Consider the following 288,358-nt stretch of genomic DNA (forward strand, 5'->3'; position numbering starts at 1 on the left):
TCTTCTCCAAAGACAGTCCAACCTGCCCAAGGATAGAGACTAGAGCAGGAGTGCCCCATCGGGCATCTGCAGGAGGAGGGATGGTTGCCAGGAGAATTCCTGCCAAGAGAATTCCCGCATGCCTTCCCAACTCGCATGCATTATCAGCTACAGCCCCACTATATCCCTTATCTCACAGTGATGAAATCTGGAAATGCTGCAGCCCAGAGGGCATTTAAACTGTAACAGAGCCACTCACACCTGGAGATTCTAAGGAAGCAAAAGAGCCTCCTTTTGCTCCCTGTCCCTTCTCTCCTTCCCTCATTCTAGGCTCAGTATCACACCATGTAGTAAGCAGAGGAAAGCACAGGCTGTTCCCTCCCTCAGGAGTCACACCACGGTGTGCTGTGAGCTGAAGGAGGTGAAGCTGCCCTTGGGGCTGCGGTGACACTGGGAGAAGCTGGCAGCTCTGGTCCTTCTGCTTTTGGTCCCGCTCCTGCGTTTCTGCTTGTCATGTGCAATAAAGCTTTCGATCAGCTTCAGCTTTTCATGCTCTTCCTTCAGGAAGAAGTCAACAAGCACAGTCTTCTCCTTTTTGATCTGTTCACTGATGTCCTTGGGGATGTCAGGGATCATCCAGTCAACCAGAACACTGAGGAACATCACCAGGTTCTGCAAGAATAGCAGCAGATGTGAAGCAAGCATGAAAAATCAAAAATATTCACACTGGAGCAAAACCAAACCTTTGTTATAGCTATGAGACAGATGTCAAACACATTTTGCTGGTGGTGTGTGGTATTAAGCAGTTGATCAAGGAGCAGCTCAGGTTTGTGCACAGCTACCCCTCAGTGTAGAGGCTGAACTAAACACGTGCTTCAGTTAGGTTTGAAATAGGAAAGGACATGGAATCATCAAATAATCTATGGCCTTAGTAGCTAAAGCAACATTATTCTTTACAGGCATCCAAAGGTGCTCAGTTCTCATCATGCAATTCCTTGGTACTGAGTTCAGAATCCATTAATATAAGGACATCCTCCAATACCATCAAAAACCCTGAAACACAAGGCAAAGATACGCAAGTGTGTTTCCACTATGGCCTGAGCACACAGCAGACAACTTCCACGGCCATTCTGTCCTCGAATCCTTCTGTCTGCTGACAAGCAGGATTGTTTTTTACACTGCAACACTGGGCAAGCCAAAATCCCAAACCTCAGGTGTCAAGGTGATTACAGGTGCTGCTTATAACATCAAGCAGGAAGCAGACTGAGCAAAAAGTTTTGCTTGCTTGTGAAATCTTTAGGTAAGAAATGCTTTGAGGGTTTGTATTGTCATAGTGCTTTGAGAGGTGAGTTGTGTAATGCCTGGAAATGTGTGGGAGCAGTTGGCTGACAGGGCTGCTAGCACGAACTCTCCATCCCCATCCAAGACAATGGAGCCAATTAAGCAGGGAATGTTCTCTGGCAGAGCAGGCAGAGGGTTTGAAGCCCAGCAGAACCAGTTGCTTTCAAGTGCTTTGCAGCCAGTGGTGGAAAATTACTGAAGGTACGGTAAAAAAGCAGAAGAGGGCAATACAAACCAGGCAAGATTCATAGAAACTTGGGAACGCTTGGCAGGTGGGGAAAAAAAAAAGACAGATTTGAAAAAGAGGGATGGGCCCAATTTGGTTTTGGAAGGATCCCAGATCATTGAAGAGGGCAGAAGGAAGCCATTGGAAAGGCAAGCCATGATGGCAAATCCCTTGCTAATGAAATCCTCACACTGGGGACAATTTACTCTGCTCCATTCAAGAGAGTAGAAAAACCTTTCGATGATTTATTACTTCTGTTTATTTTTTGTTTTGGGTAAAGAACAACCGTTAACAAGCTTACACAGCATTTACGTGCTTTCTACAAGTGGTGCCTCTGAGAGTATGAAAGTTGACAAAGTCCACTTAAACATTCAAAAGCCTGGGGTAGTTTGGGGATCACTGCTAACACCAAGGGCTAAGGAGGCTGTGGATCTCGCTTTCCACGTCTATTAGACATGGGCTGGTTTGGAACATGCATTTGGATCCATCTATGATGATATTTCTGTGTCTGAAAGTGAAGCAACTCAGCAGACTTACCTGAAATAGAATCACAAAAGCCAAACGAGCAGACAAGACTGCCCAGTACTGCTTAGAAAACTCGTACTGGTGTGGGGACCAAGGTGGTTCTCTGTAGTCTTTGAACCTGGAGATGAAAACAGCTCAGTTATCACAGTTGCAGCAATTTCCTCCAGCACCAATTTCTGTGATTAGTGCATTTTCCGATCACAAAACTCAAAGAATCAAATCCTCCAGATGTTCTTACTTCAACCCCTATTATGAAATACAACTTTAGAATTAGAGCTGGACTACCTCCACTAAATTTAACACACTCAGTCTGGTTTTCACAGTTGTAACAAAGTCAGAACATTCTTTTAACTTTTGAAATGTCCAGATTTTAGGGAATTTACAGAAGTCCCCTTTATTTTATAATGTAAATTGACATCAATGTAGACATAATAAAATGCTGAAATGAAAGCAGAGAGATAGTCCAAGGCATTTTCAGACTGAAGGAGAGAAACCTGCATTCATTTCACCTGCAACTTGATTAATTTAGGGAATAATTCAGCCCACATAAAATGTGACTCATGCTTTGGTGATTCCTGTCTTTGCATTAACGAAAGGGGGAGCCATGGGGAAGGCACTTCCTAAATTAATTGTCTGGCCTTGGACAGGATAAAACAGAGCCTTAGTGGTTTGGTGTAAAGACTGTTGCTTTTAGTATTATCATCAATCATTTGGAAGTAAACAACAGGCTAATAAAAATCACAGATGCTCCTAAATTGGAAAGTTTTGCAAATAGCAGGAAACACAGAAAGCAGTGGAGACAGGGAACACAATGAAAATAATATGGGGAAACGGAAAATAATTTAAAATAAAACACTTGAAGGATTTTGAAGGGATAGTGTTTGAAAGTGGAGATAGCCTGAAGCTTGCAGAGGCTAGCAAGTTAGCACAAGTTTGAAATATGGCAGCAGGACAGTGCATGACTTGTAGGTGTATCAACAAATGTCACAATAGTGCTGGGGCAGGGAATTAGCCTTCCTCTGAACAGCCCAGGTAAATCCACACCTGGATTACTGCATTCAGCCATTCAGCTGTTCCGATTCCGGGGGATGGGGGGGAAGGAAAAAAAAAAGAAAAAAAAAGGAAAGCAAAGAAAAAGACAGCGACAAGTTAAACGTAGTTCAGGAGAACAGTACAAGGGCTGAGGAGATTGACTCATCGGGAAGATTAAAGAGCAGCACATGTATTGCTCCACTTTGGTAAGTAACAGCCACACTTGGACATGATAACCTTGCGCAAATTGTGCCCTTAGGACTGAAAGGGATTATTTAGTGCTGTTTCCAGTGTTTGACTAGGAGTAATGGGATGAAATTAAGGGAAAATCTGTTTTGAATACCACAAAACCCATCCTGACAGTAAGATTCATTAGACTGTGCAAAAGCCTCCATTGGGGAATAATGGAGAGGGTTCATATATAAAATCTGTCAGCTTCAGTTTGCAGGTGCGCTTGCCAAAATTACCTTCAGGTTCTACCCATATGGTTTTGCATGTTAAACTACACATTTGCAGTCCATGCATTCCCTACATCCTGCTGTTCCCCACCCCCAAGAAACTGAGTCTGGAATGCTGGATGTCATTCTGTGCTGCAGTTTCTGGAGACAAAGGACATGAGGTACAGCCCATGGGAAGGAGAATACCACTTTAAATTGGGGGCTGTGTTAATTTAGGGAAGAACTCCCTGGTCTGTGTTAGCCCCTGGATGGTTTTGCTCAGCAGTGCATGCACAAGTCCTGTCTTAGGATTCCTGTGCTGTTCCTGCATTGCCAGATCCACCCCCCGGTACTTTTCTGTACATTGTGGACTCCCACATGTTGCTAGATCTGTATGAGTGCTGCATCAAGGGCCAAAGTCAGTTCCCTTGAACTTAATCTGCTTGAACATCAAAGCTAAGGAAAGCCACTGAGTTTCTTGTGGACTTTGCTGACCACTATAAATCAATCCCAGTCTTGAAATGGAGCCCAGGTTCACCTGGAAGGGTCACCAACTGTGATAGGTTTTCCATTTAATGCATTCTGAGCTTCACAAACTATGTAAGTATTGCAGGACATCAGACCCCTTGGAAATTTCACCTGGCTCAGCTGGGAATCACACTGCTTGTGATGCCTGAACCTACACTCAACAGAACACTAGCAAATGATTTATCGTGAAGGAAAATGTTGCCAGAGCTATAGATGAGGTAGCTGGGCCTCCTCCCCACCTCCTTTTTTAATTATTCTCTGGCACATGGGACTCCAAAGGGCCTTTTCTAACCCCTAGATTGTACAGGTAGTTTATTTTTTACAAAGACCATCTTTTTAGCTTAAGAAGCATTTGGACAATATCCTCCGATTTTTGTGTGATTTTTGGGGTCCTCTGTACAGGGTCAGGATTTGATGATCTTTGTGGGTCCCTTCCAACTCAGGATATTCTATGATTCTCTGATTCCCTCACCTCTTCAATACTTCACTCTTAAAATATTTGATTCAGCAGATACGGTAGGAAGAGCAACCAAGCAGTGCTGCAAAGACAACTGTGTTTCCAAAATAGCAAGCAACTGTAATTCCACAGAAAAAGGACAAGAATATGAAGTGGTCAATGTGGTTGAAGAATAGAGCACAGAAAAGTTATCAGGAAGAATAGAAAAATGTGCACTGAAAGTGGAGAATTGTGGGAGAGGGGAAGCTGGGTGGAAGGAATTGAAGATAGAGCTAAGACAATGTTAATGTATTTCAGAAGTTTATTGTGTGGGGGAAAAATGACTGGGAAAAAAAAATCTAACTATGTATATAGGTGGAATTTCAAATCAGTCCAAATAAGCTAATCTGTTTAATTTCCTTCTTCAGCTGGCCTTTAGAAGAAATTGGTGAAAACATCCATAATCACAGAATCTGCAGTGCAGGAGTAAAAAAATATTAGTCTGGGAAAAAAGGTAGCATCCACCACTGATCATTAGGAACAGATGAGATGAATCCCATGACATTAAGAAAATAAATTTAAAGACACTTTAAAAAGTTGCTGAATGTTGGAGCAGACCCATGTTAAAGGAAAAGTCCCTTAAATGACTGCTGCTTCCTTTTTTCAGTGTGACCAGTATGTTTGTATGTACTCCATCATCATACAAGGCTACAAGGATTAAAAGGGAAAAACCAACAAAAATAACCCATATCTTAGCAAGATTTGCTACTATTTTGCCTTCAGCTATACATATTTTTCCCTGAAAGAGAAAAAGTAAAATTACAACTAATACTGTGCATGAGAACAGCTTTACAGCAACCTTTTTTTGGAAACGGTGCCAAAGACTTCACAGCACTAAAAAAAATGCTGCTCTAAATATTTGAAGAATGTATTCTGTATGTTCAGTGGCAGAGTTGTTTCTGGCTTGTTATGGTTATTTTTAAGATACCTAATCTCTGGCAATGCCCATAAGGAGAAAAATGCAGCCTCATTACAACCACATTTATTTCCAGAGGTCACAGAAATCTAAGAATAAGAGAGGTCAGCTTGTTCCCAATGCATTTGCCAGAAACAGAAATACAGATTTTATTTCCAGCTTGAGGGGCAGTGTTTGGTTGCCTGTCTCTTGGGACGCAAGTTAGAGATACCATACTTTATCACAGTGATAGCTCTGTCCAAAGCTGAGATTTTGGTAAGATTCAAATGAGGCAGATGATAATGAGAAACAGTGTTTGTGGAGGCTGACATATTTTCCGGAATGTCTCCTGATAAGAGAAATGTTCCCATAGTTCTGTCTTACTCATACTAACACTAATATTTTTCCTCTTCTCAGTCTCTCAGATGGTGTCATCAGGCAGGGACCACTTTTGAACACAGTGTAGATGATTCCCTTCTCCCTGTATTTGGGCTCTGTTGAGTATTTGGCTGTGTATGACCATACTAATGTGCAGAGCGCTTTTCACCCTGTTGTTAATGTACATATTTCCAAACACACCAGCACTTACACATCTATAAACAGAGGCCAGTGGCTGGAACAAGGTAAAAGCAGCATACTGAAAGTAGCAAAATCACAGTGAAGTGGATCAAGATGCTTGTTGAAAGAAAACACATGCGAATTTAGGGATGAAAAATTAAAAAGTGCTAGAATGGAAAAGCATTTCACAGACTTACAGATCTGAAAGCCTGGAGATGCTGTATACTCTAACAGGGAACACTTTGCTAACAAGTTCCAGCTGCAAAAATGAGGAATTGCAGAGCTCACTAGCCTGTAAGTTGCTTAAAAATTAGGAGTGCATTCATCTGTCCTCTGCTGCAGTCAAGGTGAGAAGGTAGGTTCCCCACAAAGGCAATGCCAACAGCACTGCCAGAGTGACAGGGACAGATTTCTTTCCCTGTTTACCCTGCCTCCAGTGAAGAAACTGTGATGTGTCATTTTGTGGGTTATAGTTGGGCAAGATATATATCCCACTTAAAATCAGTGTGAAATATATTGCACATCAAAGCAAGGGATGAAAAACCACTCTACATTAAGGCTATCCTTAAATAAATGGAAGAGGAACTTTTATAATTATTTTGTGCCATTGCAGAGACCAAGCACAGGGTGATTTCAAGGGACTCAAGAAGGAAGGGGAGACAGGCTGTTGGGCTGTAATGCCTTAAGCCAGCTCTTTGAATTTCTGTATATTATTACAAAAATACCAAGTTACTTTGAAAGCTGGAGCCACATTAGTGATTTCTCATACAAACTGGAACTACTCTATAGGTATCTAGTATTTGGGACATATTTTAAATGAAGTTGAGCCTGTTTTCCCCAATCAGAAAAGATGTATCTGAAATAGAAGACAGGTACATGGTGACTGGTGCAGGTTCTAAAGGTAAGTATAATATATTGAAAACTCCTATCTCAGCAAGTAAGGACTGAATTTAATAAAGACAGAGAAAGCCTGTCATAAAATAAATAAAATCATAAAATAAAATCTGGTTCTAATTACTGGGTGTCCATTTAAAAAAATCATTCTTTTTAATGTATAAAGCTGTATCTGTCAGTAAAGAAAGTGTTAGTTTGCTTTTTTCTGTGGATCAAGTCTGTCTAAATTGTATATTTTGCCTTTTAATGCCCTGAGAAAAAACCTTTTAAAGACCTTGTAACACAGTGAAAATTCTCTAAAAGCAGCATTTCCAGAACCGCATTTTCAAAGGGACATGAATATTGCTGAATATGTGGCCATATAAGTGAATTTTATCAATTCCCACTTTGAAAAATGACATAAGAGCCAAGGAAATTCCCTCAACTATGCAAACTGCCCTTACAAGTACTTTACCTGCAGAATAAAACCTCCTGTGCAAACAAGGAGTTTTCTGGCTGTGTCCCAGCCTTGAGCTGGCTGACATTGAAGTATGAGAGGGTGTGATTGATGAAGCCATGCATGGTTCCATTCTGGCTGTATGCATATTGATACATAAGGCGTGGGATGAAATCAGAGGTGACAGCAATGACAAAAGCCTGAGAGATGGAAAAACAAACAAAGAAATAAAAACAAACAAGCAAACAACAGCATCATGAATCTGTGTCTTCAGGCTAAGTAATTCATGGGAAAATTTTCATGTTCAGGTAAATTTAGAGTGATGGTGAAGGGAGTTACATGGTCAGAACTGGTACAGAATGAAGGGAGAGTTATATTGTGAGAATTGGTACTGAATATTTGCACAGTAATCTGCTCTATCTGTCCAAGGGAAGGCTCAGCTAAGGAAGAGGCAAAAGCAATTAATGGACTGTACATTGCTCCAATTCTTTTCATCTCTGGAGCCATTAGGAGGTTTATCACTAGTTTAAAAAAAACCTACAACAAGACCTAATAGCCAATTTGGGCTATATTTTGGTGTAGTTACACCAAACCTGTTGAGTGTAAATGTCCATTTACCCCTCAGCATGAGGATTCACACATCTCACACAGGTGGATCTCATGCGCGTATTAAACCTTGTGAGACTGGTATCCCATAAATCTGGTGCAACTGTGAGGGCAATCAGTCACAGAAATCTCTACATCATATCAATAAGAATCCCTTTGATTTCTGCTCTGGTCTCTCTCCTGTTGGAGCAGGTCCAGAGGAGGCCATTAATATGGCCAGAGGGCTGAAGCCCCTGTGCTATGGAGACAGGCCAAAAGAATTTGGATTGTTCAGCCTGGAAAAGAAGAGAATTTAGGAGGAGACTTAGGAGCATCTTCCAATGCCTGAAGAGACTCCAAGAAACACTTTGACAGTGGTCTGGAGTGACAGAACAAGGGGTAATGGCTTCACACTGACAGAGAGCAGGTTTAGACTGGATATCATGAAGAAATTCTTCCCAGTGAGGGTGCTGAGGCCCTGACACAGATTACCCAGAGCAGCTGTGGCTGCCCGATCCCTGGAAGTGTCCAAGGCCAGGTTGGATGGGGCTCTGAGCAACCTGGGATAGAGGAAGGTATCCCTGCACATGGCACGGGACTTGGAATGAGTTGATCTTTAATGTCCCATCCAACCCCAACCATTCTACAATCCTATGATGATTTAAAACTATATTTTGCTACATAATAATTTCCTGTTTCAATGTTATCCAGATGTAGAAACAGAATTGGGAATTCAGTATTTCTCTTTCAAACAGGTATGCACATATTTACATTTCTTTCAAGAAAAGGTATCTAATCATACTTTACTGGAATCCCCAGGAAATAAACATTTCCAGAGTTTGATCAACACAGGAAATAATCAAGGATCATAAATGTGCAAAGTGTATTCAGAGAAAAACAAGAGGTGGCAGAGTTTTTCTCCTCCAGCACAGCTCAGTGCTGGGCAGCTGAAGTCCGTGCCTGACAGTGAGATTATGGGGATGTGCAGGGTTCCACCTTAATTCCTGGAAACTGGAGAGCAATGAGTGAACAATGTGAACTCCATCCAAATGAAACAACACTACCCTCTGGATGCATTAGAGTGCTGTGCTGTTGTGCTGGGAGCTATTTTATTAAAGAAATTGCATAACACCTCTCGACAAATTCTCCCTTCAGTAGTGAAAATCACCTCCCTTTCTAAAGAGCTTTGATATCTTTAATATCTCTTGTATTATTCCATGCCCCTAAAGGTATTTTCCAACTTAAATGATTCTATAGGATTATGATCCCTAGGCTAAAAACCCACTAGAAACTATTAGGATTAAAGTCCTAGGGCATGAGATTTTTTATCTTAAAGCATATAGAGGAAAATTTTATTTAGGGAATACATATAGCACAATAAACATAATATATCTGTATTCTTTTGTATTGGAGCAATTGAGAAAATTTGATGCCACTTTTAAATTATGTTGAAGGGGCAATAAAATATGAACAATTATAAAGAATAAATTATAAAGAATTTTAAATTACATTGAAGGAACAGTAGAAGCTCCCAAGATCATGGTTAGAAACTGGTGTAACCAAACACTTACATTAATAATGACTGAAAGCTTTCCAATACCACTCAAGATGTTATACCAAATACCTGTAAGTGAAAGAAAAAACTTATTAATGGGTTCATTATAAATTTTCTTCTTTGTTTAATTGTATTTTTGGTGTTATCTTCACTCCAATGCTCTTTCATTACTCACCTATATCTTTTTCTCTCACTGTGTCTGGCCTCCTCAGCTCAGTAACGAATTTTTTTGCATCAAGACGAACCTCGATGATGTTGTTCAGAAGGGCAAAGACAGGGGCCAGAGGGAAGGAGGCAACAAAGAGTGTGACAAAACCAAACTGAATAACTGGAGGAAAAAGAAAGACAATGTTTTTTGATAGCTTCTGAAGAGAGCAGCAAATTGTTCATGAGCTTTGTGCATAACCAACTCCATAAAATTCACTTCCCAGTTTGGTCCCAGTAATAAATATCCCAGAGTAGGGGTATGAAGACACAGAAGTTTGTCACTGTGCTTTTTGAATGTTTCCAATAAAGCTTCAAGCTGCTAGCACAAGCACAAACCAAAGGAAACAACAGATTTAATAAAGGACAAAGAGTTCAGAGTCTATTTCTCTGCATTTATACATAATGAACTGATTAGTCCATGCTGTTTCTTTCCTGTCCTTTCGCCTGTAAGGAAAATGATACACAATCAACCAAAAGGAGAAAAGCTACAAGGTGCCACTATTTCTCCTCAGCTTCTTTTGAAAAAGTTGGTAGAAGCCTGTGAAAAGCAAGAACAGAAAAGTCTCTGTGGATGCAGAAGCCAGTGGTGTTATGCAGCACTTTCATCCCTCCTTCTGCAACTGATATCCTCCAAGTTCAGAAATACTCCTCTTTAAAGCAAAACAAAGGTGAATTTTATATAAATATATATTAAAATATATATATTAAAATAATAAATCTGGCTGTGATCTACATCTCCCAGTTAAAAAAAAATATTAGCATAGAAGAAGTATTGGTGTGTTTCAATGCTCTATTTACTGTGGCTTCTTTTTTGGCAAATCCTTGTATAAGTTCTCTCTCCACTAAGGGAGGAATTGCATTTTTCTAAGAAAATAGCACAATATTCTGTGCACATAGCACAATATTATACTTAAAAATATTTTCCTTCAGCATTGTTGTCACAACCTACAACTAACTCTTGAAACAGTTTCCCCCAGGGCCTTCTCTCACATACACCTTTTTTTTTGTGTACAAGTCCTCAGATATTTCCCCTTTCTAATTTCAGGAACAATATATTTGCACATGAAAGTAAAGTCTCTGTATATCAATTATATGGCCATTAGAGTTTCATTCTTACTGTTTTGTTCTGAATTTAAGTGTATACATTAAGATGGAGCTATTTCAAAGCATAGAAACATCCTACCCTTGAAATCACACTTTCCTGACAATTTTATGTTCAGAGTCAGGAAAAGAAATTAACAAGGAAATAAAACCAGATGTTAAAGTAATGTCCCCAAAAACTGTGAAATGCTTAGAAAAATGCATAGCCCCAAAATATGCCTTATTTGGTTCTAAGTGAATTTAGCAGGAATACAGCTGGGAGGATTCTGTAAAAAAAAAAAAAAAAAAGAAGAAAAAAAAAAAGAAGAAGTGTGTGTAATGCTTTAAGAATAAACCACACATGCATTTGCTTTGATGTTGTTTGTAGCCCCTTCATTCATTGTCTGGCAAAATGCAGTTTAATTTTTTTTCAAGTTCATGAAAAAATGTTCAAGGTATGCAAAGGACTTTTGGATAATTGTCTAAATGTGTCTTCATAGAAAACTCTGCGCCAGAAGTGTTCATGTAGCCATCTTGAAATCTCTTCAACCTTCTCAATTCCTTCTTATGCAAGTGCAAATTATGCAAAAAGCAGGCAGGAAAAGCAATTCCAAAGCCAAACCCACAATTTGGATGGGGGTGTGCAACAAACTAGCAAACAATTATTAAATGGAGGAGTCTTTGAACAGCCTAAGCAATTCACAGGTATTTGTAGAGTGTGATCAATGTTTCTGGAAACCTGAATAAATTAAAAAGAGAAGAATCTCTGTCCATTCCAGAGAATTTCTCTGTCCTAGAAATATTTACAATACTTTTAGGACACTCACACTCTTCCATCAAGGACAGCTGACACGAAGGTGTTCTCTTTTATCCCTGAAAAACTCGATAGTAACCCTTAAATACCCTTTTTATGTTCACATTTCTGACACAAGGTCTCCATACAAAGGTTTTTACGTGTCCACTTACAGGGAAAATGGCTAAAGAGACTTGTGCCAGGAGCTGGACTTCTGGCCATCCATCCTGTTTCATTATTTTCCTACCCCCTGGTAGGGCAGCCTGGAGACATGAGAGATGAACATTGCCCAGGCTCATGGCACAAGCTGGAAAATAAAACAGTTGAAGGCTGGGTATAGTGGAAAGTCAGAGACATGGGAAACATCTTCTCCCAGGGCATCCAAGCAGGACCCTGGATGTGCTGTCACTTGTAAGATCCGTGTTTCTCGGGCTGTTGTTTGAGTCCACTCTGGCTAGCTATGTACCCTGGCCCACACAGTCTTACATGGACAAAAGCAAAAGAACAGAAACGCTCTTCTCACGTCAGAACAAGTGTCCTGTTTATTAGCTGGGGAAGGGACGCCTCAGACTCTGGCAACCCCCCAGGCAGAAAAGAGGGGGTTCCCTTCTTGCAGGGGACTTTTATACCCAAGGGAATGGGGGCGGGGGAAGAGGACTGTAGCCAGTGCGATACCATTGAGGAGGGGCGAGGGGAGGGGTAACCACCAGGGGATATAGGGCAGAGGGGTGAATGAGTGAGAGACCATGTGATGGGAGAAGGGAAATAACAATCCACGTGACATAACATACTCAGTGCAAATTTCAAATCACCCAGTGCAAAACAACTACTAAATAAACTCTTTAGTGCCATACAACAGTCACTGAGACAGAGCCTTCATCCTTCTGATGAGGGAAAAAGCCCAAAGCACATGCTGGTGGTGCCTTTACTGAGTTGAGCAGGAAAGAGACCAAGGGCTCAGAGCCAGCCCTTGCGTTTCACAACACCTGATGCCACATGTGCAGCACTTCATCCAGCCCTGGGCCCAAGACAAAAATTCTGAAGGACAAACAGCATCCAAAGAATTGTCTCACGTCACTTCTCAGAAGTCCACTCTTCACAGAAGCTGTGCAGGGTCTGAGCAGAACCCCAGCCCAACAGCAACACACCCTGTTCCTCTAAGTCTGGGCTCTAAGTTATGACTAAGAGCACAAATCAAAGCTTTTAAATTATGGATCTGGAAGGTGGTGGCCACTGATCTTGTGTAAGGGACACAGAATCATTCCCCAGCACAAAACCTTTTATGGTGTGGATCACTACTTCTACAAGATTTGCATGCTCAGTAGTGTGAGTAACCCAAGTATCTTTTACCTCAAAGCCTCACCTAAGACAGGGTATTTATTTACAATTTTGTTGCTTCTTTTTCCTCTCTTCTTCATCAAAAATATCTGTCATAGGATCACATGTTACTGGAAATAAACAGTGGAAAAATCACTTCTGTGCTAGGCAGCTTTCCAAATCCTAGAAAGAAAATTTTCAATATATAGCCAGGCCTGGTTAAAAAACTAAGGAAAAGGGGTAGTTTATAACTCTTCTGTAATAAATATATGCAACAAGCCTACACAGAACCACCAATGGTATTTTCAAAACCATCATTATAGAGATTATACAAAAATGCAGGTTTCTCTTCAGCAATTATTTTTCTTTTTCTGCCTCACACATTGCCTTTTTGATGGCTTTTCCTGCTTTAGGGGAAATTCTTCCAAACCTCTCAGATTAATCCTTACAGTAGTCAGTAGCTACAGACATTGAATCCAATAATTTTCTCCTTGTGCCATTGTTTTTAAACAGAAGTTGGATGATGAAACCTTTTATTATTACTTCTTCTTGAGGAAAAATGTTTTTAATCAATTGCTACATGAATCTTTGACTACTAGAGGGATTATGCTAGAGAAGGGAAGACCAAATGAAACAGGAATATGAAAATCACTGCTGATTTCAGTTTCTTCTCAAGGAAACACAAGTGGTATAAATTTCAGACATTCATGTAATTATTTTGCTCTTGGAGCCAATTTAATAAAATTTCTTTCATTAGCAATATTTATTGCTACTCTAAATATCGATTTCTTGCCAACTTCTATTATTGCAGGCCAGTAGCACGCATTGCAAACTTGCTGCCATGTGGAAGAGGAAATTGCTGTACATTCTACTGACTTTGGGAATGCACATGATATGGTATGTTGTCTTGGGTCAAAAGTCTTTGCACAGTTTTGAAAGCAGGAAATGCTAAGGACAAATCTGACACATATTGAAAGCGATAATTTATGTTTCAGGATTACTTGAGCAAAATTTTCTGATCACTCAAGCATTTTAAGTGTCTCCACTAAGAAATGCAGGAATACATCAGTTAATAATATCAAAACAGTCATAGCAATGTCATTGGTGCAAGTCAAACATTTGTGTAGATGTGCTATTGCAGTCAACCTGCACAACAAAAAAGCTCAGCAGAGTCTGCTGGTGAAATCAGATTCAAAGACTTTTACCCTAAAAAATTAATCTTATCCATAGAATCACTTGGGCTGGAAGGGACATTTAAATGTCATCTAGTCCAAACCCGTGCAATGAGCAGGGACTTTCAACTAGATCCTGCTGCTCAGAGCTTCATCCAACCTGACCTGGAATATTTCCAGGGATGGGCCATGTGCCACCTCTCTAGGCAACCTATGCCAGTGTTTTACCATCCTCATTGTAAAATAAATTCCTTCTTACAGCTAATCTAATTTGTTGGCATGGATTTGAGTGACTGATATTTTGGAGAAACCAGTTTCAGAAAACAAAGACAGAGTAACTTTTCCCAAATGGGAAAACAGAGGAGGTTAAAAAATAACCAGTAAATCTTGCTATTTCTATGAACCTAACATGATTTAAATGAGGGCAGGGGTAGGAGAATGAGAAGGTGGAAGTCTCTCTAGGGCTTCAGGATTGTTAGAATAAGAAATAAGAACAAAAAAGAAAGCACATTGGAAATGGACATCCCAAAATTTAAGTGGGGTAGTTATCATCAAAAACTCCTTTACCAGTGGCACATCATGTTGCAAAACACATCCTGAGACTGCTCCAAGCAGTGTCCCTCTGATAAGTGCTGCCTTAATGGGATTAATTTGTTTCATAATGAAGTGCAAAGAGAATGTGTGATTTGCCATGTGGGCAGTGGGCCAGACTCCAGGTTTTGACAGAAATCAGTAAAAGAGATTGGATATATGGATAAAAACGGCAAGGACTGCCTGTGATTAGGGTACAGCCTAGTGAATGATAGACTTGAAGGCAAGAGTCTTAGCTAAGGATGTCACCCATCCTTAAAAGTGGGAGCAGGACAAACCTGAATGTAGTTACTACTCACACTTGGATACGTAATCTGCCTGCTTCTGTATGAAACCCCATCACCATCTGCATGGGGAAACCCCAAAAGCAGAAAGCCCCATCTGCAATTCCTCCTTCAGCTGCTTCATTCTAGATTGCCACTGATGCCTGAGGGAGGTTGCCTGAATAAATCAGTGTGAAAACTAAGAAAGAAGTTCTGAAACAGCAGCCAGATTTCTCTCTTTTCCTTAATATCATACCTCTTCTTGCATTGGAGTAATACTGCCTTTTTAAGCAATTCAGGAGAAAAAAAAAAAAAATTCCTCTGGCCTTCTGCATTGCTTCCCTTCCCACTGTCCCCAGCTCAGAGTTAGAGAAATAGATAAATAATCTGCTGAGTGGCCTCTTGCAGCATGATGCCCTTGACATTAATCCCAGTTGACAGGTTCAGTGCTGAGCTGCACCAAGTGCTTCCTGCCAGCATGGGTGGTCTGAGCAGTGGATCTGACAGCTGAGAGCAGGGACATGGACCCAGGGCAGCAACTGGGGCTGGGGAGGTGCAGCTTGGCTTTCATCTGCTGCACATTTGTCTGCAAATCCCACAGCCAGGGCACAGTTTGGCATACTTTGAGGCTTCTCCGCTTGGGAAGCTCATCCTCCTGTTGTAAACAAATATTCAGACCAATAATTAATCTCTTCATTTTCCCTAAATCACCCCTGAGTGGCTGCAGGCTGAGGAGCTCACTGCAGTTTATGAACCTGGAACAAGGGACTGATCTAAATGACAGGCTTAGTGTCTAGTGATTTATATCAGTAGTTTATACCTTGATAGTACAAGTCAGAGCCATGGAATGGAATCATAGAATATCCCAAGTTGGAAGGGAGCCATCAAAGTCTAACATCTGGCCCTGCACAGGACAGCCCCATATATTCCTGAGAGGGATTCCACCATATTCCTGAGAGCATTGTCCAAGCTCTGGCAGGCTGGGGCGGGGATCACAGCATTGGAGCATCACTCTTCACATAGCAGAATCAAGGCCGCTGACAGCAAACCCAAAAGCAATGCTGACAAACATCACACCAGTATATATTTGTTACTGGTAACTAAAGTCCTTAGACTTTAGTCCTCCTTGTCCTTAGACCTAGCTAACCAAGAAGTTTGGGTTGTTAAAAACAGGTATTTCTGGGTTATTCCTGAGCCCAAAAATACATAAAAGAAAATTTACAGGAAAAAATGTCTATTTTGTTTTTTACCATTGTTCAACTTCAAAAATTGTTAAGAGGCTTGCTTAAAGTTTACAGGAAGAAAAATCATCTCGGGCTGAAGTAACTAATTGAAAAAAAATTGTCCTAAAGGATAATTTTTCAACAAAGTATCATTAAGTGCAGAAGAGGATAAGATAACAGAAGTGACAACACAGACAAGATCCTAAGGTGAGTTGGAACAATTGAGAGGGAGATAATGGGAGGTGAGGGATTCTTGATGGCACTAGAGAGGACAAGGCTGGGATCCTAAATATATTAATAAGACATCCTCAAATCTGTCATCATGCAAAATACCTTGTATACACTTAGGCATTATAGAATTACATAAATTCACCATTCCGTAAATTTTAATGTATTCATTTTTAATTCAATTATAAATTATATCTACAAACAAATATTATTTCTGTATAGAGAGATAAACCATATATGGTATTTAATTTTTTTGCCATCAAATTTGTTCCTCTTTAGATATTTTGAGAATAGTGACTTGTGTTAAAACAGGAGTTGCCACATTCAATATTTAACCAGATGTCTGGTTTTAGACACCATGTCCATTGTGGTTCTCCCTGAATTCTTGTGTGGCCTAAAGCTTGAGTTTGCTTGATTATTTCTTTCCTTTCTACTCACCTACCCACAGCATTCCTGCTTTCTCCTTCCCTGCCTCTGCAGGGTCTACTCATGGGGCAGGTACAGGCCTGTGCTCCCCAGTAGAAGAAAAACATGGACACACGGCAGTGAATCCACTGGAGAGCCATTAAGATAAACCTTAAGATGAACAAGGAGAAGCTGAGAACACTGGAATTGCTGTACCACAGGAAAAAAAGGCTCAGGGGATATTACCCATGTGGCCAGTTGGAGAGCATAGAGCTAAAACCTTCTCAAGGGCACCCAGTGAAAGGACAAGAGGCACAGGGCACCAATGGAAATGTAAGGAGGGCAACTTAAACATTAAAAAATCCTCAGTAAGGGTGATCAAATACAGGAAAAGTTGTTAAGTCTCCATCCCTGGAAATACTCAAAACCCAAGTGGACAAGTCTCTGAGCAACATCCTCTAGCTGACCCTGCTTTGAGCAGGAGGTTGGACCAGCTGATCTCCAGAGATCCCTCCTAACCATAGCTGCTGATTCTGTGACTAAATGGTTTCTGTGCACTTTGCTCAGCTGGGAACACTGGAATCTGGCAGCAGAAGTACTAACAGATGTTGTAGTGTGTTGCTGAGTTTCTTGTATAATTTATGTATTGTTCCCCCCTATTCTGTGTAAAATGGTTATGCCCACCTCAGTTTTCCCGCCATAGCCCAGCTGGCAGTTATGTTACTATGGTTACCCCTGCCCTTAGTCTGTGTCTGTTACCCAAGTTATATAATTTCTCCTCCCCCTTATCCCCTTTTAAGTAAACTTTTCCTCCTCCCTGGGCCCAGTCAATCATCCCCCCCACTCCTCCCAGTTTTCCAGACCCTTCGTCTCACTGGGGGTTGTGGTTGGCTGTGGTCCCGGGGCCCCTCCTTTACTTTGTATTTATTGGTTTCCCTATAATGTCAGTTTTGTTAAGTTCATCCCCTCACCCTTCCCGATTGGTTCCCTGTAAATCCCACCCATATACACCTCCTTCCTTTATAATCTTGTTTCACCCTTCATTCGGGGCCACTTTCCCGGTTGGTTCCTCTGTGTTGGTTCCCTTGTGACATCAATAAACCGATGTTAACCCCCGGAGAAGTGTCCAGCTCCTTGCCTCGTCATACCAGCGGTGAGAGCCAGTCCGCAGCCAGCACAGCCAGAGGCCCTCAGACGCCGAGGGGTGCTGGCTAGGAATTGCAGCGAGGCGTTTGGCCCTTGCCTCCAGCTAGCCGGACACTGACCTTCTGGCCACTTACGCCTCCCCACAAATCATTATTTCTCTGTTGGCACTGTTGTAGTCTCATAGTCCTGCTGGCTCGCATGGAATTTCTGCAAACTACAAGTGCTTGGGTACTTTTCTCCCTCTCCCATGACCACTTCTGGCATTCAGTCCTATGTAAAGCCATGGTTATTGTAGAAAAGGAAAAAAAATCTGAAAACTTACTCATTTCCATGTATTCTGGAGTCAGCCCAGTGAAAGGCTCCAAGATGTAGTCGAGATCCCATTGCTGAGGGTCTTTGGATTGGTTGGTGTCCATTTCCTTTACCTCAGTTCTTTCATCCTTCAGCTTCCTAAAGAGCTTCTTGAGCTTCCTGAGGAACAAGAGTTCAGATTGAACTAAGTCTGGTTTTTTTTTTCCCCTAAAAGATTTGGCCCAAGTCTTGGCACAGCAACACATAATTAATCCTGTGTTACTTGGGTGCATCACAGGGGGAGTTTACACCACCCTGGGAAAGTTCAGATGTTGTTTATTGACAGATACAAGCTAGTGGAGTTGAATCCAGTACTCCATAATTATTTTTCTCTCTAGAACCATATTCCAAGGGGGTCTTCCTGAAGATCCTGGAACCTAGATAACATTAGTAATTAGTACTCTCAAGAACAATGTAGTGAGTACTTCTCTTCTAACAAAATGCAAAATGTAGTGATTTCATTCCACATTTTTACTACAGGCACATTTTCATCTCAATATAAGAATTAGGAACTTCTAGTACAATAGAATTTTATTGTCAAAAAATTTGCAGATGCTGATGGGTTGCACAGAAAAGCTGCAGCTGCCCCATCCCTGGAAGGGTTCAATGCCAGGTTGGATGGAGCTCTGAGCAAGCTGAGATAGGGGAAGGTGTCCCTGCCCATGGCAGGGAGCTGGAAATGGATGAGCTTCAAGGTCCTTTCCAACCAAGGCCATTCTGTGATTATGGGATGTTTCCAAAAAAGAGGGTGCAAGAATGTACTGACAGTAGAAAAAGCAATATCAAACATTGTCCTACTGAAATGGGACAAATTTAATGACATTGACAAATACATTAGAGTAAAATGAATGATTTCTAAATGAAGAGTAAAGTTTTCCCAGTGTTCCCCCATCCTTTGTGATATTTTAAATACACATGCATCAGCAACTTCAAGCTATTTTATACACTGAGAAATTTCCATGGAAAACCACAATAGTAGAGTGAGGTATTTCTTCACAATCAAGGCAGCAAAATACAGTCAAATTAGCATGAAATAGCCAGATTTATACTTATTGCATATCTTTCTTTTGCAGATGATATTTATCTTCCACAGAAATATACGGCACTATTTTACAGTTCTTCACGTATGTGCCATGAGTGAAAATCCAGACTAATTCCAATGAGGTTTTGCTAGTAGTGTAAGTACGGCTCTCCCACAAAATCTTCTCCCACAGCTTGTGATAAACTCTTTGAACTGTAGGTGTGTGGCCTGGGTACAAGAATATTTGGGAGAAGGGGTTTTCCTTTGGACCTCCAGAGAAGCAGAACCACTTTCCTGGACCCTGGCTTCAGTAGCAGGACAAGGTTGAGGAACAAAAGTTGGCAAACACAATAAAGACTTTGCTGTGTGGGTTTATTGCTTCATTCCTAAATTTGCACTGAGCCATGGGATCACTGTGTTCCCACAGTGACTGAGGAATTTCTGCACCTACCAGTGTTTACAAGACCCATTTCATTCCATCACCAGTATGGAGGAATTTGGGATTGGAAGACACTCTTTAAACAGGTCTAGATTGCATCAAGTCCTTTCAGATCCTGGATCATAAAGTTTCAGAAATCAACAGGACAAGTCCTGATTTTGTTTGTGGTAGAAGGAAGATGTAGCTCCCAAGTCTGATGGTAACATCATCACTGCTTTGGCATTACTGGTAACCAGGACACTTAGATTGCACAGTTTTAATGAAAGGGTGGGGGTACATTTAAAATGCTTCACGAGACAGAATTAGATCCTTTCAAAGACTTTTACCTCCTACATCATGCAAACTCAGCCATTTCAAGACACAAGATTCCCTTTCTTCCCCTCTGCCTTTATGGCAGCCAAGGGAACTTGTCGGTGACAGAGGTGATGTAGCATTCAAAGGGTAGGAGGCTGGGGCAGGATTTAAAATAATCAAAGAATTCTTAAGATGTTTTTCCAACATATCTCAATTAATTTCCTAATGTGAGGGACTCTCAGAGGATGGTGAACAATAGATCCCAGACAATGCTAATTTCTGTTCCATTGAAATGATACAAGCTGTAAATGTCTCTCACACTTCTGTGGGCAGATGAGAGTGAAGATGATCTTATTGTCACAGCACAGCAGCAGCTGAGATAAAATTTGAGTGTGTTTAGATGTGAAATCTGTGCACGTGTGATCTAATCCTTTATCTACAGCACCACAGAATTGAGTTCTGGAGATTAATACATACAGACACCTCCCAGGAGAATCTAGTAAATAAAACAATTGTTGTTGGTTTTAATGTTTATTTGGGAATACACCAAATCCAGGGCTCAGTTGCTCAGAATAATTTTTAATTTTTCATCTGGTTATCTCTAAGCCAGGCATGATGAACAGCAACTTTAACCATTTGAAGTTCAGCTTTGAAGAGTGTCTGCATGCTTCTTTTTATGGTTTTTTGTGTTGTCTTTTTTTTTTTTTAAAGATCAACTGACTGAAAGCAAGCCAAACCAATTACTTCAAATTTTCCACAAAAAACAAAAAGTACCTTTGTATCATATCCAAGCATGTGAAGTTTGAAACCAAGCAAAAATGTGTCAGAAAGTTAAAGGAACAGAGAAGAGGGATTTGCAGGATGTTATTCTCCAGCTACACAGCAATGGGCAGCAATAGGGCAATGAAAATGAGTTTTGCAGAACCCTTTATCTGTATTTATGATTGTGATGCTAAAACTGCGCATGCTTTTTAAATGCCTTTGTTTGAAGCCGTTTCTTAATTACCCAGATCAACGTTTTTAAAGAAAATTGACAGAAAAAGAGTTCTTTTAGCTTCTGATTTTTTTTCCTACAGGGCAGCTCCCCAGAGTCAGGAAGTGGTAAGTTGGCCCATTCAGGATGAGTGTCCCAGAAGCTTTGTGCTGAAGAGGCTCATGCAGCAATGTTTCATGATTCCACACAGATCTGAGCAAAGAGGGAAAACTGTAGAGCTGTAGAATAGCCATTATTTCTGGTTGTTTTGTCAGGGAATGTCAAAAAGCAAGGTGCACCCTTAAGGAAACTGAACAGCATGTGAGAAGAATCAATGCAGGGTGAGAAAGAAAAAAAATTACCAGGTTTTTATCAGGCTGTGTCTAGAGCAGTTAAAAATGACACTGCAGCTTCTCAGAGGGGATTGGCACCAAATTATTGTATTAGGTAAGAGGTGGGAACATGGTTGAATTATGCTGATTGTAATTCCCAGTATAACAATAAGCACTGCATTATGCATGTTAACAAGCATCTGAAGTGAGCATAAAATCACTACCTGTCAATAACACTCAGGATTTTGAGAAAAAAATATGATGAAAAGAGAGAAATCAAGCTCCAAGTGATCCTGGCTGGGCTGTAAGCACATGATGATTAGATGAAGGCTCTTTTTCAAAAATCAGAGAGATGATTCAACAGTTTCTCTATTGATACAGTAAGAAGGAGCAGCTGGATTTGGGGTATCTAGGAGAAAGAATGATGATGACTGGGAAAAAACAAAAAATTTGTGGAGTGAGTGAGAGTGGAATAGATAGAGGCTGAAGAGGTGAGGCATCTGGAGGGCAGGCCGAAGAGAACAGATGCAGGAAAATTACTTTGTTGGCACAAGTGTTTGTGTCTTCAGTGGCTGTACAATTGGGATTGTTCAGCCTGGAATAAAGAAGGCTCCAAAGAGACTTAACTGAGTCTTCCAATGCCTGAAGGAAACCTGTGGGAAAGATGGAAATAGACTATTGAAAGTGATGGAGTTCAGGAAAAGGGGGAATGGCTTCACACTGACAGAGAGAAGGTTTACATGGGATATTGGGAAGAAATTCCTTTCTGTGAGGGTGGAGAGGCCCTGGGACAGTTTGTCCAGAGAAGCTGTGGCTGTCTCATTCCTGGAACTGTCAAAGGCCAGGTTGGATGGGGCTCTGAGCAACTCGGGATCGTGGGAGGTGTCCCTGCCCATGGCAGGGGATTGGAACTGGGAGGTGTTTAAGGTTCCATTCCAGACCAAACCTTTCTATAATTCCATGATTCTATGAATACTTGCTAGAACAGAGATGAATGTGGAGGTTTTGCATGAAAAGACAGAAAGCCCCTAGAATCCAGCTTCCAGGAACAAAGGATTATTTATAACAGGTGGGGTTTTAAGGCTCCCCTTCCAGCTGATGCTTTTTGATCTGTATATAAAAAGGTGCAGAGAGAAAGCTAAACAGAAAAGATTTCTAGGTTGAGTAGCTGGAGCACTTGTATCTGGACAAAAGGAAGAGCAGTGACCCAGACTCTTGTGTCCTTGCCTGTAATTTTCTTTCCTGCTTTTGGGAAGGAACACTGAAGATCCAGGCTTTCCTTCAGTCATATTCCTACAGTCAGTTCACATAAACACCTTCTCACATTCACAAGCACAAGAAGGAAGCAGGGGAAGAGCAAAAGTATCTAAATTTCTTGTTCTCACACAAATTTTTGGTACAGCCATGCTTCCTTCACACACTCAGATATCCTGGATTCTACAAGTTTCAGTTATGTTTAGGGTTTATTGGTTTCTCAGTCAGAGGAAAACTACAATAAAAAACAGGAAAAGAAAAAAAAAGGAAAAAAAATCCCCACCCAAACCTTTAATTAAGAATAATTTAGTAAAGGTGAAAAACTACATAAGAAATAGTAACTATGAAGGGTTGTGTTTAAATGGATTTTATTAACTCTTGGTATTGTCATCCAGCATATTTAAGTATATTTTGCAGGAAGTGATGGAAATTGATGCTGAATAGAAGGGCCACAACCATGGCCTCACTAAATTCAATAGTTTTGCTGTTCACTTCAATAGGGCCAGGATTTCACCCTAAGGGTTTAACACCAAGGTCAAAACCAGAGAGTAATAAAATAACCACATGGATGGGTTTTTTTCAGTAAGTTCAGAAAAAAACTGAATAAAAAGGGTCTTAAAAGAACTCTCAGTTAAGGCTTTCAAGCCCTGCAGCCTTTTAGGGTCAATTCCTATGGCAACAGTAAAAGAATGATGGTATGTGACACATCTGAGTGAACTTTGGTATATTTACATCTGTTAAACTTGTGAATTCCAGCCCCACAGAACACACATTTCAGTTCAAGAGGGCTTAGTTTTCTATAATTCAAATCTTGTTGCATTTACCTAGCTGGTTTGCTATAGCTGGATGCAGAAATTAAAAAAAGAAATCATGCAAAGTTCAGGAGATCAGCAATTATCTATCATAGCTGCGGCAGCAGTTTCTACAGAAACACTGAAGGAAAAGCAAGGATGTGTACTCAAAAAATGCAGGGCTGCCATGTGAATTTTCCCTCCTCACCCAGTACTGACCATGGATTAAGCAGAATGAAGATATGGAAAGATGCTTCCCAGTTCTTTCTGTTTTGGGGTTCTAGCAACATAAAGGATGACTGCTGCTTGCATCATCTACTTAGCAGTAGTTTTTGAGGAGAAAGAGGCAAAAATGGAATTTGTGATTTCTGCAAATCACCTAAAACGCCTTGGGTTTTTTTGTGAATCCAATTAAAAGATTTCCTGAAAAAAAAACTTCTTTGAAATCCTAAGACTTCAGTGAGGAAGAAAATGTTTTTTGATGAGAGTCATCACATAACTCAGCAGAGAGGTGCTTCCATGTTACAGATGTGCAGGGGACAGCGCCAGATTCTGAGGACCAAATCACTATTTATTGTATTCCCTTCTGTCTCTCCACATGGAGAAGGTTGGTGGCAGCACCTGGACTGCCCACAGTGAAAATACAGGGAGCCAATGGAAGAATCTGTGTTACTCACCCCGACTCTCACTCCCTCCAAAGAGGCACAAGGCAAGGGGGAATGAAAAACACAGCTGCTGGTACCCTTGAGGAACCAGCCCAAACTAGTACAGTGGTCCATTCAGGAACAGGAGGCTAACTCTGATTTAATTATGTGCTCAGTTATTCTTCTGGTGCAAATAGGTCTGGGGAGAAGGGCCAAACCCTACAGACACATACACAATTTTCTTGGGAATGCAGACAAGCAAAGAAAAGCAGATATGTTTATTCCAATATGACAAGATAGCCCTGTGACTGAAATGAGGTATTTATCTAGGAAGGAGAGGATGAAAGGATGATTGTTTTTAAACAGTTTTAAAAATTGAGGCCACCACCGTTTGTTAAATGAAGGTTGGGGGAGTGGTTCTGAGGGAGAAAAATTAGATGAAATTATCACATTCTTGCACCAAAGGGGGGGAAATTAAAAATAATTTGACATGACTTTCTGTTTAGACTAGATCAACCCATGCTTTCATGAGTCAAAAATAATAAATACAGTATTTGTAACATCATAAAATTCCCATTTAAAAAGTCCAGTAGCAGTAAGTTTTTGGAAGACAAGAAACAAATTACAGCAGGTTTACACTGAGAAAGCTTTAAGCCTTCAACATGTCAGATATTTTGGGAATGATTTACCACCCTTTTCTCAAAATAAAATGTAAACTCAATGAGATACAGACACAAAACAGGCCTTCCTATTAAACTTTGACACAAGAATAATGAAACCATCCATAATCTACATCTGATTTGTTTGGGAATTTTTTTCTCTCTCTTTATTTAAATTCCTTGCAAGGAAAAAAAAGGTTCTTGCTGAGAAAAGGGAGGAAAAGGGCTCATTTCAAATATATTTCATATATTTTAAGAATCACTCCTCTTAATTTCTAGTTACCATCATCATGGCCTTATGCATGTGACCTGAAAGCTGCTGACACCAGAGTTCGAAGATTCTGCCTCATTTCAGTGGAGCTGAGATGTCTAAACCAGACTCTTCATCTCCAGCATTTCACAGGCCACTGCCACCACGAAGCAAACCTCCCAAGAGGCAGGAGGAGGACTTTCTCAGTGGATTCTTAGTGCTTGAAGATCCCCTTGGCACTGGTGATTTTTCCTGCTGTATTTGAGCACTGAAGCAGTACATGGCAGAAAGGCACTGAGCCTTCAGTGTCTCTGCTTGCTTCTGCATCATCCCAGAATGACATAAAGGCACCTTGGAAACATGTGGATTTCATCCCCAAACCCATAAAATAGTCATAGATCAAGTAATAGATTTTAACATTTTTTATGGGCTATTGCTTTCCCCGAGGATATCTCCCCTCCACTTTGTGCTAATTTGTATTCAATGCTGCTGTCCTGAAAGCTTCTCTGAAAACTCCCAGGAGATCTATCTTACCTTACCTGTTTTCTCTGGTTTCTAAAATTAATTTAAATCAATTACTTCATATATTCCATCATTTTCTTTAAGCCATTTAGTGAAGATATAGAAATTATTCAACATAAAATACAACCAGATCATTTCACCACAACCGAAAATGTGATTTATCATCACATTCAATTAGAACCCACTGAAGTCAGTGGCAAAAGTCCCATTTATCTGAATAAGGATCAAGGCTTTGATTTACTGTGCCATAGGAGTAACACATAATGGAAAAGGCCAGGATACATACGGGATTCCAATTTCAAAAAGATTGTTTTGAATCAGTTGCTTTCCAAGCATGATGATGCTCAGCTGAATGCAGAGTTCCATCAGACAGCCTCCTGGAGCACACTGCAATTAAACAAAACCAGAGAGTGTGAAGGGATTTAGAGGATTAATTTTTAAATATCCACTTGGGAGAGCTGCCAGTGTCTCCATGTGCCCACTGTCCCTACCACCACTTTTTGTGAGATCATGGAGCTCATTGATTACTTCAAATCTGTGTTTGACAAGGTATTTAATCTCCTCTCATTAAACTTCATTATGGAAAATACACAGAGCTCTGAAACAACCCATGGTGCCCTGGGTCTCCTACATTTCCTTTAAAAATATTTACTATGTAATCAATGTAATAACCATAATGCAGGATCATCAATACTCTTCCAACCTGATCTCTCCTGGGGGGGAAAGAAAACCTTCAATCTTGTAAAGACTTTTATGTCAGCTTTATTGTCAAACCTTGAGTACATCTCTCAGCTTTCAAGGGAATACCCACAGCAGCAATCCCATTCATGAGGGGATTTAAAAAAAATGTTTATAAGTTTAGCACAAAATGGCTCCAGGTTTTTAAGCTATTGAATTTGCCAAGCTTTTAGCGATCTGCAGAATGGGAAGCCAGATTCACACTTCCCAAAGGTCTCAACCAAACCATGGGATGTTTGTGCCTTAGTGCCCAGTAATAAAGCACAGAAATGGTGAAGCTTCACCTAAGAAAGACCGTGAAACAGTCAAAACTGCAGAAAGAAAGAATATAAAGTTTCCTTAGATGGACACCCTGGGTTTTGCTTATTCAAGTTAAAGATTTATCCGCTTGTTTTAACATGTGTTTTCTATTTTCCCCTGTTGTCTCTAGTCCACTGAACAAGGTACACATATTTCTTTGTGTAAAGGATTTTATTTGTAATTTGAATTTCATATGTACTTACCTCTTCCATCCTGTAACCTTCAAACACATACACATAACGACCAGGACGGCCAACAAACCTGAAAGCAAAAATAATATATAAACTAGAATAAAAACAGAAAAAGAAGGTAATATTGACACCATGATTTAATATAAAAACACAAAAATAAGTTAACTTTGAAATCAAGATCATTCATTCGCATTAGTCAAAATATTTCATCAAAATATTTCAGAAGCTGCTTCTTAAACATGAATTTTCAAAGGCTCAGCATCTATTCAGCTTTGATTATTTCAAAGAAATAGGCCTCTATAAATGGTTTTCGACTACATCTGGATAAAATAATTTTAATAAATATTTTTCAGTGATAAAACAATGTAATTAAAAACACCTCACTTGATTAGAGATGGAAAATAAACCTGGGGACACATATCCTAATTCACATTCTCTTACATGTGAATAACGCCCTGAATGGAATTATTTGTACATCTGTACTATTTGTACATCTGTACTCTTCTGGCTACACCAGGAGAAACAATGATATTGACTTTATTGGAACCATAGAACACAAAAATACGGTTAAAAAAGAGAGAATTTGGTGACTTTTTTTCATTGGTGCTTACAATATTTGCAACGGCTGGCAAAATGCATCATTCATCCTCAAATGAAAGGTGCTGGATAAGATTATTGAAGAGTAGAGATTAAAAAATTTTACAGCCCCCAAAAGGAAGAGCAAAATGTAGTAAACAGAATCCAGAGGATGTTTTAAACATTTTTTGCCAAAGTTTTAGCAAATAATCTTTTTAAGCTTCCCATTCAAAAGCATGTGTATGACTGGGTCCCAAAATAAAAGGATTCTGAGCCCATAGGAATTCACAGTTACTTAGCAGGACAGCTGAATTAGCTTTTTGGTCAATCACTTCATTTGCCAGTTGACTGTAGTTATTTCTTAATTTGATACATGAGAATAATGTAAAATAATGTGAAAGTAATAGAAAAAAGAGCTCCAAAATTTTAAATGAAATAGGAAGACCTTTTTTTGCCAAATGATGCTTCAAGGAAAATTTGTTAAACTGTGGAAAGTTAAAGCCTGTAAGCACCACCATTCATTATAAAAACTACACTTTTTTTAAGAAACCAAAATGAATTATTAACTTTAGATAAGCCTGTCAAAGATATTTTTTCAGAGCTGGCAAAGATGACCACTCTCAGGCCTTTGTGCCCATTTTTATACACAGATTCACTAATATAGATACATTATATAAAAATGCATATACAGAAATATATATATGTAAAGGATATTTATCCTACCTTCCTTTAAAAAAGGCAACATAAAAAATTGATGCATAAGAATTCACAAACTTCAGTAGGAATGCCTTCAAAATCAGTCTTTCCTCAAATGTTTTCTCTGTTTTTGGTATTTCTGGGGGAAAAAAAAGCAAACCAGAGAACTGAATCAGTAATAAATATAAAAATCCCTGAATCCCCAAACTTCAAACTTGGGGCTTATATTAATTTTTCTTTTGTACCTCTAATTGGTGCCAAAGCCACTAGGTCTGTCACTGAGACCTGATTTCCAGAGGTATTCAATTCCACAAAGCAAAAGCAGTATAAATTACTCTGCTGTATAATGGATATTAACATACACGAATATATCTGCTACACAGTTACACAACTAAAATAACAAAACATTCATATTCTCAGTTGAGGAATGCTGAAAGCAAAGTACAAAGACTTTCAACCAGAAAAAAACCACCTTAAAAGCATCCTTAACTTGTAGTCCACAAGCCTTCTTTTCTCTGGTGAGATTGTTGAAATGTTTAATGCTAAATACAAGAATAAATACATTTTTGAATATGGTATTAAGTGAATTAAGTGCAAAAATAATGGCATATTTTTGTTACCAATTCACTACATATGTTCTGTATTTCAATATTTCTTGGTTTAATATTTTCAGTATTCATTACTCTGTTCCCAGATTTATTTTCAATTTCTGTGGAAATTTTCTGGCAGCAGAAAGCACAGGTATAAGACAGAGGTTTTTCAAATTGATGGTAGAATCCTTTTTTAAAGATCTTATATGGGTGAAACCCTTGTGTTTCTCTGCTCATCCTGAGCTGTATCTAATGTGAAAGAAGATAATTTTATGATTAAATTTATCATTCTTGGCTGAATTTCTGTGGCACAAAGAAAGTGTGGGATAATAAGGAGATCCAGAGCTCTGGCTTAAGGACTTCATTAAAAATACTGCTGTACTTGTATGGTTTTGTTTCAGGCACAGTTTGAGTGTTCTCTTTGCTTTGCTGTTGTTTTGGGGTGTTTTTCCTTAAAAAAGCTGCATAATTATTTTAGCACTAAAGGGAAAGAAAAGCCTAATGAGCCCTCACTGCCTGACTTTCTTTGTGATACTTTCAACGACATTTTCATAAAAGATCAGTGCACAACCTGATGAGCCCTACGGCATAACCCACCTATAAGTATAAAAAAGCTTAATTAAACCTTCAAACAATTTGTAGGCAATCTCATACACTGAATAGATCCACAAGAGAAAAGCTCAGGGCAGCAGGAATATCGAATAACAGCAGTGCAACTTTTCATTTGAGGGAGAAAAATACTAAACCCTGCCTTACAGAGAACCTCCCCCCCACCCTGCATGGATGAGCTCAGCCTCTGGATGAACATTTACACACCATATATGGTCCCAGAGGCTCCCTCAGACATCCTATACCATAGCTGCAGAGGCATGTGTAGAATTTGTCCTCCAGCTCATCGGATGTGCTGCATGAGAAATGCATTCAGCCAGAATAGGTGCATTTGTAACAGAGAAAACTCCCTCATCCCCCAAAAAATTAAACACAGTGGTGGGTTGTTATGCCAGAATTAGACAGCTGGAAATTTGTAGGTGGAGGATGAGTTGAGCTAAGGGTGGAACTCTCCAAAGGAGCTGTTGCCTTTGCAAGGGACAAACACAAGTAGCTTTGATTTTGTCCTCATTTTACTGGTTCTTCCTTGGCCTCAAGGAAGCGTTGAGGGTGGTGAGGCCCTGGCACAGGTTGCCCAGATCAGCTGTGGCTGCCCCATCCCTGGAACTGTCCAAGACCAGGCTGGATGGGGCTGGGAGCAACCTGGGCTAGAGGAAGGTGTCCCTGCCCATGGCAGGGGCTTGGAACGGGGTGAGCTTCAAGGTCCCTTCCAACCCAACCCATTCTGTGGTCCTGAGTTACAAGTGAACTGCAAATCTTGTCTGGCACCACCTGATTACTGAAGATAATCTGTTCTTCCTGGGAATAGCAGGATACCATCTGCACTTTGGCTGGTCTGATCTGTGATAAAGGGGCATCAGTGCCCCACTCTGCTGGGCCCACAGGAGTCCTGCTCCACCCTGTACAAGCTCTCTGTATTGATAACGACAAAACTCCTACTCTTTTCCTCCTGACTGAGGAGGTATTGAGGCATATGCATGACTGTGATCCTATGATTAAGCCAGTTGCTATCAGTGCTATTCTTGTGCTTACTGATGTAATTTTTTACCTGAACAGAGATTCAAGTGTACTTGGGCCAGGAATAGAAACTTACGCTGTCAAGAGCTACTCCTTCAGCCCTACAAGTATGTTCTTCAACTTGTGGATCAAGTGCAGTGTGAAATGAGAATTGAGAATGTTTTTCTCTTCTCAGTAATGAGAGTTCACAAGTTAAGCAACATTTATCAGCATGCATGAATTGTAATATTTTTAAACATTTTGATTACATTTGGCATCTGAGCCTAGCGCTGGAGAAAGCTGCCTGAGTGAACTTTCTAACTCATGTAATTTGTAGCACTAGAGATTATTCTGACTGGATCCTCCTTAAACAAAACATCTGATGATTGGTTAGGAATGCTGCCCTAATAATGACAGGATTAGAATAAAATGCAAAGTGACAGGGGGGAAATAATCAGCAAGTACGAAATTGTTGTTTCTTTCACAGTTCAGCATGGTGCACATTTAAAAGAGAGAGATTTTTCTCCTGCACTTCCCAAAGAGAGGCCATGGCAATGCCTAGCACTTCCCAGCTCCTGCCTAGAAGCTGCTGGAGAAATCTCATCTTTATCTTTTCCTACTCTTTCCATAGAGCTGTGTCATTCCTTAACATTTGTGCCCTTTCTTACCTGGGCAGGTGCAGTGAACAGAATTGATCAGGTCACACACAGTTAGCAGTCTGTCATGTGAAAGCTGAAAATCTGGGTACAATTTTGGCCTGAACAGTGAGCCTGAGCTCATTTATGCTACTAGAACAAGAGTCCATTTGTGTAACCCTGTTACAACCTGCCCAAAGCCTGGTGCAAAACAGAAATAAACAAATGAACCCACCAAAGTGACAATTTGTGAAAATTAATTGCTTTGTCTTAATATCTTTCAAATACTTTAGGAATTTATTCTAAACAGGATCATACTTCCACAATTCAGGCTTGGACCTCTAACAACTGCAAAACTGTAGTTTGCAATGTTCTTCCAAAAATAGGACTGAAAGAGATGTTTTCATTTGTGAATTTAAAAGTGTTTTAAGAAAATGAGAACAGAAGTCTGAAGAGTAACCTCATGTAAAGGTGCTATCAGTCAACATTCTTGGTCTAATTTATATAATAAAATAAAGCCCAGCCTAAACTCCTATTAGTAAATGTCTTTAACCTAATGTATATAACAAATCAATACTTTAGGCCTAAAGCTCTATAGGAGTCAAAGGAATGACTTCTCTTCAAAAGAAATAAATAGCCAGGCTTGGAACAATATTTTGATGTTTAAAATAAACTTTTAAAGTCCAACCACTAACTGCAGTAAAAATCATTAATAAAAAGTCCAGCCCAGACATGTCCCCAAAATGGAACCAAAAAATCCTTTAAGCAGTAAGAAAATAGTTAAAACTTTCACCAGGGAAACAACATCAATGTAACTTTGTCAGAGCCATCAACATTTTTTAAACAACCCACTGACTTTCTGCAGCTCTTAGCTTAAAGGGGTACCTTCACAGGCCTGAGTGTTTTCACAGGCCCCATCCAGGAGGAAATACTCCTCTTGGACCCTCCTTGCACCCCCTGGTGTCAATACATGGATTAATGAGGAATGTGGCAAGGCAGTTTTACCAATTTCTGTCAGCCATTTGGCCACAGCTCCATAAATTTCATCGAGGATGAGGACTACCACAAGGTTAATGATGACAGCAGTGGCAGTCACAGTCACTCGAACATTGGACCTGGTTGTCTCGTTTGTGCTGAAGGACAAGGCTGCTGCTGTCGTGATTCGGTAGACGATGACACCAAACACTGCTGAAAACGCCAGCATGATCTGCAAACAAATTAACAAGTTTGTTCCATGAATTGGCATCACAGGGCTGTTTCTTAGTGCGAGGTGACAACATGCAGGTGATCAAAATAAAAGGCTCTCCAGCAAACAGGAGCATAAATAAGAAATAAGGAATTTGATGCAACACTCCAAACTGGCACAACAATTCAACTGACACAAGATGATCAGGGGGCTGGATGCTTCACAGCACCTCTCATGTGAAGACAGTTTGAGAGAGTTGGATGAGAGTTGAGATAGTTGTCTAGCCTGGAAAAGAGAAGGCTTCAGGGAGATCTTATACCATCTTTCAGCATCTAAAGGAGGCTTATAAAAAGGAGGGAAAGTGACTTTTTACATAGGCAGGTAGTGGTAAGAAAAGGGAGGATGGTTTTAAACCAAAAGAGGACATTTTTTGTTCGATATTAGGAAGAAATTCTTCCCGTGAGGGTGCTGAGGGCCTGGCACAGGTTACCCAGAGAAGCTGTGGCTGCCCCATCCCTGGAAGAGACCAAGGCCAGGGTGGATGGGGCCCCGAGTGTCCTGATCCAGTGAGTGGCATCCCTGCCCCTGGCAGGGAGTTAGAATTAAAATACCTTTAAGGTCCTTTCAACCCAAACCAATCTGTGATTCTTTTATACTGGTTCCATGGATTCCTGCAGATGGGCACATCTATTCTGATTAAAGCTACACACATCATTCATGCAGTGAAATTTGGGTTCAAAAGCAGGAATTAAGATCTTTTATCTGACAATAGATTCAGATGGCTTGGACTGAAAGGCCTGTATTTATGTGCAGTCAGGTAAATGGGCTTTGCTGGCTCAAACAGCTTCACCTGTGCACAGCAGAAGTGCCAACTTACAAATTAAAGTTATTATTCCCCTGTTACTATTCCTTTAAGGCTGACCTAAGCAGGGTTATTAGGGCTTCACTTTGTATTTGTGTCCAAGAAATCACTTGGTATCCCTGGCATTCTTCGTGGGCCAGCTTTGACCCATGAGATGAGGAAAGTTGGCCCTGCTACTAAAGATCAAGTTCCTACAAGAAGAACTTGAATTTCACAGGGTTGTGGTATTCTGTTAAAATAAAAAAAATCTAAGCCAATCCACAATGAAAAAGAAATCATTAAAACAATAATAAAAAATAGCAAATTTTCACCATCACAGCACAAAAGGGGGAGAAGGTACATTTTTCCCTTTCCTTTTTGCCTTTAGCAAGAATTCCAGTGTACATTCATTATTTTAGGTAAAACATCTTGAGATCATCAGATGAAAGAGACTACCTCAATGTGAAAGATTAGACTACTGCAATTATTAAAATGGGCCTAGGGGCCCAGATTCAAAACACAGGTTTAAGGAAATTTAACAGTTCATTTTAACGATCCACCAATAGTTTATTGAATTCCTGTATGCAGGGGAAGGTTGTTGAATGAAAAGGAACTATTGCAAAAGAACCACAACAAGAATCAGAGTCAAATTATTAAAGGTTGAAGGTGAAAACTGGGCACACTTTTATGAAGAACTAGTAAGCATACTAAGAATTACTTATTTGGAGAAAGTCCTGGAGTTTTCAGATGAAATTTTCAAATATGTTTTGTCAGCAAATAGTACTAGTTAGACCTAGAAAAAATCTAATTTTACTTTTCAAAGAACTATTTCATTAATTTTAAATGAAATGTAAGTTGAATGACAAAAGCCTGAACCTGAAACAGTTTAAATGAAAACTTTTCAAATGACATAAAATATCATTTCCCTTGGTTTTGTAGTTTTCATTGTGTCAAGGAAACATTTCTAGTTTTTATATCTATTTTTCTTTTGACTTACCTACCAAATGAACAGACAAAAAAAAAATTACATTCATGCTGAACTACCTTGCAGTGACAGAATGGGTGCAGGAACACAAGAACCATAACTTTTTCCTTGCTTCCCCACTACAATCACTAGAGTAGAAAGTAAATCCCCAACAAAGGAAGAAAACAAACCAGCACCTGGTATTAATTTACTTCACCTTCCACCTTTACAGACACCTTAAGCTCCTTTCTTTTTCTCAGTTGAGCAACAGATTCCTCCTTCTTAATCATCTTCCTAATACTGTCTTCCTGGTTTTTTCTCCTGGATTTCTTTGCAATTTTTTTCACTATGGTGGTGGACAAGGAAAATCAGAAATTGGATGCCTCATTCTGGAGCTGATGAGATCCCTGAGCCTCCATACACACCTCTCTCCACCATGAATTCCCACTTAGGAATTATATCTTAACAGTAAGGAAGAAGAATCAAGGACAATCCACACTAAACAGATAAAGAGGAAATTTCAGATCATGAAAGTTCAATGAACTTGAACCTGACCTAAGGATTCCTGACCTGGAGGATGAGAGAGTAGCAACCTTTTCAAATCCATGCAATGCCATAGTAAGGTGTACAAAATTACTAAAAAAAAAAAAAAAAGTCATATTTGTTTAAAGAACAAAAATATTTGCTTTGCAAATGCACCAGGGCTTCAGAAACTCTCAGTTGCTCAGCTGTTTAATTTAAACATCTGCTTAGACACAGATGGAAAAATACTCCTTTAGGAGTCTTCATTATCTGTGCATCCAGCAAGAGGAGAAAATTGAGGAGGGCCTGTAGGACTGCACAGTTACTGTGAGCACAGTTCTCACTCCCCAGACAGTCACCAAGAGGGAATGGTTCCTGTATCTTCACAGCATTTCTCTCATTCCTGAAAATACCTCTTCTGCCCAGATTCCTGATCAGGCAGGCCACCATTTGTTCAGGCACCCACTTTGGGGTTTGTTGTCATTGCCAACATTCCCTCTGGCCATCCTTCCTCCCCCCCCCATTATGGCAGTTTCTTCCCTGAATAGCTAAACTAGTCCATCCAGGACTAAACTGCTTAGAAACAGATGTGAAAATTGGCTGCAGAAAAGGTCACCTACTGAGCCTGGTAAGAATGAAGACAAACAGGAAAGCAAGCAAGCTAGATATGAGAAGGAAGCTATAAAACCCTGTGGGCTAGGCTGCTACCTCCATCCAAGTAGGATAACAATTTAATGTCCAGATAGTTCTCTGGCCCCCCAGTAGAGCTATTCTAGAGTCAAATATTACACCATGTGAGTGAGAATAGGGTGGAAGAGGCTGAACTCTTCTGCCTGACACAAACTGATTTTCTTCCTTCCTCTGACTCAGCCAAACAAAGAAAAGCCCCAGTGATTCATTGTTCCATGCCACCCTAGCATCTAGCACTACCAGCATCGTTACACCAACTCAGAAATCTCTGCCACAACATGTGCCTACTAAATGTAGGGTTTATAAGTTGTGTTGTGTTATTGTTAATCACGCTCAAGAAAAGCTTTTAGATGCCCAGCTGAGCCCAAATCTCCTGCTACCATTGATCTCACTCTGCAAAAATACGACTTGTGAATTTCTGTCCTACAATCTCTGCAAAAATGCATAGCTTAAATCAGACTTGGATTTTCTGCCCCCTCTGCAGTCCAGCGAGGCCTTGTGTACAACAAAAGGACTTGATCAGATTTTAAAGCATCCACACGTGTGAATTAATCCTTGGAATTGTTTGGTAATGTAAGACTGGATGAGAGAAGCAAACAGAATGGTTTTTTTCGACCTGCATTTTGAACAAAAAAACCAGCACGCCTAGCTTAATACAGACAGAGGAAAAGCCAGAAAAAAAAAAAAGACCATGACACAATTCTTGAAAGAGGATTCACAAAAGTGAAGTACACAACAGAAGTATGGAAATTAAGAGGGGGAAAAAAAGGGGAAAGATTTTACACAAAGAAAACCATTACCAGCTTCAGGAATCACCAGGGAAAGTAAATCTCAGGGAAAGAGGGACTGAATAAAACAGAATCACTCTATAGCAATGTAGAAATTTTCATGGAAAACACCTATAGATTTGGAACACCCTTTCCCTTTTGGCCTAGGAAAGCTAGCATTAAAAATTCAACAATCGCTTTTACAGCACTAGAAATTGCTCGTGTGCAGGTCTGTGTCTGACTCTTGTACCCCTGCATCCACACATAAATTCAAGATTTTATTATTTATTTTGTACATAGGCCTTATAGTTAAACTAATTAATCTGGGTGAATAATAATATTAATAGAGCTTAACAAGCCCAATAAGGTTTCTCAGTACAATTCTATTTCACAGACTGACAACAACACTTCAGTCTGATCGTTCCAATTCCTCTTTAACTAATCTAGCAGGAAAAAGGGAAACATCCCATACAGTAAAGAGCAACTTGCAATATCCATGTAGAATAGCAGAGCATGCTCTCCCTCATCAAGAGTGGGTTTGAATTTCATGCATGGTTTGCAAGTTGTCTCCTGTAGGTACTTATATATACATAATGCTCAAAATATTGCAAAAATAAGATCATTGTGTCTGCTTTGCAGATGGTGAAAGTCAGCCTAGTTTCACTAGTCACAAACAGAAGTTGAAGAATTGGAGTTCTGCATTTTACGTCTCACAAACTGTAGGTAATAACCCTTTATAAATCTCTCTGAGATGTTTCAGTAAGCAGGGAGGGTAATACCTAGGTTATGAGTCAGGAAAGCACTTTAGGCTCATGCTTAGAGGAGAATTAAACATGTGGTGAAAGTCAAGAGCACATGTAAGCACCTTGTCTGCAAAAGAATGACTTGTAAAAGCTCAGTCATGGCTGTGTGCTTAGTCAGACTTAGTGTGGCCTTCTCTAAGTGAAGTCGTGACTCATGACACTTAGAGATTCTGCCTAAAAAGTAAATATTGGGTATGGCCACAGCATGGTAAACTCACTCAAAATGCTGTGAGTACTTCCATAGAGGACATATCTAAAATGTAGAGAAAATATTCTGAATATGCAATGCATACTTCTTCATAAATATATAAACATATCTAAAAGGGTGTAGACATTCATTTCAATGTGAGCATTTGATTGTCAGAAAAAGAAATAAAATCTTCTCAGGACATCTGGTGCAGTATATGCAAATTTGAGTAAATTAGAAATACACTTAGCTATCTTAAAATAGATTAGGCCGCAGGTGGGTTTCCCTAGTTACATGCTGCAATGGTGTAAACAGGCCTTTCATTGCCATTTTATAGTGACTGTAGGTATGAACGGAAGGTTTCAGTCAGTAATTACTGTAACCAGATGGATAATGGGATCCTTTACCATGTAATTTAAGGTTTGTTTCTGAGGCCTTCCTGTTGCTGTTTACAAAGTCCAGTAGCTTCATGATGGGTTTGTTTTGCTGGAAATTTGACTTTTGACTAGGACAATGGTGTTCCCACTTTAGGGGCTGTCCTGCACACCTGATTCTTGCTCCCAAGGGAGGATTGTGTACCATGATCTTACTGTATACCATGATCTACTGTACAGTCCATCCCTGAATGTGTCTTGGATAAATATTTATCAGCAACTGATTTATTTCACCTGGATGTTGCCTGTTCAGAGGCTCAACCTTTCCGACCATCACTGTGACCAACATATGCAATACTGTGCTCACAACTAAACATCAATGTTATCCCTTCACTGGATAACAGAGATGGAGCAGAAACCCTGGAGGAGAGGCAGAATTTGTGTAATGAACAGCTGGCATAACAGCAAATCAGACTTTCCACAAGCAGCCTTTGGAAAAAGAGATTAAAGCTGGAGGTGGGCATTGAGCTCCATGAGCCTTCCTAGCATTTCTCCCAAACTGACCTTACCTTCAGATTTTTAACATATTTGAGAACAGCAATTCAAGGGTTTCCTTCTAGATGCTCATGGCAAAGTTTCTCACACCTGATAAACAAGCAGAAATTAAATGTATGTTACCATGAATAAAATCAGTCCAAAGTTTGCTGCATATCCAGGCATGCGGTCACTCCATGTCAGTTTCTCCTTTTCATTCTGTAGGCAAAACACATAAAATAAGAGATGTGACAGAACTGTACAACAGGAAATATTATGATTAATAGGATTTGTTGTTGAGAGCCATTCTCAATTCCCCTGCTGTGATTTTGAAGTTTATTATGCGATTTAGAACACGGATGTTTTTAAAGTAGATTTTAACTGAAGATAAAGGAGGGGAAGAGTAAATAAGACATGTAGAAAATGTCTGCAAAATTAAGAAAATATCCTATGCAACTATGATTTAAGTATTTGAAAACATGTATTCAAGTCCTACTAAAGTTCGTATCAGGAGAAATTTCTGAGATTGACTTTAATTCACATTTAGGCAAAGCAAGATTCAAGCATTTATTTTGAATTGCTTCTTGTAAAACTACAGAATAACAGTGCTTGAGACAGAAACCATGATAAGAATGCTGACTACCATTGAACCCAGATTTTTTTCCTAATGGTCACAAGCACCAAATATAACCCCTCAGATAATTATTGGCAAGGCACCCCAATCCTTCCTCTGGTACTTGCTTTATAGCAGAGGGAAACTACAAACTAAGGCCCCTCTGATCCCCATTGCCAACCTTGTTTTTTTTCATGCATAAACGGCATCTCCTTCTTCCCTGAATAATTTAAAGCAACTGTGATCATTGAAATCCAGTACACTTTTTCCCTCCCCACACAAACTCAACTCCAGCCCCAGCTGCATGTACATCTAAAGAGGACATTTGAAGATGGATTTATGTGAGAAATACAATTCCCTCCTCTCAAAATAGATTTCTTAAAATAATAATAAGATCGCTGCTTTGTTTAAGTTAAACTAAAACGATATAATCAAATTAACTAAGGGCACAAAGCCAGCTGCTGTTGGTATTTCTGTGAAGCACCGCTGCTGCCCCATGGACCAGTACTATCCTTACACTGGAGTTAGCCCAGAGTGATTCTGAATTTAAATGAGTTTAAATCAGATTAGAATTCAGGTCCAAGGTTGCCTATAAACCATTTCCAAGGCACAATTGCCCATGGATAAACATAAAAATCTGGGAGTGTTTTGCCTTTGTAAGAAGCTTTCCCAAAGTAGAATTAGGAATGCAGCATATAAGTGCAGAAATGCAGCTGTGGATTTTCTAACCGGGATGTGGAATTAGACCTAGGACATAACCCTGCCTTATACATCCATTGCCATGGTGGTGGTGCCTCAGACACTGGGAGAGATCATTACTCAGCAGCCCCTCTTGTGACTGCGTCTCCTTCGGGACAGTCATGGCAGCACTGGGGCACAGCAGACCCAACCAGAAGCACCAATAATTTGGCCCAGTGTACACAGCACAAAAATACTCTTTACAGTTCATACACAGAGTCCAGCACATAGCCAGAACGCTACTTGAAAAAGCATTCCTGTGAATGCACACATGCATTTCATTGCATTTTGGCCGTTACACACTCAGCAATTCTACAGGACATAAAGAATTTCTAAGTGATTATATTCCCAGAAGGCTTGAAGGACACCACATTTTACAGTATCACAAAGGGCTGTATGGGGCTGTGCTTTGTACTTGTGCTGAACACAGGGCTGATAACAGAGGTGGGTTTGTTATTGTGGAGCAGAGCTTACACTGAGCCAAGCCTTTCCTGCTTTTCTGCTGCCACACTGCTGAAAGAATTTAGGAGGAGACACAGCCAGGACAGGTGACCCCAACTGACCAAAGGGACATTCCAAACCTTATGACATCACGATCAGTGTATAAACTGGGGAGAAGAAGGAGGAAGGGAGGGATGTTTGGAGTAATGGTGTCTGTCTTCCTGAGAAACTGTTGCATGTGATGGAGCCGTGCTCTCCTGGGGATAGCTGAACAGCTACCAACCATGGCAAGCAGGGAATTAATTCCTTGTTTTGCTTTGCTTTGCTATAAAGCTACCTTTATCCCAGCCAGGGATTTTCTGCCTTTTAACCTTCCCATTCTCTCCCCAGTCCTGCTGTTGGGGAGTGAGTGGTTGCTGGCTGGGGTTACACCAGGATGGTCAGCAGGCCGTCTTCTCAGCTCACTCTTTCATGTATTGCTTCCTTGAACCTTATTTTTCCATGAGTTTGCCATGGACTGCAGCACTCAGCCAAAGGGAGATCTGAACAACGTAAGGAGTTGCTAAGCCAACAAGAGAATAAAGGCAATGTTGGATGAAGAAACTGAGCTACTTAGCGTACACTGCCAAAAACAAATTTGGAAATTTAACTCAATATCCCAGATCTCCCAGTTCATCATAGCCTATCCCAGTCCATCTCAGAAGTTTCAGTTCCTTGTATTCCCTCCCAAAGCTCCTAGTCCATCTCAGTTTTTCCCAGTTCATCCTCATCCATCCAGGCAGTAGACGGCTACCTTCTGTTCTTGTGACCAGAGACAGGGTCTCTGGACCCCAGAAGTGGGATGAAGCTGAGTTAGGGAAGGTTTAGGGTGGATAGCAGGAAACCACCCCCAGAGGGTGGTTGGACACTGAACATGGAATTCCCATTTCCCCAGGGAACTGTCATAGCCCCAAGGCTGCCAGAGCTCCAGGAGCGTTTGGACAACACTGCCAGGCACAGGGTGGCATTGTTGGGGGATCCTGTGCAGGGCCAGGAACTGGGCTGGAAGATCCTCTATTTGGAGCAGCCCAAAAATGTAAGTATTGATCAACACAACAAGACAAAATGGATCATGTGTAAAACAATCTCATGACAGATATGTTAGGCTGAGGAACATTCTCCATGATGAACTGTGTTGCAGGGGAATATTTATATGCAGACAGAAAACCTCACAATATAAATTGTTTGGTTTTGTGCCAGAGGCAAACTAAAAGATTTACTTTAAAAAATCGTACTTTTGTTTTCCTTCAATACAATGACAGATTTAAAATTCTAGTGGAGGAAAAGGCAGGTTTTGGTCTGTGTGCAGTGATGTGTTCCTGTTTTAATGTTTAATCATGTGTGGAATGTATTCCTTGAAGAGCTACAGCTCTTTCCCTATTAAAAATAAAAAATGAAATTAAAAATATTCAAAAAAGAAAGAAAGATAAAATCAAATTTCTTCTTCATTTTTCTGGACAGTTTATTTCCATATGAGTTATCTAACATGGCAAAGATCCAGCTCTGCATCTTCAGGATGGGCTTCTAGGCTGTGGAAACCTGGAAGTACTCTGCACTTGGATAGCACCAGGGAGCTTTTGGAAACAGTTCTATGCTTCTCTTTGAATTAAACCACAGCCACTTTGCTCAGATCACAAGTATTCCAGTTATTAATTGATATTTTTCCCTCAAGATGACACCTCCTCCAAACAGGTGTTTCTAACCATCAGCAATGCCAACTCAACTTGCACTTGGGGAGTACAACCAGAAATTTACTTTCTTCTCCATCCTGCTTTGTAGCTCCAGTGCTGAAATTCAGTGTCTTCATTGTGGTTGCACCTGGGTAATCCCAATGATTTCACTGGACTTGCACAGAGCTGTAATAACTGAATGAAATTCAGTAAAAGATGCTCAGGAAAGAACAAAATCTAGGACTCCTCTCTAAGGTCTTACACTGCTAGCACCAAAAATAAGCTACAAAATTATACTTCCAATAACAAAATCCAGAAATTAATTTCTAAGTATGCCCAGAAAGATTCAAATAAGTAATTGCCATTTTTATAAGCACACATTTCTTAGTAGATTTCTAATTTAATTTCTACTTCAATACAAAAAAAAAGCTTTAATTTGTGTAAAAACTGCACTGTCCAAATGAGCACCTAGAAATATGGATTGTGGTATAAATGCAGTTCTTTTGTATTTATGTGACACCTGAAGCACTGTCTGTGCCCTGCAGGCTCAAGACAAGGCATAAAACAAGCTGCTTCTGAAATAAGGGGTCCCTATAGTGTTACTTTGGCCTTGAAATAAGTTTAAGACAAGGAGAAATGGATTCTTCAGAGACATTTGCAAACTATGAGCCAGAAAAGGCCTGCAGATTGTGCAGTTGTGAAAAATAACCAGTTCCAGGGTGATGTCACAAAAAGAGGCATAATCAAGGACAGCATTCCTGGGGTCATGCAGTAGCCACAATGGTCATTACAATTAAGAAAATTCGGCCGAATTCATGGGATTCTTTCAGTCTGTATTTGGGACTAACACTTTTTGAGGGATTGTATTAGCCCTCAGGCTTCTGTGAGGAAAGAAAAAACTGCTGTCATGCTGAGCACCTGCAATGCCTGTGTCTGTCCCTGTCTGAATCTAGAAGTTCTATTTTCACACTCCCACTGAAGCAAAAGAAAGTGCTTTTGATTTCAAACCCATTAAAAGAGAACTTAACTTCTATTCTTCTCACTCAAGCAGCAATTGTAACAGTAAACATGGTTGTGTTTTGTGCGCAATGTTCTGCCTCAGGACTGCACATGGAAAACAAACTGCCAAGGTTCATTTGAAGGCACATGAAGAACTGCAAAATCTTTAATTAAAATTTTTTGCTGTCCTTGAAACATGCAGAGTAGCACAGACACACCACATCTGTCAGTGGAGCTTTCAATGGACACACTCTAAGTCTAAACTGTGGAAGCAATGCAGAACAGAGAGCTTTAAGAAGTGTGTGCAAGGCTCAGTACTTGGATCATGGAAATTAATGGATTTTGAGGCTAAGCAATGTTATTTTTAACCACCCAGTCTTAGTTTCCTTTGTAACCACACAATTTCCTTGAGAAAATTTTTGCTATAAGGACAATAAATGTGATTTAACTATTTAAAAAAAACAACACCTCTAACCACAGCTTGAGCATTTCTGTGATGAACAGTCAGTTACAAGCCTTATTAGGTCATTCAAATTGCTAATTACCTTAGCTGTTGAAAATGTATGGTGTATTTCCAAGCTGAATTTGCCCATCTGCATCATTCAGCCTTATCATTTAGCTGCAAAATTATCAGTTAAGAGCATCTACTGAGAGACTTCTGAGGTGTGGCTGTGCGTTCTTCTGAACTATGATCAGGCCACCTCATGGCTTTTAAGGTGGCTGAGGCCACTCCCTCAGAATGGGAACCATGAACCAAGCCCAGAGCTGTATTTCTTCTCCTGTAATGGGGTTGGAAGTAAATCTCCCACAGGCTACAGCCTTGACATGGGCAACTGACTTGACCCTCCACATAACAGGGCTCATGGAAGTATGTGTGAGTAGCCAAGTCTCTGTGCCTCAGGAGACTCAGCCCTCCCACAGGACCAGAAATATGTCATGTGGTGGGTGAGGGCTGTGCTTCCAGCCATGGAGCCTGGCAGGAAAAAGGATACCAGCCTCATCTCTGTCAATGGAGATGCTAGCAGCATGGAGGAAAGAACCCATGAATCCAAGAGCTTTGTACTCCTTATGAGTCTTAACACTACATTCTGAAATTCCTAATGAAAAATAAAAAGTCCCAGAGTAGCTGTGGCTGCCCCATCCCTGGAAGTGTCCAAGACCAAGTTGGATGGGGCTTGGAGAACCTAGGATAGTGGAAGGTGTCCCTGCCCATGGCAGGGGCTTGGAACTGTGTGGTCTTTAAGGTGCCTTCCAATCCAGGCTATCCCATGATTCTATGACATTTGCACAGCATTTGACACACACATACACACACACATATATATATACACATATTAAATGTATGTAAATGTATGTCTCATGCATGCAATGAGTACCTTGATAAAAACTAATGACTTGGGGTATATTTGTGTTAATATTTCAAGCTATTTCCTTCACACAGCAATAATAACAAAGACTGGACGTCTGCTCTCACTGTAATTTAAATCTGTAAAGCCAGACTTGGTTAAATTAATATGCTGCAATTTACTCAGGAATAAAAATGGTTCCTTTGCTGCAGTTAAACTTCTTTTGACACTGGCACTCAATGCACTGTGGCATATTACAATCTTTACTGTGTGAGTGACATTAAGGTGCTTAGACTTTATATCGCTGTTTAATATCAAGTGCTTGATATTTACATATGGTTCAAGTGAAAACTGGCAGCACTTAGTCTTTTACAATGACAGTTTAACATATGGCTTTACAAGTATGAATTATTTATGTCAACTTGAAGCCATTCAGAATATTACCAGGAAAACACTGTAATTTGCACAAACAATAGGGTTACATCTGTAGTCATAAATATTCATTGTTTGTCAGTGCTCTTTGTAGATGGTTAATAAATCATAATGAGGCTGATCCTGAGAAGGCAAAGGGCCAGCTGTACGAATACATGTGGTGGGATTTCCAAAGCCCCTGACTGTGGTACCTGGGCCTGCCATAGTAGCGAAGGTGGTACTGGAATGTCACAAATTCACCTCAGGGCATGAAGGGATACCCTGTCACCTGCTCAGCTTTTATTTTTTCAATGTATCTCCTGAAAAGTCTCAAAGAATGTGATGAAATATCACATGTGGCTTTAAAATACTATGGTACATCTTTTGGCCACGCAGTTGGAGCTTGGTCGCGCCCTTGGGTTCTCTCTCAGGCATAGGGGGAGCTTCTCTGTGTCTGCAGAGTGAGAATTCCGTCATTGTCACGGGACCAGGAGACAAGACAGCGATCATTCGTCCTTTTGTCGTCCAAAAGCCAATCACAGTCTGGGGTCGAGACCTTTTGACACAATGGGGCGCGAAGATCAAAGTGGATTTTTAATAGGGGTCACTGCGGCACTCGCCACATTGAAGAACAGACAATCCAGTTTGGGTGGATCAGTGGCCCCTTGAGCAGAAAAAGTTGAGTGCTTTGAAAAACCTGGTCCAAGAACAATTGCAGAAGGGACACATCAAGCCGACAGACAGCCCTTGGAACTCTCCAGTGTTTGTCATCAAGAAAAAGCTATCAGGCAAATGGAGGCTGTTACATGATCTCAGGAAGCTCAACGAAGTCATAGAAGACATGGGATCACTTCAGCTGGGACTTCCACCTGTCTCAATGATTCCCAGAGATTGGCCGCTTGTGGTCATTGACCTCAAGGATTGTTTCTCTAGTATTCCGCTCCATCCAGATGATGCTCCAAGATTTGCCTTTTCAGTTCCGAATATCAACAAGGAAACGCCTCTGCAGCGGTACCATTGGGTGGTCCTTCCACAAGGACTGAAAAATTCTCCGACGATCTGTCAATGGTACGTGGCACAAGCTTTGGCACCAGCACGGAAGAAATTTCTGAAGGTGAAAATCATTCATTACATGGACAATTTGCTCATTGCAGCATCAACACAACAGGAGCTGCAAGAAGCTCGTGACTGTGTGATTGCAGAAGTGCAAAATGCAGGTTTGGAAATCAGCATTTCAAAGATTCAAGAGGTTGCACCTTGGAAATATGTAGGGTGGAAGATTTCAGAGAGAACGATAAAACCTCAGAAAATGGAGGTCAGCACAAAGATCAGCAATTTGCATGATTTACAACAGCTTTTGGGAGAGATCAACTGGATGAGGCTGGCTTTGGGAATCACAAAGAGCGACATTAAAGCGTTGCTCGATCTTTTGAGAGGAGACACAGACATTCGATCTCCCAGGACACTCAAGCAAGAAGCAAAGAAAGAGTTGGAGAAAGTCACAGACGCGATACAGAAAAGGCAGGCACATCGATTTGTTCCAATGTTGCCTTTTCAGTTGGCAGTGCTGGGGAAGAAAATTCAGTTCCATGGTTTGATCTTCCAATGGGATGAATCACAAAAAGACTCTTTGATAATCATAGAGTGGGTTTTTCTACCATACAGGCCTTCAAAGACAATTCTCACGGATTTAGAGATGGCAGCACAAATCATCATAAGGGCGAGAACAAGGTTGCTGACAATGGCAGGATGGGAATTCTCAGTCATCAGATTACCTCTGAAGCAAGACTATTTCGATTGGGCGATGCAACAATCGAAAGACTTATTAATCGCGTTGCTAGCTTTTCCGGGAATTTGCACAATCCATTTTCCACAGCATAAAATACTGCAATCACAAATATGTCACAGAGCGAAACCAAGAATAAGTGAAGAACCTTTGGACGGGATCATAGTGTTCACTGATGGCTCAGGGAAGACACACAAGTCAGTGATCACGTGGAGAAACTCAACGAGAGGGGATTGGCAATCAGATGTAAAGATGGTCCAGGGCTCTCCACAAATTGTGGAGTTGGCAGCCATTGTCCGAGCGTTTCAGTTGTTCAAACAACCTCTCAATCTGGTCACAGATTCCACATATGTTGCGGGTGTGGTCAAACGATTGGAAGGTTCACTCTTGAAATAAGTCAGTAATGAGGTTTAACACTCATATCTGGCAAGCTTGAAAACATTTGCTAGAGAGCAGGGAAAGAGAATATTTTATCACGCACATTAGAGCGCACACAACACTTCCAGGGTTTTTAGCGGAACGGAATGCTCGGGCAGACAGGTTGACAATGCCCATTTCTCAAACACTGCCGGACATTTTTGAGCAGGCAAGATTGAGTCATGCGTTCTTTCATCAGAATGCACAGGCGCTGATGGAGTCCTTTTGTCTCAAAAAGAGTCAGGCGACAGAAATCATCAGTGCTTGTCCAGATATTGGAATAAGAATCCCAATATAACTAGTTAGATTGTGCCTGGGTCAGTGTGACCCTCGCTGCTGAGCCAAAGGCGGCTTCTGTGGTGCTTTACCCCAGAGATACCTTGGCTGCTGGAGATTGCAGCAGGGCACTGGTGCAAGTCCAGGCTTGTCAGGAACTCCGTTTACCTCAGGAGAGAGAGCTTCTGGCGATGGTGAAGAGAAGAAGGAGAGGATTCTGCTGGAGGGTTATATCCAGATGTTTATTCCATGGTTACAGAGGTCTGAACCGGGGCAATTCCTCCAACAGAATCGAGGCCGCATGGTCTCATTAACCTTTTAAGCTCGGGGACAGGGTAAGGGGAGGGGACAGGTGAGCTACCAACCAGGTGAAAGGGGCAGGGTCTCAAGGGACTAGGGACACCTATACGGGCCAATGTCCCCCAGGCCTGAGGAGCATCCTTTGAAATCGACCAACCACTCGACGCCTTGCTGGAATCTTAAGCCTGATTGACAGGACTCACTCAGCAAGGGGGCGAGGGGGAAGGGAGAAGGTATAGGCACACCTGGGAAGGGACCCGGAAGTTTAAAACAGGACCTTGCAACACACCGCAACATCCAGACTGTCAGCTTGTGCAGCCACCTTCTTCTACAGGAGCAGTCAATCCACGGGGACTGCAAAGTCTTCAGTTGTGGCAAGCTGATGTCACAAAGTATCCATCTTTTGGGAGGCTCAAAAACGTTCATGTTTCAGTAGATACATTCTCAGGTGTAGTCTTTGCTTCAGCACATGCAGGGGAAACAGCAGACCATGCTTGTTGACATTTTCTGCAACCATTCGCATCATTAGGTGTGCCTCAGGAGATAAAAACAGACAATGGTCCAACGCATACAGGCAGGGTGCTTGACAGATTCCTGAAAAGATGGGGTGTCAAACATACATTTGGTATTCCACATTCGCCCACAGGTCAGGCAATCATTGAAAGAACACATCACACCCTGAAATCCCTTCTGGACAGACAAAGAAGGGGTGAGCCAGAGGCAACACCTCACTTGAAATAAAATAAGGCGTTGTATGTGTGGAACTTCCTAAATAGTTCATCCTCAGAACCTAATCCACCAATCGTGAGGCATTTTTTAAACAGCACACAGACAAAGCTAAGGGAAAATCCTTTAGTTTTGATCAGAAACCCAGAGACAGGACAAATAGAGGGTCCTTTCAAACTAATCACTTGGGGCAAGGGTTTCGCTTGTGTTTCCACAGATCGAGGTCTGAAGTGAGTGTCAGCACGACACGTAAAGCCATTTCGAACGCGAGAACAGGAGAACGCTGATCCGAGAAACAAAGAGACGAGTACTTAGACAGAAGTCGAGACTCAGACTGCGAAAGACGACTCAGAAGAGAAATAAAAAGTACTAAAGACTTTGGGGATTTTTCCTTTGGGGTCTTGAGTGAAAACATAACAATGATTTCGCACGAAAGTGAGGTCATGAGCTTCACGATGCTCATGTGCACCATTCTTTCATTCATTGCAATAGGCAATGGGGCAAATTTACCTATTAATCAACCAAAACAAAATGTATGGGAGGCTTTACCTCAAGCAGCGAATTTGGATAGTATTTGCCTGACACATTCGAGGCCAGGGAGACCATTTTCAGCATGCATGGTTGGATTGCCAGTGGACGAATGGCCAATTCCACGGCACTCCACAGTTAACATCTCGCAGGTCATTAAAGATCCTGTGAAGGAGTGGCATGCTTGGACACATCTTCTTCCTGTGGCTTCTACAGAACCTCAGGAATTGGAGATTTTTTGGGTCCATGACAATGGAACTCTGCATGCAGTTCGAAACTCCAGATGTCTCAAAGGCAAAAACTATCGATGTGACTCCCAGTCATGAATTCTATAAAAATGCATCAGCATGGTGCAAATACACAGAGAAAACTGCCAGAGGATCGATCCAAGGCCCAGTGCAATTGCCACGGGGTTTGTTTCTAATTTGTGGGGACAGAATTTGGCACGGCATTCCTGCTAATGCCACGGGAGGTCCATGCTGCATTGGGGAAATTTCAATGTTGTCGCCAGATTTGAAATCACTAAGAGAGAAAAAGCACAAAGAAAAAAGATCAATACAACATTATGCGGCAGATTGCAATGACGAAATATTTACCTGGGACAAGGCAGCGAGAGTTGCTACAGCAATCTTCTCACCTCAAGCAGCATCAGGGGTGGCCTTGACTCAAATCGACCGCATGGGTTGTTGGTTGAGCAAACATGCTCAGTCTGTGTCTGTCGCATTGAGTGACATGTTAAAAGACATCAGTGGTGTAAGACCGGCGACTCTTCAAAACAGAGCGGCGATCGATTACCTATTGCTCGCTCATGGACATGGGTGTGAAGAATTTGAAGGGATGTGCTGCATAAATCTCTCAGACCATTCAAGGTCAATTCATAAAAGTATTCAGAAAATAAAAGACAGCATAAATAAACTTGGCGAGATCACAGGATCGTGGATCGATGATCTGGTAGGATTTTTTGATATCTCACCCATATGGAGAGGAATTTTAAAGATAGCATTCTATGTCTTAATAATTCTCTTAGTCCTCATACTTGTTATTCTGTGCATCTTTGTATGTCTAAGGCGTGTCATGAGTCGGGTAGCAAAAGTGTTTTTAGTGCAAACAGAAGGGGGAGATGTGGGAACTCAGCACAGCAGTCCTGATGTGCAGAGTCACCGAGACAACCCTTGGGGGGCTCGGAGGTCCTGGAACGTTGCCAGAAGTGTTTGGTGGTTAGACTTTGATCCTGCACGGGAAGTAACAGCTGTATGAGGATGGGAGGATCATACGGGGATAAATGGTGAAGAGATAGATTGATTATAGTGTGAAACACAGGTTTTGGAATTCCGGTACATGGGGGTTTTTAGGAGACAAGATGGAGGAATTAGGGCATGTCCTGTCCGTCTTCTTTTTGTCCTCCATCTTCGATGGTGATGGTGGCACTTTGAGATTGGTTCTTACTGAATGTGCACTTGTCAATAAGGGTGAAAGGTATTGGGGAGAAAAGGTAAATATCTTACACGTAGTTTTTGGCATAAAGTGACCGCCCCGAGGGCAGTCAGTGCGCTCATGGTTGGCTTGCTGTGCGGACCTCTGTAGGGCCGGGAGAAAATATTGTAGATAAGAATTAATAAACAACACTGAAGACCGAAAAACCTGAAGATTCCTTTCGTCCTTTGGAGCGCGGGCTGCACCAAGGCCATCCTGAGCCTTTCCAGGCCATTAAAACAGCCGAGACGGGACATTAAATAAATAAAGTCAAGCATAAGGAAGACAGATTTTGAGCCAGACATGTGCCTACTTTACTTTGCATGATTAAATCAATTTACTATGCTTTGATATTGACTGGATATGGAACTATCAGGGGAAACAAAGTGAGTTTCAAAAACTGAATTTAGAAAAAAAATTGGATTTCACTGTCTTGGAGTTCACTGGATCTCCAATCTCCACTTTGTACCCTGAAATCCAGAGCACCACTATTGTAATAGTCAATCTGGTTTCACACTTTGTCATGTAAACTGTGAAAATCTAATGGAGAAGTTAACAAAATAATAAGCACAACCCATTTTAAAACAATTTATCAAGCATAACTTAAAAAAAATTACCTTTTAGTAATTCCCATAATTCAGCACCATTTAAATTACTGGAAGGGATTTAATTTAAGAGTTTCCCCCTTAAATTTTTAAGCATAGGACTAACAGCTCTATATAAGTCCATTGGTTACACAACCAGTTCCCAACTACTTGTAGTATCTCGCCTTAAAATATAAAAATGTGCAAAATTATGTTATCTTTTGTAACATCAAGTCTATTTGTCACAGGTAGATAATTTATCTGAACTTTATCTTTAAAATCACTTGTTTAATCTCATTATACATTTCATATTAGCACTTTGGGTCCTGTGGAAGTAATGCAGTTGGCAATTTTGCAATTTGCAAAGCACAAATTACAGTTCTCGGAATTAAATTCAACTGAGCTTATGATTTCAGTTCTAGAAGAGATGCATTTAGTGCTAGACTCTGAGGAAAGATGTCCTTTCCATGTTCCCTTGAAGTTTTTCTGGCCTAATGCTGTGTTGGTGTCCTAGCTGGAAGACTCTGGACTGAACATCTTTTTGCTGTGAAATCATCACAGAACTCCTAGTGAAGCAAGATCTCACTGTAAGGCTCTGGCATTGCACACTTAGAACATGATTCTCCATTGTCTTACACCATGTGAAGCCACTTAGCCCCACACAAAGCGTGAGACAAAGACATGCAACACATTATCGGATTTCTTGGGTCACAATTTCAAATTTAGCTTACACAAACTGTGAATGATCACACCAGCACAAGAGGAGAGCACAGTGCTGTAAATTTTAGCAACGTTTTTAAGCTGGTAATGAAAAGCTTGAGGAGCAGAGGATGAATTAAAAGGGGGATGTGGCTATGCAAAATTCTTTCTCTGGCTCCAGACCATTTATTACCAGCTGTAAAGTATTAATTAAGTTTGCATTCTAACATTTCAATATGCTATAAAATTTGAAAAACAGTTGCAGAATACAATCTACAGAGGCAAACTTTTGCCAATAACAGAGAGATGACGTGCAGAAAAGAGTTCTGGATAAATAGCAAATGGAAGACTAGAAGGATGGGAAAAGATACAAGAGCAAGGGGCCTCCAGTTCTCTCTCCAGTTTTGCTCCAAAAAAGACACATTTTAGAGTTAGAAGAGTCCTGACCCTGCTTTCTCTGTCATTGTCATTGGCACTGCCCTTTGCTCTGATCCCATATCCAGGGAAAATATTTTGTTTGGCTAATCATGGTGAAAGTCTATAGCAAGCAGAAGTCCATAATGAGCATCCCTGTACCTTCACACACACCCAGCCTCGCTCCAAAACCCAACAAGACTGGGGGAGTATAGTGATTAAGAGGTGTCAATAAAACAAGGAAAGGCAAAGACAAGGAGGCAAACTCTATTAATGGAGTTGGAAGAGTAATGAAATACATACATGTTGGTATTATGAGCATTATCTTTAGACATATATATATATATATATATATATACACATTCCTGATTGAAAAAGAATCCTGAGATCAGCGGGTCCAAGCTTGGACCAAACACCATCTCGTCAACTAAACCAGAGCAATGAGTGCCACATCCAGTCTTTCCTTAAACACCTCCAGGGATGGGGATTCCACTGTCTCTTTGGGCACCCCCTTTCAATGTCTAACTACCCACTATGTGAAGAAATTCTTCCAACCTGATGTCCAACCTGAACTTCCCCTGGTCCATAGCAATCTAATTGCAAGTACTTTCCAATTTCCAAACAGAAATGATAACTACTCATACACTGGGCTGAGTTGGGTAATATTTATTCCAATTGCATACGTGTGCTAAAACTATGTAGGAAACACACAAAAATCCCCAGGGGACTAATTCCTACCAGCATCCCAGATAATTTCCCCCTTTTTCCATATTTCTGAAGAAAAAGTTGTGTTGGCAGTTGGCAGTAAAATGCAGATCTATTGAAAGATGCTTTGAAAAGCCTCATTTGAATTTATTATAAAGCAAGTTAGCAAAATTGGAAATAGTAGGCTTCACATTTAATTTTCTTAAAAATATTTCTCTGTGTCTTTCCTACAATTAACAAAAAAAAAAAGATGGAGTAGATCTATCAACAAAGCGATGTCTGTAATTCCTAACCAAATAAGTGGTGAAAGTAGTGGAAACATGTACATGAAACTGTGAGGTGGTGTCTAGTCAGGGATCACAGTTTATCCTACATTTAACATGGCAACAACTCTCTAGGCCATGTCAATCGGGTTTGCAGAGAATACTAAATTAGGAAAGGTTGTGAATAGTGGAGAGAGCAGAGATTAAATACCAGGCTGTTGAGAAAGCAGAAATACAAGTGTGAAACAGAATGAGATCCAAGGAGGGCAAATTAAGACTGATCCAACAAGGAGCATAATTTGAAACAGCAATAATGCTCAGCAAAGTAAAAAGTGATATCAAATATTCTTGGAGAGCAAGGAGTTACTGTGTGAAAATCAGGTCTGGAGAGTATAGAAAAGGTTGCAATTTATACTTGGATCATCCTCAGAGGTAGTGAGGAGATAAATGTCTTAAAATATTCACAGCCTGCATGGGGGTAAATTCTATGCATATGATATGCAGTGAATTGGAGAGTGGTATGCACAAAATCTGCCTTCTAACACATTCAAAATTCCAAAACCTCTGCATTCACCTCTAGCCAAGGGATGAGCTTATGTTTCTCCCAGTTGTTTATACATGGGAGAGAGCAAGTAGACTACGGGCACATGTATTCCACTGGATGAGCACAGACCTGAGCTGAGCCTACCTGGGCTATTTCTAGAATTAGAGAAAAGATCACTGAGATGCTTGGGTATGAGGAGGATGCACTGAGAGGATCTCTGGACAGAGCCATGAGTCAATTAGGGTGATTTGTGATGTTCTACCTCCCCCCAGAGACTTGCCCCAAGTTCTCATACCAAGCTAAAGAATTTCTGAATTTCTGATGTTGTCACAGAAAACAGTGATATGGAATTTTGCATTTAAATGTCCCATTGCAACTGAATTTCAGCTAATGTTAACAAAGAAAGCGTTTTTTCTCAAAAACAGGTTATAGTGTAAAGTCCTCAATGCAGTATTTCCTCAAAATTCCCAAAGATATGCAGATGGATCCTCTCATTTGCTACAGTTCTTTGCACTCAACTGCTAGAATATTTTAAGGTTTCCCTCTATCCAAGGGAAAACTGTAGGGGTTTGTTGGGTGTCCTCTCTTGGCACAAACCTAATCTAAAAGTTTCTGTTACATAGAATGGTCTGGATTGGAAGAGACCTTTAAGCTCATCCACACCCTGCCATGGGTAGGGACACCTTCCACTAGCCCAGGTTGCTCCAAGCCCTGTCCAACCTGGCCTGGAACATTTCCAGGAGTGGGGCAGACCCACCTTCTCTGGGAAACCTGTGCCAGGGCCTCACCACCCTCACAGGAAAGAATTTCTTCCTAATATCCAATCTAAACCTGCTCTCTGTCAGTGTGAAGCCATTCCCCCTTGACTTGTCACTCCAAAGCCCTCACAGTTTACTTGTGTAATAAAGTCACTCCCTGAACTTCCCATCAACCATGACTAAGTCGGAGGAAAGGCAATGCCAGGACAGAAAGAGCTTTTGTAGGGACCTCCCACTCATGTTTATTCTATGTGAATGACCTCTTTCAAAAAGGAAGAGACGTGTTTGCTTTTCACCCTTAATAGAACAAGGTCACTGGTACAGCTGTACAGACAAGGGATGGAAAAAGCAAGATCTTTGGAATCTAGAAATGTTGAGGAATTCTCCATTACTTGCACTTTGAAATCAAGGCCATCCGCTTTTCTATAATTTTTTTAGTTTAGTTTGATAGTTCTTATGGATTTCCTGAAGGTTTCATTTAGTGACATTCTACAACTTGGGTAATAGAGGAAAGCAAATTATATCAAAATCAAAGACAAAACATATTTTGAAGGAAATGTATGTAAAGAAAATAGATAAACAGTCTTCTTATATGTTGCTGATATAGAAAAAAAGTAAGTAGGGGATTAAAATTAAACAGGAAATTTAGATGGGCATGAAGAAAACCCTTGGAACAGTAAATCCTCCGATCCTTCAAACAGATGTAGGTACTGCCTGGAAACAGTTCCATAACAAGGCCATGGTATCTTCACTGCTGAAGATTTCTAAAAACAGCTTAAAGAAATGCCTGGCAAATTACACTGGGTATAGCTGGTCCTGCTTTGGAGCACAGTGCAGGAACCAGCTCTACCCTGTACCCTTGGTTTTGTTGTTGTTGTTTTCTGCAATACCTATCTATTGTTTTCTGTAATACTTACCTGTTTTCTGTAATAACTTTGTGGACTGAAAACCATTGAAATTACTGTGAGCTCTTTCTATTTCTTTGTCCTGTTCAGGAAACCACAGAATGATGATAAATCTCATGTATTTTCCTCAAATCATTAGTAAAAGAAATTTAAAAGTTAAATAGTTCAAGTCAACAATTACTGGTAGGATGTGAGTAGAGGTATGGTCACTTATAAATTATTCTCTCATCACATATCCACTCATTTAACTCTTGTGAGCAAATACAACCATCTTACACCACTTCAGAGGCCATTGAAAGCATGCACCTTATTACATGAAAGAGAATATTTAATATATGAAATATATTAAATGTATCACAGAAATCCATTCCCCACAATATAACCAGGAAACTTGGATGTGACAGACAGATGGCTTCACAGCAGGCTACACCTTGGCACAAAGTCAAGGAGTTAAAGAGCCAACAGCTCACAAAGGTATTTTTCCCTTGTCCAGAGCACGCCAATCCAAAAGAGCTGCCTTGTGTTGCCTTCGGAATATTCTGTCCTCTGATGACAAAAGCAACACGCTCAACAGAGACCTATATCTTTGACCTGCAGCTGGGAAGTGTGACATCCTGAGTCAACAGACCTGCTGTCCTTGACACAAAAAGAAAAAACACAAAGAGATGACTCTCAGATCGTACAGACAAGCAAATTGGCCTTCCAATAAGCCCAAATCTTAAATCAGTGAACAAAAGCATCGTGTCACTTGGTATTGGGGCCAAAATCGGTGCTAACCCTACAAAGTCTTGCAGCCTAGACACTACTCCAGTGAAAGGATTGCTCAGATCTCTCAGAGTTCCATGGTCTAAACACAGTCCTGAATACCCAGAGGTTCAGGCTTACTGATGTTGGCCCAACAGCTCATCCAAATCAGCAGTTTACAAAGCGTTGTTACCTGGCAATGGGTGAGGGAATAAAGGAAATATCTGATGTCTCAGACATCAGCTCCTGCATCACCCATTGCCTAAAATGCATAAATTCTCATGTCTGTAGAAGTGCCCAACAAGCTATTGGCTTTTAACAGAGCTATGATTATCTACTCATGGGAATAATAGGATGGAATCATTCCATCAGAAACAAAGCAATTTCATTTATATCCAAATAAGATTGAACATATTAGCAACAGATTAAGCATCTGGAATCTTTAAAATAATTCAACTAAATGTGCAATGTTATTAAGAAAATATGTGTGTTTCTTCTATTGTCTAATACTTATTTCCCCACAGATGATCTTTCTCAGGCAGCAGGAGGAACAGCCAAAAAAACCCAGTTTGCTTATTTGATCAAGAAATTATCTATTTACTCAGTATTTTAAAGAAGGCAAAAACTAACACTGTGACTGTCCTGCCAGGCATGGTGTATGGTTGGTCAACGGAACCCTGATCTGGCTTACAAAGATCTGGCTTACAAAGGTCTGGAAGTGATACAACACTGTCAGGTTCAAATGAGACTTGCCATCTCAGTGCACTCAAACAGTTCAAACTCCCAAGTCCAAATCTCCAACACTGCACTTTGGGGCCTTCAAAGGCCGAGCAAGGATTTGCAGCTCCCATTTTCTTTACTACTATCCATAATATAGATATAAATATCACCACATCCACCTGTTTCTCTTTTCCTGAACTACCCCATTGCCACTACCCCCAGGGATGCCAGGTGGCATTTCTTCATGAAAACAAGCTGTTTGGAGATGCTATTTCATATGGATTGCCAGCCTTTGAAACCAGAATGTCCTCTGGGAACACGGTGTGGATGGGATGTTTCCCCAGCTACCACAAAAGAAGCTCTGTCACAATTTCTAGCCCCATAGATTTATTCTGCCCTATGAATAACCCAGACATCATAAGGCCCCTTTGTCACAGAACTTCTGGAGTGCACATTTTTCCATTCCTGCCTTATTCTTTTGCAAGACACATATTTTCTTTGTGCTGCCTCCCACCAGAAATCTTCTCTGGAGTGAGGAACAGGCATCTTTCCATTGGTGCCTCACAGAAAATCTATGGATTATTTTGTCAACATCATTCCTTTCTTAGCATTTCTCTTCTGGAGTCCCATACGGACCTGGTCAAGGGTGTCCAGAGCAGGGACACCAAGAGAATCAGAGGGATGGAGCAGCTCTGCTGGGAGGAAAGGCTGAGGGATTTGGGATTGTTCAGCCTGGAGAAGAGAAGGCTTTGGGGTGACCTCATTGTGGCCTTGCAGTGCCTGAAGGGAGCCCACAGGAAAGATGGAGAGAGACTCTTGACAAGGGCCTGGAGTGACAGGACAAGGGGGAATGAATGGCTTCACACTGACAGAGAGCAGGTTTAGATTGGATATTGGGAAGAAATTCTTCCCTGTGAGGGTGGTAAGGCAATGGAATAGGTTTCCCACAGCAGCTCTGGCTGCCCCATCCCTGCAAGGGTTCCAGGCCAGGTTGGATGAGGCACTGAGCAACCTGGGCTAGTGGAAGGTGTCTCTGCTAAGTCCCTTCCCAAACAGGCCATTCTGTGATTCTATGATTTCTTCATACATATTATGTAGTTTCACCTTAAAGAATCTCCAGCACAGAACTAATTCATATCAAATCCCATTTGCTTTGAAGACATTGGCCACAGTTTCTCTTAGCAAAGGTCTCTGTCTTTGCTCCTTCTTTTGCCCAGTCTTCTAATTCTACCCACAGAACCAACACTGGTTCCACTACAATGAACAGGCATTCTGCTCCTATTTTCCTCTAACTGCTTCTCCTCATGTGTTTATGTTGTTCACCTGCTCCCTGTTCAAATTTTAATCTCAGACTGGAGTCTCTCAGTGATAGAGATCATAAGGATCAGTAAAATGAAGAAAATGGACCAAAGAGTCCACCCCATGCTAAAAAAAGAGTCAATAGGTCTGTTATGAAAGGTGGCAATGAAAAGTTAGGGTTCATAGACATTTAAGCAAGATAAGAGGGCAATACATTTTTTTTTCTCTTCAATTAAAGTTTCACTGCATTCCACAAAAAGAAAAGAAAATGAGGGAGATATGTCCCAAATGAGGATGGAAAGCTAAAGTGCTTGTTTTCAAAAATGTTTTTAATTACTGTGAACCAAATGTTTTACGTCAACAACTTATATTTTTTTTCATTTCTTCTATTTTTAAAACCTTTCCAACATAAATTCCATTTTGAAATAAGGAATAATTTAAAAACAACAGTTGGAAACTCCTTACTCTATAAAAGTTGAACTTAGATATTTTATTAAAATCAAAACATGTTTTACTAAAAAAAATTGCTGCAGCAAACAGTATGTTAGTGGGGGCAAGTTTGAATGTATGGGCGCAAAATACTGAGAAGAATTTAGCATTTGTAAATAGAGACATATTTCATCAAATTTTTTTTAAAGTTTTATCAGAATAGAAAATTAATCTCTGCAGCACCACAATGCATTGTCCATATTTGTATAGGGAAGCTTAGGAGAAAAACAGTAAAAGTCTAATTCCTGCAGTAGTAATAAAATACTAAGAATTATGGTTCTGTCATAACTATATTAAGAAGAAACATTTTGTCATATGTTTGCAATTACAGTGAGAGGAAACATCCTGATCAAAAGTGACAAAGATGATCTTTAAGTTCCATGGACTCAAAATTCTATATTTTATTAAAAATACTGCTTCAAAGGCCCACTATGACTGAAATTCATTATCCTTTTGAATAGAGGAGCCGTGGAATCATAGAATGGTTCCTTGGGTGGGAAGGGACCTTAAAGATCAACCAGTTTCAATCCCCTGCTACAGGCAGGGACACTTTCCACTATCCTAGGTTGCTCAGAGCCCCAACCAGCCTGGCCTTGGACAGTTCCAGGGATGTGGCCTGTCATTACAGTTAAATCCAAGCTACAGCCCTGTTTAGGGAGAACTCCTGTGTTTAACTCCAATTGTTTTAGATTTGTCACTGCTTCATGCACAATTTAATAATTACACACTCAAGCTGTTAATGCAAGCTCTAATTGAGCTAAGAGAGTCCTGAACATTCAATAGCACACCTAAGATAAAGTTATTTTCAGTTTCAGCTCAAAATAGGTCCATTGGGACCAATGTATTATCCTTCAGGGATACACCATGCTATTCCATAAGCGGATTGGCAGAAAACTCCATTGTGTCACTGTCATATTCCTCTCCACATGTTACAATCCAGAAAAACACAAAGACATAGCAACTCCTCTGCCTGGTACTTTCAGTTTTTCTTGCATCCTTGGTACCAGAGCCTGTTCTGCTACTGCCTGTGAGATTTGAACTCCCATTGGGTTCCTCCCCACTGGAGGTCACTGCTATATGGACAGATAGCCATGGAATAATACTACCCATCCAAAAGCAGGGCCTTAATATTTATTTTCTATGTTTTCATAGTTTGCAAAATCTGCAGCCTGAAGTAACAATTAGCCCTCTGAAGAACCTCTGCTGCAGAGCTCATAAGCATCACAATAATGATCCATTTCCTGACCTTTGGAAAAGAGTGCTGTGAACTATGAAGTCATACCTCAGCTGAAGCAAAGCTTTGGGCCATGCTTCATAGTTTGATAACACTTGTATTAATAAAGAAATGTACCCCATGTCTAGTGCTTGATATAGGAAAGGTGTAGAGTCAGCAAAATGCTAATTTTATTAGTAATAATAATTTTTACAGTATGAGCTAGTTGTGCATCAATCTGCCTAATTGTTCCACTTCTCAACTGTACTACATTTCTCCACTTCTCCACTTCTCAACTGTACTACATTTGTTTCTGCTTCTTCCACGCAGAACTGTGTAAAAGCTGAGCCCTAGGGTAGGAGCCAGAGCCTTGGGCTGGGTAACATCAACACAGAAGTGTTTGCTTTAGGCAAAGAAACACACAGAGTGTTCAGGCACAGTCCCCACAGCAATTGCACATCCTGAGGAAAAGCTGAGAAGAAATAGACAAGGATAAGAGGTGTGTGGCCTCATAAAAACATGAGCATGACAAAGAAATATAAGTAGAATGAAGCAAGTGCCAGGCAGCCATCTTTGAGATCACAGACTCACAACATCCTTAGGGTTGGAGGGGACTGCTGGATATCATCCAGTCCAAGCCCCCTGCCCAGAGAAGATGCAGCTGCCCCATCCCTGGAAGTGTCCAAGGCCAGGCTGGATGGGACTCTGAGCTACCTGGTCTGGTGCAAAGTGTCCCTGCCCTTGTCAGGAGGGTTGGAACTGGCTGATCTTTAAGGTACCTTCCAGCGCAGGTCATTCTATGATTCTGTGTTATCTAAAAGCAGCAATTTAACAAAATAACACGATGCTTCTTATCTATTCACACAACTTCAAGAAACAGGTTTTTTTTAAAGTATTAGATATTCTGAGATATGTAATAAAACTTCAAGGGTCATAAAACTGGGAATTTACCGGTGGATTTTGAAGACATTGAATGTTCATAGAAAGTTTAGAATTTGCTTTGGGTCTAGTATTGGAGTGTTGGTGCTGACCCAGCAGCCCATTTCAGCACATCACCTTTAAGAGTGTGTGGGTCACAGGAATGGTACAGGTGACTTAGTGCTGACATGTCTAATACACACCTCTCTTCCTTCAAGACCTGGACCTGGGCTATGACTCTTAGAGTATTGGGAATGGAGCCAGGGCACAGGACCTCCTCCTTTCAACACAAAGTCTGAAACAAAAAGCTCACTTTGTGAGTGTGTTTCATTGCTGTAATGGTGTTACTGGGCTCTACATTTCAACTTGATTTATGTGAGTGTGTTTCAGATGATACTTCTAAAAGGCTTCTTGGGAAAAGACTGAGCCTGACCTAAGGAGGTGGCCCCCAATGAGATCAGCTGCTGGGACACATGGAGGTCCCTCGAGATTTAGGAATACAAGTGAAGGAAATACAGCTGTCACCTCAAACCAGTGTTTCAGAGCAGGAAAACTCTCATTGCAGTTTACTTCTATCAGCCTGCAAACACAAACTTGGGCAAAGCAGAAGCTGGCTCACAGACCAATGGAACTTCAGCTCCTTAGACTTGAAGTTCAATACTCCCATAACCACATACTCCCCTGAATTATGCACAGTGGGAAAAGACCTCTGACGCTTTTCCCAATGTAGGCCAAAAGTCAATACCATGCCTCTGAATACATCTGAATTTTTTCTATATATGTTCACCTTTCTACTTTCATAAAAGGAAGTAGAACACAAGAAATTCAAATTATTTTCTAACGTTTTTTTCAGACTGAAAAAAACCTGGGCCATCCATTCTGTTTTCCATATTTTTCTTCCATTTTGCCAAAAGTTGCTTTCAAAATCCTCCTTTGTTACTGTAGGAGCCAATAAAGAAAGCACCTCTTGGTTTACATTTTCTTTGTAGATATATAGCAAAAGGCAATAGAAAATTATTTGGGGCCTTTTTGTGGCATTATCATGCCAAAATATGTGATTTAAGAATTTCAAGTGCATCAGGGCTTGGGAAGATATTTCAGTTATTCCGACTTATCATAAATTTGGTTTGGCTAAGAGCTGAAACTACAGCTGAATGCTACTGAATATGTAGTTAGAGCAGGTCTGTGTTTCTCCTTTGAGTGCTTGAAAGCAGTAGTGAAAGTTAAAATATATAATTGTAATTAGAATGGAAGAAGGTTCTTGGCTTTTGTTTAAAAATGGTTTATCCTGCTTGCAAAAAATAAATCTCTAAAACTCAAGTATGTATATTTTTATGCTGACAGATATGGCTTTTCTCGATTTCCTTGTAAAGGCAAAACCTCACTCTGACCCTTGTATCTCCATTCCATTGATTATAAATCAGGAGAAAGAAACAATGATTCTCTCCCAAGAATGTTGCCATGTGGAAAAAGGCAGGGCAAGACCCTCTAGGATAACAGGCATGGACCATCAAAACAGTTACCTAAAATAGAAACATCTCAGTGCAGCAGTCACTGCAAGGAGCTGCTTAATAGTAATCTGCTCCCAGAGTTCAGATCCAGGTCCAGGTGCCCTATGGAGATCTAAGTTTCCCCTCTGATGCTGCACTCACATAACGTAATTAGCAGGAGAAAAACAGCAGAAATGTGAAACTTTCCTATGCACATAAGATCAGCAGAAGTTCCTCATAAAACAGTGGATTATTCCTTCCAATGAAGTGAAGGACACAATTTCATAATAGATATAGTCACTGATGATGAATAGAAGAAAAACCTGTCCATCATTGATTATATTTTGTGACACTGATTCAATATATTCTGGAAATTTTGGCATATGCTAATATCTGTTGAAGTATGTATTGCTTGCAGTTAATGTGACTGAAGAGATCAAAGGCCACATTTACTAAGAAACAGGTCCTGGTACAAAAAAACCACAAGGAGTTACCACATAATCATGTACTGAGACCACAGTTCTCAGTCTAAGTACCAGTAACCAAACATATTTGCTCACTTTATAAGAACACCAGAAAAGAAGAACCCACATACAAAGTAAGTACAGAAATTAGCTAGAAAAATGCACTAAAGGATACATTAGTACAGGTTCAAATCAAATATTTCAATTTTGTAGACCTCTCATTCTACCTTAATTTAATGCATTTAGGAACAATTATTAAAGTGATGTCATTTTCTAGCTTTCCAGGATTATTTGTAACAGTCTTGTTCCTGAATAGAGAATTACTGATGTCTCTCTATCTGGAAAATGCCTGCTAGTTGGACACAAATATAAAATGCGTCACTAAAATACACCATATGGACCAGGAACATCTTTTGTGGAGCTTTGGACTGATGACTGGAAGACTTGCTTGACTGGATTTTCATCAGTGAAAGGATTAATATGGGCAGTAGAAGTTTAATTCAGAAACAAGCAAAAATGTTTAATACAAGCTATTATAATATTTACTAGAAAGGGATCAAAATTTAAAGTCTTCTCTCTAACATGCACAAAAAAACCCTGGAAATTCAGAATCATTGGGTTTTAAATTTTAAATCCAGAATCACTGGACTGGGTTTTAAATTTTGTTTAGAGTTTTTATAGAGAAAACTGCTGCAGGGTGTTGTTGTGACCCAAGGGCAGGACCCAACACTCGGCTTTGTTGAGCCTCAGTTAGACCTTGTGAATTACTCCAGATTTACACTGTGGAGATCAAGGTCTTGTTCAGAAGTGGTGGCTCACATAAACCAGGAACAGGTTGGGACCATTAGAAATACTGGGAAAATTGCAAATTGTGGGCACTTATGTTGTCTATGGTGATAGGAGTAAGTTCAGTAAAGCCAGTATATTCCTCACATAATTCCAACCTTCATTCCTAATGCAGTTTATGTTCAGCATAGAGCTCTATGGTGAAGTGATTGTGGTTTTGACAATCAGAGTGAGGCTAAAGACAAAATGCTTAAGCAGAAATGTACTATGTACATGTTGGAGTATGTGTAAAATACAAACTCCGTTTGCCAGAAACAGTGATTTGGAGGTAGCATCAACATTCAGACCAGCACATGTAGGTCTGATACAACAGCAGGAATGGTCTCAACCTCAGGGAAACAAATTAGTAGCTAAAACCAGGATTTCTCTGTATTCCTTCTAAAATTAATAAGTTTACTACCAGGCATGAGGTTTTGCAAAACAGTCTTGAATACTTTTCACCTGAGGCTCAGTTCACACTGAAATCATCCAGACATAAAGGAGATTAAAGGAAGTGTTTCCCCCAATTAAATGAAAACTTCTTACTTACAGAAAGCAAGAGACAGATTAAGTAATGAGTGAAATTCCTCCTATTTACATAGTATTTTTTCTGCTGTCAAATTCACAACAACACCAGGAAATTAGAGTTGTATGAAAGGACATTGTTGTTTCTGAAAACAACATCTTGAAGTTGCACTTGACTACAGATTTGTCATGTTTTGGCTCATTTATACCTTGTCGTTCAATCTTCTTTTCATCACTCCTACCTCTAAGCCAAATTCTTCTTGTCCTTGCTTCTGCTACAGTTATTACATACATCACTTCTCATACTAAGTTTAATGATTCTCTTGGCTATAACCTCCTCAAGTCTTTATTTAAATTATAAACATATCCAAAAATGTATTATCAGATATCTCTCCAAGCAGACAGGAACATATGAACGGGTACAAATCTACCAAGCAAAGGCTCTCCAGTGGTGTTGCTGAATGGAATTCCTGTGCTCACTCCTCATGCAGAGCATGGGAGCACTTCTGCAGTTCCCCATAATCAAGCAGCATTGTGCTACATCCTACAGATACCTGACTTTTCAGTCCCAACACCCCAAATTTGTCCACAAGTTTGCGCTTCTCTTCCAGCCCACAACATGATAACAGTTCTGTACAAAACTTTATAAGGGTCTTATCACCTTCCCAAAAGTAGCGACTGATCACTTGTGCTACAGTGCTGCACAAGATTTCCCTACAGTTACATACAGGAAAAAGATATTTATCTCTATTTACCAATCATTGTTGGCTGCAGAGTAATACAGAAAAGTAATTACCTCTTCCTAAAGAAAATATGACTAAGGAGGAGTGTGCTGGCCAAATCTTAGCAGCACAGTCATGGAGCAATTCTTGCAGGTCACCATCACAATTTACAAGCTCATGCAGAGCTTCAGACTCAACAAGATGAACAAGTTTCTTCAGCCATAAAAAGAATTACATGTAGGTAGAAAGACATCAGTCCTTCTCCTCTGCCTCCAATAACAAGGGGAAGATCAGCACTGCTTAAATCCCCCTAGGTATCATTCATATTGATAATGGAAGCCAGCAGGGTACATGATAAAAGTAAAGGTGTCTTTTAAAAGATAGGCACATCTGAGAAGACTTCAAATGCAGCAGCCCCAGCTGCAACCTACACATGCCACAATTTCTCTGGGCAACCTATTTCAGTACCTCACCACCCTCACAGTGAAGAATTTCTTCCCAATATCCAATCTAAACTTGCTCTCTGTCAGAGTGAAACCATTACTTCTTTTCATGTCACTCCAGGCCCTTGTGAATATTCTCTCTCTCATTCTTGTGGGTACCCTTCAGGTACTGGAAGAGCAGTTAAGAAGAAAATTTTCACTTGTGTGGTTATTATGAGACAAAATAGACTTGTGCAGCATACAAATGTGCAAGTCAGATTCCTAGGAACGCACAAAGACATGGCAATTATTCTGCACTGAGGTATAAAGATACATTGAATGTTTCAGAAAATAATGAACACCCATTAGTAATATTTTTCTATCCTGCAAAGCTGTATATTCAGCTTTACTGAATACTAAATGCAGGTTTTAACAGTCAGACTTAGAATGCAGTATAAATCAAGACTGCTTTAAATTTCTGAGGCTCTGATATTGTTTTTAAGCCTGGAATGTGCAGCAATTTAGTAAGAAAACATCAGTGCTACAAACCCTTGTATTAACGCTGCCTAACCTTTACAAGTGTACGATCACCTAAAGGAGATTTCAGAACAAAAACAAGGAAAACAAGGCTTATGATTTCAGGCATTCCTTGTCTTCTTTTAGTGCTCACTACTGTGATCTAAATGGAAGATGATCCTCACCAACTCACTCATTAATGTTCATGCACAGAAAAAACTCCTTAGGCACTTCAAGATAATTCACTGCCAATTTACACATAAAATCTTTTAAAATATAAACATACAATATTAATAAGGAGAACTATTTCTACCCTTCTTCTGAGAAGCTCCACATTCTCATAATCACTACAATAAAGAAAGGCTGTTGAGTAAAAAACTTACTTAACTAACTTTTAAAGAAAAATCTGGAATCAGTACACTTGAAATCAAATGCATATTGATTGTGCCAGTTTCCTCTTCAAAAATAAACTGTCTCAGTAAATTACACAAAGCTCTCGAGGCTTGACACAATCCTTATGACTCACAGATCTTATTCCTTCTATATCCCGTTAATTTTATTGCTGTGACTGGCCCCAGTTAGCAAGATTAGTACTGGTGGCAAAATCATGTACATGCAAAAGCTTATGAAAAACTTCATATTTTAACATTCTTTGTTCATAATATTTTCTTTTTATCAAAACCTCCAAAGGTTCTACCAGCTGCACAATCACCATCTCTAACAACCTGTCTCTAAATCAGGTGAAAAAACTAACAACCCTCCACTTTGGTGGACTTTGGCTACAAAGTAATTTCCATCAAATAATTAAGTCAAAGCAAGTAACTTCTAATATATGGATAATGATGGGTTTGAGATGTTGAAAACTCTTTTTAATTATCTACTTTTAATGCTGTGATAAATAAAGATGCTATGAGCCTGCTTTCCAGGATAAAACTTTCCATAATGTTCTCTCATGCCAGGACTTAGTCTTGCAAACTTGCCATTTGTAGCTCTCCCTTTGATTTCAGTAAGGGCTCTGGAAAAAGGAATTGCATAATCAGGTACTTAGTCCAATTTATTAAAACTCTGATGATATACAACCCAGTTAAGGAATACCTCTCTGTTCCATAAGAGCTTTTTACATTCCCTATAAAACACTTTCCTCCTCAGCACATAAAACTTAGTGCATGCATTGCCGTCTGTCAGTATGAAGTACAAGCCCTAGAAATGAAAATGGGGCAATTAAACCTACAAGCTGCGGGTAATTTAATGACAAAATAATGCTAATTGGCTTAAGAACTCTGGAGCCACTTTCAATCATTTTATTAGTCAGGTTGTGAAAACCATGGCAATATTGTGATACTACAGTTTCTAAAAGTATAATCTTTCTTATCACATTTGCTGGTACAGTACTTCCCTCAAGTGGTAAATTTATTTCTGCCTGTTTTGAATTTTCCTCTATGATACTAAACAGTAAAAACCCATACTATGCTTCTTTGTCATCATGCATTTATATTGTTGTATGCTTCTTTGTCATCATGCATTTATATTGTTGTATAGTGTTGTTATAGATTCAATTATTTCTTTTTCTTGCTGGCCTTTGTTTCAACTGCTCCTTTCAATGTAAGACCCTTCAATTGTGTCAACCACAGAATTATACATTAAACATTACCAGCATATCTCTATCAGATGTATATGACACATTTCAGAGCACAACATCCCTGCTCGGGATGACAGCTTGTTGTCTTCCAAAGGCTGATACTCAGACAAATGCAGTTGAAAACATTAATAAACATAAGCCTGGATTTGGGGACTGTATTGAGCTCTTCTGAGACTGCATCTAAAGACCTTTAAAAGTAGAAGAAAGACATTAATATCCAGAAACAAGTTAAGCATAAAGTCATCAGGATGGTTAGTTATGGGGATATAGCTCTACCTAGAAGGAAAGGCTTAAAGAAATGAACTTCTTCAGCCTGGAAAAAAAGAGGCTGAAGATGCAATTGCTGAAGAAAACTGTCTAGGAGGAGGGTGTAGGGAAGACAGACCCAGAACCCTCTTGGAAGTGCAGAGTGATGAGTTGAGAAGCAACAGACACAAGTTGCAACAGGGAAAATTCCAGTCAGGTTTCGGAAATCACAGAAACTCCTCTCAATGAGGTCAGGCCAGCATTGCAGCATATTCCTCAGAAAGGCTGAGAATCTCCATCATTGAGAACTATAAAAATGTGAGTGAACAAGGCCTTAAGCAAACTGTTCCAAAGTTGGACTTGATTTGGTCAGGGGAGTGGACTGGAAGGTTTCAAGAGATCCTGCCTAATCTGTAGCATCCTACAGCTTTGATAAATTTTAATATCATAACTAGATTACTTTTAAAAGCAGGACTACTGAACAGTGCCCACTCTTCCCCATTCCTTTTTTCTTCTCTGTGTCTGTGCATCTATAGTTTCTTTGGGATTCTTTGGTTGGGTTTTTATTCTTTTTTTTTTTCACATTTTAAAAAAGTTCCTTTGCAAAATTTAATTCAAACTGAACTTTTAACATTTATCATTTACCCTTGCTCTCATTCTTTCTCCCAAGGTATAGTTTTCTTTGCTGAACAATCTTTTTTGATCTACTGCATTTTAGTATTCTGATTGCTTGTAAAATCCTCCTTAAGGGAAATTATTACCACATGAGCTCAGTGATCTAATTCATTAATTTATATTATATCCTTCAATATGAGCATTTTCAGTGCTTTTTTTTGTAAGCGGAACTTAGAGAAGACTGAAGTCTTGCTGACATTTAGATCTCGATCACATCAGATTTGTTAGTTTTGAAGATAACTTTCCTTAACTTATCATTATTGTCACAAAAATTAAAAAACCTCAGCTACAGCCTGAAGGAACTTTAGCCTATTATTCAATATAATTTTAGTTGAAACAACTCATATGACTTTATTAACTTGTTGCTTTAAAAGATTTAAAAAAGATTTCCTACAGCTGACATAGCCAATTAGAATTCTCTTATTGTCAATTGTAGACAGACACGTCAATGTACAAAGTTGTTGTTTGAGGCTCAGAGAAAGAGGGACACAAAAGAACCAGCGGTACCTGCCTTAGCAAGTAAGTAAAAGAAAATTAACCTGGTGAACGATAGCAACAATCCAAAAAATAAAGCTAAATTAAATAAAAATGTAAAATGCTGCAACTTGAATAATTTTAGATAAAAATGAGTATTACTAGCTACTGATTTATTACAGACAGTTAGTGGTTGATACAATTATTTTCCCACTTAATCAACTTTATATAATATTGTCATGTTGCGACAAAGAAACCAGTGTGCAAGAGATGCCTGGTATGACATTTTTTCTGTATCATTTCTGTTTTTAAAAGCATTAGACTATGTCTTTCCTGATCCTGTCTATACTTATGAAGGAATACCTAAGCCTCAGCTCTTTGGTCACCTTTTGAAAGTATGCTTAAGTTCTTTAAAAAGCATAGCAATATATAAAATTAAAATGAATTTAATTCAATTTATCCCCAGGTCTGCATTCCCTATACCTGTATTTGGTGTTGTACCTCAAGCCTGTGAATCAGTGAGCAGCATTTGTCCCTAAAAGCAGGCCAAACAGGGACCTTCTGAGACTGCAGGAGAAACGTGCCACCTCTTAAGCAACCTGTGCTGAATACCTGTTCTCCACCAGCATCAGCACAGTGTCATCTGGTTGTGACTCCAGGTTTCTCTTCCTAATAAAATTGTTGCCAACACACTTAAACCATGCAGGGATTTAAAACAGTGTCCCAGCCTTAATATGGTAATTTTCCCTTCCAAACCCTTCTGAATGCAGCTGATTCATTTCCCATTCAAACTGATCTTGCCATTAGGTATCATATGAAGGATGGTAATTCTCTCTGCCAACAGTCAGGAGCTTCTCCCAGTCCTGACTGCTCCACTGAACATCTAGGAAGCATGAATGTGAAGATCAGTGCTCATGCCTCATATATTTTTGGGCGTACCTGGAAGACAATATAATTTAGAACAGCTGTGTACCACTAACAATTTGACCACCTAAGGTCTTTCTGTCTCAGATTTCTTCCAGGATGTCATAAAGGCTGCTTCCATAAGCCAAAACATTTACCCAAATGGAAGTGACTCATCTCATCAGTCCAACTAGCACCGCAGGTAACAATTGAACATGCAAATCAAATGCATTCAAACACCACATCCCATCACCTTTGTTTTCCTGCAATGAATGCCCCAAAACTCAGACATAACAGACTCAGGAGATAGCAGGATCCTATAATTATGGAATGTTTAGAGTTGGGAGGGACCTTGAAGACCATCTGGTTCCAACCTCCTGCCATGGGCAGAGACACCTTCCACCAGACCAGGTTGCTCTGAGCCCCATTGAGCCTGGTCTTCAACACTTCCAGGGATGGAGCAGCCACAGTAAATTTTCTTCACTCTTCACCATTAACACAGCTATGGGTTTTCAACAGTTCAGTCTGTATTGCTTGTGGCCTTACATTTCCTAAAGTTCTGTAAATAGCTCACAATTAATCCTTTTCTCAAAAGCCTGCGATAGTTTTTATTCTCTCATTACGTTTCCTGCCCTTAGTTTTCAACCCTGCTTCTAACTCAGCATTTATCAGGGTGACAACGTTCCAGCTTCCATGTCAACCCATTTAGACCATCTCTTATCATGCAGTACAAAACTAGGAAAACACACTTCAAAAAAAAAAATCCAAACATAACTTTTAAGTTATGCTTTAGATGTATACTTTGCTATCCAGTCTTAGCCATTCTGGAAGAAATTGTCTGCTTTCTTTCTTCTTCAGACTGTTAAAAAACTAGTTACATTTTTGATTGACTTTATTTTTTCTGATTCAGTTTTTGTCTCTCTGAACCTGCTCTAGATTTTCCTTTCCACGAGGAGAAACTAACTAGCAAAAATTGTCCTTAAGGTCTGGGTTATTCTCTGGTTTAGCACTCAGAGGGAAAAGTGACTAATTATATATTGGAATAAATGAAAGTAGGTGGAAATTTTGCTTTTTGATATGGCAGCCTTCTAAATCCTGAAGAACAAAATGTCAGAATCCAGCCATGATGCATTTGTTTCCATAACTGAACAACCCTTGGGGAGTAATAACCAAGAAACAAATATATTTTATTATATTTTGATATATTTAGTAATATAAGTGAGAAACAAAAATTTTTCAAGAACAGAACTTATCTACATTCTAAAGCTTTAGACCTGCACAAAATGAAGAGATACCTGCAAAGTTTCCCACACTCTATATATTATATTTCTTCAAGGAAGATATTCCCAACATTGTAAAACCTTTTTAAAAAATTGGAAAAAAAGTGGATGACAGAAAATCATGACATCAAGGACAGCAGAGAAGGATGGGCACTGAACAGCAGTGGGTAGAAGGCACTGTAGTGGCATTACCAAATCAGCTACTTGAAAATCAGATTTTTCTCTTTTCCTTTGAAATGAAAATTCTTACACACACTTTTCTAGTCAGTCACAGTGAAATATATTGATTAATAACTTATTAAATAAATTCTATTCCCCCTGTGGAATACATAGTTGGTTTACTGAAGTACACTACATTTCCCTGCCACAGGGAATCCATTATATCATTAATCAAACACACAGTGGTTGACATTGTTATGGCATGGTTATTAATCTGCCTTTAGTAAATCCAAGTTACATTTTGTCCTATTGCTAAGATACTTCTAGTAAGACTCAAGTTATATTTTCTTTCAAAATACGCTTATTGTGGTCAAACCAATTTGTCTGCACTTATATGAATAATTTCTTTCCTGCATTTCACAGAATTGCATAGTTAGAATTGAAAGGGACCTCTGGAGACCATCTTAGTTCTCTATCCTGCTTAGAGCAGGGTCACCAAGAGCAGGTTTCTCAGGCCTCTGTGCAGACAGGCTTTACTCATCTCTAGCAATGGAGACTTCACAAAGTATCTGGGCAAATTACAATCATAGAATTACAGGATAGTTTGAGTTGGAAGGGACCGTAAATCTCAACCTAATTCCGACCCTCTGCCATGGGCAGGGACATCTTCCACTATCCCAGGTTGCTCAGAGCCCCATCCAGCACGGCCTGGATCACTGCCAGGGATGGGGCAGCCACAGCTTCTTTGCACAACCTTCTTTGCACAACCTGTGCCAGGGCCTCACCACCCACACATATTCCTTCCGGATATCCAACCTAACCTTCTTCTCTGTCAGTGTGAAGCCATTCCCCCTTGTTCTATCATGCCAGGCCCTTGTCAAGAGTCTTTCTCCATCTTTCCTGTGGGCTCCCTTCAGGCACTGGAAGGCCACAGTGAGGTCACCCCAAAACCTTCTCTTCTCCAGTCTGAACTATTTCTACTCTCCCAGCCTTTCCTCCCTGCAGAGCTGCTCCATCCCTCTGATCACCTTGGTGTCAAGGCTTATTTACTACATGAAATACCACAGTGTGAAGGGGCTTCTAAAAACAATGCCATCGTATCCTTAAATCAAGTGAAACACAAAAATCTGCAGATCAGCAGGCAAGTGTTTTTCAATCAAAAACTGAGCAGCTCAAACTTAGTTAGTTTAGAGTTACTTAGCTCTTTAAGCTTGGAGTTTATAGAATGACAGTGTTCGTGGGATGGATGTCCGAAAGAACTGAATGTAAATGCAGTTTATTTCTTTAAAATTACAGACAGGATTAAGTACACATCAAATAAAAAAATTCTTGGCAACTAACTTTACTGACTGTTGTTTCTACAGCCAATTTCTGTCAATTTTGTCCCAAATCTGGGCTTCTGTAGGAGATAAATAGCATGAAATTTACCCTCTAAGTGTGCTCAAAGGAAGGTAAAAAATATACTCCAAGTTACAGGGGTTTGTCACCAGCTCCCAGGACAGGGAGAATACTTTAGTTTTTTTCTTACTGTTTTTTCTAGTGCATTAAATCAAAACTCAGCAGACTTCTGGAGATTTATTTTTCAGCCTGAAAATTTGCTGTGGCACTCCAACCTGTTAGTATAGTCTTTGACAGGGTACCATGCAAGTCAGTTGGTGCAGACTTAAGGACTTTATTACTTACTCAGGCAGAAGTCCCCTTAATTTCAAGTACTGATGAATGCAACCTATAGAAATTAGTCTTTCCACCCTGTTTAATAGGAAAGAGATCTGCATCATCTTGAATGCTGTCAATAAGAAGCTTAGGCCACAATTCAGAGAAAGCATTTAATTGTATCCGTATCCAGGACACTGAAGCCTGTGCTTAATTTTAATCACAGGCTTGGGTCAGAGTTCTATGATTGAATAATGCAATCTGTAGCATCACCCAAGAGAGAATGCTTCCTTCAGCCAAAATCTTAATAAGCTACATAAATAAGACCAATAAACAGCAGCCTTGCCTCCTCTTGTTTCTCGGTTCAAAACACTCTTCTGACAAAGACCACTATTTTTGTTTATAATTTTTTAAGCAGAATCTCACAAGTAAAAAGCATTTTCTTAAAATGCTTGCTCTCATCTGCACTGTTCAGCCTCCAACAGTTGAATAAAAAAGTATCCAGTATTCTGGATTTTAGCTGTCTAGGAAAAACAAAAGTTACTCCTTTGGGAAAGACAAGCAATGATTTAATTTACTTATAACTGTGAAGAAAAAGAATGGAAGATAGATGAACAAGCTGATGTTATTGCAAGTTAATCTCTGTCATCTCCCTAAGGACACCAAGATGAGGGAAGGGCCTTGAAAACAGGAGAAAGAACAATCTTGTATCCATTCTCACAGAAAGGACAAAAGAATAATTAAGGAATTAAGAAATATTGATAATTAAGGAATCATAATAAGTCTCACTTTGTTCTCTTGAAAAGTGAAGAAACCCACCCTAAACACATCATGAGAAGTCAGTATTTGTGAAGAGTCGTTCTGGATTTACCAAGGGTGAATCATTTCCTGCACCAGCCTGGCTGCTTTTGGTAAGGAAAATGACTGGACCTGTGGGCAAGAGGAGACTTGTCCTTGTCATTTGCCTTGACTTCAGCAAAAGTGAGTTCCATGGTTTGCTCAGAGGGTGTTAGTAAGTGTGCCTGGAAACCTGTAACAGCTGGAGTACTGCTGCGGTCATCCTAGAACCACCCTGCTTTACAGGAGAAGGTGATGGAATGCTTGGTCCTGGATGATGATTTTAGGCTGGGGTGGGTCAAGAGATGGTCAGTTTTCTTAAGCATGCAGCTGCCATCCAGAGAGAACTGGACTGACTGAAGGAATAGGTCTCTACTAACCTCCTGAACTTCATCAAGAGCAAATGCCTTTAAAGCAGAAAACTCCTTGGAGGAGAACTGACTCTAGTGAAAAGACCCTTTGTTGTCTGCAGAAAACAAGATGAACAAGAGCCAGGAGCATGCCCTGATAGCAAAGTCCAATAGCACGTGGGCTGTGTCAATGCATGGGTCCAGGGAAGTGATTACCTCAGCTTTTCAGCACACTAAAATATTGGTTTGGGCCTTCCAGTAGAAGACATTATTGCCACTACTTATGTAAGTCAAGGGCAGAGAACGTGTCCAAGGAAGAGAAACTGAGGAACAAGGCTTGCTCAGCACAGTTAAGGAGCTCATCAAAAGACAGGGCCAGGCTATTCACCGTGGTTAATGCTGGAAGTACAAGAGACAATGGGCTTAAACTGGAAGCAGAGACGTTCAGGCTGGATATAATGAGAAGTTTTCACACAATAAGGACAGTCAGGGCATGTCCAGAAAGATGTTACCATCTCCATCCTTGGACATTTCCATAACCTGACCAGGTAATATCCTGAGTAACACAGTTTGAGATCACACTTTTTGACAGGAGTAGTTATGTGGACTACATAAGATCCTGAAAGCCTTCCCAACTTGGAATATTCTACAATAATACACGTTTAAGGATTTTGTTACTTCATATTGAGAGTGTAGGAAGAGCTATTTCCTACTGAAGTCTGGCTGGAATATAATTGTAGACACAGGAGCACAGCACTGTGGCCATACATTGGGTTCATCTCTCTGATACAAAAGAGGAAATCCCATTGTAGATTTTCTGAGGAACAGAGAGCAAGTGGGGACATTTTTAGCTGTATTTCTTCCACTACTCCATACAACGATAACCAAATTCCAAGACAGCAATACTGAGAAGGTTTGAACACATGCCATGTACTCTAAAGTTAAAGAACCCTCACATCTAAATAACACATTGAAAGACCATGTCAACACTCCTTTGAAGACATAAATTCTGCTTATGAATACTCTGGTATGAAACATCCATAGCCTAGAAGTCAAATAAACATTAAAAAAAACAGAATTATGACAAGTACAAGTATAAAAAAGAGGAAGAGATCTCTGTGGAAGATTAGTATCATGTGTGTCCTCATTCATCTTCAGCCATTCTTTTATTTTCATTCAGTCATTTTTTATTTTCAAAAGTTAATGATACAAGAAATAAGCTGGAAAAGAAAAAAAAAAGTAATTTATTACATACTCATCTTACTATCCCATATGTTTAGAAAGATGTTTCTCAAAGTAAAGACATGAAAGAGGCCAGAAAGACACTGGCCAGTTGAAGAAATATTGTATCAAATGGATGGGTTTCTTGTACTAATAATATGGTTCAATAAATGCTAAAATACTAGGGATTAAAGAAGTCTGGGTATCTTTAAAGTTCTTTTATAATTTTGATTATTCAAACTGGTATTTATGACCAATTATCTTGTTTTTTTCTACAGAGTTTCAGCTAATATTTACAATAATAAGAGATTTTTTTTTCTTTAGCTAATCTTATCAAGGACTTGCTTATGGAAGAAATGGGCTCCAGTATCTGAAAGGATTTTTAGTCCTTATGGGAGATTTGCTTACGGAAGATTGGTAATCAACTGCTAGCAAGAATTTTTATTTCATGTTTTACAATGTTGAAATTTAAAAAATAGATATATAAAGTATTAGCAATGCACAATTCTACTTCCTATTTATCTGTATCATCCTTTACACCAGAGACCCTCCTCTCCAAATCAGCTTGCTTTAACTCAGTTGTTAACTGAAATGATGGTTCAGAAAGAAATATTTCTTTTTTGTTTCAATTACCAGCTGAATTAACTATTTGAATAATTGATTCTGCCAGTATCATATTTAAAATGAATTAAAGGAAAGACAGAATGCCAGAATCTACTACTCCTAGGGTTTGCTCCAAGTCAGGACACAAGCCAAAAGACAAGCCCTTATTTTTCTATAAAGAAAATTTTTCTTGAGAAATATGTAGAATGAGTTATTCACTTTCCTGCCAAATAGGAAAGATAAGAACACACACACACACACATACACACACACATGTGTATATATATATATATACACACACACATGTTACGTTCAATCATGTTTGCCAGATCAGCTGGACATTTAATGAAAAAGGAGTCAGGGTCATCTCTCACAAAAATGACTGGAAGGCTTTCCATGAGCTCCAGTGAGAGTTGGATCTAGCCCCATCTGCATGTTTTCAGGCACAAGACCAATTTTCATTTCCTGACCTCTGTGTAATTCCATTGAGGATTCCACTACTGCAGAGAGAGAACATCTCAGAAGACTGCAAATATCCACCACATTTTCAGTTAACCTTCTGCAGTAACTTAACCCTATTCATTAAAGACTTCTATCCACATCTTCTGTGTTAGAGTTCATTTAAGAAAAACAAAATATACCATTAATTGCTTCATTACAAAGCTTGCATCTGCTGTGTTTGCATGAATGTATTATCAGATACATGCATTCATACACGTGTGTGTAATCCTTCATCTCTGCTGCAAGAACAAAAATGCCTTTTGATGTACATGAATAAAGGAGCTATACATTGCAAGCCTTTATATCAGAGAATCATAGAATGGGTTGAATTGGAAGGGACCTTGAAGATCAGTCAGTTCCAACCCCCTGCCATGGGCAGGGACACCTTCCACTAGCCCAGGCTGTTCCAAGCCCCATCCAACCTGGTCTAGAACACTTCCAGGGATGGGACAGCCGCAACTTCTCTGGGCAACCTGGGCCAGGGCATCACCACCCTCACAGGGAAGAATTTCATCCTAATATTTAACCTAAATTTGTTCTCTGTCAGTTTGAATTCATTCCACATTATGCTGTCACTACATGTCCTTGTTAATAGCACGTGACCATAAAGAATTAAACAGTAATACTGACTACAAGACAGGTCATTCCAGATTTCCCAGATCGGTCCCTTAGAATTTTCTAAAATCAATGTCATAATTCATAAAGACTGTCTATTTATCTATTTGCTACTTAACCTGAGACATTTCACACAAATGTTTCAACTCCTTTAGCTGTAAATGAATTCTCTCCTGAAATAATAGAAGTTAGTGTTACTGTTCATCAATCTTTTGTGAAGCTCTCTGAGCCCTCGCAGTTTCTTTCTCACTCCTCCAAATAACCAATCAAATATTTATTCAAACAGCCTGAACAGAGTGGAGGAGGGTGAAATTTTGTTCTTTTCTTATTCCAGTAGCAGAAACACACCCAAGTGGTGTTTTGTATGAGAGCTATATTCTAGAACACAACCCCCACTGGGCAAGTAATATATGTGTCATACTTTGTCTTTCCAGGCTCATCAGGCTGATTTGGAATTTGCTGCCTGGGTAGAGTGACTCATATGTTTACTGGGCCTGACAGGTGCTGGGCATCTTCCACACTCATTAAAGTTAATGACTTGAACAGCAGAGAGGAAAAACTGTGTGCTGGTTTCCTCTGAACATGTACTCCCAAGTTATCATTTAAGAGAGGATGTAAGTGGTGTGACCTTTCTCCTGCAATCACAAAAGCAGCCCCTAACCAAACCCCTGTCCCCTTCATTGCAAAAATGACCCGATTAGCTTCACAGGAACTCCTTGTTGGAGTAAGGCAAGGAAAAAAATTGCACTGTACAAAAAGCTTTGCACATAAAAGCTGCTTCTTGCCATAAAATCAGTCACTTCCTCACTGGAACAGAGGAATTAACATACTGGAAACAAGCCAATAATTTTATAGAAATATATGCCTTTAAGTAAACTCTACACCAGTATGCTCACAATAGCCACTCTTTGGCATCATTTCTATCCCAACAAGCCACAGCTGCTGAGCTGGAGACTTCTGACTTGAAGTTAGATAAGTAATGAGAAATTTTAGGCAGCAGTGCCAGAGCCAATCCTTTGATATTAACTCCATACGACAGTGTTTGACCAGCCACACTAAAAAAGATATGCCTTTAATTTACAACAGTTTGCTAAAAATATTCAGGAGAAAACTTCACAGAGACTTATGCCATGAAATTAGACTGTCAACCAAAACATGAGGAGATAGAAACCTCACAGACATCTGTGTATTCACACAAAACCAAGAAATTAGGAGGACTGAATCCTTAACTACAGAGACATCTCTACTTTGATGCCTGTCCAGACGCTAGATCTCCCCTAGTAAGATGACAAAGTTCTGTACCCTGGCATCCACTCAATAAGACAGAAATACTGAGCCAGAGACCTCACAGAAACCTGTGTCTTAATATTAACCTGCCACACAAAATCTTCTGAGCTAATGGTCTTGCAAAAAGAAAAGGCTGAAATCTCTAAAAATAAGGCTAAATAATTATTGCAATCTTAAATACTCACCACTTTTAATGTTTAGTTTTTCAAGGTCTTCCATAGCAAAATGTAATGGTGCCTTTCCACATTAGGACTGTTTAATGGAACTGTTATGTTTAGGTTTTTTCCTCTTCTGCAGTTCTCACATCAACATCTATTGTTCTCACAATTTTATAAGACACTCGTGTACAAAGGCATGAGCAACACATCTTCCAAACCCAGACTAATGTGCTGTTTTCTGGACAGAATTAGTAAGCTAGAATGTTCACTGATGGAAAACTGCTCAGTTGCTTGGAATATATTTCAGTAATTTGGGGAACACTAATTCATAAATTTGGGGTTTTTTTCCATCCACATTAGCACAGAAAGCAATTTGACAAAAAATATACCATGTTAGACTTCATTCTTGATGTCTGAAAGGAGTTTTTCCTAGTTTTGTAGTGCTGGATCTTACATTGTTCCTTGTTTTCCACCTATTTACTTAACATTTCTTCTTGGGTTGTTTTTTGGCTTTTGGTGTGGGGTTTTCTCATTTGGTTGGTGTTTTGGGGGATTTTTGTTTGGGGCTTTTTTATGTTTCTTTTTGTTTTACCTTAAATTAATATCTAATTTATAATTATTTCTGTATCTCAGATAAGCAAGATAATCATAATATTCTGCAGCATCAATGGCTGACTTGTTTCCGGTTCCCATTTACCTTAAGCCAAAACAACAAAAGCTGAAGAGCAACTATTTTATTGGACTTTTACAGTCCTTGATTCCTCACTTGAAAGCCCAAGGGAGCTGTACAATGTGTAATACCCCACAGTGCTCTGTGAGTCTCTGCTTCTTGGGCAAGATCAAAACCACCACTACAATTATTGAGAATCTTTCCATGTTTTGCTGTGGCGTTTGTTTGGGCACAACAGGTAACAGGCAGGCTCACTGAAATGAAAGATTCCCTGGAAACACTTTACAATGGTGGTCAGCAGAAGAAAGGGATAATGTAGTTCTGCCACAAGCTAAATTTGTTGGACCAAACCTGAAAACTTGAAAATTCTCCACTTCGGATACTGATTCTCAACCTATAATCAAATTAAACTGATTTTTTCTCCCTGGAAGCTGAACATGGTATTGGAATGCTTTGACTTTCCTGGCACATGTGGAATGCAGGGAAAGAGCAATGGTTAACCAAGCCTAATGGACCAAGACTACAGAACTTGTGAATATTTAGAAAATAGACCTCAGTCAACAATTTACAAGATGAGATTGATAAAAAAGGTCTTGTTCAAAAAAGTTTGAAATAGACATAAAAATCCTGAACCCTGTTCAGTCTGAAAATTATCTACCAACTATTTTTCAATTTATCCTGGAAATGTCATTAAAACTTCACAACTGTGAAGTTTAACTGCAGCAGCACTAAAGTCACTGAGGTTACCTTTGCAATTGAAATCACCATAATAAAAGTTGCTTTCTCCATTGTGCAGAAAGTACTGACATTCTGAGGGAGGAGGGATTGCTATAAGAATTCTGTAGTGATTCTCTTGGGAATCAGGCAATACTCCACAGATTAGGTCGTGAACCACCTGTCAACCCCATTTCTATGCAAATTGCTTTACTTTGAAAGACATGACCTCAAAGCCCTGGAATGGCACTGCAGGCCTACATTTCAGCACATGGCCACCTACCAACTCAAAAGGCTAATTAACAGCACCAAAAAGTGCCTTTTGTAACCTCTGAGAGACAGACAAAAATATAATCACAACATAACTAAACACAAATCCCACGTAAATTAAAAGATAAGGTGCATCTCACCTCGTTTGAACTTTCTGTTGTAATGTTTTTATTTTTCAGCTTTTTCTGCAGCAATTTGGTTTCATACTCTGGCCTGGGATGTTCCTGAAAAGACAGAAACAAACAAACAAATGCTATTATGATTAAGAGAAAATTCCCAAAATTTTTGGTCATATTTACAAACAAAACCATCAAGATGATTCAACTCCACACGCCTTTTGGACTAGGCTGTCAGATCTGGCCCAGCTTCCCTAATCAATAACCTTTCAATGTGCCCTTGCAAAATATATTTTCCTCTCCCAAATTAGAGCATAAATTAAATGAGATGAAAAAAATTTACCAGGCTTTTCAAGTGAGCAGCTCACAAAAGAGAAAAGTATCATGCATGTCCTCATTCCCACCAAGTTCTGAATCCATGCAGAGCTGGAATTTGGATTGATATCTCCCACAAAAAAAAGACTATTCCTACAGCAGTGGTCCTATAGCACCCCTCTTTACTATAATAAGAACCCTTGCACATCAGCCCCATCCAAAATAATGGATTATTAACATTTTTTAATTAATCTGATAGTCATGGAGAGAACAAAATCCATTCTAAATTAATAAATCTTCATGAGCAATAAAAGGGGGCCTACATGGAACTGACACAACATTTTCACCACAGCAGACACAACCCTCACTATTCTCTGTTGCATGTGAGAATATAAACACAGTAACACCTCCAAAATATTTTTTTATCCTGATAGTGAGGTTTTCCTAATGCATTCAAAAAGTATGTGATAAAGTATCATTTAAATAATTGAATCTTGGAATAGTTTGAGTTGGAAGGGTCCTTACATCTCATTCCAACCCATTTGCCATGGGCAGGGACACCTTCCACTGTGATGAGTAAATGCTTTTGGTCACAAGGAATAGCAAAAGTCACAGGGTCTTGCAAACAATCAGAAAAATGTAATTATTAATTACACACTTTGCATGGAAATGGGTGTGTAATCCCTAACCTACTATTAAAGAACATGGCACTGGGCTTTGGATAAAAGAATGAGATGAAAGGGAAGAGAGAAAAGGAGATTAATAAGAGAGAGAGAAAGAGATGAGCAGCCCTAATTCCAGTGTTGATTCCTGATGGGGTAATGAGGTGTCTAGGATCCTGAGGGGTGCCACCTAGGAGTGCTGCGTGTTTCCCTTTTAGGGATGGGTTTCTCCCCTGAAGGTAAGTTTCTTGCTTTCCCGTCAAATAAGTTATCTTGAACCCTCCATCCTTTCAGACCTTTCTGGAACTGGACAAGGAGCTTTCAGGGGTCTTGGGTGGTCTTGATCCCCTCTACAGTCCATGTCCACTTCTTGGCCTCATTCCTGCACTTTTTAGTTGTGTCTCTGTGGACTTGACCAAGATATTTGCTCCAGAAAAGTGCTGCACTACCTCCACATGTCCCCCTTCACCAGTCCCATTTGGTTCTTCCTCCTGGCATGCTGGTACCAACAGCCCTTGCCTGTGTCTACCAACAAACCTCAGTTGGCTCCGTGGCTACCCCAGTATCAGTGTTTGAGACACTCAGCAGACACTTCTTTTCTGGGTATCTACACAAGGCTGCTCCAAGCCCCATCCACCCCAGCCTGGAGCACTGCCAGGAATAGGGCAGCCACAGCTGCTGTGGGAAACCTGTGCCAGGGCCTCTCCACCCTCACAGGGAACAATTTCTTCCCAATATCCCATGTAAACCTGCCCTCTGTCAGTGTGATGCCATTGCCCCTTGTCCTGTCACTCCAGGTCCTTGTCAAGAGTCTCTCTCCATCTTTCCTGTGGGCTCCCTTCAGGCACTGCAAGGCCACAATGAGGTCACCCCAAAGCCTTCTCTTCTCCAGGCTGAACAATCCCAATGCTTTCCAGCCTTTTCTTGTAAGAGAGGTTCTCCGTCCCTCTGATCCCTCTTCTGGATGACACGCAGAACTCCAAGAAACAGTAAGGCACAGGTAAACTCTAACATTACTAAAAAAGCTGATCAGCAGCAAAAATGGTGGTAAGCAGGATGAGAAAAAGACAAAGATACAACAAAAGGCATTTGAAGTTGCTGCAGTCAACACCTGTATCTTGATGCTTCTTAAATTTTTACTGGATTGTGTTGATTTGCATTATTTGCTACGATTCTTCCTTATATAAAAATTCAGAGGTTGGATGTGACAAACATCTTGAGACTTAAATGAAGAAAGGATGAAGATATCTGGCATGGGTAGCTACATGAGAGGAGACAGCTTCGTCAAAGCAGGGAAAGGAGATAAATGAGGCTGTAAGAAACTGAGAAGATCTAGATAAACTATGCTACTTCAGACCTGAATTTGTTTTCTTCCTTTTTCCTCTTACTTTCTGCTAAACAAAGTATTCTGAGACATGAGGAGCAGTCTCCAGAGGTCAGAACAACTTTTGAAAACTGATTTGAATGAAAACTAGGTGAAATAAAGAAAATAAATGCCAAGCAAAACATTGTACACTAAATTAATTTTGGCTATTGACAATTTTGCTCTGAGAGCATATTCTGTTCCAATTTGGCCAAATTATGTTTAACTTTCCTAGTAAGACATTTCAGTATCCTTTTAACTGCCTTCCATACACCTACACCTGGACTGGAATAGTAGTTGATCTGTCTTCGTTGAATTTGCCAAGTCATCTTACCCTTGACTGAACAGACCAAAGAGCTCTCTGGAATGCATTTTGTATATATTCCTTTTATGACTACTTTGCACCAAATATTTCTTTGCAGTCCAGACTTAGGGATGTTTGACCCATGTATCCATGGATGTGAAGGGACAATTCCACTCAGCTGTAAAAAGAGTGTGGTTCAGAATAAATTCTTTGTCTGAAAATGGGAAGAGTCCTACACTTAGGACAGCAAGCTAGAAATAGTTGTGATGTCTTCACAAAGGCCAAATGTCCATGTAGAGATAGATCTGAAAACCAGGATGCTGGAAGTTGCCAGTACACTTATTGAAAACCATGTGAGCCAAGGTACTGCGAGGCCAAATGAGTGCTCCAAGTAGAAAACAATAATTCCCATTCTGAAAACAAAGAGCCAAAATATGAAATATTTACTCAGGCAAAACTCATGTTGACAGTGGAATTTTCTTTGAGAGTGGTCTCCAGGATTTGCCTCAAACATACACATGTGTATCTACTATCCATCAAATTAAGCTTCTGTAGAAAATGATCCACTTTGATAAGAATAAATAATGTAAACCCATCTCTCCCTAATTTCCCTTTGATTTAGAACAAATGTGATAATAAAATTTTACAAACATGCATGACAAACACATGGAATGTATTTTAAAAAAAAAAATTAGAACCATAGCAACTATCCCAGATTTGACAGACCAAAGGAGTTTTCAAAAAAAATAAGCCATACACTTTAGGTGAAGGCAAAGACCCACTGAAAATTCCTTGAACATCCTTATGCTAACACCCTGAACACAAGCAGAGCAGCTAAGCAGTTCACACTGATGGGAAGGAAGGTTTTCACAAATAAAAATTGGAATAACCCAGCTGCTGCCCCAAAGCCAGATGCAAATGTGGAATGAGCAGAACAGAGAACCCAGCTGTTCCCTGCTGCAAAAGGGTTAATTATTAGAAATCAAGGACTAAAACCCTCTATTTCTTATGACGGTGACATAGGATGCATGAGGTGAGAAATCTAGGGAAGAGTTTGTCATTCACACCAAGGATCTGTTTAGACTGCCCTATTAATAGGATGCTTGTCAAGAAAAAATAGTTTTATATGACAGGATGGAGTCACTGGTAGATTATCACAATCTTTTTAGTCCAGATCACTTTCAAAATAACTCTAATAAATTAAAAATTAGAGCAAAAGCTTGAAAAAGTCATGTAGCATGAACACAAGTTTAGGAGTGTTAAAAGGTACTGAGTAAGTATACAGGAACTCAGTCATTAAAGATATTCTACAGCAACATAAAACAATTCACCAAGAGAAACTAGAAGGTTCTATTATGGGATTGTATTTGCCAGACAGACAGAGAGATGTTATGCCTTTGTTTGCTTTCATTGAGCAAGAACAGTGGTAATGCTTTGGGAAAATACCTGTAAAACTAAATTTTGAAATTTGGCCTCATATTTTGAAGCTCCCTTAAGCTAGGACCAAACAACCAAATGCTGCCATTTCAACAGCAGATAACATATTTTGTGGGTAACTGTAGCAGAATATAGCATCATTTATGGTTGTTCCTCACACAATTCAAACCCAACCCATTTAAATACTCCCATACTGATGAGTGGAACTGTGTAAATTGTAGAATCACACAATGGTCTGGGCTGGAAGCAACCTTTAAGATTATCCCATTTGCAACCCCTTGCAATGCGCAGTGACACTTTCCTCTAGACTAGACTGCCCCATCCAACCTGACCTTCCAGGGATGAGGCAGCCACAGCTTCTCTGGAATACCTGTGCCAGGGCCTCTCCACCCTCACAGGGAACAATTTCTTCCCATTATCCAATCTAAACCTGCTCTCTTGTCAGTGTGAAGCCATTTCCCCTTGTCCTGTCACTTCAGGCCCCTGTTAACAACACCTGATTCCCTATCTTGTGTGTTCTCCAAGGGGCACATCCCTGGCAAACCCTGCTTACCTACCTGGATCTCCTGAGTCAGTGGAAAGAAGGAGAGGAACAAAGAAAGACCTCAAGGTAGTCCCTGTTCCTAGTGGGGCAGTGCTGGATAAAGACAGATTTAACCTCTCTGAACCCAGGGGAGGGAAGAACTTGTGCCACCCTAAGTAACCCAGCCTTTGAGTGGCCCCATCCCAACACCCCAAGGAATCAAGACCAATAAAAAAAAATCGAACTGTTTTGAGCCTTGAAGAAAATTCAGTTCTAGAAAGGACAGAGTAGGTCATTACAACATTAAAGGAATCAATGAAAGTAAATGAGAGCATGTTGATATGTCTGTAGAAGAGAAAGAAAGGAGGAAAATATACTGAAGGCCCAGGATATTCTGGGAGTGAAATACATCAACAGTCTGGGAGTGAAAAAATGTAATCACACACCTTTACCAACTTCTTGGAAAGCAAAGAAATTTTCATCTGACTTTGTTCTTACAGTTTACAGCTTTAAACATGTTTAAAGTGTGCCTCCATGTGTAATCTTTTAGTGGAGCAAAAACTGGTACTAAACAGTTTCCCCAAAGAGCTGCAGGACAACATTCATTCTTCAGCATTCCTTCCCCAGCTATCCTAATGAAACTCTCATCCTCCTAAACACAGGACTTAAATATAACATTGAAAGGATTTGTTTAGAAGAACAGGGCTAATCAAGGATCACTGACTAATTAGTGTTAGAAAAAATTTAATGAAGGTCAGGGAAGATTCACTGAAAAGAGTAATGAAACCCAAAAAAGGTTACTAAAAAAGCATACAAAGAATTTTAAAAATATTTGGAAACATGGACCCAACAGGAAAATAAGAATAGTTACAGGAAAAATGTGAGAAAATGCATCTGGAGAAAACAATCCAAACTAAAGATCTCATTGGCACAAGAAACTTGAGGATGCAGAAAGGAGATATTTGAAACAAGAAAAAATATTGTAGCTACAAATTCCCCTTTTACCAATACTGGACAAGAGGGCTACACAGTTATTTTATTAGAGCCTCCTCTTGGAGGATTTTAGCAAACAAAAATATCTCATGCTTTGTGGCTTAGTAGACACTATAAAAACTTCAGGAAAAGGAGTCTGCTCCTATCATTTGCAAAGTGGATGACAAAGTGAAGCCATCAAACTGATCAGGTCAAAATGAATTTTGAAACCATGGTAGAGAAAATAAAGTTACATCAAGATCAAGTTAGGTGAGAATGGAATGTATCTGTAAACATATTTAATGTAACCAAGTCAGCTTGCTTTTTAAGTTTTTTTAATTCTCTTTTACTCAATCTACCTTCCTTATTAGTCTTAACTCAGCAGTAACCCACAGTGACATCAAAGACTTCCCTTAAGTGTTCAATAATTATGGGTTTTTTTTAAACTCATCAAATAGCAAAAGGAAAAACCAGACTTTGGGAATTAGTTTTCAAGTAAACTAAAATGGTTGGCAAACATTTTACAGAACACAGGATTTTAAATTGAAATGAAATATTCCTAAGGAAGACAGACATCCAGGTTTCTCCCTGTTATGACAAAACACTATAACAGCTTGACTCTTTGAACAATACCAAGACCAGTGAGTGAAGATTCCTTGGCATTTCAATTAATGTAGACTATCCATTTGACTTCCAAGTTCTTGCCCAAATTCTAAAATTTCATCTTTTGTAATTGCATTTCTATTTCAGTTTGCACAGGATCACTGGCAAAATGTGGGAAAATCTCTTCCACCCAAAAAAATCAAAGCAGAAATATCGTGGAAATACTGTTTCTGAAGATTCATGGGAAGGCAAGAGCTTCTACCCCCCAATCATTAATTGGAGTCCATCTGTACTTCTTCACCAAGCAGAAGAGGGTATGGATTCTCCCACCTCTATTCCTGGTTTACTGTTGGCCATATCACTTATTACACACTCTGAACTAGAATGATATGCACAACCTCCTTTGCTGTGTTACACAGTCACACATCTGTGGCAAGGTACATTGAGTAGAGGAATTTCAGGAAGAATTTCTTCACTGCAATGGTTGTTAAAACACTGGAATGGGCTGCTCAGGGAGGTGTGGAGTTACCATCTCGGAAGGTGTCCAAGGAATGACTGGACATGGCCTCAGTGCTCTGGTCTAGGTGACAAGGTGAGGATTGGTCAAAGGTTGGACTCAATGACCTTGGAGGTCCTTTCCAGCCTCAGTGAATCTGTGGTTCTGTGTGTGTTTATGCACGGTGTTCGCAAGGCTTTGTCTGCTGCCATGGTATTGATCTGAGTTTGCTTCTTTTCTTTCTTTCTCTCTCCCATTTGTTTATTGGATGCTCCATTGCTTTTCAACACAATTAGCTGTTTTCCACTTGGTATCCAGTGCTTGCCATTCTTTTCATGGATTTCAGGTGTCCAAACACAAATTCTCTAAGTCTGTAAAGCTGCCAGCTGCAAAGATGCACAGAAGCCTTAAGAAGTCTGCCTTCCCAGACTGCCATTGCCAAGACATTTACAAATAAATAGAAGTACATTAATATCTTGTGTGACTCCTTTAAAGCAAGAGATTGGGCCCAGTGTGTTTAAAGAAAGCAATTTACTGAAAGGTTTATAGCCAATGTCCACAAAAATTACACCAAAGGCATTTTTTTCAATATAACTTTCACAAAGTACTTCTCAGCTCTTCAAATTTATGGTTGTTTTTCTCCCTGCTTTGGTTCTGGACCTTCCCTTCCTAACAAAATTGACAATAAATAGCTTAACTCCATCTAGTCTTAAAACTCTTAATTCTCCTGAGCCTCTTCCTTGCCCCTTTCTTGCTCTTTTAACTGATCCCACTTCTGGTTCTTTCTAGCCTAACCTGATCAGACACAAATCTCCCTTTTCCAACATAACTTTCAACACTTGTAAAGACTTCACCATCACTGAAACCTGATGCCCGTAACTTTCTACAGACAAATTTATCCTAATCTTTATGAATCTTATGGCTAAAAGGTGAACAAAACCTGATCTAACTTTAGGGGTTTTGTTGAAGTACCAAGAAGTGACAGGAGATGACATGGTGCATGATTTTCACAGAATTCACAGAATTACTAGGTTGAAAAAGACCTTAAAGGTCATTGAGTGCAAGCGATGCCCTAACACCACAGCTAAACCATGGCACCAAGTTCCACATCCAGTCTTTTTTTAAACACATCCACCACCTCTCTGGGCAGGCCATTCCAGAACTTTATGACTCTTTCCATGAAAAACTTTTTCCTAATATCCAACCTATATTTCCCTTAATGCAGCCTGAGACTTTGTCCTCTGGCTCTGTCATTTTCTGCATGTCATGTCAAGAGACATGTCTATTATTCTTTTAAAAAGACCTGCATATACCAGAAAATGGCCAGAAAGGAACAATAATAAAGAGACACATAGAAAATCATTCCAGTAACTGAAAAAAGCCTACAAGAAAGATGGAGAAAGAGACTCTTAGCAAGGGCCTGGAGAGACAGAACAAGAGGGAATGCCTTCACACTAACAGAGAGCAGGGTTAGATTGGATATGAGGAAGAAATTCTTCCTTGTGAGGGTGCAGAGGCCCTGGCACAGGTTTTCAAGAGAAGCTGTGTGGGGCTGCCCTATTCCTGGAAGTGTTCCAGGCCAGGTTGGATGGGGCTCTGAGCAACCTGGGATAGTGGAAGGTGTCCCTGCCCATGGCAGGGGGTTGGAGCAAGATGATATTTAAGTCCTTTCCAACCCAAAGCATTCTGTGGTTCTATGAATCTCTGAAAATATTTAGGAACTAAGACTGAAAGAGCAGATGCTTGTTCATCTTAAACAAACAAGGGTGACAGAAACAGGATATTATGATGGATTATGCTGAAAATAGGACAGAAGTAATTCCTGTCTTGATCCTTGGAAAATAAAATAAGAAAAAAAAAGTGACAGAAAAAAAATTACCATGTAGCACGGAGATTTGAAAAGTGCTAGGAAAAGCTTGTTAGCAGCACAGATAGAGAAGTATTATAGTAGATTACCTAGGGAGGAATTGAAATCTCCACTGCTGGATTTATTTAAGAACAAATTAAGACAAATATCTCTTCATAATGATTTAAGGAGAGTTGATTCTACAAGGCACAAGGGATGGCCTCTCAAGATCCATTCCAGTCTTAGCCTATGATTCTAAGTTCCTAATTCTTCAGCTTGTGCTGAGATTTGTCTGGCACTCCTTTCTTTGTCATAAACAAAGGACTCTTGCTGATCCTATAGTTCCTGTCCACAGACTTTTTCCCACTGCAGGCCTCTTCATCACAGGACCTCACAAACCTATAGATTCTTTCACAGCATTTTGCAAATATTAAGCTGAAGATAAGGATTTTGAATTGTGAGTGATGAACTTGAATCACAAAATCACAGAATCACTAGGTTGGAAGAGACCTTAAAGATCAAGTCCAACCCATGTCCTGACAGATAGACTGCGGCACCAAGTGCCACATCCAGTCTTTTTTTAAACACATCCAGGGACGGTGACTCCACCACCTCCCTGGGCAGGCCATTCTAGAACTTTATCACCCTTTCTATAAAAACCTTTTTCCTAATATCCAACCCATATTTCCCCTGGCATAGCTTAAGACTGTGTCCTTTGTTCTGTCAGTTGCTGCCTGGAGAAAGAGACCAACCCCACCTGACTACACCCACCTTTCAGGTAGCTGTAGAGAGTGATTCCCCCCTGAGGCTCCTTCTCTCCAGGCTAAACACCCCCAGCTCCCTCAGTCGTTCCTCACAGGGCTTGTGTTCCAAGCCCCTCACCAGCCTCACTGCCTTCTCTGGGTGTGCTCAAGCCTCTCAATGTCCTCCCTAAACTGAGGGGCCAGAACTGGACACAGCACTCAAGGTGTAGCCTCACCAGTACAGGGGAAGAATGACCTCCCTGCTCCTGCTGGCCACGCTATTCCTGATACAGGCCAGGATGCCATTGGCCTTCTTGCCCAGAGCACACTGCTGGCTCATATTCAGCTGGCTGTCAACCAGTGCCCCCAAGTCCCTTTCTGCCTGGGCACTGTCCAGACACACTGTCCCCAGCCCATAGTGCTGCAGGGGGTTACTGTGGCCAAAATGCAGGACTTGGCACTTGGATTTATTAAACTTCATCTTATTCGACTCTGCCCATTCATCGAATCATTCCAGGTCTCTCTGCAGAGCCCTCCTACCCTCCAACAGATCAACACACATCCCCAGCTTAGGGTCATCTACGAATTTACTAATGAAAGACTGAATCCCCTCAGCCATGTCATCAATAAATATATTGAATAGAACTGGCCCCAGCACAAATCCCTGAGGGACACCCCTGGTGACAGGCCACCAGCTGGATGCAGCACCATTCACCACCTCTGTCTGGGCCCAGCCATCCAGCCAGTTCCTAACCCAGCAAAAAGTGCTCCTGTCCAAGCCGTGTACTGCCAGCTTTTCCAGGAGTGTGCTGTGGGAGACAGTGTCAAAGGCCATGCTGAAGTCCAGGTACACAACATCCACAGCCTTTCCTGCATCCACCAGGCGGGTCACCTGGTCATAAAAGGAGACCAGGTTGATCAAAAGCCATGCTGGCTGGTCTGATACCCTGGCCATCCTGCAAGCACTGTGTGGTGACACTCAGTATAAACTGTTCCAGAACCTTACTAGGTACTGAGGTCAGGTCCTCCTTCCCACCCTTTTCGTGAATGGGCATCACTTTGGTCAGCTTCCAGTCATCTGGAACTTCACCAGTGAGCCAGAACGGCCGGTAAATGATGGAGAGTGGCTTTGCAGGTTCATCTGCCAGCTCCCTCATCACCCTGGGGTGGATCCCATCTAGTCCCATGGATTTATAAACATTCAAGCAGCTCAGCAGTTCTCGGACTGCCTCCTCCTGTATAGCAGGGAGACCATTCTGCTTCCTGACACCATCTTCCAACCCAGGAGGACAGCTGTCCTGAGGACAAGCCATCTTCCCACTAAAGACTGAGGCACAGAAGGTATGAAACACCTCCACCTTCTCCTCATCTGTAATTACTGAGTTCCCTCTCTCATCCAATAGAGAACAAAGGTTGGTCTTACCCTTCCTATTGCTGTTAAGATATTTGTAAAAACTTTTTTATTATCCTTTACAAAAGTTGCCAAATTAAGTTCTAAATGAGCTTTAGTCTCTCTAATTTTTTCTACATGCCCTAGCAACCCCCTTAAATACTTCCTAAGAGATCTGACCCTCCTTCCAAAGATAATACATCCTCTTTTTATTCCTAAGTTCCTTTGAAACCTTGTTTCCTATCCAGGCTGGACATTTACCTCGTTAATTCATCTTTTAGCACGCAGGGATAGTCTGATGCTGTGCCCTCAAGATCTCTGTTTTGAAGCATGCCCACCTTTCCTGGGCTCCTTTGTTGTTAAGGCTGTTTCCCAAAGAGTTCTCTGAATATGTCTCCTAAATAGGCCAAAGTCTGCCCTCCAGAAATCAAATGAAAAAGTCTTACTGATGTTCCTCCTGATTTCACCAAATATCAAGAACTCTATAATTTCATGATCACTGTGCCCCAAACAGCCTCCAACCACCAAATCTCCTACCACCCCATCTCTATTTGCAAACAACAGGTCTAACCTCTCCTGGTGGGCTCGTTCACCAGCTGTGACAAGAAAGTTGTCCTCCACACACTCTAGGAACTTCCTGGATTGCCTCTTTTCTGCTGTATTAAGCTCCCAGCAGATGTCTGGTAGGTTAAAGTCACCTTCAAGAACAACGGTTGGTGATCCTGGAACATTCTCCAGCTGCTTGGAGAATAAGTTGTCTACTTCTTCGTTTTGGTTGAGTGGATGATAACAGACTCCCAGTAGGATGTCAGACTTGTTGGCTTTCCCCTTAATTCTTACCCATAGGCATTCAACTTCATTGTCATTATTTTCAATACTCATGGCACCAAGAGCCTCCCTAATATAAAGGGCCACCCCTCCACCTCTTCTCCCTTTCCTGTCTCTTCTGAAGAGCTTCTAGCCATCCAGTGCAGCACTCCAGCTATGAGAGTCATCCCACCATATTTCTGTGATGGCAATTACATCATAGCTCTGCTGCTTCACCATGGCCTCCAGCTCTTCTTGTTTGTTACCCATGGTGAATGCATTGGTATGCATGCACTTCAGCTGGGCTACAGATTTCACTCCTAAGTCAGGCTTACCACACTTGGCCTGCTTCCAGAGAGCCTAGCTGCATCCCTTTCCCCCTTCAAACTAGTTTAAAGCCCTCTCAGTGAGTTCTGCCAGTTCACAAGCCAAAATCCTACCTTTAACCAGAGAGATGAAGTTCATCTGGTTCCAGCAAGTCAGGTGCCTTAAAAGTTGCCCCATGATCAGAGAACCCAAATTCTGCTGATGACACAAACCCTTGAGCCACTTGTTGGTAATGTGGGCTCTCCTATTCCCTCTTGTAATTTGTCTCTGCTACCGAAGGGACTGACCAGAACAGCTCCTGTGCTCCTTCCTTATCGGCCACTTGACCTAGTGCCCTAAAGTCCCTTTTAATTGTCCTGACACTCCTCTTTTTAATCTCATCATTGCCAGCCTGGAGCATCAGCAGTGGGTAATAATCAGAGGGCCAAATCAGCTCAGGAAGTCTCTTGATAATATCCCATACCCAGGCCCCAGGGAGGCAGAAAATCTCTCTAGGGGATGGGTCCAGTCAACATATGGGGCCCTCTGTTCCCCTCAGAAGGGAGTCACCCACTACAACTATACCTCTTTTCTTTATGATGTTACAGGTGGTGATCCTTCTGACAGATGAAGCGTAATTGGGAAGATAATTTTCTTCTACATCATCTGGCTGACCCTCCTCATTCAGAGCCTCATATCGTTTCTGAAGTGACACCTGGGTAGGTGATGGGGGTCACAAGGAATTTTAATTACCTCCCCAATTAGGGACCCATTCCCACTCCCCTTCATCCAGCAGGTGTTCTCCTATTTTCTGATGGTGGAGGCCTTCAGAAAATCAGAAAAATATGGTGGTTCATCAAATATGCCACAGAGCCCGCCCAGAGTTTGCTCTCCAGCCTCTCAGTTTGCCCTGCAGTTGGTACAATCTCTGGCAGGGAGCAGTTTGACATCCCATGTGGTACAAGCTGTAATTTGTGATGTGCTAGTACACTGGGTTTGCCTGACAACTCACAGACTGGGAGTACTGGGTTGTACTGTGAGCATCATAACAGGGGAGACAGTCATGGAAAAGCTGAGAAACAGAGACAAAAGAGAGGAGGTTGTTGCCAAGTCAGCAGTGAAGGAATATTTCTGCATTACAGGATAGTGATGGAAGAAGAGGAATATTAGAGTGTGCTGTCTGTTCTCAGGGTCTTTTTTGGTTGTTTTTTTTTCTAAATTTGTTTTTGTTTTGTTTTAGCCACATATTTTGATCTGGGAAATAGGAAATACAGGAATAACATCGCTACCATGCTATATCATGAAGTCCATCATGTCAGCTTGCTTTTCCCCCATGGTATTTGCTCCTGCTATTTATCTCCTGTTTGAGCTGGGCTCACCTAGCAGGGCTGAAGACTTGTAGGTGGCTTGTTGCTTAAGGAACTTTTCTGGAACATGAAGAGAAAAAATGGATTCAAATCCTCCCCACAAACCAAGATGCTGGGAATATGACCCTATTCTAGAGACATCTCAGCATCTAAGGCCAGGGGAAAGTCCAAAGTCTGCCTGTTCTTAGTGATAATTAATGATAAATTATTTATGATAATTATTATGATTTATTATTATGATTATTATGATAATTATTATGATATTATTATTATTTATAATTTTAGTCAGTGCACTTTCTTTAGTCAGGGTTAGAAATGAATCCTTGGATGAGAGAGCATCATTAGAGCAAATCAAAGGATGAAACTATGAACAAAATCAGGGACATTTTAAATACCAATAAACAAGTACATCTCATTTTCAGTCAGTTCAGGTTATGTCTGGAGACCCCATGGCTCATTGGAAAGCTCTTTCTGAATAAAGTCACACTATTTATTGTTTTGAAACATCTCTGTTGGTGAGCACCTCGAGCTCGGGATGATGTACCTAAGGCATCATAGATGTCCGCCCAGACCTCGATGCAAAAATTGCTGATGGTACTGTGACCTGTGGCTGTCATCATCACAAAGAATTCATGTTACACATTATGAAGTGACATGACAAAGTATTTATTCAGTTGTCATTGTGTTATTGCACACTGTACAATGGAAGATGGGCATTCTCAGCAAAACATAATCTGTTCTTACCTTATAAGCCTTTTCAACATTCATTATTAACTTCAGAGTGCTGAACAATAAGGTATAGGTGAGGATTTGCTAAATAAACATTGATACTCAAAACTGTATCAGTTACAGTCCTTTATCTAAACACAGCCACAAATTGCATTGGGCTGGAGAACACTCATGAGAAATCTATACATCAATGCTTTTATAATATGCATCTACAGAATAATTAACACAGTAAATTAGCCCAGGGAGAGGAGATTTACCTCTTCTTCTTCCAGTCCAGTTAGATCCCAGAAGTAACTCAATCTCATCTGCAAACGCTTCCATTGTTCAAGGAACATGGTAGCTTTAAAAGAAATTAAACAATTTAAAAAATGATAAATCCAAAGCCTTGTGGTAAACATTTGTGTTACTTATAAGCTTCAACTGATATTTGAATCCCGTTATGCTAGACCCTTTAAAATTAAGAACTAAGAAATAGCCTCAGGCCCAATTTTAACAAAGAATTCAAGCAAAGCAGTGGGACAATAATTACTATCTTTTAAAAATAAAATACAGAAGGATGGAACATGGGTTGTCCAGAGCCACTGTTAAGGTCTTGTCAGGAAATGGAACTGAGCCCAAAACTCTGAGTATCCATGGACGACATCATCTCTCCTAATTCACCATGAAGCGTTCTGAGGTAGGTTTAGCCTGCTACTGAAATAACTAGGATCCCCAGCAAGATGTAGAAAGAGAGATTTTGAAATATATTACATGTAATATATTTCAATGTAAAAATGCTTTTTACTGTCAAAGACGTGGTGATTTTGCCCTAAAGGGCTGGCCTCTGGTTCAGCCTCCTGCCTCTCCTTTTTTTACTAATAAGAAGGAACAGATATTTTCCTCTTGTCCCATATTTACATATTTTTCTCCTGGCTGTCCTCTCATAATCGCTGTTAACTCAGTATAACCCTTTCCTAGTTGCTCCTAATTTATGGACTTACAGATTTATTAGAAAAAACACTTCTATATCTTGGGTTGTGGACAGGTATTTTCAGATAACAATATCAGTATCAATACTAAACTGGTACATGTCAACTAAAAACACCAAAACTCTACAAGTAAAGCTGTACCTATAAAACCTGGGGCACTGTTTTTCATTTTCTTATGCTTCACCTCACTTTTTCAGTGGGTGAAAAGTGTATTGTAAAAACACTGTTAGATCACAGCAGTGTTTATATCATTTTGGACATCTTGTAGATAACCCCACAAGACAGACAACAGTGGAGAATCCAATCAGCTTCTCTTGACTGCATCTACACTGTCAGATAACACTGAGAAAAGTGGGAAATCTGTGAAAATAACCTGGCTCTTACAAGTCATTATCTATCCCAACAGTTAGCTGCAAATATTTTCTTCACAGGTATTATCCCATTATATAAGAAATAAATATCATTTAAAGAGGGGACTGGCAGCACACTGAAAGTAAATCCAGCCATTAAGCAATGAAGTTGCTGTTTGTGTTCTTCCCTTTTAGAAGAGAAAACATATAAAAGCTTTGTTTAGCATGGTTTGAAAACTCAAGGGTTTTTAGATATCCTAAATACAAAAACATTTGGTTATTTTCTAGGGTGCTATTACTCATTCCACTCTCTTCTGTTATACAAAAGCTCAGTTCAACATTTAGCTCTATAAAAACGTACTTGGCTCGATGCAGTGGCTGCTCTGAAATCAGCACGTCTGAGCTGATTTACACCAGGAGAAAAACTAAACTGAGAGAGAAGGTTTGGATTGGATATTGGAAAGAAATTCTTCTCTGTGAGGATTGTGAGGCCCTGGCACAGGTTTCCCAGAGAAGCTGTGGCTGCCCCATCGCTGGAAGTGTCCAAGGCCAGGCTGGATGGGGCTCTGAGAAACCTGGGGTAGTGGAAGGTGTCCCTGTCTTTGGCAGGGCAGGTGGAACTGAATGAGGTTTAAGGTCCCTTCCAACCCATTTGGGTGATTTGTGATTCTAAACTACACACATTCACACTAGAAATGTGATAACATTTCTAGTTAAGGCATCTGACACTGAAATTTACACCAGAACCCAGTCAGCCAGGCATTACTGTGAATATGGACATTTGCAGCAGGACTGCTAGAATCACAAAGATACTTCATGAGGAATCAGGATCAACTACTAGAAGCATGATTCCTTTGGAGATATTAACCATAGGAAGCCTTCTGCCTTCTAAAGAATGGGAGAAGACAAACAAGACAAATTAATTCCTGTGCCCAATACCCTCACGAAATTAAGCCGTCCCAGATCACCACAGTTTGCTCTTTTAACTATACAGCTGGAATAGGTGTGTGAGTGAGCTCTGCCATTAAACAGATTGATCTCTAGATATAACCAGCACAGCCTCTAATAGTAGGGCAGCAAAATTTGATGTAATACTTAATATGAAAGCTGGGCAGAGTTAGTAAAGACTCCATTATTTTGCTTTGCTGCTTTTTGTGTGTGCCAGCTGTATTTTCTTGAACTGACAAGCTCAGTTATCATGGTCCCAAGAACAGACTTTTCTAATCTGTGGGAAACTTTTTGGAGGTCTGAAAGAATTGTGTTATTTTTATATGCCTTTTTTTAAAAGCAATGCATATGGAACTTTTCATCCTGTTCTGTTCCATAACAGGTTCTACTAATTTGTCTTAGTGCAAGGATATATCAACGTTTTCTTTTGCACCTTGCATTGCTGATACTAAAATACAATTTTTAGGGATGAGGTTCAGTGGCAATTGTCATTTGCATGGATGCCAGTTTACAGTAGAGTTTTTTGTCAGGAAAATTATATTTTATTTATCTTAAGCTTCACAGCAGCAGGTGACACTTAACCTGCCAGTCTACTCTGTAATCTGAAGTAATATAATGAATTCTTCTGAGAGTCTATTAATAATCCACTTTTTTCTATTTCTCAGTCATAATTCTCTCTAATGTTTGCTCTAGGGCTTCCAGGAACTAGTAAATAAATGATTCTTGCTTCCATGATCTGTTCTGTCTGCAAGTTCCTTAAAAAACTTCTGCTGTCCTCACCCAATGCCAAGCCACCAATCAGTCCTTTCTCAAACAAGCCGTAAAATCTTAATAGGCTTGCAAAGAATAACACGCTGGTTGCAGAGGGGTGGCTATAATAGAATAACATATTTTCTCAGTTTTATATTAAGAATGATAATCTCATTTTGGGAACAATGAATAGGGAAATAAAAAAATCATTTTACAGTAGCAATAACACATTTAACTTTACAATAAACAAGCTGTAGAGTAAAGGAGAGCATAACACCAGCAAAAATTCATGCAAGCACAGTATACATGCTTGCCAGGGCAGAGGTGAGGTCAGAAAAACAGGAGTAATACTACAATGCATTCATTCATGTTTATGAAGTGTTTTGATACCCTCATGGAGACAGGGATATTTGCCATTAAAGAAAAGCAAGCTTGTTGAAATGGAATATTCTAAAATATATTATAATTTAAATGATAGTGGTCCCATTGCTCTTGGAATCCCATAAAATTTTGATAAAATTATGTGACTGAATTGTCCCACAAGAAAGTGGGACCATGACTAAATTAGACCGTTTCAGCTGTTTGCACCGTACTAATCCTCAAATACATTCTGGTCCCAAATGCAGATGGTATTAAATGAGTGTGATATGTTGATGGAAAATGAAGAAAAATTAGCAAATACATGGCAAAGTTTAGAAGTGTCATTAACAGCACGATGTCCACTGTGGAGAAAATGGCCTCCGGATGTGCCAGGGGAGGTTCAGGTTGGACTTCAAGAAGAATTTCTTCCCATTGTCATTGGAAGGGGCTGCCCAAGGTGGTGATGGAGTCACCATCCCTGGAGATGTTTAATAAACAACTGAACATGGCACTCAGTGCTCTGGTTTAGTTGACAAGGTGAAGATCAGTCAAAGGCTGGACTTGACGATCTTTTATCTCCTTTCCAGACTTGGTAACTCTGTGATTCTAAACACAGCAGTAGAGGAAGAAAAAAAATATTTTTTCTTTTCTGAACTACACAACTCTATTTGTTCCAGGGCTTGCTGTTGATGGTGATATTTCTATCCCCAGTCTCAATACAGACAGCTCTCCCTGGACTTCTGAGGATTGCCAGCTTCCAAAAGCCATAGGGATCCCATTCAATCAAACAGCACTTTGTCATGCCATGAAAAGTCCAAATAGCTTGCAAAGCACTACTTACCCCAGAGAGCCATAAAGATGGAGAAGAAAACTGTGGCAGGGTTGTCAAATAAGTGACTCGCTCGAGCAGTGGCACAGGCAGAGCTGAGGTTCCAGTAATCACAGAACTTGTCACAGAGGGGGCACATGGTGAAGGCATTGCGTTGGTCACACATCTCTTTGCTGTGACAGACAAGGGCACAGGTTCCTCTGAGTATCCCAGCTCAGAAACTGTGGATGTGCAGTACTGATATCAAGCAGCACATCACAGCTATTACAAGCTGTCTGCAATATCTGTGGCCTGCCCTTGCAGAGAGCAGGAGCTGTGTGTTTCTTCAAGGTTCATTGACATGGATAGTAATTTTTTAAACCCTTATAGGCACCTTGCCAACAGGCAAATGATACAACACTCAACCAGACTGATCACTGCACTGTATTAGTGAGTTAAGGAAGACAACATCACTGAAGACAAGGTTAACCACACTAAAAAACCAAAATTCAAACACAAAAGTGGAGTTTGCCTTGCTGCAGTCAAGTTATGTGATTTGATACAGATCAGATTTAAATAACTGAAAAGAAAGACTGAAGTGGTCTCAAAAGAAATTCAGTGCTGTTGTCAAAATATGCATTTTTTTATATGCTGGCACAAAAATATGAGAGAAAATATTTTTTACAGATTTTAAGATCTTTACTTTTAAGATCTTTACTATCATTTAAACTCCGTCTTGTTTGCTATGTATGTATTCAGTTTCTAAAACTCTTTGAAAAAAACATTATCAGTATCACTTTAACAGGACAAACACTTCAGGGCTGAGAATGCTTTCACTATTTTCCATGAAGTTTGGATGTGAAAGCCTTTCACACCTGCTCAGTCTCACTTAGGTGAACTGAGTAGTGCAAAGTTCAAATGTCCTCGCCAGGATCATGAGCTGAGTTGGCACATTATTTCAATGATAGCTGGCATACGGTGATTATGATTGTTCCTATGTGGACCATCCCAAAATAGGTTTTTCCTTATGACTTCTAATGAAAAAAAGGACTATTCAAGTTCTATTATGAATATGTTTATATTATATAGTTTGAAAAGCATGCAGCTGTTTCCAGCTCTCATGTTGTTACAGTAATTCTCTATTTCAAAAGGCAGCAGAGGGTGCTGCAGATACATCTCAGCCATAAATTTCATTGCAGTTTAAATGTTAGTACAAGCTTTCACCCCGACAAGCACTAAGATTTATTCAGATCAAGCTAAGAAAACAGACCCTGCTTCTGATGTGGTGCTGTTCATCATTTACCTATCAGTAACCTTGTCCTACTGCAGTTTTTTTAAAAGCTTACAGTTCAGGGACTGTCATGAGTGTGATTAGCATACAAGTAACTGCAGTATCTTGTCTCCAGCAGAAGTCAAACACAGATAAGACACTGAATTTTTTCTTCCACTGGGAAGCAGACATTAACATGATGGTATCACTTTGGCAGTCTTTGTGTAGTATATTCCCCTCAGGACACACAAAACTCAACATTATTTTGTGTCTAGAAGGGGAATACTGTGAAGACCAAATATAGAATCACACAATGGGTTGAGTTGGAAAGGACCTTAAAGATCGTCCAGTTCCAACTGCCCTACCATGTGCAAGGGTACCTCCCACTATCCCAGGTTGCTCAGAGCCCCATCCAACCTGGTCTGGAACACTGCCACGGATGGGGCAGCCACAGCTTCTCTGGGCAATCTGTGCCAGGGCCTCACCACCCTCACAGGAGCAATTTCTTCCCAATATCCAATCTAAACCTGCTCTCTGTCAGTGTGAAGCCATTGCCCCTTGTACTGTCACTCCAGGCAGGCACTACAAGGCCACAATGAGATCACCCCAAAGCCTTCTCTTCTCCAGGCTGCACAATCCCAATTCCCTCAGCCTTTCCTCCCAGCAGAGCTGCTCCATCCCTCTGATCCCCTTGGTGTCCCTGCTCTGGCCTGGCTCCAGCAGCTCCCTGTCCTTGCTGTGCTGGGCCCAGGGCTGGATGCGGCCCTGCAGAGAGGGGCAGAGAGACAGAATCACATCCCTTGATCTGCTGGCATTTGCTAAGTCTTGTACTATTCTTCATCTTTCTTGTACAAATGATCTGATTTTAATGGGAATCAAATGTTTCAAGAGTCATGGACACTGTTGGCATTAATTTCGGTGAGTTTCATATAACAACTTTCTGATTGAGCAGTGAACTATGTGCACTCACAAAAAGCAAATTAGTATCTTAGAAAACAAACTCAATACACTGGACTCACTACACATTTCTGTTTCAGGAAGTGAGACATTGACCAATCAAATAAATATACACCCTTCAAATAGCTTTTCAATGCCTCTGTGTTTGTAATGCTCCCAGGGTTGGTAATTATACATCACTGTTCTTCAGACAACTAAAACCAGTTATTCTCACTACAGATTAATAAGAAAAAGCACAGTCTTATAATTTTCAAATAGCAAACCATGGATCACAGATAAGCTTACCTAGGAATGTCACTTTCAATGGTTAGACATCCATATAGAAATACAATAATCCCAACTACTGAAGATGGAATGAGGAATTCTGTGTATAAACCCAGCCATGCAAAATAAAGTCCTATCTTTTCTCCAAAATACTTCCTGAAAAAGAGGGAAAAAAGAAGAAGAAAAAGCACATGCCAAGGATATAATTTTAAAATGTGTTTTACAGCTACTAAACAGACTCAGAAAGTTAAAACACGAATTGTGAAAGACATGAATGAAAACCCTGCGAATCTTGAAGACAATAGGACCAATGAAGGGGATGATTTAGTCATTTGGCAACTTGGGCTTCTCTGTTTTGAGAAGTTAAAGATGGTCCTGGTTCATTCTCCTGAGCTGAAATTAAGCAAGTATCAGTGCAATACATAATATCTGTTCAGAGAAAATTGTGGTCTTTGCATCTCTTAAAAGAAGTCAGTGAAACAGCAGAAAACATTGGAAAATACTTGATGCCTCAGAGGAGCACAATAATTTTTGCCTCTCTAGTACTCCTGGATTCTGTTAGTGAGAGTCATAGAAATAACATCTATGGAACCATACTGACAACATCCTCTAGTATCTTAAAAGATGACTAATCTGGAACTGCTGCTAAAGGAGGAAAGTTTACTTGCACACTTAGCACTGGCTTTTCAGAAAGAATAATTTTGTCAGGTTAGCCCCTGGACAGGTGGTTAGAAAAAACAGTGTCAGTTCTGAGGAACAGCCCACTGCAGATGTTGATAAATAACTGGTAGAACTCAGCCCAGCATCTTCATGAATCACACTGCAAGAAGTAAACTAAGCATAGATGACCCTCACTGATCATTCTAATGTACAGTTAGGAGTGATTACAAATATTGTAAAACCCAAAGACCTTCATAGAACTCAAGAATTCCCCAAAATTTAGATAAAACCCAACAAGGTTAAAAACATTTCACAAGCCAGAGAAGAAGATGGACAGTGTTGTACAAAAAGCAGCTACAAAGAGAGCGCTCAGGGTACGGCATGGAGTGTGAGTCAGTGAGACATTTACACTTTGATAGAAGGAAAAAATTACAATAAAATCATGATATTGTGTCTAATAAAAGAAAGACAACCTCCTCATAAAGGCTGAGCACGATCCCAGTCTGAGATTTATTCTGATGCCATTTACCTTAGGAAAGTTTTATCCAAGTTCAGCACCCCAGGTTTGCATCATTCCTACTGAAAATGCTTAAATGAGATTTTTGGAGGCCCAAACTGAAATTTTCTACTCCAGAAGTTGGGTCTAAGGCCCAGACATGCCACAGGAGAGACAGAGCAGGAGTGCAACTATGGCAGAGAACCAAGGGACAGCAAGACAAGACTCCACAGTCACTTCCATCTCAGAAGAGGTGGATAAGGGAAGCAACAATGAGGGATTTTTATTGCTACTGATCCTGCTGTTGTTCTCACACCATCATAGCTGCAACTAACTCCACACTTCCAGGCTCTCCCACGGAAAACTGGCAGTGCAATCCTGCCTATTTGAGTTTTGCCTTCTTTGAGTGACTCTATTTCTCGTGTCTAACCAAACTTGCTTATGCTTTAGAAAGGATGCATGTAATCCTTAAGGAGAAAGCACAACAAAAGCATTTTGAGGAGATACACAGACAACATTATCTTTAGTATGAGGGGATGCCATCCAGAACCTGGGAAATTTTACGAATCTTCAAGGAAAAGAGTACAGCCCCTATACCTGATGCTGCAAGGTACCCTAAGCCACAAACCGTATGAATTATCAAACAGAACAAGTGAAATCATCACAGCATGGCTTGATTAGCACCAAGTTAAGATTTGAAGCACCTTGGGACAATGGATGAACAGAGAATACAAGGAAATATTATATGCTATAGCATATTTTATGAAGTGATGAATATTTGTGTTGCAAATACAAGCCATATACTGTGAGACTGTCCTCTAGCCTGGCACATGTCAGGTAATTTTGGTGGTAATTGTAAGAAGCTTTCCTTTTTTTTCACATTTGAAAATAAATATTTATTTTTTATGTTATATTTTTATGTTATGTTTTTATTTTAAAAACATAAAAACATGTTTTATGGTTTTATGTAAATATTTTATTTATGTTAGTATACTATGTTGTTATTATAGTTTGTTTAACACACACATTTTAATACACATTTTTTAATATGAAATGAGAGAAGGCATAATTGATTGAAATATGGAACTAACCAGAAGGCCTAAAGGTTTTCTTCAAGCCTCTTGTGTGAGCCAACGAACAGCAGCAATGGTGTTGGAACAGCACAGGATAGAGGGAAAATCCATTTGCTCTCAAGTTTCCTCCTGACTGAGAAATGACAACCTCAAATTTGACACTAAAGCAGGAAAAGGAGGACCAGACGGAGATTATCCTGATTATATCTTCTTACTGCTTCCTTGTTTGTTTGTAGAAATGGGCAATGGGCACAGCTAGTAAAGTGTTTCAAATAGGTCAGAGCAGGCACAAAAAAATTGTCCAAAGTTGTTCAAAACTCTCTGTTCTTCTGACAAAGGGCCATAGATTAGCACAGAAAGAGTTCAAATGCCAGCAGCACTAAAGAGTACCTGATCAGGGTCAGGAAAGTTGAAGTTTATGGCTCAAGAGGCTTCCCTTTAAATTTTTAAGCCTTCCAGGGAGAAATGTGACCTGTAACCTATGAAGCGAAGTGTTGCTATTTGTATCCACGCCAAAAGAAAGTGAGAAGAGCTCAACAATGTCCTGGCAGTATGGAAAAAATGCAGTTGCTAAAAAGAAAACTGCACTGTGTTTTGTGACTTAACTGTTTTGAAAAATGAAAATAATTAAGGTGTTGTGCCCAAGCTCAGCCCACCAATGTGCTAGAAAGTGAAATAATCTAAGGAGAAGTAATGACAGAGCTTGGAAACATAATGAACAACTTAGATGTGAGCTTATCAAGTCAGAAGAACACAGGATATAGACATGTCTTTTCTGTGACACATTCCAAGAACTCAACTCTGGTTCCTCTGAATAGCAGTCATGGTGTGCAAACACCTGTGACCCCCTGTATCAACATCTACTGCAGCTGCTGCTGGATTCAGTAGTAAATGAACAGAGGGGGGAAAAAATGTGCTTCAAGGGTAGAGGATTATGTAAGGCAAGAAAAAGTATTTTTACAAGTTTTTACATGTTTACACCAAGAACTTGGCCTGTTCTCTCATTTACATTGGGATAAAACCAGTCTGATTTTATTATCCTACAGGAATTATCCACGACTGATGCTGGCATGGCAAAAGAGGAGAATTGAGACCAGAGTCTTGCCCTGCCTCAGTAGCTAATTCACACATGACTCACATATATCCAGGCAAAGCTAAGAACTAATCCTTTCCAAAGTGCGCTCATGGATACTACAGAATGTCACAAAAAAAGTGTGCGCTGGCACAAAGGAAAATGCCCCTTTATATACACATATTCCATGGAGGCGGGGGTTATTCCCAAACTAAAGGGCAAATGGCTTTGATAAAGAATATGTAGTTCTCCTATCAAGAGCAGCACCCAAGGCTTTTCTTATGTATGTTGATATATCATAAGATGAAATTTTGTGCTTCTCATTTTAGAAGACTTTATAAAGGCTGGTTAAATGACCACCTACCAAGTACTGAGTTCTCATGAACAAGAATCATGTCTTTCAATAAAGATTTGGTCAAATTACCCATAACTCCTGAACAAACTGAACAAAAGCTGCTCTTCCAACAGATGATCAGAAACAGCACTAAAAAACTCGCAACAGCAACAACAACCACCTGTAGAAAGTGTATTCCCTCCCAGAATTAGAAGTGCTGAAAAGGTCACAGCAGAAACATTGGCTTGGTTCCCTCTGCTTTACCCATATAACACTTAAACCAGACATCTGCAATGCACTTTGGTCTGTCTGGTTGCAAAACCAACATCAAACAGAATAACTGATTATTAAACCCTCTGCTCGCACGTTGGTCATAGTGCTCCCATGCCAAGTTGTGCAATTTATAAATAGACTAAGGTTTGGGGAAGGGGGGGGAGAAAGAGAGAAGGAAAAAAACCCTTCCGTTTTGACTCTGTGAAAACAAGTGTGGGTACCTGGAATGTGAACAAAGCATGTGGTGCGTGACACACACTGGAAAGAACTCTGGAGATGTTCAGGAACAAAGCTAAAAAAGCAAGGAAAAGGCATTGTGGACACTGAGTCACCTAACCAGGAAATCGGTGCAGAACTCTTCAGTTTTTAAATTTCCACAGCCCACTCTAGGCCAACTGTTACTCCATGTCTCCATTTCATTCCATCAGCCTTTTGGTGGAGGAGCCATTTAGATGCAATAGTTTCTATGCAAAACAAAACTGATTTACAGCTGCCTCTTAGGTAGGTTTCCCCTGTGCAAATGGTCACACATATATCTAATGCCTTCAAAATAAACTTATTTGACAGTTTGGTGGTGAAATTCTGGTGTTTCTGCAGTAGGAGAGGAGGAAAAGCAGTTTAGTTTCATGTCAGAACATCTTTACTGCCAAGGCTATTTTAAAACTTTTTTTCCCTGTCCAGGTGCATGTTCCATCTCTGACCTGAAGCAACAGCCCCCAGGAACACAATTTATTCTTTCAGCAATTTTGCAACCAGAAGAAAATGAACCATTATGCCGCAGGTAGAACTATGACTACCCTTAGAAAGTGAGGAGCAATTTCTAACACATGGTAAGTTCAAAACAGAGGTGTTTCATTTGATTCTGAGATAATAGTTCCCACCATTCGAAGTTTCCATCTCAAAACTGAAGACTTCTTTCAGAAAGACTGCTGGAGTATATAGAAAGCCCCAGTTACTACAAGACAATCAGGAACATTGCTGAACACCCCAAGATTTCACTCCAGGTAGAGCTGCCTATGTCCAAACTTTTCTGGATTTGCCATTCTTTCTTCGCTTGGAAATTTTCTCAGGGCAAGATTCAAGCATTTATTACAACCATCTGGGACACCTGGGTGGAATCACTGCTCAGCAGCAGCACTGAGGCTGATGTGCATTCAGAGATCATGGAGATTTCCACCAGGGTTGTGCCTGACAGCACATATTCCATCCAAGGAATCTCAAGAAGGAACATATCAGTGCTAAATCCAGATACTCAGAGAGTGCACCAAATGGAGCAATATGGAAGCCAAGAGAAGATCCTGGCAGAAGACAATACTTTTTTAATTAAAATTTTAAGAGTGGGAAAAATAACAACTACAGAAGCTCAGACAAACTGCAATGCATCTGAGTTTGAGGTAGGAAAGAAAATGTCCTTTAGAAAGGCCAACTGGTTCTGCATACAGAAAACAAAGAAAGGAGACTTCGTCCAAGGTAAAAGCACGTTTTTCCCCCTTATAATGGGCATAAAAATCAAGAATGTCCAGTAGAGATTGATTAAAAGTGTGGTTTTGAATGGATTTTAGAACCTGAACCTTTTCCCCTGAAAACAGAATGAAAAAATGTGCCACCACAACCATTTAATCAAGCCATTTTCATTGAAGTTCTTGTTTGAAAACATTACCCAACAAATATTTGCCATTAGGGCATATATTTCCTCCAATGGTACAAAAGTTTGGAGTCAAACTTACCTAAATTACAGATATATTTATCTGTAATTTACCTTTCTGATATATTTACATATATATCATACATAAATATATTACAGATACATTTATCTGTAAAATACCTTTCAAGGCACTATGGAATTTTAATTGTGATTCCTTATAGGAGAAGAAAAAATTCCTCTGACAAAATACTGCAATGGACTCCAATACTGCAAAAAACTCCAACTCTTCGATGGAGAGCAGAAACTGCAAATTTTACTTAAGAGGTAAAACTATGTTTTTTCTTTGTTTTTTTGGCTTTTAAGAAAAATAACTCTTCAGCAGAGTAGCAGGGAGAAGCTGATGTTGTGGAGGAAGGGAATATTCAAATTCTCAAATTCTAGTGGATTAAACAACCCAGGGGAAATATTATTATTATTTTTAATAATAATAATTGATGATGATGATAATAATAATAATAATTGATAATAAGTCAGGATTTGTGTATTAAATGCAATTTAAAATAGCAAAAGGACAAACCTTGAAAATAAGTAAAACTAGGACAAGCCATTCTAAGCCTCACAGATTCACAAACCTTATGCTTCCATTCCAAGAAATTGTCAGAATACAGCTGAAAGTGCATAGCTTGTGGTGATGGATTATAAACTGAAAAAAGCCTTTGTTTACTGACTGTAGGAGAAAGAACAATAGAAGCATAATAAGTAGACATGTAATGTATTTGAGACAGAAATTAACGCTGACAACTGCCAAATGGATAAGCAAACAACACGATGCTGGGTAGTCAGAGGAACTCTAATTGTATTCTCCTCTCTGTCTGGGACAATACAAAACCTCAGAACAGCTAAGTGTCTGATTACATTATTGTGTTGATGTTTCCTGTCATGTGCTTAGTATAAAAAAAGTTCTAAATGTCCCAGAGCCTGCAGAAACCGCAGTGCACCGTGCTCAGGGAAGGCATTTTCAACAGGAGCAACACAGTGTCACATCCAAGAATTCATGCGTAAGACAACCCATGGACACTCTGCCTCTCCTCACCTTTCTTTTATTCATTCTCTTTATTTAGCATTTTTTAGAAAGTCAGCAACCTTCCTAACCTGGAAAATTAAAAATCCATGGCTACTTGAGGCTAATTCAAAGAGAATGAAAGTCAATCAGCGCTCACCTGTGTGGAAGGAAGTTTCATTTTATAAACAACTCAGGGCACCAAGTGACTCTCTATATAAGAAGCAATTCATTCAGTTATACAGATAATATTTTCTCTATAAGAAACAAATACAAATAAGGAGTAACTTATTTCATGTGAATCAACCTTTCTTTCAGGAAAGGAGGTTACTTAGTCTTTTACTTCCTATTTTTTTAGTACCTATTACAACTTGCTTTTCTGCCTTTTTGTACTTGAACAAATGTGAGGTCATTGCATCTCATCACTTCTCTAATCTCCATCACTTCTCTAATCTCTATATTCTCTAGAATCTCCACTTCTCTATTATCTCAAGATAATTTTCGTGATTTTATTAATCTCATTTAACAAGAGTGAGAACCTCAAATACTGGCATCTTTTCCTAAATATCTTTCACTTGTAATAACTAATATTTCATGAGAGTTTTCTTGCTTTTCAAGTTAATATAGCTAACCCTTACTGCAGAGCCTGAATTCATCTCATGTATTTATTTTAGTAAGTAGGTCCTTGTTAGCACTTGCACAGTGTAACTGCTGTCAGATAGACACTGTCTGGTGGCTAATAAGCAGAGGTATCATTTCCAATTAAAAACGAGTATAAAAAGTTATCTTTCAGTGACCTTGGTGTAAGGGGATTGAGTCAGGGAATACTGAAGCAAACTGGAAATCCATATGTCTGTAGGTCCTGATGGAATGCACCCACGAGGGCTGAGGGAGCTAGCAGATGTCATTGCAAGGCAGCTTTTGATAAACTTTGATTTATGGTGGCAACTGGGAGAAATGCCCAAAAGCTGAAGGAAAACAAATGTGACCCCCATTTTCAGGAAGGACAAGAAGAAGAACCTATGGAACTACAGGCTACTCTACCTCACTCTCATTTGTGCCCATCAACTCTTGTCACAGGAGACAGCTGAAAAGAGCCTGGTTCCATCCTTTTCATACGCCCTGCTCAATATGGCATAAAAAAATCTTAATTTTTCTGCTCTCTGTACTGACTGTGGAAGATTTGCAATATTGAAAGCTTTCCTTAAACTTGTGTTTTCTGGGCATAATTTTTATGTGGTGCCCAGTTCTTGATCTCTTCCCTTGTGATCCTGGTTTTGTCCAATGTTACTGGATCAGACAAAGCCATGGTCTGTCCTAATATAACTTACAGATAGAGAGGATCCTCATACAAAAGATCTTAGCATAAGTGAATACCCTTAAACCAGAAACAGGTTGGTCTTGACCCCTGGTCAGCACTCAGGAGTCAGAAAAGAACTTTCTCTCTGCCCAGTAAGCCATAACCAGAACCTTCTACAGAGATAAGACATTAAGAGCAGCTCTACAAGAAAAGTAAGCAGACCTGTAGCCACCCAAATACAGCAACTTTTTTCTACTCCCTGCAATTCCCAGCCACATACACCTCTAGATTCCTACAAATATTCACATAGGTAAATAGTTAAATGTGCACAACTTCTGTTTCCAAATGTATCACCTCTGTCTTTTCCTTCTCTAGTTTGAACGAAGAAACTTCAATTTCCTATCAAAATACACTGATGTCACATCCAAAGACACATTTTGGGTGAGACCTTTCAGTCATGTCCATTCAAAAATGTAAGTTTCTGGCTGTGAAATTTAGGCATCATTCAGGCAATACTGAACTTAACCTGAGACAGTTCTTAACACGATGAAAACTGAATTCTAGCTGCCTACAAAACTCCTCAGTCAAAGGGGGAGATCCCAAGAAGTTGTGCAGCAACCTCAGTCATCTGAGACTTGACTTTGCAGTCCTGATGCAGATATACACACCTCCTGCTCAATCTAGCTTTTGGAAATCCCACTGCAGGAGGAAGGAATCTGGGTGGTAATGAGGATCCTGGTGCTCAGACAGTGATCTGAAGCCTGGGAATGATGTTTACCAGAAAGCAAGGATCTGTTTTTCCTCACCACTACAATCCAAACCTACTGGTTTAAAATTCCATCTCTCATACAAGCAACAATAAATAAGAACAAGCCCTTGCCAAAAGAGACAGAGAGAAGCACTTCCTACAGGACTGGCAAAGTCTGTGAAATGCAGAGCTGTAAGTAAATCATCTCACTCCAGTCACAGGCCTGTATCCAGCAGAATAATTCAACACAAATTCCTTGGTGATTTATGCACCACAAGTAAAACCCCTCTGCTTTGCAATAAACAATGGCTGGAGCACTTGGGTAAGGCCTTTGATGAGAGGTTCCAGTGAGGGGAGGGAAAACTTCCTACAACTCAGCTGAAAAGAGCTGCCCTACCATCAAACTCCTAAAATGCAAACCATTTTCATGGATCCATGAAAATAAAGGCCATTCATAAATAAACTGGAGTTGTGGGGAGTAATGAGATCATGGAAAGGGAAAAGAGATATAATTATGGGGAAAATGTTGATTTTTCACAAGCTCAGACTCTGGTCCAGAGTCCCACATGCTTCTGGCCCCCTCCAGGAAGCTCTCTGCTGTAAAATCTGGCAGGAGGGACATCAAGGATGAGTGTATGCTGGCACAGCACTTCCCCCTGCACCTAGAGCTTTAATGATGACAAACTGCAAGCTGGACTGATTTCACGCTGGGAAGGAATCTTCACTATAGAGATTCTTGGAACTATAAAAAGATGTTGTCCTCAAAATGCAGTAGGGTAACAGCAGAAGATATGCACTGTATTACTTGAACAATCTGCTTATATATTTCCTTAAAGTTTTAAAGTGAAATTGTTCTGCTTTAGAATAGAAATAAGTAATATGCAGTGTGTTCTTATTTGGTGAAACCTTACTTACTCAGAGCCGCATTTCCTTTCCAAAAATATTTGTTTCTTCTTACAGCCCAAAGCAGTCCACAAAGCCAGAGAAGAATATTTTTACAGATTAAGGGACAGGAGTAAATGGAATTGTTGGTGAATATTATAATGGTCCTTTATTTCCTTTTGTTATGAAGAACTTCAAAATTTTCCAAGACTGACTGTGCAGTTAAATTCCCTGAGGATTACAGACTTTAGAAGAGAATCCCCAGTCTGTACCAAGAGTGAGTATAACAAATATGTGGTTCCTGTCTTTGGTGTAAATCATCTGGGAAATGGCAACAACTGTGTGGTCAGAGAGAAGGTCCTGAAGCACCAGGAATAACCTATAATAATTCTACAGTGCCACATCTAATCTTCCAGCATAGACACTTGAGTTAAAGAATGACTTTCAGTTGGCATTCCTACTGAATAAGAGCGAAACAGTAATAGTTAAATATATGTTGCATGCTGTATTTAAAAATTAGCAGGGCACTTATTGAAAACAGCGGGCAGGAAAGCCTGTAAGTAAAAAGGAAGTTGCTTCATCTGTCCATCAAAGCCTGAATTTAAACTTAAGTTACACCAGAAAAAAAAAAAAAAAAAAAAAAAAAAGTTGAGTATAATCTAAGTAGTCTACGAAAGGAAGGTCACAGTAAATAACCAAATAGCACAAATGTGACTGATGTCTGCTAAGGGAAAAAGTATCCCCATCAAGGCTGAGCTCAGATACCCCCATGGCACAAAAGTGAAGAAATCCACTTCACCAGCAGAAAGAGAGGGGTGGCCATTCTCCAGGTACATCTACACTAAAGCTCTAACATTACCCAGGGAAAAAAAACACATTTATTTTAGTGGTAATAGTCAAACTTGCAGTCAAGCGAAATATGGAAGATAAAAGCAAGAAAAGTCATCTCTGAGAACAGACAATCAATTGCACATGTTTGGTCTTCTTTATGTTTCTCACAGAAGTTTAAACCATAGGATTTCTATGAAATCATATCAGCACAGTGAAACATTATAATGGAGACAGCAAAATACAAATTAAGATGGAGTGTAAGCAGATGCACCTCTATTTTTAACTCAGCTGAGCTGTCAGGTCTGCTAAAACTCAAGAATTCCTCTAGCCAGTGACAGTTTAGTTTAACACTGGTAATATTTACCAACAACACAGCAGGGTGCTGTAATCTCATTCTGAGTTCACCTGTTCCACTCAGGAGCTTGTCCACAGTAACTGCCATAAAAAAGGTACATAAATTTTGCACAAAACTTTTGAAGCAAAAAAGGAGGAAATTTCAAAGCCTTGCAGAACCATAGTAGGATTTGATGGCCTCACTTCCACCTGCCATTTTGCAACATCTTGCAACATCTTGCTCCCAATAAGGAGTAATTCCTCTCACATTAAAAGTTAGTGCTTTACTCTTTGAAAAACTACGTGCAGTACTTCAGCTTTAGCTCAAAATAGAAAAAAATATTTTACAAAGCTTATTGGCTATCCATATTACCAACAGCAGCTTTTGCAGGCAATCACATAGGGGTAGATCATATAATGAAAATGGTTAGAGTTTGATTACTCAAAAGACAAATGGTAACAACTGTCATCTTTCTTATACTACAAACTATTTTAAAACAGATATTTGTTGAGGGTTTTTCTTCCTATTTCTTAATATCTTCATTCATTTCTTCCTAAGTAGACATCTTATAAAAGAATATTTCTAGTCAGCTGTTTACTCAAATTTTTTTTTCATTACTTGGTGCTTATAGTACAAACAAAATATGATACAACAAAAATTGTTTTGCCTTTCTTTTAATTACTGTGGTAAATCCATAAAAATCATGACTGGTTTGTTTTGTCTTATTTTAGAGCCAACTTCTTCCATGTTTGTAAAGATAAAATTTATAAATATACAAAAGAATACCCCACTGGGAACACATGTGGATGTGTTCAGATGAATAAAACTTGTAAAATCAGGGGTAAAAAAATCAAATCAATCTCAAAACTGTCAAATACTTTCACACTGATTCATGATACGAATACCATCTTCTGATTATTTGCCAGATTTTGTAACCATACCCTCCAAAAAAAATTCACCAATGTAAATGGCAATTCCTCTCCTTTGAACAAGTCAATACCTAAAAGACCCCAAAAAGAAGTATGACATTCTTCCAGGAATAAGCACTATCCAAACGCATAGGTAACAATGGGGGTTAAATGGATTTTTGTTATAGTAAATTATTATCAGAGCCACAAAAAAAAGCAGTGGGGATATTATTTTCAGTGTTCTGATCAATCCAAGGTTTCATTTGCTGAAGTAAGTGGAAATGAATTAATCTGCATCACCTCAGTACCAGGTCCCTTGGTGTTTTATGCATGTCCACATTACCTTATGAGATCAATAGGCTGAAACTTGTAAAACACTCCATATCTTGCCCATTCTTGATACAGCAGCTAAAGACAGAAAAGAAAGAAAGAAAAGAAAGAAAAGAAAGAAAGAAAGAAAAGAAAGAAAGAAAGAAAGAAAGAAAGAAAGAAAGAAAGAAAGAAAGAAAGAAAGAAAGAAAGAAAGAAAGAAAGAAAGAAAGAAAGAAAGAAAGAAAAAAGAAAAAACAGTCTGAGAATTAAATTGAAAAAAGTTATCACTTATGTTTTCACAAAAATCATCTAAGAGCTAAAAATATTTGCTGCACTCCTGGGGCTGATAAACCCAGTAGAACCCATACAAAACCCACTTGTGTTCCCATGCTGGGGACATAAGGCCACATATGCTGCTGGACATGCAGATTCCCCCCCCAGCTTACAGAGAGCTCAAAGGAAGGACCAGATTCTACAGAAACTTTTTGCAGTGGGAGGAATCCAGCTGGATTAGGAGCGGGGATAAAAGGAAACCTTGCAAGACTTGGGGTAGATTGACCACAACACACTCAACTGCAACAAAGTCAACGGCAAAGAACTTGGGATAGACTTGCTTATTCCCTCTATGATTCCCATGATTTATGGGACACAACTTCACTGAAGAGGATTGTCCAGGCTGCCATAAGGGTATTTTCATATGAATGTTTGTTCTTGCTTGTTCAAAAACACCCCTTGCCATTACCCCCAAGCATTACCTATAAAATGTTATTTATTTTCATAAATAATCATACTAATAAATACATTCATTCACATATATAAAAGAAGAAAGTTAAAACTATTACGATCCTAAAACTCCCCAAAGACTTCCTTGAACACAGCTACAGAATGGAATTTGAAGAGCAAAAAGAAAACTCTGTCTAAAATAGCATTCCATTTAGGAACAGGTACTTTCTGTAAGTTTATAGGAATTTTCTGATCTGCTTCTAATAATAGGGATGCTGCTCTAGTATATGATGACAGTGGAATTCCCAGGTGGGTTACAAAGCCCTAATGGACTTTTTTAATGTCAAACATAGAGACAGCAATGAAGGGTTAAAAGTTGCCAGTGGGCCAGAAACTTAAAGACTAAACCAGTGTTAATACTTATGGTGAGTTATTACCATTCTGCTGCTCAATACCATTCTTAAAAAGACTTTTTTTTTTTAGAGCAGAAATCACACTGAAACTGGGAAATTCCTTTAGTCTTAGAAAAAACTGAAACCCTCTCAGTGTAAGGTTTCCATAGCAGATTTCTAATTCTTGTAGGATGGGACAAAAGTGTTGTGTCAATGTTCATTTTCTCCAAGGAAATCCTGAATAAGGTTGATAAGGATTAACCTTTTATGCTATAAACTGGTACATAAACCTTAATTACTTGTGCTGCCTTATTGGCTTAAGTACTCCATAAGTACTGAGTTCATATTTGGGGTTTTTACAAGAGAAAGTTGAATTCAAAGATACAGATAAGTTAAAGAGGGCAAAATAAAAGAGGGTAGAAGAAAAAAAAAGTTTAAAAATGCCCTCCTTTCTTTTAAACCTGATCAGGGTTCTTCAGGAAATTAAACACTGAGACTATTAGATTCAGATAGAAAACAGATGATGTTATGCATAGGAATACTACAGAAGATTCAAGACCTAGGCGGAAGGGACATATGTGAATAATCAATGAAGTATTTCTGGAAAGAAGCTTTTATGTTTTTAATACTTAACACTTCATAACTGAGCCTAATAAGCAGAATAAAAAGAGGGCAGCACAAAATACAACTAGTAGAGGGAATATTTTTCCAGATACAGGTCCTTCTGGGCCCTCTTCCCCCCCATTCCACAGTACCCAATTTTCCTCCATTGACTGATGTTCATTTAGTGTTTTCCTCTAAAATATTTGTTTTCCAAAATATCTGTTTTCAGTAATCTGTGGAGCTGCCTCACAGAAAAAATTCTCCAAGTCCAGAGGAGACAATGCTTTCATGAACCAAAAGTTCAAAGTAACAGACACAAATAAACAAGCTTCTTTTATAGTTTGTTTTCTAACTTTGTTTTGCTTACCAAGGTTCATACACTAAATTAAATTGTATATGGCCCATGAAGACATCTAGCGGCTGAATGGCAACATTATTTACCAAAAACTACAAAGATTATGTTTTCAAATTTTACTAATTCAGCATTGGAGAAATCAGATTTATTAGTTCATTTTTATGAACTCATTCTTCATGGTATAGTAAATATTGGAGGTTTCCAAACATTCCCTTTTTCTTCATTCTGCCTTCTTCCCTTTCTCTCCCTTTATCTTCCCTTTGCATTTCCTATCCCACTGTTTGCTTATCAAGGAAAAGAAAATGAGCAAACATAAAATAATATGGAAAGGATCTTAATAGATTACTTATTAGTAATCTATCAAACTAAATTAATTCTTTATTAGTAATTAAATTGTTTTTTCTCATTTCTAAAAGTAAGCATATATATTAAACAGAGTTTGAATTCACACTGTTTATTTTGAGGATTGCTCTATTTTTGAATGTCTTTTGATAGCTAGAAACTTTAATTACAAAATAATTAGAACCAGATTTTTAGAAATTGCCTGCATTTATTTGAGTGCACAATCAAATGAAAAGTACAACTATATTTTATTTTAGTAACCACAGCTCTCTAGGAGCATTTAGTTAGGAAAATAAAATTATTACATGGGTTAGTTAATAATTTTAGCTTCCTGACAGGCTGAAAATCATGTATATGTATGCAGAGGGAATCTGGAAGCATTTCAAGATGCAAGTTTCAAATTAAATTAACTGACATGCTTTATAAGAAGACATTATAAAAATCTTGGGAAAACATATTAAAATATAGAAATAGAGGAAAATATGTAATTCAAAAAGTGCATACATTTGTTAAAATATCTACTTGTTTTTACAATGGCTAATACTTTACAACGCTTTAGAACATCATTTATTACATTAAATATGATATGAAATCAATTTTGCTATGTATTTTACCTTTCTTTCATTCATGTCATCATTTTGGCCTTCATATTCACCCTGGAGAAAGAAAATAATCTAAAAACTGATGTAAAAGCAGAAAAAACAAAGCAAAGTTTGGTTACTTGTTCCTACATTGTTAATTTTATTTTCAGGTCACAATTTGAAATCTACTTATATAGGAGTTTTCATATTAGAATCACACTTAAAAGAGATTTTCAGTGTCACAGACAGCAAATAAGAATGTGAATGGATGTCTCCTAAGTGACACCAGCAGAGGACTGGATTTTTTCATAGTGCATACATACATCATGAAGTGGGTAGGCTGCATCATAAACATTGTTTGCTATTAACGTGCCAATGCCTAAAAGAAAAAGAAAAATGCAGGTGGTAAACAGGCACGATTTAACAGAAAGCATTATTACAGATTTCATTTCATAACATTCCAGAGGGGACAGAGCTGCGTAACTGACAATATTGAGTGAGAAGAGAGCCACATAGGGTTTCTGGCTGTGGAAAACATTTTTCAGAGAAACTCACTTCCATAAAGTGCTTTTTCTTCAGTGAACAGCACAGTGCAAAGACTCTTATGATCACTTTCTCATCCTGACAGCAAAGAGCCACATGACTGAGAAGCAAAGCATTGAGAAGTCCTTCTTGAATCTTTACAAATGGCCAGAACTACAGATTCCACTAGCCAACAATTAAAAACAACCCCCACAAAACCTTCCACAGAAGTTTGTGATTATGAAATCGTAAAATGGTTCGGTTGGCAGGACCTTAAAGATCCATCAGTCCCTTCCCCCTAGGCACACCTTCCACTATCCCAGGTTGCTTAAAGCCCCATCCAGCCTGGCAATGGGCACTTCAGGGAATTTAGTTTTGCAAGAGAATTCCCAGCAGTGACTGCAGCACCTGTAGAGAGACACAAGATCCCTACTGGCTCTCAAGACCTGCAACTCTTACAGCAATTCCATCTTCAGCCCTGGAACAATTGTTCCATAAAAAGGCAACTAAAGATTAGTAGTTTCTGATTATTAGTTATACAGAAAAACATAGATCTGTAAATTTATTCCAGGCTTCTCTGCTTTCAATGCCCAGAAAAACAAGTAACTAGCTATCATGTCTTCATTAAAACAAGTAACTAGCTATCATGTCTTCATTCCATAGTCAAATTACACATTGTCCTGAAATATTTGGGAGCAACCTTCTGGCCAGAGATGCTAGACAGGCAGTACCAATAAATGTCTCCCTTGACAGAAGGACAAGTACAACTACATGCATTCATAGAATCAGGAAATTATGCTTCAATAGTGACAAGCCTGCTCCTGAAAACATTCAGTGTTTGGAAGTTTACAGTTACTCAGAGTTATGCTAGAAGAAAATAAGCCTTCCTTGTTTAATATCATAAGAGCAGAATCAGGTTCAGCCTTACACAGATGTAAAAAATCCATAATCAAATGTGTTTGGAAGTATTGTTAATTTCATAAAACAGGTCTATAAAACCAGACTGCTATAAGCACTTCCAACATCACTTTCCTGCCTCTTGTGCAAAATAAGCAATGAACTCTAATAACAAAATAAAAAAAATTAAAAAATCTTTTAAACCTCTACTGATGAGTGGTTTTAAGCTTAAGACTAGTGAGATGGGAAAGCCTTAGTGACATATGAAACAGAGGTCTTTTGGGGGAGGATCTCAGAAGATCAAAGGAGTAAGTGAGTTTAGGTCAAACATGATGCACAATCCTGTTTTGGCTACAGACCATAAAGATGGAAAGGATGGGAATGCTAAAATAGTTCTTTCATGTCAAATGAGTTCTTGAGCTGACCTAAGCTTGAAGTGCATCAGGCTGTATTTTCATGCTATAGTTAAAAAATTCCTGAGAAATTATTACTAGTCCTTTGATCTCTAATTATGTGTTTTATTCCACTATAAACCAGAACAAGCTAGTAAAGTAAAGAAAACCTTAAGAGGCAAATATCTCCATTGTCAAAGTGCTCTGTCCCTTCCTACTCTGTCCTTGAGCTTCTCTCCAGTTTTCTCTGCAGAAAATTCCGAAGTCTCCAGCAGGGTTCCCAGCACTCCAGAAAAATAAGGCAGCATTCCCCTCTATTGCCCCACTAGAGGCTTTTGAGCAGATCAAAACATAGAACACCACCAAATAAACAGTTTAAAAAGCAACAACTGCCAAAAATGTTTTAGAAATTGAGAATGCCTGACATTTTAAAAATCATATTTTAATATTTTTTTAAAGGAAACAGTGTGGCAGTCATAAATTTAAAAGTTTATACTGGAAAAAGGGAAGTGGTTTTGGTTGAAAAAGAAAAAGCATTTTTTGTGCCTTTCATTTTGTTATGCTTTTTATGTAATTAAAACAAAATCTATTTCCTCCTGTTCAAGGAAACCTAAATTAATCCATTTTCCTCTACCAGAAATGTGTGTTATTGGAGCTGCCCTGCCCAAAATCACACCAGGACTGTGCAGAATCTTGCTGCAGCATTTTATTTGCCAGGAATTACCCTTGGACACTGTGATCTGTCCATAGGTAGCCAAGTTTACAGAAAGATTTCTAGAAAATATGTCAGGGAGGACAATCACTTCTTTTCCACATGTGCCATGATCTCACAAAGGGTGAGAGAGAAGAGTACAGAAAAGAGAATATGTACACCTGTATAAATTCTGAACTTCAAGAGAATTAAATACATTCTGAACGTCAAGCTCCAAGTATTTCAGCATTATCCCAAAAGTATCTTCAAAACAGTCATATTTAGTCATATATTTCACTAGGCAGCTCAGGGAGGTAAATTTTGAAGCTGAAGCAATAAAAATAACCTGGAAAGGTGAATTATTCCATTGAAATGGCAAGAAAAATATGGTCCTGCAAGAAATAATACAACATATTGCAGTTGACATCTGAATTTTTCCAAAGCAGATCATAGAGTAATCAAATCCAATTTTATAACGATTCATTAAATGTGAGTAATGTGCCACATGCTGCACCTGTAGAAATGAAAAGTCAGCTCCCGTTACCATCCAAACCATGGACTATAAATTCTGATTATATGCCTTAGAAAAAAAAAAAAATTCAATCTCTAATTTTTTTTCATTTGGGAAGATGTGCCAGCATATTTTGTTTCCTGCTAGAAAAAACAATATTCTGTGAAATACCTACAAAATTCCTTTCAAAAGAACACTTCTAATTCTCTTTCCTTCGCCTTACCCATGCTGTTTCTGGCCTTCGTAAATGTGCGCTTCAAAATTTCCCTCACCTGCAAAAAAGAACAGTGGGATAACAAACAGATCCTTTTTAGCATGAATTTCATAATGGAATTAGCAATAAAACAAAGTTCTAAAATAGGTGGTTTCTGCAGTGTTCATTGTTCAAATATTTAAATCATTTAGCAGATTTTATGACTGGATTATCTGCCCAGTATTTGTGGGCTAAAGCCTGCTGTGTTATGTCCTTATAGAAGTATTTGAAGTAGTAGAACTATATGGCAGGAAATCTAGTTAAAGATTAGGAGTAGGGCCAAAAAGAGCTTTGAACGCTGAAGAGAAGTCAATAGCTTCCCTGCAGAGCACTTCCCACTCCTGCAGCTCCAGAAAGGAAGTCCTTATACACATATATGTCAGGAATTATAGTTCAGCAAGAATACACAAATGCATAAATTAATGAAAACAGCAAAGCTGAAACTAAAACATTCCCTGTAAATCCCATTCTAAACTCCACTAGCAAATCCCACTCAGGACAAGAAGACAAGGATATGTTATTTTTACTAACTTACTATTCGGCTGCGGGTTGCATTGTCAAAAAAGGTATCTTTGTCTTTGATGTTATACCTAAAACATTGAGGAAAAAGAAAATCAGCTCTGTTTTAAGACATGGAAGCAATACGTAAGACAACAGATAAGATTCTAATTTAGAAGTCACTCAGAAACCACAGCTAATCAAAAAAGCAGATGTTTAAAGGGAATATAGATTACACAGCACAGCATAACAGAATGTGCTATGTAAGACCCAATCATTCAGAGCTCTACCAGGCTTGCACTGATGGTGGGCATTTATATGCAAAATTATTAGCTAATGTAGAATGCCTTTTGAGGAAGAAGAACCTGTATTGTTTACAGAAGATGACCTTTTAATATTTTTCTTATAACATCTCCTCAACACAATAACATACTGAGGCTGTGTTAGTAGGTTTCAAGCAGCTCTTTTCCTGGCCACTAAACAGTCAATATTTCACTTGATTTCAAGTAACTATTCCACCACAATTTTGCCTTCCCTTAAACCTCAAAATCATCATATGTGAAATTAGCTTCCCAGTATATTCTTCTCAATCAACCATCAATTCTCCTCCATCTGACTTATATTCAGAATTAATTAAAATTGTCAGAGGGCAATAAATGAAATGGTGGGTCACTGTATTTATTACTGAATTTTATTTATCTGACATAAATACAAGGAGACACCCAGGAGGAAAAACATAGTGTTTCATGTCAAACTGGGCCCAGAAATATTATTTTGAGTGAAAGAGCTGACGTCAAGTACTCCTTATCTGCATATTATTAGCTTAGTTTTAATTGCTACAATGAATCTATCAAGATGGAAAATACTGCTGTATTTCTACTAGTTCCTGCTTTTTTCAAAAGAGGCAGTAATATCCTTAACCAAATAATCAGGAATTTGTCGGGAGAATTTCTACATTTCAAGCTAAACATGCAGAAATTTATTTGATGCACTGCTTCCAGTGCCTTATCCTACAGAAGTAAGAGGAACACTGGCAGAAAGTCTCTGCAGCTTGTATTTTTGTTAATCCACTGAAAAACTGACAATTTTGGATGTTCTCTTAGGATTTCCAGATACGCTTGATGAACTTCTGAATTTTGACTGAAATGTGGGAAAAAGAAATAACAACTCTAAGATTATACATTCCAGCTTTCTTTCACTGTCCATTGTCACTGTTGAGTAAGAGATGACACAGACTCACCAGAAGGCTGGTTTGCACAGCAGCAGCTTTAACACGAAAATTCTCTCTTTTTATAGACTGATCCAATATATTTCACCTGATTGGCTAATTAATAAAAACACCTTTCTTTGAGAAAAACAGGAAAACAGAGAGTAGGAAAACACCACCTGCAGGATGTTTATAATAACAAGCTATCATTGTTTCTCTACAACTCCCTAAAATTTTCATGTGTCCACTGTGAGAAAACTTATCCGGTTTTCCCACTCTCTGACCAGGCTGTCACATCCACAGTCCATCACATTTTAAAGTACTCACAAATATATTTTCTCTCTGGAAAATGGGTAGGACAAGGTTTTCATCTTGGTATTTTCTTGCTGTGGCACCTGGGGTTGCAGAGGTTCAGTCAATTTGCACCATATTTCATTTAATGTTTTGAGTATTCCCTTTTCTTCTGTGATTTCATACATCTGAAGAAAAAAATTGTACATTAGTATGCCCCTTCCAAAATTATACTAAAATAAAGAAAGAAAAAAAAAATTGCTGTATACGAATGTTTAAACCTGTAATTAAAAGAAGTGCCTTCTCTGAAGACATATTCCCATATGACTATATGCACCTGAATCCATATGGGTTGCAGTTCCAAAAAGTTCTTGTACCTCACCAGCTAATTCCAGAAAAAAAAATCCTTAGAGCAGAATTATTAATACAAGAAAAAAGAAAACCAGTTCTTCACCCAGAGCTCCAGGTATGTGCTCCTCTCACAGTTAAACCACCTGTCCAGAAGGATAATACTAAAATATAATAATATTAAAAAATTTACTAAAATCCAGGGGAAAAAAACTAGCTACATCTACTACCTTCCTCTCAACCACTAGGCAGGAAACCTTATAGTAGAAGGATATAGAATTAGTTAGCCAGGACTTTTCCTTTGCGAAACCTTGTTGTCTGTGCCTGAGGAATGCTTTGTCCTTCAAATACCTTTCTGCTGCACATGGTATGACTCTCTCCATAATTATTCCAAGTCCTGAGGTTGGAATATTAGGGATCTCATTTCCTGGCTCTTCCCTTGTTTAAATTGTAGTAATACCAAGTAGTTCACATTCAGCAAGTCCCAAGTCCTTTGGGAGTGGATTGAATGGGTCCTGCTAATTCCTTCAGTACTGTGGGATCAATTCACAAGGCCCCATGGACTTCTAGACATCTACTGGATACTGATGCTCCCTTAAAAATTCAGCAGCCACAAATGGAAAGCCACAAACTGTTCCCACAGCTGCAGTTCTCTGCCTCCGGATCAGGCAGTCCAAGACAATTAATATTAAAGGCTGAGGCAAAAAAAGCATTGAAGGCCCTCTTTTTTCATCATTTCTATTTGTCAGGTGACCATTTTCAACAAGGATTGCTCCAATATTTTCCTCACACCTTCTCTTATTATTAACATACTTTAAAAAATGATCTAATTGTGTGGCACAATACTGGCCAGTTTGAGCTCTAGATGAGTTTTGGCCTTTTGTGTTTTCTCCCTGAATATGCGAACCACAGCTTTGTAAACTTCCTGTGAGGCCTGGCCTTGCTGCTAGAGATGCAAAATTGCTTTTTCTTCTCAAGCTGCACGAGGAATTCCCTGTTCAATCAAGCACTCATGGAGCACTCAAAAGCAGATTCCCAGGGAGCAGTGCTGAGTAGCTCCCTGGGTGGTTTTGAGTTTACTTTCTTGAAACCTAGAGCAACACTTCTGCTGACCTTTTTTGTTCTCATTAGACTGAATATTTTAAATTCAGCCATTTTATGGTTGCCATAGCTAAGGCAGCCTCCTATTATCACATATGCCATATGTCCTTCTCTGTTTACAAGTATCCAGTCTGGGAGACCATTTTTCCTAATTGGCTCACTGAATCCTTGTATTATCTTCAAAGTATCTGCAAAGTATTATCTTCAACACCCTTCAGGAATTTCTCAGACTTGCTTGTCACAGCACTCCCAATTAATGTTTGGGAAGTGACCATTTCCCACAAGCACAAGAAGTGTCTCCTGCTTGCCTATGGAATGATTCATCAGTCCTACAGAACACTCAATGACATCTGCCTTGTTTTCCATCCCCCTAACCCTCACACAGAAGATGTCAGCTTTATAATCCCTTAACTGCAGCTATTCCCTTCCATACAGGACAACTCCTCCACCTCTCCATCTCTGCCTATCACTCCTGAACAGCCTTTACTTCCCTATCCCAGAACTCCAGTCACAGGATTCAATCCCCCAAGACTCACTAAAGCCAGAGACATCACAGCTCTGGCCACAGAGCAGCCCTCCCAGTTGTTCCTATTTTTACCCATACTCATATTTGAGTCTGGCACAGTCTCACACACCAAAATAGCTCTGTTATCATATCCAGAAGTTTATATATAGTTAAAAGGGCTCAGAGGGTATCTTTGCCCAGCATGCCTTCTATTCTGAAAGATTATTTAAAACAGAATGTTTTGGGAACAAATATTTGTAACCAATTCGTGTTTAGAGGTGGATTAATACTTTCCCCTGAAAATACCTTTTTTGAATAGTTTAGTATGATCCTTAAATAAATAAATAAAAATAGCATCACAGAAAATTCCTAAGGTGCCTTGACAGCAATATTTTGTATCTTTGAACAAAACCAGAACTTTCCTTTTGGTGGTTACTGAATGAATTTTTTTACTTTATATGGCCAAATCCCCAAAATACAAGATTTCATTTTTTTCAAAGTGGACTTCTTTTCTTTCAAAGGAAATTCCTCTTTCAACTGTTTTTAATTTCAAAAAAACACCCAAACCCTAGGATATGAATAGAGCTTTTCTGTCAAGCTTGTTTCTGGGAATGCTGCCATTTCTGCATCTAGAGATAACAGAGGATTTTTTTATTTTTGGAGATAATAGAAGATTTTTTTTCTCCCAATCAGAGGAGAGAGGAGGGATGCAGAACTGCTGTGAATGAGGAGGGTGCCATCAGAGATTATCACCTCCTGGATAGCCCTTAACCAGGTCAAAATGATGACAATATTCATCAATTAAAATAGTGTAAAATTTACTTTGGTGCATCTGCAAGAAACTTGGATGAGAAAATTCCCATAAGAGAAGAAGGAGGGAGAAATAAGTAGGCACTAAAAATGCATAAAATGAATTCATTTTGGAAGAGATCGAAGAGAGGAGGTGAATATGTAGAAAGTCTCTAGGAGTACTGTAGCTGTCTAAAACCTACTCATTTTCAAAGACTGATTGGCAATACCTTTTTTTTTTTTTTCCCTGGGATGCAAGCACATTGAGAGTATGCAAGATTGATTTGGGCATTCTTCTGATAATGACATGTTGTACCAGCATGAAACATGAACCAGAATGAAGCTTTTGGTGGGTGAAAACAAGATGAAAAACTCAAAGATCAACACAGTTGGAGAGAAAAAAAACCAGTTTTTCCTTTATTTCTAATGGCAATGCAAAGAAATAAATGTTCTTTAGTGCAGTTGATGAGTATCACTAACTAAAAGCACAAGACAGTTCCCCTGACTCTGATGGAATTGTTAACCAATGGACTAAATAATTTCAGGAACACAGATTGTGGACTTTGCTACTTGGAATTTACAAGGTTTGCCAGCAACTCTTCTGAAAACAGACAGAAAAGAAGAGTTTGCTGAAGTTTTAGAGACAACAGGCAGATCTGAATTCACGAAGTCATTGATACCACCAAAACAGATTCTCTGGGAAGAGCCTCTCTCTCTTTGGAAAAGTCTTAAGATGGTGACCAGTTTCATACTATCTTCTACACTACCCCTCACCTTTCAGAGAATTTCCTTGACAAAAATCCAGACATCTCCTGCTTTCTCAGCTTTCAAAGCCCTCCTTAACACTCATCTCTGTCATCACCCTCCTGAATGCAGTCGCTCAGCCAGCTGCCTCTGTGGCCTTTAAAAACCCTTTGGAAATCCCCTCTTAAAAATAGCTCTGAACAGTAAATCATGTGAAAAGATTTGGAAATGTGAAAAAATAAGTCTGACAGTTCGTTTTCTCTGATTTTTGAAAAAAAGGAACTCCATGGGCTTCTATATATTCAATGATGATTCTGATCCCTCAATCATAAAACATATTGATAGAAAATGGGAGATATTTACCTTTTTAGTGGGCATTTTTATTTTAAGGAGTTCTGCTTCTCGACTGAGGACTTGCCAAGGTGCGTGTATACGGACAAAACTAACTCCTTGGCTCTTGTTCTGAAACATAAAAAAAAGGGGAAAAAATGTCTTTAAATATTCTTGAATACAATGTAGTGCTAATATCTCAAGTTGTCAGCTCCAACAAAATCATTCAGCAGTAGGCAACAATCACAGAGAATAACCAACTTCTGCTACAGCAAAGTGACATATTCCTTAAAAGATGAATCTTTTATGCTCTAAAATCCATTAATCTACTGCCTGCAGTGTAGCTGTGTGTGCACCAGGATGACAGAAAGCTATAGGTCCAGATTTTGGAATTATGCAAATGAGAAACACCCAAGATACCGCTTTTTTTTGCACATTGATATTTGAGAAAGGATCTGATTTCTTTAGTGGGCTTTTGTGTCCATCTGAACCAACAAGATAAAATAAAATTCTCCTGCTCTGGGTGGACCTTGCTCTAGTTCTCATTTTCCATTCTGGCCAACTATTTTCCAGACACTTCACCAGATCAGTGGTTCCTTACAGGGAATCAGGCCCAACATTTGTTGCCCTAAATATCTGCAGTTAGAATAGCGAACCTAAAGGAAAACATAAAAATTTAACTTCTGTAAGAGATATGAGCCTCATGTTTATGTAAATTATTGGTTATGCTGGTCAGAAGCATAAAATGCCCAGAAGTGCTTTGGCACTGCCATTTTTTTGCAATCCATGCAAAAGATGTCCTGGTAACACATCGGAGCTACAGAAAAATAACCCTGAGAGCAGAAAGCAGCACCTCTGAGAAAAACATGAAAATTAAATGAAGGAAGGTTCAGACAGCATTTTCCTCAAGGCACACAAAGAAATTGTACCAGCAAATCACAGGGATAAATGCTTGCTGTGGAAATGTAGGGAAGAAAAGCTGGGAGGGAGATTAGAAAGTGAATATCAGAGAAATCAAGACAATGACCATCTCCCATACTGCACCTCCTCTTTGAGGGAATTTCCTTCACAAAAATCCAAACAGCTCCTGCCTTCTCAGATTTCAAAGCCCTCCTGAAAACTCTCCTCTGCCATCATCCTCCTGAACACAGACTGTCAGATGATATTCCTTAGAGAAAGGCATGGAAGTAGACACAAGATGACTTTCAGGAGGAATTTCTTCACTGAGAGGGTGGCTAGGCATTGGAAGGGGCTGCCCAGGGAGGTGGTGAATCCCTGGAGGTGTCCAAGGAATGACTGGATGTGGCAGTGCTCTTGGCTGGATGACAAAATGGTGACAGGTTGAAGGTTGGACTCAAAGATCTTGGGAGGTCTTTTCCAACCTCAGTGATCCTCTGATTCAAGGCTTCATTAAAGCCAAGATTAATGATCTTTGTGTGGCTGCTTCCATCTTTATGTAAACTCCAAACGTGTTTGCTGAATGTGTCCTTATGCTTCCTGACTAAAATTCAAAAATAAAAATTTAGATGGAAATCCTACGATTAGTGCAGTAACTTTGCTCTTATTTCCCCTATAGGTGCAACATGAATGATAAAAATCACTCCCTCACCTTCAGCTAACATTTCTTCAGTGGACTGATGCCATTTTAAAGAGCAGAAAGAGCTGCAGAATCTCTCTTCCATCAGTCCACTGGGGAAGTCAGCCTTAAGAGAAGGAAGGAAAAACTTACTAGGCATAAGCAGATGTTCTGGTAATCATTTGCTGAAAATATATTAATAACAGATGAGAGGTTACATTTCAGTGGGTGAAGATCAGGAGTTTCTTCTGAGCTTTTGGCTAAAATCAAGCACATGTCCCTGTCTGGGAGATTATATTCCATGTTGGCAAGACGAATGACAGTGTGATCTAATTGGTTGTTTCCACCTTGGGCTCATATGACTACACAGATTGCGAATAAAATTAGGCAAATAATTTGATTGAAGAGACCAGATGAAGAATATGACCCTTGTATATTTAAACAAAAAAAAATTGGAAAGTTGTGCTGTTCATGAAGTGATAGGAGATGATAAGGAATCCATAAGACCATTACAAATCTTTTAAAAGATTTAAAATCACCCCATGATGGGAAATTGAGGTAATTTTAATATACACTAATACAAAGTGAATAAAGTAGGGAAAACTGGACTAGGGGGCTCCTGCTGCATGGTAGTCAAAAGATGCAGAACATTGGGCTGCTGGATATTCACCTTGGGATTACTAGAACCATACTCCCATATTTTCCTAACATACAAATTAATCAAAGAATTTTAAAATAAATGTGAAACCATCAATTTAATATCATAGCTCAAGAGACAAGCCATCTAGTTCATTTTCTATGGGCTCACCAAAATAAAAACCTATAGGACTACTCCTCTGGTTAGATTCCTTTCCCCACTTTTCCAGGTTTCACCTGCAGCAGTTCCAGGTGTCTTTAAATGCCCTTTTTTCCTTATGACATCTGGCAAGGATCTGCTCAATTAACTTATTCCCAGAGGGTTTCTCGTATTGCAAATATCTCCAAAAGTTAGAACTTGCTTTTCTCCTTGCCAGAGTGGATTTATAACTGTTTACTGGAGACACCTCTTAACTGCTGTCCTCTGATTAATCACCTGAAATGACAATTGTGCACATGCTCATCACTTTGATCTAATGAAATGCTGTCAGTCTTCTATTTTGAATGCTGAGAATCACTCCTGCTGATTCACTGTAGTCTGGATGTGTCAGTAAAGCCAACATGTGGTGCTGGCAAACATTGGTTTTGTTAGACCATTCACTTGTAATTTAATACGGCCATCCTTAATCAAGTCCTTTTTCACTTGCAGCTGATGTCCCACAGGACTTTATCCTTGGGCCTGCATTGTTCCATGTCTCTATCACTGCACTCCCTGATTATATTATTTAAATTACAAAGTATTCCTAGGCAGATGACAGATTTGTTGCTTTCATGATGCCTTTTTTCCCCCTGTCAAATCTATATTCCATATTACACACTTCTTCCAATAAGTTTCAAGAGGGAAAACTTTTTATTAAATTCACTCAGAATTATTCAAGATATATTTGTATCTTGGCTGCTTCCCTGTTTTCTGAAGCTGAATTTGGTTTTCCTGTTTCAATAGGAAAGCTCAGCATTAAAGTCAAATGGAAGAAAATCTGGAAGGTCTGCTTTGCTTTTCAATCAGCACATGAAGAAAAATGTATTGGGTATTTCTTTCAGTTTATCATGATTCTTAGTAGTCTAAAGCAGGGCTTTAACAGCAGCCTATATTGCATTTTTTCTGTCTTGGACTGAAAATGTATAGGCTGATGAAAATTCAAATTTCTCCAATGGAGATTTTTCTATCTTTCCTGCCTTAACAGTAAAACAAACGAGGACCTGAATCAGCTGCAAGTCTAAGATTTATTGCAAATTTATCACCATCAAGGCCACAGCAGAAAAAAATGTATGACAAGTACAGAAGTTTTCATATAGATATATATAAAATTATTATTCTTTTTATTGAAAGCTGAACATTCTCAAACATGGCTAGACAAGCATAACTAAGCAAAACTAAATTTATTTAGGCACCTCCAATATGAGCTAAATCATACGGTACTAAAGACATCAAGTTTGTCAGTCACTATCAAGCCAAGAAAGGGCAAAACCAATGAATTGATTTTGGAAGAGCCCCGGGCTTTTTTCTTATTTTTTTTATGGTGAACACACTGTTTCTAGGAACTTTGCAAATACAGAATTCATTGCTGAATGCTACAGCTTAGTAAGTATTTCTTATCATTTCCTCATCATGAAATCACTAATCACTCCCTATTTAAGGAATACCGTTTATAAATCACTTACATATTAAATAAACAGTTATTTTTAAATACTACTCCAAAGGAAAAAAACATCTGCTATGTATCTTAACAGGAAGAAAAAGTAACACCAAAGGGTAGAAAGAAGCTGAAAATAAGTCATTAACTAATGTCTAAGGGAGTCCAGGGAACTGCCAATCTTTCTAATGATTTTTTTTAAATGTGCACAGGAAATGGAAAAGGCATAAATCATGTAAACTTATTGGGAAAAAACCCCAAATAACTGAATTTTAAATATTTTATTCTTCAGTGATTATTCAATGGACAGAAAAATACTTGGGAGCAATATTTTAATGGCTCCAGTTAATATAATGAAACAACACAGGAAAAGTGACAATGAAACAATTTGCAATGAGGAAAAGAAAAGACAGGTTCTATTAGCTCAGTAAAAGTAATCGTCTTCTCATTAATTCCATCACCAAATGGATCCATCATGTCTACAAAGGCAATTGTTCAAAATTAACATCTGCTCTCCTGATACCAACCCTGGAAATTGAGGTAAATACCAAAGTGGTGTGATACTGCAAATAAAAAGCAATTTCTTGTTATTATCCCAGAACTGTGGTCACCTTCAATTCACAAGAGCAGAGCCAAGTGCTGAGCTACTGGCCCCCAGCACGGGTAACACTCAATTGCATGACACAGCACTGCCAGATTCAGGCAGAGAGTGTAAAAGTGTCTGTGTTTTCTGCCAAATAGATTGAATCTGTTAAACAGTGTGTTTCTGTTTCCAGAGCTTTGTGTCCAAGATACAAAATCAGTCAGTGAGAGTGTGGGCCTGTTCCACTAGGAAAAGGAAGTGCAGGGCACTGGTCCAGGTGAGACAACAACACCCAGAATATCCTGACATGGACATCTCAGTCCAGAGCAACTCCCTGTTCTTGTTAGCTTATAGGAGAATCTGTATCTTATAATTGTAGCCTGTTAATTTAATTCTGCCTCTTAGTCTATGAAGACAATGGAACTTCCCTTTATCAAAATCCTTTTGTGAAGATAAATATGTTCCAGATTGAGAAATGCTCAAATAAGGCAATAAACTAATAAGACAGTATGGCTATATATAATGCATCCTATCATTTTCATATTTGCCTTCACAAAACCCTTTTACCCTTACCAAACTTTCCTCTTTCTTTTTCCATTACTTCTCCACAGTGTAGATTTACTTCAGTGCGTGGGTACACAGACGTGCTCAACACCTTAAGCAAAGCTGCAAAATGCACACATTCTGACAGTTTACTTTTCTCTTTCTTAATTTCTACCAACAGTGACGGTGTCAATATCTTGTTTGTTTTGCTCTATTACTCCCACAGTGAACACAAACAGTTGAAGAATATAATAATGTGTATAAGCATAGAACAGAACACCCAGTCATGAAAAATCTGGCCAAAACACCTAAAAATACCCAAAATAATCTCAATTTCTTAGGTAAAGCACTGTGGAATGAAACAATTGGCTTTGCTCATCCTTTGCAATGTTTCCTCATGGCATTGCAACCTCTCAAACCAAAATCTTCCCACTCATGTACAGACAGGAAATGTCTCTGAATGGAAGATGATACAGGAAGTGTAAAAACACAGGTGTGCTTCCCCAAAGAAGATGGAAATTTTTAATGGCAATGAAAAATTGAATGAAAATGAGCTGCCAGAAACTCAAGCACAAATGTAGAATAGATTGATAAATCTGCCAAATAAAACAAAATAAAAAACCCAGGGCACAGACCTGTGCATTATTGCACTGTTCAAAGCAGGATCTATATGCAGGTGACTAACAAATAGGCCAGGATTATCATTAGTTTTAAATACACATTTTGGATTAAAAATTACTGCGCTTTAATCAATATTTTCCCAATGTTTATCTCTGTCCACTAATCACTATAGCATGAAAAGTATGACTTTTAAACATAAAGCAAAAATCATCTCTAATTATTTACAATAACTTTATCAGCAAATTTTTCCTGTGTCAACAACACAAATTTCTTGCTAGGAAGGCCTGGCACAATTTCAACGCATCTTCTGAGATTGAATACCATAAAAAATAATAGTAAAATGTAAAATTAAGAGCCTCCTCACCCAAATCAAACTGCCTCACAGAGGAAGGGAGAACTGTGTCTTCTCTACCACCTCCTGTATTTCGGCAGTGTCAACTGAAAATCACGTAAGCAGCTGGCCTAGCTACATTCAGTGCCAAATTAGCTAAAAAATAAGCCAATATTCTGTGGAATACCTCATATCAAACTTTATTATCCATAATAAAATCAACAAACTTCTTGAGGCCAAAGAGTTAACATTTAAAAAGACAAAATGTAATTCTGCTTGAGGGAATGAATCTCAGTAATCTGCACAGAGATTTATGGCCTAAACAATTTTCCAGATGAAGCAGCTAGATCATGGAAGTCAATTTTTAGACCAGATAACAGGCATGTACCCAGTGGGGGGATTAATGAAACAGAGACTGACCCCTCACTCTAGCAAATTAAATTTCAAGGAAAAAAAAAGGATTTGGAGAAAAAAGAAAAAAATTCAAAATACTTAGGACGCCAATTTGAAAAATCGGAGGAAAGGTACTTGAAGATATTGCTTCATTCCTCCATAGCTGATCAACAATCATATGAAGGGTTGATTCAATTTTGTCTTGAAAGATTTTAAAGTTCAATTCATTCTTAGTAAATATACTTTAGGGGGTGTTCTGTAATTCGAAAGTGTTAACAGATGGTACAAAGGTATTCAGTTTAATAAGAAGATTCTCCTAATCAGAGTGTGGCCCTTCAAATCTCTCTCTCCAAAGATCAGTAGGAGTAAAAGGAAGATTGGCTGTATTTGCAGGGGACAGAATTGAATGGGACAGAATTAAGATGAAGATAACCAAAGTATTTGGGCTGGCTTTTTTGCTGGAAGGAAATCCAAAACCTCCCTGGACATCTACAGCCTCACTGCAAACAGGGAGAGATGGGGGAGAGTCAGGGGCAGTCCCACAGTATCATCACATGACTTATTTTGGATAAGGCAACAGGTCCAGGGGTGGAGAAATAATCAGTGAAACAAGAAGAAACTGGGTAGGAGGAGAACCTGCACTGCTGGAAAAAAATAAGAAGTCACTAAGGGGATTTTGCAGTGTTAGCAGTGTCCAACAGCAGCTTAAGTGGCCTGGAGAAAGATAAAGCAGATGAAGTTTTTCAGGGAAGCAAGGATAAGGGCAGACTCTGAAAAACTATAGAAAAGCTTTGTAAGAGCCTGAACAATGACAAAGAGCTCTCAATGTAAATCAATATAAAGCAATACCTGTGGGTTAAATCTAGATTCACATAATAGGATGCTGGGCTCTGATTTCACATATACTGGTCAGTAATGACAATTTTGCAACAGAAAATCCTTTGAAAAATAGCAGCTCAGTATTTTATAAGAGCCATGAAGTAAAGCTTACATTTTATTAGGAAAGGTACAAAGATAAGAAAAAAACTCATTCAAACATAGCAGTATCCACATCACGAACTCAGTGTGCACTGTCTGCCTCCTCACCTCCAAAAAGACAAGTTAGACCAAAAATGGGTTCAGAGGACACACAAAAGCCTTGTTATGGCATCTACACAGAATCACTGAAAAGACTGAGACCTTTTTTTCTGGAAATTTCAGGGAGTTATTGTGGAAGTCTATAAAATCCTGCATGATAAGGAGATGGGGTGTGGATGGACTGTCTGGAGTCTCTTTCAGAACAAGCACTACAGGGCCTCAGAAGAAGCCAAATTAAAAGTCAACAAAAGAACAGAAACATCAATGCAGCAAGGAAGTGCCTCTGCCTTGTGGGTGCAAAAACTGAATAGCATTTTAAGAAGAAACTGTGCCACACTTTGGGAGAGAGATCCCCAGACGGTTCCTAGGTGGGCAAACAACATCACATGGGGGAAAGCAGCTGAGCTGGACATAGCTGCGACCAGGAGAACATCAGAGCAAAAGCATCACAAAAGTTCCATTCCTGTTGTTTCCTAAACATTTTACCACTGCAGCTGTTGGAGACCCTGTACTGCACTGAGGGAATCTCTCACACCACAGGATCATTTCATGGAAGTATTGCCAATACTTGGAGAAGCAGTTCCCAGCCAGCGATGCACAAGCCTGCTCCAGATGAAATGTGGAGAAGTGGAACTGAGGAGCTCAGCTGGGTGTTTTCAGACTCTGCAGATGATTAGAAGGCAGCAAGAGCAGCAGCTGCAGCCTGGAAATCTGAGCAATTCATCAAGCAGAGATAAATAGTTACTTGAAATGTTGCAGCTGAGAGGAGCACAAAAAGTTTGGCAAATGGGCTGGGACTCAGTGTCCAAGAAATACCTCATTCATAGATGGAAACTGCAGTGTCAGAATATTTCTGTAGCTCTAGGAGATCCAGCACCCTCAGCTAATGTGGTACTAGGGCTCAAAACAGTACCTTCCCACAGGAGCATGGTAATCACTGAAATCAGCCAGTAAATGGACAATACTGGATTTTCAGGAATGTTAATTAGCCAGCACCTTCTAGTGATCTCTGCAGAATGTGCTGAATTATCAACACTTTTGAAAACCATGCCTCAATACACTCAGTTCACCAAAAATATGGTCCAGAGGGAATCACTCAGTAGATATCAGTACGATAACTATTACAAGACATATTTTTTTCATCCATCCTGGAAGTACTGCTCTCTGCATGCCCTAAACTCTGTTGGCCGAATTTAGCTCTCCATCACCATAAATTCAGAGTCACTTTGACAATACAAAAAGTAGACACCAGCCAGTCAGAATATATAAGTGCCAGTTTGCTCCTTTGTAACACTAAAAATAAAGGAGGATTATTAAAAAAATCATTTGTCAAATCATTATAAAAGAAACACTAATTTCATTTTCTATTATGATTCTAAGAATAAACTGTCAGCAAACACCAAAATACAAATGTTTGCTAAAGCTTGACACATTGTAAAGTTGTAGGTTCTCCAATACATTTCACAACAGCATGCAACAAAAACATTTTAGTGAGATTTAACTTTTGGCTTGGCATTGAAATATGACAATTTATGTGGAAAAATGAACAAATCACTTCTAGAGACACAAGGGTCAAGTGGGCTATTAACTTTCTATTAACTAAAGAGATAATTAGCAAATAGAATGCAGAATAGGAATATTAACCTGATACACTACCAAAGTGTTTTATGCCATGAGGGAAATGAATTAGCAATGGAAAAAAATGTAAGATTTGTTATTCCAATCCTGGTGGCATCAAGCAAATTGAAACTTAACAGGAAATCACTACCTGGTTTTTGTAATAAATGAGGTGCCAATACATTGGTAGCAGTAAGTACCTTCCATCTTCCACATCTTAAAATCCCTGTTATGTCTCATTAGAAGTACTCTGCATTTTGTCATTTTCATAAATATTTTTGCTTGTTTTATATCAGCTCACTCAAAATCATACATTAACACTGCTTGCACTCATGCCTTTAAAAATATATATACATTACATCACAGTGAACATTTTTGAGCATTTGTTTTGGCATGATTCTGTCATATTTTTCCTCTACTTCTACCATAATGATTTTCTGCTAAATATTAGAAGTTTACAAAAGGGAGACCAAGCAACAAAGCCACAAGCACACTATGCTAGGCTGTGACTTAATAAGAGGAAGATATGCTCAGCAACAGAACACCTACATCACAGAATCATAGAATGGCTTGGGTTGGAAGAGACCTGAAAGATCATCTTGTCCCTACCCCCTGGCATGGGCAAAGACACCTTCCACTATCCCAGGTTGCTCAGAGCCCCATCCAGCATGGCCTGGAACCCTTCCAGGGATGGGGCAGCCACAGCACTCTGGGGAACCTGTGCCACGGCCTCACCACCCTCACAAGGAAGAATTTTTTTGTAATATCCAGTCTAAACCTGCTCTTTGTCAGTGTGAAGCCATTCCCCCTTGTCCTGTCACTCCAGGCCCTTGTCAAGGATCTCCCTCTTTTCTGTGGGCTCCCTTCAGGCACTGGAAGGCCATAATGAGGTCGCCCCAAAGCCTTCTCTTAAGGGCCCTTAAGACATTTACTCTGCAATGTGGTTCCTTCTATACATATGACAGTGACTCATGAGTGCCAAAGCTTTCAAAAACCATTGGGGAAAACAAAAACTTATTTATATTACTGTCATTAAGACCTGCAGAATATAGCCATGACTTTAAAGCTCTGATGCGGTCACACACTTAAGCTCACATACTAAGAGGATACTTGGAGAGCATTCACAAACACATAGGAAGTGGTTTTTGGAGTAAAAACTCTTATGCCAAGCTTTGAGAGATTTAGGAGGGTGTTCTCCTGAGGACTTAAGAGATTCTTTGCTTGAGAAAGAACCTCAGGACACATTCTCATAACAAACTACCACAGCATTCACTGTCCTGTGGCCTGGCATCAGCTGAGAACTGCTGCCTACATGAACTGTTCAGCATGATCACATTTCAACTGACATAATTAAGTTTATAACAAAGGATATATCAGGACTGAGATCAAAAGGGAAAAGTGGGAGAAGTTTGACTTTTTATTTTCCCCCCCCCACTTGTTTTGTCAGTCATCAGTAAACAAAGATAGCTTAAGCAAAACTTGAGTCCATTTGGAGGGGGCATGACCAACTGTGCCTATCAGTATCAATTTAATGCTGATCAGAAAATGCTTTTGGTTCTTGGCATGCAGTAAGCACAGTATTCAGAGATGAGAGATTTAATCTGCAAAACTGGGAGCAAGTAAAAAAAACAAGGAAAAAAATCAGCAGATTTAAGCAGGCAAATGAAAAGAGAGGAGACTAAAGCATGAAAAATTAGATGCATATTTTAGCTCACTAAAGAAACAATACAAAAAATTGTGCCTTTGCTTTTCATAACAAATACCCATCCTGGCACTTCTATTACACAAACATTGCACTTGTGGTCAGGGATAATTTAAATAATTTGTGCACATGATAGGAAAACATTAAAAATATAATTTAAATTTAGCATTCACTATTAAAAATATTGAGTGGTGCTTTTGCCAAGAAATTCACACATCAATCACGGATAACTGAACTGATGTTTTGGCTGAAGCAGGCTTCAACTGGGACATTCACAGATATACAAAATGACCTCTAATATTGATAAGATAATATGATTTTAGAGCTTCCTCAAATTTTGCTTTAACAAAGACTATTAACGAAATATTTGCAACATGTGTTAGGTCTTTTCAAATATTTATAGAGATGGTTTACAAAAAAATTGAATCTATTTGCAGTGCTCTTTCTGGACTAAAAACACAAACACACATAGGTTTGTATAACTCTGGAAGTCTAAAAAATGCCTTAATTCACCTTAAGTCCACATGTTAGTATAGATACATAGATATAGATATAGATAGATACAGATATAGATGATATAGATATAGATGATTAGATATAGATATATAAACACAATTATTTATAACCAAATTAGAAACTCCTGCTTGAACATTGCCCCTCCAGGGAAACTACTTTTGTTCAAAGCTTCTCTTCCTGCCCTCACCAAAGAATAAACACCATCTGGGCTTTTCACATTTCCATTTCCACTCCAGCAAACTTTGCCTGCTTGCAATTAATATATCAATATATCAACATCTGATCATGATTCATTCGTCAAACCCGGGCTTCTGGAGAAAAATAAAATCAAATTCATGGTGGTAATGCACCTCTTGACACTAACTGAACAAAACAGATTGTTAAGTAATATTTAATAACTACAAAATTTTACATCATTTATTAGGCATATGATTACTAACTAAAGTTTTATACTTTCTAAAAAGTGATCTATGATAAATACAGCTGTCAATGTTACAGGCAAGTGGCAGAATAACAACACAAATTTCTTGGGAGGAAGAAAAGCTGAAGATTTACATCAAGTGTGTGGAGGTAAAAGAAAAACATTTTCAGAACAGAAGCTGTGCAAAGCAGATTTTCAGTTGTGGTAAATAAGTGTAAAGATAAATACAGACAGGCTGCCAAGGGAAAACTTTCAATTTTACATTCTCATTCCCCTTCACACAAACACTTTCACACATTTGTTGGCCAGAGAAGCTGTGGCTGCCCCATCCCTGGAAGTGCTCCAGGCCAGGTGGGATAGGGCTCTGAGCAACCTGGGATAGTGGAAGGTGTCTCTGCCCATGCCAGGGGGGTGGAATGAGGTGGTCTTTAAGGTCCCTTCCAACCCAAACCATCCTGGGATGGTAGGATAAACCCATTTTCCAGTGAAACAACTTAGCATTCACATAGTTTTCACCACCACTCTTTGGCTGTGTTCTGTTCAACGATAAAGGAGATGAAAACAGGAAACTAGAAGTGAAAGGCACCCAGATAGGATGCCAGGGAACACAGGAACAGGAGGTCCTGTGCCCAAAACTACCTTCAGTCTCATGACAGTTTTTGGCTAGTTAAGTTTGATTCTTGTCTCTGCCCTCATGTATTTAACAACCTTTTAAATTTAAAAACAGTTACTCCTTCTAAAAGTAGCAGTTTTGGCATTGACATGGAGAAATACACAGGTATGAGTCAGGCCAGACTTCACTCCAGGAACTGCAGAAGATTAACAGCAGCTCCTCAAGCTCCTGTCATTCCTCTGAACAGGCAGCTGAGAGTCAGGATGAAATTTGTTCTTCAAAGGCATCTACCCTTTTATACTGGTTATACAAAAGCGTATCTGAATACAGGCACCTGGATATGGAGAGTATCAGGCAATAGGAGTTTATCTTGTCCTGCGAGTACTTGAAAGAGCCCTTAGGCCTGTGCTTAGAAAATGCCAGCAGCTCAGGGAGTGATCCTGCCCCTCTGCCCTGCCCTGTGTGGCACATCTGCAGTGCTGTGTCCAGTCCTGGGCTCCTCAGCACAGCAGGGACAGGGAGCTCCTGGATTGGGGCCAGTGGAGGCTGCAGAGATGATTCAGGGCCTGGAGCATCTGTGGCAGGGAAAGGCTGAGGGAGCTGGGGCTGTCCAGCCCGGAGAGGAGCCCCAGCTGAGAGGGGCCCTCAGCCCTGGGTGTCCCTGTGTGCAGGGAGGGCTCCGAGCAGGGCCCAGGCTCTGCTCCAGGGCCCAGCAATGGCACCAGAGGAACGGGCAGGGACTGAGGCCAGGAGGTTCCACCTGGACAGGAGGCAGAACTTCTGTCCTGGGCAGTGACCGAGGACTGAACAGATTGACCAGAGAGGGTGTGGAGTCTCCTCACTGGGGATATTCCAGACCCCTCTGGACACAATCCTGTGCCCTGTGCTGTGGGATGGCCCTGCTGGAGCAGGGAGGTGGGACCAACTGCCCCACTGTGGTCCCTTCTAGCCTGAGCCATCCTCGGATTCTGATTCTGCCTTTTTCATTTCTTCCACTTTCCCATCTAATTTCAGGGGTCCAGGTAGCAGGAGGATGCCAACTGCCTCAATTCCTGGATTCAGCTTACAGCTTTTGATGTATAATCCCTTGGCTACACTTTTTATTATGGTTTTAATTACATTAGAGTGCTCTGTAATTATATGCCAATTATTACTATCTTTGATAATTAGCACTGACATATACAAGTGAAGGAATACATTTTAGAGCTGCCTATTAGTCTTTCATGGTACTTAAAGTTCTACAACATTAAAAAAATTGGTTTTACATTCTAGTTACATTTTCCTCTTCTTATAAAAGGATGGAAGAGAGAATTGCTCGGAGCACAGTACATGACTATAGAATTGCTATACTGATATCAAGACAATTACCAATCACGACATTATAAAACCGCACCTACTTTTAAATACTAAAATGAGCTGTCTTTAATAACATCATCTAGAAAGTCACCTGATGGGGGGGGATTGTCCTGACAGAGAGTCTGAACATTATGAAGATATGGAAATTGACAATTTACAGCTGGCTCTTGCTAAAAGCATTCTTTGTGCTGACTTTGTGTGAAGAGTCTTGCCAGTTGGTGGCCAGATGTAACAAAACATCCCTAAACCAACAAATACTTTCCAGGAGAGTCACTTGTGAACTGTGGTTCCCAAGTGAAAAACAACAAGGGGTCCCTAGTGGCGCAAGCTGTGTCTTAGGTCATTACTGTGGTGTTCTCAGGTGTCTCCTGCAACACATCAGCTGAAAAGTAAAGCAAGTACCTTAATGAGCAAACTTTGGTGCCTCACTGAAGCTGAACTTGGCCAGCTTTGGGTGAGCAGTTTCCTAAGGACAGCTTTGAAATAAGGCTTTGAAATAAAAGACAGAATAAGGGAGGAAGGAAATTTTGCACAGAAGTTCCTGAGAGAGAAGCTGTTGGGAAGTATGAAGTCTGCATGTCCAGCTGTCCCAGCTGTGGATTTTCTCAGTGGAAAAGATCATGGACCATAGAATAATCTGAGGTGAAAGGGACTCACAGGGGTCATCAAGATGTCTTGGATGCTGTGACTTCACTTGGATCTGCAACTGATGGCAGCTGATGAGCAGCAGGGAAGGGTGAAGGGCTGATTTCACACTGACCAAAGAAAGACACAGTGGCACCAAGAAGTGGCACGATTTCCAAGATTTTGAATATGAACAGTGGAGGGGTCTTTTCAAGAAAAAAACAAAGTAATTTCCCCTTAGTAATAAGAACAGGTCACAGCATACAGGATAAGGAGAAAGTGTTTTGTGGACAGAAATGGAGCACCCTGTGCTGGCCAGGTGAGCAGCCCTGCAGGAGACTGGAGTGAAGGGACAGGGGGGAATATGCAGAGGCCAGAGGCAGGTGAGCAGGTCAAGCACTGGTGAGGTAAAGCAGGTACCACTCATTGACCTGTGAAAGCTGAGCAGTGCCACCGCAGGCAGAGCATAAATATGATCCAGTGAACTCACAGAGACCTGTGACAAGCAAGGAGCCTTACGAGGGCTGCGGGGCACTACAGTGGGTTGACTGCACTGTAAGAGCCTGAAAGACCTTGATTTAACAAGAAAAACACGGTATGAAATTTCCTAAATCCCACTAACCAAAATGTATATACTGAAAGGGTGGAAGAGTCTTCCAGTGACCTTCCTTAGAGACACAATCTTTAGGACATTACTTTTGTCTTGACGACCTAACAGGGCTCAGTGGCAGCTGAACACTTGCACATCTTCAGAGGCAAGCAAAGAATGATCAGTCAAAGCCTGCAAAATGAAGTATGGAAAATGAGAGTTGGAAAAAAAGCAGGAATGTTAATGATTTCCAAGACAGGCAAACTTACAAATGAGTGAGGATAATGGGAATGAGGCAAGAAACAGATACAAACAATGACAGTAAATCCAGAAAAACTTGAAAATCCTGTGACTTAAATGACATGCATGGAGTTGAAACTTTCAAAGCATTAGGAAACTCAAGTCATCCTTCACACTCTGTAACCAGTTTCAACAGGAACAGACTTAGGATTTTGAGGGACTCGAGGAAAAGTCCTAAGTATAGGATGGGCAGCAATATCCTTCCCCATTTTGAAGTGATTAAGGAAAAATTACAGCAGTTTGAACTAACACTTTAGAGGTGTCAGCATGGAGTTCTGCTTAAGTATTTGCAAGATCTTGAATATATATATATGTCTGAAATATTAATTTTTCTTTTTAATTTAGTAATTTAGTAATTTAGTAATTACTAAATTACTCCAGCTAAACCACAACTGAGCTTAGTGAACATGTAGACAAAGGCTAGAGAGAAATTCCCCATGTCGTAGCTGAGACATAACTAAAACAAGTGCAACTGGGCTCCTCTGGAAGAGAAGGAAGCTGGTATTTTTCCTGAGTACTGCATTAGCTCCAGCCTATGGAAAGCAATGACCACCTCTACATTTCCAGGAAAATGCTCCTATGGGGGTCTTGTTTTTTCCTCTGAAAAGGTTGCTGTTACCAAAAAAAAGAGAAATAATCCACATAGCTGTTCAGTCCGTTTCCCACCCTAGCTATAAGTAGCTCATTCTCTCTCAAATATATTTTGTGGATTTATTTTACCAGGAGACGTCTTATGAAACTCCAAGATCATCTACCAAACTCCACCTCCAGGATTTCCTTAAAAGTACAGTGTATGGGTGTCAAACTTTTTAGTAATTTTATAATGCTTTAAAATTATTACAGAATCCAGGAATTGAAGGAAGAAGCCAGCAGAGAACCAATTAGTTAATTCCTAGATGGCAGAGCTTAAAGAAAACATATCCATTATCAACATATACAAACAAACAAACAAACAAAAAAGCCCTCCAAAGAAACAACAAATAAAAATCCATGCACCTGTTTAAAAGAAATAATTTTGTCCACATATTTGGTTTCAGGGATGAAATCATTGTTATATTAATGCTGACCTGGAATAACTGCACAGAAATTTCAGGATATTACAGAATGTAGCACAGTATTACATAAATCAAGATCTAACATGATGTTTTCTTTGGCCTGATACTGTGAGCACATACGTGTACACAAAAGAGGTTCAATAGAGGGCACACATTTATCAGCACTGTCTACCAAGGAGAGAACCCCCTCAGAAGGGTAAATCTTCCAGGCTGTGCATGGGGATTTAGCCACCAAATTCTCATTAATGCTAAAGAGAGCCATGCAGCCCAATGCCACTCTGCTAAATTATTTTTTTTCCTTGTAGTTCTATTCAGGACAAAGTAACGGCTGACCTACAGCCACTGGAATGACAGAAGCAACTCTGTGATACAGTTTTGACAGATTTGCCTTGTCCTATGACTTAATAGGTCTTGCAACGACCAGGAAAAACACTTTGAATACAATCTGATTACAACTGGTGGCTTGTACATCACAGTTTTCTCTTTTTTCAGGATGTAGCCATGTGAGCCAGTTAATTAATTTTTCCCTCTATGACAGCTTCCCCCCACTAAATCTGTGTTCATTCACAGGAACTGGCACTTAGTTGTTGGAACTCTGCTCCTACCTAGAACTTAGGTCTGCAAAGGATTTAAGTTTGAGCTGAAGAGGATGTTCTGATTACTGAGGGGAAATTACTTTGTTTTTTCTTGAAAAGACGTCTCACCTGTTCATGTTGAAAATCTTGAATCCAGTTTTCACTCCAAAATGTCTCCCTCTCAAGTACAATATAACATTTGAAAGTGCACACAATGTAAAATGTCTTGAGACATTTCTTCCCTACATGGGATCATTCCTTTCCTACAGTGTCTCACTTCCTGGAAGAATATTGCTTGCGTGTCTGAGCATAATGTCATGATCAACATGACATTATAGCAACTCAGATTTGGGCAGAATGACACACACGCAGCCATTAGAGTAATCAGTAAAGCAAGAAGAGCTCAAAACGTACAAGCATCCCACAACCCTGAGTCATTATTTACATTACCTTTCCCTGGATGTGGCAAAGAATAGCAAATTCCACTCCCTCACTCCCCATACACACAAACAGTTGAGGGGTTTTTTCCCCATAAGATAGTCCTATCCTGCAAGGACTAATTTCCACTGTCAGATATCCCCCAGCCTGTAGATATCCCCCAGATTCTCTGCTAGAATCCATTCCTGAATCTGAGAAGGAAGAATGACACCTTATGGAATGCCTTTTCATTTGTCTCATTGCAGACAGAAGGAAAAAAAAAAAGAGAAAAGAGAAGAAGAGAGAGGGGCACTGTCTCAGCTCAGATCCTTTATATCTACAACATAAAGCAGTACATAAATATATATATATATATATGTATAAAAGTAACATATTGAAAACAGGGAACACTTATCTACAGTGTACTTTGCATCTACTCCAAAGCAAAATTCTCAGCGGCTCTGATTTAGGCAAAGGATTTTTCATGAGGTATGAATTCATGGCTAAACAGCAATGCCTCTAAAAAAATTAGTGATATCACAGAACAATTACCCAGCCAGCCGAAAGTCAATAGTGAACACTCCTTTGGCACCAAAGATACCTGCAGGGCTGTTTGCTGCTAGAGACAAAGCAAGCATTGGCCTGGGGACAGGAAAGCAAACAAAGTCCCATTTTCCCTCCAAAAGAAACCCTGAAAATCAGGGTTTTTTTCCTGTGACAAAGAATAGGTCAGGGTTCATGAGGCATTGCAGGGGGGGCAGTCCTCACCCAGCACCTCACCTCAATAACAGCAGCATGACTGCTGCCATTTAATAGGTCAGAAAAGCAACAAATCCCAGGGCCAAATTCCCTGAACTATCTCATATTTTACTACTTTATTTTCATGAAGCTGCTATTCAAGCTGCACTGGCCTGATTGCCTTGGAGAAATTATCACTATTTAGCCTCCTCTGCAGGCACTGTGGCAGCATCACATCCCTCAGGGCTTCATGTGTCACCCTTCAAACCCTCCCCAGGTATTTAATTTACACATTAAAACTTCTGCTGCAAACGAGATTGCTGATAATTAAAATATGTTTTCAGGGAATCATCTGTGAACAGGCCAAGCAGCTGATCTTGTTACTGTGCATGCCCTATCCTGCAAGTGTCCATCCCCCAGGAGAGATGTGTGAGCCATTCCTTGTGGGCTTCTCATCTGCCAGGCAGTTTGTAGGAATTGAAGTAGTTCTCCCAGAAGGTGACAGAACTCAAGACACAGAGAAATGAAAACACAAATTCAGGAGGCCATTACTACCAAGCAAGTCTGCTAGAAACAGCATTACGTAGAAAATATATGTAAAATTAGGATGCCTCTGGCCCAAATCCCATTGTAAATATCACCAGCATATACAGCCCTATTCTACCTTCATCTAAAATTCAGGATATGGATGATTCCATTTCCTAATCTGCAGATAAATGATGACATTTACTCTGATTACCCAAGAGCTTTATAAATGTTACTAACAAAACATAGATGATTTTTGTACACCTTTTCAATTTTCTCTGAATCTCTTGGAAGCCTTTTTGAGTAAGGTACCTCATGGCTGAGCACCAAGAGTCTGGATGGTAATTAAAAGTGAGTCAGTCTGCCCATTCATCTATTCAAGCCACAATACAGTTATTAAAAAAAACCCCAGGATCCACAATATGGATTTTGAGCTTTGACAGCACAGCCATTATACTTAGCCACCTTTTATTATGGATCATTATGTTATTGATTATTTAATCACACTTAAATTCCATGGGGCTACTTCAAAATCCTGTCTAAAATGGAGACATAATTTCCACTTAAATAGTTAATCAACTTGTGAATATTTTCATCACGTTCACTTCACTACCACTGCAAACCTTGCCTTGCCTGTTCAACTTTAATTTTATAAGAGCTGTGTATTACATTTCAGCTCCATATAAGTAACATACAGAAGCAGAACATGTTTTAGCTAATTAATGCTTCTGCAACTACAGTCAGTGAAAAATATGCATAAAATATTTATGTAATTAGCTCCCCAAAGAAGTAAAGCCTTGTTGTGAGTGCTGAGAGATTGAAATACAAAGTCCAAAGACCTAGAGCACAAAAGATACCAGTCTTTTTCCAAAGCTCCATTACTCTGTAACATCCTTGGCTTCAGGAGGCATTCATTAACAGGGATAAAGGTCTAGGACTCACATTAAATTTCCATATCCTTTTAAAATTAATGTTAGCTACTATTGGGCTTTCCTCTGCACTTTGGATGAATGTTTTGAGGCAATTAAATGTCCATACTGAGTGCCTGCAAGGTGTCTCACATGTACTAAGGACATGAGATGTTTTCCTGGGAGCATCCACAGAGCACATTGATAGATTTTGGGAAAAAAAAAAAAAACAACAAAAAACCAATTTTTTTTTTAGGCTTTTAAATACCACTGAATTAAACAATATACATGACATCATTTTGGCTATGCTTTGTCCTTAGCAGCTGACAGGAGAGATGCCTTCTCCCACTGACAAATAGGAAGCACCTTAGTGCAAAAAAATAGTGAATTTTAACCCCATAAATAAAATCAACTGCAGCACTATAAGCTTTGATTTGAGTCAGGCTGGGGAGGTCTTAGCTGGTTGGGTTTTTAAGTCTATGTGGATTTTTTATTTGAGTCAGGCTGGGAGGTTTGTTTGGCTGGCTAGATTTTTAAATTTACATGGAATTTTCTGCACAAAAATTCAAAAATATGCCTTGGAATATCAAGCAGAAAAATCAAATCACAACCTCCATCATCAATAATATTAATATCAGCATTGAGGAACTTAAGGACTTCCTTTCCCCTCAACTGTAATGTAATCAAGGGAGTTTAGTAAGATATTTTGGAAACAACACTAGCTCAAAAATTGAGGTTAGATGAGCTTCTTGGAGGATAATTTACATTTTGTTTCAGAATTGTCATCTTACCCTTGAAATAATATTTCCTCTCCCAACTGCTATTTAGCATAGTACATTTCACTTCCAATGTTCTCGAAAATGATCCAGCTCTGTCAGAATGCCAAGGCACATCTCCAATGTCCTCTTATTCCATACCTATTATGCCTTACCATACATAATTGTAATTGAAAATGGTGTGTGTTGTATTCGCATTCATTAAAGCAACAGTAAAATTTAAATTTAAGAGAATGACTGGTTCCAGATTAGGTAAAACACAATTATCAGCTTCCCTAGGAACAAATAACAAACAAACAGAAACAAAACAAAACAAAGAAAAACAAAGCAAGAGCAAAGGTAAAGGGAAATTAAAAAAAAAATTTAAAAACCCAGAAACACCAGTAAAAAAATAAAATCCAGGGAATGTTTTATTAAGAGAAATGAAAGTTTCTCTGGAGGACAGCAATAACAAATGATAGAAAGTTATTAGGAAGTTGGAAATGTAGTCCAAAATTCCTTAACTCACAAATAATAACTGGCTGAATTGAGACAGTCCATAGTTTTGCCTATTTTCCACAAATTCAAAAACAGCAATATGCCTCCCTCCACATACAAATTATACATCTTCATGTTTTTCTTGTCCTCTTCTTTTACACATTTGACAATGTAAGTGAGAAAGGTGTTTATTCCCTAATAATCAAACATATAACAATCATAAGGCCACATATGAGCAAACATATTAACAACAGAGAAATTCTCACTTTTCCAAAAAAAGATAGCTGAAAAAATAAAGATTTTTAAATAGTTGTAACTCTGTCTTGTGTTCCTAGAGATTAACTTCCTGGTGTCTAAAAGGTTTAAACCAACAAAACCAGCTTCTGCAATAACTCCCATGTCCCTGTTCCCATGTGAGGTTGGTAGATCCAAACCATTCCCTGATTCAGGACGTCCCATCTTTCTTAAATTATTGGATTTTCTTGCAAAACCATAGGAAGATGATGTAATGCAGAGAAACTAGGTCTGCTCCAAACCAAAGGTCCAAAAGTGGAATCTCTCTAATATATCTACCTTGGCAGCTAGATCAGACTTATCTCAAAACCTGGTCCAGAGTATATATTAGAGAATATATCTCAACTTGCAATAGTATTATATTTAAAAAATAAGTTTCTTATATTAGCACTGAAAAGAACCACAACAAACAAAAAAACCTCCACCAAACAAATATTCAGTTCAGCATAATCCACTGGAAATGTAGTAGTTGAAAGTCCACTGTGCTGTACAAAAATACAAATGCTGCTTTAAGGCTGTTCTCAGTTTAATGAATTTATAGACACATATTTTTTCCCAGGACTAAAAGAAGAAGTTTTTCCTGTATCAGCTCAACCTACAATTTTAATCCACATATAAGGACAGCTGTGCCTTTCACATGTGCCTACTCAGCACTTTCTAGGAAATTCACAGCAAGAAAAAGGACAGAATCTCCAGCATGTTCCAACAGGAGTTAACTAACAGAAGAAAAAAATCAGTGAAGTGAGAAAAAAGAAAGGAAGTAAAAGCCACAGGTCACGGGCAGGGAAAAAAAAAGATACGGCATAGTCCTTCCAGCCTCTTCCAGTTTCTCAGGAGATTCTGAAACAGAAAACTTTCTCCCCTTTTGATTAGACAGCTTGTGTGTTGAGGAAGGACAGGAGGAGGGGTGGGGGACAGGAGTGACTCTGTACATACACAGTTAGAGAAGCTAGATGGAATGGGGTTTTTTGTAATTTTCAAAATCAATTCATTTTTTCCATAAAAGAACTGATCAACAATTTCCTGTGAACTTCCCAGTTTCTTTACAAAAGGCCTTTTTCTCTTCATAGTGAAGACTGTGGCAAAAAGGGCTTTTTTGATCAACACTTTATGACATTGTTCATCACTTTGTATTAAGAGCATGTTCCATCACTTGGAAGGAGGCCAAAACAGAATTTGTATCCAGCTAGACTTAGGGTAAGAAATGTGTCAAATAATCAAATCCAAATCTCCTGCTTTACTTTTTGGGTTCTGATGAAATTCAAAACTGAAAGGGGTCTCCAAAAACAGTTGTTCTCCTGGGTTTTTGTGAAATTTGGTTATAAAAATCATAGCAGTAAGATGGTCGTGTAATGAACCAAAACCCCAGAGCACAGCATAAAAGAATCAGGATCTGAGATCACTTTTTTCTGCTCAGAACAAGGATGGCTCAGCCAGGCTGTGCAGTGAAATACAACCCAGAGCCACCTCAGAAAATTAAGCAAGGAAAATTTAAAGAGTCAAAAGACTATTTCTTTCTACTCCTGCCAGTGATTTAATTATGCATACACTATGCTAAGCCAGTCAGTCTCAAATTTTCAGATTCAGTCTGTGATTTGCTCCATGTTGTGGAAGTGCTGACTCGTTGCACTGGAAGCAACACGAGCTGTAAGTTCTCAGCACGTACAAAAAGGCACTCTAAATCTCTCAAATTTGGTGTCAAGAACACCAGAGCACCTAAAACCAGAACCCAGCAGGGATTTTCCTTCATTGGATATAAATATCCATGACTTTCAAAGGTGCACAGAGGGATAGTACAGAGCTCAGTGCAACAACATGGGATTTGGAAGACCTGCGCTCAACTAACTGACTGGCAACAGCCAAGTAAAATAACCACAGCTCCCAGCTGACGTGAGCATAGTGTCATTTCAGCATCACACACATGGGAGAATAAAAACATCATAGCCTGGGATCTTCTCCTGTCAAAGCATAGGGGCTGCTCATTTTGTGGGTGGAATGAAGGAAGGACACAAAACTTACATATGGCTGAGAAGAAATCTGAGAGTCAAGCTGAAAATATTGTGAGGATATACAAAATGTCTTAGCAGTGTTCCAGCAAATTACTTAAGAGATACTTTCTTCATTTTAGCAATATTGAAGTTGTTGGGGGGATTTTTGGCAAGAAAAGTGTGTCTGCTGCATGCCATATGAACATTTAGACAAAGGAATACATTTTCACCTGAAATAAGTTTGAAATTTCTACTCAACACTACATCAAACAACAATAACCATCATGTCTTTCTCAGGCAGAAAGGACCAAGCAACACAAACACACCCTGGCCACCTTCTTAGCTTCACACCGTTTTTTGGGCATCCAAAGTGTCCATTATCCATCCGGAAACCCTATGCCATGTATGAGGCGCAAATCTCCCCCTCTTACCTCGGGGTCTTTCTCGATCTCCAGCCCCGCCTCCAGCAGGTTGCGTTCGTACTCCTCCCGCTGCAGCCGCCTCGCCTCCTCCAGGGTGTCCAGCGGGCTGAGCTCCACCACCTCCAGGCCAGGCAGCCCTGGCCACCCCTGCAGGGCACGCTGGCCATCGTCCTGCTGCTGCTGCTGCTGGGGCTCAGCACGACCCTTCCCAGTGCTTCCGTTTGAAACCAGGGCTACAGAGGCGAATCCGTGCCTCGGCTCCGGGGAGGCGGCGCCAGGCACATGGCGGGCCAGGCGTTTGCGGTAATGGTAGGCCAAGACGTAGTCAACCTTTCTCTTGCTGTCCCTGAAGTAGAGGCCACTCGGGGAGGCCTTGTCCCTCGCCCTTGTCTGGGTCCCTTCCACGTAGTTGTTGATAATCTGGGACAGAAATATGGAAGTTGCACAGACAAGAAAGCCAAAAGATCCAAGTGGGGGCGGGGGGGGGGGGGGTCCATCTCCACATGAAGCCACTAAGAATCCAGGTATGACTTACAAATACTAATTTTGCACACCAGCCTCACTTCATTTCTCCTCTGGCCATAAACTAAACATAGTTTAGTTTAGTTTATCCCAACATTTGGGATTCCTAAGCAGGTACAGAGGTACACCCCAACTCTGTCGCCCTATTCTGCACGTGCACAAACCAAGGCGAGAGGACACCCACATTATGAAAGGGCACAGAGAAGTGAGAATAAGGACCACATTATAGACCATGTGCCATGTGCTGTGGAGCAAAGCAGGCAGGGAAGGGAAGGAAAATCAGTGTTGGAAGGGAAGAAATCAATCTTAGCCAGAATAGAAGAAATATCTTTAATGTGGTTCAGAAGGTCCAGAAGGGCCAGGCTGGACAGAAACACTTTTGAAAATTAGATTTTCAGGGATTAGAAGAGATATGTCCCATAAATGCCTAGCCATGCTAGCTTATATTTTTACATATGAAAAGACTGTGTGACTGGCCAGTAACACAGTAATTCCTACAAAAAGGAATCCATGGCTAAAATCCTTCAAACCACCCATGTTGCATCCAGTCAGCCCCTCAGACCATCCCTGCTTCACCATCTCCCTCTCAGAACCCTTCTGGGATGCAGCTCCAACAGTAATCCAGCCATCACTCAGCCTGGATGGGAATTCTGCAGCATTCATGTGGAAGTCTGACACTGAGGTATTCATTAAAGGCAGCCCATGAGTTTTTGAAACTGTTTGCAGCCACCATTTTCAGCACAATGCTGCCGTGTAAAGCCCTTCAGAGAGCACTCTAGAGTGTTTTGCTTCTTACTCTCCCACAAAGTAGCTTTCAGTCATCACGTCACTAAATAAATGCTGGGTTTACATGTATGCTACATTCTTCATCCTTTCACAAAATTATCACTCAGTAATCTGTTCTGCACATCACACTCATCACACCCTTCATGTCTAAAGTATATATACAGTCCCTTTAGGCACATCCAAAATTACACTCAGCACTACATCCTGGCAGAATATAAAACTGCTTTTGAGACATCCTTTTATTTCAATTCCCCATTTCCTGATTAGATACATTTTCATGTATTACTCACAGGAAGCCCATGCAAACTCTCCAGATCCATCTCTGCCCCAGCGAGGGAAAACCCGTGGCAGATTTCTAGTGTCCCTCCCAGAGAGCTGCAGGCTATACAGTGCAGAAGGAATGATGTCACCACAGCAGGTCACTGGTGCAAGGCAATGCATTAGCAGGCTCTAGAGAAGACGAGTTCTGAGGATCCTCTCCTCCCTTACTGGAGAGTGTGGGCAGAACCAAGAAGCACGAACAAGAAACAGGAGAGGGAACAAGGAGGTTGTAGAATGTGAAAATCACTCCACGGTTTTCCTGTTTGTTACTGTGCGGAGCCACCTGCCACATCCCAGTCACCTGAGAGAGCACCATAGCAACACTTGGAGTTGCTGGAGTTACACAGGGGATGAGGAGAGTCAACAGTGATACCCTCTCCGTGGACTCTTTTGCTCTCTCTTGGCAGCAAGATGCCATCCCCATAATTATGGGTGTCCAATTCACGGAAAGCTAATTAAAATTTCCACAGATTTCACTAAAGACATTTCCTGCCCCTAAATTTGCACTGCTTGCCTTACCATGTGACATTCTGACACAAGAAGACTTTTTTAGGGAGGAACACAAAAAGTCACAATTTCAAAAATGCCTCTGAAGGAACTATCAAGATCTTTCTCTCCTCCTCTCTCACACCCACTGTAAAAGTCAGAAACAGTGATGTAAATGACCAGCTCAAGTCCTGCATTCACTGCCTCTTGATGTTTCCAAGACATGAAACCATCACACCAAGGAATAAGAAAATGGGAAGGTAGGATCAGCACTTCATGATGATTTTGTTCTAGTGGTCTGGTAGCAAATATATCACTACAAATACATCCCAAATGTGCCTCCTCTAACGACAGCTCTTCTCTGAACACTACAGCCACACCTCACTTACAAAGGGAATCAATCCAATCCAGCCCCCTTGGTCACAGCTGACTCAGGGTTGACACATGCACACCCAATTTAGTGATCAACCTGGAGATCTTTTCTGCCACTGGAGGTAGTAGCAACCCCCTTCATTCCTGCTCTGAAGGATTTTGGCTAAAGTAAACAATCCAAAAATTTTGGTGAGATTACTACTGCAGAAATTAATTCCTGCTGTACACAGAGACAAATAAACCATCTGAGGCTGTGGTATCACTTTCCTCATAACGATTCTTCTTCCTGTTCTGATTTAACCAACACACAGCAGAGTGCACCCTGCTCTTCCAGCCCTCTTCATAATCCCAAATGCACTTGACCTAGGTCAATGAACATGAAACCCTACTTACAGAACTTCTGTAGGACACCACTGATGCTTCAAGAGCTCCATTGGTCCCACTTCTGTGCCAGGAAGTCCGGTTCTGAGGAACAGTGAGGTATTTGCTATTGTAGGCTGAAAAAGAGTCCCTTGCTGATTTTGCTGTCTTCCGTCCATTGAGAGTTGGGTGTGAGGAGGGTAGAGCAAAGTCTAAGAAGGAGAGATAAATACATAAAGCAGGTTTTGTACAGATGGTTCCCTAATGGAATGCAAAATACTGCAGTCAGTAGACACTATTCATTTCTAGTGATGTGAACAAATCCAGTGGCATCAGGTAGAGGTAGAAACTTGTGGAGCGTGGTCATTCTTCATAAAGAACTCTTTACACATGTGAAATGCTCATCAGGTATATCTAAGGTTATACCTACATGTTCTGGTCTTTGGGAGTAATGTCTGGAATTTTTAGACATGCTCCCCATCTCTTGCGTTTGACAAATTACATGGTCACAGTGCAGAATAATGGAGGGCTTGGAGGGGATGGAGATCATCACAGAATCACAAATGGGTTGGAAGAGACCTGAAAGATAATCTCATTTCTATCCCCACTGCCATGGGCAGGGACACCTTCCACTATCCCAGGTTGCTCAGAGCCCCATCCAACCTGGCCTGGAACACTGCCAGTGATGGGGCAGCTTCTCTGGGCAATCTGTGCCAGGGCCTCTTCACCCTCACAAGGAATGATTTCTTCTGGATATCCAACCTAAATATGTGCTCTGTCAGTGTGAAGCCATTCCCCCTTGTCGGGTCACTCCAGGACCTTGTCAAGAGTCTCTCTCCATCTTTCCTGTGGGCTCTCTTCAGGCACTGAAAGGCCATAATGAGGTCACACCAATGCCCTTTCTTTTCCAGGCTGAACATTCCCAATTATCTCAGTCTTTCTTCACAGCACTGCTGCTTCATCCCTCTGATTCTCTTGGAGGCCTCCTCACTCCAACAGGTCAATTCCATACTGGCAGTAGCAAGGTTGAAAAATGCTAATAAAAACCAGTGGATACAGAACCTTTTTCAACACACAGATGTTTCATACTCTTTCCCCCTCTAGTGGTGCCACAGCTGAAATGGGATTGACTGATCCATACTCTCATTCTCTTGGAAAAGCTCTTAGAGGGAAAAACCATGTCTTGGTCCTTCCAGCATTAGTGTTTTATATCCAGGAAAAGACATCCTGTACACATCTGCCTACATGGTCAGCACCATCATCACTACAGAGACGATACACCACTGCCTCCATCTAGTCAGGACTTTTCTCCAGGAATAAGAAACAACAGCTTCCAGGAAGACACCACATCCATTGTGTACTGCTAAAATCCAGAGGTTGTATTTCCCCCTCATTTAGCTGAGACGATTCTATCCCCTATACTCAGACTGAAACTGCTTCCCCACTACCACATTCTGAGAGAGGAGACAGTGGAATGCTAAAGAAGGAAATGCTTGGACGAGGGTGTCTGACCCTTAAATGTTATGATTGTTCTTATATCAATTATGATTATTCTTAATCAATAACAGATTAGGGTCCAGCAGCACTTGAACAGTCCAACAGATTGACTCACTAGTTTTCCCTGTCTGATCTCCCAAGCAGAATCGTGCTTGGCTCACTTTAACGAAGCACATAATGATGCCACGAGGGAAGCTCCAAGAAAAATAATTAATAAGTGAAGGTTTCATTTCCAAAGGCCACACACAATGTTTCTCCAGTATTTTCAGACTAAGTCTGGGATACCTCACAAGACCTCTACACAGTCAATTAAAGACCTCTTTTACTTTCCAGTCCTTTTAACTAGGCCTAGGGAAAAAGCTGCCGTTCATTTATAACACGATTTCATCTCCATTATGCTTCCCAGCCTCTAGAAACTGTATCACAAACCTGAGATTAACACTGGTAAACTGGTGAGGCAGTCAGGGACTCCCAGTCAGAACAAGTTTTTTGATGAAAATGCAATTGCCATATTTGTATCTAGAGGACTCCTGTTCTCCCAAAAGCTTTTCAACTTCCTAAATTAAACCAATTGAACCAAAATGTTTTGGTTTGAATGCATTCCACATTTGATAGTTCCTGCCTGATACAGCACTGCCTCAGGGGCTTCTGCTTCAAATGCAGCCTGACCTCATTCCACCCTGTAAGCCTTTATGACATTTGGCCTTACATGTTCTCATTCTGTAAATATTCTGGAGGAATTAGTATCTATAGAAACAAGCTCTGTGTGTGTGTATGTATGTGAATATATATAAAATTTTAAATATGCACATATGCATGGTTTTGGTGTATATTTACATATATATGTATCTTCAAAGAACAGCAGTACAGGGAATCTTGACTTCACCTAAGAAAGCAAATGTTCAGGAACTACACTCATTCTACAAAAATGGCTGGGGAGCCATCCCTACAGTCAAACTCCATCGAGTTGTAAAATGGCTTCTGAGTACAAGGTACCTCCAGGCTCCAGGACAGAGATCAGTGACCAGTTCCAATTTCAGTTCACAGCCAGTCACCACCTGCTCACTCAGCCTCTCTGTACTCCTTTGCCTCAGCTTTCTGCAAACTTAAGGGTTGCCCACATGTGCAGCAATTCACCTCACTGTTTGCGTTCCCAGGTCCTTGTCCAAAGTGCCACCATGAAGAAGTTGCACAGATTGCCAAAAGTGGAAGGACTGAGAGGGAGTGGTAAAGGACCACACTGCTTGTGAAAGACGCAGTAAAGGAGTCTGCCTAATTAGGAGCTCTGTATTAAATCCTGTGTAACAGCCAATTAACTGAGCTGAGTGGTCCAGATGATAAGATTATCACAGCACAGCTACTTGCAGAATACGCTGCAAGTGGTTTGGTTTTCCAGGGCACAGAGAGGGAACTGCTTTCATTTATCTTCCTCTCTTTTTAGATAAGTATCAGAAGGGATCTGCATTTCTGAAAGACACCAGAGTTAGAAGAATACTCCTCTGCAAGGCTGTTCAAAACATCTGCAATTTAGGAACATCATTTGACAGACTCCAACTCCCAAGTAGGGATGAAAAAAAACCTACTTGAACTTACTGTTTCCTTGTAGCTTTACTCAAACATCTTTCAAAGGATATATATATATGGTTATACACGTGCTCTTTGGGTTCTCAGTAAATCATGAATTTTCAGGTCTGAATGTAGATGAAGAAGTTCAGCTCATGCCAAAATCAGTTCTTGTGCACATCTCCACCAAACTCAACTATAGTAAAGCATGATTTCCTCCACTGTGTCTTCAAAACCACCATTTTAGTGCTTTTTAAGAATATAGGAATTAGACAGACAAGGCTGTTTGGGTTGTCTCTAATGCCATCTAATTTGCAGCCTGTGAGTTCAGGGCTCACACAGTACCTCTCAGACTGCAGGTGGAAAGGGTAAAACAGCAAACCCTGACTAATGCCAAAATAATCTGGACAGCCTGAGTGCATCTGCTTGTCTGAACCCCATGCTAGCACTTAGTTTGAAATGTCCTGAGCCTCCAGGACACACAGCAGGAGAATCTCTTGGGTAGGACTCAGTATCTCAGTTGTATTTCTCTACATTTGTTTGTACATAACGCAGATATCCTTTGTCTTTCCACCTCGAAATATGATTGGAGAAGAAATACTCTTTATAAAGAGAACCATCCAGTTCTGAGTTTACTTATGGGACTGTTTTTAATAGAAGCAGTTAAGCAGCAGGGGACTAAACACATAAGTAGTTCTTGAACCATTCTAAAGAGAGAAATACCAGATAGCTAAAATTTAAAGGTCAAATTCTATTCTTCTATTATTCAAATAAGGAATTTGAAGTTCACAGGAGAGATACAGCCCCAGAAACAATGAGATAACATGGAAACAACCACAGAGCTTTTGACTATGACAGCAAAAGAACAATGACTCAACATCAGCGCTGAAAGTTATTCTAAACTCGTACACTGGGAACTCCAGAATGAAGGTTTTATGCAAATAAGAGTCTCAGCAGATTTGCTCCTTTTGTATGGGAATTTAGAGCTCAAGGCTGCCCATTTTCTCCTGGAAAAGGATTTTGCTTACTCCCCACAGTTGCCATGCAATAAGGCAAATGCAGGGGGAAACAGCAGAAGACGAGCACAAGGCATTTGCCTAGTGATTGTCTTTTCCATGTGGATCACAACACTGACCCACAGCTGCTCTTCTGAGGCTTTAGGAAAAGTGAACTCTGCATGTTTTATCTCTGAGCTCTCTGTATGTAACTGGGCTGCAGATTTCTTTCTTTTTTTTTTTTTTTTTTCCCCTAAAGAAGACAGAGAAGTCCTTCCAAAGTACTCCTTTCTTTGTTCTCCACCCCATCTTGGTCTATCCCTCTTCATAGGCAGCAATAAGAATGAAACAGAAAATAAACTTACCAGGCATGTGTGTTTCCATGTTGCCTGGAGGTCTGGCTGGAAATTGCATCAGTGCTAAAATAGGATGTGGCTATGCTGTGCACAATCTTCTTCTGCACTGGCTTAAGGAGAGAACAGCACCAGCGGCTATTTCCATCCTGCCTTGATCCTGCTTTAAGCAAACCACAAAGCTAAAAGCTGAAGCTAATTAGTGAGACCTTCTGGTTTGGTGATTACCAGGATGGAGGGAAGAGAAGGAGAAAGACCAAACTCCCATGACCTGAGAGGCCATGGCAGTTCTCTGCTGGAGAATTTCAGCACTTTGTCCTCATGTTCCTTAGCACCTCAAGAAACAAGGCATCAACAGGCACACTTTGTCCCGAAGGCAGTGGAGAGGAAGGAAAAAGGCTAATGCAAATCCAGGGCTCTACAGCAGAGCCAGCTCTGTCCAAAGAATCAGCACCCAAGGATCAGATTGTCTTGGAGGTGGTTTCTGTGGGGAGGTGTGTCTTTCTATCTACAAAGTTTCACAGTGGTCCCAGGTAGGAGGTAAGTGCAGAAAGCTTTTTATAAGGCTGTTTCAAGTACTCAAGTTACCTCAGTGCCTGCATGCACTGTCATTCCTGCATGAAATATTCAGGGGATTATCTTGTAATCAATGGTCTAATCAGAACAGGTGATGGATCCTGCTTAGCCTTCAACCTTGCAATTTAAGCAACTATAGGGAAGAAAAGTTGTTGATGACCAATGCTATCTGAGAAAGGACTCTTATTTGCTAATGATAACTGAAGAGAGATGTAACTAATTCAAGTTCAAATCTTTTTTTCTTTAAGCCTGTTTATGAAACTATGATGGTTTTTCTAGTGTGACAGGGAGAAATGGATTTATTCAATGCCTGAATAAAGTCCAGTGGTTCTACGATCTTGTAAATCAGGGTAGTGCACTGTGTCATGGCTGGCAAGGGTAGAAGTTGTCTCTGTCACAGAGAGATGTGCTGATGCACCCTGGTTGTCCTATCAAACATGAAAGGAGCAGTGCAGCTGTTGTTTCCCAAAACTTGGGCTGGGTGATGTAAAATGTTCCCAGCAAGACTAAGAAATTTGTATGGGATTTTAAATTCATTAAACCCCTCCACTCTTCTTGGTCCCTACTTTGAAATGGCATTTATTATCTTCTAACCAAAATATCAACAGGTATCAAATACTTTCTCCTTTTTACCCTGCTAGTATCTTATAGTACTTTCAGAACTTCTTTCAGAAGTTTTAAAAACAATTAATCTGTTTCCTAGACAGGCAACAAATCTCTTGCTTTCTATGCCTATCTCAGGGAGAAGGAAATGAAAATGTTCTGAAACTTTTGCTATTTTCCATCCACAATCTATGCTGCTCCAACTAAGCTCAAAACCAGAAAGGCAAATCCTGGCTAATTCTGGAATAGTATAGGATTGTAGAGCCAGGTCCTGCTGGGATCCTTGTTGACTTATAGCTCTGCCTGCACAGGTTCCAATTACCAGCTTCTATAAGCCATAAGGATGGGTGTGTTAAAGGTAATACACTTATCTCACATAATAATATACGCAGCAATATGAGAGGAAGCAACATCCAGCTGCTTAGAATGGAAGTAGTCTGCTTTTAAGACTTTCCAGCAGAGAAAATGTGGAAATCACTGTCTTTCCTGAGGTACTTGGGTATGGTGCTAATTGATAATGCAGAGCTGTGACAAATAATACCAATATACCTGCTCGTGTTTCTCCTGCTGTAGAGGAGTGCTTGCAAGTCTGTAAATTTAGCAGAGAGATTGCTTGTTTTGAATTATTAAGGAGTTATATAAGACTCCTCCCCAAATCCATTCAGCATTCCTGTAAATCTATCCTATAGCACACTCAACAACCCAGCTGGTGGTCTGAAGCAGTGGGATGTGCTCCTAATCATTGGTGGAAAGGTAAAGGCCAAGGTTGCTCAAACCCATCAAGGCTCACAAACATTATGTATGGACTTGGGAAACAACATTCTTCAAAGCCTGGCTTCTGCTGGAGAATGCAAATGCAAATCTACAGTCAGATGTAGAGTACTGTGTGATGCACTGGCACACTTGATCATAGGCAGCAGGACTGTGCTCTTCACTCCTGCCAGGGATGAAATGCTGATGAAAGTATTGGAATTGCACTAATTGCAGCTGCCTGTGTGAAAGGCAATGAAACCTGCACAGAGCAGGTCTGAGCCCACTGGCTCCTTGGGCAAAAGTCAGACAGTTCTTTTGGGGCAGACTGCCAGAAAATGTTTGATTCTCATGCCAGCAAGTCAAAGTTAGAAATGTATTTACCTCCTCAGCCTGTTAAAGAAGATGGTATAACATTCCCTCCTGCTTTTTCTTCCTTGCCAGTTTATTTCTACAAAAGGATTTTCAAAGAAGATTCTTCTGGTCTTGCTCATGACGGGGGCTTGGAATACACTGGTCTGAGTAACAATATGTAGACCACACCAAAGTCCCCAGAAATCCCGGCTGTAAGTAAAGCCAGTAAGCGCTCTTCTCATGGGCTGCATCACACTAACTCAGACAATTAATTACCTAATTAGAAGACCTGTCTGCAGCCATGAAGCCTTAGGCTGCAATCCTGTCAGCTTTCATGAGCTAAGAAGGGTCAGTCTGGGTGAGGGCACAGGCTGAAACAAAGGGACATCCCAGCCATGGTAAGTGGAAGAGGATGACATTTGCCTTTTACTCCCTTCTCTCTTGGTCCTCTCTGATGTTGCAGGTTGCTATTCCAGGAATTGCTGGTCTTCAGCTTCAGATGAACTGCTGACTACCCGGGTGATCCAAATGCATCTGTCAGAGAACTTAATATCTAGAGGCAGCTAGGGGAAGGAACAGGGTAAGGGTGGAGGTAAATTGGTGACAAATCTACTGCAGCAAGTGGGGCTGATGCCAATTAAAACCGGGTTTCTCTCTCTGGTATTACTGTGGACTAAAGCAGAAGACAGATGCATGGAAGGCCTGCACTTCTACCACTGGGCAGCAATAAAGTTGTCTTGAAAGAATATTAAAAACAAAAAGGGCTCACAATTCAGGGTGTGTTGAATCCACAACTGACTGGCAAGAGGAAGCAGCAGGGATCTGCCTGGTTCCTCTAAAAAAGAAATACAACTTACTTTTTTAGTTGAAAACAGAGGAGTTTTTGTTTGCTCCCAAAGGGAGCTTTCCTTGCAGTTCGGGAGATGCTTTGACCCCTTTAATCATGTCAAAGTCCCATTCATTATTTTAAAATTGTTAGTTAAACAAGAAGGTTAAATAATTCTTGTCTTTCAAAAACACGCATGGCAATAACAGTCCTCCCTCTCTCATATTTTTGAGAAATTAGTACTTCCCAGTGAAACTGCTTCACTGACACAAGATTCCTCCAGGACCAACAACATTCTGGAAGATCTTTTGTGTTCCATGGCCCAACTAGACAAAGTAGAATTTAAATCCTTGTAAATATATACTTGGCAGCAATAACTAAATTACACCTGCCACTGCAAATTCTGCATCTAAATTAATTCCAACTTTTGGAACAAATGCAACAGGTGAAGTCCAGGCACCTGGAAATAGGTGAGATAGCTACTGAGCTTTCTCCTCGAGTTGGTCTGGGCACAGGCTGAAGTAGGAGCTGTCCTTAAACTTGTACACATGTCTTGAGGACGCGCACAATTTACAGTCTGTCCTCAACACACAGTTTCTTTTCATTCAGCTTCAGGAGAAACATGTATATGCATTGCAGAAAGATATTTGGTTGTCTGAACAACCAGTATTGTTTGTGTACTACAAACATCCTATTCTTACTCTGAAGCCTTATCCCATAATTACTGTACTCCCTGAAAAGAATGGGAGGAAAAAGAGCAAAAAATTATAAGTCCACTGTGTGTCACTAAGGACTGAATTGGGGAATGAAAGTGTAATGTCTCTGCAGATAACACCAAATGATTTGAGAAAAATTCTTTAAGTATAAGCAACTGCTTCTGAGCATGATTTGTGTGTGGTTGTCCTTTTGGGATTTTCATCAATAATGTGAATTAATTTCCACAGTGAAATGAAGAGAATCTCTTTCCTACAGTCCACCCCAAAATGAATCAGACCGTGATCTGTTGTGCTGGTAAGCTTTATTGTTTGCTGTGTCTATAGAATTTTTCAGGATTCTAATGGATAAGGCAGTGTACAGAGAATATTAGGCTTGCATTGTGAAGTTCCTCCATCATAAAACTTCAGATTAAGCAGCTGGGCTTCTGGGCAATATTCATGGTGTGCACTTGCGAGCATGGCATTCGCACAGCGAGGCGGAGGGGATGTAGAGCTGCACCATGGTCCCGTTGGGACAGCGCAGTGGGATCGTCACCGTGGTGGTCTGCATGGCTGTACAGCAGCTGCAGTGGTCTTCCCACTGCCCTGTCTGAGCAGAGTACCTGGTGGTGCTTCTGCATTTGCCCTAAATGGAAAAAGAAGAGAGCTGAAGTTTGAACAGAGCCTCATGATACTCAGAATCCTGGTTCCTTCCTTCAAAATATCCATGGGTGATTTTGTCGGGCTTCCATGCTCTGCTGAAAACATGAACTCAGAAACAGGTGCCTGGCTGCAGAATGCAGGGTGCTGCACAAAGAGTAACTTCTTATGAGCATAATCAGAGCAAAGGAGAGGCGACTAAACTGCTCACACACACAAAAGAGCCCAGAATTTAAAATCTTATAGGGAATGTCCAGAGCTATGGTGTTGGCTTTTGAGTAAATGTGGTTATCATGCATTCAGAAAGTGCTTTAGCCCAAATGCTGCAACTCACACACCCATTGTTGTCCTGCTGGTGCTATTATTTCTTGTTCTGCTTGTCTGGCCACTTAACTAAATTAGACCAAGGTGTCAGTGCCTGTAGCTATAAGCCTTCATGATGTCAAAATAAGTCGCCTCACATAACACTCTGTCAGAGTCCATTTCCTTTGGTGGCTTTGTGCTCTTATTTCCCAGTCTAATTAAATTAAAATATCCTATCATTATCAGGGACGAATTTAGAAAAAATGTACTTAATATTGTTTATTCCCGATGTAAAATCTGGACTTCTGCAGGAGAAAAATCAATACTTATGACCTTATGGCTAAGGACCATTTACTTTGTAGACAGGACAAGAGGCTAAGAATTATTAGTTATGCCATAACTTGGATTGCACACAAAGGTGATTAAAATCCTTGTATGGGGTTTCGTTATCTTGGAAAGAGCAGAGATGGGAACACCCAGAAGGGAAGTTATGCTCCTGTCTTAAAAGGAAGTTGCCATATAAGGTGTAAGCAGTGATGGGCTAGAAATTAAACTTTTAATCTGATTATGGAAGATACAAGACATGTAGAACACAAGAGTTTGGTGCCAAGGCTAGCTGAGGAATCCCAGAGCTTTTAAGGCATACAAGTCAAATCTTGGCACTTGGGTTTAAAGGTCTTTTAAAATGCCATTTATCTAAATACTTATTTAAATTCCCCTAATCAACCTAGAGGCTCAGTGCTTAACTACATACTCAGAACTGAAAATAAGCTTTACAAATGTGAAGATAAATATTCCTCTTTTTTTAAGTAGAAAGTCCTAACAGAGCTACTTCAGAGTCATTAATTTCTGCTGGAAGCAAGAGAGTGGGATGAACAAAGCCTTTGTGTCTAACATGTGCCATTTTTCATGCTGGTTTGACTAGGGAAAATTCAGCATCAGCAAATTACTTCAGGAAATAAGTGCCAATGAGGTTAACACTAAGCCAATCAATGAGAAACTGATGTTCCACTTACTGAAGTGAAACCATGGTGGAAGAAATGGTTTCATTTAGGGAAAGAAAAAGGAGGTTGATTTTTGTTATTTACCTCACAATGAGAAATGGGCACCTCCTTTTCAGCCACACATCCATTGATATTCCCATACTGCAGTCTGGTACTTACTGGATGGCATTCCACCTCCACACCTACCAAGTAAAAAAAAAAAGAAAAAGAAAAGAAAAATTTAAAAAGTGTTTGGCACTGCTGGCAATTGCTTGTTGTAACTTATATCCCTTTACTCCAGAAATTGTTGTCAGTGAAATGTTCTTCCTGGTAATATCTCTAGTTGGGTGTGTCTCAGAGTAATTCATGCAGAGCTGTGTGACTATTTCACATTGCAGCACTAAACTTCCATTAGAGAAGTGTTGGGAATTTAGCTGCTAGAGAAAGGAAAATTACAAAGCTGTGGCTAATTCCAAGTCCTGCACCTGTGTTGATAACATGTCCTTGAGGCTTAGCTGTAGTATAATAACAAACAGTGAAAGAGACATGAGAAAAGAGAGATGGAACCCCTAAGGAATGAAGAAGAGTTCATGGCATAATTTAACCAATAGATTGCTTAGCTTACAGAATATTCATAAGCTTATTACTCGCTGTATAAGTGTCTGATGCTCTCTTCAATAAACAGAATTTGCTTATCACTCATATTGAGTGTCTGAGTTTCCCCTCACCAACAAATGGCTCGACCCCGACAAAGGCCTTCATTCTCGCGCCCGAACAGGGACCCCTGCGAGCCACGGTCGGTGCAGTATTTGGGTGTCAGTCCCGACGCAGCCCGGGAGGCACAAAAAGCGGCCCTGCCTTAGGCGACCCTATATAGGAGACCTAGAGAAAGGCGAAAGAGTGGGCTCCGGTGCCCTGGCGACCTCACAGGAGAGCCCAGCTGACTGAATGCCGTCGAAATCCTGGAAAGGCTTAGAAAGGCTGCAGCGCGCTAAATGAATGACAAGTTAAAAGGTAATACAGGGACAAACGGCATATAATCCTTTTAAATGCTTTTTAGAAAAGCGGGGACTATAGACTGTTGACTTAGGAAGAGAATTCCTGAGATTGCTGCATATAGACTTGCAAAAACGTGCGTTGTAGTGCTGGTGCTGCAAGTATATGCACGATAAATCAGCGACCCTGCTGCAATGGCGGCAGCAGCCGCGGCTCGGGACGCCTGCAGGGCTGTGCCACTCCAATCTTGGCATGGGCGCAGCGGCGGGAGCGACGGCGGCCGCGGGGAAAGCGACCCGCGCGGCCACGGGTGCAGCGGTGTCTGCAGTGCACGCAACAAAGAGCCCAGCGCCGCGGGAGCCGCCGCGGAGGCTGAGAGCAGGGGGAGCCGCGCCGCGCCGAGCCCAGCGCGGGGGGGTCGGCCCCTCTGACACAGGCGCCGCGAGACCAGAGCGCTTTTTCCAGCGGAGCGCTTCTCCCTTTGACCCGCAGCGGGCAAGGGCATCAGTGTGAGACCTTAACAGCCGTAATAATTGTAACTCTTGTCAACAAAAGAAAGATTCCTACTGCAATTAAGAGACCAGTGATAATGAATGAGCGACATCAAAAGATATCAGGACGTTTCTCACCCAAGTGTTAAAAGAGACTTTTGTTCTTCCTAACAGACTTTAGACATCGGAAGCCCAGGGTGACTTGGTCGGTAGAGCATCAGACTCCGAAGTTGTGTTTTAGGAAATTTAAAAATGTTAAAAACAGGTTAAAGTGGTTGTAAAAGTGAAATATAATAAGTGTATTTTTTATATTTTTTAAGCTTTGTTTAAATGTGGTAAAGGTAAAAGCAAACACTGAATTCAAAAGAATTTTTTTTACAGCTATACCTTAAACAGTGTCTTATTCCAGTGGTATGCAATGTAGCTTTACTGTTTCCTAAGAAAGAATGTATTTCATATAGCCTTCATAATAGACTTGTAGAGTCAAAAGTAAACATGCACAAGAAGAAAAGAACTTAAAAGAAGAATTAAAAAATGAGAAACCCAGAGTTTTCTGATGACATGGTTTTAGCTCAAGCCCTGAAAGCTAAATCAAGAGTGGTAAAGAAAAATAGTTTTGGTATAGATTAGAAGTTTTATTGAATTACTGATATAGAAAGTAATGCATAAACACAAACTTTAAGTAGTATATGTGTTTCAAAGATTTAAGCTGAAAAATGTCTATTTTACACAAAGAAAACATCTGTTGATGTATTTCCTCAAAGAGGCATTTTATAAAATTGCTATATAATTATTTTTAAATAAGAATTGTTTCCTTTCTCTGAATCCAAAAGAAATGTTTGTTTTTTTAAAGTGGTGTTTCCTACTCCAAAGCCACTTTAGAAGGCATAATAATAATATAAATAAAATAATAAAATATTAAATAAATAATAAAATTAATAATATTAATATAATAATAATAAAATATGAAATAAATAATAAAATAAAATAATGATAAATAATAAAATGAATAATAATAATAAAATAAAATAATAATAAAATATGAAATAAAAAAATTGAAATAATTAATAATTTCAAATTTTAGTTAATAAAAGCATAGTTTTTAAAAGCATGTGATTAACAAAAACATACAGCATTTGATATTCATTTTAAGATATCACTTGCTTTCTATCATGATTGCCGTCAAACAAACTTTTGTTGACCAAAAGTTTTCTGTTAAGATTAAAATTATATTAAGTTATATAGAATTTAAAGTCAGTTAAGTTTTGTTAAGTTAAAAAGTTTTAAGTATCTTAATTTTGAATATTATTAAGTGATTGAGTTTAAGTTCTGTTAAGTTAAAATATTTAAGAGTTTAAGTTTTTTAAGTCTAAATGCTATTTAGTTTAAGTGATGTTAGATAGATTTATACTTTTATGATAGGCATTTATTTTATGACCTGTGTGCAAGTTGTTGTTGTGAACATTAGGGAAACTAGCTAAAAGAGACAATCAGAAGTATTTGTGAATAGAGTTGTTTTTGTTTAAAATATATCTGCTGTTTGAGAATAGACAGCAAACTTCCTTTAGCTTATTTTTATGAATTATATTAGCACACCTGAGATTTGTTTAAGCTTTATAGCACATAGAATTCTTTTTTGTATCTGTTGTATAGCATATCCTATAAATAGTCATAGCCTTTTTGGTTTGTTTCCCTAGCTTAGATCCCTTGTAAGAGAAAAGCCTTATTAGCTGAAAATATTGTTTAGTTGTTAGAATTGCCTATTCTTGTGTTGCAAAGAGTGAGACACACTTAGCCCATAGAACTTTTCTTTTTTTTAAAAAATAAAAACAGGGGAGATGTTGGGAATTTAGCTGCTAGAGAAAGGAAAATTACAAAGCTGTGGCTAATTCCAAGTCCTGCACCTGTATTGTTAACATGTCCTTGAGGCTTAGCTGTAGTATAATAACAAACAGTGAAAGAGACATGAGAAAAGAGAGATGTAACCCCAAGGAATGAAGAAGAGTTCATGGCATAGTTTAACCAATAGATTGCTTAGCTTACAGAATATTCATAAGCTTATTACTCGCTGTATAAGTGTCTGATGCTCTCTTCAATAAACAGAATTTGCTTATCACTCATATTGAGTGTCTGAGTCTCCCCTCACCAACAAATGGCTCGACCCCGACAAAAGCCTTCATTCTCGGCGACAGAGAAGGGTTTCCCTCATGTTTATTTTCAATTGACTGATTTGTTCTAAAGTCACCTTGGCCATCAAACACCAGCCTCTCCCCCCGGTCTTAGACAATTCTCCTGTTAACTCCAGTAACCAACAGGGACTCTGTTCCCCCCCTTTCAAAGAGAATCTCATCATTAACATGCTCAATATAAACTAAGCCAGAGCATTTTCTTCTGAACTCTTGCATGTTTTGGTCTGCATCTAAAGACTTGTGAAGGAGCCAATGCTTTTTTCAGTGGGTATTTTGTGCATAGACAACAGCAGCTCTGTGTAGTGTTACTGTAGTTTTATGTCGCTGTGAAGACAGACACCTACTCATACCCATTTCTAACTAACAAACAAAATTTCTGTGTTTAACAGAATATTGGACTGATTTTTCAGTACTACCCCAGAACAGTTCAGAAAGTTTAAGGAATTCAGCAGGGCAACTGCACAACTAAGTACACACACACAAAGGGAAGAGAAAGGTATCCATCTTCCTACCAGCAAGCACAACTTTCCATCAGCATGTTGGTACCAAATTGACTCTGTGCCTTGCTAAAACCTTAAATTTCATTAAAAAAAAAAAATACAGCTCATATCTGGTTCCAGGGCTGAACTGCCCTTTCTCTTTTAATGATTTCATCACTCCTTTATAAAAATTGTCCACCTGAAAGTTGGACAAGTTGTGCTCACACACTTGAAAAGCACAAAAAAAAAAAGTCATCAGCCTCAACACAGATCTGTTCCGTTTTTGATCCTGACTTATCAACTTGTTTTCTAGTTACTTTACCTCTGTTATTTACTTTTTCTGTTGACTGTGCCTCCTCTGCAAAGCTAGTGCTTGTATCTTAACAAGACAGGTGAGATTGAGATCAACAGAGAAAAGAGATGGAACTTCTTGGTTAAGGGGGAAAATAAGGAATTAGCCTTTGCCAATTATCAAGTCCTGTGACTAATACCACAAAAATCTCAGGAGAAAATAGGAGCTGTTCACTTGTTCCACAAACTAAAAGCTGGAACAATGCCCTCAGACACACTAAAAAAGTCCAGTTGTGAAGGCATAACATAGGAAGGGAAACTGACTCCTCAACCAGCTCCTTTGCCCAAGGACTTGTTGGATTCTGCTAAGCCAAAGGCATCAGCTTGGACTTGAGGGAATGAGTTCTTTGCCCAATTCTTTATGGCACAGAGACATCTGAAAGACAGACTCTCTCAAGACACTGGTAAATAATGTAATCTATGTCCAGGAGAAACTGAGAACTGAGCTACATCCAGGCAAAACATCATTGGGAATAAGGATCTGAAGGTCCATTCAATATGGGAGGTTTTAGGCAGGCAGCACATCACTTAGATCAGCTTGCCTTTGCAGCTGCAGGGAGGTATTGCTTTTAAAAGATTCCATTAAATAAATCTATGCATTGATCTCTGCTCATTTGGAACTAGTTTCTCCTCAATTACAGTGATTGACACTATCTACCCACCACCCTGTCTTTTAAATCTCAAAATCTGGTTTTGTTAATAAATAATTTTGAGTATTCCTTACTTGTAGCCTGGTAGATTGAAGCTCCTTTAACCAAATTACCTCTTTGATCCATTTGATGACAGTCTCTCAAGAGCCTTCTGACTTTTATCTCTCAAGCCAGAGCTCAGTGATTATCCAGACAGGCAAAGGCTGCAAACTCTCTAGGAGTTACCATCCTTCATCAGGGGTATTATTGCAGCAGCTCCTGTGCCACTGTGGTGATGGGCTGCTATGCTGGCCATCATTTATTTATGAGCACATGCATAGCAAAAAAAAGAAAATTAAAAGACGTAACAAAGATAAGATCTTGATATTCTGACCTTAAAAGAGAATTTCAATCCTTTGTAATATTTTTCAATTTTATATAAGCCACAGTATTAGTTTTTACTTATAGAGGAGAAAACTGAGAGGTTATCTGCTCACAAATGCATCAGTGATTCATTTTAGAAATGAGAACTCAACCCTGCAATCCTTCCTTATGTAAGCATACCCTTCCTACTCTCACAGCCTGACTGACATTTGGATTATCCACCCAAAGATGCGAGAAATTAAGAGTTGCAGGATTGACCCCTAAACTGACAAATTTAAGAACCAGTCAGGCTGTTCCATAGGAATGCATTTTCCCTACTATTTTTGGTTAATGTTATCAAAAACATTACTGCCACCAGGGTTGGGCTTTTTTGATTAATTTTTTTAAAGTTGATCTTTTATTCATGAAGTGTTTTCCTCACATATTCAGCAGTATCAGGTTATGTGACTTGACAGGCTGTCTGTGCAGCACTATTCCTGTTATCAACAGATGAACAATAAAATAAAACATTCATAATTAACATCTGCATAAAATGTGGAGAGTATCTATTTCATTCTAAGCACTTGAGAATACTGTCAAAATGCGTGTTCTAGATGACAAAACATGACAGACAGCAGCATGTTAGAGGGTGGGCTTCTTTGATGGTTTATTATAACCACATTGCTAAGCTCTGGTTCATTACCCTGCATATTATGGAAAATGTAGGTACTTACACACTCTGTCTTTTCCATACAAGATTTCTGGATTATTTACTTACATGTGTCACAGCAAGTGTTGCCAATTTTTGCTATTCTGCCCTAAAATTATAAAAAAAAAAAAGAAAACTCAGATGTTGGCATAAGTGATACACTTCTGATCTGCTGGAAGAAGATGTATAAAGCAGGATACTAGGCAAAAAAAAAAAGAAAACCAAACTGAATTTCTATATTATACAAAATCATAAATCTACATTAATAATCTTCTCTTTATCAACTTTAAGATTTTGAACTTTGCTGGTAGCTAACTGGAAGTAATTGACTTATTAGCAAGTTCAACACCTGAAAATATTGCTCTCACCTGCTATTAGGAGCTTTCTAAAATAAAGACATTAAATACAAGTAAATTCCTGAAAACCAGGAGGATAAAACCAGTAGCATTCAGCTTTCATTCTGTTTAAGAAATATCACATCTGTCAAGTAAATTTTAAAAGCCATAAAACTTTATGTTTTGTTTCATTGCTATCATCCAGAATAAATTCTCACAAATATATGTATAGTGCAAATTATTGAAAAACTATAGTAAAAGGCAAAATGGAGAAATATTTACACTGCAGGGTGATGCCATTGTTGCACTCAACCCTTGAGCTTACATGCAAAAGTTTGGAGGCTTTTTTAATTAAAAACCCTAAAATTTTGATCTGCAACAAGATGAAAACCACTAATTTTATAGCTGAAATAGTTCTGTTTGTGGGGGATAGGAGAAGAATAAATGCAGTTTGAGAAGTTCTGTTTAAAAAGTAAACTGCTTTTCACTGATTTTCCATTAACATCACTTGAATATGATAATAACCCAAAGCCCGTAATGTAACGCAGCATTCTTTTCTAAATCTTTGTTTATACAACAAAACCATGTATTACAATTACACGAGTGAGAGATGCCCTGTAGAAGTTTTATTTTTCCCACATTATACGTAAATTCTCCATTTGCTTCATGTGTATGAGCAGACTGGTTTGGCCACCAGCTTTACTAAAGGTTCCCTGCTTCCTGCCATGCCCAAGAAAATTGGAGCAGATGGATATAAACACCTGTAAGATGTGTAAAACCTGACAGATAAGCAAAAACAGGGCCCCATGGGCTACACTCACACCTCACTCTGCTCCTCAGTGTCTAATTAACCTCAAATCACAAGAAAGATGGACGAGTACTTTTTGCAGGGCTTTTTATCCTGCTAAACAACTGCAGTTGTGGAAGTTAGATCTTTCTGCAACAGTGTGAAAATTCCTTTCCCTAACATCATATAATGGCAGAGAAAAAATACCATAGTATTTCATATGCATATTTCTCAGTTTGTGTCATTGTCCACACAGTTTTGCTCTGGATCCCAAACTGAGGACATTGTTAGAAGAACCACTTGCAAATGTCTGATACTTCAAATATTCAGCTTCATATTCATAACAGAATTAGGGTCAGCAGTCAGCACAGTCCCACAAAAAAAAAAAACAACCAGCTTATAGTTTCAAAAAGAGAAAACCTACATCTTTCTGAATTTCAAAGCTCAAATTCAGTTTAGCCAAGGTGTTGGAGAGGGTTGGGGTTTCCCAGCCCAGCACACAGAAGGTACCAGAAACATGGCAGAGTCCATTAGGAAACCTGGGAACACAACCTGTTTCACTACTTACTCCTTCAGCCAAGCATCTTCTGGCATCAAATGGAGGACAGCCAGTGATTCTCCTTTCCCAGATAAATTCCCCTCTCTCATTTACTCTGCAGGAGTGACTGTCACAGCCATCCTGAAGGGATGAGTTTGCCTGGAAATATTGAAGGGCTGTTAGCTTTACACAGAAACAACAGGGGACAGGAAGTTTTCAGGATATTACTTTGCTGACGTCTCAATTAAAGTACCATGGTGGTGACACTTATAAAACATAGAAATCTTTGCTTATCCGCAGTCATTTTATTCTGTTTAATTCCATGGCCATATTGATCACAGCTCTGCCCAGACTGTGAAAACCTGACTTTTTCAGCTCTTAACAGGGAAGAAATTTCCATTAACTTAGGAAAAAACCTTCTTAAGTGAGAGATCTGGAGGTCTGGCCTATGATCTGTCTTTCAAAGAGATATAGATACAATTATTTACCTTCTGGAAGAGTTGGGAACTTCTTTAGAAAACATATATACAACCACACCCCCATCCCCCCACCAAATCATTTAGTTTGAAATAAACCCTTAAGAGCAAGTCCAGCCATTAACCTCCCACTGCCAACCAAGTCCACCAGAAAACCACATCTCTAAGATCCACGTCCACACATTTTAAAAATCCCTCCAGGGCTGGTGATGCAACAACTGCCCTGGGCAGCTTGTGCCAAAGCTGGACAATCCTTCCAGTGGGAAAAAAAAAAAAAAATCAATCTAAACCTCCCCTGGTGCAACTTGAGGTTGTTTCCTCTTGTCCTGTCCCTTGTTCCCTGAGAGTGGAGCCTGATCCCCCCCAGCTGTCCCCTCCTGTCAGGGAGTTGTGCAGAGCCAGAAGGGCCCCCTGAGCCTCCTTTTCTCCAGGCTAAGCCCTCTCAGCTGCTCCTTGTGCTCCAGACCCTTCCCCAGCTTCATGGCTCTTCCCATACTCTCCCCATCTAAGATTTTTCATACAAATTGAATAAAAGAATATTTTAGATGCTGTCTCTGGTGACAGAGAATGGGGTTTAACCAGAAAAATATCCACTCCTGTTTAAGAACATATCCTGCACTGCCAGGTTGGATGTGGCTCTGGGCAACCTGCTCTACTGGAAGGTGTCCCTGCCCATGGTAGGGAATTGAGAGAAGATTATCTTTGAGGTCCCTTCCAAACCAATCCATTCTATCATTCTATGCTGGAGAAGTTTCTCAAAATTCACATTCTTAATTTAACTATTTCACGTCTTAAATGAGGGTTTTCATTTCCTCTGTTTGAGGTCATATTCCAGTTAAAGTTCTGTGATAACATTCCTGTAACTAGAATGTCTCTCTAGGATTTTGCACTGGGGTATGAAGTCACACATTTTTTATTTACAAACAACTTAACTTCCTTGATCAATTATTCTGAGATACAAAAAACACAATACCATGTTACCTAATCAAAAACATGATTATACATTTGATTTACATTTGATGATACATTTACATTCAGTTATAAATAAAATAAAGAATGCTTAAAACTTACCTGAAGATTTTGAACCCTTCCATCTCTCAGCCTGATGCTACATGAAGTTGGCACACATTTTCCACAGCAAGAGCCAGGGATTTCCTGCCTTCTGTAGTTCTAGAAGGTGAAGGACATTTTTCTGGATTTATTTTGTTTTAAGCATGCATCCTGTATTTATTTTAAGAAGATTTTTAAAAAAAATAAGATTCAGTGGACAAAATGACAGCCAGCAAAATGCTTCTAAGTAAAACCAATGGATTCTATACAGTGCAACATGGAAAAGCAGTTGGAAGTGCTGAAACTGGAGAGAAAGGGGCAAAGTATCCAGTAAGCATTAGGCAGGGAAAGGCAGAATAAGGGAAAAGGAGAGCAAGAAAGAAAAGGGGAATAATGGAGCCCCACAAACAGCATTGAAGGGAAAATCAGTGGCAGGAAAAAGAGCATGGGAGAATGAGCATCCCTAAGTGGAGAGGCAGAAAGGTATAGAGTGAATAATGATAAGGAAAAAAATCAAACCAAACAGAAAGCAACTGAGCTAACACATGAAGTGTCCCATAGTAATGTCCCCAGCTGCTCCAAATAACCAAGAGCTGCTTATGATGAGATGAACATTTTTAAGAAAATAAACACTTCCTGGTTCAGTGAAGGCATGCATGTTATCCATATGTTTTTATAGAAGAGAATTTGGGGAGGGAGAGTTATTATTAAATCATTGGGGGAAAACATAGTTCATTGTTACTTAGGTGAACTTTCCCTACTAGCAAAAATATAAGCACCTAAAGCAGGTCATAAAATTACCCAAAAAATGACCCTCCTGAGCAGAATATGCTGGAGCTGGCTGCACTTCAATTGCCAGTGCTTTTCCTTACACAACTTCAGCATCCAGGAGAAAGCAGGTGTTCCTGAGAGAATTGGTACTCTTAACCCATTTGTACTCTCAAATTTTATCCATTAGCAAGGAATTGCTTTTAATCTAGGTATACCATGAAGTCAAAGGCTTTGAGACAGGAAAGATTCTGTGAATTGTGTGAATCCCACTGGTCTTTAGGGAGATGAAGACATTCTTTATCTTATTTGATTTTTTTTCTCCTCAAGCTCCTCAAATTCATTACAATGGCTAGGAAGGGATATATACTCCTAGACCTGCAACTTCCCTTGGGTAGCTGCATAGCTCCCAAACACAAGTTCACTGTCCTTAATAAGCCCAACTGAAAATGGCTCTTTCTTCAGGGTTTTCTGCCTAGTCTGTACTTTTGTGTTATATGGGGAAAAGGGCTGGTTGGGTAATGTGTGGGTGGTGAAAGAAGCAGGAGAGGAATGTTTCCCCCCAAATTTTTTTTTTTTTTTAATATCATGTATTATATTGATTCCTCTAACATAATTTCTACAGCTGTCTCCTTGCATTAAGCAGCGAGAATGGATGCTCATGTATCTTTGTGTGAGAACATACACATGCACACATGTCTCTGGCGACAAATTCAATCTGGTGTATCTGTTCGGATTTTTTTTCATGGATCTGCTAGGTTATATTTTGAGAAAGATGCTCAGCACTGAGCTTGGCCATTTGTTTTCCCTTCAGAAGCCTATGTCTATAATCAAACCTTACAGAAGGGGTAATATTAGGGTCTAGAACCACAAAAGGTATTCCAGATTGTCCTTTTTGTCAGAGGCTACATCCATATCACCAAATAAAAGGGATCAAAGCCAGTTTGATGGCCTAATGGACAAGTGGAACACTTATGAACTATCTGAGCTGCATTCTCCACATGAAACTGGCTGGCCTTGGTTTGCCCTAAGCACAGACCTGTCCCTGGACATCATTTGGAAGTCACATCATCATTTTTCTACTCATAACAAGCCAGCTGGGACGCTGTTGACAATTCTTCAAGAAAAAGAGTTGCAGGAAATAATTTGAGTCTGCAGTCTTGCTCTATTTTTTTATTGTTAGAGATTACTCTCTACAGAAACTTAACTACATTTCCAGTCCTTTCCAGTTCTACTTCAGGATGGGAGATTGGACTCATCAAAAGCTCTGCCCCTCTCTGTTCCAAGGACCCTATCAGTGTATGCCCCTCCTGGACATAAGCCAGAAATCCCACATGATCATGTTAGAGATGTGGATTTTGGGTGCCAGGGCCACCACTTGGCACACGCACTGGGTTTGGTTGGGGCCATTGTGCTCCATCCACTGTCCAGGGAAAGGATGAAGAAGAGGAAGAGACATCTAAGTTTTGGGGGTTTTTTTCTGTGAAACTTAGCTTCTGGTCTCTGCTCTTTGGACATAGGGTGATCAAACCAGCCTCTGCATCTCACTTTGGTCTCCTTCTACTCAAGGTATTGGTGCTAAGAGAAAAAACTACAGAACTGAGCAAAACTAATCAGGCAATCCTGTGACACTGTTGGTCAGTAGAGCAAAAATGAAAGATATATCTCTCTGGCTTTCTCACCCAAAGTCATTCCTTGTAGGTGAGGGCACCAAAGCAGCAGCAAAGACTTCAAAAACTAGTGGGAACTGATGGGGACAATCCCTTCAAATCACCAAAGGCAAGGGCTGGGAATCAAACAAATGCTACTGAGCCCAGCTTTTAGACAAATTGGAAAATTGTCATAGGAAAGGCCTGAAGCGTGGAGATCTGGCTGAGCTGCAGGTCCCTGCAGGGACAGGTAACACTGTAGGAAAGAGGACTCAGCAGTTCCTCTTGCAAATGATTTGCCAAACCTTATATTGCCCTAAGAGTAAGTAATCTAAAATAAACAATAAAATGTGCCTGTGGAGCTGAGTACCATCTACCCTGAGGATTTAGATCAGATTTGATGCATATCATCTACTTCATGGAAAAAACACAGAGCAAGACTTCTCAGAAGAACCTGAAGAAAGGCCAAAGGCCCCAGAGCTGTACCGGACATAAAGTGGTGTGTATAGTGAAGAACATAACTCTCATCAGACACATTCCTACCAGATCCCCTCAGGCTGCTCCCACTCACCAATGGGCAGGCCTGGCAGTTGAGTTTGGTGCACCTCAGGGTGTATTTCTGAGGTGCTGACTGGAAGCACTCACACGTTGTGCACTGATCCACCATCAGGCGCCTCCCGTGCTGAAACATCAGAATCAGTTTGTCAGTGACCATCTCACCGGCAAAATCCAGATAAACCAGTGATTTCAGGTTAAATCTCTTTCATTAAATCTTGCACTGTAATTCTTTGCTAGAGAAACAAGAAACCCATGCCGCAGAGTTTCCAGAGACCTTGATATTTTTCATTTTCATCTCTAATTCCCGAACAAGCAGCATGGCATGAGGCTATTTTTCAAGGAAGCCCTTTAGAAGTCCTTAATCTGAGAAATGTCATTGGCATTTCTTTGTTGCTTAAATATCTAGCAAGCAAGAAAGGGATTCTTGGAAGTTATGAGGAAGATTTTTTTTTACTCTGACTACATGGTTGCCAGGAGTTTTTTGAGTGCAATGAATTTATTTGGCAACCAGTTTTCATTCTAGAGCCATCATAACCCACAGATTATGGGCAGAAATGATATTGTTTTTGTAACAATTCTGCATGGAATGTCTAAAGGACTAAAAGCTTAAAATTAAGAAAAGACAAAATTTTAAAAAGCAAAATTAGTGACTGAAGAACTCTACTCTGTCCATAGTTACAAGCAAATCAGGCTGAACACAATTCAAATGCCCTGAGCTCTTGCCCAGCACCTTGTTTCCTGGATCCCATCATATTTTCAAAGGAAGCAAAAGTGGCATTTAAAATGCAGAGCAAAGATGCCAAACCATTAAGAAACAAAAGTATTTGGAGTCAGTAATTGGTTACCCTACACTGAAAGGAATCCTAAGACAACATCTTTCTTCCTCCCAGGTGCAAAGCCCTTCATTTCAACCTCAAAATAACAAACCACAAAGGTTGAAAGGACAAAGTGGAAGTAGCCTACTCAAGATTTGCACAAACTTCTAAAAACTAATAAAGAAGGAAAATAAATAAGGTAAATAGACAATTTTGCTAGATTATGAAAGGTTTGAATTGTGCTTCAGATATTAGTGGAATGCCACCATTTATTTCACTTGGTACTGTGCATATCCTCAGATTCCATTTTGAATTGTTAAATGCTCAGGAAACAAGTGGAGCAAAAAACAAGAAGCTGGCCAGAGTAACAGTGTAAAAGCAATGCATTTATAGGTAGTTTAGACCCAATATTGTGACATACAAATGTTCTGAGCACAGAATTTTAACTACATTCTGATTCTGTGCCCCAGGACAACAGAGGTGCTCAGGTCTCTATAACCAGTAACAACAACGACTCTCTCCTGAGGTCTAGAAAAAAGATCCTCTACATAAAACATTATGAAAGAGGAAATACCAACGGGGAGATTCCTGTCTTTTAACAGCTTAGCTTGAGACCTGAACATGGGATTCCTCAGCTTTCCAAGTTCAACCTTTTGTAGTGACTATCATTAATCTGGAGGGTTAAAAAACTTCAACAGGGGCATGTATGGGGATACACTCAAAATTTTGCTCCTGGAGAGGGAGGGCGTGATGATTTTGCCTGGGGTACAATTTCCTTCCCAGTGGCTGGAATGGGGCTGTGGTTTGGATTTGTGCTGCACATAGGGTTGATAATACAGAGACGTTGTTACTGCTGAGCAGGGATTGCACAGAGCCAAAGCCTTTTCTGCTTTTCCTGCTACCAGGCTGCAGAGGAGACTGGGGTTGCCTCAGAGGTTGGGAGGAGACACAGCCAGGAGAGATGATCCCAGCTGACCAAAGGGATATACCAGACCTTATGGCATCATGATCAGAATATACAATGGGGAAAAGAAGGAGCACCATTCTGCTTGTCTGGGAAGGCTGAACACCTGCCCAACCATGGCAAGTAGTGAATTAATTCCTTTATTTGCTTGGCTTGCACAGCTTTTACTTTCACCCTCTTTATTCCAACCCAGAAGTTTTCTCACTTTTACCCTTCCCATTCTCTCCTCGATCCTGCTGGTGGGGAGGGAGTGAGTGGCTGCTGGTTGCGGTTGCACCATAACAGATGGAGAGCAAATATCTTATGAAAATTCTTATTTCTTGTTTGATCTCAACACTGGAAAGCAGTCAGACACCAGAGTGACAGTTCTAGTGCAGACCACATGACATTCTTTATCAAAGAATAGCTCAGTGGCTCTAGGCTTTAACATCATAAAGAAAAGGTCTACAAAGCCACAACTGATGTCACTGATATCCTCATGGATTCTTCTAATAGTTCTAACATTCCAATTAAACACAAAATAGATAAAGCTGAACTCACATGATAATCACTCTGAGAGGCAAGAACATAGGGATTTACTAGACACGAGTTGAAATTAAATCTTCACACACAAGTGCCTTGAGCTTTTGAGGGAAGATCTAGCCCTGATCCCAAATTTGCTTAGCATGACAGAACTGAACAAAATAATGGATTGATACAGATTTTTCCCTTTATATAACACACCTATCTTGTGCTTTCTTGGCTACCTTGGAACTAAATGTCAACACCAAAATAACCGAGCGCCACCATCATAACCTGCATAAAACTCAAATCTGCTCAGATCACCTTCAAAAATGCCACTCAGTAAAAGCCTGAGAAAACAGATGAGAGATACAGATAATCCTTTTGGTAAATACAGCCACCTGCTTGGAAACTTGCAGTTAAAACCCATGGCATTGTTAATAACAGCAGAGTAGATGCAATACAGCAAATTACTGGAATATCATATTGATAACCAAATACGTGATAAAAACATAAAGGAATTAAGGACACAGTCAATTACCAGAAATGCAGTAAAATCTCAAAACTTGGAACTATTCAGGGAAGGAGTTGATGAATGAAAGTTTTTCCTTAATATAAAATGAAACTTGAAGCCTATTCTTAAAGGACCCAACATAAAAGGTTTGAAATCCAGGAAGTAGAAACTTCTGTGGACACCACATCTTCCTGCCTGACCAGGACTCTGGAACCAGTCACTGAAGCAGAGAACAGCACAAAACAAAGCTATCGTGACACCAGGTGCTCAAAATATTTCAGACAGGCAGCTAATTAACTTATAGTAAGTCATTAAATGAAGTTAGTTTAAGAAATTTTAGGATTGTTTTTTCAATATTGCAGAAGCTGAGACATTTTATTTTGAAGTTTTCAAACACAGACACTTCTTATTTTGCTTTCAATGTGACATTTTGTTTCAAATTTTCCTTATGTTTCATTTTAAATTATTTGTAAATATTTTCAAATGCTTGAAGAAAGAAAAAGTACTTTACTTGACAGATCATGTGAACATTTTGTTGGAGGAGAAAAAAAAAATTAGTTGATCATGGCAGAACAGCACACAACTGGAAACAGCTTTGGTTTGCAATACAGAAATTAGATACATATGGAATATATAATCCTGTATAAGAGAAAGTGGCAAGAGCTGTCCTGCTTGACATTCCATATTAATATTGTCTTTGTAGGATGCCAATTAGTTCCGAGAGCATACAAAAGAGGAAAGAAGTAGAGGGATCCAAGAGAAAGTAGATTATTCCAGAATTTATTATTTTTAAAACCAGTGTTCTGACAAGAAAGCTTTTCTTTTCTGACAAGAAAAACAAGAATTTTTCCTTTGATTTAATTCTACAGGGAAGTCATCTCTACACAGAATGATGGATGTTTGATGACATGGCTTTAGCTCTAAAAAACTTATAAACTTATGCCTTTGGACTATATTAAAAAAATCCAAACCACAAGAAATAGATAGAGAAAGGTTCTCTCTACCACACCACTAAAATATAAATATAAATGTTGAGTACATTTACTTTTAAATAAATGACAAAGGAAGGCACATGTTGACAAAGCAGGAGTGAGTAGGTTAAAGTTAGGTTAAATGACTAAAGAGAACCTGTTTCCCTGGGGGATGGTGAGAATATTTAGAGCTCTTTGACACCAGAGGTGCTGCCAGAATATGGATTTAGGGAAACAATGGACAATTGACACAGCTTTCCAAAGATAAATTCGGCATAAATGAGATCAGATGCTTAACATCATTCACACTACCACGGGCTGGGTTAAACATGTCTTAATCTATCCATTAAATACACAGTTGAGAAAAAATTTCCTCACAGGGCTTATCAGCAGGGATCTTGAAAGGGAAAAGAGGTCAAACAGGGAGGAAGTTCAGCTTTCCTGTTCTTGCTAATAGCCAAGGAGGGATACCTCTCCTTCCACACAGGTGGAGGAAGTCTCCTTCCTTGCTTTAATATGCCTTATCCTCTAAGCAGAATATGGGAAGGTTTTGCTTCCCCAAAGTGGGCAAGGATCACTAGGGAGATTAACCCTTGTAGAGAGTTTCCTGTGTGTTTGGTAGTCTGCAAACCATTACAAAATGCAGATTACCACAGTTTTTAAGCACTCTTTTCAAGCATCCTTCAAGATAAGGAAACTTTGCTGCCCCCATTTTGCAGAGATGCTCATTGTCATATAGGAAGACCCTGGCAGAATCAGGAGCTGGACATAGACATGCTGAGCTCCCTGGCACTGCTTTTACTCCAAGGTCTTCCTTGCAGAGATTCTATCTGGAAAAAAAAGTTGCCCTGTATTCTGTGTGTGACTATTCTGAAAAGTGTGTGTCTTTCAAAAGCTCATTCATATATTTAAATATCTTGCCATCTCAAAAGGTAAAAGGAATTTGTGTCTTACCCCAATAACAGTGCCATTCAATGAACAACCATTCAGGGGCACTGAAAAAGAACAAAGTATTCCTCTTAGCATTTACCATTATAATGACAATTCCAAGATGTAATCAACCACAGCTATGCTCTTTTGACTCAGTACAGTTCCAGCTTGAAGAAATTTGTATGTAGTTTCACTGTAAAGAGGCATAACTAAGCCCTCTTACATTACACATGGAAAGGCAACAAATTGTCAGAGCTATAGGCAACAAATTGTACTTGATGCTACATAAAATTATCTCTGGCTGAGCTCTTTTTGAACAAGTCATGGCAGAACATAATAAACTTTCCCCTCCAGTTCAAGCCTCACACTTTCAGAAGAGGATCTCCAATTTTCTGTAACTTAGACAGCAGATATCCTTTCCTCCTCCTGCTGCTCCCTCCTCACCAGTGGTTGCACACACGTGTGTCAACTAAACACCACTGTCAGTCTTCCCAGATTGAGGCCAATTAACCAAATGTTTTCCTTTAGACTTTTGAATCAAGACTATGTTAGGAGTTACAGAATCATAAGCTTGGGACTGGAAAGGACCTTAAAGATCATCCAGTCCCAACCCCCTGCCATAAGCAGGGACGCCTTCCACTATCCCAGGTTGCTCAGAGCCCCATCCAACCTGGCCTTGGACACTTTCAGGGATGGGGCAGCCACAGCTTCTCTGGCAACCTGTGTCAGGGCCTTACCACTCTCACAGGGAAGAATTTCTTCCTAATATCCAAGCTAAACTTGTGCTGTCAGTGTGAAGCCATTTTCCCTTGTTGTGTCACTCCAGGCCCTTGTCAATAGTCTCTCTTCATCTTTCCTGTGGGTTCCCTTCAGGCACTGGAAAGCAGAATCTCCCCTTCCCCTTTTATCCATGGGGCTTTGGATGCAGCAGCAGGTGCTTCTGTACTCAGTGTCTGAATTACACAGGAGCCCTTCAAAGTGGGCTATGCTTCCAGAACACACACTTTTAAAATTGTCGTTGAGAATCAGATAGTCACCCCATGAAACAATTCATGCTGGAGCAATCCCATTTGCCATGCCCCAAACCTTACCACATCTGCAGGAAGGACAACAGTCAATCACTTGGTCACAGCGCAGCTCAGTTCCCTCTGGACAATCAGGCACATCCATTTGGGAGCAAGAAGCATTCTTCTGCTGCACAAAAACCTCATTGTTCACCCGGATACACTCGTTGACAATGCAGCGGTTCCAGGGGGATCGCCACTCCGTGCCAACCTGAGGGGAAGTTGAGAGCAGATGAAACACAAACAGCCCTCGGATAGAGGGATATTTGTGCCCCTGGACAGAGGGAAGGCCACCCCAGACAGATGCTGGCTTGCCAAAAGCACATTTACTGCTGTTCTGGTTTGACATTGGCACAAGGCCAAATGCCTGCATGAAAATACACCTTCTCTGGTGTCTGCTGTGAGATTTTGACCAGGAATAAACAAAGCAGGCTCTCACTTGAAAAAGAAGAAAAGTTTATTAACTAAACTACAAAAACAATTACTAAACTACATACAAAAGGAAGAAAAAGAAAGAAAAAAAGGAAAACAAGGAAAATGAAACCTCAAAAAAACACTCTCCTCCTCCTCCTCCCCCCCAAATTCCCAATACAATACAATCCAAAATCAATTCTGGGTCCAGCACCACCCTTTAGAATGCTCAACTTCAGTTCCTCAAGAGGAGAGGGAGTCCTTCCATGTGTCGTGATGGCCTTTTCTGTCCTTGTTCTGGTGCTCTCACCACCGGACCAGAATCAGGGCTGCTTCCAGGAGCCTTTGTCCTTTTAAGGAGGCTGTGTCCAGTTCCAGAAAAGCTCAATCTCTCACCTCTGGGACATCTGTCCCCCCCATATTTTATATACCCCCTGGGGCCGAGGGGTACCCACACTGAATCTTCTTTGGCTCTGGGACATTTCTCCCCCTGGACTCAGTCTCTGTATTACAGGGAAACATAGCTCTGTCCATGGCTACACAAAAGAGTCCAGCATAAAATGCCACTCCCTCTTCTCCGTCTTTCTAACATCTCTCACTCTCTCTCTCTCTGGTCCAGACCTTCATCACTCGCTCATTTCCTTTGTCCTCCTCCACTCTTATCTCTCGTCTAGGAAGGGTTAATGTTCTGTGAAGTTTTCATTGTCCAAAAAAGGGTTAAAAACTCCTCCAAGCGGCTGGACTCCTGGCTGCACCCCCCCCCCCCCCACCATCTCCTCAGCCGGGCTGCCTGCTGCCAGCACATGTTTACTGCTTTCAAGGTAACGGCACACAAACACCGGCTGCACTCTCTCTGTCTGTCTCCAAGGTGGGGGGGGAACAGGCTGCCCATTACTTCCCGGCATTTCTTTGCTTCTTCCTTCCACCCTTGGGGGGGGGGGGGGGGGGGCAGGCCTACCTCTCCCAGGCCGGGCCGCATGGCTTTTCCCCTCCCCCAGCCCAGCCAGCAACTGGGCCGGGGGAGAGACTCAACTCCTTCACCGCCGGAAATCCAAAGAGAAACTGCCAGGGGGAGAGCCCTGCTTTTACCCTGTGTTCTCGGAGGTGGATCCCATTGCCCAGTGGTTGGGCCAGATGGCAATGTTCAAATCTGAACACTCATTGGCCCCATCCACACAGCATCCCAGAAATCCTGTTTCCGGGTCAAACCATGACAACTGCATCAGGAACAGTGTCACTCAACAGGTCTCCACAAACTCTTTCTGTCACAATCAGTTTATAAAGTATGCTGAGTTTGTAGAGAATAAGAATTAAGAGAAGTATCCTTCAAAAGGACAGGTCAAATAACATGTGAAGAAGGAAAAGCACTCCTAACTGCAGTTAAATCTGCTTTTATTCCCTGGTGACTGGCTGCACTGCACTGCAGCTGAGCAGCCCCTTTTTCTGCTGCAATCTGCTGCAAATCTGCTCTGCTAAGCCCAAAGGAGGCTTTACAACAGGCTGTGGACCTGAAACACTTGCAATAGTAGAAAAGACATCCTGTTGATAGTTCTCTTATTATCATCACCTACAGACCAGATAAAGCAGGAACTTCAAGTGCTGTTTGTGGGAACAGACAGGGAACAGCAGCCAGGAGGAAGATGCTGCCATAGTTCAGTGCTGGGAGAAGCTCTCCCTGCTTTTTAGTTTAATTCCTTCACTGATACAATTCTGGAAACACTTTAGGAACAACAAAGCTCAAGATTAGATCCCCAACTGCAGTCAAACATCTTTGCTCAGAAGTTTGGAAACACATTCTTCTAGGGGGTTAAATGCTTAATTCTTCACTAATGAGAGAAGAGTTACAAGAGGACGTAGCAAGGAAACGACTGCAGAGTATAATTATTAATGTGTTAGGACAAAAAAAAAAGTCAGTGAGAGACAGTGGGACACAAAAGTAGGCCTTCTAAAGGCTTGTTTGATGAAGCAAAGAAGTGTAGTGATCCACATTAAGAAATCCTCATGTTAAAACACGGAAAAAGACAGGTTGCAAAACAGCACTTTAACAAGATTCTTTTTTTAAGACAGCAGCAGATTGCAATACTAATTAACTGGCATAATTTAAACAAATAGCTGACAGCTGGGGAAGCATTATACCCAATGAACATTCTTTCAAGCTACCATGGCTGAAATTAGTGATTGCACACAAAATATCTGGCCCAGACAAGGGTGGGGAGGATTCGCACATGGCAATTGACTGGGTAGGTCACAAGAATACCCAAAACATTTTCTCTCAGTGCTGCTTGATGTGTAGAAGAAAAAGCTGATATCATCTTCATGTCCTTCCATTTAACACAAAATAATTCCAGGGGGCTTTTCTGAGGAGGCAAAGTGTCCTTCCCACTAGCATCTCACCTCATGCAAAGGAGGATCTTCATCACCCCGAGGCCAAAAGTGCAGCTCCTCACAGGCAGTTTTCTGACATCTCCCACAGCACTCCCCTTCTGGCACAATGTACTTGTAGCCCTGGAGGAGGAAAGAAAATAAAAGAACTTCCTTATCCAGGAAGAGGAGGCAAACAAGAACATCAATCCCAGCATTTTCTTTTAGGATTGATGTTTAATGTTAGCAACCTTTTATGAAAAGGAGAGTTTGAAAAAGGACAGATAGAATTATGAGGGGGTTTAAATATTTTTTTAAAAAAACCCTTTTTCATATAGAAGCATTTTACAAAGGCAAATTAAACGTAAAAATTGCTCTTGTGGCATCTTGCATGTTAACCAGCACTCGCAACTGCCCTTCCCATTCCAGAAAATTCAAGGGTATGATTCAGTCTGAGCACACTCAGCCATCTGTGTTTAAGCAGAGGGAGGATGCAGGTTTCTTAGACATGTAGTCCAGGGACTGGTTTTGACTGATCATTTTATCTTTTCTTTATAAAATCATTTACATTATAAAAACCCTTTAAGACCAAGTTGAACCATTAACCCAGTACTGTCAAGTCCAACACAGTTACAGGCAACAGTTTACTTGCAAAAGGCATTTGAAAAAAATTCTACAAAGATAACAAAACGAAACTACTATGCAACACTAGAGATTATATATCTCATCAAAGTCTAACACTGACTTATGGAAAACTAAATAAGCAACATGAAAATTTAACACTAGGCCCTCTGTTACTAAAGAAAAATCTTATAAATCCAGCAAAATAGGTCAAAAAAACCCTGACCCACAGAAACAACAGGAATCCCAGTTCTCACTTTTAATACATATTAATCTCCAAAAGCAAGCAGCCAAATACTGAAACAGTAAAATATCTAAGTGCGAGAAAGCAACAATCTTTACTCTAATTAGAAATAAAATATTCTATATGTAATAGCCAGACAGTGTCCAAGGGGCAAAACCTAACTCTGATCTCAGCACAGAGTTCAAGGAGAGATGTTCTGTCACATAATATTGTTCATTGAAAAAATGCCTGTAAAATGTAAGCATAATTTTATTTTGGTCAAACTGAATTACTGAGGGATTCCCAACTGCTCCCTTCCTTCATGAACAGTCCCTGATTTGCAATATGAAGTACCTTAGCAAACCTTGATAATCAATGGTCTTTGATATGGAAGTTTATTTCATATAACATCATAAAATGTGATGCCAGACCTTGACCCAGCTTTGTGAGAAAAGTTGTCCTGTTGAGCATTTGGTTTTACATTACTTTTAGCAGTTAAATACATGTCTGAAGCATCTGAAGTATCAGATGCCACTTTCTGCATGGCAAACTCAAGAGAAGTAGAGCTAGTACATGTTATGGAGTTGGGGTTTTTTTTCTTTTCTTTTCTTTTCTTTTCTTTTCTTTTCTTTTCTTTTCTTTTCTTTTCTTTTCTTTTCTTTTCTTTTCTTTTCTTTTCTTTTCTTTTCTTTTCTTTTCTTTTCTTTTCTTTTCTTTTCTTTTCTTTTCTTTTCTTTTCTTTTCTTTTCTTTGTGTGTAACAAGATTTAAAAAAACTCCAAGCTGTTTTCACAGAAATCAGATGACACTGTCAAAAATGATACAGCACAATTTCATTTTAACACCTGGCGATGAAATTAACAACCAGGAGCAGCAGAGAGTCTAAATATCATCCTAGTAATGATTCATGATCGAAGTAAGTATTTGATATCAATAAAACTTTTAATGCCATCTAATCTGAACTGAAAAATAATTTTAAGGTCAATTCAAACTGGATGACAGCACCGCTGACATCCTTGATTTGATATGTATATCCACTGAATCAGGATTAAGCGAAGGAAAAAAAATCTGAGGTATCCAGGTAGTCTGTCAGTAACAATTTTGGTTGTACAGCCTTGATAACCATTAAAGGAGCTGAAGAAACGACAAATTCCCATAAAGAACTGGAAACATTGTTTCCACTGAGTCTTTTTATGTGTTTTCAACCAGATTTTTTTGATGCTGCAATGTCAAGGAACTGTAGCTCTGCATTAATGACATTTTATTGGAATAGCAAGTTATTGATAAATTATTGCTGTGAGCTGAAACACAGCCAAATACTTTAGACCTAATATTTCATTAAAATTGCCATAGTATAGAAAAGTCTTTTCTACACAAGGAAACTGAAGGGATTGTATTGCAACAGGTAAAATCTGCCACATCTATTCTCATGGTTTTTCCTGCATTTGGCATCCTCAAACTTACTCATCAAACTCTGCACTTGCTTTGCGGGTTTTTTCCTAATGGATTAGAGGTTTTTGGTTGGTCCTAGAGAATGACGCAGTATTTAAGATCCAAAAGGATCACCGAGTCCTGCTCCTGGCCCTGCACAGGACACTCCAACAATCCCACCACGTCCCAACACTTCTTGAGCTCTTCCAGGCTTTGGGCCATGACCATTCCCTGGGGACGGTGCCAGTGCCCGACCAGCCTAACGGAGAAGAACCTTTTCCTAATATCTGGCTTAAATCACATTTCCCTACCAACTCTTTGTACCAATTATCTGTCTATTCCTGTTTGACCATCTAAGTCAATATAACAAAGTGACTCACACTTCCTTTGCAGGCTTCCAAAAGGAAACCAAAGGGTTTTATAGGATTTAGCAGATGTCTAAGCACAATAAAGATCCCAGCATAAGGTGTCACTACTGCTACAATAGGCAGAGCTTAGTAACAGACAGAGCTGAAATGTGAACTTCAGAAAGCGGACTTGAGCTAGAATAGACATCTGCAATTGAACTTCAGACATCATGAACACTTCTTGTGCAAGTGGTGTAAGTGACAGGCACTTCAGGATACAGTTTTTCTTCTATCAAAACGTAAAATAAATTTGTCACTGATTTTCTTGGCAGCAGGATGCAATCCTAAAACAATTACCCTAAAATGAGGTCAATAATGCCCAGACTCATGCTCTTAGGTTCTGCTCTCAAGATAATCCATTGCTACAACACCTATTTTTTAATTTTCTCTGGTTACTCTCTAAACAAGGAGGCTTAAAAGGGATCATTACAGGTCCCCACCAGGGCTCTGCTGGGTAATGCATTGGTTTATGTGTTACTTACCCGAGAGCAGGACGTGTCACATTCTTTGTCATGACACTCTGTCATCTGAAGTCCTGTAACATCATCCCTCAGACTGCTGCAAGAGCATTCCCTGCATCCATCTTCCCAGGTTGTCCCAACAGGATAGACTATATTGTTGTGCACACACACCTATTAAATGCAATAATTCATACATAAAAGAGCACACCGCTGCTGTCAGGGCACAGTGCTGGTTACAAAAGGCTGCATTTTAAGGTGTGAAACCAATCATAAATTCTATGGAGTATTTTTAATCCCTTAGAAATGCTACAGGTCTTAAAATTGTGGTCAGCCTGTCGAGGAAAGGAAAAATAAGTACAAATAAAGCTACTGTTTTACAGAAAATAAATTGGAGAGTTTTATCTTCAGTCAATGGAGTTGCCCAGGGTCTCAGTTTCCCTGTAAGTATAATGTGACAATATTTAGGGATAATAAACAGTAAGTCCTCTAGAAGGAGCCTTGAAGACAAAACTTCTTCCAGCTAAACCATCTGATCTGAAGAGATCCTACTTGGAGCTAAAAGCTTTCATACTCTTGTATCATCTGGCCACCTCAGCTACCCCTAAAAAGCAGAGCCATCCCTTATATTGAACTTCCTATTCATAAACTTACAGCTTGGTATTAAAGAGAGAACATTTATTTTTATAGTTACAGCAAGTAAGTCTCAGAGACATAAAATTAATTATGCAAGGTCATGAACTACTTATAAATGGACAATAAAAGGTAGATGTCCTGTTCTGCAAGATAAGGTAACCCTATGTTCAGGTTTAATGAAAAAATTACATTGCCCTGCAACATCTTCCCTAAGCAATTTTATCTTAAAGGTTAACATAATATAACAACTTAATAAAAGGTTGGCAAAATAAGAAAAATATACCCCAGCGAAGCTTTTGCAGAATAATATTTTGGCAAAAAACTTAAAAGTGGTGATATAGTTCTTAAAAAACACAACACCTTCTCAGATGGAGACAAAGGTAATCAATGAGCACAAGGAAGTTTAGGTCTAAGGTGTACCAAATATGTCGACAAATTTAGTATGGGATTGGAAGAATATATAGTAATGGTAGTGGTCCCAAAGTATGTATATGTGTTACCTGAAAACAAAAATCACCTCAGAAATTCCTGATGTTTGAGTAACCTTTAAGTTTCAAATGGTTTTTAATATTATCTCAAAGTTACAAAAATTGACTGGTTATGTCAAAATAAATTATTGTAATAAAAGCAACAGTATGAAGTAATAGTGTGTTTCTTTCAGGCTCTTGTAAATTAAAAATGCCCTGACATCACTTTCCAGCAGTCTCATTGGGGGTTTATTCATATCTAGCTGGCTGCCTGCTTGCTCTGGTACTGCCGCTCCATGTCGAAAAGACATTTCACTTCCCTTACCCGGTCTGGAATGCAGGTGGTTGATACACAGTCGCAGTCATTGGTGAGAGACTGGGAGAGATACCCCAGAGGGCAGCTCACTGTGGAGTTCCTACAGTTGCAGGTACACTCATATTTGTCACAGCACTCGGTCTTGACAACGGTCAGCATCCGGTGCGATGGGCAGGAAAGGCTTGAAGTGGAGCTGCACATTTCCTCATTGCAGGCTGGCAGGAAAAGGTGGGGACCATGTCAGGCTCATAGATTTTTAGAGTGCTGCCAGTGAACAGAACAGTTCACTGTCAGCAAGGCCTTAATCACAACCTCAAACTGTTATAAACATGTTTAAAGCCTGAGGAGTAACGCAGATATAAAACGCTCTGGTTTGGGAACTCAGAAAAGTTTCTGCCCTGCCAAAAAAATTCTTGTCCCATACACAAACAAGAAGATTTATAAAATAAGCACCAGGGTCAGAGAACACATGCCCAATAGGAAAGTGTTTCTCTTGTCCTTAATTTGAAAGTGTACTCCAAGTACCAGCAATATACTTCTGCCAAGTCTGGGAAATTGTTACACATCCATCGGCACCAAAATTAAACCTTTCAGTGTTGGGAAAAAATAATGCCTAAAGGAAGTTGTCAGTGTTGCTCAAATGCAGTGTTCCAAAGTCACTCCCTGCTAGGAAAAAGTATCTTACCACACGTGTAATTTGGTCTGCATTCTCCAGGGTTAGTTAGGGCAAGCTGCAGGCCAAACTCACAGACAGGGGCAGGAGGCAAATCACAGGATACCAGGTCACAAACTAAGAGCAGAAATTCAGAGAGTGGTTAAAACCATGTCTACTTAGTCCTTGAGAAAACACACTCACACATACACATGCACATCCCCATTAAACTCACACTCAATTGCTGTCTTAAAATATGAAGTATATTAAAGTTCAACAGGTCAGAGTTTGTTTTCAAAGTAGCTCAGAGAAGTGTTCAAGCTCTGGTTATGCGGATTAAGGCTCTAATGTTATATATAATCGGCAAACATAGATGATGCAAAAATTAATGCTTGAGAAAAAAAACATTCTAATGTCATTTACACCAAAAAAAAATTGCTCCATTCGCTTCCTCATCTACTACAGTAAGAGATACAAAGTTGGAAGTGAATGGAGACTCATATCCTTAGGAGCTGTTTGGTTTCCCACATGGATGATTCTACAACAATTCAGTTGAATCAAAAATGCAGCACTGAATAAAATATTTTTTTAAAAAGGGACTGTATACTTTAGAAATATCTGGAAAAAGTACAGACCAAGAAGATTCCAAAAGTGTACAAGAACCTACCACACTCATACTCAGGGCAGCACTGGCCAGGGCCCCTGCGCAGGCGAGCGACTTCACATGGACCACACTGCACAGCTGGAGAAAACATCCATAAAACAAGTTTGAACAAAAACTAGGAAGCCAGGAACCAGAGCATCAATTCAAGTCCAGTCACAGAGCTAAATTTGAATAATATTAATTAATAATATTGAATAATATTGAATTTACATTGAACAGTTGGGCAGGGTCGGACCGTACAGTTTATCCTCTTGTTATCAAGACATGTGCAGATCTTGCAGGGCTCATTCTCGGGAATCCATGTTTCCATGTGCTGAAGGAAAAAAACCCAACAGAGTGTTACATAGAAATCCCATGCTCTGGTATGATGGGATGGGAGGATGGGAGTGGGTGAGGATGAGTAACATTAACCTGAAAAATCAGAAGATTCATGAAGATTAATCTATGAAGGGTTGGTTGCTCTCAACAGTAAAAAACTACAGGGACACATAATTCTGCAATGACTGTCATGTGCCAATTTAGCAAAAGATGTAAAGAATGCAAGGATGGGATGAGGAATTACCATTGTTTTAAGCATCAAAAATGCTCAGGTATAAACGCAATTGCAGGCTATTGTGAGTAACAGTGGACTGGTCCTACTACATATCATGATTGCATGTTCAGTGGTAAAAAGGGAAACAGCATTATTTTGGAAAATACAGAGAAGTGTCTGCTTTTCCTAATTAGTAAAACACAGAAGAATTTCCTATGCACATAAAAATATGCTCTATTTATTTCTCTGTATTTAATTTCCCTAATTCTTCAACACAGAAAAATTAATTGTGCATATTTTTATATTAAGACTATTTGGAGTGTCACTTGATTCTGCAGTGGACTGAAGACTGGAAAAGCACTATTACACCTCTAACACTAAAATCATCACTGTGGTGACTACCTGGGGTTAATGAGCACATTCAAAACCACCAGTAAAGATAATAATTTTTCAGTCACTGCTCCTTCCCACGAGATTGGAAATCATTGATATTAAAGCTTCAGTCAAAGTTACCCACACATTTAACACCCATGTGAATAGGGAGGTAAGAGTGGAAAGATGCATTATCAGACATTTTAATTTGCACAACCAATCCAGGTTCTGGGTGAGAACATGTAGAGGAGGTCAGGATGCCACAAAAAAAAAATGCTGTCATCTGGAAAACTCTGGAGCTTGGTTTAAAACTAACACTCTGCTGAGGCCATTAGAGATAGGAAGAAAAAAAAAAGGACAAATCTAAGCGTACTGCATCTATACTCAGAGATAGTTACACGTTTTAAGCCACCCTGTTTAAGTGTTGGGACTAAAATCCCATAAGCCCAAACACAGTCTAGGGTAGAAAAGAACAGAGGAATGAACACCAGAAGAAAAGAAGGAGTTTAAGGAAATTCTGACCCAAGTGCCTATTATATTGCTCATAAAGCTAAGCCTGCAATGATGGAGAGGCAAAACGGGCACATGAGCTGATCCTCCCCAGAAATCTCATTAAGGTTCAAAAGCCCTTAAAACACTGCAATTAAAGTCCCTTCTCCTTCAAATCCCATAACAAAAAGGTGGATTGAAGAGGACTGGCTGATGCATGTGCAAACTCTAAGAGCTGAGTAGCTGGGAGAGAAGAGGAACCACCCCTGCTACTTGGAACAGGGAACACACCACCTCTGTGATGCTGGAATCAACAGCGTCTTTCACTGCAGCTTTGGAAAAGCATCCACACCTTTTCCCAATCTCATACTGCCACAGAGAGGGCTGCCTTAACTAAGCTAAGTGGATTTTCAGTAAAACCAAAATTATTAATTTCATCAAAGGAATAATTCTCCTCAAAAAATAAAATATAGATACAGATACAGATACAGATACAGATACAGATACAGATACAGATACAGATACAGATACAGATATAGATAGACAAACTACCACTTGACAAAAAGTTGACTTGGTCTCACCATTCCCCACTAACCACTGGAAATATTTCATACACAAATTGGAAAGGACCCACAAGGCTCCAACCACTTACACAACTTCAACCTCCTACAGTGCTAAAAATTATCATCTCAACTGCAATACTCCTCCCCTTAACCCTCCTCTCCTCATGCAAGCACCTATGAACTAACATTACATTATACAGCCTACTAATCGCCACCATCAGTCTCCAATGACTTACACCAAGGATAATCAAGTCCAGCTCCTGGCCCTGTAGAGACACACCAACAATCTCACCCTGTGCCTGAGAGCATTGTCCAAACGCTCCTGGAGCTCTGGCAGCCTTGAGGCTGTGACTATTCCCTGGGGAGCCTGTTCTGAGCCTGATACACCTCGGGGAAAGAACCTTTTCTGATATCCAGCTTAAATCTCCTCTGACACAGCTCCAACCATTCCCTGGATCCTGTTCCTGGTCACACAGAGAAGAGTTTGACACCTGTCTCTCCACTGCCCCTCATAACAATTTCAGTGAGCTTTTCAAAGACAATACTAGACATTTTAAGTAAAGGTTTTATGATTAAATTGTCATTACTCATAAAAGTCTGCTGAATGGAGATGTTTATCTTGGTAAATATTCACTTATGCCATCACTCTTCCTCTCTTTCCTCTAGACACCCATCCACATGGAATTGTCACGCCTTTCCAAGTCTGTACAGTCCCATCTGTGATCTTTATATCCAGTCCCAGCCAATTTCACACTAGGGGAACTAAATAGGGCTGACAGCCAGCAGATTAGGAGGAACTGAGCTAGAAAATAAAGTATCCAAAGGGAAAACAGATTTACTTTCAAAGCTGTGAACTCCAACCACTGCCAAAGTTTGCTGTGCTCGCAGTTACCTGGTGGTGTGTGCCATCCTCACTGACACACTGAGTGCAGACTTCTTCACTAACACAGCTGTCACCAAAAATCACCTTTCCCTCTGGGCAGAAGCAGCCTTCCATGGGATAATCCTTGCAGACACTGATGTTGGTATTATTCTCACAGCTCTTCACACAGGAAATGTGGCAGTGGTTGTACATCAGATGTGGAGCACATTTCATTGCTGAGCAAGACAGAAGAAAACACCACCTTTATTTATGAGATCTAAAGAAATGAAAATCAGTCTTTCCTATCTAGCCTTCTTCAGCATTCTTTCAAATTTAGAAAGCCATTATCCAAATAATGGATCTGATCCCTTGCAGCACAAATCAGCAAACGATATTTTCAGGCCACATGAATCAGCAGCAACATATGACTCACCAATATGTTGGTTTCGGTGAGTGTTCACTTGTCAAAATTTGTTTCTAATATTGGGCCACAGACAAAAATTTAGAACCTTATCTGTATGGTAACAGTGCATGGTTAAGAGATAGCCAGGACAGAGTAAAGAGAGTAAAGCATTGAAGAGTTTTCTTTTTTTCTTTTTTTTTTTTTAATTGATATGCTGCAGTGTTCCCACACAAGTAAAGAAAGCTAACAAACAGAACATTTTGGTACTTCAAAACTGAACCTACTGGATTTCTGCATATTTTTAACTGAATTGTCTTATTAACAGAATTAATTGAATCAAGTATAGTTGTATAGCCCTGTAAGCTAACAAAGTTCTTACTGATGTATTCACAAACCTGAGGATATTGTCTCTGAAAGCAAACACAAAATTAGGGCTACAGCTATTCAAAAAACCTATGGACACAGCTTCCATACTGTGTGTTCCCTTAAGTCTATTTTTCTCTATAGCTTCAATTAAAAAAAGTGTTTCCTATTTCCTAGCCTGTGACTGCTGTGAGGTTTTTAAAACTTTGTTTCAGTCCCCTGACAAAAAACATTGAGACAAAACCCGAGCTCCCAAACAAACAAACAAGAAAACATTCATCAGCTAAACTGTCTACAAGTACTCTTCTAGCAGCAGAAAAAAAGTCTTTAGCATTAACCCTTTCCATGTTAAAGCATGACTTCCTATCCCATCATTCCTCCAGTCTGAGTTTAAAACATGAAAAAAAGCAAAAAGCATTTGTTTTACACTTTTTTTTTTTATCGTACCTTTAGGAAACTGGTTCTTCAGTTCTGAAATGAAAAGTATCCAGGGAAAGAAGGCAAAGCAACAATAAACAACTCAACTAGAGAGGCAGGATGTGAGAAACCAACTGGAACATCAAGACACTCTGTAAAGAGGTAGCTGGGAAAGAAAATTCCTACACACATCCACATCTAAGGCACTTGACTAAACAGATGCTGAGGGACTATCTGAAGGTCTGCAACCATCACTGCAGAAAGGTTAACAGGACGAGGTGGAGAATAAGCCATCTCAAGAGTTATTTACTTGTACTTAATGATACCTTGCATTTTTGGCAGATCTTTAGGTACGCCTCCAAACAGGAACAAAAAAAAAAAAAGAAAAAAAAACAGGAAAAGAAAGCAGAACTACTTGTTCATGAGAATTTAGAAGAGAAGGTATACAAAGTCTGAGTTTGGCTCTAGCATGGGTGTCTTGGTTGGGTTCTGGTAATGTGCAATACTCACATCCTGCTACACAGCACAAACATTTCATCTCCAAAACACAAGCAAAATCCAGGCAGAAGAACCAGATTTTCAAAGCAAATTACAGCTGCTTCAGTCAGCCTAGCAGGCATGTTCTGGCAAGAAATGACACCACAAAGATAGGCTATTTCCCCAGTTTTCCCTGCAGCAGAAACTTAAAATCACATTGGCTTTTCCACCACATTCTCAAAAGTTTCAGCTTTGATGGAAATGGAAGGATTTGGGAAAACTGTTACAAAGAAAAGTCTTATTTTGTGCCAGGTGTGACAGTGACAGGCTGGGAAGCAATTCCACTAGTCCAAATTATGAAATTCTCTGTCCACCTCAGACCATCCAAAGTCCGCATCAAAAGCAATGATATCTGCTGATAAAACAGCCTAGCAGACTCTCAGCCCAAACCTGGTGCCACAAAGGCTTGGTGGCTGCAGTGCTAGGTACTGTCACATAGCTGTGGTTATCTGTTCACAGTTTATTTCTCCCTAGTCTGGAATTTTATCAGTGTACCAAGAAACACTTCTTTCATAACATTCAGCTTAGTAGGTGATCAACCAGTTACAAGATCTGCAATACGACTTGTACAATAAACTTGACTTGGAACATTCAAAAACTTAATATTACACTGATGAAATGCCCCAAAGCAGGGCAATTTCTGTATCAGTTTTAGCACAGAGTAAACTCTTACGGCAAAGGTCAGGTGCTCTCCAGTCTACACAGACGCCATACTCCCTGCAGATGTGAGCGTAGGAAGTGATCATCTCACAGGCCTCCTCCTCATAGCAGCTGCTTTCCATGCAGGCCTCATAGAAAATGTTGGGGGTGATGATCCTGTGGCACTCCGCAAAGCGGTCCGAGAGCAGCAGGCGGCAGTAGTCGGGGGTGCGCTTGGAGCACCTGTCCTCCCTCCGGCTGTCACAGACCTTGCCCAGCTCTGCCACCGTCCAGTCCTGGATAAACACGCTGCTGTCAGCAGTGGCAGAGCCATTGCGCAGCGTGAAGTCATTGACGTGGTTCTGGTCACACAGCCCTGGCAGGGTGAGTAACAGGAAAAGAAAAATCTCTGAATAATCTGCACTATAATATAGTATATAATATTATAATATAATATAATAATAATATAATATAATATAATATAATATAATATAATATAATATAATATAATATAATATAATATAATATAATATAATATAATATAATATAATATAATATAATATAGCAATATAATAAACCTAGAAAAAAACAGGAACAGGGTGGATGACGCTGGTTGGAGTGGCTCAAGGAAATAGTGATATTCCTTATAGCTGTTGTCAACAGAGGCCTAAACACCCTGGGTCTTGTTTCTCATTTCCTCACTAAAGGAGGTACAGGTCAAGCCACAGAGGTACGATCTCTGTATAGATTACATCACTAAGGATACTGCAGAATTAACTCACCCAGATAGCAGTTGCTCTCTCAGATTTTTCACCTTCACTGCAAGCACTGGTCAGATTTCTCACAGAACTGAATTCATAAGTATCTACAACTAAACCCATATCCAAAAAAAAGCACAAATCTCCTTGAAAAGATAACTTGAAGCAAGAAAAAACAGAAAGCTGTCTCTGCTGTTCTTTCTAAAGTATTACTGGGCATCAGTGAGCTGTTACATTGGGGATGAGAGTAGAAAAACCTACACAGACATCCAGTATTCCCCCAAAAGTGTAGGACCAGTTCACCCAGAGAGTTTACAGATTTGGAGATTCACAAATTGCAATAAATAAATAGAAGTTCAAGACTAAATAGGAAGCTGTTAAAAGTACTAGCTTACTAACTTTCAAACTTACCACAAAGCCCTTTTGTTCCTGAAGAAAAGCTCTTTGAATTAAGTCTAAGAATAAATTCATTGTTTCTTGGAGTAAATGTGAGATTATGTCCAAGAAGAGAGAACTTGATTTCATGCATTATTTCTCCATAGGCAGTGATTTCAAACAAGCTGCTGGAATAGGGGATAAAAACCCTTTCACCATTAACAGTCACCTGTTTAAAAAAAAAAAAGGTGAGGTCATCACATCAGGTCTAGCAAGCAGTTACAAATCAACCCAATTTTACAGTTGAAGCACATTTTGACTTGACAAATACCTTAATCTGGACATTAAAAACAATTTTGCCAGCTGGAGGTTTCTATTGAGTCTAAAAATATACAGAAATACTTGACCTTCATCCTGTGAATTACATGAACTTTTCCAACATTTTCCTATATAAGCACACTCTCTGAGTGCCACATGTTTACAGACTAACAACCTCATATTACAAGGTTCAAATGATGCCTCAGTGGAAGTCAAGGCTGTCCAGCACCATGCAGAACTTGCAGTAGGTGCTTTGGTCCACTCTGTTTTACTGCATGAGTCAGAAGAGATCGTTTTGGCAAGTTGGCCAACACCTGTATGTCTGAGCAGCCAGAGGCTGAAACATGGGCTGAGTTTGAATATTCTCTGCCTATGAAACAGATGTAATGCATACTAAGCTAGCCTTTCTTCCAATGCTGAGGTCCATTTGCACACAAGGTGAGAAGCAACTCCCTAGACCTTCAGCTGGCCAGTCAGGCACAGCTCTGTGAGGGACAGAGCACTCTCCCATGGACTAAACATAGTGTGAGGGACCAAAAGAGAGGAATCAGCATGCAGTATGTCCTGTCTGTAATCCTGCCTTTCTGGCAGAAGTGTCAGGGACACATTGCCAAAACCCATGTTCTTGACATTGGCACACCAGCACAACAGGGAGAACAAGAGGGGAAACTTGTCTGGCTCATTAAGCAAACATTGATTGTATCATGAAATGGAGAAGAGATGTTAAAAATAGGCTGAAACTGGATCAAGAGATGAAATTTGTCCCCATAACTTGAATTCTGCAGCATGAGCAGACAATACACAGATGAATTCATGGTGTTTGCTTACTGCCATGTCACTGAAGAGCTGCACTCCTACACCATGATGCTTCACTTCGATGGAGTCCATGCAGTTCATCCTGGGTGCTGCTCTGCAGGGCCCCTCATGGAGCAGGACTTCAACATCATGGTACAAGTCTTGAAATAAGGTGTAAGAGCAGTTGCCAGTCAGCTTAAAATTCAGCCCATCAAAAGTGACAATGTGTTGAGATGAACTTCCTATACAGACACCTGAAAATAAACAACAACAACAAAAAAAGTAAAAACATTGTAAATTTCACTGTTTCTTCACAACTGTTGTGGGCATGGGGAACCAATTAATTGGGAAAGAGGAGAAAGTAATGAATTGCAAATGCTGCAGCAAACATTGACAAGAAACTTTGGTAAATACTTCATCACACATGGAGGTTTTTTGCAATATCTTTGTCTGAGAACAGTAAGTATTAAAAACTATTTGGATAAACTTGTAAAAAATCCCTTTGCCTAAAACTTATTCACATTCAATATGATTTAGTAATAGATTTTATGTAAAAATTAAACAGGGAAAATCCCTTTCCTGTTTGTAGAAAGACTGTAACACTCTGTTCAACCTTTGCATCGCATGATATTCAATACAGTGTTACATTTGATTCCAAATGACACTATTTCACCCTTATCAGAAGTTGACATCCACGGACTGTTTTTCAGACAGGAAACAGGAAAACTGCAGAAAAATAATATGCACACGATAAACCAACGGCCTGCTGATAGTTGCTCAGTGTCCCGGTCATTGGGTTATAAACACTTTCTTGTCTTCAAAAACTGGAAAACAAGGAAGATGATAATCCCAGAAGAACCAAAACAAAACCTGATGCTCCTGGTTCATATATTTTCAAATCTCTTGCTTGAAGAATAATAAGGACAATAAAATCAATGCCAGCAAAACATGTAAGGGGGGAAATTACCATTGTTAGTAATTCAGTACTTTGCTTCTAGCTGAGAATAATCTTTTTCCTAATCAATGACCTTCAAATTTAATTTCCCAAGAAAAACAGCATGGGAGGGAGGGAGGGAGGGAGGGAGCCTGCCCCTTGGAGCACTGGAGGACCACAGAATCACAGAAATTCTAGGTTGGAAGAGACCTTTAAGATCATCGAGTCCAACCCATGTTCTAACACCTCAACTAGATCATGGCACCAAGTGCCACATCCAGTCTTTTTTTAAACTCTTCGAGGGATGGTGACTCCACCACCTCCCTGGGTAGATGATTTCAGTATTTGACCACTCTTTCTGTAAAATACTTCCTCCTTAATTCTAGCCTGTATCTCCCTTGGCGCAGCTTGAGACTGTGTCCTCTTGTTCTGTCTGTTGTTGCCCAGAGAAAGAGACCGACCCCCAGCTCACCACAGCCACCCTTCAAGAAGTTGAAGAAAGTGATAAGGTCACCCCTGAGTCTCCTTTTCTCCAGGCTGAACAACCCCAGCTCCCTCAGTCGTTCTTCATATGGCTTGTGTTCCAAGCCCCTCACCAGCCTCGTTGCTCTCCTTTGGACACGCTCAAGCATCTCAACATCCCTCCTAAAGTGAGGGGCCCAGAACTGGACGCAATACTCCAGGTGAGGCCTCACCAGTGCTGAGTACAGGGGAAGAATGACCTCCCTGCTCCTGCTGGCCACACCGTTCCTGATACTGGCCAGGATGCCCTTGGCCTTCTTGGCCGCCTGGGCACACTGCTGGCTCATGTTCAGCTGACTGTCAACCAGCACCCTCAGGTCCCTTTCCACCTGAGCACTGTCCAGCCACACCGTTCCTAGCTTATATCGTTGCAGGGGGTTATTGTGGCCAAAGTGCAGGACTCAGCACTTGGACTTATTGAACTTCATCCCATTAGATTCTGCCCATCCATCCAACCGTTCCAAGTCCCTCTGCAATGTCCTCCGTCCCTCTAACAGATCAACACACGTATTTTACCATAAATGCTTATAATGTTCATACATAAATAACAATGAAATGAGTTAGCAATAAAACCACATTTCTCAATCTTTACTTACTCATGAGCATTACAAAAAATTTAAGGATACTGGGAATCCTTTTACATTTCTCAAGGAGTTCTGTAGCACAAAATACACTAATGTGATCCATTTCAGAATAGTCTAAGAGCACACAACAGCCATGAATCACATTGCAAATCATGCTGCTGTAAAATTGGTAACTAGTTCAGCAAGCAAGCACCTTTGCAGCGTAACTCCTGAACTATCCTCAGAACTCAGATGACCTAAGAACACTTTTTCAAGGACTTCCTGTTTGCAGGAGCATTTGTCACATCATCCACACTGTCAAGACAAGGCTGGAAATTGTGTTATAGCTCTTTAAATGAGTGAATCATGTGTCAATTTAGCAGCATTTTCATGGGTGCCTAATGAGCCTCCTTCCATAACAACAGAGGTGCTGCCTCACACAGAGCTCCTACTCAGCAAATCCTCTGCTATGCCCATCCCTGCTTTTCTGATTGCTGAGAGTTTTGTTTCACAGCAACAGAATCAAGCTTTCCAGCTGCTACGGATGTTGCTTTAGTTGGCACAGAATCACCATGGTAGCACTGAGCAGTCATTAAAAGAGGACTTGACCCATGGGGGTTTTTAATCTGCTGGGGGTGGGGGGAGGGTTGTTCCCTCCTTCTGCAACATGAAAGCTACCTACTTTTCCCTCACAAGTTGGTCAACCTCAGGAAAAAAAAATGGAGTACCATGGCTCATTAAATTCACAAAGAGACAATTCTTAGCTCATCTTAACTTGAGTGACCTATAGGGCTTTTCCTGATAATCAGCTAACAGTATAAAAAGTTATTTTCATTTACTCCTTTCAGAAGGTTTTTTATGAAGGTATGTCTTGCATGTCAAAAGTAATGCCCTCATGTTGCTAGCTATGTGTTTAGGATCAAGAAATTTAATAAAGATACACTTCTTAAGGCTAGGTATCACTAAGACTACCTTTTAAACATCTTCACATGGATAGTTACAAGTATTTTAGATATTTCTACTTTTTCAAAATCCTTGTAGCAAACCAGAAACGTTAGATTTCAAGTGTTAAGCATTTAGATCACCCAATACACTTTTAGGAAATGCCAAAACAATGGGTGTAAAAAATTTTGTATGTCCAAGAGTTCAGGGAACAAAATCCAGCTATGAGCTTTGGTATTTCATGCAGTGTCTGGAAGAAATTGTACTTAAATCAGCCAGCTCAGCAGAGGACATTTTAAATTGAGCTTATATGTTGTGAAGAGGAGGTGTGTGTATATATGGAGAGTTCTGATCTACTTCTAAGAAGTAATCATTAATTTAGATTTAAACCCACTTATGTTTTAATAAATAGATCACTAGCCTTAGGGCTGCATCCCTCTAACCCTGTAAATGTGAGTGGATGCACTTAATTCCTGTTCCTGTCATCCCAGCCCAGGCACCAATCACACAGTGTTCAGCCTTCTGCTCAGATACTCCGTGTGAGGTTATCTGGTGGCAGAGAGAATTTCTTGCTCATGTCTTTGTACTACACCTCCTTGACTGAGGGAAGGCCAAACCCTTAAGCCCCAAGATGGACCAAGAATCCATTGCTTGCTTTCAGCTTGCTGAGATAAATTCCTGGTTTCTCCTGTACTTCTTCCTTCCCAGCTCACACAGCTTTGGAAATGGAGTGTGAGATTCCCTGATAAAACACTGTCATTCTGCTAATGCAAAAAAATCAGTGGCCCTGAACTTGCAAGTAGCATTAGGCATTCCAGCATCAGTTAGGCTCTTACACTCCTAATTATTTGCTTAAACGTCTGTATAACAAATAAATGGCAATTCCTGCCACCCTGGTCACCTTTGAAGTGTCCAGCGGCTGAGAAGTTCCACTCAGCATTACATTTGTGGTCAAAACATTTCAGGTGATGGGGCGGGAGAGGCACCCACAGACAGATACTCACATGGGCACATCCATCGGCAGCCACAAGTTTCCTCCACCTTAACAGCAGGAAGGCTGCTGTGACACACAGGCTTTGGCATCCTCTCACAGTTGATGTGGTGGCTCTCTAGAACTGTGTAATCTCCTGGGAAGCAGGTCACAGTGTGGCACTGGTCTGGTAATGTCCATTTATCACCAGGCTAGGGAGGGAAACACAGATATGGAACAATTAAAACCATTTCAAATGCAAAGTTTGGCTGATGTCATGGTGTGGGACTCTATAAAATTCAGAAGGTTTTCATCCGTCATGGAAATGACGGATGAAAGTACAGAAAGGGAGGAAGGTTTTGAGTTAAGACCCTGGAATTGACAAGAGTCTTTTGAACAATGACTTGTAACTATTGTCAGACGTGATTCATATCTTTTTCACTGACTAGGCCTTCACAGCATTAAGTTGCTGTGCTGTAACATAGCAATGCTTAGTGTCAGCAAGAATAGGCCTCAAGCAGATAGTAAGCAAAAATGTTATAGTAGGGCTATGAAACTCAAGTAATAAACGACACTGCTATGAAAGTTTCTTTTTAGATCAACAGAGAGGGGGAATTGTGGGAATCCATAAAAATCAGAAGGTTTTAGGAAGGTGGTAAAAAGACAGGCCTCAGACAGCAGATTTGTGAACAGTGCTAAGGCAGCAGAAAAGTTTTCTAAGCTGTAGCGAAGACATGGGAAATAGAACAATAAGAGCTGTGTAGATAGGCCTTCTAAGTTGCAACTAATAATACAATATTTAGTGTACATTTTAGAAGGTTAATTATGAATAGAGCTCTGTGCTTTGTGTCTTATAAAGAAGCCATTGTGCTGGAGAATAGGCCGTTATTGTTTTAATCAGAATTACATGTGCTTCAGATTATCAGATAGAACTACTGTCAATATGCTTTTGCTCTATGTGATTGGCTGAGACTGAGATTAAGACTGTCTTATGGTATGTTGTAACACTAAGTTTCTTTGGCTTTCTGCAGGAGCAGCGAGCTGTAGCATCTTTTCTCTTCATTGTCATAACAATGTAATGAGAATGATGCTGGAAAAATAAAAGCTCAAGATGCTGTTTCCAGTGGCCCCGTCCTGTTTGCGTCTGTATACAAACTACTGGTGTAACATCATGGAACTACAGCCAGAAAGTGAAGTGATCCTGACAGCAGTGCTACTCATATTAGCCTTGGGAAAATAAATGGAATGTGCTTTATTAAGGACTTCATGAGGATGAGAAAGTTTATATTAGAAACACTAAGAAGCAGGCTGAAATTCCATGCTAAAGGTAACAGTCTACAATAGGAGACATTTTATTCCAACCACCTATAGTTAGAGCTTAGCCGTCCTACAACATGCATTGAGAGCAGAGCAACAAAGACTTTCCCTCAGCTTTACTTTAAATTTCAAATCCTTTACTTTTCATAAGCCACAGATGGTCAGAGCACAGCAGGAATTACTATTTGTTCCAAACTAGGAAAGCGTGGAATATTGTATTTTGTCAACTCTAAAAATTTAAAACAGCTCCTATCTTCCCAAAGGAAAATTGTTCCTGTACAGATCAGTATTATTACATGTACACAGTGGATTTCTAGAGCTAAAGAATTAAATGTAAAATATATTCCTGTTTTCTAAAGGACAGTCTGAATTTTAAGACACTGGGATTATGTACTAATAAATGACAGAGAAATAGATGTGCAATGTCTCAAGATTTCTGTCTGCAGAAAGCTAAGCTCTCTGGCTCCAATCCTATAGAGCTCTAAAGTCCATAAGCAGGTTGAATGAGTTTTAAAACAGCATTGAAGTATTCCTGAAGTGGGCATCCCCAGGAATACCTCCAAATGTGGGAAACAGCACTTCCCAGAGTTCTCTCCAGAGGTGAATCCAGAAACACCAGTACAAGTGAATTGGTGCTTCTGTGAGCTGGGTAACATTCCTTGATATTCACAAGCAGAAATGTGGAGAAGAAAAGAGAATTGATACTGGGTATGGACATCTTCCATCCTGTCCTCCACAGTTTAACCATCATTCCCATAGAAGAGAAGAAAAAAGAGATAAAAATACCTAGGTAACAACATCATTCACGGATAATTCTTGTAATTATGAAAGTATTACTCTGTATCTCTGAGCTAGAGGATGCCATCAAGTCTAAACAAGAGCTGCCAGATTTGCAGCAACAAAAAATTACACATTAAATGCAGGTTAATTTACTGGACTTGTTTTATATGTTTCAGGACTTTGAGAAGGTAACTGAAAGTTGCTTAATACATTTTTTAGACTTGTGAGCCTAGAGAAGGCCATGAAAAAGTAATAGGAGGAGCTTTAAGGACAGCAAAAGTATTTTTACAGAAAGAGATAGAACGCTTTTTGATTACAGTTGTCCCTCCTACAGCTCACTGAAAGTGGAAGCACCTGGAAGGGTACATATACAGCTGTGCAAGTCTGGCTTCCATACATACTTAATTGGTTTTAGTCACTCTTTAATAGGACGTTTATTAGAAAATATCTAAGAGCTGGACAAGAACAGCAAAGCACAAGACATTTAAAAAAAATTAAAATTGAGGGATAAAAAACCCCCAAGAATCTTAGTGCAGAGAAAAACACAGGGACTCTGAAGACAGAGAGCCCAAATCCCAATTGATATGAAACTGTAGCAGCAAAGGAGGACAGAAAGGAAAGCAAAATCAGTGTTTCCAAACTGTGAAGGATAAGTCTGCCAGAACACTGCAGGAAGCCCCAGACTTCCTCTCTGAGGGAGCTCTGAACCAACAGACCTGGACGTGCACACTCTGTGTCTTGCTGTGCATCTGCAGGAGAGAGACCCACACACCTCAGCAGCTCCCTTGGCTGTCATCTCTTAGATTAGATGAGGTTATTTGTTTGTTTGTCTCTTCTTTAAGCCAAGAGCTCAACAATACTAAGTCATGGTAATAGCTCAGGAACATGGGGTTTGCCACCTTAAACAGCCTAGAAATGCAAATTGCTTTACATATCACTTCATGCGGAAATATCACTATTATAAAACAAAAACCTACACTTTTTTACCACCTTTATGCCTGCTTCTAAATTTCAAAACAAGACTAACAATGAAAATTAACTATGTAAAAAAAAAACCCCAAATCAATACCTAATTTATTATACTTGTCCTGATATTCTGCCAACCCCCAAATTAAAACATTAAACCAGCGGTTCTTTACACAGCCTATGTTTGGCACTCCTGCAACTCCTCACCACTGGACCTGATGAGTACTAAAGACTTCCAAGGATTCAAAGAACAGCTGAACAAACTCACAAAGGACAAAACTATCAAGCATTAGCAAATACAAAAAGGTGCCACTTGCAGCCCAGAGTAACAAATTGTTTATGGCTAGGACAGTTCAGGGAATTTTTATACATATTTGTTAACATTGCTTCCCTGGCTCCTATTTTTGGCCACACAATAGAGGGGGTTGGATGGATTTTTGGCCCGATCCAGCACATTTGATCTGCTACTAACAATTACCTTAATCAAGAATATTCCTTCCAAAGTCACTTCCAGGGTAGGGGTAATAACAAAACAAAACGTGAAAAAGTAACAAATCATAATATTCCAAACACTGATAGGATTTAGGCTGAGATTTTTGATCCTGAGAACTCAGATTTCCTCTCAAACTGCAGGAGACCAGTTCTCACAGTCTCCAGGTGTGTGACAGACATCCCAGTTGGGGAGCTGAGCCTCCTGGAAGAATTCTCTGAGCAATGCCTGAAAGATTATGAAGCCGATATAAAAGCCTGTGTTGTCTGACTCAGGGAAGGAAGAGCCTTGGTTGTTCCTTCCTGTGAATTTGTGGGCTGTGCTGGAAGAGGGGAACAGAACAGTGGCACCTTAGGGCCAGTGAGCCACAGCAGAGGATGCTGCACCACAGAGGCAGGAACTTCCACAGTGGCCTGTAGGCTCCATGGGAAGGATGCTCCAGAAGGCTGTGGCCTCACAGTGCGTTCCAACACCTATTTTTCCTGGCTGACAGAAGAGGCAACTCAAAATCCCCCTAAAGTATGCCACTTGAAAGTGTGGCTCATATGGACTGGAGGCCAGTCTATTTCCTTCTAAAAGCATTTCAGCCAGAACAGAAATTGTGCTTTAAGTTTATAACCCCCAAAAATGAAACCTGACATGTCTGAAACTCAAGTTTAGCCTTCCCAGCACTTGTCTATACATAACCATGTCTGCTTCTAGGAGCCCAGAGGCTTGGTCACATTCAGTTCAAACAAAATCTGATTTTTTGTTTCTTAATAAAGAAGTTTTTCAAGTTTAGTTTTTGTTTGTTTTTTTTTTTTCTTAATTAAGCTGTCAGCCTCAAAGCCATCAGATTATACTTTGTGTCTGATTCAGCTAAAGCCTTTCTGTATTCTGATCAGATGATTGAGGCCAACTACATAAAGCAGCTTTGATATATTTCCTGTGTTTAGGTAATTCATATTCACTTATTAGCCATACCCTTCCTTCACAGTCATGTCTTCACAAGGGAAAAACCAAAGGAATATTTTTTATGTATTGGAATTCCAAGATGAATCCTAGAGTAGAACTCATAACTGATCCCTACTAGAAAACACAGCTCAAGCGTACACTAATATTTTTAAATGCATGTAGTACGATATACTCTGAAAAACCTTGGCATTTCACCTAAGATGAAGAATCTGAACCATTTATAACATCTGGAACATCAATTTTTTAGAGTGGGATCACTTTTGAGAGATCAGACAAGCTTACTTACACTTCTAAGCATTTTCTCAGGATTAATGAGAACTTTTGCACAAACAAACTCCAAGAAATTTGATTTCCTTGCTAAAGAAATGGTTTTATCTAGAGAAATAACTATCACACAATAATTATCTTCCTGTAAAATTGCCATAGGAACAAGGTATTTGTAATTTCAGCAGAAGGACAGTGGCTGGACAATGAGGTTGTCCCTGCACATGCACCTTTATCTGGCCACTTCTGTCCCAGAAGTCCTCTCACCAAGAAATGAAAATGCATTTTTTGCTGTCAGGGAAGACAAACATTGTCACTGTTCTGCAGTGGTTCTGCACTGACTTCAATAACATTCAACACTGCAAGATGAGATAATGTTAAAGGAAGCCTCCTCTGTATGCAAAGTTATGCCACCAGTTCAAAATCCAACATTTTCTTCTTCCAAAATCATTCTTTATATTGTCTCATGCTTTTTGTTTTAGGTTAACTGTGAAGATATTCATGTTCTTGTACAAACTTTGCAACTTAAAAGCCATATGGCCAAAGCAGGCAATGCACTTACTCTCTTTTTGTTTCCATCCTCATCTATGCATTCTCTGACTGGGTCTGAAAGAGAAGCAGACATCTTTTAGTGATCCCATTCCCTTATCAAGCCTTTTAAGTGATGATCACAAAATACAGATTGCTTACTAAAAAGCTTAATTTAAGTTGTGAGAAGTTTGGGGGTTTTGTGCTAGAGTGTGTGCCCTACCTGAAGATGGCAGGCATTTGTCCAAAGAGCATAAGAATAAGTCAAAGAAGGCATAAACAATGACCGTGGTCCCAGAATACTCTGTGAACAAAAACTGGGCTGCAATTCTACAGCACTTCTTGTACAGCCACAGCTCCGCCTAGATGGTGCTTAAAGGATGACCATGGCTTTGGCTCTGAGGCACAGTCCAGCCTTACCTCACAGTCTTGTGATCCATTGAGGACACTCCTGGGAATTAGCAAGTAATGACAATTTCCACACTCACATTTATTAAATTCAGGAAGATCAATACAGCATAACTACACAAATAGCTGTAATAAGAACACCCAAATTCAGTTTCCTTACATTTAGCTATGACTGTGATGAGCATTTTTTTCACATAATCAGTTAAACAGTCACAGGGTATACACTGAATTACAGCTTCTATGTTCGTATGCTTTCACTACAAACCTAAAGATATTTTGGAAGCAATTTCATTTTTGTACCATGGCATGACAAAATCTCTAGGATATTAAGACACTGACTAGCAAATTCTTTGTAGAATACTAGACTATGCTACCCCTATATACACTCTCTGCTCTGTCTTTTCCAGGATAAGTAATGTATTTTGAAATCATTTAGGAACTCTTTAAAACCTTTTTTAAATGGTATTATTTTTGGTACACTTCCATACAAAAGGCAAGACTCCCTCGGCATGAGAAATCTAACTGTATGAGTCAAGAGGGGAAAATTATGCTTCACAGATTGTATGAAATTTATGTAAAACAAAACAAACAGGAAAAAAATCCAAACAAAAAAATTAATCCCCACAAAAAAAAAGTATTGTTTTTTTGCCCCCTAGCAAAGTCTTCACCATCAGCAAGAGAGCTAAATTTCTCAGATCTTAGGTGCTGAATATGTCTATAGTTCAAGTTTGTCTATAGTTCAACAGCTTTTTGAGCTGTTGGAAAAGTTTTCATAAAAAATACAAAGCTTTCACCTCCAGTACTGATAGGTTATAGCACAGATTGCTATAAGAAAATAATTATTCATTCCAAATTTCTGCTCTCCATCCTAAATCTTGGATAAATGTAATTTACAGCAAGAAAAATCACATTTTACAGTGTGAAGAGAGGAAATTCATCTTTAAAAAATTTTTTTAAAAGAGAGGAAAGAAAATGGCAGCTGTTTAAATCTAGAAAATGGCAGCTGTTTGATTCTCTGGAGAGATTTTAAAACGCCAGAAGTGATCCCAGTGGAGGCTGATCGGATATCTCCAAGCTGGACTGTGAACACTCTGCAACTTCCTCATTCTCATAGCTCCTTGATTCCACAAAAAAAAAGTCCATTTATTGTAGTGGAGATGAAACTAAGCCCTCATAATGCTGGCAAAAACCTGTGCAATGACTAACACCACGAGGCAGTGGCTTGTGGGGAGAACATGTGGATGTTATTGGAACAAGAAGAACAACAACAAGATAAGGGACAAATATTTATATCCAGATCAAGGAGGTAAAGAAGTAAAATCCTGGTCAGTGTTAAAGCAAGGTTCCTTAGAGAAGAAGCGCTGTCATGTATAAATAAGTGAATGCTTGTTTAAAACACTTCACACTTTTTTTCCCCAGTATCTGTTTCCCTGGGAAAGGAAATTCTTTATTATTTTTCTTTTTGCCTTCTATTTTGGCTGAATTTTCTGTAGACATGCACATAACAATGTCTGAAAAACACATAACTTGAAATCTTTGCTCACAACATTTCTGAAACTTCTGAAACATGCCTCATTCATTCATGACAGCTTCAACTTTCCTGGTGTCCTTCAGTTATTGACCAGTCCTGAGTACTGATTATCAAGATTTTTACCAAGATTGATTTTTATTAAGACAGAAGCTTGAAAGTTCAGGCCCAAGCAGTTCTAAAAACTTCGCTGGAATTGGGCTAATTGGAATAGCATCTGAATATATATTTAAAGGGCTGGAATTTGGTTTCACACCTAAGTTATGAAGGTGGTCTAGGGTCAGCATTTGTGATGGTTGTCAGTGGAACATTCACAACAGAGCATCTGATTGCCTTCTCGTATCAAGAAAAGTCATCTGGTTTTGTATTTCAATTTTTGTGTTTTGTTCCAGACACAAGGTCATGATTTTTGGACTCACCCATGCACACTTTTTTGATAAATTCAGTATTCAATGTGATCATAGTGGATAAATCTTCAAAATTCTGGAGCTTCATGATTCTGTTAGCAGCAGATGGCCCAGCCAAAGTCCTTAGCTGTCCTTCATCATATCTGTTCCCAATACCAACTGGGAACAGGGATACTCCTAGGAAAAGAGAAGGAAGGGTTTGAAATAGGCAAGGCACAGGAGAAAATCATTGCTTATGGATATGGAATGGAAGTACTTAAAGAATGTGGGACTTGGTACTGCTGGGTTAATGGTTGGACATGATAATCTTAATGGTCTTTTCCAACTCAAAGATGATATCACTTTTATTTTTTCATTTGTTTCCAAAAAAAAAACAGAACTGGGAAAAGTTTTTCTCCAACACTTAATTTTCATGTGTTACTTGCATCATTTCCCTCACATTGGCTAAAGGCAACTAAGGGCTGAAATGGTGCCGCTCTAATCTCTCTCTTAGCTAAAATGAGCTCTATTAGTCCTAAGCATAATAAGATCATTCATGATCTTATTATGAAATTAAACAAAACAAAACGCAGCTGTAGACTTAATGACATCTTCACTCTTTTTTAATGAAAAAAAAAGAGAATCTCAATATACTGTTTTCTTTCTTCAGTTACGCAGCAATTGGATTCTTTTCAAACCATTTAATTAAAAATAACAGTTGATAGTTGTAATACAGTCCATGCCTTATTCAATACCTCCCAGAGCAACCTGAGGAACCTGAGTTACTGAGAAAACAGCCAGAAAACTTGAAAAATCATCAGGCAGCACATTGATAGTAAAAGTATATTCCTGTAGAGGTCAGTGAAGAATCTGATAAAAACCTCTAATTATTATTATAATTATTATCTTTATGATGATTATTTCTACTTATCATTATTATTATTACTAGACTGAACCTTTCAAGTTTCACTGTACTGCAACAATACTGAATTTATGATATTAGATCCCATTTCTGTTATTCTTGTCTACCCACACGATTGCAGAAAACGATACGCTACTAATTTGTAAGTCCTGGGGAAGCTGTCAGCCTTAATTGCAGATGGGTCCTCGATTTCCCAGTACCTCAAAGGCATCTTCATGGGCCATGTTTTTTTCATATCTGTTCCTTACCACAACACTATGCACAGTAACTCCAGAACTTATATGAACACACCAGTGTCTTGTTTTTCCATCTTTTGTTTTAGCTCATTACTTAAAACATAATAGCAACTCTACTAATAAATAGTGACAGTGAAACGGGGTTTACTGTTCACTCTTGCAGAAAGGGCAGCAGCCTCCACAGCATCTTGTGAGCTCGCCGACATGATGACAATCACAACCTTTGATGCGCTGGGTCTGCCCCCATGAGATTCTGACATCACATTCTGGACCACAAAATCAATGGCATTTCCTAGGAAGAAATTAAGAGAGAAATGAGAGATATAATAGAAAAGTCACAGGAGACCACGGAACTAAATTTTATATTGCTTTCGTGTGTTACACTATTAGGTAATGAAAAATATTTATTTTTAAAAGACTCTTAATGTCTGATTTATTGCAGCTACATAAAAGATCACAGCTATTAAAAACCTTCCAGTATTTATTAAGACATCCAAACACAGGAGGACTCCACCTGTAGACTATCCCAGTCTCTGCAGTGATAGGAATTTTTTTCCCTTTCCTTAGCCATGATAACAAAGTTACGCTCCTCACTTAAGTAGTTACCTTTCCCAGAAGTATTTCCAGCCTTAAAGAACAGAAGATATTGTAGAGATTATATTCCTGCTTCAAACTGCCGAGCAACACTGACATCCAGTGGCGAGCTGATACACAGCTTGGCATCATCCTGAGTTATTCACACAAGTTGTTCTGACTCCTATAAAAGATCTAGTGCTTCCTTAATTTCACCAACTTTCCCTAGGGGTGTGAAAAGCCTACCTTGCCTCAACACTACCAGCAAACTTTCTGAAATTTAAACTCTGTATAATCCATGATACAACCAGGTAATCCTTATTAAAATAAAAACAAAACAAAACAAAACAAAACACACCAAACCCCACAAAACTCGCAAAGAAATTCTACCTGAGCTACCAAATCACAAACTAGCTTAAAAGGGAAGCTGCTGCCCATTCATTTTACATCTGCGAACACTCAAGCAAATTTTGTTGATAATTATGACCTCAGCAAGAAAGTAGTTTGTTAGCACTTGCATTTAGACATGTACTTGCACAAATATTTACACTGGGAATCATGATATGCAGCTTTCTTAAAAGCTTCTTTGGGCTTGGAAGTTATCAGGTCAGGAAGTAGAAATGAAACCGGGTGACTGATGTGATGTTCAGGGAAAACAGTGACTGGTGAATAATAAACACTTGAAAGAGTATTTCCTCTGAGTAATCTGCAATAACTGTGGAGCAAAAATAGCTTTGCCTGAAGAATTTACTGTAACAGGTTTGCCTGAGGAATTTATAATAACAAATGCATTTGTAAAACACTGGAAGTCAACCTGCAGATAATTCACCAGTGCAGCCCCAGTACATCTCAGCGCACCTGAACACATTGTACTTGATATCTTCTTGCACCATATCACTAACACCATTTTAGTGATAGAAGAAAAAACCCTTTTCCCAAGCTGCTGCAAGCATGGACAAACTTTAGGAATCTCACTCAGCACATTGATTATTGATAAGGCTTGGAGAGCTAGGATTGTTCAGCTTGGAGAAGGCTCCAGGGAGACTTCACTGCAGCCTACAGTATTTAAAGAGAGCTTATAAAAAAGAATGAGAGCACCTTATTTTAGTGGTAGGTAGGGATAGGACAAGGGGAAGAGTTTTAAAATAAAAGAGGGGAGATTTAGATTTGATGTGATGAAGAACTTTTTTACTCAGAGGGTGCTGAGGCACCAGTGGCATAGGCTGCCCTGGGAAGCTGTGGCTGCCCATCCCTGCAAGTGTCCAAGGCCAGGTTGGATGGAGCTCTGAGCAACCTGGGATAGTGCAAGGTGTCCCTGCCTATGGCAGGGGGCTTCAACAATACAACCTTTGAGGTCTCTTCCAACCCAAACCCTTCAGTGATTCTATACCATGGCAACAGCAGTTGGATATTCAGTGAAAACCTTGACATTTTGGATGTTTTTCTACTTGCAACAAAACACATTTTAAAACACCATTATTTGTTAGGTGATGATTGCATTTCACAAGCTACTGTTCCTGACCACAAAAAAATAACTAACCTCAGGCATTACCTCATGATGTTCACAGCTTTCCCACAATCCTTTCTACAAATGATTTTGTGTCTGTCAAGGTAAATGTTAGATATAGAATGGCACATTAGCTAGAAATAACTAAGGATAAAACAAAATACAGCAAATAAATATATTATAACTATATTCAATATTCCTGAGATTGCTTCTGGATGGTCACTGTTTGCACTGGATGGCCAGAAGATTGACTCATTCCCCTTTGGTCCTACAATTACCAAAAAAAAGCATTTAACTTTCAAACACATTTTAAGATAAACTTTTGTGCAGTAAGAACAACAAATTATTTTTCATTCATTTGTGAAGAGTACTTGAAATTTCTTGGTTTTTTTAATGACCCTTTAACTCTTGCATGGTTGGTGTGGTCAGCAGCCAGTCCAGCTCCATTTTTCTTCTTCTCACATTAATTTTAAAAATGTTCAGAAACTCCATACATATTTGCAAACTGAAAAAAAAATCCATTCTTTTTATAATTCCTCATCATGAAATCAAGTACTGTTGTAATAGAATCAGTGACTATTTCAAAGGCCCCAAAAGCAGTTACTCCATGTAGTTAATTTAATGCATGGAAAATTGGATTTAGCACAGTAAAAACTCTTTGGACTTCTCCCTTTATTTTTAAGCCAGCACTGGAGAAAAGAGCCAGGTGTCTGAAGACATCATCAAATGAACGCTTTTGTCCTGCTAGAGGGATTCAGAAAGACATCATATCCCAAGCTGGAAGCTGTCACTTCTCAGCTCTTTGTCTCTCCATATCACCATAGACAGAAAAAACAAATCCCTCAGAGGCCACAATAAAAACTATTCACAGGTAAAATCAACCAACTTCAACATTTCCCTACTGAGAGACTGCAACACAACAAAGACCTGACATTTTCATATCAGTAAAGTAAATATGAGTATTTACACTGAATTAAACAACACCGTGCACAAGGCTTTATTAAGACTGTAAAGAGTTTCCACAGCATGAAAACATAAAGACAATCTCAGAATGGTTTGGGTTGGAAGGGACCTTAGAGATCATCCAGTTCCAGCTCCTCTGCCATGGGTAGGAACATATTCCTCTATCCCCAGTTGTTTTCTCTCATTTTAGCCCTTCCTTCAGCCCACCAAAAGTGGTGAGCCCCCAGCAGCCTTCCAGCTCAGTCAGTAGGATATGACTGCCACTCACTAGGCATGTCCAGGGAAAAAATACAAATAAATAAAAAGGAAAAGCAAAAATCCAGTTGAACCATACAGGCTTCTTTAGAAAGGACAGACCAATCAATCCAAGCACAGAACAGCATCTTCTCCCTGACCTTCAGTGCTCATGTTTGGAATAATCATTAAACAATGACTATGAACATTTGATGCTGAAATTCTGAGAGTCAGAAAAGGCTTAAGAGCCTTTTCCTGGTTGACTTGACACCTGATAGATTTTAAATTTAGACTTGTATTCTGAAGTTACAACTCAGAATGGTTCAAACAGAGGCTCCTGCCTCTGGACTAAATGGACATAAACAAGTTTTAAGGACAAAAGACAATCTGTTGAATAGGTTTGGAGGTGTTTACTATGACTCTACAGGGAATTACACTAGATTCTACCTTATTAAATAGTTTCATTAATGATTTGGATGGAAGATTTAAAATGTGTAAAAAGGCATGTTAATCTGAATCACAGATATTGGATTGGGAGCAATCATGGACATCATGGAACTAACTGAATGAGCACAAAGTGCACTAGAAATATTTAAAATATATCCAAGAAATAAAAATGAAGATTCATCTCAGAATTAGCCAATCTGAACATGCAGACATTTAATGTTTTGGTGGATGCCTCAGGGAAAGCAAAAACTTCCTAACAGAAACATTTGCAATTATTTTCTTTGGGTCTGTAGAGTTGTGACAGACAAGGGATTTCAATTAGATGGAGGTTCCTGCTGGGAACTCATAATCTGTGCCTTAAGTGGCCTCAGTGTTTTTTCTAACATTTCTGCAACATCTTGACCAAAAAAAAGTACCACAAGAGATTTTAATCTCCCACAAATCCTGAAAGCAGTATGGGAAAGGAACGAAATAGGAATGGTCCCTCAGAACCGGAACTGATACAGAAGCAGCCAACACTGTCTGGACAGTGTAAGTATTCCAGACTGCAACTAGTTAACCAAGGATTTGTCTAACCAGGAACAACTCTCTACAGTGATAATCATAGAATCATAAAATCACAGAATGGTTTGGGATGGAAGGGACCTTAAAGATTATTTCATTCCAACCCCCCTGCCATGAGCAGGAACACCTCCCACTAGACCAGGTCCATAAACCTGAAGCTGATCTTTGTATCTTAATTTAGGCTCTTCACTTGGCACTGCACTGAATTGGGATTTTTTCACTGAAAATAGCAGATTATTTTCATTTTGAAACAAATATTGCAACATATTGAAAACTGATCCCACAGTGCTTTAGGTGGTCAGTTCTTGGCACATGAATATTGACATTTTGGCATTAACACACATTAATTAACGTGTGCTGAACTTTTCATGAACAGCACAAATCTATCAGTCCCACACCACTGAATTGGACGGGCCTCAAAAATATCTCCTCTACAGGTCACAAATCCTGCATTTCTCTTACCACCAAGGGCTTCTGATGAAGCCAGACTCCACCAGAAGCTCATTTAACTCGCAAACCTTGTAAGAAATGAACTAGAAAAAAAAAGCAAACGAAAACATCCCCTGAAGGGCAGTGAATTAAAACAGCTTGGGGAAGATATTAGTGGTACCTAAAAATGGCTTCAAAAAGGAGCTGGCACCAACAGTTCAGCAATATTTGTGGGGAACAAGTGAAGGCTTCTGTCGGTGGGTGGGAGCCCTCTGATCAGGACAGCTGCTGGCTTTGGGTGACAGGGGGCAAGATTTTGGAAATTCAATATAGAGTGCAACATTTGGGGAGAGATATGAATAAGGAAAAGTGTTATGGGGTGTCACAGACATCTTTTATGAAAAATCCTTTCCTTAGGATTTTTCCTCCTGAGAAGCTGAGGCCTCAGGAACAAAATGTAAACATTGATTATCTGCTGCTGCAGAATGCAACAGGTGGATCTTTGATTGGCCCACCTTGGATGTTTGTAATTAATGGCCAATCCCAGCCCAGCTGGCTCAGACAGAGAGTCTGAGCCACGGGCCTTTGTTATCATTCCTTCTTATTCTATTCTTAGCTAGCCTTCTGATGAAATCCTTTCTTCTATTATTTTAGTATAGTTTTAATGTAATATATATCATAAAATAATAAATCAAGCCTTCTGAAACATGGAGTCAAATCTTCATCTTCCCTCAACCTAAATCCCCTGTGAACACGGTCACAATGGGGAGCCTTTGCTTCCAAAACCAGAGGGGAGGTTGAGGAGAAAGACATTGATACCTTCTGAATCCTGACAGCAAAGCTGAATGCTACTAATCAAATATATTAATAATGATGGAAAGTTGGAGGAAGAATACAAATTTAAGGTTTGTTTTTTTTTCTTGGAGGGGGGAAATATTTCTTTCCCTAAAGATGCTTTTATACAGCTGAGTCACATGGAACATACTTCCTCCAAAATCTGAGGCTGAGGCAGGAAAATGTCAGCCTAAAAGAGCAACTTTTACAAGGGCTATAAGGAAGCAAAATAATGTTTTTGTAAAGTGTTAAACAGTATTTACTGTAGGGATTGCTCAATCTGCTCCCTGTGACTCTCCAAAACAGCCACAAATGGTGAACAGAGACACATTTACGTGATTCTCAGTTGTCTTGCACACATCACTTTTGTGTTTAGTTAGTTTCCTTTTTTTTTTTTTTTTTTTTTGTTTTTGGTTGTTTCTTATGTGAAGTTGTACACTATTTCATGACATCTGAATAGCCCCAGAGGTGCTTCTTGATAGGTTATTGGAGCCAAGATTTGCCTGATGTTATTGAATGGCCCCACTGCACAAGCATGGGAAAGATTTGTGGTATAAGCTGCTCTTTCTTGTTCTTTTTATGCCCTCACATACTCAGTAGTTTTTCATTATTTCTTTTTACTAAAATCTCTCCTGGAGTTTCCTTATGGCTAAATAATGCAGGAAAGGGAATGCTTTCTACAGTAGGATTTTTGCAGTGGTAGCAACAATTGCCCTCTGCACATAGAACTTTTTGGACCAAAAAAGCACAATTTGAATCAACAAAGAGGGAATAAAGATTTCGCTGAATTGTTCTTCTACCATCAGGTAGCCAGTGCAAATAAGAAGAAACAGCTCTGGTCTGATAGCAATGATATTTTTTGATGGGTAAATTCAGATCAAGCAAAGGCTAGAAAAGATCTCCTAAGAAAATGCAGCATCCAAACTGGGCCATCTACATTTGTCAAGCAGCCTCTGCATTTCCAGAGGCCCGAGCACAGACAGAAGGGCCTGAGTGACCATGCACTTCCTGGGAATGCTGTCTCCTGCACAGCCAGCCATATTCATACACATCACAAGGTGCAACACAGCACCACATTTTCATGACTTCATTTGAGAGGAACTACTTCTACTCTATTTCACTTTCATTCATTATACCACATCCTCGATCACGGTCTCTGAGCATTTTCCAATGAGACATAAACAAATCACTAATGAGGATGTCATGTGGCTGCCTCTTCCATTTCATTTCCCAAAGGTTGTGTTTGCTCTGTTTATCCTGCAGTTCCATGAGGCTTTCTCTACACGTTACATAGAAGGCTTCACAAAACTTATCTATTTGTATGCAACAATTCATCCCACAACGAGCCTGTAGAAGTCTCATCAGCCATCTGGTATTTTTATTTCTCCAGGTTGAGAAAGCAATCAGAGCTAATCCTCCTGTGAACTATGGAAGTCAGGTTTTATTTCGCACTTTTCTGTACAAATAACTCTTTATAGTCCAAAGACTCCAAAAATCTGCATATTCCTCAGCCCTTAAAGGACCCTGATGCTAGGTGGCTGCCAGAGTAAATGTCGTTCCAATCCAGAAGAACAAAATTCTCAGGGTAGCTGGTGTGAGATGCTGTAGGAGAATAATTTTTTGCTGAACCCTGCAACTGATATTTGTGTGTGCACCAAGATTCCACAGACCAGTGGGAAAGCTTTTTCGCACATGAAAATGGAAGTGGACCTGTCTGTCTGGAACAGAGGATAGTATTTCACAAGTAACTCTTCAGCTGAGGTGTTGTCTTAAGCAATCCTTGTTCTCTGCTCCCTGGCACCATCCCCAGTCTTGTGTCAGCCCAAGTCCCTGTGGAACCAGCATGGCAACTTGGGTAAAGGAAGTGAACTACACAGAATATAACTCTTGTTTTGCTATTTTTCAACCAGATGGGTTACACTGCCTTAGCACAAACATATGGTAAGGGCAGCTCATGAAGACAGTATGTGCAGCTCTGCTCCTAAATGTCTAATCAACTAACCAGCAGTGAAAGGTAAATGATCAATGTCCTTACTTCTTCATTATGCTTTGCTTGCTTGAAAAATACTCTGAGCATTACTTCAAGGCTTCTTTCCAAAATACATTAAAGACAAACCACAATTTTTGTAACCTATAAATACATTTTAATAGAGAAAACTGAACCATAACAAGAGGTTGAACCTTAACAGGAAATGCCACCACAATGACATAAATTGGTCTTGTAGCCAGCCTGTATTTAGCATTCCATGTGGTTTTGCTCCTCCCCTTGTTTAAACACCAATGTTCACAATATCACTCACCTAATCTGGTAGGACCTTGCTCCCTTTGTTGAATAGACTGCACCATCTCTACAAGCCTGTCAGTCTCTTGAGGCATGTTCCATGAAATTTCTAGATTATTTTCCCTGGCATACTGAAGAACTGATACATGAATTGAAGAATTGCCTGAAGCAGAAAATAAAGACTTTAGGCAGTGCATGTGAATGTCTTAAAATAAATCTAAAGAAACGTTGGCATTGTGATTTACATTAGGCACAACCGGACAATGGTTTTCCATCAGAATGTGAAAAGACCAAAAGTGAACTATTCCCTGATGAAAAAACATCCAAGTACTGCTGTAAACAGCTGCTTTTCTATCAGGAGTCAGCATGCAGTATTTTAGCCCAGATCAATATGACATTAACTGGAGAATTTTGTTTCCTTGATCTCCATTCAGGATTATTTCTTTTCCATTTTAAAATTATCTAAACATCCCCTCTTTTTTTTTTTTTTCTTTTAACATGCACCTTGTTTTGCACAAGCAGTAGATTGATGCTCCATTTGTCAGATGGGCCAAGCTCCCTGGATTATTTCATGCACAATTCTCTCTCTCATACAGCACTGGAGTGATGTGCATGGAACAAAGTGAATCCAGGGAGCTTGACCTGTGAAGGGGAATGAAATTATTGTCCTCTCTAACATCCTGATTATACATTATGTAAGAAGTACAAATAAAACTAATAACAGTGCATTTATATAGACAGTTTGAAATACCAGATTTGCAAAATTAAACCAGGCAAAATGTTGTCTATAGTGATTGGCTATACTTCTCTTCATGGCCTCCTACTGAAGGTATTTATGTATAGAGCACAACGAGTCTTTATAAATGCTTTGTAAAACATATATATATGAACACTACCAAAAACAGCAGTTGCTCCATGGAAATGGTTTAATGCTGGATCAAAAAAATATAATTCAGACTTAAAAAAAAAAAAAGAAAACCATGCTTTTTAAATACAACTGGGAAAACACAGGACCCAGATGAACTTGGAACAACTGATACAATGTCTTAAACTGCTCCCTGTGCTACATGATCCCTTCAGGTATGCGCAGGATACAATGCATTCCGCCAGGGGGGCTGCACTGATAATGAAAGATAAGGAATGGCCTGACCAGAGGTGTACTCCCCTATCAGTACACACTCTACAAGCACAGTGAGCTTAGCACACCCAGAAAGCATCAGCCTTCCCACAAGTGTTCTGGAAATAAACATTGGGCAGTCAGTGCTCTAAGGGATGAGAATGAGCAATTTAAAATTAAGAATTGAAAAACCTCCAATGAGCCTACAAGCAAATTCTTTTCTTTTACAAAATATATTTCTGTGTTTTAGCTGAAAGGCAGATACATACCAATCACAACACTTTCAATAAATGCCCGCACAAAGCTTTTCATTTCCTCAAACTCTGATGCTCCAATATTCAAACTTCCATCCAGAAGAAACATGATGTCCATAGGTTTGTTGCACAACTCTTGAGGGTGAGAGGGGGAGGGAAAAAAGTTATTTTATATATAATAACAAAAATTAATATCTGCTAGTGTGGTAGAAGGAGAAAGGGTAGGTACAGTTGCATTTTGGGAAAACAGAACAGGATAAAGACCATTTGAAGCATTTAGTGATGCCCCTTGAATGAAAGCCTTGAGATTCATGTCATATTCATGTAGTGGGATACATGGATATTTCAATTCCTGTTGTTCTACTGATTCTGTTTTACTGTCAGTGGACTAAAACAAAAAACAAACAGCAGATGACAACAACAACAAAAAAACCCAAACCAACAACAAAACAAAAATAAACAAAAAACATGGAATAGGAGAGCAAGACACCAAACCAGATAAGGGAACCCTTCAAATTTCAGTGATGCACAGGGTAAACAGAGGAGACCCAACAGAAGAAAGAAGAAATCACACAGAAAATTCATCCCATCTTACCTGTAATTTCAGTCCAAAATCTCATCCCATGAGTGCAGCACGACTGCAGCACTAATTCAGGTGCCTCTTCAATAAGACTGTTGTAACTATTCAAGATAATTGGGTCATTAGGCTGACTGATCTTTCTGAGCTCTTGGATATTAGCACTGGGTGTTATGCCTATGGGAATAACATTTATGCTCCTGGGAGGTCGTGTAATAACATCAGTGGAAGGACTGGATGACACCATATACACCAAGTGAGGAACATCTTGCCTGCCCCCATTCACTGATGTAAATGTATGTTTGGAAATATAATCAAGGGCACTGCCAGTGTTGGTAGCCCTCCCTCCCTGGTAGGGTATACTCCTCACTTTCTCGATAATATTTTCCTTTGACTGTATTTCCCTAAAGGAATACTCCAGACTGACAGTCTCTGAATACTGCATGACTGTAACATGAATATTCTCCTGTCCCACGTTCATTCCTGTGACGACCTTCTCAATGAATTTCTTGACCTTATTGAAGTTTTCCTCCCCAACATTGTCAGATCCTTCCACAATAAAAGCAATATCCAGCCTGTTGGGATGGGACTTTTCTGAAAGAGGTGGTGAGGTTGTGAGTCCCAAAGGGGGAAATATGACACTGGACATGGCTGGAGCAGATGTAGCTGGTAACAGAAGACTTTCTTGAGGTCCCAGATCACACAGGTGATCAATGAGGAAATCTCTGTGATCCATTAGCTCCAACACATTGCTCACTAGGAAGGCTCTGCTACCTGGAAAAATTTTTGCCATGAATTTGACTTGCTCCTCATTGATATGTGGCCCAATCCCCACGGGTATTACTGTGATGTCTCTATTCTTCAAAAACCCAAGCATGTCACGGATTTTTTTTTGAGACCTGCTTGCTATAAATATCACTGCAATTTTGGCAGCATTGGTCCTCTCTGCTTTTCCAAACACATGCAATGCAGTGTATTTAAAGACTTCATAGGCAGATGCTTCTTTATCACCTGTGTATTTTATGTTCTGGACAATTCTTCTCATCTGGGAATTTGTTTTGATATCTTTAAGATTAAGATAAATGGTGGGACCAGCCCTATACACCAGAATTGACACTCGGATTTTTTTCTGGGAGATGTGGAGTTTTTTCATCACACCAATTATGAAAGTCTTCAGCTGTTCAAAGTCATCCTCTGACAGTTTATTGGAGCCATCAATCAGGAAGGCCAAGTCCATCATCTTGCTGCATGAGTATGCACTGGCTGGTAGTTCAATGTCCTCCTCTGGAATAGGTGTTGTCAGAGTTTGGATGTCCTCCATGGGCTCACAGTCCACACAGGTTAAGTTCTTTCCTTCACACAGACTACAAAAATCATCAAATTAGAAAAACATCAAATTTAACTGTAAAAAGCAATGCTTATAACAACAAGTCATCCACACATTATAAAACCAAACATCTCAAAACCACAATGAAACCAAAACATAATGTGAATGGTTTTTACCCCCACCCCAATTCCTCTCAACTTTCCACATGATATTGTACACCTAAATCCCCTGCATTCATGGATGTTTGTTTAGATCCAGGAAACGTGACCAACTACAGTGTGTTTGTCAGAAGAAACTCCTTAGAATAGTCTTTGGCAGAAGGGGTTAAAATCTGTGTCTGGAAACTGTTTAGGAACGACTGAGTATCAGCAGTACAGCAACCTACAGGCCACTGGTGGACTGAACTGGCTGATCTGGTCTGCTTCACAAGGAACCAAAACATGACGCAAACTGCAGGCAGTGAACACCGTGTAAAATCCTAGAGTAGGAGAGATGTTTTACCTTTGATATGACTCAACAAACTCTGTGCAGGGGCCAAGTTTACACAGATTTTAACCTTACTGAAATTAACAATCTTTTTTCTACCTCTGAAGTGCTTTACTTTCCTGGTGGTTTTTTTCCTGACTTCATTTTAGTTTGGATACAGCTTTGGCACATGTCCATCCTCCACTCCTTCTTTTATCTCTTTTACCTTCCAATTGTTCACCATGATTTCTTCTTCAGTCCAGTTTCTCACATTAAATGCTTTATTTCAACCATAGATGTTAACTCTTTTTAGTCCTGTGTCTTCCCTCACCATTTCTACTCACCTCCAGGAGTACATTTTGCCCTTTCCACCTCAGCTCCCAATTTTCTTTCCCTCCCTGATTCATCTTTTCCACTATTCATCCTTCTGCACCACCATGAGCTTTTCACCTCTGTCACCCTCCACCTTTTATGAACTCATTTAAAATTCATCCAGTTTTAGCAAGGCTTTAACACTTCTGCCCTTCTAATTCCTGGCTGCGCATTTCTCTTTACTTCCTAGAATCACAGAGGGGTTTGGGCAGGAAGAAATCTTTAAAGTGTATCCTGTCCAACTCTCCTACAATGAGTAGAGACATCTTCAACTAGATCATGTTGCTTAGAGCCATGTCCAGACTGACCTTAAATATTTCCAGAGATGGGACATTCACCACTGCTCTGGTCAACCTGTGCCAGTGTTTTACCTTTGTATCCCTTTGGTAACTTCTTCCTTATGTCTCATATAAATTGAACATCCTTCAGCTTAAAACCATCACCCCTTGTTCTGCCCCAAATGGCCCTGCTAAAAATTTTGTACCCATCTTCCTCATAGGCTGAAGCACTTAAAGGTTACATTATGATCTTCCCAGACCCTTCTCTTTTCCATCCTGAACAACCCCATCTCTCTCTCTGCCTTTCCTCACAGGAGGTGTTCCAGCCCTGAGAACCTTCGCTTCTCAGAGGAAAGAACGTGCCTGCACTCAGGCAGGTGGAACAGAACTAGTCCATATATTCTCCTTATCTTACTGGACAGTCCAAGGAACAGAGTAGGAAAAAGAGTTACAAACGAGTAACCACCAAAAAACGCTTGCTTGCACTGCCAGAGAAAACCCAGGATGTACAAACTACATGTGTCAGTACTGGAAGAAGGTGCCATTTTCCAGGAAAATACTTCCAGGAAAATACTTTGACATGTGGCACCCTCATTTAAGTTCTCTTAATAGAAGTGTTTTGTTCTTTTCAAGCTCATTTCAGTGTCTTCCTAATTGCAGAATGCACAGCTACTTTTGCCATTAACATAAAGCAACAGATTTATTATTCTAATCCTCGTATGAACAAGACTCTTCTAGTTTCCAATTTCTTTTGGATGTTAGCTATGAAATTCATTTTTGTGCAATATTTTCTATTGTTTGTACAGATGGTGTAGACATCTAAATTAGGTGACAGCTATGCAAAAGGATGTTTCCCTAGTGAGATAAGTTTTCCTAATGTTCTGAAATCTTTTCTGAGCAGCAGCCAGTGTATCAACATTTAAGATAAATTATTATTAAGAATTATAAAAATTAGAGAACAGAGACTCATTTAAGAAGACTCTTTTTTGACCTTTTGCTCTTCAGGGCTCTTTATATTGTCTAAAAGTATGTATTTAATTGATGAGCCTAACAGTCTCATGCCCTGGGTTTATAGCTCAGTTGCACACCAGCCCTGGGTAGAGACCAGGAATTGTAAGCTTTTACCTATTCTGAGCTTCTGTGAGGTTCAGAGCACTTGGAGGTACAGTGCTGGTTTGTGATAATAGCTGCTGCAGTTTTACAACTCAGTTTCCATGAAATCTGATCAGTTTACAAATTGGAAAACTCTCTTTTATTCACAGCATTATAAGTCACTAGCGAAAATATCCATCCATGGTCCAGACATCCAGAGAATGACAAATTTTCATAATATGCCACAGGGCATTAAACAAAATGCAAAGAGTCTCTGCTGCATTGCAGCTGAAGGCCCTCATCCTGCACAGTGCACAGCAGTGCACATTCCCTGCCATTCATTTCATCCTATTTGGAAACACCTGTATGCAGGATCAGACCATGGGTATCACCTTAATATCTCATGGAAATTGGTTTTCCAGTAATGGAACAAAATTCCAACTGCTAATAATCTCAGAAAGTTCTAGACTGAGTGCACATTCAGACCTTGCACCTCACATAGGAATTTTCTAGTGCTGGCAGATGGAAGAAATCTAACAGCTTTATTGATGCTGAATCACACATTGTACATAAAGAAGTTGAACATCTGAAGCCAGTAGGGCCACCAACACAGGGAAAAGGCCTTTTTTTAGAAAGAAATGTATAGATTTTACTTGCTTCAATTTGGTTGACATCGTATAATCCCTACTGCTGTCATTGAAAAACTTCAGCCCTGGGTTCTCTGTGAAGGGGTATTGACATAAAAGATGGTTTTCAAGCTTTTTTTTTTGAGTGATACATTTAAAGTTACATCCATATACTTATTCATGAGGATGTACTTCATCCCTGACCCTTCATCCTACACAAGAGGGATGCTGGTTCCCTGCACAACCCCATCATACCAGGACTGACAGTGCTGTGGATCATCTCTGTTCAAAACCACTCTCCTTCCATGTGGGATCCTTTCACCTCCAACTGCACACACGGGACAGTCTTCTGGACTGACACAATCCAGGGACAGTTCATCAAGGATTTTCCCTGTTTCAAAACAGCACAGCAATGTAAAGATGCCAGTTGTCATGAACTGTAAAACTAATCATGGGGTTAAAAACAAAACAGTGCTTCTGAGGTGGGCTCAAACCTCCTGAATACTCTGCTTGGTGTTGTGGGCATTGTCAATTTGACACAGAGAACTATCTCCTTCCCTCATAATGGCTTTTATTTAGATATTGAAACCACCTAACCCAGTGTATACTTTCAACAGCCAGCACCCACACAGAAGGTAAATGTATCTTCAGAACAAAACATGGAAGATGTCAGGGTATCAGTAACATCAGGGGAAAATGGCAGTTTCCATTATACATGTATATTATTTATTTCTCCTCCTATCCTCTACCTTGTTCTGGTCAGAAATACCAGAGCCCAGAATAGCTACTCAGGATCTTAAAATACTTTATTGCTTCCCTTCTTCATTTTCTTCTCCCTGTCCCATATTTCCCATACTTTTTCCTTTCCCTTTTCTACAAGGTAGTTGTTGGAATAGTTAATCTGGAAGCTCATGCTCATGGGAGGATGCCAGCTGGGCACTCTCAGGAGCATCTTGGAGGTAATAAGCAGGTAAAGGCAATGGCTTTCACTGCTGTAGGTGCTCTCAAGCAGAGCATTTTATCAATTTCCAGCACAAATTCATGCTCTACTTTAATCACAGAGTCAACAATCTGTTCCTACACAGTCCCTAATCCTCCAGTCTCATCAAGCTGATCCCATCCTCTCTCATCCTTGCTGGCAGGGGTTCACACTCCTCTTCTGGGCACCACTTCATGCCCATTTCACAAACCCAAACTGAGATGCCCAATCACCTCCCTCCTCAGGCCGTAAGGAATTGTGGTGAAAACACATCACTGAACCTGTTAAGAAGAAGAAAAGCTGTTTAAATAAATCAAAATATGCACTTACCTGCAGGACAGTGCACATGGCATCCTTCCACACACTGCAGAGGACACTCTAAAGCCTGGGGGTGTTGGCATGTGACAGGACAAGCAGGTCCACAGCTGTTATATCTCCATTCACACTGATAATCTAATTCCTGTTTATTCAAGTCCTCACAGCTTTGTGCTATGCAGGGACAGAATCAGAGGCAAAAAAAGAGTCAAACCACAGTGTACATCCACCATGCCTCTCAGAATTATGGCACCAAACATTGTACAAAGTGGACCACATATATCTAGAAAAATAAAGATTTCCACTCTTAAATAAAGATTATTGTTTTATTATTGTTTGACTACAGTCAGGGCAGACCACCTTTTCACACTTACATCTTTTTTCACACAATGAAATACATGCTTTAGACCAGAAATTGTTAGGTTTGATAACAGCAAGTGCAACACAAACTGCAAACTTTAATTGATGCACATGTACATATATATTACTGAAACTATTTCTTCATCTAGATTTTGTACCACAGGCTACTACATCCCCTAATTGATGGAACAGGTTTGCCAGGTACAGAAATAGAACAGGGAATGGGAGTGTCAGAGAGAGCTGCTAGCCCAGCCCCATTAACATGAAATTCTCAGTTTGTCAGTGGGAACAGGGGGCTAAATCTGATCAGTCTGAGCCAAAACCTTGCACGTTTGCACCCAGTTCTGCCTCATGTTTTCTGTACTTACGGCACAGAGTTGGTGACCTCCAGTGAACAGCCACCCCTTTCTGTGCGCAGGCATGTGCATAGGCCGCAACGGCGTCACAGAAACATGCGCAGTCCCCAACAGACTCACAAGCACAGGTGTCATACAGGCAAATGTCAATGTAGGGCTCTGGATTCACCTACAGGAGACAAGGGCAAAGGACACTCCAAGTCCTTCATCTCCTTCCTGTACATATCATTAACCTTCAGATAGTTTGGCTGCTCCACTTGCCAAGGGTCAAGGTGTCACATAAATGAGTGCAAATCTTTCTGCTGATGTCAGCAAGGACTGCAGTTTGCAATCACTTAATATTTTTAAGCCTTGTCCCCATCCCTCTCATGCAGCAGCTTGGGTATACCACAGCCTGAAAGGCATTGCATTGGCTCAACTCCCCCTTCCCTCAAATCTCAACCCCTAGGCTTCACTTCATGTACAGTCCCTGGATCATACAGTAAAATTTCCCTTGGGAAGAAGTTACTTTATAGCTTAATAGGTGTGTTTTCCCATAAAGGTGCATTTTCCCATAAAGCCTCCACTACAGAACAAGGTGAGAGATGAGAACACCAGCCAGCCTTCACAAAGTCCTATATGCTGTCAGCACAACTATACTTTTTCCCTCAGCTGTAATCAATGCCAGCACAGATCATGCAGAATTGAAGAACGTGAAACACATCACCCAATACTCACCAATTTTGTGCATTCTTCAAAAACACTTCCAGACAAAATGCTGCATGATGATTCTACCATCATCTGCTTCACTGTGTTTCCACCACACAGTGGAGACATCAAGGTCTGTTCCAAGCTGGGCTTAATATTGTAAGAGACAAGCAGAGATTGTTTTAGTCCTGCCTTCAGGACCTCGGGACTCTTCAAATTGAAGTAAGAGACCCACTACCAAAGGAAATTGTTTCTCTGAGTAAAGTTTCAACCTGTTGCACAACACACACAGATCCTGCTGCAGCAGAGCAGATCACCTCCTTGATTTTCTCCAGCTCTTACTTGTACCCTGAAATTTTAACTCATATTTAGATGACAGGAAGACCCACTGTGCCAAATACCCAATCTGACAAATGATCATCCACAACTCCTCAGCAGGTCCACGAGGCTTAAAAATATTATCAGATTTCAGCAGACAATACCCAAGGCTGCTGTTGAATAAAAATAGCTCAGTAATCTTCCCACCTCCAATTTAATTTATCTAAGAACAAGAAGCACTAGTATTGACACAGAATTTAAGACACCAACACCCTGCAGTTCCTGTCCTGTGCCTATGGCACTGAAATGAGAAGCTGCTCCTTTTCAGTCTGATGCTGTGGCCTCACTCCACAGTACTGCAACCTTTTATTGCACTTCAGTCAAATGAAAAAAGTTACCTTCAGAAAGGTAATATTGTGGCTATATCACGCTTGCACATAATTAGCAACTAACCCAGAAGATTTCACATGATCACAAACAAATGCTTCAGTGTGTTTGTCTGGTAATTCAAATCTTGTAAGAAAATATCTAGAAAAGGCTTTTTCCACCTGCTGCCCTAGCCACTTGGACAGATTTTCAAAAGAAAAGCATCTTTTGAATTGATTGAAATGCTTCGTTTTACAAATGTCAAAACAAGTTGTTTCCAAGGTATTTCTTCACACATTTCATTTGGAAATACTTTGGGCTTTATTTGTCAGCTACTCACAAATTTCTTATTCAATTTCATTCTTTCAAAACTCTGTATTTGGAAAATAGGAAGTAGACTCATATGTGTAATATACTCAGAGCCCCAAGAAATTTCCAGCACTGGGACATAGATAACACTTTCAGAAAGCAGCTACCTTCCCCAAGATTCACATGCAATGATGGATAGCAATAAGCTCTCCCATCCCCTCCTTTATCCTGCTTTTTCTGATCAAGCCTTTCCAACCTGGAAATAAAAGCAGAATTAAATAAAAAAAAAAAAAAAAAAAGAGAGAGAGAATCATATAGAAAGAAATTAAAGAAATTAACCTGTGCATTCCATTGTTTGTAATGGACAGACTAAGATTTGGGATATAGAAATCTGAATAGGGAGAAACAAAATTTTTATTTGAACCCACTGTGATAAATAGGTATGATTCGTGCTGATAAAAATTGAAACAGTAATCAATATTGATACAGTAATTAATATTTGAGAATAATAAAACAGTTAATAGTTAAAAGTTGTAATGCCAAAGAAGAGAGGGAAAGGAGGGACTCCACCCACCCCCCCTTCCCAGCAGATGTTCTCAAGGACCACAGGAAAGAAGCTGAAGATACAGTTGCTAAAAATGACCAAGAACCTGGTTGGGTCCAAGAAAATGCTAATTATAAGGGACTTATTGCTTTGATATGTAGATGCAGTGATACGTTAGTCTTGGCTTACATTGTACTGGCTTGGTGCCCATGTGTAACCCAAAGGTGAATTAAAGGACAACGAAGAAGACTACAGGGCCTTCATCAGTGACGACCCCCAAAGACTTGTGCGACCACCAAACCGAGTGGTGGCACATGCGTGGTAAAGGTGGTAATGAAGGCGGAGACAGAAAAGTGACGAACCGAAAATAGGAGGAGATGGCATTGACACATGGCATATAAGGGGTGACTTTTACTTGGCAAGCTTGTACGTGAAGTGGCAAGGGTCAAGAACCCTGCCCTCCGTACCCCGCGGTTGTTTTTGCTTATGCGCTATTATTTGAACGAAATTATCCCTTATTTATATATTTTCTAAACTATTCAATTAAAATTGTTGCTACCTTAAATATTGTTTGGTTTTTTTTTTGATGGGATAATTGGGCAAACATAACACCACTCTGACTGAAAATTACAGTGATTTTTTTTAAAGATTAAACTTTAAAATGAGATTTCCAGTGATAGCTGGATTTCAAACATCTGGGCTGGATAACTCTAGGAACAGTCTCTACTAAACAAATTGGCTATTTTAACATTCCACTGAAGCCAGGCAGCCCAGAAGCCTTACATAAGTTAACTGGCCTTTTACCAGATTTTAAAAAGTAATATTTTTTGGCAAAAACATGGAGGAAAGAGCTAATTTCTACTTATTTTAATCCTTCCAAAGCTCTTTTTCCACTCTTCACTGATAGTGTAACCCACACTAATTAGTTTTCACAGTTCATTCACAATTACCTTTGCAACATCAGCACAGTGGGAATTAACTTTCCAAGAATTCCCAAAGTCAACTGGATCTACTTCAAGATGTTCACTACTGCTGGTCAAATCATTGTTTTGAATTCCATCAAAATTTCCACACAGACCACACACTTGATCCTTGCAGGGAAAGAAAGAAAGCATTAATCCTACAACTGTAGACCAGCTTAGGGTTTTGTTAAGTCTTTTCAGCCTGGTGCTTTAATGCCATGAGGTTCAAAAATTGAATACCCGTGTCCTTGACACAGTCTCTTTCAGAGAATGTATAGCTCCCATTCCCACTCTGCTTTGCTGAAAGCAGGACCACGCTGTCCCCAGGGACTCCCAGAAAGAAGGACTGCTCTAATCAGCAGTGCCCAGTGGCTCTGTTTGGAGTGTGTCCCTACAACCTCATTTCATTTTTGGGGATTGCTGTCCTATCACCATCACCAGTAAATCTGGTTCTTATGCTGCTCTGCTTGAATGCAGAAGAAATCACACCTGGTTATTCTGAGGTCCCACAACACTCATCCTTTCTGTCATAACTCATTTCCAATGATCCAGTATTTGGCCCTCATAGTTGAACAACCAGGAAAATGAGGCAGTTATACAGTACTACCAAACAACCCCTCAATTTTTGAACAAGTGCCTAACATACCATGAAAATCTATATTAAAAAAAAAAAACAAAAAAACCACACATTCCCCAGGGACAGGTTAAGTGCATCCTTTAGTGAGAATAAGAGGTGGAGCAAAAACCACTTACTCTGAAATTGCCTTTTAAGATAATGGAGACTCCCATGGCCAGGTCCCAGGTCACACTGATGCTTTTGCCCAGTAAAATGATGTAATAACGGCCAGACTTGATGACATCTAAATTATCATTTTCACCCTTAGGAGGTACCCTGATGTTTACCTGAATGAGAGAAACACATTGTACTATCAGCAGTGTCTCTAATTATTATTTAAGGTAGGTGATTTTCCCAGTGGGACATGTTAACAGGTGCTTCCATTCATGCTGTTCTTCAGAGAGTTTCCATACACTATCCAGATGCTCCAGAGAAGATCAGAAATTTGGGATACAAGTACAGTCTTTCAACCTCATCCCCTTTCCAAAGTCTTTGAATGTGGTCCCAGGGTATAACACACAATGCCAATATATGAAGCAGGGCTGATAAAGACAGGGTATACTCAATTAATCACCAGTTTAGTATTGGTCACTGGTTCACTGAATAATTACATGTTGGTTCGGGCTTTTTTTATTTCAGCTTTTTAGGAAACTTAACAATTCTGTCCTTCTGCTGTAATAAGAACTGGGAGAACCACACATATCAGTGGCCTCTAAAAGACCAGCCTTATTCTGGAGTCAGGAATCTTCTTCTCAACTAATTACACCTACAGGAAAAATCCAGAGGGATTCCTTTTGGTGTCTATTCATTTTTTCCATCACTTTCCCTTCCCCTGCGTGCCTCTTTCTTTTTCCATCTGGCTGCAAATTCACTGCCTCCAGCTACTAAGAATTTAAGAGATTAATTTAAAATGCTCTCTTTCACACCACAATTCCCTTTCAATGGGAACTCTAAGAGGAATATTAAACACATTTGAAAAGAAAAGTCTGGCATGGCTGCTACTTTAAGCACCATATTAATGCATTAACTGCTTAGTTCTGGAAGTTCTTTTAATCAGTAGAAATAGCAATTAATGTAAGGGAGAAAGAAGAGCCCAGAAACCATTTACCCACTCTCTTACTTTGAGGGCAAAATATTTCCTTATCCCACTATTCTTTCTTGCTTGATTCAGTAAAAGCTCAGCACAGTAATTGAATTATTTTCATCTCCAAGCTATCATCAGAAACATTTATCCCAGAGAAGACAGTTTACATCTTCCATGGATTTCCTAAAGAAGGTCTTCATTGTCTTTAGGGAAGATATGAAAAGATATTTTAGGTAATTTTCTCCTATGCCAAACATATTACTACACTTGACCACTTAAAATTCTTCAACAGTCTTGGTCTTTCCAAATTCAGAGGTTCCAAAACACAGAAGAGGACAAAGTTGAGCTGGGAGGTTGACTTAAATTACAGAATTTTTATGTTTATGGAGGCTTTTTGCCCAACCATGAAGTTATAAACTTTTGACCTTGCAAACTTGCAGATTTGTTTCAGAAAATAAAAAATTATTTCATTTTGTTTTAAATGTCAGCCAGAACTGTAACATGTCAATTAAACCCTCATTTACTAGCAGCAGTAGAAGCTGCTCTCAAAACATATCATCTTAAAACAATGTTAATTGGAAACATTATAATGGCTAAAAGAATACCTGATTCTTCTGCTTGCTTCTAAGGATTCTTGTGGAAAAAGAGTGTAGAAAGTCATTACTGAATAAGAATTTGCCTAGGAGTCTCCATATCTGTTGGTTTTCCCTAATGTCTCTGTTAGCTGTTGATATTTCTAAGAAAACTTGCTCTGTATATTATTACACGGAACCTTAAACTCTCCGAAAAGACAACTGAAAGTTCACTCAGGGTCATGTGGACAGTGCTGTAATACAGACCTAGGTCTTACAAGGACAGGCTCCCTCAAGAACATCCTCTCATGCTGGAGCTGCTGGATGCCTAAATCACCTGCTGTTATCTTCTGGCCCTTTCTTACATATCCAAATGGAATCAGAGCTTTTCTGAAAATCTGTCCTCTAAAGAAGCTTTCAGACAAAGCCCAGCTAAATGGAATGATACCTGCACTGCTATTTACCCTCAGCCAAGTCAGGGATTCTTTGGCAGAATTTGGCAGAAATTAAAAACTGGACAACCAATATCGCTTGTGCTCATTTCTGCACAACTCAAAAGCCTGTATGGATCCTATGCTGTCACAGTGCACTGCACAGACACCTTTAATAAAGGTCATGTTTTTGTGTGCTGCCAAGGCACAGTGGCAATTTGCAGGCAATTCCAAACCTGGTACAGCTTTGTCTGCTAACCCAAAACCAGGCAAATGTAGAGTGGTTTCACTGGGAACATTTTTGCAAATGTCTGGTCCAGACACCAGCTCAGAGCACAGGACTTCTGAAAAAGCAGTGACTGAAACAATAATCCACTGCACCCCTGCAATGGCTAAGCTCACAGGCAGTGAGAATTGTTACAGTGCTCGAGGCAAAGGGCTGAACTCTGCCCTCTGGAAAGCTCATTTCCTGCTGGGAAGGGACATGGGAGATGGAAGAGATTCTTGGTCAATTCTTCCATGTTTGTTGGTAGCAAAAGGGAGGAAAAAAAAGAATATAGTGAGGAGGATATTCCATCCAGCAATTTAACAGGACAAAGGACAGCTAACATTCCAGTATCAACTTGTTGGAGCAGTGACTCTTTTTTTTTGTGCATGTGTGTGTTCAGTCCTTCAGCTTGCTAAATTAGTTCTGATGTTTTACTAGCCACAGGTCAGTCTTCTCTTAGCCCTTCCTTGCACTTCAAGTTGCTGGAAACAGGCTTTGACAAACCATGTTTAGAAAGGATCTGAAGCACCCAATACATGAGGGATGTGGAGCTGTTGGAATGAGTCCAGAGGAGGCCACCAAGATGATCAGAGGGCTGGAGCATCTCTGTCATGAAAACAGACTGAAAAAGTGAGAATCGTTCAGCCTGAAGAAGGTTGCAGGGAGACTTCATTGCAGTCTTTCAATAGCTAAAAGGGCTACAAAAGAGCTGGAGAGAAACTCTTTACAAGGGTCTGGAGTGGGACAAGGGGAATGGCATCACACTAATAGAGAACAGGGTTAGACTGGATGTTAGGAAGAGATAGAGATCCTTCCCTGTCAGGGTGGGGAGACACTGGCATAGGTTGCCCAATCCCTGGAAGTGTTCCAGGCCAGGTTGGATGGAACTCTGAGCAGCCTGGAATAGTAGAAGGTGCCCTGCCCATGGAAGGGGAGTAGAACTGAGTAATCTTTCAGGCCCCTTCTAACCCAAACCATTCTATGATTATCTGAGATAAACTGATTGGCAGCAAGAAATAGCAGAAATACCAAATAGTAGAAATACCAAAAGAGCATCATACCTCTGGAAGCAAAATGGATAAATATAATCCTGCTAACCTGATTGTTTTATGATCAAGAACCCCTGAGTGTGAGGTCATTCCTGCTTCAGCTTACTGAACAATCTGAAATTATTTTCCCAAACAAAAAAAACAGGAAGGAAAGAGAAAAGAAAGTATACGTACGTTTCCATTGAACAGCTCTATTTCCCCTCCTTGATACACAATGATAACCCTTTTGGTGCACTTTTCTCCAGTGAAGCCACAACCTTCATTTGAAATGAATATCTGAAATGTTCCAGAGTCACCCTTGCAGAAATCCTATCAGATAAGAAAATAAATGAGTCAGTAATGAAAAACACACACAGGGAAAAACACAGAGAAAAAAGAAGCCTCAAGCAACACTGTGTAATCTGTGGTCAATAGGATATATATTGGCATGCTAACTGTTCCCGTGTTCATTTAGTTTATTCTTAGTACTGATATTCATGTGTCCCATCCCTTACAGAGTGAGGCACACTTTGCCAGTGACACACATATGCATAATTTGGAGAGTATTTTTTTGGCAGGGAGAATCCACCATGTTACAGTATCTGTGATATTTAAAAATGTATGATGGGCACAGGGCACATCTGAATACACAGATAGCTTAATGTATTGATTTTCTTTTAAATCCAGAATTTCTGAGATCCTTGGAGAGTTCCTACTACATTTACATGATAATTCACATCTCTCTGGTCTTTTAGATTTTATTTTTTGGTTGTGTTCATTTTTTTCAGTACACACCTTTTCAGAAAAAGGCCCTGTGTGGAGCTCTCTGTGTCTGTCATTTAAGGAAAACAGATCTGAATTCCATTTTAAGTAGTTTTGTAGTAGCCTATAGTATTGCTGCCCATAAGACCTTTACACAGAGCTCTCAGTGGTGGCAAAGCAATCACTCTTCAAATATAATCCTGGAATCAAGGTGGGAGCATATTTCAAAGACCTAGGCAGAGGCAGGTTGATCACACCTTCCTCCCTAAGGAGAATTGCAAGGAGGAATGTGCCTCATGAGGACTCTGTGGGGAAAATAATAACCCACCCAAGAAACACATCCCACTGTAATTGCAGAATATGGTTGTTATCAATCACCAGTGAATCCATCTAGTTTTAGAACAAATTTTCAGATAAATCCTCGTTTGCACAGACATTTCTAAATAGATGGTAATCTGCATGTAGATGAGCCTTTATCTTAGTTAACTCTAAATTCTGGCTGATTCCACAAATAAAAAGTTGGTTTTAGTGTGCTCTGCCTTTATCCCCCTCTCCTCCTTGCTGTGAAGAAAATGGATATTGTCAGGGGACTCCAAGCAGGTGGTGGACGGAACAAGACAGGGATCATGCTGAAAGGAATGAGCAGAGCCTGTGCTCTGGGTGCATTTAGGGAAGGTTCATTGAGCATTCCTTGTCTCACTCAGCCACACAGCAAGCTACCACTGCAGGATAAAAAGGAAAAGAAAAAAACATTGATTTATGGATAGCCAGAATTCCATTTTGGAGATGAGATTCAGACAGCTCTGCTCTGTACCAAAGTGCTCTCATAAGGTTCATGATGGCCAGTGGGACACATGACAGCCTGATTTCTGTCACTTTTCAAAATTCTCAAGACATCTCTGAAAACATAAATAAGCTATAAATAAACTCTATCTTTCTCTACTATACATCTGGCTTAGTAATTAGAAATAGTTTACTGTGATTTATCCAAACACCGGGCTTCTCACCTGGTGTAAAACTGTTTTTATATATCAGGCAGCTTTAGTATTTGACATGCTCTTCTTACCTGAGCTAGCACATACTGGCAGTTTCCTGGAAACTTATATTTCAATCCATCAAATGTCAAGTAATGAGCTGTACCAATAGCAGTGCAGGTGCCATCACACAGATTTTTGGTGCACTCCCACTTCCTCCCCTGGCACACACTGTAACAGAGAAAAGGAGGCAATGACAGTTGTCCTTATGTCAATGTAAATTACAAGCAAGAGAACACAAAGTGCTTTAGACAAAGTGAAAGTGCCACAGTCTCTGCGTCCAGGAGCTCTCTACCACCAGATGAGAGGCTCTCTCATCAACATAAATCAGCATATGTTAGCAGTGGGTGCATAAATCCAAATAGTGCAATAAAATAAAAAGAATAAGGAATGTGTTTCTCTGCTTCTTACAAGCTGCAGTATAGGACTCTAGGTGGTTTGAATTTCCCTGTTACAAAATAGGTCAGGACAGAGTCTGCTGGAATATTCTTTTATACTAGAATTTGCTGGAATATGCTTTTATACTAGAATTTTATGTAGGATATGCTGCTCTGCTCCAAGTGCCCTTGCTGCAAAACAGAGCATCCACCATTCTTGCCCTTTTCCAGAAGTATCCTGGAGGAGCACAACCTTGCTACAGAAGCTGCAAATATGAAAGGGGAACTCTCCCTTGACATTCACAGGCTTTTGATTAGTGAAATAAATTGATTTGCTAACTAGCAAAAGGCTGAGCAAATAAAGTAAAACTTAAAATCAGTGGAGAGTTAGAATACCATTTCACACAATATCTAATAATAAACATTTAATAATTAATAAGCAATATATTGCTGGAGGATGGCAAAACATTCATCCCCTAAATGCTCCATAAATGCAGATGGACATCATCACTGCCCCAGGAATTTTCTAACCAACCTCTGTGAGGGCAGGGAAAGAGGAATTATATCCATACTTTACAGACATAAAAACTCAGGGATAAAGAACGTGAAGTATTTTCCCAAGATCAAATTGCTACCTGAAGGAAAAACTGTGCACTGAACTGAGTTCTCTAATAGTGCCTGAGCATAGATATTATTTAATCTTGGTAACATTTTGCATCATAATAAATATTGGTCAAGACATTTTCTTCAAAGAATGAAACTTCAGTAACATGAAACCTCTTGCCCCCTCTCCTCTGCTGACAGTTAGACAAGAGCAAGATTTTGTAAATATGCGCACGGACAGATTAAGAGACATGGGGTGGTTAAATTCAGATTAGCAAATTTCTGCAATGCACTGCTGCACAAGTGTGACTTCAAAATTTTCATTGAGCTCCACAATGAATTCCCAATACATTGCATAACAAAAGGTTTGCCACTGGCTTAGGCTTGGAAACATTCCAGTGTTCATGAATTAGGGTGTCCCATATGTCAAGTCAGATGTAAATGCCAAATCTGACACCTCTGGCTCATATATTGCCTTTGCAGGTGTTCACATCTGGCTAAGAACAAGTGAGAATGAGAACTCCTGCAACAGCAGTACAAAAGGCAAAAACAAAAGAAAAGGAAGATCTCAACCTCCAAAATGCAGACTCTCAATTCTTATTAATTCTCAAAGCAATAGTAATTTCCTATACCACTTTCTAAATTACATTTGACTTGATATTTGCTGAGAACTATCAAGAAACTTTTCAAAGTCACACAGTGCAAAAAAGCCCTAGTGACATTTTTGAAGGGACCTTATCTCCAATTTTACTTCCATTCATGAAAAACACCTAAAACTTGAGGAAGAGGTTTTTATCAGTGAGAAAAAGTCTGATTTCTAACATTTCCTTGACCCTAATATTGAAGGAAATTCTATGTATTTGAGAAAATATAATTTACAATGGTATTGCCAGAATTGTGGGCAGTTACAACAATGAAGCAACATCATTATGATTACCTTAAGATCAAAGATTATATGAAAAATTGACAATAAAAAGGCTGATCATTATTATTGTGAGGAATCTTGCAAACTTTTTAACACTCAGAAGTTTCACACTTACTCTTCTTGTTTCAATAAAATTTTCATGGTGCCTGTTTTTCAGCTGAGTCACTTTTACCTAAATGCAATGTAAGCACATTACAGAGTATGTACCTAGACAAAAACATCAAATTCTCTTCCATCTTTTTCCCTTTCAAGCCTATTTTCCCCAGATTTAATTACAGAACATGGATTCACAATGTTATATGTAGCTGCAAAGGAAAGAAATTAAACAAAACACTGGGAGATTAATATTTCCATACAAAACCTTCATCCAAGACTAACTCATGTTAGTTAGGAGTGGTCCCATTAGTTAAAAAATCTTGAAATCACTGTTGTTCAAAGAGCAGTGTACCAAACAAAAATCAAGCATTGGACTCTCTAGTGGTGCTGATTCTCTGACACAGCTCCAGCCAGTCATACAGGATGACAAACATTGCTTCTGGGGTTGCCACAGAGTTGGGTAGGAACATTAAGGGTAGAATGCATAACAGATTCTCAAGTCTGAGTTCAAAAAACCCCCAGGATTTTCACAGTGCTGGTAGCTGAATGTCCTACACCCTGGACTCTTGGAACTCTGAAGGAAAAGCGCCACCATTCCCCCCCACCACACACATGGAAAAAAAGCACCTCAAGTGCAGCCAGTGTGCTGTGCAGGAGAAGGAAAAAGTGGCCCACTGTACTTTAAGCAAAATAAAAGTGGCCCAAAGGCTGTGCTGAGGGCTTCCCTCCATGCAAATTGAGCAGCCCAGAACTCCCCTTTGAACCTATAAATCCTTTCCTAGCAACCAAGCAGGATAATGGTGAAAGACATGGAACATTCACTCTTTTCTTATAAGAAAGTAACAGTTTTCCATCTATTTTCATCTTTTTTAATATAACAATAGATAGAGCACTCTTTTGAGATATAAGAGGTTGACCCTGTCTCTTCCTAATTCTTTATTATTTCCCTGAAGAGCTCCTTTCACATTACAGCTGGTGCATCACGCCCCTTCTGGCTGGAAAGGGCTGACTTGACAGGCCTCAGACAGCCAACAAAAACGGAAACACAACAGCAAAACTTAGTGAAAAAGCCCAGGCTCCATTCCTCCCACCCCAGAGCATATAGGTCTTAAATTGTTATCTTGTGTTGCAAAATCCACTATCTAGTGCCTACAGAAGAGTTGCACAGACACACAACTATTTGTAGGGCCCGAGGCAGAGGTTGCCAGACATTGCAAGGAATTTTACTGGATCTTTATGCAACATGCAAAGGGAATGTGCTGTCTGTGCAATTAATATGCTGCAAAAACTAGCTTTCTCTAAAAGAGATCTGTTAAGTAAACAATATTTGGTGTTACCAGAAACACAGCAGAACGCCTAAAGAGAAAAAACATCCTTCCTCACCAGGTGTTGCAGTCCTGAGTCACTGTTTCTCCCTTGGAATATTCTCTTCCATTGTGGAAGCACGGGCACCTCTCAGGAGCAACACACTTGTTTTCATGTCGCACCTAAGCAGAACACACAGTTTGTCACCACCTGGGGCAGCTGGGACATGGCCATGTGCAGGGCAAGCAAGCAGCCAGGAATAAGCATGGAATGTGGGGATGGAAAATAAAAGAAAGATTGAAAGGAATAAAAGGAAGGATGAAGGCTATCCAAGGTGAGAAAGGTACAGTACTACTAATACTTTTAGCCATTAACATAAATAGAGCTGTAGGTATATAAATCACAACTCACTCCTACCATCTCAAGCTATTGGGAGAAGAGATGACATTACAGAAAAATGGCACAATGAGAAAGTCCAGGATGCAGTGAACCAGGCTAACGTGAATATGGACAGCAGGTGAATGGCTTCTCACACACAACAAACTGGAAAAGGGCCTACTAGAAAAGCAGACAAAGGGCCCAGATGGACTAAAAATGGAGACAGGAGCATCAAGGAGACCAGAAGCCGCAGTGCCTGACTCACCCATGTGCAAATGCAGGTTCTGTTGTTACAGACAACAGCCTCTTGACAAAGCCAACCCTCTATCAACTCTCCTCTGGAAATTGCAGCAATCACTCATTTTCTTTCAAATCCCTATTTATTTCCTGGAAGGCTGGATAAATATCAGTCCACTTGAGGCATTATTCTGCTCTCTCTGCAACAGGTCCTGTTGCTAGGAAGTAGGACATTATCTTCTATCCAAATTCTAATTTTCACCCTTCTGATCCAAGTTTCTCTTTATATAACAAAAAAATCATTTATCCCACTTAAACAAAAAAAAAAAACCCACAAAAATAAAACAAAAAAAAAACTACAGCCAAAGAAAAACAAGTAATGCCTTTAGACTATTCTGTTTCTCCATTCATTTTCTCTTTTGTTTTTGTTTTTTTTTTTTGTGATTACTTTCCATTTTTAAGACCCCCAGTTTTTGAGAATCAAACATAACCAAAGCTGGCTATGCTGACTTTTCACTCAATAGCAGTTCTGGCAAAGCCAGGATAGGTTTGGCTCTGGTTTCATGGAATACCTAAATGGAGAGTCCTTCTCCTTCTTCGCATTCAAAAGTCACCAAATATCACCTTCCCACTTTAAACTCTTTCTGCAAAATCATTAAAATAGTTTCTTTTTTACCATTAAATATGGGCCAATGAGATCAATGTAATCTGAACACCAGGTTAATAAAGAAGAACAGCTTTGCCTTTTCCTATGGGGACCTAGAACAACTCACAAAAAAAGATCGCACAGCGCAGAAACCCTTCCTTCATATGCAGCTCCACATGTTCTGTGGCTTATGGAGAGCTGCATTATGCCAAATAAAATCACTTTATTGAAGGAAGACGGAAACAAAGAAATGTTTTTCTAGATAATGGAGCTACAGCTCTGCCTTCACCTTTACAAAGGATGGTGGGAAAGTCCAGAGAAGACCAGAAAGAAGAGTTTAATACCTTCTTTCCTTCCTTCTTGGTGGTATTTAGGAAAAAAAGCAGGACTATGACCTCATATTCGTGGCTACATTTCTGAATTTTTGCAGAGTGTCCAGCTACACAGTTCACAATACACTTGAGGGCTAGCCTCTGGATAAAAAACTAGGGATTGGACATCTGGTTAGTAAAAAGAGAATCAGAACCTCTTCTCCTTGCTCCCTAAAACTGGTACAGACTGGTATTAGCATTTTTATCACAACCAGCACAGCAGCCATAAAGCCACCAACAGAGGGAAGAACATCTTGTCCTGAACACTGACAGAGTGGGTGGGTGGGATTCAGCAAGCAGGACACAAAAACCCCAAGTGGACTTTGACCAGAAGAATGCTCATTCTTTTCTGCAAAATTCAATGAATTATGATTTTGTTAACAGTAACACACAATCTATTGGGCCTATTAACACCCCTTCCAAACTCTGGGGCATATCTGGTAGCCTGCTGCCATGGTGCACTACAAGGACCATGTGGTACGACAGTACAAGGACAGGAGCACTATTCATTAGCAGCTGGATTTTCTCTGGAAGTCTCTCAATCCATCAATAGACTGCAGTTAATACAGGAGATTTAGCAGTCCTGAGTGCTTGAGATTATAGGAGGCAGCAGCACTGGGGAGGCAAATATACAAAAAGACAGAGGTTTGTAATGAAAACAGCAGCTGTTTGCACCATTTAATGCCCTTAGGATGATGCTCTGCATCCATGGGATTGCAAGTGGTTGACTAACAACTCTCCCATTACTTGGGGATCAAACAGAAATGTCTGTAATTTCCTTGCTCTGTCTTATTAATTGCTAAACCTTGAAAAATCTTGCAAAAGTAAGGACAATATTACAGGTTTCAGAACCTTTAAGATTCTCCTTACCCATACTCCTAGGAGGTGATTGTTCTGCTCTGCTCTGCATGGTGCAGCCTAACTTTGAGTCCCCGGGGCAATTTTGGGCACCACAATAGAAGAATCTAAAGCTGTTAGAGGAGGCTGTAAAGATGGTGAAGGGTCTGGAAGGGAAGACACATGAGGAGTGGCTGAGGGCACTTGGTCTGTTGAGCTGGAGAAGAGGAAACTGAGGTCAGAGTTCACAGCAGTTCTGCAGATTGCTCACAATGGGAAAAGGAGGGGCAGGCCCTGATCTCTGCTCTGATGAACGAGGGACAGGACCTAAGGGAATGGCTGGAACTGTGTCAGGGTAGGGTTAGGTTGTTTAGGAAGTTTTCTTCCCCCAGAGGGTGGCGAGGCTCAGAACAGGCTCCCCAGGGAATAGTCACGGCCCCAAGGCTGCCAGAGATCCAGGAGGGTTTGGACAATTCTGTGTTCTCAGGCACAGGGTGAGATTGTTGGGGTGTCTGTGCAGGGCCAGGAGTTGGGCTGGATGACCCTTGTGAGTTCCTTCCAAGTCAGGAGATCCTATAGTCCTGAAATCCAACTCAACCTAAACTTTGAACTCTCTTGGTCAACACAATTCGATGAGTCCCTCTGTCAAGGGAAGTTCAGACATTGCTCTGTTCCTCCTGACACATGCGTGGATTTCAGTGGAAAGTCAGCCAAATATATGAAGAAGCATGAGATTACATAAAGTGGGTCAGATGAGAACCAAATAGCTAACAGGCTTTAGAATAAGAAATTGGTTTGGGGAACAAGGGACCTTAAAGATCACCCAGTTTCATGAGCAGGGACACCTTCCACTATCCCAGGTTGCCCAGAGAACCATTCAACCTGGCCTTGGACACTGCCAGGGAAGGGGCAGCCACAGCTTCTCTGGGCACCCTGTGCCAGGGCCTCAGCACCCTCACAGGGAAGAATTTCTTTCATAATTTTTTTTTTTAACTAAAACAGCCTCTCACTCTTACTGTGCAAACAAAGGCAAGTTAACAACATGTCAGAAGATCAAAATGTGCTGGTCTACACTTGACTTCTCTTTCTTAGGTTAGCTGCATGTCTCTAATGTTTATATGATATGCCCATCTCCTCATGAAGACATTGCAACATAGGATAGTCCCACACTAAAAAATATACAACAGAGAAATCAAAATTTCAGTTTAAAATAGGTAGAAAGAAAAACAAAAAAAACTTCCAAACTTTCCTGCTTAAGATGTTTAGGATTTGTAGGGTTTTTTCCCTTTTTATACTAATGTATCAACGTTTTAGAAATAGTTTTATTTCAGCAGTCAGAATGCAATAAAATATTTCATTTAAATTTTAAACCGTAGTCTTTTGTCAGTTGTTGGGAATAGAAAAAAAGTAATTTTCTACTTTTGGAATGTCTGGATTTTGTGCTCTGTGATTGTTCTGTTCCTCTATTTCCCCAGAAAGGTGGTTAACACTCAATTTGTATTTTTATTAATATTTTCCAATGGGAAAAACTGAAGTGCAGTAAACTAATCTGAGAAAGCCTATTTTCCCCCACACATCTGCACATATGCTATGATCTCTCTTTTCTGCTGTGCAAGAGGGTGACAAATATGGAGAATTTCCCACCTTCCAGATGATCAAAGACAGAAGAATTATTTTTATGACATATTGAACATTTTTTATTTGCTAGAAATCAAAGCAATGTAAAATTCTAAGTCAAGATGAACCAGAAAACTTATATTTGAAAGAAATTGAAAGAAAGTTTAAAGTTTGGAAGAAGACAAAAGAAATTGGGTTTTGTCTTCAAGCTAATAAGTTATCTGTGAGCATTGATAACTTTCATATGCTACTGTATTACAAAAGAAAAGAAAAATCTTCAGTAAGAAGGCACAATTTCTTCCAGCATGATAATATGTGCAAATATTTATGGGAACACATGTTGAGTAATCCGTTACTTCCCACAGACCTTCCTGCAAACAGCAGCTCACCTCTGTGAGTTGCTTGTAAATTAGGCAGGATTACAGCAGACTGACAAGTAAAATAGTAATTCCTTTTTCCAGTCCCTTTATTGCTCAACTCTGTTGTACAAGCCTGGAAAACACAGACTTTGATTTGACTTTGAAGAGGTTTGTCTCTGTGCTCCCAGAGTCTCTGTGTTAGAAAAGGACAGGATGGAAAGGAGAATCTGGTCACCAACCAAACCCTTCTCTATTGGGGGAGCACAAAGCCTCACTGCAGAGCACAGAAATAAGAAAAAAGCCTCTCCCAAACCTCATCCCATTGGGTGAGGAGAAGGAAACTGCTCTTTGAGAATGAGCTGACAGCTCCTGCGAAGCCAGGAGTCAAAGACAGGGCAAACAAGACAGACCTGAATAGGGACTGGTCTTGATCATGACTTTGCATGGCAGTGGTTACAAGATAATCTACATGGGCTTCTCCCATTGTGGCTTGGGTGCAGCTCGTGATTTTTATTCTCTGCCACAAGGGAAGCCAATGAGAACAAGTAATTTCAGACAGAGTTTAGTGAAGATTAAACCATACTGTCATCTAGTGGACAGAGAATTTATTTTACTTTTTTTTTTTTTTAAATAGTGAGCCTGATTCTTCAATTCAAAACCCAACAAACCACCTTGTTGAACTCAGGTGTGTTTCACATCACTGCAAAGTGAGCTGGAGTCTCCAGTTCCAAAAGGCCAAAGACTGCTCTCTTGGCAACAATTTTATGAAGCAATTATTTGTTTTAAGTTACTGAAAAAGAATACAAAATACTGTACCAAACATGAAAGTTAATTACTATGGGAGTTGGGTTGTTTTCCTGTGGAGTAATTATCATAATTTGTTTTCCACAATTATGTCAAAAGTATACTATTACCATGTCCCAGAACTGAAACCAAAAATCTCAAGCTCCTTTACCAAATCAGCTGAATGTTAGATGCAAATAAAAGCCTGTTCATCCTGGAGCTCTGGGAACTTTAAAGTAGAGAAGCTTTTCCAAAATTTTCCAAGTTTTCTTATCTCACTACTATTTAGGAATATTTTTCACCTAAAGGAAAGGCATTTACAGACTGAAACATGAAAAGAAGCAACACTTGTTTTTAAAATCATGGTGAAAATTTATGGGTGACTTCAGATTCTGTTCTTTTTCACCTCCAAGACATTTCACAAGCCTTAGCTTTTTTCCTAGAGCTGGCATTTTATTCTGAGTAGAATCTATTTCTATAAATGGGAGTTTATCAGCAAAATACACTAGCAACGTTCAAAATATATGTTTATATTATTGCTAAAAATTATTGCATAATTTGGGAAGAGCTATTTTTCTAGAAAGATAATTGAAGGAATTTGGGGGCAGAAAACAATTAAACTTATTCTTATATTTGAGGGTTGCAGTGGGATATAACCATGGACCCCAGAGAGCCTCTTTTCAGTGGAAAAAAAAATGGGTGTGCTTAGTACAACACCTGCAACTCCGAGACACACTCTGACATCATCCTAGCAAGATTCATAACCCACATTCCTTCTCACAGGGTTGTTCAATTTGGTACAACCCACAGGAAGGCAGCTGGAGAGATGGAAACTTGACAAGGAGGAATCAATATCAGCAGGAAGGATGGCTGGATCAGAGAAACCCAAGAATGGGTTGGGTTGGAAGGAACCTTAAAGATCATCTTACTCCAACCTGCTGCCAGGGGCAGGGACACCTTCCACCAGCCCAGGTTGCTCAGAGCCCCATCCAACCTGGCCCTGGGCACTGCCAGGGATGGGGCAGCCACAGCTTCTCTGGGCAACCGGTGCCAGGGCCTCACCACCCTCACAAATAAAGACTTTTTACCTCACACCCAATCTAAATCTGCTCTCTGCCAGTGTGAAGCAATTCCCCCTTGTCCTGTCACTCCACGACCTTGTCAAGAGTCTCTCTTCATCTTTCCTGTGGGCTCCCTTCAGGCATCAGAAGGCCACAATGAGGTCACCCCCAACCCCTTCTCTTTGCCAGGCTTAACAATCCCAATTGTCTCAGCCGTTTTTTGGAGGAGAGGTCCTCCAAAGTAGGCCCCCCCCCTATGATCTACCTGAATATGGGTGTCTCTCTACTGTCTCTCTGGCTGAGAAAGTTCAACAAGACTGAGGAGGAGTTTAGGAGCAGAGCTGAAGGAAGACATAAACTTGTTTTCAAGGCAGGCTTTGGAATTTTGATTAATAATTATTTTTGCAAGCTAAAGTTCATCTTCAATGCTTGTACATGTTCTTTAAGCCAGTCACAACTTGACAGTCAATACTTCACAACCACTTATTCCCAAGCTGCAAGAAGACTATTGGTAGCAGAGAATGAAGGCAAGAAACAAACAGGATCTGCTTCTTGCTGCTGTATTGAAAGCTGCTTACCATCCCTTTTGGACAGAGGCATCCAGATATGCAGCCATGGCTGATGCACTCCAGGTCATAGTTTTGGCAGGTCTTGGTACATTCCACTCCTTCTGCTCTTGGGTTGTTGGCAGGACAGATAATTTTTTCCATGGGGAATCTGCATGTCAAGCTCCTTTTTACTTAAAAAAAATGAGTTCACAAAAAGTGCAATTAGAACTCAAGTACTCATTGTTGGCACAGTATTTTTCTAAAAGGTGGATCTTTGATTTGAAAATTAATTTTATTAATTAGAAAATTAATTTAGAATATAGCCTGAAGCAACACCACTACACATGACATGGCAAAGAAAACAGCCCCTACTTCCCCTGGAGTGACCTCAGTTAGGCTGTCACGAAAGCAGCTATTTAACACTGAAGCAAAAAAGCTGCACTAAACATATAAGTGCAACGCCAGACTGCACTGGGGCCATACAAATACCCCTAAGCATTGTACAAAGTTAGCAGAAAATTGATATTCTGAGAAGCAACAGCATCTTATATTATTGCAGTTAGACCCATTTCTCACACTGAATATAGCTACATAGGTGACTGTAAAAGCAGTGCCCTGAGCTTCAATAAAAACTGTTTGAGACTTTAGGATCTGACAGAAGATCAGAATGTCCCAAGAAACTTCAGGGTACTATTTCAAGTGGTACTAGCAATATGTCTCTCTGAGGTTTTGTAATTCTTGACATCCTATTATCAGGAAAAGCATGTCTTAGGAGCATTAAGGGAAGAGTTTGGTGAGATATTCACCTGGAAGGCTTCGCCTGAAGAACAGGTGGCCCAACCAGTGACACTGTCACTGGTGTCCTAGCAAGCAACATTAAGCAGGTCACTGCCCTGTACCTACAGAGGCATTTACAGTGTTTTCATCTAGAAGTTGATTTATCCTGAGAAGGTGCAAAGACAATTACCCCTTGTCTCCAGTGCACTGGCAAATACCAACCAGAAATTTCCTCCAGACCCCAGGTACAGGTGCATTTGTCAGAGTGCCGTGGAAGTCACTGTGGTTAGCTCTACTGGTGTTCCCACAGAGATCATAAGTTATCCTGAGCTGGAAGGCACCCACAAGGATCACGAAGTCCAGCTCCTGGATATTCTCAGGCCTCCCCAAAGCCCCACTAGCCCTTTCCCCCCTGAGATGCATCCAGTCTCAAACCTCCTATGCCATGAAAATCCCATAAGCTCCATCCATGTATCAGTGGGAAACTCCAAAAGATCCCAGAGCACTGCTGGCCTTTCTCCAATACTGCAAACCCCAGTTAGATGCTAGAAGTGTTCCCATGCACCTTTCACAGCCAAATGTTCGATAAACCTGTCCACTGATGGGAAACATGGTATCAGTCTCCAGGAGGTTTCATCGAGATTCCTGCTGGCTGGAAGGCAAACTGGAAACCTGGCAGCAGTATAACCTTTAGGCCACTAAAAGCCTCATTTACACCAGGAAAGAGTTTGCATCCTACTAGTGAGAAACAGAAAGTATAAAATTGATGAGTTACTGATGTCTTGTGATCCTCAAATAGCAACTGGGGACCTCAGATCACTGGCATAGGTGATCCTTTAACCTTTTCAGCTCAAGAGAGACTGCAGTGGTTAATTATAATTTTGAGAGGTGAGATTCAGTGAGCCCTGCACCCTCCCATACATCCCTTTTGTTTCTATCCCGCAAAAAAAAAAAAAATTGGAAAAAATCTCACAATATCACAGCTGTTGCAACCTCTGAAATTTCTTCTCCAATCAAAACTCCCAAGAGACTGAAGAGAAAAAAAAATCAAAATAAAATATTAAGATTTTAAGGCATACTAACTTCTGGGAGATGGCCTCTCATCAGCAAAAACATCAGCCAGGAAGGCACCAGGAGCTCTGTTTGTACTGCAGTGCATAAATCCATTCTCACAATAGCTAAGAAAAACAAACAGAGCTTATATGTAATTAAACAGCATTCAGCTTTTGCTCACACTGGTTTTTAGTCAATAGGGAACTTGTCAGAATACAAAACTACACCTCAGTGGGGCTGAGCTGTTGCTCTCCATCCACTGTGTCTACCAACATTAAAGGCAAAAATTCCTTAAGGGAGTTGATGCCATACAGTGGCATGGAAATCCAGCTGCCTGCTGGCCCTGACCTGCTGGATCCAGTGCAGCTGCACAGGGATAAAGCTAAGCAAGACAATAGTCAGCTTTGTTGAGGAAAAGAAGTAAGGGACCATCCAGTTACTGAAACTTGGGATTTTTGTGGTAGAGAGGAAAAGAAGACACTGTTCCCAAAACTGGGCCTGTCCAGAGATTGCATTCCCACTCCAAGTGTACTGCTACTCAATTTAACAATTAGAAATGCTTTTTAATACTTGTATCTTTGACAAGATGTAATTAGGTTTTAACAGTTAAGAATTATAGCACAGTACATTAAAGTGACATTTTAAAAGCCCACAAAGTAGCTATTGTCAGTAATTAAGCTCCATTTCAAACTCGCAGGAACTCTTCATAGGACAGGGCTTAATACCGAGTAAGGTGGTATTTGAAATTAATCAGAGCGCGATACAATAGCAAAACTCACCATTTGGATTCTTGGAGGCAAAATCTTGCCTTTTCTTCAACTAGTTTCAGTGGATGCACAGGAACTGACCCAACAACTCAAGCCCTCCAAAAAGTGGAGCGATGGTGTGTAGGGAAGGGTTAGGAATAGGGCGCTTACCACAATGAGTAATGGTTCGAGAAGACATCCTCTGGCTGGAAGATCTCCCCATCATAGTAACAGGAGCACTGGGATTTGGGTACACACTGCTCATGCTCATCCAGGTATTGCCCGGGGGGACAGTAGCACCCCTCCAGGCACAGCGGCTCACAGTCCTCCTCCGGGTAGGACAGAGACTGGCATGTCTGGTTGCACGGCATCCCACACTGTTGGTACACCTGGCCTTCAGGACAGGCCATTGCTGGTGAAACACATGAGGGAGAAGAGCATTTGATTCAAATCCAGCTAAAGGAAAAGCTGCCTAAAACAGACTGGGAAGCTTGGGATTAAAAGGCATTTGCTCAATTTATTTGTCAATGGAGTGTTACACCATCCCTCCTTAACTGCAGCACTGGTGTAGCCTAAGGCACTGCTTATATATACACACAAACAAAACCTTACTAAAGGAAATTCCCCATAAATGTCAGGACTGGACTACCCTGCACTGTGATGGAAATCTAGCCACAGAATTTTGCCCAGAACATGAAACACACACTCTGTCCAACCTCTGTTATTATCTGGATCACAGTCAGGATAACCTAACTGAAGCTCCCCTGAAGGGAACCTATAAAAAAGATGGAGAGACACTCTTGGCAAGGGCCTGGAGTGACAGAACAAGGGGGAATGGCTTCACACTGACAGAGAGCAGGTTTAGACTGGATCCTAGGAAGGAATTCTTCCCAGTGAGTGTGCTGAGGCCCTGGCACAGGTTGCCCAGAGAAGCTGTGGCTGCTCCATCCCTGGAAGTGTCCAAGGCCAGGCTGGATGGGCCTTGGAAAAACCTGGGCTAGTGGAAAGTGTCCCTGCCCATGGCAGGGGGTTGGAATGACACGGTCCGTTGGAATGACATGTTTGGGTCCCTTCCAGCTCAAACTATTCCATGATCCCATGCATTAAGAGCATTACAAGTGTCATCTACACATTCACACCTCTTGTCCTTTGCAACATATTTAGGGACTATTTGGTCAAAATAAGTAGAAAAGTAGTAGAAAAGCATTTTTTCGCTTTAGTAAACAGGAGTGCAGCAATACACAACAGCCTCACATCCCAGAAGCACTCTGTGGTTTCTATGAAAACAAGTGCAAATAATGAAGTAATTTAGCAATCACGGAGCCAAACCTTGATACTAACAACTTTCGATTATTATCTCTTTCATATGGAGACTAATTATGGCCTTTGTAGCCATTTTGGCTTCTTCATTTTTAAAACTGCCACTTCTACAGGGCCGATTTTGAGGCATTCACCTCTGCACATATCAGCATCAGCACGAGGTGGCAGCTATGACAACACATTGCAGAAGATAGGACACGAGCCTGTTTTATCAAGAGTTTGAATTTAACAGGCCTCCTGATAACCAGGGGTTACACTGTAGTTTGTAGCAACCTTCCACAGCAAACAGTTGTAAGGTTATGAGGAACAACGTTGGCACATTTGTACCTTGCTGAAACCAAGATCAAAGGGTTAGAGAGAAAGCCCTTCCCCTTGTAATTCCTGCAGAATGATGTGATAATCCCTACTCTCTTCTAGCTCACATCCCTGGGAACTCTGGCAGCCATGGAATAACAGGATAGTCCTGCAGCTTCAGCCAGGGGTTCGCTGGACTAGCAAAGCAAGGCCTATGTACTGACCAGTGACTCATGGTCACCTTCACAAAACTCCTCTGAAATGAAGAATTATTCCTGCCTACTGGAGAGAGACATGGTTGCACCAGCTTCTCTTGAGGCCCCTGCAGCCCCATACATAGTAGTATAACACCCTAAACTGAAAATCCAGCCCAGAAATATCTAAGGTGACTTGAACCCCTCTTAAGAGCAAAAATCTCCCAAATCTGGGACCGGTGCCCAAACTGCTTAATGTACCTTTCACAGCACAGTCCAAGAAATGTGCGCTCATCAATACAGCAAATGCTTCCTAATTCAGGACAAAACAGAAGATAGACTCATTCACTGTTACAGGAATTTTTGGCAGCATTCACAAAAATGTGCTTCTGACTTACATAAACCTGATCTTTGCAGTAGATCAAACCCTGAACAGGCACAGCCCACGGCTGAGGATCATTTTAAAAATAACTTTCATTATTAAAGGCACATCCCAGCAGGAGAACCATGGGGCCTCAGCCAAAAGTACTATTTGTTACACATGAACCTCTGGAAACATGGAACTGGTTTGGCAGGTTTCAGATGGGTACATCAGTTTATGAGTTTCAAGATTCAAAAAAAGGATGAGATAAATGAGCCCAGAATCCTGCCCTACTTTCTAGTCAGTTGTAACTCCCTATCCACGGGACAACTTTGCAGTAGATTCCTTTCTTAGATAAACCTTTGTAATCCATGTGTGGGAATGACTTCAAAGTGATCAATGTGAAAGAGAGCAAGTTTCAATTAGATATTAGGAAGAAATTTGTCCTTGTGAGGGTGCTGAAGCTCTGGCGGTGGTTGTCCAGACAAGGTGTGGCTGACCCATCCCTGGAAGTGTTCAGGGACAGGCTGAAAGGGACTTGGAAAAACCTGGTCTAGTGGAAGGTGTCCCTTGGAACAAGATGATCTTTAAGGTCCCTTTCAACCCAAACCATTCTATGATTTTCCTTGCCCATGTACCTCCTAAAATTTTTTGAACATCCCCTGTTTTTCCAGTTATGCTTCCAAATGCCATTCTTACACTCCACATCCCAATACACTGCTCTATCCCTTCCCAGCAACATTTGTTTTTAACTACAAAAAGGCAAGACAAGCGACCTGGGAAAGGCCTGATGTCTGTACTGTGTAATACACTGCCACTAAAAAAATCCCATTATTGACAGGAAAATTAGAGAAAAGGCAAGATGCATCTAGTCCCTGTGGATGGCTTCTATAAAAACAAAACAGCTAAATGCTGTGCTCAAAGCACAGCCTATCCCAGGAATAAGATGAGAAACAGTGGGAAAGCATTGGAAAAACGTCTTTGCATCCAACAGCTCATGCAGCTCATAGGGGCAGGTTTTGAAATCAGAGTGAAAGAGACAAATCATAGCCAGTTCCTCAAGTAACACAAGGTGAAAACGTTGCCACCTCTGAGTGAAGGTAGACCCTGCCAAAACTAGATTTACCACAGCTTCTCTACCATGCTGAGGCCCAGCATGCCCTGTAGCCATTCTCATATGCTGCTCAGAGCCTGTCCTTAATTCCCTACTCCAGCACTCTTAGATTTATCCTATACAAATTCTCTTACAGAAGGCATGCAAAGCCACCAACCGCCCCAGCACTACCACATTAAGGAACATGATGGGATTAGCAACATGTCCTAAAATCTGAAGGAAGATCTAGGGACCTGCTGATGGATTCCCCTGTGCCACAGAACAATACACACATGGGACAGGTAAACATAGAATGTATGGGTTGGAAAAAACCGTAAGATAACTGAATACAGCCATTAACCTCACACTGCCAAGTCCACCACTAAAGCATGTCCCTAAGTGCCAAATCCATGTGGCTTGCAAATACCTCAAGGCATGGTGATTCAACAACTTCTCTGGGTGGCCTGTGCTGGTGCTTGATAACAATTTCCATGAAGAATGTTTACATGAAACCTAATCTGAATCTGTGAAACCTGAGGCCATTTCCTCTCCTCTTGTCCCTTGTTCCCTGGGAGCAGACCCCAACCCCCACCTGGCTGCACCCTCCTGTCAGAGTTCTAGAGAGTGAAAAGGTCTCCCGTGAGCCTCCTTTTCTCCAGGCTTAGCCCCACCTCAGCTCCTCCTCATCATATTTGTGCTCCAGAACTTTCTTCAGCTCCATCCCCTTTGCTGGACAGGCTCCATCTCCTCAATGTCTTTCTTGTAGTGACAGGCCCAGAAATACTCCAGGATCTGAGGTATGGCCCCAGCAGTGCCAGCCCAGGGGACAGTCACTGCCCTGGCCCTGCTGCCACATCATGGCTGGCACCATTGGCCTCCTGCCCCCCTGGGCACGCCTGGCTCCTGTCCAGCCGCTGTCCCCAGCACCCCCAGGGCCTTTCCCATCTTTCCAGCCCCTCTGCCCCAGCCTGGAGCTGCAGGGGGTTGGTGTGACCCAAGGCAGGACGGGGCCCTTGGCGTTGTGGAATCTCAGAGCACTGGCCTGGGCCCATGGATCCTGCCTGTCCAGATCTTTCTGCAAAGCCTTCCTGCCTTCCAGCAGATCAACACTCCACCCAGCTGGGTGCTGTCCATGAATTTACTGAGGATGCACTCGACCCCTCACCTAGATCCTTGATTAAAATATTAAATAAAACTGGCCCAACTACTGAGCCCTGGGGAACACCACTGGTGACCAGCCCCCAGCTGGGTTTAACTCCATTCACCACCACTCTCTCAGCCCAGCCATTCAGCCTGGGTTTTAACCAATTTTTTACATGCAGCTGCACGAGAGACACAGCCCTTCACAGTGTGGCCTGTCTGCTTCTCCCTTCCAGCATGAAGGGATTGGCTTGGTGCTTATTCAGAGTGGGTTACCAGGGTATGAGTCAGGTCTTAAATAATCAAACTGCAACTAAAATAATGTCAAAGATAGGGGAGCTGAATGCACTTGTTAGCTTGACACAGAACAGAAATGCTGCGCTACACTAATGACTTTGCTCCCTGATACTTATCCACTCCAAATCAAGCAAACTGGTTCTGTCAAGTCATTTCCCAAGAAACCAAATCTCTGGGGATGAAGGTAGGGGTGCAAGACATATCCAGTGCATTGGGCCACCAGCACAAATTACACAACCTGCACATTCACATCTCAAACCCGTTAAGAAACAGAGACTGCTCTCCCTCATGTGTCAGGAGATGTCTAGGGCACTACGATTATTTAATGGGGGCTGATGGATCTGCAATCAGGGAAATTGTCACTTTGTGCGAGTACAAAGCTCTCTGTAATGTACAGAAAGGAAGAAGCAGCTCTGCACTATTAAAGATTAATTGTGAAAATTAACTTGTTCAATTACAGAAAGAGCAATGGGGCATTATCACTCCTCTTTCTTTCAGCCTCCAGATCTGCAGAGTTCTGAAAGGATTTTTATTACATTACTGTTCCACTACCTGAACATTTACATAAACTAGGCAAAATATTATAAAACCATGCAGCAGTTTAATATAAACTGGGTTTGTTCTCATTAGCAGCAAGCACTCCACAGCCCGCAAAAGTTGTGGTTACTGACCTTGCAGACCCTACCAGGTCAAAGGCCAGAGACCTCTCTCTTTTCCACTTTCTACACACTCAGTTTATAAATGTTTTTCCCACCCTCTGCTTGGGTAAATGTAAGAGAACAAATCTGGAGAGCTGCCAAGCCCACACGCTTTCCCCCAGATTTTTCAATTGTCTTCTTTCCTTTATAACAAAGTTGCTCAGGAAAATGGAAAAACATTCACTTCACAAATATTTATGGGAAAATATGTCTGTGCTCAATCAAAATTACATGACAATGGATTTTTTCCTACCACATTGACCTAAGAGAGAAATAAAAGAAATGAAAGGTGTTGGAGTGTTCTGCTCCAGCTTCTTGGCAGTTTGGCTATTAATCTTGTCCTGGATAAGAGAGAGAAAGATGTCAGAGAGGCTGTGGTACCTCAATTTTTTGGAGATATTCAAAATTTTTCTGGCCAAAACCTCAGGCAATCAACAGTAATTTAGCCTTTCTGTGAGTAGGGGTGATGCCACAAGACTGCCAAAATTCTTTTCTGATACAAGTTTGTCCTGCCCTTTTGTGCTTCCTCCATAACGCCACGCTCAGGAGTCATTGATGGGGTCAGGACCTGGGAAGCTTGGGCCTCAAAAAAAGGCAGTTCATGGATTACTACAAATCACTTGGGAGATTCCTAGCCTAGGACATTCAGAAAGTTTCCAGGTGAGTAGGTGAAAATGGAAATCCAGGAAAAAGTTCTGTGGAGCTGTCTCAGATCAACACTTCTCTCCCCCAGTGCTGAGCAGTCCCTGGTAACACCTTTTGCATCCTTATCAGTGTGAAGGAAAGATTTACTCTCATCATTTGCCATAAGGAAAATCTGGCATCTCATTCTAAATCTTTCACACAACATTGCTAGAAAAATTCCTTCAGGAGGATGACAATAAGTGCGTTTGAGTAGCAGTGCACTTACGGCAGAAGTCAGGTTGTCTCCACTCCACCAGGATGCTTTTCCTGGCACAGGCTGCTGCATAATTAGCAATGGCAGAGCACAGGCAATCCTTGCCACTGGAGCAGGAGCAAACATCAAAGCGACAGTTCTTCACATAGGGAGTGGGACTCACTACATAGTGACAAGGTTCAAAGGCAGGAGACATCAGAACTGAGCAGGAATCCTCAGCATATTTGGCTAAAAAGAGAAAAATTACATGCTCATACTGAATCAGTCAATCAACGTGGCTTTAAGGAAAGCCAGAGGAGCCACAGTAAGCATTTTCTCTTCCTTTTATAAAAGAAAAAATAACCAAACAAACCCCACAAGAATAAAATAGGATCAGGCAGGCACAGATAGCACCATAGCTCATACATCATGAGCTCCACTGAAAGAATAATGTCTCAAGAGTAAAACAAATCAAGGAAAAGCAATGCTTTTATATTCCGTTAGCACTATTTCTGGTGCTGTAATTCCCTTTACAGGGCCTTTGCTTTCTGCTGCCTTTTTTATATTTGCAAAATTAAACTAGTTTTTGCTTTCAATTTTCACAAAATACTATGTTTTCCTTATGAGACCTGCATCAATACAAGTCTCTCTGTGTGAGGTTTTTTTTTGTTGCTGTTGTTTATTGGGTTTTTAAAAATATATATTGCAGCCACCCTGGTGGTAATGTAAGCAACATCAGGTTCTTCTCTTTATTTTCCTTTTTTGTGTAAATGGAAGATCACCATTTGTTGCACATGTTAATCTTGAATAGAGTTCAGTACCTAAATGAGGATTGAGGTTGCAGGGGTCACTGTCTTGTTTTAACAAGTCCTGGCAGTCAGCATTGAGCTTCCAGGAATTTCCAAAGTCTTCCAGAAGGGATTCCACCATGCCAGAAGGTGTAAGAAAATCATCCCCTTGGTTCCCATCATAATTTCCACACAGCCCACACATCCTTTTGGAGTAGACTGGGGACACCTAAGGAACACAACATTTGCCTGGTCATCTTCTAGAACAGGTTACCACTGTAGAGGAAGATTTTTTTAAGGAATGAGCCATACACAACTGAATAGTCCAGAAAATTCTCGAACACAAAGCAAAATGCTACAGACACAATGCCATTGTACTGTATTTTCAAACTTCTAACAGAATTGCTACTATTAGTAGCTGCAGGACAATTTTTACATAGTACAGTGAATTTCAGAGGGCGACTAAGAGAAAAATAGCTTATTTTTATGCCTTGATCAGCAGTCCAGTTTAGTCTTTCCTTGTTCTCACTGTTCATTCATATAAATGAGCAGGGCAAAAGTGGGGGCTGTATTTTTTTAAATGCAATTCCAATGGCACCTGGGAGAATTTCACATTTTAAAGGAAAATTGAATGATGAAGGAAAAATAAACTAATACCCCCTAAAGCTACTTCATATTAGAGCTTCCTGCTGCCCAGAGGAACTTCAAGCAGACTAAAACCAGAATTTCCAACAATCCACAGAGCAGGTGCACTTTTCACCTGTTTTATTCCTGCTGCAAATCAAGGAGCATCTGAAAGATAACCCTAAACCTAGAGGTAAACAGGGAGAAATCTCCTAAGCAACACCTGCATCACAAAGGCACCAATACCTTTTATTTTAGTATGAACTGACAGTTTCTGTTAGGAGTAAAGCTCAGGTACATTACAAACACCACATTACAGTTACATTACAAACACAGGAGCTCTGATGCTACATCAGCCCTCTCTATTCATGCAGCTGAGTGCGAGTTTAGGCAGGCTTGCAGGAGTAACCAGTGAAACAAAAAAAAAAAAAAGTTATAAAAATCCACATTTTTCAAATAAAACAGTTTTTCTGTATAAATAAAAATAAAAAGCATCCTCCAAAACATAACCTAATACTACCCAGCATTCAAACACAGGGGTCACAGAATAAATATGGAACATCAAAAAGAACAATTAGAGAATAAATATTCTTACTACTAAGAGTATTACTGCTCTTTCACGTGCTCTCCAGATGGAGCAGTGACTCACAAGTCCAAATTGTGCAGTATTTTGGAGTGGAAGGTCAAATCACAAATATCAGGCAGTTACAGAAAGGAGAGCCTTCTTGAGGAACACAGGAAGAATTTGTGCCAGAACAAGGTAATGGAAGTGTATCACTTCCTCCAATTATTATCAGCAATACTTGGCAAGAGGTCAATCTCCAAATCCAGTATAAAATAACTCTCCAAAAGCAATTAAAGAGATGCTTTAGATGCCCAGCAAGGGAAGGAGCAGACAACTGGAGAAACTTCCACTGCTTTTATAGGTAGATGATCTGGAGCAGAAAATTAGGTTTGTTTTCAATGGGACAAAAAATCTGTCCAGTTATATGGCTCTCTGACCAGGGAGAAAAATATTTTGAATACTGAGGAAAGCCAAAACTCCTGAGATGTGCTAAGGGACTGAAGTGAATTATTGTAAGCCCCAAAAGAACTTTTAGGCCCCTCAGAGCACAGAGATACAGGTCAAATCAAGACAACAACCACAAACCCACAGATGCTTTCTAAAATTATTCCAGACCTTTCTTATCTGTTTTCTTTTCACCTCTTGAACTCAGTTCTGAACTGGCTTTCCTAACCCTTGGTGCTGTGCCAGACACGACATTTAAGCCAGATTTTGGGGCAGGGAAGGAGAATGCAAAAGCAACACCATGGTTCAAGGAGGACAGCATTTACCACTTGGCAGAAAATCTCAGGAAAACTGGTTTTCTTGGCAAGACTCCTCTCAGTGAGCAGACTCCTACTAAAAGGGGAATTCAAAGGCAACAGGGCTGTGGTTACACTTCCTTACAGATCATTTCTTTTAAACTTAGCTCAATTTTTCTAAACTGCTGTCTCTGCAGCACCAACAAAACCTAATTGTTAATCAAGGCTGACTTAAAATACTCCTCACAGTAGAAGGAGACCACAACACATCTATGAGCTGATTTCTATTTCCTGGAAAATATGAGTAACAGTGTCTCTGGGGGCCTTTCCTTCCCTTATTTTAAGTCATTCACATCTGTTCGTTTAGACAAGGCAGTCAAAGCAAACAAAAACAAAACTCCAGTTTGGAGGATATCTGCTGAACAAAACACAAAACTGTTCATGGTTAGTAACGGCTGTCATTACACACACATCAAAAAAAAAAGGGGGGGGAAGGAGAAAAAAGCTACCAAGCTGCTCTAAGATGAAGTGTTTGTTTCTGGAATACAAAAGAACCTGTATATTACTCTGGGAGTAGCAAAAGAGAGAGGAATTCCTAACATGCAACAAAAAGCAATTTCTGACTTCAGACAAGAAAATCTTTGTACATATTTGGGTGGAACGAGAGAGGGGGCAAACAGGCAGAAAAAAAACCAGAAAAACTACCTTCACTAGGAGTTGTCCATGACCATCCCAGTCAATCTGCAGATCATCCCCATACGTGAGGCGAACTGAACTCCTCACCACACGCTGGACACGGAGAGCACCTGAAGACAACCACAGGGTGCTAGTGAGCTTTTACAAGATGTAGTGACAGGACAAGAGGGAATGGCTTTACATTGACAGAGAGCAGGTTTAGATTGGATATTGGGAAGAAATTGTTCCCTGTGAGGTTGCTGAGGCCCTGGCACAGGTTGCCCAGAGCAGCTGTGGCTGCCCCATCCCTGGAAGCAGCCAAGGCCAGGCTGGATGGGGCTCAGAGCAACCTGGGATAGTGGAAGGTGTCTTGGCCAAGGCAGGGGGGTTGAACCAGATGATCTTTAAGGTCCAAACCAAATAATTCTGTGATTCCATGATTTCAAGCTTCTGTTGAAAAATAATAATTTCAAAAAAGAATAGACCAACAGTGATTTTCACAAATCTCACAAGTGCAGACGAGCTTAATTCTTCTGATTTTAGAGGAGCCAAGGCAAGATTTGTCTGCTTCATGGAGAGAAGCTGAAATGACAGAGCTTCTAGAAGACACTGCAAAAGAGTTTGGCATTGAAAACACTCTTTGATTAAGCTGGGCTAAGGCATGTCTAAAACCACTACTAAGCAGGAGGCTTTCAGTGGCTGGCCAGAGTCAGCCCATGTGAACACACCTTGCTGTGAAGGGATCTGTATGTCCTGTCCATTCAGTGAAACTCCTCCTCCATGTTTCATTTTAATGATACTGTTGTCCATATCCCGGATCCGGACAGAAGCTGAGCGAGTGCACACGGCATCAGGATCATCTGCACACTGCAGAGAAGGGAAAATCCGCCTCAAACATCAGGTTTTCACTTTCTTGGTGACTTAGTACCAGAAGGCATTTTGGCATCTAATTTGAAAGGTGTTGAGTGTCACACTGGTTTTATAGATCTGGTTTCTGCATCCTACAAACAGCAAGCTGACAGCCCTCCTTCTGTTATCCCACTAATCATGCACCAGGGCTGAGCTCCCCATCTCAGAACTTGGAAAAGGATCTGTGGGTGTTCCACCAGACCCCTGGCAGTGACCAGCCCCAGAGCTGTGGCAGGAGCAGGAAGGACATCTGACCCACACAGCCTGGCAAAAAAAGCCACCTAGTTCACATTATCCAAGACTCCTGAGGTGTTTGTTTTCCCGGCTTCGGGATACCTACATGAGGAACAGGGATTGCAGGGGCCCCATGTCTCCTCCCTGGTTTCAAAAGGGAAGTTTCAGTGGAAACCTGTCCTGCAGGTTCCCAAGCACTGATGGCTATCAGAGCTCTCTAATGCAGGAGACAGACGCAGATGGTATGGAGAACTGTCACAGCCCATTTCTCCAAAGCCTGCAACTTCCCTGGTTGCTGCTGGATACTGATCTCCCCTTCCCTCCTGTCAGTCTCCTGTCTCCATTGCACCTCTCCCTGGCTTCAGTTCCACTGTCCCTGTCACCTTTCTTCCCCTCTCCTTGCCTCAGGGTCCTTTTCAGTCTCTAGGTTTGTTCACCTTTTCTCAAGAACAACTGGTCAATTTATTTCACAACTGTGTAAACCTCCCTGTGACATCCCCCTTCAGGGTCTCCATCCCTCCCTGCACTGGTCTGGCTCCCTTTCCTGCCTCTCTGCAGCTGCCTCTCACACATCCATCAGGGGAGGCAGCAAAGAGTCAGGAGCTGCTGTCTGAGTACAAAGAAAAATCACCAGCCAATCTGACTAAATGGGAAACAAAGCAAGGCACTGCTCCGCCAGTGCACCCTGCTTGGTGCCCAAGGAAATGTCCTTTCCCCACAGGCATTAGGGAAGCACCAGCAGCCAGGGTGCCTGGCAAGGAGTGCACTCTCGCCTCTGTTTGTTTGTTCAGCCGGCAAAGAGTGAGGGCCCATTCTCCAAACATCATCATGAGTCTCCATCCCCAGGCAGGCTCCTGGGAATGGTGGTGAGGAGAAGCAAAATACTTATTAACTAAGGAGAAAGACTGCATCTGTTATTTAAACCATTTATGTTATAGGGAAATTACTTGTGTAAGCCTGTGCATCTGCAATTCATGTCATAGTCCCACAGCCCCGCCCCCACTCTCAAGAGCATGCGCAGAGGCACCAGCCGAGGCTTGCTGTTACCTGCACCGTATCGATGATCACAGAGAAGGAATTTCCCACACAATCCTTGGCAAATAAGTACTGGCAAATCCCACTAAAGGTGAAATACTTGTTGTCAAAGCTTTTGAAATGGGACTGGCCGGTGACAGAGCATTCCCCTAGAAAAAGCAAAAAGCCATTAATCATCCCAGTGCCAGATTCAAGCAAAATCCTGCTCAGCCTTCACAAGTCTCTGAGGGGGAAGAGCAGCCCTGGTGGAACAGGTTGTACAAGGCCTGAACGCCACACAGACCAGAAAGCACCAGCAAGATCCTTATCTCACTGTTTATTTCCATAAGATATTACCAGTAGTAACAGAGGAACCAACAACAGCTGGGAAACACAGAATAAACTGCAGTCAAGAGCTGAAATTTGTGCCTATGGAAAAGCCTATATTCTTTTCTTGGGATGCCTTAAATGCCAATATGTTATTTTAGTATAAAATACTTTATGAGAATGAAGAGCTGGAAGATGATGTCTGTGTGAGTCCTTCCAAGGGTAAAATTTATGTTGGACTTTACCCTGAACCATCACATCAACTAATAGAAAGTTAAAAATCATTCTATAGTTACAATAGCTACATCTAAAGTCCTCACAGAATAATGGGAAAGCCTGGCTGGACCATCTTTCTGCTAGAAAAAGGAGCTATTTAAACATATCAACATTTGAAGGTGTTTTGGTAAGTTGTGGCTTTTCATTTCCAGGAAGGCAGTATCCCAATACCACAGCTGGGATTTAGTGTCGCATCATGCAAACACATGGAAAGGCTCCAACTCCACAGAGCTTGCAAAGAAAATCTTCCATATGAGAAGACCATCACACTTACAGACGATCCCATGGCAAATAAGGTGGGCAGCCACTTCCTCACCCAGAACAAAATACAAGTTCTGGGCATACATTGGCCATCACCAGCCAAAGGTTGGAGAAGGGTTAAATGTTACAAGCTGGTAGGTGAGCTCTATGAGTTATTCTCTCTTCGCTGCCTTTAAGTCCCACAGAAGATCTGTCTAATAAACATCTTGTGGAATTTTCCCTCTTCAGCATATTATTTAGTGTTTACTATCTTAAACCAGCTGATGCTAAAGTACAGATCCTGAGGATTCCCAGCCTTACACAGCTCTGATTCACCCTAAGAGAAGTCCAGCATCTCCTGGATATTTGTCATCCCTTGGAGTTTGATTTTCAGGGCATTCTCTGCAACAAGGAAACGAGGACAGGTTTGAGGCACAGAGAACTGAGGACTGCTATCTAAGACAAGTCCCAGCCTGTGGCACTGCTCCTGAAAGGGAATTTTCTTTTCTGTGGCCAAGTCTTTACTTATGAATCCCTCTGTCTACACCATTTGATATAATGCATCCCATGAAATTTCCTGAAACTTCTGCCTTCATAATTATTTCCGTTATGATATCAGCTTGAAAGCCTCTTGGTAGTGCCAGCCAGCTTCAGCTTTGGATTCACCTTATCACCAACTTTAAAGCTGGGCAATTCACTCCCACAATATGAAAGCAATCTTTCCTGATAAAAAAAAAGTGGATCAAAAGAAAAACAGAACTACCTAAAGTTTATACAAGTAACTATATAAATTTTCTGGACATATGATTTTAGAAATATTTGTGGTAACTAACCAACAATGAAAATATGCTGCAATATTACTTCAAGTAGAGACAAATAGCACAGGTAACAATATAAATTTGGCTGCTGCCCTCAGTACAGTTTATAGAGTTTTTAGCAGGCACACGTACAACAGCTGCAGGTATACAACACTCAGTCTTGAACAAGCCTAGTAGAAAACTGATTTAGATATATTGGCAGAAGGTACAAAAATAAGCTGCTTTTCTTTCCACTTCTGCTCATTTGGGACAGCTTCCCAATTCAGGAAAAGGCTGCAATGCTATATTGCCTCTTGCACAGAGCTGGAGATCAACATCTGTTTGCAAGCCTCAATATCAGATTTATCTTCACTTCTATAATCACTATGAAGAAAATGTGGCTGGAGTTAAGGATAAAAATTTGGCCCATATTCATCACAGTCCGGAGAGCAAGGACATTAAAAGCTAGAACCTAAGGAAAAACTGAAGTTACAAAAGCACCTATTTCTTGTTTGTAATCATGCTGCTGCCCATTAGCTAAAAGATGTAATTAATCAGCCTGGGCTGTGTCCTTGAAGCTGTGTTTTAGACAGTGAGATTCTCTGCACTTGAAGAGATCCTTAATGAACAAGCACAGGAGACAGCTCACTAAAAATGTCATCTCCATTTTGAATATTTACATACACCACCCCCCATCCTCTTCCTTAAGTGTTGATACTTTGGGGGAAGTGCTCTTTTGTTCTAAAGCAGGAGGAAAAGGACCATTGATAGGTTAAGCAAGTTTCATGTTACCAAAAAATGACAGACTTTTTTGATAGAACACCCTAAGATTGTTGCAATTTCCCTAACTTGTGAGGGTTGCACAGTCTCCTCTCAACAAAAAACCACCAAAGCCCGCAAATCTGCTGTTTTCCTGTCCAGCCATAACCCCCGTCTGCATCTGCAGAGCTGCCTCTCCAATCTGCCAGCACCCATGGAAGGCAGGGCAGCCATTTTCTCCCTGGGACTGTGCCTCCTTCACCCACAACATGACCATGAGGGAATTGTCATGGTCAGTAAGGTACAATGAGAAATTGTACATGGTCAAAGAAAGCCAGGAGTGTTCCTCTACCTGCAAGCCAATCCTCTGAACATACAGACACTTATAACTGGCAAACTAAGTAATCAAAGCAGGAACCGGCCTTCCCACCAAACAGGATTTTTCATTGCTACACATAAACCACACAGAGCAATGTCTGACTTGTCTCAGGAGAAGAACTTAAAAGTAGGATCCCAACTGGATTGTACTGGATCGAGCAAGGAAGAACAAAGATTTGCTTTTTTGAGTAAAAAAAAATACCTAAGTGGGGCATGAGTGGGAGGGACATAGGCAAGGCTTATTTGTCAAAACCTGAAAAGAGTGAAGCCAACATACCTGGGCATTCCCCATTGCTGCAGATCCACATGCCACGTCGACAAATGCTAGGAAAGAGATACTAGCAAGTTAATTAAGAGTACATGAATATAAATATTCTGTTGCACATTTTTCCCAGAAAACTGAAAATGGTCGTCTGTCCTAGGGAAGTTAGATCAGTCCCCAACATTCCTTCCATCTCCTATAACTTCATTTTTTAATGTAGTCATCCCTTCTTCTCATCATATGACAGCAACTGCTGATAATATGAATAGGTATGGTGGCAGAACTCAAGGATTTCTGGGTTTCCTTGTCAAAGCTCTGTGTTTAATGGAATTTTCATCTATATTCCACTAATGTGGAATGAGTTCAATGCAGTTCTCAAGGTATATCTATCAATACAACAGAATCACAGGGGTAAAAATGTTTGAAGGGACTTCTAGGAAAATAATTTACTACAATCCCCAACTCAGAGAAAGCAATGTCAAAGCTAGATTAGGTGGGTGAGGACCTTTCCCATTTGAGTTTAGAAATATCCAAGATGAGGTCCCACAGCCTCACTGAGCAGCTGTCCCAGTGCAGCACTGGAGAAGGGAGAAGAATTTTTCTTTGTGTCAAAACAGAATTTCCTTTTCAGCTTGTGTCCATTGCTTCACAATGTTTTGCTGTTTGCCTCTGAGAAGAGTTTGACCCCATCTTCTTTACAGCCCATCTTTATTAGGCAGTGAAAATTGCCTCATTAGCCCTTAAACAAATCTATTCCCCTTTACTTCTTCTTACATCAAACTCCCCCGCTGTGATCAACTCCAGTGTCTTCCACAACCCCCTCTGCACTCCTTGTTTCAAGAGCTACTATATTCTTCTCATTTCTTTAATTATCCCAGCCCCTGAAAACCATTTGTGGGGAGGCAGATTATTGAGGATGTTAAATGCAGAGTCAACGGAATGACGTTCTCCACAGAAGCATCAAGTTTGAAAAATAGAAAGCAGTAACAAAACACAAGCAATACAAAACCCAGCCTGTCAGGTTACACTCATCTCCCAAGAGCACTAAGGCTGAACAATGTGGTCAAGCTCAAAGCTGCAGAGGACTGCACGGAAAAAGATAAAATGCTAATGTCATGGTTATGGCTTGTGTTCTGGGACATGTAGTGCAGGTAATGAATAGCTGCTGATTAACAGGGATGATGCACAGACCACCTTTCTTCTGCATGTTATGGCCTTCATTGAGTCCTCCTCCTTCTGTGCTCCAATTGGAAACTTCTGAGTAAACAGTTGTTTAAACACCTTGCACAAATATGTCCACACTGAACACAAAACCAGATCAGGAATATGTGACTAATTCCTCTTCCTTTCTTTAAAGTGCTGTTTTTTCCCTCCAGTTGGGTACTCAGGAGTGAAAGAAAAATTGTGGGCCATGCTAGGAAGACTCATTAGCCCTGTAATAATTTCCAAGGACATGCCTTAGGCTAACTCCTCTTGGAAAGAAATGGGGTTTAGAGGTTAAATACACTTAGGAAGTCAAAACAAAAGACACCACCGTTGACACTATCCAGACATGGGAACCTGCTGGTCTGGCTTATCCACAGGAAACAGGTAGTTCTCTGCTCTTTGAAGGAGTGACCTTCATGTTGTTCTATCAGATCAAATCTCCCTTTAAAAACAGAGCTGATTTTGCCTTTGTGAACAGCTCACTTCTTGGAAGGGGCTAGGAATTCCAGTAAGAGAGCAAGCCCTTTGCCAGTGAAAGGAAATTTTTTAAAGGTAGAGAGATTTCTAGAAAGATAATGCAAAGCAGTCACTGACCGGTGTGCAGTACTTATCTACAGCAACCACACCAGAGCAGCACAGGGTTTACCATGAGTTGCAGTCCTGGGAGATGGTGAAGCCAGGAGGATAATGTTTTCCAGAGTGGATGCAGGAGCAGTCAGAGCTTTCAATGCAGTGGTCACCATCAAGGAGCAGCCCTTCTGGATAGGTCAGACACCCATATCACACACACAGGGACAGAAACATAAATACAATTAGATTTTGTTGTTCTTCATAGACTTCGCCAAGACTTCATATGCATTATTATCCATACTTAGTCATAAACAACAATAAAAAGGAATGAGGCTTGCCAAAAAGCCTCACAAGGGCAGGTGTCTGCTTCCCTTCTGGTGCTGCCACTCCCTCAGACCTGCTGAACAAAGCATTCCTGCTGCTCCCAGAAAAGCTCCTTGCTTAGCACATCCGCAGGTCCAGAACACATGTTGGGACATAGACAAATTAAACACAAGGAGCACAATCAAAATTGATAAAAGTTGGCCTGGGACTTGACTGTTGGAAAAACCATGAACTTCACTGGCTGCAGTAAAGGGTGTCCACAGAAGGTCTTGTATTCATCATAAGAGAATCAAAGATGAGGCAAAGTGAGAAATGAAGAAACAAATTTGGACACCATTTAAGTCTAGCAAAGACTTAAGAAAGTCTCAGACTCTTAGCAGAGTCTGAGAGAAAGAAGCCACTGCTGAACATCTGCAGAGGCAAAAAGCAAAAGGGCCAGCTTCCCAACTTGAGTCCAGCTGCTGAGGTTTCTATATTACACAGCTATAATTACCTGTTCTATAGAGAGAGCTCTTTGTACTCTAAGGATAAACAGAGGCACAAAGGAGTTACAAGGTTATTCTAAGGTAGAAACTTGTCCTTGCTTCTATTGCTAGTTTATAGTGCTTTCTATTCAACCCCTATATTGAGAGAGAGTTGATATTCCGCCATTTTCAAAAGAGCTGCTGTGGCAAAACATTTGTTTTCTTGAACACCCCTGTGCCTTTTCTTTGAGTGACTCCTTCCAATTGCCTGCAGAGATTTTGGCTCCTTTCCCTGGCAGCAGCAGTCATCACTGATCCCAAGACCCAGATAAGTCTCCTTTCTCCTGTTCTTCCTATAGAGCTGCCTGGAAAGATCTTGGCTGTTGAGAAAATCCTTCCAGTGAGAGAGAATCACAACAAGATCTGAGCATTTAAGAGTGCTGTGGCTCTCCAGAGAACACAAGGAAAACAGAATGCCTGTTTTTTTTCCTGGCAAGAGTAATTCCATTTACAGCAATTCATGTAACCATGAGGGGCATTTAACAGAGGGGAAAAATAAAAAAATAAGGAAGACATTTGTCAAACATACTTCAGATCCTGTTTGCCCTTGGAACACTGGAGGGAAGCTAAGTGAAGGTAGAATCCTCATCAAAAATCCCTCTAGTCATCTGTCAGATCCTCCTGGTTTTCTATCAAACTCCAGTAAAAGTTTTGAACTGCTGATTGTTATTCTCATGCCCTTTACCCTTTCTGTGGAGTTCCTGCTTCTCCACCTCTCAGTTCCTCTCTCCTTAGACCTTTTCCATGCTGAACAGACCAATGCATCTACCAAAGGAAAAGTACAGCAAGAGCGCTTGTGCAGCCGGAGGATTAATTAAGCTCCTTCAGCTTTCTCCAACACTTCCAGGACTACACAAATACATTAGCTGGATCCTTCACAAATACAGTAGCTGGATCCTTCACAACAAAATAATCTCCAGAGTCTGGTTACATCACCTGTCACCTTTGCAGGTCCTGCCACACTTCTGAACCCCCAGCAAGGAAGAGACTGGCAGCTGAATGGGAAACTACCAAACTCCTCAAACGAGGCTGACATTGTCATTATTGCCTTGTTTTGGAAAGCAAAGCTCTGCAAACCTCTGTCACACCTGGCATCTTGTGCAAGGCGACGCTAACACCTGTGTGCATTTACAAAGCCTAGACAGGCTGAAATGCAGAGATAGTCCTATTCAAAACAAACAAAGCACTCAGTGAACAACCAAAAAAAGAAAAAAAAAACCACCAAACTAGCTACAAATGGAAGTATATGGAGCTTTGGAGCCAGGAACAAAGCTCTCCTCCTGCAGTTGTTTTAAGTACAACAGACAGAAATAGAAAATTGGTGTAGCTGGGCTGCTCCCTTTAACCCAATCAAATCTCCTGCATGGAAGATTCAATAATAAATTAAATTATTCACTTAAATCATGAAGAACTTTGAATTTGCAGTGCAAGCTCTACATGTACTGTTTTTCTGCAAGAAATTCCTTCAGTGCATTCTCTGCCGTTTCTTCCCCTAACTGTATTTGCCTCTAACCCAAGCAATTCAGGAGTACATCAAAGGCAAGCAGTCTGTCACCAAGAAAAAAAGGCAATCTTGGAATATTAGTTAGTACTGATTTTCACAGAAACATTTACTTTTTAGTTGGCCCTGAAAAATGGCCCTTTCATGGAGTGAGCATACAGGCGCTACAGAAAATGGATTATTCTAGGGCATAGTCCCAGAAAATAAAAGTGTTTCTGATTTCAAGAAAATTTAAGGGAAGACACAGCTTTCTTTCTTCTAATAAAATAGTAGCTTGACTGCCAAATTTTTCTCTGTAAATAACCCAGTAAATAAATTACCAGGGCAGCTGCAGCCATCAACACATTGTCCATGACACACTTCATTGATATTCAGACTCTGGCAGGTTTTGGCACATGGGGATACACACTCCTTATATTCCATGCCAACTGGACACCTTGGCCCTGAAACAATTAAAAGAAATTAGAAATGCAAATTCCTCAGTAACTATTAAACCAACAAATCCTTTCATTATCAAGGGCTGAACTACAGAGACAAAAATGTCATGTCAGCTTCCAAATGATTATTTCTTTTTCAGAAGCAGAACATTTTAGAAATATTTGATTTTCAATTTGCTGCAATATCATCTGTCAGGTAGCATAGTAAATACTCAGAGGTTAAAGCCAACTTGCTTTCTAATAAATTGAGTCTTAATAACTAAACCCAAGTGCATTAAGAATAATAAACCCAGGGAGAAGTTTTGCAATAATATCTAAGCAATTTGGACAGACGTGGCTGTTTTGCACCTTTAAGCCATGCACTTACTCTACTCATTTGTGAAATTATCCTGTTTGGTGTTTCCAGGGAGAACCAGGAGACAGTTAAAACTCTGAAATCCCATCCTCCTTCTTCCAGAGAACCACCAGTTCAGGATAACACCCGTGCCTGGTATCTCCACTGCTGCCATTATCTAGGCCAGGCCACTACGCAAACACATTATTACAGGCATTCCTTCTCTTCAATGCATACACACACCATGTCCTACAATTCTGCAGGGGCATGAAGTGGCAAGAAAAAGTTGGAGACTGCCCTTTCCCAGCCAATCTTCTGCTGAAGTGGTGGGAGGGTAACGAAGGAGTGATCTTGCCCTGGGTGCCCTGGGCTTGGGCACCAACTGACACTTGGCACAGTGTGCCCAGCACTAGAGCCCTTCCCACACAGCAGAGTATTCCATATCTCCATCATCATCATCATCTCCTGAGAAAGCACCATAGCACAGATGAAGGGTGATAGAAAATTAAGCTCCCGCTGTGGCAGTTGGACACTTCCCTCTTTCCTGACTCAGAGGAAAAACACCAAAGTGCAGCTCGTGAATTCAAGGGTTAGAAATGAGCTCCAAAGCTCCTGGGATTATAGAAAGGCTCATTTCAGTTGTGGCTTTTAATCAGACTTACAAAGAGCCCCAGCAAAAATGGGTTACCTGGCTTACACCCTGAGCAAGGAGATGAGCTTTTATGTCCCAATGGAAAGGTAGTAAATTACTGCTAGAACTCAGACTGTACAATTCCTAGAACAAGTGGCTGGCAGCATCTTGCTGCCCTAACCACAGTCTGAAGGCACAGATTTCTTCAGTGGCCAATAGCAGAATATCTTTACCAGAGAACAAGGTGTTATCAGTACAAATCAGACAGTTTACCCCATGTAGTCAATTTACACAAACATCCCAAGGAAAATGTCCTTTCTCATAACAAAAAAACATGAGAAAAAGCACTGAGAACATGATATTAGTTGATTGTTAAAATTATTTATTTAATTCTCTCTATTAAACCACAGTTCTCAGCAGTAGGTGGAAACATGACTTTTCCTCTATAAATACAATCCATCTCAGTCAGCGTATGCACTTCCCTGTTGCAAAACCTCAGCACAGATGCAATCAGGACCTCTGAACTCAGCAAAATTGGGCTAATAAAGGCAGCAGTTCAAGATGCAATCAGGATCACTAAACTAGACAAAAATTAGATTAGAAAAGGCAACATCTCAATTTCAAGGCAATTGATTCAAGCAAATAAAGGGTGAAACAATTGTCTTTATGCAAAAACGTTAGAGTGCATTTCACAAAGATGCTGACTTAAAATACGGGCTGGAAAATGTTATACATCTGAACCATATGTAAAATAGCATCTAAACATCCTAGTCTATATGTTTGTGTATCAAATAAGTCTTCACTGACTGTGTACACTATGGTGGGACATGTAACAGCTCAGGATCTTCTTTATAAACTGTTCAAAAAATACTGCATTAGGGACAAGAACTTCTAGAAAAAGATGGGTGATGGAGAGCTGAAAGGGGGAAGTGAGCAAAGGCACTTCCTATAAATGAACCAACCTCCTAAAATACACCAGCTGCTTTTAGTTGCAGGACAAAAATCTGCAAGACAGGCACAATCCTATTGGGGATGAGCAGCCTAGGAATAAATCTGCCAGCTTACTGCACGAGCTCTCTTCAGGCCACCCCTCCAAAATGACTCCTTCGTGAGCGCAGCTCCTGGCATACTCTAGGAAGGCAGGGCAGTGACAGTCCACGCCCTGGGGACAGGCACAGATGTCTCTTTCACAGAGGCTGATGTACGGCTCAGGATCCACTCGATGGTGGCACCGGGAGAAGGTCAGCGATGTGCTCAGCAGCTGGCAAGTTTCCAGGATGCCCTGCGCGAGAAGTGAGGAGCAAAGGGACAGAGAGAGAGAAAAGGGAACAAAATTACTTCCTGTAGTCTCAGGAAGATGGGAAAACTCAATTTTTCCAAACACATCGTCACCACTGTTGTTAACAGCATCACAGATCTTATTTAAGAGCGAGCTCTACCCATTTATTCACTACATGCATGGATACATTAATATACTGATTATTATAAAATGGAGCATCGCATAAGGGATGTTTCACACAGAAACACATCAGTCAGTCAGTCAGTGAGTCAGTTAGCAAAAGGATAGAGGCATTCTACTTCCTTTGGCTTCCCAGAAAAGGACTGGATTGTGCCTGGATTCCCAGGAAAGTCACACAGCAACAGAGGGGAACTAAGGTAGGTAGGAAGAAAAACAACCAGACAATCTTTTGGATAACAAGTGGCCAGAGCAGGTGTCAGAAGGAAAGACTGAGTCTGACTGAAATCCCAGGAATGAAATTTGTTTTCCACTTCTGGCCACAGATTCCCATCGCTCCTGCTGGCTTGTCCAAAGCTCAACAGGTCAATTTAGCTCAGATAAATCGGAGAACAATAGCCCAGGGAAAAAAAGCAATTTGTTCTGCTCTTCTCCTGAGTTAAATCAGCATGGTGAGAGCCAGTGTGAGGGAAGGACAGCACAGGGAGATAGGAGGAGGTATCGAGACCTCTTCTTTCAGACAGCAGAAACCTGAGAGGAAACTTAACTGTATGTAGAACAAAACCTTAGGAAAATGTGGAGTATGGTTAAATTCTCCAGGGGAGACTCCCACATAAACTCTTTTGTGCATATTATGTCACAGTTCAATGAGTCTGAGGTCTTCAGCGCAACTTTCTGAAAGGATGGCACTGAGTTTAGCTAAGTGAAAAAACAATTTTCTGATACAACTCCAGCACAACAAAGAGTTGGAACATAACTTTCTTCTACTTATTTGTCAGTGTTTTATGTAAGCAAATGTAAACCATGGTGTATTTTTTAGGTGTTATACTCAGTGGTTAGAGAAGAGGGCGTATTCTTCATAGTGGTTCACAGTTACAATTCATTACTTCTAAAAAACTTAACACGTACCTGAGGTGACAGCACATACAAGCTGCTGTGTAAAAAAAAAATTAATATTAATTAAAAAGCATCTCATTTTCTGGGAGATGAAAAATGTAGATAAAAAAACCCAAAATAAAAAAATCAAGATGTTTTCTCTGAATGGCAGCTATGGTGCCTGTATAGGAAAACTGCTGAATAGAAAATACCTTTTTATTTTGTCTAAACGGTGTTTTGTTCAGGTGATCAGCTCAAGCTAGTACATGTCTGAGCCTAGACAGAATTTCTTGCTTACAAAAACAAACCAACCAGAAATGTGAACTCTGTTGGGAATGTATTCCAAGTTTAGCAAAGGACTCAGGGAACAACCACATATGCAAAGAAGTTTTGAGCTTTCTGGGAAAGGACTCGGGGAACTTAAAACATGAGAGCTGGACATGGTGAAAATCAGAAATTCAGCTCCAGCCTCGGATAATTCTGATCCCCAGACAGCACCCACCATGTTGAACCAGATGGGGAAAAAAAAAAAAAGACACTAGAAGCAGGCGGGAGCAAGAACTACATAAATGGTGGTTGGTGCTGCTCTAAGACTCACACAAGTACAGAAGAGCTGAAAAGATGCCCTAAGGGTGGAAGTAACAACAACAGAAGCAGCCAAGAAAGCTATTAAAGCAGGGCTCGGAGATGAAACTGATAAAATCAAAAGTGAGCTCAGAGCCATTCAGAGGATGAGCAGTACAGCAACTCCTGGATCAAAGCCTTTATCCAGATGGTATCAAGTGCAGTAGAAAACCAGTGTATGCAACAATCCTGTTTAGGGGCTGAGCTAGTGAAGTTTCTCAAGGTAATACAACTCAAACAGCAAAACTCAGACTGTATATTCCACTAAAAGGAACATTTTAGATGGAAAAGTGACTTAAAAAACAAAGGAGATTACACACCAAAAAGACTAACCCATTTTTATTTTCCTCTAGTTCTTTGGTCTTGGATTTGTTCACTAACAGCAAAGCTAAAGGCTATGCTGAGCTCCAGCTGATTATCTAGAAACCAAGTGATATATGTTGAAAAGCAATAAACAATTCCTTTTCTCTGTGTAAAGATTTTCTTGCCATTCAAATTTCATCAGGTTTTCCAGTGACTTTAGGCAAAAAGTTATAGCTGGAATTTTCCCATCTTTCAAACATATCTCAATTATCATGACAAATAAGCTGAAATATGGGTAAATCCGAATAGATACAAAACCAAAACATTTCCCCATGAGGGTGGTCAAAAACAGGGTATGTAACCATCACCCTGGAGATATTCAAAATGTGAGGATGGCACCTAGGATGGCCCTGTTGGAATGAGGGAATTGGACTCAATGACCCCTTCCAACTCTAACCATTCTGCAAATCATTTTTCTTTTCATTCCTTCCTTTCTTTAAAACTCACTGGCCAGACTGGACTAAGAGTGGCCCTTATTCTTTAGTTTAGAGGACAGTGGTATTAGATATTTGGCACCCTCAGCCACTGCTGTAACATTCCTGCTCATGGAAGCTACTCTACACAAAGTATTTAAACCCACCAGACTGGAGAGTGAAGCTTCAGGCTTAAAACACAGGTTAGCAGGACTGACTGCAGTATCTGAAATGCAGGTGAAGGTTGTAAAATTTCTCCCTTCCCTTCTGCACTAGTCCTATTTTAAATGTTTCTTTAAATAGGTTGGCGGGGTCCTGGCACTGGCAATCCTCAGTAACCACAAAACTTGCTGACCTTCCTTCTGTCCCAGGCCCACCACACAGAGCTGGAGGTGGAATTCTGTACATTCTTTCCATTTCTGTAGCATTTCCTTCTGCTGCTGCATGAACTGCATTTGTCCACTGCTTAACAATTACCATTAAAGAGAGAACCTAACAAATAACAGAAGAAATCAAAGACACCCTCTTGTTCCCTTGAATTTAAACCCAATGGTATGCGATACACATATGGATTCTCCAGAACACTCAGGAATATATTTCATGGAGAAAGATTTAGCCTCCCACATTTTCACATTAAAAGCATCCAAACCCAATATGTTTAATACACCAAACACTGGCTGTATGTTTGAGCAGACTAGGTAAAAACTGAAAGAAATCACTTCCCTTGAATGCTGATTATTCTGATGAAGAAAAATTATATTTTAGATATACTGGGCCTCATTTTCACCCATGTAGTATATTATTATATTGTGTAGAATGATTTGGGTTGGAAGGGACATTAAAGATCCTCTTGTCCAATCCCCTGCCCTGGGCAGGAACATCCTTCACTAGACCAGGTTGCTCCAAGCTCCATCTAACCTGGCCTTGAACACATTCAGGGACAGGGCTGGACCTCTGGACCTTTGCTGGACCTGCCTCTGACCTCAGCCATGATGAATTATGGTCCAAAGCTGAATATTTCTACTGTTTTCAGATCTGGGAATAATGCTATTTCTTTATTAATATGGAAGTATTCCATGGGATAATGGGGGACCTGTTTTTTACCAACTGCAGTAAGAGCTGAATTTCAGCAAAAGCTTTTAATTTCAATAATTTTCACATCTAACATACAAGAGGTATCATTTCCTAATTAGAGAAGAAAAAAGTGAATAATACAGTGACCTCTGGCCACCACACACCATTTCTATTAGAGGTGAAATCTACAAAATAAAGGTAACGTATAAGAACACCATGATCAATTGCAATGCTTTAAACCATACACATTTTTGTTTCCAAAGCTGCCTTGTTGCCATCCTTTTCCAGATCACCCATTTATACTTTCAGATCCACGTTACCCATGCTGTTGGTCATCTTAGAGCCTGTTAAATTGCAGTACTTTGTTGAACAGCCTAAACCAGTGAAAAAAAGATCAGATAATACAGTGAGGCTCCTTTTGGGTAACTAAACATCAGCTGCAGAGGGCAGGGCATGGTAGGAAGGCTTTCTTCCTCCCTCCAACACTGCCCAGTTTGGAATGGTCTCTGGTCCTGAGGCAAGGCAGCTAATCACACTAAGTATGTGTATGTTTTAGAGGTGGAGAGCAGGGAAAGGCCCTGGCAATAGTGGGATAAGAGTGTGAGGTGGTTCAAGACTTCTCAGCTGACACACAGAGCTGTGTCAGCTCTGAGACAAAACAGAAAGAAGACAGAAACTTCCAAACAAGACAACAAGACAGAAACTTCCAAAAAAATATTTAACATTTTTAGGATTTAAAGATAAAAGAACAGCATGGCTTTCTGTTTAGGTTTAAAGAATCATGATTCCACTGCACAGAATCATACAATGGTTTGGGTTAGAAGCGATCTTAAAGATCATCTCATTCCAACCCCCCTGCCATGGGCAGGGACACCTTCCACTATCCCAGGTTGCTCAGAGCTCCATACAACTTGGCCTGGAACACTGCCATGGATGGGGCAGCCACAGCTTCTCTGGGCAACTTTTGCTAGGGCCTCACCACCCTCACAACAAAGAATTTCTTCTTAATATCCAATCTAAACCTGCTCTCTGCAAGTGTGAATCCATTTCCCTTCATACTGTCATTACAATTCCTGCTGAAAGAAGCCAGAAGCCATCTCTCCAAGGATGCTATTGGCCAGGGAGGGGGGAAACAGAGAGGGTAAAGAAAACCACAGACCCACCCAGTGTGGGGGCACTGGGGTGGGAGGAGTGCCTTGAAGCAGAGCTTTTGTTTCCCTCACCTAACAGCTGACTGCCTGGCAGGGAGACCAAGGAGATTTACATTCCTGAAGCTGAGGCAAGCAAAAACAAAGCACACTATTAAAAAGCCCTACATTCTTCAGCAGGCACTTGTTTGGCTGGTCTTCTGTTAATAGTGCTGTGTTTATTCTTGCACAATAAATAAATTAAGGCAATGTTTAATGCTGTGAGCTTATGAACTCACATTAGAGAGAATATAATTTCATTCTGTTTGTGTGAAAGATAACTTTATCAACAAAGCATCAATATTTAATAGTATCTGTATAAAATCCAAATTAGTTGTACTTGACCAACAGACTGGATTTCACCCTGCATGCCACTCCCCAGCCTCAGCTGCAATGTTGACACTTTCTAAACTTGCCTGAACAGATTAAATTCCAGGGACCACAACCAGTCACAAGAAGCAGTCTCTAGAGCTGTAACCAGGTTTAAAGAATCATAAAATGGTTTGGGTTGGAAGGGACCTTAATGATCACATAGGTCCACACCTCTGCCATGGGCAGGGACAACTTCCACTATCCCAGGTTACTCAGAGCCCCATCCAACCTGGCCTTGGACACTGCCAAAGATGGGGCAGCTCCAGCTGCTCTGAGAAACCTGTGCCAGGGCCTCCCAATCCTCACAGGGAAGAATTTCCTCCTGATATCCAATCTAAACCTGCTCTCTGTCAGTGTGAAGCCATTCCCCCTCATCCTGTCACTCCTTGGCAAGAGTCTTGTCAAGAGTCTCTCTCTCTATCTTTCTTGTAGGTTCCCTTCAGGCACTGGAAGGCCACAATGAGGTCACCCCAAAGCCTTCTCTTCTCCAGGCAGAACAATCCAAATTGTTCACACCCCCCCCACACACCATCTCTGCCCAAGCAAGAAACATCAGCTGGAGATTTCCAGCCTGAAACCACTACCATAGTTCCTCAGCCAGTTTTGCAGGTAGTGAGGCTTAAGTGCTGAGGAGCACAAGCATCCTTCACTGAATTTCATAACATAACTGAAGCATCCCCATCCAAAAGCTTAATGGAAGTATAGAGTCAGAACGTTGCAACTTGTCCAACTCTTAGTTGGCCTTTTCCAGGTAGCTAGGAAACCAGCACCTAGGTTAGCTGGAGAGCAGATATATTCCAGGAAGTACTACTACACTTGAGAAACTGTTTGTGTCTAGTTTAGCAAATACCTGTCTGCAGGAATTGAATAGTGAGAAACTCACAACTACATTTCGGCCTCAATTACTCTGGTAAATCATTTTGATTTACAACAAAGTACATGGAATCAGTTGTAACCCCTCAAGGGATGAAGGCTCAATTTACCACAACAGTCATAATATTCAGTAAACATTCAAAGGTACTTTCTTCCCTGAGCTGGTGACCATCTGCCTGCATCCACACCCTGTCTAAGGGAAACAAGAAGCATGTTTGTACTTATAAAAGACAAGAAGAAAAAGGTTGATGCAGCAAAAGGGGTCACAGAGTTGGCCAAGGCAAACAATTATGTGTTTCTTCACTAAATCAGCACTACTATGTGTACACATAGCTGAAAGAACTTCCTGCTGGGAAGGGAAATACCCTAGTGACACAGAGCTTTTGGAACACCAACAGAAAACATCTCCTCTGTCAAAAACAGCCTGGCTGGAGCATCCCTCTCCTCTGCTGACTCCCAAGTATATAAACTGCAACAAATTCACAAATACCATTGGGGGAGGCAGTGCCCACAGAGGCTTCAGAACTGATGCTTCCCTGCTGGCACAATCAGAAAGGGAATTAACTAATTCTTCATTCTGCAGGAATCACTGAAACACACCTTTCCCAAGTAACATCATCATTTCTTTGGCAGTAGACTTACACTTCAGCCTCAAACAAGCTGATGTTTTCTTTGTTTGTCTATTTAATGTTTGGGGTGGGGGAAAGGGGAAGGTGGTTATAGGTAGATAGGTAGGTAGGTAGGTAGATTAGATAGATAGATAACAGGTTTAGGTTGGATATCATTAAAGGTTCTTCCCCCAGAGGGTGCTGGGGCACTGAAAATGCTCTCCAGGGAATGGTCACAGCCCCAAGGCTGCCTGAGCTCCAGTAGCATTTGGACAATGCTCTCAGGCACAGAGTGGGACTTTGGGGCTGTCCTGTGCAGGGCCAGGAGTTGGACTCAGTGATCTTTGTGAGTCCCTTCCAAATCAGAATATTCTGTGATTTCTCTTCTTCTGCCAAAGGGCAGGCAAGTTGCCCTTCAAGTAGGGGAGGACTGAAACCAGAATGCCATCTTGCAGCACCAACCTTCTCTGCCATATCAGATGAAATGTTGCAGGTGTTGCTCGGAGTCTGTACTCTCTTGCAGTGCTTGTTTTCACTGTGCAAAGCCCAGGAGTTGGCAAAATCGTAACTGTTCCCCACCAGGGTCCCTGGGAATGAAGAAAAGGAGAAGCAACATGCTGTTTGAGGGGTTTTAGCAACAAGTGGGCATTATTGACTGCTGTTGAGGTGATAGTCTGATGAAAGTTCTCTTTAAAAATATAAACTGTTGTATCAAATAGATTTTTATTCCAAACAGACTGTAGGAAAGCCATGATCAGTGATACGGATTTTGTTCTGCTAAGGGCGTCTCTGCGCTCAAGGACAGACTAAAGCCTGCAGAAGGCAGCTCCCACCTCCCTCACACCTGCATGAACACAGTAGGAGTTGCTGCTGGTCAGCTACAATCTGCAGGAGCCAAAGCATGCCTGTACATCTTCTTACCACTTAAAAGTTGTCAATAAAACAGAAAACATATTAGAGAGACAAACAAAACCATCTGCTTTCCCTAACTGAATAAATCATTAGCACTCTTAATCCCAGCTAACTTTGATTTTTCTCCTGTCCAAAACTAAATCTTGTATGTAAAGAAGCTTAACATGCACCATCATTGTTTGGGCCCATCGTCTTCCTGGGTAAGATGTCCTGAAACATGCTCCTCTGTCCCAGGACAAGCATCTCCTGGCCCAGGCTTACCAAAATTTGCATCAATTTTGCATAAAAGCAAAGCTGAATGAGTTAGTATGACTGTGACTTCCCAGGAGATGCAAACCACTTCTCTACTGCTCTTGCTCCATCCTTCTGAGAAGGGGGATCCTCCCAGAGAAGGAATACTTCCTCCAGCCTCTTTTGCCACCCATGACCTTGCTGGTTCCAGGACTATCTCTGGCTTCCTATTATGGGTACCTGCTACTAGACAATTTTGCAACCCTTTTTAAATTTTTTTTAATTTTTTTTTTTTTAACCCCATTGTGATGCCCATGAGAATATCAACTGCCAGTGTTAGTGCATTCCCAAGACCTTATGCAAAGGATATATATTGAAATACAAACCTGGCTGTATCTGAAAACCAAAAGAAATCAAAAGAAATTCTTCCCAAGTATACTATAGACTATTTAATAATATACACATATAGATAATAAAGATTCCATTGAGCTCCCTGTTTAGTGCAAACATAAGGAATATACAGACCACTCTTCCTAAACTATGATGAAAACTGCACTGAGAATGCTAAGGCAGAGGTATTAAGACCTGCAGACTTTTTTGTAAACTAGAAATTAGGGGCTTTTAAAGGTAGCATGTATCAGGCCCACAGCAGAGAGCAAAGAACTCCCAGGGAAAGGGGATAAAAGACACAAAATTGTCATCTATGCAGCCAAGACTTGAAACAAGGAAAGAAATGCAGCAATAAGAAGGACACAACCCTTTAGTTTACCACATATTATAAACATTAAAGCAGCAATGCAAGCTGGCCAGACGAGAAGCAAGGTGCCAGATTCCCTTTTGTTTGCAGTAAGGCAGCCTTTCCCTAGCAGGTGTGTAACAGGAGCTGGGTTCTGCTCTGAAGCAGTGTTTCTCCAGCCCTGGATGCACATCCATGCCAGGATTCCTGCTGGCAGCTACCCCCAGAGGCTCCGTCACTCACAGGCTAATGTTTGAAGGTCAGGACAACTGTTGGCCCTAAAATATTGGTCACTTGTTTTTTCATTTCTCTCCTTTCAATAATTCCTTCCTTCCTTCCTTCCTTCCTTCCTTCCTTCCTTCCTTCCTTCCTTCCTTCCTTCCACTTTCTTTTTTCTTTTCTCCTTTTCTTTTCTTTTCTTTTCTTTTCTTTTCTTTTCTTTTCTTTTCTTTTCTTTTCTTTTCTTTTCTTTTTTCTTTTCTTTTCTCTTTTCTCTTTTCTTTTCCTTCTTGCAATGCTTGTAAATGTATACCTCTTATGCAGTTCTTTTACGCAACATTTGCATTATGTGATTATACTTCTTTGTTTGCTGTATTCAATGACTCACACTTTAAGTAAGTGAAGGGTTTGGAGAGCCAGTCATGTGAGGAGCAGCTGAGGGGCCCAGCCTGGAGAAAAGGAGGCTCAGGAGGGCCTTTTGGCTCTGCACAACTCCCTGACAGGAGGGGACAGCTGGGGGGGATCAGGCTCTTCCCTTGCTTCCAGAGAACAAGGGACAGGATGAGAAGAAATGGCCTCAAGCTCTACCAGGGGAGGTTCAGGTTGGACACCAGGAAGAATTTCTTCATGGAGAGGATTGTCAAGCATTGGAACAGGCTGCTGAGCAGGGTGGTGGAGTCACCACCCCTGTAAGTGCTCAAGAAATGACTGGACGGGGCACTCAGTGCTGTGGTTTAGTTGACAAGGTGGGGATCTCTCAAAAGTTGGAGTCAATAATCCTGAATGTCTTTTCCAACCTAAATACTTCACTTATTTGATGAGGCTTCAGGAAGAAAAATGGGGAGGGAGAAATATCCCTAGCACATTTTACTGCTATGGGTAGAGGGAAGAGCAGCTGCCAACACCCCTGACCTTTCCCACCTGACACCTCCATTTCCTTCTGCTGAGCAACTTGAGAAGGGAGAAGAGGAAAGGCAGTGGAAGGGACAACACAACAGCCTAAAAAATAATCTTGGGGTTAAGTGGGCTTAACCAGTTGGGTGATGCTGTCAACACAATGTGCACTGCAATCCCACCATACAGCAGGACTACCCTCATCTCTTGCACAGCAGAGTTTTGTTTTGCCGCCTGTCCTTTCTGTGGTCATTTCTTCTTCCTGGAAGCACCCAAGATTCTGCAGAAACAACTAAACAACTCCCTCATGGGGCCCATCAGAGCCCAACACCCAGAAGCCCTCCTGCAGCCTGGGTGGGACTCTGGCTAAAGCACTGGTTTTGCCTAAGACTTGCAGGAAATATGTTGAAAACAGATGTTGTCACAAAACATAATGGAAAACAAAGGATTTGGACAGAAGTGCTTCAAGAGGGGATGATCAGATGCCTGATATGGATCACAGTACAGATCCCGACAGGTAAACTTGCTGCTCAAAAGCCAAGACCCTCAGGGAGCCAGCTAGGGTGGAATCTCCTTTCAGCATGCAAGATGGGTTCAGGAGGCAGATAATAAAGATAACACAAATCCCACCTGCTCCTAACATCCCAGACACATCACAACACCTGTGACCTTGCAGAGGTTTGAGGAGAGGGCCACTCCCCTACCGCCTGAGCAGCAGGCAGGATCTCCAGGAGTGTCCTGCTGGACTATGTCTTTAGCGCTCCGATTGCTGCCCTCACGTCTGTCTCCCTTCAGAACGATTTTCAGATCAGTGATGGCCACTCTTCGCAGCAAAATCCTTGTTCACTATGATTATCTGAGCCTCCAATCATCAGTTCTTTCTGAAATCTGAAACTGGCACCAGCTTGTTTACTTTGACACTGATGATCAGGCAAGCAAAGCATCAGGAATAACCACCTCATGCTCCAGGCACGGAACCCTGACCTCCTTCCCTGGACCTCCTGCAGATTTTCCAAATGGCCACAAGCCCATCAGATAACTCTCTCAGGCTCTGTTAATTCATCCATAAAAATAAATGCAGAAATTTGGTCAAGACACTACAGTCCTGTAAGTCTTAATTGATAAATAGAGTCTCAGTTGGTAAATAACCAATTTTCACATGTTGGTTATTTATCAAGCTATTTCAGGGGAGGAATGAGGGTGGGGTTTTTTGTTTGTTGTTTTTGGGGCTTTTTAAACACAGTTTTACATTATTCTGACAGGCAAAACTATTGGTAAGGTTGCCCAAAATTTGATTCATACCTTGCATCAAATTGATATGAAATAAAAAAGTCATGGGCTATAAAATCTTTCCTGCCCTCTCCAGTTTGTTACAATGAATGTAAAATCAGTAATACTGAACTAGAGAGGGAAAGAACCCCCTCCAGAACCCTACAGCCTAGTGATGCAGCCACATTCCTCACAACAGAAAGGTCTAACTTCAATCCCAGACCCTGAATCAAGCACATGGGCTAAAGGTGGCCAAATAGATATCTGAGCATCTAGAAAGAACTCAGCCTCATTTTTCTGATATGAGCAAAGGCTGTCAACCAGTTAGAAGTGCATGCTGAGGTCAGAAAGCAGAGCCTGATCAACTGGCAAGTCTTAGAAGCCTTCACAGAATGGCCATAAAGGACCAGACCTTATCTGGCAAGAAAGAGCAGAGAGGAAACCTTTCATTAGGGTCTAGGAGAAAAAACAGACAAAAGACCAAACAAAAACCCTAGAAAGCTTCTGAGACATTTCTTTTTATATTTTAGTTATGCTTAAATTGTGAAAACAAAGTCTCAAGGTTAGGCTTGGTTTTGTTTCCATATCCAATAAACAAGCAAGCCCATAGAATAAAGTCAATGTTTTCTGCCAGTCTGAACAGGACATGAGCACTTCTCCACAGGATGAGCTATTGTAGGAACCGTGTCACTGGCAGTGACTCAGCACCCCAACCTGTCTGAAGGACAGTGAGTCTGCAACTTTGGGAAAAGGCTCTTCCCCTGCAGGGTGGTGGGGCACTGAACAGGCTCCCCTGGGAAATCATCACAGCCCCAAGGCTGCCAGAGCTCAAGATGCATTTGGACAACACAGTGGGATTGTTGGGGTGTCCTGTACAGGGCCAGGACTTGCTGATCCTTTCAACTTGCTAGGTCCCTTTCAACTGAGGCCCCAGTCTGATAAATTCCAGGTTTTAACAGGAAGCAATGGACACACCAACAGGACAGTTCAGCCTGCTGGCAACCTTAAGGTAACCCTTCACTGCCCTCAGATCACTATGTAGTTACACCAAGCTCACATCCTGGGATAGGCTGACCTTTGGGAGAACTAATCAGCCTGAAAGGAGAACAACTAAAAACTTTAGTGAAAAGAAAAGGGTGAAATGCTTCACAGGCTCCCAAGAGGCTGCCTACTTTTTCTGTTCAAAAAATATTACTTCTCCCAGCTGTTTGTGTTGCCCCCTACCTGGAAGCTAGATTCAACAGTATATGACAAAGCAAACAAAAAAAAAAGGGATCTGAATTATTCCATGACTGATTTGCCTGAAGCAAGTTAAGAAACGCTCCAGTGAACCAGCAGAGCTGCCAAGGAAACAAACAGTGCATGTGTGTAGTGACATCCCTCACTGATACAACAAATTCAAACATAATTCATCCTAATTCCTTCTAAATTGGTTTAAATGAAAGGTCTTTTGTATCACTGGAAAAACTGGCAGAATTGCTGACACACAGTTCTATTCTTCAGGCTAAAACCACAGATCTGTGTATCTACACAGGTGGATAAACAGAAGGAGATCCCTGACTTCTGTAAGAGACGCAGAAAACACATTTTCTCTGTCACCTCTGTTATTTTATGGCTCCTCCAAGCAGAAACCCTGTCATGGACTTTATTACATTCCAAAATCTGTGGCTGTGAATGGACTGGTTTTTTTTAAGAGGGAAGATACAGCCTCCAGCATGTAAAACAAATACAGCATGAAACACATTTAAACATGAGCAGCAGAGGGGCCTTTTCTACATTTGAAAAATCCAAAGCATTACAGTCTCATTTTTTACTTCTGCTTTTTCTGGGGGCCTTACTACTACTGTCTCAAGAAAAAGCCATAAACTTCCTATCTCATCTCATTCAGACATCAAGGGATCCAAGCCATGGCAAGCAGTTTTGTGACCAGAGTTTGTTTCTTATTATTTACGTTGCTGAAGGACAGATTAATCATTTTAACACACCATAAGATCTCTTTTTTTTTCTGTACACTGAAGTTATGCTTGTGTAGCCTGAGTGCCAGTAGGACACATCTCTGGAGCACTGCCAGGCTCCTTTCCAAGCTGCTTTGTCTCCCTATCTTCACTTCACTATCATTTATTTTTAATACACACTTCCTGTTATCAATCTAATATATCAATGTATGAACTAACTTCAAACCTCTCCTCTTCAGGTAAGCATTCAGAATTAAAAGACACTCTGAAATACCACAAATCAAGACCAATCCTTCAAAGTCTCATTCAGGACTTTCCAGAAACTCTGAGTCTTCACACAAAGGTGTACTGAGCAGCAAAGGTGGTCTTGCTCCTCATTCTCACCAGGAACTGCTGTGATACAAGGTGTACCCGCCTATCCAACAGCCCTTATAGGTGGCGAAATGTCATTAAAAGGTCACACCTTTATAGAACAGCATCCCATGGCAAACCTGCAAGCAGCAGGAATTTAATCTTCTGCTGTTGAACCTTTCTATTCTTACACTATCTATTCTTATTACTTCTTGGCTAATTCATGAAAAATTAGATATTGAATCAATGGGTATTTCACACTGCTTTTTTATTGGGTCTTTTTCTAGCCAGTCTCTCCACATGAATTAACCTGTAGCTTTATCTTTGCATTTGAAAGTTTCCAGGTTTCTAAACATGCTACGTTCAGATGCCTGGTCTTTTCTCAGGAATGAGATGTGACTGCCATTTCCTTTCAGGAGAATGGAAGATGAAAGGACTTAGCTTTTCAACACATCAACTTGAGGTATCTGACACGTTCTGTAGAAACATTTTTGCTGGATCAGCAACATCTTTGTTGAATCAGGAAAAGTGTGCAGAGCTTCCATTAACATACAATCAGTTAGTGGTAACCTTACCTTCCCGAGTTCTGAAGTCATCCTCAAGGAATTTATTAAAATTGCCACACAATCCACAGGTCTTATTATAGTGCTTTTCTTGAAGGAGTATCTGAATGTTTCCACTGGCATCAGTCTTCACCACAAAGCCATGCTCATCACTGGATATTTTATAATAACCTGCCTCCTTCTCTATAAATATACCATTGGAGGCAAAAGGTATGGAAACCCTGTGGAGAAAAAAACAGGAAATTCTCAGCATGTGATACACAAAACCCATCAGGTTGTTTTCTGCTAGAATAATAGTTCCTAGAGGTACCTTTTTTCTTCCTGCATCACAACTCCATCTAAAGAGAGGCGAAGACTGAAATATTCTCCAAGATACATAGAGAAACCAATTTTGTCCCCATCCTGGTAATCACCTGAGGAGATGAAACACAACCAAATACTCTTAGTTCTGGGACTCAGGAAGACAATTTTTGGCCAGTAAAAACCTATTTTAAACTATGACCAACACAAAACAGTTACTACTGAATATAAAAACATCTACCAAAGCAGTTGGTATGAAAGTTACATACAGTTTTGGTACATATATCATCACTTCTATGCCCAAGAATAACTCTGCAGAGGTCTATGCTAATTCCAAGGCCTTCTGTCCTAGAAGGCGGGATTTTTCTTACTGGTGTGGTTTAGAATACAGATAAAATTTGTTCTAAAGGGTTGTATAGCTCTCATTCCTGGACTCAGCTTTAACTCAGCCACATCTCCCTGAAAAACACAAAATTAGTAAAGGTCTTCTTTTTAGTAGGAGTGGTAAGAAAATCCCTGCTTCTTAGCAGCTTATTTATGGATGAGCTACATTACCAAAGGATAACAGAAGCCCAGGAAGTAATCCCACTTTCCAAAACAAGCCCAAAAAACCCCAATACAAACCACAGACAAACAAAAAAAACCCAACCAAGACCACTTTTTATGAAGTGGTCCATCCTATCTGATAAAGGGGAACTTTTTTTTTTTTTCCAGTGATGGACCCCAGTTCAGACTCACCTAAGAGGGTGAAGGAGTGCTTGTGACAGTCCCCAGCAAGGAGGTAGCTGCAGTACCCAGCAAAATTGTACAAGGAACCATCAAACGTTTTGATGTGATCATTCCCAAAAAGGCTGCAACGGGCAACTGATGACTCCTGAGGTGAAGCCCCTGATAACCCTGAGTATCAAAACACAACATTAACCTGCAATTTAAAGCAATCATGCAGTTCAGGAATTTCTCTGCTGGAATTTATCCCCACTGGTGTCCTGGTGTCTTCCAGGCAGACGGTAAGCTTGGCATGACAGTCCATATGATCACAGTTGTTTTTAGTTATTATTATATGCATTACTGAAATGCCTTTTCTTTTTTATTTCCACCAGCCCAAACCTTGCATGAGTAATGTAAGTTCTGATGCTTTGAGGAATGCCATGTGTTCATTTGTGCGTGCCTACAACCCCACTAAAGCCTATAAGGCACTAGGAAAGCCCTATATCTTGTTCAGTCAAACATTCCTGACTTCAGGGAATGTTTGGGACTCAACACAGTGCCTGTTTCGAGGTAAACAGACAAAAGGAATGACTACTGATGCCTTCAGCATGGTGAGAATAATCCCTGAGTCAGTTCAAAAAGGGGAAGGGAGGCTCGTATCTCACAAAAAATAGTGAAAATATATTCTAATCCAAACCTGTTTTCTTACCTGTGATTACAGTGCCCAGCAGTAGGTTTGTTTGCAGCACTGTCAAGAGGAGCATCTGTTAAAAATCAAAGAGACAGCTTAGAATATTCTTTGTTTGAGACATAGCCTGTTTCATAACTCCTCATCACTTTCTATCCTTTCTTTATAAGGAAAATTATTGTTGAGGCTCTGCAACATTTCAGAAAGCCATAATCCATGCAGACAGTTGGGATAATTCAGCTGCCCTCCATCCTGATTTAACTAGATAATCTAGATGAGTTATCAGTTACTCTTTGCCTGCATTTTCACTTCTCATAGCATGGAAGTCAGTTACCTCCATGGGAAATGCAACCCAACACAGACACATATCCCAATTTCCCTCAGCTAACACTCTGTACACAAAGCCCTTCAACGCACAACATTATTTCTCAGCCAGCCTGATGTGAAGATGCACCCCAGACTGGCTCAGCCAAGCTGGCTCCAGTAGAAGTCCCCTCTGCAGCACAAGATTTGCACTCTGCCCAAACATCCACAAAGGGAAAGAAAGAACATAGGAGCCAGCAGGTTTGTTGGCACACCATTGTAACCACATAATCCGCTGATTTCAGGGTGATAACAGGCTTGAGATAAAGGGCAAGAAGGAAAGGAAGGAAATCGTGCAGAGATTAGAGACCAAGGGTGAAAATTTTCATTCAACAAAATCAGTTTTAGCATTGCCTCCTCCTATGTTCTAGCACCAGAACGTCAGTCTTTGTTTTCCGTATGTCTATAAACTATGTCCAGGATGACCAGGCCTTTAAAAATAATAATTAATAATAGGATAGGAGGGTCATGCAGATTGTGAACTACATGGGTTCAGTGGCAAAACATCAACTGTTAAGTATGAAAGCTGCAGGGAGCTCTATCTAAGGGAATTAATTTCAGTAATCATATAAGCAACTAGAGAAGCTTAAATATACTAAAGTTAAAATATTAATGCCAGAAGACTAGACACACCTTTTCCTAAAGTAACCATCCAATTAAAGACTAGAATGCATTTTGCAAAGACAAATTGAGATATCAGGTATAGACACACACTTCTTATTGCTGTTAGTTATGTAGGTCCAACTCTCAGTCAGATAAATAAACACTGAGTTTGACTCATACAAGAAAGAAAAAGAAAGATCTATAACTCATAATGCTGCAAATCTAAAACTGACATAAGGCTGCAGACAGCTCAGAAGTACTAACTGTGTGGGAAAACCACTAAAAAGAATAGTGAAGGAAACAGTAAGCATCATTATTCTCAGAATATACACTCGCTACTGTATTTTTGGTGCATGCAAGTGCATGCAGTTATTGTGGTGAATCAGATATTACTGATCTTTGTCAACCCTTTTGTTTTACAAAGCAGGCAGAGAAAAAAGGCAAGGTATAAATCCCTTCCCATCAGTCCCCATCCACCTCCCACTCTGTTCTGAACTGCAGATGGAGTTTCCCCCAATTCTAACGGAGCAGGTGCCACTAACAAATCACAATACAATCCAGTAAGATCTGCCAGTATAAAACTATCTACAGTTTTATCACTGGCTTAATTAGAAATGAATGTACCTTCTTCTGCATGAGACTCCTCTTGCACATGAGCAAAAAACTCCTCCAGTTTCCACCTCTAGCCTACATCATTGTTCCCCTGGTGCTTCAGAAGTCAAGACTGACTTGGAATGACTTTGGTCTGAAATCTCTTGTTTTTGTACAAGCTAGGAACTCTTGTTCATTTAAGAGGAAAGATAAAAATGCAGACGTCACATCCGCCTGATTCTCAAGACAATAGATGAAATTGCTGTTGTGGAAATCAGGCATTCTTAATTGCCAGGAAGGTACAATGAGGGGAAATAGTTTTAAAAACTGACAGATAAAATCTCTGAAATACATTTCACATGCATATGTGTGACAAATCCCACTGGTTGAGCCAACAGGCAGCATATTTATTTGACAGGACATTATTCAAAGGGAATAGTTGGATGCTCCCCACCTCAAAGGCCGCAGAACCATTAAGCATTTTTTTCCTAAACAACTGCCTTGAAGGATAAAGAAAAATACAGAGCTGGTAATTTAACTAATTCAGGACTCTAATTCAGAGCCCTGAATTTATTGTCTAGGTGAAAAAATACTCAAATTTTGCCACCTTCAATCAGAGCAACACATTTGCTCCTTGAAAAGTTCCTCTGGAACAGCACATCCTGCTCTGACTTGTTTGCAGAGTGGGCACCAAATCTATGGGCATATGTACAGCACTGAGCAAAAACAAAAACCAGAGTTTGTCAAGTCTCACTTGACTTTCCATGTCCCATTCCTAACATTTTCAATAACTTCTAGGATCAACAAACGCCTTAGGAGGCAACACACTGCACTGACTGGGAATTGTTTTCTCTTCTTGGATCCAGCTGCCACATCTCAGCAGGTCCTTCCTAGCCCTGAGAGCATGAACATGAGTGATCACAGACAGATGTTCCCTAAACCTTTCCTTATTTGAATGCCAGCACTACTCAGGATAGGGGGAATCAGATCTTCTATGACCATGGTCTCTTAACATCTTCTCAGTTCTAATCCTTTCATTTCCTGAACAAATGCTAAATTTCATTTAGCAACTTCCTCTTGCAGATCTAAATCCAGCAGGGCTTTTTTTGCTTGGCACATAAGGAAGGTAGTCTGAGATTACCTGGGAAAATTCCTTAAAAATAAGAACAGTGGTCAGATAAACTCAGACCTTGTGACACTTCTTAAGTGTGTTAATGACCTTGGGGAACATAACAAACAGAATTTATTGAGATAGACACATAAGGAATAAACTTCCCTTTTTCATCCTGTCTCTTTTTTCTCCCCCCAAAAATAAGGAAATGGTAATTAGTGAGTGCATTTATTGACTGATATTGTACAATGCTCAAACACAAAGCTTAGTGATGCTTGGGTATTTCTCACATGTAATTTTCCAGACAATACACCTGAGACATGGGAGAAAATATAGAAACAGCTATGAAGTGGTGCCAAAAAAAACATCTATAGTACATTCTCATAAACAGCACAGGAAGGACTTCTGAGAAAAATTATCCATAATACTGTTTTTCATTGCTTTGTTCAAATAGAAGGCGGCATGCAACAAGTCCTAGCCCTGCTACAAGTATGTTTGAATTGAACAATTCTATCCTGGGCAAAGTCAGTTTGCATGAGAATCACTTAATTTCTGCAGGCAACTGCACTGATTGATTTTATGAGACCTAACAAAAGTGTTCCCGGCATCTGGAATAAATAGAAACACCAAATGCCACATCCTCTAATGCCACACAAAAAGTCAAATGAAGGAAGGTGCACTCAGAAATGTAGGAAAGGACAGAAAGAGAAAAGATAAAATTATGATGAGGTAAGAAGCAACTTCTCTGTGAGCAGAGAAAAATTCCAGTCTTGGAAAGTCAGAGGAATTATAGAAGGTCCTTGTGTGTCCTATTACAAGTAGTACAGAGAAGGTAGGAAATCAGTGCTCCTCTCTTCTCCCAGGGTAAAGGCTGGGAGCAAGCAGTGAAATCTTCAGGGGGTTGTTGCATTTAATGCACATAACTGGAAGGTATCAGCACAGGTCACTGTGTCAAGAAGGAGTCAAACTAACAAAGGGCCCCTGCATCACAGGGACCAAATCTCAGGGATCAAGTGCTGAATCAAAGGCAGCTTTTGGTTTAGAAAGTCTTTACCCTGCTGTGTGTTAGAAGCAGAAATCCCGTCCTTTAATGTTACACTTCATTTCTGACTTCTCCTTTCCTAAGCAACTGCTGCTAGCCACCAGAATCCTGCTTTTTGGTCAAAAAGAAATCCAAAAAACAAACCAACAAAAAACACCCAAATAAAATAAAATCAACTAGACACCTTTCTTTATCCTATCCCAGTCTGCAAGAAGATATGTTCCAGTGTTTTTCCGCAAGTGAGATTCAAATTAACTTCCCATTACCTATCCAACAGTGAAACAAAGCAAAAGGACCAGGAGACGGGGGAAAAAAAACGCCAAAAAAAACCCCAAAAAAACCAAAAAACCCCAAAACAGGAAAGGGGGAAAAAACCCAAAAAACAAACCAAGAAAGGAAAGGGGGGGGGGTTCCTATGAATTGCAGGGGCTTTAGTGCATTTTAGGGGTCATCAGTGCTCAGTTCCTTTTCCTGGCACAGCTAACGATCATAGTTTAAAGAAAGACACCCCTCAGAGTGGATGGGAGGCACTAACGACCCTCACTTTGCATTTGAAAGCCCCCAGCCTCCGGACATCCTTCCACAGGTTGGGAAGTTCACTCGACAAAGCCAACACTTGAACACTCTCCCTCCTGACTGGTCAGGGAAGGGCTTTATCCGAGATAATCCTTTTTATAATCCAATTTAAGTCCTTTCCTGGGGGTAAACTCACGGGATTTTCAATTTCACAGCCCTTCCTGTGGTTATGACTGGAGTTAGCCGAGTCGTAAGGACCACAGGCTGCAGCGGGTGAAGCGATGCTATTGGCTGCTGCTCTTCAGGCTCCAAACCTGCCAGGTGGCATCCCGACCTGGGGTTTATGAGCCAAGGTGCATCCCGCAAGCCCTGCGGTCTGCAGGATCACATCAAAGCAAAATACCCCGCCTCTATATGCAGGGAATAAGGACACTAGAGCTGCACAACGTAATTTTCAGCTGGTGCCAGCTAGTACTGCAATGCTGAGGTCAGCTGCACTACTGTGCTGGCTGAAGAGCCAAAAGCCTCACACATTTGCATTACATTACAAAGAGCCGCCAGAAGTTAAACAGAAGGGCAGGGGGTGAAGATGATTTTTCGCCAGGTCTGTGGGCGATTTTTTCCTTATTTGAGGTATCACCGCGCTGAGACCCGCCCGACACGGCAACTACGCGGCATTCCCGGGAAGGGCGTGTGCTCCTAGGGCAGAACAACATCGGCCACTTCCAGCCGCCTCCTGGAAGAGCTTGAAGACAGGCGGTCACTTCTCTCTCTCTTTTGCTTGTTAATGTCTTGTACCTCCACCCAGGGCTGAAATTCCCTGCATACAAAGAGCCAGCCAAGGCCAGTTCAACGATTTCCTCCCCCACCCCTGGAATGGTGTTTTCCTATTCCCCACCCCCCCACACTCCCAACTAGTTAAGTCTATAATCTTATTGGTTTACACGGTGTTTTTATAGGCACAAGATTTTGTAAGCAGGGTACCCCATACATGTATGTTATTCACAATTACCCTGTGAGAGAATCTGGAGCCTGTTCTGGAGACAGCAAAACATTTCAGCATCTTTGTCATAATTTAACATCAGCACTGACATCAAACACCAACCACTCCACCACCACAAAATCACCATCAGGCTGCTGAAGAAAAAAAAAAAAAGAAAAAGCAAACAAAACATAAAACGCAAAGGAGTTCTTCCATTAATATGAGAAAATGAGAGCCTGTATTATGCAGTGTGATATCAAGTCAGTTTTCCAACTCCGTGCTTTAAAAGCAGTTCATCCCTCCTCTTGGGATTAAATTTGTCCAAATGCTGAAATGTCTTTAGCTGAAACCATGTAAATAATGCCATTATAAAACGCTATAGCCCAACACTTCTGGGCTGCAGGTCTGTAAAACAGCTGCAGTAACAATTTGCCTGGTGACTGTAGATTTAGTAGAATAATTAATTACTAAATGAGCCAGTCACCCTCAGATACACAGAGAGATCTCCAAATCTCAAATAAGAAAAATGTCTTCAGTAGGTCTTTTAATTTTTAATCTGAGGTTTAATCAACCCTGATGAAAGCATGCATGTGCAGATATACACCAATACCTACACCCACCTGCATATATCCACTAAATAAATTTGTCCTGACAGAAAAATATTAATATAGTAAGAAAGGAGGAAAAATAAACAGGAACAGCCAAAAAACAGGAAATATCCTCTTAGTGTGGGGAGACCGGTGAAAATAAATACAGGAGGGAAGTGTTCTCTCTCATGTGTGTTCTTACAAAACAAAACCAAAGTTCTGATTTTGAATCATCCATCTTGTAAGTGCCTGTGATTCTAATCCTAAATCACAACTGATCATCCAAATGAACCCAGAATTTCAGCAGTTTTGGCAACTGAAACAAGAGCAACAGTTTCCCAGATGAGAATTAAAATGCCTGACTGGTTATTTTGCAAAGCAAGGCTTTGCCATTACAGAAGGGAGCAAACACATACCCCGTGCTGTTGCTTTGAGAAGCAATTTCACCCCTCTCCCCTTCGTGCAGAAAGGCAGAAACAATACTTTGTGTATTTGCATCACAAGCATGTAAGCAAGGATAAATTAATTGACATTCTCTGCTCCACACATAGGGCGGGTCTAGGGCCCTGGGAGATTTACTAATTAAGACACAGGTTTTCTTCCAGGGTCGCAACTGTTATAAAATGCCCAACTCAGGAGCCAGGTGGAGCTTCTGTGTTCAAGGTTGACCCCTGTAGGTTTGTCCCAAATTAAGTATTTTTCAAACAAGAACAGCACCAGGAGTTCATTTAAAAATTCAACACAACTGTTAGCAAACTGTTCTGACAATTAAAGCCACACCATGTTAAAAACACTCACTCTAACTCGGTTTTCTGCTAGCCTAAGCTTCAGACAGCACCTTAATAGAAATTTAAGAAACATCTATTACCGGGTTTTCTCTTCATCCCTTCCTGGATAATGAGTTCAAGACAATTCTCCACCACGCCCTGTTTAAGTTCAATGAACTGAGCTTCCAGGTTGCCTCTCTAAAGTGCATTTCTCTCCACTTTTTGTGGTTTTCACAGCTCATCTCTAACTGCAGATACCAGAGCTAGGGCCAGGTTTAGATATTTAACACTGTTGCTATTGCTAGAATGCAGCATCATCCATATCCCTTCCT

The 288,358-nt window shown here is 40.3% G+C and overlaps 2 protein-coding genes across 4 annotated transcripts; both read right to left on the reverse strand.

Annotated features, from left to right (window-relative positions):
• Positions 1 to 276: 276 nt before the first annotated feature.
• Positions 277 to 148,567, reverse strand: ANO2 (anoctamin 2). The gene is made up of 25 exons (XM_064730944.1): positions 148,441 to 148,567; positions 146,814 to 147,262; positions 123,569 to 123,647; positions 119,755 to 119,906; positions 118,258 to 118,312; positions 117,693 to 117,741; positions 114,780 to 114,835; positions 114,490 to 114,531; positions 111,492 to 111,556; positions 99,554 to 99,688; positions 97,075 to 97,235; positions 93,115 to 93,197; positions 89,611 to 89,622; positions 79,019 to 79,102; positions 37,786 to 37,848; positions 31,779 to 31,980; positions 27,971 to 28,082; positions 26,684 to 26,741; positions 25,729 to 25,829; positions 18,235 to 18,383; positions 9,663 to 9,815; positions 9,504 to 9,556; positions 7,366 to 7,547; positions 2,084 to 2,189; positions 277 to 651 (listed from the first exon to the last, which is right to left on the reverse strand). The coding sequence occupies exons 1-25, from the start codon at positions 148,468 to 148,470 to the stop codon at positions 370 to 372; spliced, it is 2,913 nt and encodes a 970-aa protein (XP_064587014.1). The 5' UTR covers positions 148,471 to 148,567; the 3' UTR covers positions 277 to 369.
• Positions 148,568 to 158,205: 9,638 nt separating this feature from the next.
• VWF (von Willebrand factor) lies at positions 158,206 to 285,952 on the reverse strand. 3 transcript variants are annotated; one of them, XM_064701787.1, is made up of 52 exons: positions 285,887 to 285,952; positions 281,486 to 281,540; positions 280,807 to 280,965; positions 280,079 to 280,181; positions 279,781 to 279,989; positions 273,101 to 273,225; positions 265,858 to 266,074; positions 263,711 to 263,833; positions 261,118 to 261,229; positions 259,281 to 259,327; positions 256,260 to 256,396; positions 254,798 to 254,936; positions 254,100 to 254,200; positions 251,499 to 251,694; positions 250,711 to 250,926; positions 244,575 to 244,815; positions 243,688 to 243,782; positions 241,858 to 242,018; positions 235,069 to 235,172; positions 231,717 to 231,855; positions 230,084 to 230,218; positions 226,643 to 226,792; positions 225,878 to 226,018; positions 223,421 to 223,540; positions 222,716 to 222,872; positions 222,003 to 222,161; positions 220,949 to 221,084; positions 216,552 to 217,897; positions 215,972 to 216,091; positions 214,605 to 214,748; positions 206,902 to 207,045; positions 205,629 to 205,793; positions 203,308 to 203,351; positions 198,009 to 198,186; positions 194,077 to 194,297; positions 192,967 to 193,159; positions 191,832 to 192,173; positions 189,469 to 189,674; positions 186,831 to 186,933; positions 186,624 to 186,698; positions 185,990 to 186,094; positions 185,314 to 185,519; positions 183,910 to 184,059; positions 180,780 to 180,890; positions 178,002 to 178,185; positions 176,935 to 176,975; positions 172,229 to 172,339; positions 169,262 to 169,360; positions 167,745 to 167,873; positions 166,124 to 166,163; positions 159,953 to 160,050; positions 158,206 to 158,547 (listed from the first exon to the last, which is right to left on the reverse strand). In XM_064701787.1, the coding sequence occupies exons 2-52, from the start codon at positions 281,538 to 281,540 to the stop codon at positions 158,359 to 158,361; spliced, it is 8,421 nt and encodes a 2,806-aa protein (XP_064557857.1). In that variant the 5' UTR covers positions 285,887 to 285,952; the 3' UTR covers positions 158,206 to 158,358. The 3 variants fall into 3 exon arrangements, with proteins under 3 accessions (XP_064557857.1, XP_064557856.1, XP_064557858.1); XM_064701786.1 differs by lacking the exon at positions 285,887 to 285,952 and adding an exon at positions 283,055 to 283,193; XM_064701788.1 differs by lacking the exons at positions 172,229 to 172,339; positions 285,887 to 285,952 and adding an exon at positions 283,055 to 283,193.
• Positions 285,953 to 288,358: the final 2,406 nt, after the last annotated feature.

Source organism: Zonotrichia leucophrys, chromosome 1A (assembly GCF_028769735.1).
Source record: "Zonotrichia leucophrys gambelii isolate GWCS_2022_RI chromosome 1A, RI_Zleu_2.0, whole genome shotgun sequence".
In the NCBI taxonomy this organism is placed as follows: Eukaryota; Metazoa; Chordata; class Aves; order Passeriformes; family Passerellidae; genus Zonotrichia; species Zonotrichia leucophrys.

Bases quoted from the DNA above. Each gene is read 5' to 3' on its own strand.
- ANO2 (XM_064730944.1), bottom strand. From the start codon at position 148,470: ATGGATCTGGAGAGTTTGCATGGGCTTCCT. The intron at 147,263-148,440 runs GTGAGTAATACA...TTTCTGTCCCAG, and splicing joins AGAGTTTGCATGGGCTTCCT to ATTATCAACAACTACGTGGA. The intron at 652-2,083 runs GTAAGTCTGCTG...CTATTCTTGCAG, and splicing joins CTTTTGTGATTCTATTTCAG to AACCTGGTGATGTTCCTCAG.
- VWF (XM_064701786.1), bottom strand. From the start codon at position 283,084: ATGTGCAAGAGGAGTCTCATGCAGAAGAAG. The intron at 231,856-235,068 runs GTGAGGAAGGAT...TCTCTGTTACAG, and splicing joins ACTCAGGACTGCAACACCTG to TGTGTGCCAGGGGAGGAAGT. The intron at 180,891-183,909 runs GTAAGTAACACA...TTCCTCCTCCAG, and splicing joins GTGACACGTCCTGCTCTCGG to GGCTACAAGTACATTGTGCC.